This window comes from Caretta caretta, chromosome 14 (genome assembly GCF_965140235.1).
Source record: "Caretta caretta isolate rCarCar2 chromosome 14, rCarCar1.hap1, whole genome shotgun sequence".
In the NCBI taxonomy this organism is placed as follows: Eukaryota; Metazoa; Chordata; order Testudines; family Cheloniidae; genus Caretta; species Caretta caretta.
Window position 1 is genome coordinate 42,715,135 of NC_134219.1, and position 288,358 is coordinate 43,003,492.

The 288,358-nt window shown below is 47.6% G+C and overlaps 4 protein-coding genes and 3 long non-coding RNA genes across 8 annotated transcripts; all 7 read right to left on the minus strand.

Moving 5' to 3' along the window:
• Positions 1 to 13,236: 13,236 nt before the first annotated feature.
• On the minus strand, positions 13,237 to 42,256 carry LOC142069109 (butyrophilin subfamily 1 member A1-like). Its single transcript, XM_075119487.1, has 5 exons — positions 42,141 to 42,256; positions 36,101 to 36,448; positions 33,856 to 34,137; positions 32,353 to 32,559; positions 13,237 to 14,546 (listed from the first exon to the last, which is right to left on the minus strand). Exons 1-5 carry the CDS (start codon positions 42,238 to 42,240, stop codon positions 14,032 to 14,034), a joined length of 1,452 nt encoding a protein of 483 aa, XP_074975588.1. The 5' UTR covers positions 42,241 to 42,256; the 3' UTR covers positions 13,237 to 14,031.
• Positions 42,257 to 77,119: 34,863 nt separating this feature from the next.
• On the minus strand, positions 77,120 to 78,512 carry LOC142069114 (uncharacterized). The gene is made up of 3 exons (XR_012664961.1): positions 78,341 to 78,512; positions 77,916 to 77,936; positions 77,120 to 77,195 (listed from the first exon to the last, which is right to left on the minus strand). It is a non-coding gene; the product is annotated as an uncharacterized LOC142069114 (long non-coding RNA).
• Positions 78,513 to 83,702: 5,190 nt separating this feature from the next.
• On the minus strand, positions 83,703 to 91,569 carry LOC142069113 (uncharacterized). Its single transcript, XR_012664960.1, has 4 exons — positions 91,314 to 91,569; positions 90,239 to 90,358; positions 88,229 to 88,576; positions 83,703 to 85,317 (listed from the first exon to the last, which is right to left on the minus strand). It is a non-coding gene; the product is annotated as an uncharacterized LOC142069113 (long non-coding RNA).
• A 1,321-nt stretch (positions 91,570 to 92,890) lies between these two features.
• Positions 92,891 to 146,184, minus strand: LOC125621639 (butyrophilin-like protein 2). Its single transcript, XM_075119492.1, has 12 exons — positions 145,869 to 146,184; positions 139,215 to 139,330; positions 135,084 to 135,431; positions 131,919 to 132,203; positions 127,694 to 127,798; positions 125,638 to 125,658; positions 124,964 to 124,984; positions 124,821 to 124,847; positions 107,888 to 108,004; positions 105,946 to 106,293; positions 105,023 to 105,304; positions 92,891 to 94,733 (listed from the first exon to the last, which is right to left on the minus strand). Exons 2-12 carry the CDS (start codon positions 139,312 to 139,314, stop codon positions 94,216 to 94,218), a joined length of 2,172 nt encoding a protein of 723 aa, XP_074975593.1. The 5' UTR covers positions 139,315 to 139,330; positions 145,869 to 146,184; the 3' UTR covers positions 92,891 to 94,215.
• Positions 101,767 to 104,076, minus strand: LOC142068391 (uncharacterized). Its single transcript, XR_012664962.1, has 3 exons — positions 103,975 to 104,076; positions 103,232 to 103,252; positions 101,767 to 101,791 (listed from the first exon to the last, which is right to left on the minus strand). It is a non-coding gene; the product is annotated as an uncharacterized LOC142068391 (long non-coding RNA).
• Positions 146,185 to 165,900: 19,716 nt separating the features above from the next.
• On the minus strand, positions 165,901 to 225,458 carry LOC142069112 (butyrophilin subfamily 1 member A1-like). The gene is made up of 9 exons (XM_075119491.1): positions 225,399 to 225,458; positions 211,922 to 212,041; positions 205,901 to 206,248; positions 204,416 to 204,708; positions 202,402 to 202,507; positions 170,048 to 170,068; positions 169,595 to 169,615; positions 168,842 to 168,874; positions 165,901 to 167,175 (listed from the first exon to the last, which is right to left on the minus strand). Exons 2-9 carry the CDS (start codon positions 212,019 to 212,021, stop codon positions 166,661 to 166,663), a joined length of 1,437 nt encoding a protein of 478 aa, XP_074975592.1. The 5' UTR covers positions 212,022 to 212,041; positions 225,399 to 225,458; the 3' UTR covers positions 165,901 to 166,660.
• Positions 225,459 to 246,151: 20,693 nt separating this feature from the next.
• Positions 246,152 to 269,983, minus strand: LOC142069115 (butyrophilin subfamily 1 member A1-like). 2 transcript variants are annotated; one of them, XM_075119493.1, is made up of 9 exons: positions 269,682 to 269,983; positions 263,043 to 263,158; positions 258,906 to 259,253; positions 255,105 to 255,389; positions 250,814 to 250,918; positions 248,765 to 248,785; positions 248,091 to 248,111; positions 247,954 to 247,980; positions 246,152 to 246,920 (listed from the first exon to the last, which is right to left on the minus strand). In XM_075119493.1, exons 2-9 carry the CDS (start codon positions 263,140 to 263,142, stop codon positions 246,406 to 246,408), a joined length of 1,422 nt encoding a protein of 473 aa, XP_074975594.1. In that variant the 5' UTR covers positions 263,143 to 263,158; positions 269,682 to 269,983; the 3' UTR covers positions 246,152 to 246,405. The 2 variants fall into 2 exon arrangements, with proteins under 2 accessions (XP_074975594.1, XP_074975595.1); XM_075119494.1 differs by lacking the exon at positions 248,091 to 248,111.
• Positions 269,984 to 288,358: the final 18,375 nt, after the last annotated feature.

A 288,358-nucleotide genomic window follows, 5' to 3' on the forward strand; every position in this document is an offset into this window, starting at 1 on the left:
GTAAAACTAATCCGAAAAGTTTTCAAAATAAATCACTGTTTAAAAATGTATAGTGTGTACCTTCTAAAAATGAAACCTACATTGATCTCTGAGTTGTGAAGAATATGTATTAAGGTTGTAACAAAAATCAAGAATGCACATGTATATAGAAAACCCTGATTAAATCAAGACTTCCTGACTAGTGATTTAAATCATGATTTAAATCAAATGCACCCTGCCTGCTGTGCTCTTCCCCTGGCCCCTTCATTCCCCAGGGGGCCCCACAAATATGTTTGGCGCCGGGCCCACAAAAAGCTAATCCGGCCCTGTTTAATACAATCATAATAACCATTATATTTTTCATCTGCTGCGCCAAATGAAAACTCCCCTTTTAATTACTTCTGTAATAAACAGCCCTTGTACGCTACACTGGAGTTTATGGTGAAGGGAGTGTCTTTATTGCTGTAAGGTCGAAGGTTAAAGCCAAACCTCTCTCTGTTCTCAGCTACAAATCAAACAGGGACCAAACTGCGTAAGTTGTTAGTTCTAAGTTCTGACTGGTCAGCTGACATAGTGCTCCCCTTGTGACAGGATCCCCCGCGTGCAAACTGGATCCGGGGTACCACTGTGGCCCCTTACGTCTCCAGCCTGGGCTGTCTCTCACAATGCTTTGAAGCAGTAAACCCCATTGGGAGCTGTCATCACTCAGCACAACAGTAGGTGGAACCCCACACCCAGCTGGATTGCCTGAATGCTCCCAGAGCCACTCACACATCACACAGAGAAAGACACCAGCCAATATCCCCCAGCTCCCCAGCCTTGCACCCCAGTGTGAGTTTATTGCCCAGTGTGGAGAGGACATGCACCAGCCAGAAATGGAAATCCAGCTGAGGTGAGAAAGGAGAGCTTGCCAGAGATGTGGCTTGTTACCGGGGCTGCTGTAAAGTTGGATACAATGTTGCACTATTTAATGCACTACACTGTGGAATTTGTATGTTCTTGCAGCTGGATGGTGTGAGCTGAAATTATTTTCCTTAAGGGGAAGGCTGTCATTGCTCCTTGTTTTGCTGGGGAATGCATGGCTGGAGATCTGTAGCCATCAGTCACTCGCCTTCATACTGCTGCTGTTTCATGTGGCTGGGCCCTGCAGCCAGAACTCTTCTGTGGCAGAGTGGATCTGAGATCAGGATCAAGAGGGAATCTGGGGAGTGGCCTTCTGGAGCCAGAACAGGAGCTGCAGCTGCGATGGGAAAGGCGTGCTGGGCAGAGGCATCCTGGGGAAGCAGCTGGTTACTTCCTGAGCAACCAGATACAATGTTGTTACAGATCCTGACTCACATTGTGATGAGATACATTGTTACCCCTGTGTAAGGCAAACTGGTTACATGGTTGTAAACTTGCTTCTAACCAGCCTTGCTGCTTCATGGCATCCAGATGCTGTCAGCTCTGGTGCATGGGCTCAGGGGGAGGATCCCACTGCTGCTGGGTTTTTGTTGCTGGTGAACGTATTGCCTGAGAATTGCAGTCTTCAATCAGATACATGTGACATGCAGTTATTTTTGGCCAACAGAAGTGGCCTCCAGGGGCTGAGGTGGAAGTTGGAGAGATGAATCCCTCATCCCATGTCACTTGCAGCTGACTGTGCCAATGAGACAGTTCCCAGACTGTTTAGTGTAACAGCGGGATGGGAGAGTGGGAATACTCTCCAACAAGGACACACACACACAAAACAAGGGTTGGGGGAAAGTGAAACAAGCTAGAGGCCATGAGTACAAATCATCCCACTTCTACTGAGTGTGGTTTCAGAGGAACAGCCGTGTTAGTCTGTATTCGCAAAAAGAAAAGGAGTATTTGCGGCACCTTAGAGACTATTGGTTAAATAAATTGGTTAGTCTCTAAGGTGCCACAAGTCCTCCTTTTCTTTGAGTGTTGTTTGTGTTTGCAGGCACCTCCCAGCCCTTATACTGACCATGACCTCCTATTCACAGACCTAGAAGGCAACCTAGGATTGGACACCTTTGCAGCCCATTTTGCTAATAAGTGAACAGAAGTCGCACAAGGTCACTGAAGTCAAAATGGGGAACAGAATCAGGGTCTCCAAATGGAATCCCAGGTCTTAGCTCCTCAGCCCCACGGCCTTGGCTGAAAGTGTCATAGAATCATAGAATCATAGAATATAAGGGTTGGAAGGGACCCCAGAAGGTCATCTAGTCCAACCCCCTGCTCGAAGCAGGACCAATTCCCAGTTAAATCATCCCAGCCAGGGCTTTGTCAAGCCTGACCTTAAAAACCTCTAAGGAAGGAGATTCTACCACCTCCCTAAGTAACGCATTCCAGTGTTTCACCACCCTCTTAGTGAAAAAGTTTTTCCTAATATCCAATCTAAACCTCCCGCACTGCAGCTTGAGACCATTACTCCTCGTTCTGTCATCTGCTACCATTGAGAACAGTCTAGAGCCATCCTCTTTGGAACCCCCTTTCAGGTAGTTGAAAGCAGCTATCAAATCCCCCCTCATTCTTCTCTTCTGCAGGCTAAACAATCCCAGCTCCCTCAGCCTCTCCTCATAACTCATGTGTTCCAGACCCCTAATCATTTTTGTTGCCCTTCGCTGGACTCTCTCCAATTTATCCACATCCTTCTTGAAGTGTGGGGCCCAAAACTGGACACAGTACTCCAGACGAGGCCTCACCAATGTCGAATAGAGGGGAACGATCACGTCCCTCGATCTGCTCGCTATGCCCCTACTTATACATCCCAAAATGCCATTGGCCTTCTTGGCAACAAGGGCACACTGCTGACTCATATCCAGCTTCTCGTCCACTGTCACCCCTAGGTCCTTTTCCGCAGAACTGCTGCCTAGCCATTCGGTCCCTAGTCTGTAGCTGTGCATTGGGTGCTTCCGTCCTAAGTGCAGGACCCTGCACTTATCCTTATTGAACCTCATCAGATTTCTTTTGGCCCAATCCTCCAATTTGTCTAGGTCCTTCTGTATCCTATCCCTCCCCTCCAGCGTATCTACCACTCCTCCCAGTTTAGTATCATCCGCAAATTTGCTGAGAGTGCAATCCACACCATCCTCCAGATCATTTATGAAGATATTGAACAAAACCGGCCCCAGGACCGACCCTTGGGGCACTCCACTTGATACCGGCTGCCAACTAGACATGGAGCCATTGATAACTACCCGTTGAGCCCGACAATCTAGCCAGCTTTCTACCCACCTTGTAGTGCATTCATCCAGCCCATACTTCCTTAACTTGCTGACAAGAATACTGTGGGAGACCGTGTCAAAAGCTTTGCTAAAGTCAAGAAACAATACATCCACTGCTTTCCCTTCATCCACAGAACCAGTAATCTCATCATAGAAGGCGATTAGATTAGTCAGGCATGACCTTCCCTTGGTGAATCCATGCTGGCTGTTCCTGATCACTTTCCTCTCATGCAAGTGCTTCAGGATTGATTCTTTGAGGACCTGCTCCATGATTTTTCCAGGGACTGAAGTGAGGCTGACTGGCCTGTAGTTCCCAGGATCCTCCTTCTTCCCTTTTTTAAAGATTGGCACTACATTAGCCTTTTTCCAGTCATCCGGGACTTCACCGGTTCGCCACGAGTTTTCAAAGATAATGGCCAATGGCTCTGCAATCACAGCCGCCAGTTCCTTCAGCACTCTCGGATGCAACTCGTCCGGCCCCATGGACTTGTGCACGTCCAGCTTTTCTAAATAGTCCCTAACCACCTCTATCTCCACAGAGGGCTGGCCATCTCTTCCCCAGTTTGCGATGCCCAGCGCAGCAGTCTGGGAGCTGACCTTGTTAGTGAAAACAGAGGCAAAAAAAGCATTGAGTACATTAGCTTTTTCCACATCCTCTGTCACTAGTTTGCCTCCCTCATTCAGTAAGGGGCCCACACATTCCTTGGCTTTCTTCTTGTTGCCAACATACCTGAAGAAACCCTTCTTGTTACTCTTGACATCTCTGGCTAGCTGCAGCTCCAGGTGCGATTTGGCCCTCCTGATAACATTCCTACATGCCCGAGCAATATTTTTATACTCTTCCCTGGTCATATGTCCAACCTTCCACTTCTTGTGAGCTTCTTTTTTATGTTTAAGATCCGCTAAGATTTCACCATTAAGCCAAGCTGGTCGCCTGCCATATTTACTATTCTTTCGACTCATCGGGATGGTTTGTCCCTGTAACCTCAACAGGGATTCCTTGAAATACAGCCAGCTCTCCTGGACTCCTTTCCCCTTCAAGTTAGTCCCCCAGGGGATCCTGGCCATCCGTTCCCTGAGGGAGTCAAGTATCTGTTCATTGGTTCACCTGTTGCTAACGGTTACACCACACCAGAGCCAGCAACAGGAGACCAGAGCCCTGATCGCAAATGTTCTGCTGATGACTGGCAAATACTGGTGTAAGCCATTAGCACAGCCTGTGTCATGTTCCCTCCAGCAGCTGGCCCACACACAGCCCAACAATTATTCCCAGAGCTGAAGTGGTGTGGTGGGGATCTGAAGAGACATGATTTAAATCAGCGGTTTTCAAAGTCTAGGTCACAGCTCTGCAGGGTTCACCCCTGGCAGGGAAGGTGGCCGCTTCTTTATTTGTATCCCACAAGGTTTCATCTACATTTAATGGGTTATTTAGTTGCAAAGAAATATACAATGGAAATGTAATTACAGGGGTATATGCAATCTACATGTAAGATAACAAGAAACAGCCTTTATTAGTTTTCATGAAGTTTCCACATCAGACATCTTCTCATCTTAACACAACCCTAAATTGAAGTGTGTGTTAATCTAATTACCAAGGCCTACAGAATGGAAAGGTAATGTAATAATAAACAACAAGATTTAGACAAGTAAAAACAATACACTTAACATCTCTGGTTTGATCTCTGTCTGCACCAGTGAATTGGCCTGAATACACATCGATACACTTAACCCTTCTTTGATATTCGGACACAAGCGAACTATTGCTCTGCTCTGAGCTGGTCTGTCAGAGTCACATAGGCAATGTATTTTGCACACTGTAATTGCCTTTGAATTACAAGTTCCCAACTGGCAAGAAGGAAGATCAGCATCATGTGGCCAGCAGAGCTCCCAAATTACTGGATTAGTGGAAAATTCACTATTTTCCCTGATTTCCATTGCTTTTGCTGTCGTGCTTCAAAAGGAGACAGGTATTCACAGACACACGTGTGACTCTTCTGCCAGCAAACATGCAGCAAAGTCAGCATTAGAAGCCTTGACTTCAAATGTCACCTCTCTTTTTTGTTCTTTATATTTCCATGCACATCACAACTCGTGTCACAAATACAACACGAGATCCCCTGCCCGAGATAGCAGAGAAGTATCAGACACTTTCTCCCCCTGATTACAAAGTATTTGAGAGGCTGCACAAGGTCACTTCAGGTGGAACTGGGAAAAGAACCCAGCTCTCCAATATGGAAAACCCAGGTGCTAGCCACTCATTCCTACTGCCTTTGGGTTGAATGCATAAAATAGATATGATCTGGTTAGCACCACTGCACAACAGAGCCAGGCACAGAACCTTGGAGCTCTGACCTCTAATCTGGCTCGTAAGCATTTGTGTACCTGATGGAACAGTGTGTCAAGTCCCCCAACAGGGATTGGCCTCAGAAATAATGGTGGGGGACCGGGGAGGTCATGTTACAAATCCTGCTGCTGTGGGAGTGGGGACTGAGGGGTTCCATGGGGTATTAAAAAAAGAAAACTAAAATATATAATTTAATTCACCCGCTCGTTGAAAATGTTATAAGCAATTGATTGAGGGGCAATGTGCCCTGAAATCCTGGTATTCCAGATTGAAAACATCAGTCTCAAAATATGGGCTGGGATTTTCTCAGGAGCCAAGTCCCCATTGAATTCCTGCCCTGAAGCCCTGGGGATTGCACTGGTTGGACAGACGTGGTCTAAGAAGCATTAGGGCCAAGCCCCATTAGACAGGCTGATTTGTTGTTAGAATGGTTGGGCTTTGCCCTAGTGCTGTCCTGAACACTCTCAGCAGCAATGCCTTCCGGGTAGGTATCTACAGTCCCAGTCCCTAGAAAGATCACCGAAGCAGTGGATCCTGAGAGATTTGAAGATGCTGCACTGTGGGACTCATGGAACCGCTGTGGTTGGTCCTTGCCCATGTACACTGCAGAACAGGTCAGACTGACCCAGGTCAGCACAGCCCAGGAGTTAGTTTTGCTGCAATCCAGTGTAATCCCAGTGGTAAATGACATGGACCCCTGAGCTGTCTGGAGCCCTTTTGTGTGTGGATTCAAGGTGCTGGGGGGGTGGGGGGAAGGGGGGAGGTCCGTGCATTATTTAGCACAGTCACCTCCTGTGCCGGCATCTGAGTTTAACCCCTTCATCCCAATGAGAAACCTCATCTCCCTGCTGGGCCTGGGATGTTTGTCAAAGAGTCTTTCCTTCCTAATGGCCGCACTTCATCACTGCTCAGTGCTGTTGTGGGGTGGCAGGCTGGTCTAGCAGTTTGGGCACTGGACTGGACCTTCGGATATCTTGGTTGTATTCCCAATTCTGCCACTGACCTACTGCATGACCTTGGACAAGTCACTGCCCTCTCTGTGCCTCAGTTTCCCTTCCCCACCTCTTGTCTACTTCGTCTGCAAACTGTTCAAGGTGGGCATTGTCCCTCATTGTGTTTTATGCAGGGCCCAGATCTCATTTGGGGGCTGTGGGGACTGCTGTGATCCAAATAAAACTAATAATAAGTTCTATGATACAAATCAGTAACAAGATCAACAGCTTGTAACTTCCCCATCTCCAGCCTGAAGGCAGCATTCTCACATAGACCGGCCTGCAGCTCTTGTGATTCAAGCCTCACTGATCATTTAACCGCTTCTGTTCTGTAAAAAGCAATTTTCCAATGTGCTGGGGGGAGGGGACTTGACACCTGGCTCTGCCCAGGCCCCACCCCAACTCCACCCCTTTTCCCAAGGCCCCACCCCAATTCTACTCACCCCATTCTGCCCCATCCCCGGAGGGTGCCAATGCTTACTCCTCCTCCTCTCCCCTCAATAGCCCCCACAGCTGAGCTTGACAGGCGGGAGGCATGGAGAGGCACTGATCAGCAGGGCCTGACAGCAGGACCCACGCGGTTGGCACCTATGATAAAAAAGTTCCCTTATTTCACCAGGGGAAGCTGGTTTTAATAAGGATTCCACTTCTTAGATAAAAGTCTCCCATGTCACGTATCTTGAAAGACTATTTTTTGCCCTTCTTGCCACTCTCCCAGATCATCTATTTTTCAGTAGTATCTCCCATTCAATGAAGGCTTTGGAGAGCTGAATGATGCAGATACACTTGCAACAGGCAACTTCCGGTGAAATGAACCTTGTAACCAAAGTTATTACCATTAAATTTGACAGCAACTCCCTACCTTGTACTCCTGGGCAGCTTCCTCTGTAGGAACCACCATGTGAGCTCTGTGCACTTGGGATCTGTCGCACACCACACAGATGGGGGTTTGATCCTCTTCACAGAACAGTTTCAGAGCCTCCTGGTGTTCCCCACACACCCTGCCCCCTCCTGCTCCTTTTGCTGCCTGAAAAGTCAGCCCCTTTGGCTATTTCTACATTTGCCAGCTGCCTGTTGGGCCTGAGGTTTCTCTGTTGCAGTTTCTCTGCACTGAGGGCAGGAGGCGGCTGAGTCGGGTCCCTCCCAGCACTGGGCAATGCAGGCGCGGCAGAAATTGTGCCCACACTCCAGAGTGACAGGGTCTGTGAAATACTCCAGACAGACGGGACATGTCGCTTCCTCCTGGAGACTTTCCACGGGGCTCTCCGCAGCCATGGCTCCCTCTGGGCAGTGGGACAAGGTTACTTTCACTTTCCTGAGGTCAGGAAGGTAGGGGCAGGCTGGGGGTGGGGGTGCTGTACCAGCACTGATGGTGAAAAAAATCCAAATAAAAACAAAAAACAAAAGCCTGGCCCCCCAACTGCCCCAGCCAGGGCCCCCACAATGCCAGAGCCAGACCCCCACGCCTCCACCCCACTCTGGGCCCCATGCAACACCCCCCCACACACACACACACACTGTCCATGCTAAGGCCTCCACCATACACCCCCACACACTGTATATACCAGCACCCCCTACTCATTCTGCATTCAAATCCCTCCCCCCATACACTCTGGGGACCCCCTGAAGCAACACCTCTCTGTGCCCCGCCAGAAACCCACACAGCCAGTGTCCCCTTTGCCCCTCTTACCCCCTCCCCCCCCCACGATACCACCAGTCCAGTGTGCCCACCAGGACCCACCAACCAACACTAAGAGAAAGACAGGCCAACACACCGAGCAGAACTTTTAATATTTTTTTAAAAAAAGAAACAGAAAAAAAAAGCAGGGGAGCCGACCCGAGGTGCAGCCGGTACACACCCAGAGCAGATCCCCAGCAGACACCCCCTCCCAGGCTGGTGCACCCCAGATAACCAAAGACTGACCAATAATTAGCACAGGGCAGTGGGTGCCACTCCCCTCCCCCCACCAGCCCAGTCGAGCCACCCCCAGCCCAGCTGTGCCAACCCCCCCAACTCGCGCAAACCCTGCTGCAGCCTCCGCCTGCCCCTCCCCCACACAGCCTGTGTGTCCCCCCGACCCCAGCTGCCCCACAACAGCCCCCCCGCCCCGGTGCACTGCAACTGCCAGGCCAGCAGGGCAAGGGCAGGTTAAATCGATGCTGCTCTGCTGCAGGTACTGCTATCCCCCCCTCAAACCACAACGCCCCGCCCCCCCCAACCAACAACCTCCCTGCCATGAACCAGGCGCAGCAAAGCAAGCTGGTGGCTTGGGTGGCCCTGCTGAAGGGGCGGCACTCCGGCAGCAGCCCTGGCGGCAATTCGGCGGCAGCCCCTCTCCGTTGTTTCCCAAGGCTGCAATTCACTTCACCTCTGGGTGTCCTCGATCCCACCTGCCACATGGGGCTAATGCTGACCCTGCCTCCTAGGCTGAATCCATTCATGGCTGTGTGGTGATGGGGGAAATGGCGATACCAAGGTGAGTAGATTTGGGCTGAATTACTCCACAGTCTGAGAGTGAGAGCCAGCTCCCTGCAGGGGGCACGGGAGAGTGAGGGACTCAGGCCAGCTCCGCATAGAGGGGGGTCAGGGCTTTAGCCCTGCAGCTTCTGCCGCTAGGGCATCTGGGGGTCCTGAACTGGGGGCTTCAGCCCCACGTCTTCTCCCAGGGTCCAGGGCTTCTCCCACCCACCCTGCACGGCTTCTGCCGGGGTCCGTGGCAGTGTTCCCTGTAATTTTTTATGTCCATGTGCGGAATGACTTTTGTTATGTGCACCAATATGGAGGTGTGTGGTAGGGCTGGGGCCAAGCGGTCTCAGGGGGGCTCAGGGCTGTGCATAGGGTTCGAGTGCGGGGCAGGTGAGGGCTCTGGCTGTGCATGTGGGGTTAGGGGTCAGGCTGGTGATGAAGGGTTTGGGGTGCTGGCTGCCCCGGGTACTACCCTCAGCCCTCTCTCACCGAAGCAGCTTGGGGCCACTTGAGAGGTGCCTCTCCATGGTCACAGCATCTCCAGTGGCTCGGCCGGGGGCATCTGTCCCCCAGCCAGAGCAGGTCCGGGCTAGGCTTGGTGGGGGTCAGGGAAGGGGCGTAGCTGAGAGGGAATTTAGGTCCGGGGTTTCTCCTTTATCCCCACCCTGCCCAGCGCAGCTCCTGCTGGGGTCTGGAGCTTCTCCTCCCCCTAATCTGCCACTGCACCCATCCAGCCTGTGCGCGTAGGAGCCCTGCAGCACGCCTGGGTGATTTCAAACGGCCTGGGGCTCCCGGCCACCGCTACCAGGACCACCGCAGTGGTGGCAGCCAGGGTCCCCAGGCCCTTTGAAATCTCCTGGGCCCCTAGGCAATTGCCCCCTTGCCCCCCCCCGCCCCCAGTGGCCCCTGGTGGGTGAAAGGTGTAACTGCAGCACGTCTCTGGCGGAATGTATTTTCTGCAGAGAAAAAGAAAATTCTGGATGGCACATGAATTTAGGCCAGAAGGGACCATTATGATCATCTAGTCTGACGTCCTGCACAATGCAGGCCACAGAATTTCACCCACCACTCCTAAAAAAGACCTCACACCTATATCTGTGCTATTGAAGTCCTCAAATTGTAGTTTGAAGACCTCAAGGAGCAGAGAATCCTCCAGCAAGTGACCTGTGCCCCATGCTACAGAGGAAGGCGAAAAACCTCCAGGGCCTTCCAATCTGCCCTGGAGGAAAATTCCTTCCCGACCCCAAATATGGCGATCAGCTAAACCCTGAGCATATGGGCAAGATTCATCAGCCAGATATTACCCGGGAAAGAATTTTCTGTAGTATCTGGCTGATGAATCTTGCCCATATGCTCAGGGTTTAGCTGATCGCCATATTTGGGGTCGGGAAGGAATTTTCCTCCAGGGCAGATTGGAAGGCCCTGGAGGTTTTTCGCCTTCCTCTGTAGCATGGGGCACGGGTCACTTGCTGGAGGATTCTCTGCTCCTTGAGGTCTTCAAACTACAATTTGAGGACTTCAATAGCACAGATATAGGTGTGAGGTCTTTTTTAGGAGTGGTGGGTGAAATTCTGTGGCCTGCATTGTGCAGGAGGTCAGACTAGATGATCATAATGGTCCCTTCTGGCCTAAATATCTATGAATCTATGAATTCTGTGCCTACGCAGGGGCACAGAATCCCCTGAGCAGTGTTTGATGGCTTGTGTTGCTCTCCCTTTTATCTAATCCCCGGTAAATGCAGTTTCACCCCTTTTAATTATTTATTTTATTACTCTCATTGTTCTTAGTTCACCATCACTTTGGGTAAGACTGTGTAGAGGTATGTCCTTGTGCTACCTGGTTCACGATTGACTTACTTCGCCCATGTTCACTAAGGGCACTGGCCTATTGTTGGTTTAAAGCCCCTTAAACGGATGAATGTAGCAGCTTCCCTTTGTCCAGGTTAACGGTTACACATGAGAGCAAGACACAATAGCAAAGAGAAGACCCGAGGCCACTCTGGAATTTTTGTGTTGTGTGTGTGTGTGTGTGTGTGCGTCCACACGCGCACCCAGTCACAAGTTGACTGAGAGAGTTTGGAGCAGTGAGCAAAGGAAGATTTCTGAGGTTTTTTTGGATGGGTGGGATGGTTTGGTGCCTCCTTAGATAATGGAAACAGAACTTCCTACATACTTTGTAAATACACTAGATTGTATGAAAGATACCAGACTCATCATCAAATTCTGCTCTCAACTAGAACAGTGCGCAGGGCCTTCAACATCAGCCATCCACTCGGGTCAACCTAATAACACACTCTTGTATGAAATCTCTCTCAGAGGCAAATTTCTACTGTAATTTTAACTAAACATAGATATACAGTAGTGATAACCCCAAGAAATCATATGGTACATCATGCCTCAAAGAATTATGATTTAAAACCAAATATGTTTGGGGTTCTTTTCGTGTTTTGTTTCTGAGCCTTTAGGGGTGCATTAGATTCATATTTTCACTTTTTTTCCAAAACCGCAAGTTAAAATTTTTTTTATTGGTATACTTAGTGAAAACTGTGATTCTCAAGCAATCATTTGATTCCAGAAGCTTGTGCTTTCAGAATAAAAACACCAAATACTGCCACCCTCATGGTAAAATGGCAAGAGTCGGTAACACTGGTGATATGTATTTGGCTATCTAGACACACATGACACTGGTATCAATGACAATTGCACTGAATACAGCTAAGGACATGGTTACATTCTGTTTCTGGATACCAGGCCGTAGCTTGCAAGCTGAAATTGCAACCATTGATTGACTGTTACTGCTCTGAAAGGTTCCATATATCTGAAATGGCTTTATGTTCCTATGACAATTAATACCATTTTGGACTTCCAATATTATGAACTTTTTATACCTTTTAATTAAAAATAATAAACCTAATGTCTGTAACTAATCCTCCCATTCTGTGAACACTGAAGCATATGCTTTTTGGAGGTAGCTGCCCTGGGACATGTGTAAGGTGATCAGTAGATACTGCCAGGCTTATGGCCTGAGGACATCCTCATTTTTTGTACCTCAGTGGTGGCAACCCTATTTCAAAGCCTTCGCTGTCCTTCATTCTCACAAGTTTACTTTTTTTCCCCTTCCAAACAGGGGTATCGTTTGCTGGTGCCCCTCCAACCTTGGTTCCCCCGCCCGCAAAATTTTCATAGCTCTTTGCCAGGGGTTGTGTGAAAAACAGCCCCATCAAATTTAGCCATCGGGTTTAGCTACTAGTGGTGGTTTCTGATACTATCCATATCACGTCTTGCTTTCCTATCTGAATTAACTACCCCCAACTTTCCACATGGGTGTCTCATTCAGAGGGCCCTGCCTGCCACATCCCTCCTCACCCCCGCGAGACCGCCCCCCCCGCCTGCCACTCACCACATACTTCCTCACCCCCCCCCGTGAAACGCCTGCCCGCTGCTCACTGTGTGCCTCCTCACCTCCACCCCATCCCCTGTGAGATCCTTCCCCCACTGCTCTCCATGACCCTCCTTTCCTTCACCCCCCCAACAAAATCCCCCCCCAACTGCCACTTGCCCCATCCCTCCTCATCCCCCAGCCCCTGCAAGATCTCCCAGCCCACGGGTCACTGTGTCCCTCCTCTCCTCAACCCTCCCCGCAAGACTGCCCAGCGCACCCTGTCCCTCCTCTCATCCACCCCCCTACCCACAAGATGCCTCTACCCATCACTCACTGTGTCCCTCCTCTCCTCCATCTCCTTGCCCGTGAGACTCCCCATACCTCACTCATGTCCCTCCTCTACTCCATCGCCCCGTGAGATCCCCACGTTGCCATGTCCCTCCTCTCACCCATCCTCTGCCCGCAAGACCCCCAACCTGCTCCGCATCCTTCCTCACCCCTCCTCCCCGTCAAGAGCCCTCCCCCCTTGCTGCATCCCTTATCAACGCTGCCCTCACATGGGCAGGGCCTGCGGTGAAGTGGGGACAGGGCCTGGGGGGGGCACCGGGGTGGAATGGGGTTGCAAGAGGTGGGACAGGGAACTAGCCTCCCCCAGGGGAAGCTTCACCCGCCACCCGTGTTAAGGCTGTTTTAGTGCTTGAGGGGTTCACAGTTGATACCTGGTGAGTGAAATCTAAATACAGAACAGACAACCAGTGGGGGGTTTGTGCCCTGCTTTGTAACTGCCCTGAGGTTGGACCTCACGTTCTTGAGCTGCCCACAACAATTACGGCTGGGACATGAAGGTGAAGGAAACAAGAATTGTTTGTAGTGTTTTTATTTTACAATAAGTAGGTGGAAAGCAGGAAAGTAAAAGGAGCTAAGACAGAGTTTAATGACCACAGCATATTGTAAGAAGATCCACAGCTACTCAGAGCAGTTTGCTTAATGGCACTAAAATAGCACCAATGCCCAGGAATTAATATAGGGAATTAATGAGTTACAGTCTCACTTTCAGAAACACATCATAAATCCCTCTGTCCCTCTCAGGTTCCCTTTCCTTCTCCCTTTTCTTTCATACTCTCCTTTTCTACTCAGCATTTTTCTAGCCCTCACTTGTGATCCCTGTTTATTTTCCTGTGTCTTTCCCACTCTCCTCCCCTCCCTCCCACAGATCATCCTCCTTGGCTGCTCCCTTCTTTCCCCTGATTTTCTGCCTTCCCCTCTTGCTGCCCCACCGAGATCTAATCCCACAGATCTGCACAAAATGCGCCCAGCTGCTGCAGAGCTTCCAGCTTCTCCCAAAACCCTGATTGATTCATGCTGGGTCCCTGCCCAGCCCCCACCTCTGCCTGTCCCCAGCCCGGCTGTTAGTTCTGCCCCCTGCCCAGCGCCCGCCTCTGCCCCTCAGGGCCCCTCTGCCCCTCCTGCACCCCAGGGGTTCCTTCCCCTCCCCCTCTGTCTCCTGGAACTGCAGGGAGGGAGGGGGAGGAGCTTCCAGGGGCCATAGAGATGAGGGGCCAGGGGCTGGGTAGATGGGAGTCCTCCAAGGTCATAGAGACTAGGATCCACGAGGCTAGAGAGGCTGATTTCCGGTTTCCCCCTCTGCTGTGGGTCTCAGGGACGCAGTCGGAGCCGGGATCCCGGCCCCACCCAGAGCCAGGGGCGGATTCTCTCCCCAGGGACGGAGCCCGGCGGGAAAGTGAAGATCGGGGCCTCGGCACCAGCATCGATAAATGTCACCTGCCCCCGGTCACAGTCCAGACAAACCCAGATCCTGCTGGGGACCCGGCTCTGGGTCAGGGGGGTCACAGGGGAGGTGAGAGCCTGGAACTGACCCTCCCACCGCTCCACAGCCCAGATCCCCCCCTCAGGGCTACGGCTGATCCCTCCCTTCCTCCCCACAGACTCTCTGGCCACCCCCACAGCCCAGGATCCCCAACCCCCCACCTCCACCTCCCAGCAATGTCTCCCCGAGGTGAATCCCTCACAGCCCAGCACACATTCCCAATAGTCAAATCTCTCAGGGGTGTCGGGCAGCCGCTGCCGCGTGTCTCCCCATCTCACACTTTTCCCACCCTTAGACAGGACAAGGTCGGGATGAGCCGTGTCTGGATCCAGAGTCACATGCGCTGGGGAGAGAGAATCAGAGCGTGAGGGGCAGAGCTCGGCCCTGGGGGAGGGTTTGATGGCGTCAGTGACAGAATCTGCCCCAGCTGGGGAGTGACTCAGGGAATCTCCTTCCTCCAGGATTTACCCGTCAGCTCTGAATGGGGAGCAGCTCTGAGAGGTCAGCACAGTGCAGCGGAGAGTCACGCCCTGGGCAGAGATGGGCCAGCCATGCAGCCAAAGGGTCACTTGAGCCAGGTCTGGGACTCAGGCTCTTTCCTGTCCTGCTCCACATCTCTCCAGGGAGGGGACTAGAGACGCAGGTGTCATGGGGGCCCCACAGAGTGGTGAGAAACTGAGCTCCCTCTCCTGAGTGCTCACTGACACGCCTCACCTCTCCCTGCAGTTTCCCATCTTAAACCCCACGTTCCCAGATGAGAGAGAGCATTGCTATGGGGAGAGAATAGATGCCTCCCATCCCTGCACCCTCAGCCTACGTGAGAGCAAGGGGAATGCTGGGGGAGAAGGAGCACGAGGTTCATCTTCCCGTCTGACTCTGGCAAAGACCAGACTAACTCAGCAGACACATATTAACAGACACACACACCCCTCACTCACTCAGCCCTTGCCCAGCATGGGGCAGGAGCGGTGACTGCAGGCAGGGATGGCCTGTGCTGGTGGAGGGTCCAGCCGGGAAATGAAAGGGTCTGAGCGGGAAGGGCAGGGGAAGGGCAGCCTGCCCTGCCACTAGTGAAATGGGGGCACTAGGACCCTGCGGCAGCAGATGATGCAGGGAGGTAGCAAGGAGCTGCAGGGGAGAGACAGGGACACTCTGCTCTGGGGCCCAGGGAGGTGCAAGGGGGGCAACAAGGTGGGAACAGGGGACACTCGGAGGGGGCACGGGGGCGGGGTGGGAGCTGGGGCCAGGGGGAGACCTGGCCCCGAACATTGCTGGAGCCGGGCCCTCAATATTGCTGGAGCCACGAGCCCATATAACTCACCGCTGCGGCTTGCCAGTAGGGCCGTAGCAGGGCGTATCGGCTTCCTTTCACCTCTGCTGTTATTACCTGTAAAGCTGCTTTCTCCACTCCCGCTACCCTGCTGTTCTCTGGCAACATATTGTGTCCCTGGGGTTGGCCCATTAGCCGGTGTCCCGTGTGTGTGTTTTATGATACAATCTCCAATTACATGATCACACACTGTTTTTGCCACAGGACCCCTGCCTCATTCTTTCACTGCCCAGGATGGATGCACAAGGGGTGAGAATTAAGGGCGTACAGGGCAGCATAAAACTAGCATTTCCTAACTACCAAGTGTTTTACATTTCAACTTAAATCATCTTCTGTTCAGGGGGGTTGTGCAATATTCTGTACTTGTATCATGTCCCCTCTTGCGCCTCTCTTTTAAAGGTAAAAATCCCCTGTTTTCTCAATCTCTCCTCGTGCTGATTCTCATTGCCTTTCTCTGAGCCCCCTTTTCTTCTTCGATACCCTTTCTGAGGTGGGGTGAGAAGTACCCAACACAGTACTCCCGATGAGGGCAAAACACTGATTTCTATAACGGCTGTATAATATCTCCATGTTGTTCACCATCCCCCTTTTATGGATTCTCAGATTTTGTTTGACCTTTTCCCCAGAGCTGCGCAGTGAGCAGAGGGTTTTGTCAAGCTGGCCACAGTGATTTCCAGGTTGCATGACTGAGGCCTTGGCTACACCTGCACGTTATAGCGCAATGGAGCTGCCCAGAGCGCTCTCCCTCACTCCCCGTCCACACTGGCAAGCCACGAAGAGCGCTCCGACTCCCTGGCTAGAGCGCGGCTGGTCCTCCACCTCCCCGGCAGGGATAAAGTTTGCTGCGTATTGGGTGAGACTCTGCAGCGTCAGTGTGGACGAGGAGTAACGTTACAGCGCTCTGACTGCCCTCCGGAAACGTCCCATCATCCCATTAACTGAAGTGACCGCTCTTGTCTTTGTTGAGAACTCCGGCTGGAATGCGGAAGTGGCCCTTTCGAAGCTCCATTTTGGAGGCCCGGCTGCTTATCAGCTCGGAGAAACAGCTACTGTTTGCTTTGAGTAACTGGAGAGAGAGGCGGGGTCTGAACTTACAGACAGCGTGCTGACACACTCTCAGCACCCCAAAACCCACTCTCTCTCCCCCCACATACACACAACACACTCCACCCCACCCCACGCCCATTTGAAAAGCACGCTGCAGCCACTTGAATGCTGGGATAGCTGCCCATAATGCACGGCTCCCAATGCCGCCGCCAATGTGGCCACGCCCCTGCGCTGTCAGCTCTCAGTGTGGACAGACTGCGGCACTTTCCCTACTGCGCTCTCTGAAGGCGGGTTTAACCCAAAACGCTCTACAGCTGCCAGTGTGGCCAAGCCCTGAGCTGCTGATGCACTTATTTTCAAACCCTGTAATGTGAATGAGTCGCTCAATTTTTTCCCCTCCATGATATGTTCATTTATCACCAGTGCACTTCGTATCCCACCAGGTTTCCCTTTCACACAGCTCTGGGGGGGAGAGGTCCCTCTGAACCGCCTCACAGTCTTCACTGGACTTGACTAGCCAACCTCAGCTGTGGCCCCTGGAAGAAGAATCATTCCTCACAGGGACCACTCCCGAAATCCCCTGTGCATCCCTCTATTCCTCTCCCACTCCCTAACCTCACCCCTCCCCATACCACTCCTCTCCTGCCCCATCTTCCCCAAGGAATTCCAGAGCGCACACTGGCTCCCTCTGTGCCCTTACTGGCTTCTCATGCAGCTTGGATCCTGCCGTGTGTCTGGGGGGTTGCAGTCAGTGTGTGATGGGGTCTCGGTATCTCTGTGTGTGACCTATGGGGGTCTGTGTGCAGTGAATGTGCTAAGCCCTGCTGGCTGCCATGTACCTGTGCCACGGCTAGAGCAGCAGCAGCAGCTGTCTGGGCACATGCAACCCTGTTAGGGCTTCTGAAAATTGAAATGAGCAGCCTAGACATTAACCTGGCCCTGGCTAAGCCCTTTGTCTACCCCTCCCTCCCTGAGCCTCCAGCCCCATCAGGGACTCTAACAGCATCTCGCTGAGAATCCTCTGAGCTTCCAGTGGGCACAAAAGAGCTCCTTGGGCACCCAAAATCACAACGTTGGCCAGACAAACCTTTGAGTCTTTTCACCTTAGTACAGAGCCATCCCTGCCCCAAAGAGCTCGTGTAAAATATTAACTGTATGACAAAAGGGGACTGGAAGTCTCAGGGCAGGGAAGCTTTGGATATCGATGCAATAGGAGCTGTAGTTACCTGGGCAGACGATGTTTCTTCTCCAGTCTGAAACCAAACACAGAGAGAGGGATGAGAACTCAGCTGAGTGAATGCAGCAACACCAGGGCTCTGGGATGAAGAGCAGCTGGCTTAAGCTGAACCCGGGCAAGAGCAAAGTGATTGAGAAGCAGGGACACATTTTGAAGAACGAGATGAGACTCTGCCCTTCATTTCATTGAATCTGTACAGACCCCGTTCACCAAAGTTGAGGTGCAAAGACTAGGTGACCAGGTAGCATCAGTGTCTAAACATCCCAGCTCACTAGGCCCAGGGCTACCCTGAGGTGGGTGCGGGGAAGATCGACCTAAGATGCACAACTTCAGCTATGGGAATAGCGTAGCTGAAGTCGACGTATTCAGGTCGACTTACTTCGGTGTCCTCACGGTGGCGAGTCAATAGCTGCCGCTCCCCCGTCGACTCCGCTTGCGCCTCTCGCGGCGGTGGAGAACCGGAGTTGACGGGAGAGCGCTCGGGGACTGATTTATCGCGTCTACACTAGATGGGATAAATCAACCCCCGATAAATCGATTGCTACCCGCCAATCCGCCCTAGGAAACTCTGCCTCTTCCTGGGGGCAGGAATCTGGCCAGTGATCCCTGCCTCTGCCACCGCCAGGCCGGGTTACTGTCGCTCACTGAATCTACAGCTGAGTGTGAAGGCTCCAGCTGGTACCGAATGCAGCTGCCGGCCTTCTCCAGGGCTTAGGCCACAGTGAACCCATCAGGCCCATGTTCCAATCCCTTCACTGACTCCCAGTCCCCTTCTGATGCCAGTTTAAGGCCTTGGTTTTAATCTGCAAATCAATTAAAGAATCCAGCCCCAGCGGAGGCTGTTTGTGAGCCGTCCAGGTAGGAGGCTACAGAGGCCCCTGCTCCGCCCCCACCCCACCTCATTCCACCCCCTTCCCGAAGTCCCCGGCCCCACCCTGCCTCTTCCCCTCCTCCCCCAAGCGTGTCACATCCCCGCTCCTCCCCTTCTTTCCCAAAGCATCCTGAGTGCTGTGAAACAGCTGTTTTGCGGCAGGTGGGAGGCACTGGGAGGGAGGGGGAGGAGTTGGTCAGCGAGGCCGCCAGTGGGCACCTTGCCCTTGGCTGTGGGTGGGTGCAGAGCACCAGGTAATTTTTCCTTGTGGGTGCTCCAGGGCTGTCGGCACCTATGGCCAGTGGCAACAGCGAGAGCAGCAGCAGCAAGCCAGTTGCATAGGTGGACGGATCAGCGGACATGTTGCTCAATGTCCCTGCCCCCCCACCACAAACACACACACACACACACACCCACACCCACAGACGCCATTCAGGGGTGGGAGGTGAAGCCATGTGAGGTCACCTCTGAACTCTGGGTCTTGGCTGATTAAGAACAACCACCTGTGAGTGGGCTGCAGTGGCGGGAGAGGGGAGTGGTGTGTTACAGGTCACTCGCTCATCGGATTTTCACACGGCAAGGTGGGAAACTGAGGCAAAGGACACTGCCCAATGTACTGTGCCCACCGGTGTTTGCTTCGGGTAACATGCTTTTGAATCATGGCTGTGGTGTTTCCCCAAAACAATGCTGGGTTCCCTTTGCCTTGTAATAAAAGTTTCTTTTGTTATACTCAGGGCGGGTGAGTAGGAAGTTTTGTCTCTTACCCTGTATCTACACTAGCACGCCTGATTGACAAAAGTTTCACCGACAAAAGCACCGGTGTGGACAGTGCTATGTTGGCGGGAGACACTCTCCCACCGACATAGCTACTGCCGCTCGTTGGGGGGGGTTAAATTATGCTGGTGGGAGGTCGGCATAGAGCGGCTACACGGGAGAGCCCATTGTAGGGCAGCTGCAGGGGTACGGCTGTGCCGCTATAAGCCTTAAAGGGGCCATTGTAGAGCCTTAAAAAGGCTCAGGAGTGAAATGTGCCCAGATTATTGGGTGGGGTTTCAAGGTTTTTCTGTTTTGTATTGCTAAGAGGAACCCTTGACAGTGCACGCAGTCCTTGGTGCTGCCGACTCCACCTGGCAGAAGGGTGAGAGATCGAGAGATCCAGAGATAGTTTCAACACCACGGAAAAGGCTGCATTCGAGAAATAGAAACACTCACCAAGTTCACGTTGAAGATCATCTAGGTAACAAAGAATCAGAAACAAATACACACTAATTAAGTGCATCTCTTCCAGGATGGAATCAGCCCCAGCCTCCCATCATGCAGCCTGTCCCTCTCAAACCCATTCATCCAGGCAATGGGCAGGGAAACTACTGAGGTCTGGGGAGAAGAGTCCCTTTCCAACCCACAGGCAGGGAACAGAGCACCTGCAAAGTCCCATAGGGTGTGGCTACACAGCAACTGAATACCCCCAATTGACCCATGGCAGCTAACCAGGCTCACAAGACATGGGGTGGGGGCCTGTAAAATTGTGGTGTAGACACTTGGGCTCATTTTGTGTCTACGCTAGAGTAAAGTATCAAAAAATAACTGATTATCTGCATGGATTTACAGTATTGAAATTTCTGAATTCCCTAGAGAATTAGGGCCAGATTTTTAAAAGTATTTAGGTTCCTAACTCCCACTGATTTCAATTGGCATTAGGTGTCCAAATACCTTTAAAAAGCTACCCTTAGAGCCCAATGCCGATTCCTTGCATATTCCATGTTCCCATTCACTTTGCTGGGAGCTTTAGGAGTGCACGGAATGTAATATTGCACCCTAAAATTATCAACATTATTCTTTTAGTGATGTGACTTGTGCATTTAGCGTTGGATCCTACACTCGTTGAAATCAGAGGCACAGCTCTAACTGATATTCGTGGTGCAGCATCAGGGCTTTCATGTTTTTCTCATTTAAAAAATAAAACACGAGGAGACAAATTAGTACAAAGTTTTCCTTGTTGGAGAAAAGGGCACAACACTTACTGATTTGTGTATCACGGTTCCCTAAAAAACAGAAATAAATATAAATTATTATTAGGAGCATTTTTCTCATGGATATACGGTTGTCTGAGTTTTGTGAAAGTTGAACATCATGTCTCACTTTTCATAGAACCAGTTGGGGTGAAACTGATCAGGCTTAATCTCATCGCAGTTTCCTTTTAACATTCAATGAAAAAATGAACAACTCCTCCTCCAATATAATTACACACAAGATCCACATTGGACCAAATTATTTACTTGTCAGATGAGGCAAGAGGACATTTGAGGGCACAGAGTCCTCCTGGTCCCCCATGTCACGGTGCCTTCAGCACCATGTGGATTTCAGCCTCCGAGAAGATACATTTCAAAGAACGGTTTCAGAGTAACAGCCGTGTTAGTCTGTATTCGCAAAAAGAAAAGGAGTACTTGTGGCACCTTAAGAGACTAACCAATTTATTAGAGCATAAGCTTTCGTGAGCTACAGCTCACTTCCTCAGATGCATATCGTGGAAACTGGAGCAGGCTTTATATATACACAGAGAATATGAAACAATACCTCCTCCCACCCCACTGTCCTGCTGGTAATAGCTTATCTAAAGTGATCATCAGGTAGGCCATTTCCAGCACAAATCCAGGTTTTCTCACCCTCCACCCCCCCCCACAAATTCACTCTCCTGCTGGTGATAGCCCATCCAAAGTGACAACTCTTTACACAATGTGCATGACAATCAAGTTGGGCTATTTCCTGCACAAATCCAGGTTTTCTCACATCCCCCACCCCCATACACACACAAACTCACTCTCCTGCTGGTAATAGCTCATCCAAACTGACCACTCTTCAAGTTCTACAACCTATCCTAAAGGATGACCCAACACTCTCACAAATCTTGGGAGACAGGCCAGTCCTTGCCTACAGACAGCCCCGTAACCTGAAGCAAATACTCACCAACAACCACATACCACACAACAGAACCACTAACCCAGGAACTTATCCTTGCAACAAAGCCCGTTGCCAATTGTGCCCACATATCTATTCAGGGGACACCATCACAGGGCCTAATAACATCAGCCACACTATCAGAGGCTCGTTCACCTGCACATCCACCAGTGTGATATATGCCATCATGTGCCAGCAATGCCCCTCTGCCATATACATTGGTCAAACTGGACAGTCTCTACGTAAAAGAATAAATGGACACAAATCAGATGTCAAGAATTATAACATTCATAAACCAGTCGGAGAACACTTCAATCTCTCTGGTCACGCAATCACAGACATGAAGGTCGCTATCTTAAAACAAAAAAACTTCAAATCCAGACTCCAGCGAGAAACTGCTGAATTGGAATTCATTTGCAAATTGGATACTATTAATTTAGGCTTAAATAGAGACTGGGAGTGGCTAAGTCATTATGCAAGGTAGCCTGTTTCCTCTTGTTTTTTCCTACCCCCCCCCTCCCGCAGATGTTCTGGTTTAACTTGGATTTAAACTTGAAGAGTGGTCAGTTTGGATGAGCTATTACCAGCAGGAGAGTGAGTTTGTGTGTGTATGGGGGTGGGGGGGGATGTGAGAAAACCTGGATTTGTGCAGGAAATAGCCCAACTTGATTGTCATGCACATTGTGTAAAGAGTTGTCACTTTGGATGGGCTATCACCAGCAGGAGAGTGAATTTGTGGGGGGGGGGTGGAGGGTGAGAAAACCTGGATTTGTGCTGGAAATGGCCCACCTGATGATCACTTTAGATAAGCTATTACCAGCAGGACAGTGGGGTGGGAGTAGGTATTGTTTCATATTCTCTGTGTATATATAAAGCCTGCTGCAGTTTCCACGATATGCATCTGAGGAAGTGAGCTGTAGCTCACGAAAGCTTATGCTCTAATAAATTGGTTAGTCTCTAAGGTGCCACAAGTACTCCTTTTCTTATTTCAAAGAACATTTTCTTTCTGGTTTTCTCTTACCCACATACTGAATAATTATCAATACATTATCCCTGATATTTCATGTGATACTCAAATTGATCTCTCTTTAATAATGATCATCATAAATAATAAAACAGCAAACAACTTAATGGAAAAGGTTCTATGTGGAGAAAAATTGAATTTACTGATTTCTCCAAGATGTTTCCCTAAAGAAATGAAATAAAGCAAACAGATGGAAATACAAATTATTTAAGAAGATTTCTAGTTAATGGAGATTTAAAGGAGTGTTTTCATGATATGAACGCCTGGCCCCTAAACACCAAACATTTCATTCATGGTTTTACTAACCATGTGGCCACACTAGAGTTAAGTGTCCAACAGTAACTGACTATTTTCAAGGATTTACAAAAGCAGGAACACCAGGGCTCTGGGATGAAGAGCAGCTGGCTTAAGCTGAACCCAAGCAAGAGCAAAGTGATTCAGAAGCTGAGACACATTTTGTAGAACTAGATAAGACTCTCCCCTTCATTCCTGGGAATTTGTACAGCCCCCATTCACCAAAGTCGAGATGCAAAGACTCAGGTCCCATGTGACCCTTCCCTAGGCCTAGTTGACCAGGTAGCATCAGTGTCTAAACATCTCAGCTCACTGGGAAACTCTGCATCATCCTGTGGGCAAGAATCTGGCCACAGTGATCCCTGCCTCTGCCACCACCAGGCTGTAGATCACTGAATCTACAGCTGAGTGTGAAGGCTCCAGCTGGTACCGAATGCAGCTGCCGGCCTTCTCCAGGGCTTAGGCCACAGTGAACCCATCAGGCCCATGTTCCAGTCCCTTCACTGGCTCCCAGTCCCCTTCTGATGCCAGTCTAAGGCCTTGGTGTTAATCTGCAAGTCAATTAAAGAATCCAGCCCCACTGGAGGCTGTTTGTGAGTCGTCCAGGTAGGAGGCTACAGAGGCAGAGCGTTGTACAGGGCACCCAGGTTGCAGGGTGGGACTGACACAGCTACCCATTACTCTGGATTGTACCCTGGGTGTGTCACAGTCACACCCTGAATTAAAACTCACTGGCTAAACAGGGGGCAGAGATGCCAAAGCCCAGTGAAAATCAGAGGGGGTGGGGACAGGCGTTCCTGCCTGATGCTATGAATTCCCCTTCGAGAGGCCTAGGTACCATTTGACCCTCTCCTCCCCTCTCCCGTGTTGAAAGCCAGAGCTGATTAGACTCCATGGAGAGCCCTTGTTTCAGTTCAGTGGTTGCAAGAGCTGAAACCAGTGATGAGGAGGCCTGGGGCCAAGTCGCAGACCTGGTGTGGGGACAGGGCTGCAGGGAACAGCCTGGAGACGCAGCAGGAGACACGGCCTGCTGGAGCCCCTGGGCAGGTCGGGGAACCTCAGAAGGCGCCATTGCGGAAGTGGCAGTGGGTGGCCAGCAGCAGCCGTGATAACCCCAGTGGAGCTGAGCGGTGGCAGAGGGAACAGCAGCAGAGAAACCAGCAGAACCCGCGGCAGAGGCATCAGCCAGCGGGGCAGAGACAGCAGCCGCCGCGAGCCAGTTCCAGAGGCAGGAGTGGCAGCAGAGGCGTTGCTCGATGTCCCTCACCCTTTTTCAGGGATGGGAGGCAGTGAGCAGCCAGGGGCCTAGGTGCCGACTTCCCCTCTGGCCGGTGGGTGCTCGACCCCCTGCTCCACCCCAGGCCTCGCCCCCACTCCACCCCTTCCCCCAAACCCTTACCCCACCTCTTCCCACCCCTGCTCCACCCCCCCATTCCACCCCTGCCCCAGGTCCCCACCCCTGCTCCGCCCCCGCCCCACCTCATTCCACTCCCTTCCCGAAGACCCCGTCCCCACCTCGCCTTTTCCCCGCCTCCTCCCCCTTCTTCCCAGAGAATTCTGAGTGCCGTGAAACAGTTGTTTTGCGGCAGGCAGCAGGCACTGGGAGGGAGGGGGAAGAGTTGGTCAGCGAGGCCCTCAATGGGTGAGATGCGCTGGTGGGAGGGGGGAACTTGGCTGCGGGTGGGTGCAGAGCACCCACAAACTTTTCCCCCTGGGTGCTGCAGGACTGTCGGCACCGATGGCCAGTGGTGACAGCGACAGCAGCAGCAGCAAGCCAGTTGCAGAGGTGGAAGCAGCAGCGGACGTGTTGCTCAATGCCCCCCACCCCCCCACACACACAGACGCCTTTCAGGGGTGGGAGGTGAAGCCATGTGAGGTCACCTCTGAACTCTGGGTCTTGGCTGATTAAGAACAACCACCTGTGAGTGGGCTGCAGCGGCGGGAGAGGGGAGTGGTGTGTTACAGGTCATTCGCTCATTGGATTTTCAAACGGCAAGGTGGGAAACTGAGGCAAAGAACACTGCCCAATGTACTGTGGGGTGGGGGTTTGCTTAGGGTTACATGCTTTCGAATCATGGCTGTGGTGTTTTCCCAAAACAATGCTGGGTTCCCTTTGCCTTGTAATAAAAGTTTTCTTTTGTTGTACTCAGGGCGGGTGAGTGGGCAGTTTTGTCTCTTATCCTGTGCATAAACTAGCACTTTTGTCAGTAAAACTTTTGTCAGTCAGGGAAAGAAGAAAGCAGGCCCCCGACTGACAAAAGTTTCACCGACAAAAGCACCGGTGTGGACAGTGCTATGTTGGCGGGAGACACTCTCCCACCGACATAGCTACTGCCGCTCGTTGGGGGGGGTTAAATTATGCTGGTGGGAGGTCGGCATAGAGCGGCTACACGGGAGAGCCCATTGCAGGGCAGCTGCAGGGGTACGGCTGTGCCGCTATAAGCCTTAAAGGGGCCATTATAGAGCCTTAAAAAGGCTCTGGAGTTAAATTTGCCCAGATTATTGGGTGGGGTCTCAAGGTTTTTCTGTTTTGTATTGCTAAGAGGAACCCTTGACACTGCACCCAGTCCTTGGTGCTGCCGACTCCACCTGGCGGAAGGGTGAGAGATCGATAGATCCAGAGATAGTTTCAACACCACGGAAAAGGCTGCATTCGAGAAATAGAAACACTCACCAAGTTCACTTTGAAGATCATCTAGGTAACAAAGAATCAGAAACAAATACACACTAATTAAGTGCATCTCTTCCAGGATGGAATCAACCCCAGCCTCCCATCATGCAGCCTGTCCCTCTCAAACCCATTCATCCAGGCAATGGGCAGGGAAACTACTGAGGTCTGGAGAGAAGAGTCCCTTTCCAACCCACAGGCAGGGCACGGAGCACCTGCCAAGTCCCATAGGGTGCGGCTACACAGCAACTGAATACCCCCAATTGACCCATGGCAGCTAACTAGGTTCACAAGACATGGGCTGGGGGCCTGTAAAATTGTGGTGTAGACACTTGGGCTCATTTTGTGTCTACACTAGAGTAAAGTATCAAAAAATAACTGATTATCTGCATGGATTTACAGTTCTGAAAGTTTTGAATTCCCTAGGGAATTAGGGCCAGATTTTTAAAGGTATTTAGGTTCCTAACTCCCACTGATTTCAATTGGCATTAGGTGTCCAAATACCTTTAAAAAGCTACCCTTAGAGCCCAATGCCGATTCCTTGCATATTCCATGTTCCCATTCACTTTGCTGGGAGCTTTAGGAGTGCACGGAATGTAATATTGCACCCTAAAATTATCAACATTATTCTTTTAGTGATGTGACTTGTGCATTTAGCGTTGGATCCTACACTCGTTGAAATCAAAGGCACAGCTCTAACTGATGTTCGTGGTGCAGCATCAGGGCATTCATGTTTTTCTCATTTAAAAAATAAAATATGAGGAGACAAATTTGTACAAAGTTTTCCTTGTTGGAGAAAAGGGCACAACACTTACTGATTTGTGTATCACGGTTCCCTAAAAAAACAGAAATAAATATAAATTATTATTAGGAGCATTTTTCTCATGGATATACAGTTGTCTGAGTTTTGTGAAAGTTGAATATCGTGTCTCACTTTCCATATTACCAGTTGGGGTGAAACTGATCAGGCTTAATCTCATCCCAGTTTCCTTTTAACATTCAATGAAAAAATGAACAACTCCTCCTCCAATATAATTACACACAAGATCCACATTGGACCAAATTATTTACTTGTCAGATGAGGCAAGAGGACATTTGAGGGCACAGAGTCCTCCTGGTCCCCCATGTCATGGTGCCTTCAGCACCATGTGGATTTCAGCCTCCGAGAAGATACATTTCAAAGAACATTTTCTTTCTGGTTTTCTCTTACCCACATACTGAATAATTATCAATACATTATCCCTGATATTTCATGTGATACTCAAATTGATCTCTCTTTAATAATGATCATCATAAATAATAAAACTGCAAACAACTTAATGGAAAAGGTTCTATGTGGAGAAAAACTGAATTTACTGATTTCTCCAAGATGTTTCCCTAAAGAAATGAAATAAAGCAAACAGATGGAAATACAAATTATTTAAGAAGATTTCTAGTTAATGGAGATTTAAAGGAGTGTTTTCATGATATGAACGCCTGGCCCCTAAACACCAAACATTTCATTCATGGTTTTACTAACCATGTGGCCACACTAGAGTTAAGTGTCCAACAGTAACTGACTATTTTCAAGGATTTACAAATGCAGGAACACCAGGGCTCTGGGATGAAGAGCAGCTGGCTTAAGCTGAACCCAGGCAAGAGCAAAGTGATTCAGAAGCTGAGACACATTTTGTAGAACTAGATAAGACTCTCCCCTTCATTCCTGGGAATTTGTACAGCCCCGATTCACCAAAGTCGAGATGCAAAGACTCAGGTGCCATGTGACCCTTCCCTAGGCCTAGTTGACCAGGTAGCATCAGTGTCTAAACATCTCAGCTCACTGGGAAACTCTGCATCATCCTGTGGGCAAGAATCTGGCCACAGTGATCCCTGCCTCTGCCACCACCAGGCTGTAGATCACTGAATCTACAGCTGAGTGTGAAGGCTCCAGCTGGTACCGAATGCAGCTGCCGGCCTTCTCCAGGGCTTAGGCCACAGTGAACCCATCAGGCCCATGTTCCAGTCCCTTCACTGGCTCCCAGTCCCCTTCTGATGCCAGTCTAAGGCCTTGGTGTTAATCTGCAAGTCAATTAAAGAATCCAGCCCCACTGGAGGCTGTTTGTGAGTCGTCCAGGTAGGAGGCTACAGAGGCAGAGCGTTGTACAGGGCACCCAGGTTGCAGGGTGGGACTGACACAGCTACCCATTACTCTGGATTGTACCCTGGGTGTGTCACAGTCACACCCTGAATTAAAACTCACTGGCTAAACAGGGGGCAGAGATGCCAAAGCCCAGTGAAAATCAGAGGGGGTGGGGACAGGCGTTCCTGCCTGATGCTATGAATTCCCCTTCGAGAGGCCTAGGTACCATTTGACCCTCCCCTCCCCTCTCCCGTGTTGAAAGCCAGAGCTGATTAGACTCCATGGAGAGCCCTTGTTTCAGTTCAGTGGTTGCAAGAGCTGAAACCAGTGATGAGGAGGCCTGGGGCCAAGTCGCAGACCTGGTGTGGGGACAGGGCTGCAGGGAACAGCCTGGAGACGCAGCAGGAGACACGGCCTGCTGGAGCCCCTGGGCAGGTCGGGGAACCTCAGAAGGCGCCATTGCGGAAGTGGCAGTGGGTGGCCAGCAGCAGCCGTGGTAACCCCAGTGGAGCTGAGCGGTGGCAGAGGGAACAGCAGCAGAGAAACCAGCAGAACCCGCGGCAGAGGCATCAGCCAGCGGGGCAGAGACAGCAGCCGCCGCGAGCCAGTTCCAGAGGCAGGAGTGGCAGCAGAGGCGTTGCTCGATGTCCCTCACCCTTTTTCAGGGATGGGAGGCAGTGAGCAGCCAGGGGCCTAGGTGCCGACTTCCCCTCTGGCCGGTGGGTGCTCGACCCCCTGCTCCACCCCAGGCCTCGCCCCCACTCCACCCCTTCCCCCAAACCCTTACCCCACCTCTTCCCACCCCTGCTCCACCCCCCCATTCAACCCCTGCCCCAAGTCCCCACCCCTGCTCCGCCCCCGCCCCACCTCATTCCACTCCCTTCCCGAAGACCCCGTCCCCACCTCGCCTTTTCCCCGCCCCCTCCCCCTTCTTCCCAGAGAATTCTGAGTGCCGTGAAACAGCTGTTTTGCGGCAGGCAGCAGGCACTGGGAGGGAGGGGGAAGAGTTGGTCAGCGAGGCCCTCAATGGGTGAGATGCGCTGGTGGGAGGGGGGAACTTGCCTGCGGGTGGGTGCAGAGCACCCACAAACTTTTCCCCCTGGGTGCTGCAGGACTGTCGGCACCGATGGCCAGTGGTGACAGCGACAGCAGCAGCAGCAAGCCAGTTGCAGAGGTGGAAGCAGCAGCGGACGTGTTGCTCAATGCCCCCCACCCCCCCACACACACAGACGCCTTTCAGGGGTGGGAGGTGAAGCCATGTGAGGTCACCTCTGAACTCTGGGTCTTGGCTGATTAAGAACAACCACCTGTGAGTGGGCTGCAGCGGCGGGAGAGGGGAGTGGTGTGTTACAGGTCATTCGCTCATTGGATTTTCAAACGGCAAGGTGGGAAACTGAGGCAAAGAACACTGCCCAATGTACTGTGGGGTGGGGGTTTGCTTAGGGTTACATGCTTTCGAATCATGGCTGTGGTGTTTTCCCAAAACAATGCTGGGTTCCCTTTGCCTTGTAATAAAAGTTTTCTTTTGTTGTACTCAGGGCGGGTGAGTGGGCAGTTTTGTCTCTTATCCTGTGCATAAACTAGCACTTTTGTCAGTAAAACTTTTGTCAGTCAGGGAAAGAAGAAAGCAGGCCCCCGACTGACAAAAGTTTCACCGACAAAAGCACCGGTGTGGACAGTGTTATGTTGGCGGGAGACACTCTCCCACCGACATAGCTACTGCCGCTCGTTGGGGGGGGTTAAATTATGCTGGTGGGAGGTCGGCATAGAGCGGCTACACGGGAGAGCCCATTGCAGGGCAGCTGCAGGGGTACGGCTGTGCCGCTATAAGCCTTAAAGGGGCCATTATAGAGCCTTAAAAAGGTTCAGGAGTTAAATTTGCCCAGATTATTGGGTGGGGTCTCAAAGTTTTTCTGGTTTGTATTGCTAAGAGGAACCTTTGACACTGCACCCAGTCCTTGGTGCTGCCGACTCCACCTGGCAGAAGGGTGAGAGATCGAGAGATCCAGAGATAGTTTCAACACCATGGAAAAGGCTGCATTCGAGAAATAGAAACACTCACCAAGTTCACTTTGAAGATCATCTAGGTAACAAAGAATCAGAAACAAATACACACTAATTAAGTGCATCTCTTCCAGGATGGAATCAACCCCAGCCTCCCATCATGCAGCCTGTCCCTCTCAAACCCATTCATCCAGGCTATGGGCAGGGAAACTACCGAGGTCTGGGGAGAAGAGTCCCTTTCCAACCCACAGGCAGGGCACGGAGCACCTGCCAAGTCCCATAGGCTGTGGCTACACAGCAGCTGAATACCCCCAATTGACCCATGGCAGCTAACAAGGCTCACAAGACATGGGCTGGGGGCCTGTAAAACTGTGGTGTAGAACACTTGGGCTCATTTTGTGTCTACACTGGAGTAAAGTATCAAAAAATAACTGATTATCTGCATGGACTTACAGTTCTGAAAGTTTTGAATTCCCTAGGGAATTACGGCCAAATTTTTAAAGGTATTTAGGTTCCTAACTTCCACTGATTTCAATTGGCATTAGGTGTCCAAATACCTTTAAAAAGCTACCCTTAGAGCCCATTCCCGCTTCCGTGCATATTACATGTTCCCATTCACTTCGCTGGGAGCTTTAGGTGTGCACGGAATGTAATATTGGGCCCTAAAATTATCAACATTATTCTTTTAGTGGTGTGACTTGTGCATTTAGTGTTGGATCCTACACTCGTTGAAATCAAAGGCACAGCTCTAACTGATGTTTGTGGTGCAGCATCAGGGCATTCAAGTTTTTCTCATTTAAAAAATAAAACATGAGGAGACAAATTTGTTCAAAGTTTTCCTTGTTGGAGAAAAGGGCACAACACTTACTGATTTCTGTATCACGTTTCCCTAAAAAACAGAAATAAATATAAATTATTATAAGGAGCATTTTTCTCATGGATATAAGGTTGTCTGAGTTTTGTGAAAGTTGAACGTCGTGTCTCACTTTTCGTAGTACCAGTTGGGGTGAAATTGATCAGGGCTAATCTCATCCCAATTTCCTTTTAACATTAAATGAAAAAAATGAACATTTTCTTTCCGATTTCTTCTTACCCACACACTGAATAATTATCAAAACATTATCCCTGATATTTCATGTGATTTTCAAATTGATCTCTCTTTAATAATCATCATCATAAATAATAAAACAGCAAACAACTCAATGGAAAAGGATCTATGTGGAGAAAAATTGAATTTACTGATTTCTCCAACATGTTTCCCTAAAGAAATGAAATAAAGCAAACAGATGGAACCACAAGTTATTTAAGAAGATTTCCAGTGAATGGAGATTTAAAGGAGTGTTTTTGTGATATGAACGCCTGGCCCCTAAATACCAAACATTTCATTCATGTTTTACTAACCATGTGGCCACACTAGAGTTCAGTGTCCAACAGTAACTGACTATTTTCAAGGATTTACTTTTCTGAAAGTTTTGAATTCCTTATGGAATTAGGGTCTGATTTTTCACGGCATTGAGGAGCCTATCTCTCATTGATTTCAGTGAGAGTTAGCTCACCATGTACCTTAAAAAAATCTAGCCACTAGAGCCCAATCCTGCTTCCTTGTATTATCTCTCAGATTCCCATTGGCTTTGCTGGGAGCTCTGGGGGTGCAGACTGGAATTTCTGGCCCTCAAATTATCAGCATTATTTTTTAGTGCTATGACTTATGCATTCAGTGCTTAATCCTCCACTCATTGAAGTCAATGGCAAAGATCTAACTGATGTTAGTGATGCAGTATCTGGGCTTTCATCTTTTTCTGGTTAAAAAACTCCACCCCAAAAATTCGTAAATAAACAAAGAAATAGCCTTATGAAGAGACAAATTTGTACAAAAGTTTTACTTGTTGGAGGAAAGAGCACAACTCTTACAGATTTCTACACCCTGTTCCATTAAAAATAAACAGAAATAAATATAAATTCTTATTAGGAGCATTTTTCCCTTGTTTATACAGTTGTCTGCATTTCGTGAAAGTTGCACAGTGATTATACAATTCATGAGCCTTTGTTGGGTTTCATATTCTCAACACCAGGAGAAAAGGTTTTCCCTTCTCCATCTCTGACTTCTTGGTTGAGGCTCAGAGCTCATGTCTATTCAGACCCCTCTTTTCTACTGTGTATATTTTTTTAATTTTATCTATTGGGATGAAATTTTCCAGGCTTTGTCTCATTCCAATTTCTTTTCAACAGTAAATGAAATCACAGACAACTGCTCCCAAAATAAAACAAACACACAATCTTTATGGGGACCCAACTCTGTACAAAATATTTACTTATCAGAGGAGGGAAAAAGACATTAACTAATTCCCAAAGTCCATGGGGACTGAGGAGGAATAACTGCACATCTGGGTGGGAAGTGCGCAGAAAAGAGTGAGGAGTGGAGAAGGTTTTGGATCAATCTTCCCCATGTGCTCCATTCAGCTTAACTGAGGCAGTTCTGGGGGAGAAATATTCTGGTCCTGTAAAGGGCCGATGAAGATCACTGCCCCCTGGAGCAAATGGGAATCTTAGTAACGTTTTCTTCCCTGTGCTGCTGAGGGAAGCACAGGGCAGGTCCGTACTTCCCCTGCTTGGCCCAGTGTAAAATTTCATTCTTCCCTTTTTCCATTTATTAGAAGAAAATTTCTTGTTAATTTCACTAAATTTTCTCCTGTGACATTTACCTTTTATTTTAAATAGATAAACAGTGAGGCCAATGAAACCAAACAAAACCAGGAGAATCACACTCAGAGCCACCATCCATGGATTCACCCTCGGGAAAAAGGAATCTGAAAAATAAGTCCCCCCCAGGATTTGCATTAGTTTGGAAGCAGAGACAAACCTATTTTTTTTGCTATTGCACGTAAATACATAAATAGTCCCCAGCAGGACGTATGTGAGATAAGAGTGAAAACATGACCCCCCCATGCTACACAAAAGACCAAAACCTGATTTTAAAAATTACTCCAACCAACACAGCTTTAGTGAATGAACAGGCCTGGTTTGATTCATGCTATTCAGAGCTTTATTGAGTTCAGGAGCAAATTCTCTGCTCACAAAACCGCATTGACTTCAGTGGAGTTATGCCAGCAAACAATTTGGTCCTCACTGTTCAGCAACATTCAGAAATTGCAGAAGTCATTAGAATATTTTGGTGAGTCACTAATAATTTCCCCAATTATTTCGACGAATCATAATTGCAATTAATCCAAACATTAAGTGCTACAAATTGATTCATCTTCTTTTGCTGTTCTTGTGTTTACAGCATTTACATCATCTAGCCAGGGTGGGCATTTCAAACATGCCTAAGGCCTTCTCCACACAGGGTTTGTGCCCTGGTTTCGTGAAATTGGTATAACTCATTGAGTCATTCTTACATTGGTTCCACAGCTGACCGTGTAAGAGCATTGCCCCAATTTAACTAAATTGATTGATAATTTAAGGTTTTGTCAATCAGCTGAAGATTGTCCTTTATCCATTTAGTATAAATCAGTAAGGAACTGACTTACGCTAAATATATAGGACACTCAAACTGAAATAAGAGCATTCAAACAAGGGGTTTCATCAATAACTCAGGAGATAATCAGGGCAGCTTTTGTGTGTAGACAAAGGCAAAGTGAGTTATGAGCACAAGTCCCACTGAATGTCAACAGAAACAAGCCCACATCATTTGGTGACATTTCACTTATAGAAAAGGTAGCAAACAAACCATAGTATAAAAATTGCTACATTCAAAAAAATCACTGAGGTGAAGTTAAGGTTTTAGGAACAAACGTTTTCAAGGTTTGGTGAATATTTCTTCTAAAAAAAAAAAAGAGACTGATTTTGAAAGTAAGAGTTTCAGGAGTATCAGAGTTAAGATTAAATTTACATGAAACCCAAAACTCTGATAACTCTGAATGTGCAAAATTAAGGCAATCAGATTGCCCGAGTTGTGACCCTGTTAAGGTTTCAGTTTCTGAACTTCTTTGTTTTTAGGTAGGTTGTAAAATATGCACAACAGATGCTTCAGTTCTTTGTTTCCTATGTTTTGTTTTGTTTCTGATGGAGGTGATTTCAGTGTGTGGGTTTAGCTGGTAACTGACCTGCTATATAAACTGTTGATTCCTTTTCTTGGTTGAGAACAGTGTTCCTGATCCAACAGGACAGGTTCTGGTTTGAACGTTCTTTTATAATAATAGAATTTTCTGTTTCAAACAGGCCACTATCCCTGAGGGATTTTGCTTCAGAGAGTGATGGTAATTCTTTCCCACTGAGATCTCTCCAAAGAACCTTGGGCTCTGGATACCAACCAGCTGATTGACAAACCATCCGGATCCCTCCATCCTGGTGACTCTCCACAGAGATGAGAGGATTGGAGCCCAAACCTAGAGGAAAATTTATATAAATGTGTGATAAACCAATGGGGTAACTTAAAAGCTAAAAAGGATGAGTGATAGATTGTGGATCCATTACTCCCACTAGAGATCACTTGCTCATACAGAAGGGATAAATGAACACTGGAATTTCAGAATTCCCAATACACATGGACACAGGAAAACATGTGAACAAATATTTAAAATAATTTCACTGAATAAGTGAGAGATATTGTCCTCTCCACCCAAGAGCAAGGGAGCATTGAACACCTTTGGAAATCTGGCCACTTCATTTAAATACCTAATGGGATATGAATTTTTCAAAAAGCCATTTTTTAGTATATTGGACAAACATTTTGTTTGTTCTCTTTTAAAGTAAATAAATAAACCTAACTGGCTCCATGGTTCCTGTCTCAGAGCAGCAGGGGACAAACGCTCGGCCTCATCTGCTAGCGGTAAATACATAACTTCTTCCTCCTCCCCACCCCACCTTTATGAGGCCTCAGCCAATGAGAAAGCTGCAACTGATTTTGACTACACCCCTAAATAACCACCAGTAGTGACCACGTCAGAAGGCCTGTACACCTGGCAGTCCCACCTTAGCCAGGCCTCAGAATGACGGCAGAGGAATTGGAAGACAAGGGGCTGTCCACACTTGAAAGGCTACAGAAGCACAGCTTCACCGCTGTGGTGCTTCAGTGTAGAGCAGGGGTGGGCAAACTTTTTGGCCCGAGGGCCACATCAGGGTTGCAAAATTGTATGGAGGGCCGGGTAGGGAAGGCTGTGCCTCCCCAAGCAGCCTGGCCCTCGCCCCCTATCCACTCCCTCCCACTTCCCTCCCCGACTGTCCCCTCAGAATCTCCGACCCATCCAACCCCCCCGACTGCTCCTTGTCCCCGACCGCCCCCTCCCAAAACACCTCCCGACCCTAATCACCCCCTAGGACCCCACGCCCTATCCAACCCCTCTGCTCCCCATCCCCTGACTGCCCCGACCCGTATCCAGACCCCCCAGGACTCCCACACTTATCCCACTCCCGTTCCCTGTCCCCCGACTGCCCCCCAGGACCCTCTGCCCCTTATCCAACCCCCAGCCCCGGCCCCCTTACCAAGGGCTGGCTCTACAGTTTTTGCCGCCCCAAGCAGTGAAAAGAACAGAGAAGCTGCTGCCAAATTGCTGCCGCCAGGGGAACACCGCCGCCCCTTTCTAACGGCCGCCCCAGGCGCCTGCCTGGAACCCTGGTGCCTGGAGCCGGCCCTGCCCTTACCCCGCCGCTCAGAGCAGCGTGTCTGGCAGCCGCGCGGCCCGATTGGAACGCGCCCCCCCGCCCCCCAGAGCTGCTCGCATGACAACGTGGCTCCAGGGGAGGGGGGAGGACAGCAGGGGAGGGGGGAGAGGCTAGCCTCCCCAGCCAGGAGCTCAGGGGCCGGGCAGGACGGGCCTGCAGGCCGGATGTGGCCCATGGGCCATAGTTTGCCCACCCCTGGTATAGACACTACTTACACCAAGGGCAGGACTTCTCCTGGTGTCCCAGGTGACACCCCTCTCTGAGAGGCAGGAGCTAGGTTGACAGAAGAATTCTTCTGTTGACCCAGCCCTGCCTGCATGGGGACTTAGGTCAGCTTAGTTTTGTCGCTCATGGGGTGTGTATTTTTCAAATCCCTGAGCGACATAGTTAAGCTGACCTACTTTTCTAGTGTAAACCAGGCCTATATTTGCCTAGAATTCTTTTCCCTCCTTTCTCTCCCTCCTTTTGGAGTCAGTCAAGAACATCTTTTGGGCAAGGAAGTCTCTTGACCATTCTGAAAATGTCTTTAATAAAATGTTGGGAAAGTTTTCAGCATATTTTCCAAAGTGTCTGAATGTGGTCGTGTGCTGAAATCTAGTCACGCTGTGTTATTCTGAAATAATTCACAAGTTGCTAGTCACAGTTGTTGCAGCCCAGGCTGAGATAATACAGACAAGAACAGCTGACCTGCTACCTTCAGTTCCAATAGGGCTTCTTCATAAAAAGGACCATCTTCAACAAAACAGTTGTACTGTCCTTCATCTGAGCTTCTGATATTAACAATCTGCAAGGAAACATTCCCATCCGTGATGCCAGCTTTCAAAAGCTCCGTCCTTCCACGATATTCTGGCATCTGCTCTCCATTCTGATCCTTTCCTCCATGATACAGGTGCACAACTGAAGTGAACTCAGATCGGAACCATCTCACCTCCATGTTCACCGCGCTCATCCTGGGGGACAGGTGACAGGGTAACACAATGGCCTCACCCACAATGGCAGTGACAGGGTGACCAGGACCGGTCACGCTGAATTGGGCTGTGAAATACACCAAAGCAAAAAGAGAACAAGCTTAGACGGGGAAAAAATATATATTAATGACTGATTCAATAGGTTCAAACTTTCCAAAATTCAGCGTGAGGCAGACACCTGGCATGCAGATTTTCAACCTGAATATTTGAAATTTGACAAAGTTACAAGCAACTGAAAAAGGCATTTATAGTAGAAACTGACAGGCCAGCTCAGGTATGGGTGTCACTGATAACTCCCTTTATATTAATTTGATATGCCATAGAGCCATTTTAGTGCCCTATGAACAGGCAGGGTGACCAGAGTATATACACTGTGTACCTGAGCTCTGTGATCTCTTCCGGCTTTCACTTTATTTCTGATGTAATTCTCATTGTTGGTTTTAATATGAGAAGGATGAAAAGATGAAAACCTGACTCCACTGAAGTCAATAGAGATCTCTTAGGATTTCACCCTAGTGTTTTAGGATCCAGCCTCTTTGGACATCACCTCTCACCTTGTATGACACAATTTTCCTCCTCTGCTCCCCTCCTGCTGATTTTAGTGGGCCTGAGTCATGGCTGGGACATTTTCAGTAAAGAGTCTCCAACTCTGGGACTCGGTTTTTGCCTTGGCCTCACTGAGCCAAAATCTCTTCAGCTTCAGGCCAGGCTCCCTTGGTGTTTGAGAAAGGATTGGGTCACAGAGGATGCAAACATGTAAAGTAGGATGTTCAGTGTGACCCAAGGTGCCTAGGGCAGCCCACACTGGAAATGCCAAGGGCAGGGCAGGCTGCAAAAAGGAGAGCAGATTCTCCCCAAAAGCAGTGGGTTACATTATAATTAGATTCACCAACCAGTCACAAAACCCTGTTCCTGATCCCCCACACTGGTTATCAAGAAGCTAGAAAAAAAAATCACAGTCCCCTTTATTGCATTCCAGTCTCTGGCTCCCAATCAGTGAACAGGTTCAGTACAGTGAGAAGTTACCTAAAACTCTGTTCACTTTACAAAAAGGTTCTTCTGATTCCCGCAAAAGACCAGCCACGTTACCAGATCAATACTAGTTTGAATCTTACCCAAAATACCATGCTGCCAGCCAATCCTTTAGTATCTAAAACTAAAGGTTTTATTAGAAAAGAAAAGAAAAAAGTTGTTAAATGGTCAAAGCAATCAGATACATACATACATACTCCACATATAAGGTTTTTAGCAGCACCGGTGAGTTTGCTAGCTTGTAAAGTCCCTCTGGAACACATCCACACCTTGGTTGGGTCTATCAGTCCTTTGTTCAAAGCATCCGTTTGTAGAGCAAATAAATTGGTTAGTCTCTAAGGTGCCACAAGTACTCCTTTTCTTTTTGCGTTTGTAGAGAATTTACTCCAGAGGTGAGAAGCAGGATTGAAGACAAAATGGGGAAGATATAGCTGCCTTTTTATATCTTTTGCCATGTGACTTGTACATCCATTGTCCCAAACACAAGCTCCCAGCACATGGGCATGGAAAGGTATTTGGAGTCCCCTGTCCACAGGCATCTCCCTACATGTCCTGCTGACTCATAGGCAGAGCCCCTGGCTTCTCTCAGTGGTTCATTGTTCAGCTTATTGCCCTTGATGGGTCATCAAGCAGACTGGATAGTGCTGATGCTGGTCTGCCTGGGAGTGCCACCCAGATGCACAGCACAATTTTGAGACACAAATATACCACACATATCTATAGCTTATGATACAAAGATGATACACACCTGTAAACATGATGATCATATTTAGCAAATTATAACAGTGCTACTGATACCTTACATGGCATATCTTGTAGATGATTTGTTGTGATTTTTTAATATTGGTGTCAATGATATTTTAAATGGTCACCCATATTCCATACCCACATCTTTCTCAGATACTGTTGGAACCCGACTAAAGGAGTTCTTTGAGTGAAAGCAGGAGCCTGGTGAAACTGTCTGGGCATATGCATATGATCTCCAGGAGAGAATGAGCAAAGTGGAGTGGCAAGAACCTTGACGAGTTCCAGACCCAGATATGGTTCTGAAAGAGCAGTTGGTGCTGGGGCTCCGGGATGATTCCCTCCACCGTGAAATGAAAAGGAGGTTTAAGGAAGAGCCTGGTAAGAAGTTCCATGAACTCATGCCAAACCCCTGTACAAGAAGTGAATGCAACTAATGGGGAAAAGGTCCTGCCCCAAAACACAATTAACATTGGGAAATTTAAGTGAAGGTGTCCAAAAACTAGCCGTCCAACAGGAGGAGATGCTGCAAGAGATGACCGAGTTGATGAAAGAAAAAAATCCCATTAGTATGCCAAAATATCCAAGGACATCGGGATCCTGAAGATCCCCACTGAAGGACGAGCTGGGAAGGTACACCTGTTACATTTGTGAAAAGCCAGGGCATACTAGCCAAGAATGTCCACTGAGAAGGAGAGCAGAGTCCCAGGCACTCGAAACCAATGTGGCACCAGGAGCGAGTGGTCCATCTACAGTAGAAGGCCAAACAGTGGCAGAAGGATTCCTAGGCCTGTCCTTCATGGAAAATCACTCTGCATACAGTATTGAGGGGAATGTGGGCAGTGCCAGCATATCTAGTGACTTCTTTAAGTGAGTATTTGGAGACTGTCTAGCTGCTGAAGTATGTATAGGAGGAGTGAAGACCAGATGTTTGTTAGATGCTGGCTCAGAAGTCACCACCATTTCTGAGTCGCATTTTCAAAAATATTTGAAGGACAAAGAGCTGACTATGCACAGCACAAGGTTTGTACGTCTAACAGCAGTTAATGGACTGGCAATCCCAGTGGTGGGGTGCCTCGAAGCAGACATAGAGTACATGGGCCAGACACTGCCAGGGAAATGCATCTTCATCCTGAAAGACAAAGCCTCTGAAGAGAGCCATATGGAAGAAGGAGACCCAGGGATTCTAGGAATGAACATGAGTGAGCTGAAGGAGCTGCTCTTGCCAGGAGAAGGAACCAGGAGGATGAACCGTCATGAGCACTCTACGAAGAATGCTGTTCTGAGTAGACTACTGGCTCCAGTGGAGAGGCAGAATCATTCCCTGGTCCCCACAATGCAGATTGGAAATGTTAAAGTGGGCAGAAAAGGGAAGACCACTATTCCCTCCTTGGAGATGGAAGATCCTTGATGAATGCTGCTGGGTTCAACAAATATCGAGTGCTGGTAGAGCCTACATCTGGGTCATGCCTACCTCATGGAGTCCAGTCAGCTAATGTTCTGACTAGTGCCATCAAAGGAAGAGTACCCGTGAGTCTTCTAAACTCAAGCGTGAAGGCTCTGGAGTTGAATCCTCGGAACGGAACAGCAGAGGTACACCAGCCCGAGGAGGTGATCCCTCAGGTGAAGGCAAGATTTGAGGAGAATGGAAATGAGTTGCAGGTGACAAGGAGGGAGAAGGGAGAACACGTTACCCTTCGTCAAGAAAGATGTGGTGGGAGACTGCCAGTTCCAGTTCAAGCAGCGCTCAAGGGGCTGGTTCCTGCACAAGTGGCTAACTTAAGGGCGTTGCCAGAGAAGCATCAAGAACTCTTTTCTAAGGCTGAGGTGACCAATTTCCATGACTGGGTCAAAGGTGTCCATGACAGCCCAAAGACAGCTGGCGAAGCTGCTCTCAGCACAACTAAAGACACAGCCCAAAGTAGGAAAAGGACTTATGATCTCAAGTACAATGGAGCTCTCATCAGACCTGGTGACTGTGCACCAGTTCGTAACCATAGATACCGAGGGCTTAATAAAATACAGAAGTGGGAGTCGAATCCCCACATTGTAGTTGCTCAGAACAATCCTGAGCTGCCAATTTACGCCATCTGGCCTGAATGAGGAGGTCCTGAAAGAGTAGTGCATAGGGACCAGTTAGAACATCGCCTTCTTAGTCCAGTCGGGGAGCAAAGGAGGCATAGGTCAGTGTGTCCTGAGGAGACTGAAATCAGTTGGGGGACGGTTCTAGTCCCACAAACTGAATATTGAGGGGAACAGAGTGGGCAAACCCAAACCCTAACGAGAATGGCCAGATCCCTCAAATTGACCTGGTGTTACCAGGAGACAGAGAAATAGAAATTGTAGGTAATGAACCATCAGTCTGAAGAAGGTCCCAGAGAACTACTAAGGGTGTACTGCCTGTTAAATTTAGAGATAATTCTGTTATTGGTTCTATGTAGTGTTTTAATGAAAATTATCCTATATAGTAGGAAGAAGTAGACATCGAATGTTAAATATGTTGAATGTTCTTTTGTTAATTTTTATATGACATGATGCTGGTATACAGCACGTTGCAAACATGGGGCCTGGATGTACCGGTGTGAATATTGTGGTTGTAGTGGCAGAATTTTAGCAAGGGGGAATGTAAGAGGATTGTTGGCCCATTACTAAAACTCAGTGAGGGTTTTTGGTTGGCTAGCTCCCAGTATCAAAAGGAAGGGAAGGGTTGATGGGAAATCAGGACCCTGACACTGACAGTCCCCAGGAGCAATGGGGAAAGGCCAATGCTCCAGGTCAGCCTGACTGACAGGGCGGGCAGGCTAAGGAGCGAGTCAGGTGGCCAAGGGGGTCCCATCCTCCGTGTGAGCTGAAATCGCCTTGGACAGACAGAGTGGGGCTGACCTAAGGAGAGAGCAGGGGCCCAAGCTGACCTGGGGAGCCAGAGAACCAGCCCAGGGAGCAGGTCAGTGCTGGGGGCAGAGTCACAGAAGCAGCCCGCAGAGCAGACCTGTCCTGGGAGGAGAGCTTCAGCAACCAGAGCCAGAGAATCCAGAGAAGCAGCCCAGGGGGTTGGAGGCAGAGCAGCAACAGCACAGAGGAGAATGAAGCTGGGGGCTCGTGTAGTCTGGAGTCGGGTGCAGTGAGTAGCTAGTGCCAGCAGGGGAAGAGGGGACTCTGGGCAGAGGGCCCATGCAGGGAGACCCCATCAGTCAAGGGTCCCTGCAGGCCAGACTGGGAGAGGGGTCATAACCCCATTGGGGATGGCCAGATGCTGGGAAGAAGGGTCTTGCCACCTAGAGCCTGAAGGTGTGTGGCTGCCGCCAGAGCAAGTGTCCAACCCGCAGCATCCCTGCAGCACAGCCAGGGCCTGAGAAGGGGGTCTGGGACGTGTGAGGAACAGATTGTGAACGTCCCTTCCATTCCAGAGACGGCTGGTTGTGATGTTCCCTGCCACAGAGCAGGGTTATGTGCTTTCCTTTAACCTTTCCCATTTTTCCTTATGTTTTTTAAAATTGATTGCTGTCTAACAAATTGTATTTGCTTTAAACTGTATGTAATGATCAGTGGGTCAGGGAAGTGTCCAGTGCAGAGAGAGCCCCCCAGAGTAGGGACACCCTAGCCCCTGCCCTAAGTGACCACAACAAGGTTGGGGGTCAAGCCCCCCCCACCAGAATCCTGGGCTCAGCTTTGTTGGGGTTATGAGGACTCTGCCACACAGGAGAGTGGAAGTGGAGCCCTCGAGGTCAGGCAGGCCTGTGGGTGAAGGGAGTGGGAGCGAGGACTCGGATCCTTTCGCTAGCCCATTTCACCGGGGTCGTGTAGAAGCCAGGAAAGTTCCCCACAATAGCGGGACCATTTCCCCACTTACACTGATCTTGCTGTGTGTTTAAATTTACACATTGTGAGTAGTTCCACTGACTTTGAGTTAAGCATGTTGTTAAGACACTTCAGGGGCTTAAATAAATCCTCTAAGAAACAGCAGACACAGGGCGGATTCCTACCTGATTCCATCTTGTGAACATAACAAGTAAGGAAGAAAACAATAAAACCAGGGAGAGGGGAGCTGGCTCGGGAGCTGTGGCAGAATAAGAGAATCTTCATCTTCTTCACTGTCACTTGATCTAGACAATAGGAAGAAGGAGGAAAGAAAAGTATCATAGTGAGCATAACACCAATTAACATTAAATCATTAAAGTCAAGCATTAAAGAGGACACAGTAAATAAAAAAGGAATAAATACATTATTAAGTGACCTCTTTCATATTACGGAGTTAGAACAACCATTGCCTTAAAATTGAAAATGTGATTCCTTTAGAAGTCTGATTTTGTCCCATCCTTAGAGAGAGAGAGAGATTCCTGATCAGACTGGATGATCATGATGGTCACTTTTGGCCTTAAAGTCTTTGAGTAATTTCTAAGCATAAGCAAGAGTTCCCCAGGGCTTGGCCTGGGTTAGCCCTAAAGGATATATGGAGCTTGCATATTACAGCAGCTTCTGTTAGATGCATTTGTGCTCTCATGTTTACCTGCTTTAACCTTGTAAAAAATGCTCAAATTTCTTTTTTTAGTTCATAAATCCTCAGATCATTTACTATAGGATTGGCTACAAGTGTTGTCTTTGGTGCGAGATCTGAGGTACAACTTGTGACCTGGGATGCCTGGGGTAGCCCACACTGGAAATACCATGGTCAGAACAGGCTGCAAAAAGGAGAGCAAATACTCACAGGACTAGTGTGTAACACTGAAGTTCAACTCCCCAAGAGTCACAAACTATGCTTCTCATCCCCCACACTGATTATCACAAAGCAACAAAAAAGGAATCATACAGCCTCTTTACTGCATTCCAGTTCCCTGGTTCCCAATCAGCCGCAAGGTCTAGTACAGAGAGAACTTATTAATGTTCTTCTGACCCCAAAGAGCCAGCCACATTACCAGTTCAATATGAGTTTGGATCTCACCCATAATACCTCACTGCCAGCCAATCTTTTAGTGTCTAAAACTAAAAAGAAAAAGAAAAAAACAAGACGACACTTGTTAAGCACCCAAATACTTCAAAGTCCACTGGGGCAGGGTGCTGGTTGGGAACCCCTTCATCAGCTTCTGCCACTCCAGCCCCAGTCAAGGGGAATGGATTGGGGCTTGGTGATAGCCCTGTGCCTGCCTGGGTAACTGGCAACACATGCCCTCCTCATTAGCCTAGAGCTATAAAGGCTGGGAGGAAGCCAGAGAAGAGGGGCCAGGGCTGTGGCCGGCGCCGGCCAGGCCTGTAGGAAAAGTAGCTGTGAAGCCTGTGTATAGGTGGGAACTGGCAGTGGGAAACCTGTCAAGAATAAAGAGCATGGGTGTTGCATGGATTGAAGTGTCCCTGACTCAGTGAAGAAGGGGGCCAAGGGGCTGAATACCCAAGGCGGCAGCATGGACCCTGTTTACATCCATATATCACATTCTTAGCAATATTGGTGAGTTTTCTGGCTTGAAAGTCCCTCTGGACCACATGCACAGCTTAAATGGGTCGTTCAGTCCTTTGTTCAGAACTTGGTTTGTAGCAAAGTTGCTCCAGAGATAAGAAGCAGGAATGAAGACAAAATGGAGATGATGTCGGCATATTTTTAATATTTGTAATTCCCCTATTTGGAATAATTGTTATCATAATTGTAATTCTCCTATTTGAAATAATTGTAATTCTGCAATATTAATTTGCAGCTCTCCATAGCTGCCGATGGTGTCTGTGTTAAAGCTTGCAAACTGTCAAATGACTCTAAGTACCCTGTGAGCTGTTAATTAACTCTAAGCCATACTTTGTGATTAAGATTAGCGCTTGCAAACCTAAACCGCTCAATTGACTCTACTCTCTCTGAGTTGATACTTTCCCTTGCTTGTAACTGAGATGACGCTTATGAACGTAAACTACTTAATTGACTTTACTCTCTCAATTGCTTCTGCTCAATTGAGTCTTTGTAAACTGATACTTTATACTGGAGATTGACACATTTTGTAACAACAACCGCGGAAAGCCGTTAATTGGTGCGGCGCTCATAGAAATATCACATAGAGACTCCCACGCTCTATCGTTTGTATCAGGAATGTTAAAAGACAGGGAGTCTCAAATAAATAACAATACTCAGTGAAATGATCAATGTCTTTTAATTAAAAGTAAAGAATGTATGTGAATGAATGATTGGTTTTGAATAATCAGGGAAGTGCCAGCCTAGGAATTCGGTATCAATCAGCCAAAGAAAGCGCCAGGTGGAAACAACCAGAGAAACCCTGGAGGGCAAACTGGAATCTACCCGACCGATTCAATGGATGAAGAAGGCTGATGAGCACCTGACAGCCGTCCTGGAGCCGTCATGACTAACAATATGACAAAGCAATTTCCATGGACTGGCATAGGAATAAATTCCAATAAAAATGGACTCTAAGAACGGAGAACTTTGAGTCTCTGGTTCTGCCACCACCCTCCAGGAGCATCGGATGCGCATCTGACACGGACTCGGCTCCACTCTCGTGTACAGGCTACCTGGCAACTTCTAGGCTGGTAACTATAACCGCTATGCAGAACTTGTATGAATGTATATAGAGATAAGTAAGGAATAAGTAGTGACATAGCAGTGTGTGTTTATATTTTTTATTATATTTACAATAAATGTGGCATAACCGAACTTCGCACCCCTTGATAATCTGTACGTTATTCCCTGATAACCAGAAACATCGATGCTTAAACTCTGTACCGTTTTCTTTTTATTTTAACATCACCTTAATAAAGTTCTTTTGCCACGAGGCTTGTACTTCCTTTGTCCCAAATACAAGCTTCACAGTACATGACCCTACATGGCTCGCTGACTTATCAGGCGTAGTCCCTGGTCTTTCAATGGGTTTATTGTACAGCCAATGTCCCTTGATGGACCATCAACAGGCTAGGCAGTGCTGACGCCAATCTGTCCGAGGCTGTTACCCGGAAACACAGCACAAGTTGGGAAATACAGATATATCCTACATATCTATAACTCCCAATACAAAGCTGATGCAAACTTATAAACAAGATTATCCTACTTGGGAAATTATAACTTTTTCGCAGATACCTCACACAGCATAGCTGGTCAGATTCCTTGCAATTTTATACTGTTGGTGTTAAGAATACCATAAAGTGTCACCCCAGGTCAGTTGTGTGATGCTGTATGAAATATGGGAAAGTGACTAGTCCTTTGGGACTAGGCATAACCTGAATATTGGGGTGATTTTTGGTGTAAGGGACCATCTATCAAAAAGGTGGGCCTACCCAGGTGAAAGGATAGACCGGAGTACCCTATGCTAGGTTCCCATCTGGTCCCTGCCTATTGAGTTGGCTTTTGTGAATCGCACTTTAAGGTGCCTGTGATGCCCATGCATTGTACAGGGAGTTTAGGCCCCTAACTCAGCTTTGCGGGTCACAGGGCTGTTCCTGTGATTTTTTACCTGCCTAAAAACTAGGCCCTGTGATCTCAGCATTGTAACACCTGAGTCCCTTCACGGATTGTCCCCTGTGCAACCAGTCTTCTCTCCGCAGAGCACAGCTGAGCAATTCCTCATTGACATGGGGGTGTACAGGACAGAGACAGAGCACAGGCTGGAGAGTGACATCCCAGTAAAACCCAAACTCTCATCCTAGAGCCACGATATTCCAGGGGGAGGCTAGGGGGACAAAACTAAGTCAGGAAGCAAACCCCAGGACTTAGGGTGACCAGATGTCCCGATTTTATAGGGATAGTCCTGATTTTTGGGTCTTTTTCGTATATAGGCTCCTATTACCCCCATCCCCATTTTTCACACTTGCTGTCTGGTCACCCTACCAGGACTGCCCCCAAAAGCTGCAAAGTGGAACAAGACAAAACAAATTGTTTTTAATCTTTTATTTACAGGAAGTAACAGGGAAGTAAAAGGAGCAGAGAAGGAGCTTTAATAATGACAGCGTATGGCAAGGAGATCCCCAGCTCCTAGAACAGTTTCCTTAATGGCACAAAAATAGCACCAATGTCCAGGAATTAATACAGGGAATTAATGAGTTACAGTCTCATTTTCAGGTTTCAGAGTAGCAGCCGTGTTAGTCTGTATTCGCAAAAAGAAAAGGAGGACTTGTGGCACCTTGGAGACTAACCAATTTATTTCAGCATAAGCTTTTGTGAGCTACAGCTCACTTCATCGGATGCATACAGTAACAGGTCATAAATCTCTCTGTCCCACTCATGTTCCCTTTCCTTCTCCCTTTTCCTTCACACCACCCTTTTCTACTCAGCATTTTTCTAGCCTTCACTTACCACCCCTGTTTATTTTCCTGTGTCTCTCCCACTCTCCTCTCCTCCCTCCCACAGATCTTTCCTTTTGGCTTCTCCATTCCCCCCCCTTCCCGATTTTATCCCTTCCCCTCTTCTGAACCCCTGTCAGGGATATTTTCCCGTCACTCTTTTCATTTCTGTTTTCTAACATTTCTCCAGGACTCTCCTTTTATTCTTGTTTTATTTTCATTCACATTTTTCCTTCTTGCTTCTTCTAATTCCCTCTGGTTAAACCCACCCTATCTCCCTATCTCCCCCAGGGCTGCCAACCTCAGGAGTTTTAAAATATCATGAGACTGACCAAAAATGATTTAAAAAACCTGTTATATAATGGTTTTTGGTCTCTCTGCACCCCCGCCCATCCCATCTGTGTGACAATTACAAATTTGCCAGCTCTTCAGGACAGTGACTTGTGCCTCTTTGGCAGGAGCTCTGGCTGGGAGACCCCAATGAGAGATTTGTACAAAACGTTCCCTTCTGCTGCAGAGCTTCCAGCTTCTCCCCAACCCCCCAAACCCTGATTGATTCATGCAGTGTCCCTGCCACCCCGACATCTGCCTGTCCCCAGACCAGCTGTTAGTGTTACCCCCTGCCCAACCCCCACCTCTGCCCCTCAGGACCCCTCTGCCCCTCCTGCAGCTCCAGGGCTTCTTCCCCCCTCCCATCCCTGGGGCTGCAGGGAGGGAGGAGGTGGAGTACCCAGGGGCCATAGAGATGGGGACTGAGCAGATGGGAGTCCTGCAGGGTCACAGAGACTGGATGACTTACTAAAGAAGCCCATTTTTTCATTCCTTTCCCTCCAATCACTCTAACTTATTCAATGAAACTGTTTGAGCCTGGATGGTCAGAGTCCTATCGGACCATAGCGGAGAGAGACAAAAAGGCTACAAAATCCTTAAAGCAATGAGATTGGCTTCTCTACGCCCATCACTCCCTGCTCTATATGGTTTGATAGTCCAGAGACTCCACAGCCATAGATACCACAGGGTAGAAAGTCTGTAGGAAGACAGGAATCCTCCAGAGTCAGAGAGACTGGTGGGTGTCTGAGGCTAAAGAGTCTGATTTCAGGGTCCCTGATGGGATATCCCCCACTGGTGCCTCAGGGACACAGGCTGAGCCGAGATCCTGGCCCCACCCCAAGCCAGGGTCGGATTCTCTCCCCAGGGACGGAGCCTGGCAGGAAAGTGAAGATCGGGGCCTCGGCACCAGCATCGATAAATGTCACCTGCCCCCGGCCACAGTCCAGACAAACCCGGATCCTGCTGGGGGCCTGGCTCGGGGGCAGGGGGGGTCGCAGGCAAGGTGAGAGGGGATAAAATAACCAAAAAAATGGATTGAGTGTAAACACAGTCACAATGATTTAAGGCAACCTGGATACAGAGAAAATGGAAAACTATGAACAGGATACATTATTGGCAAAACAAAACAAAACCCTGCAGCACTCAACTTAATTGCATTTCTCTGTTTCTAGGTAACTTTCAATAACATTCTACATCCCACAATAGGCAAAGATTGTTAAAAGTGGACCTATTGAAGATACAATGGGTCTGGTCATGATGCACAACCAACCCAATCACAGTTTTCAATCCGTTGGCCAAGGCCTTTGAGAAAAGTTTATAGTTGGATCAACACAGGAACACAGATCTCCAATCCTTTCCCTCCCCAAGGTACCCCTTCTTAAGCAAAAGGGTGAGAATTGCTCGACAACAACTAAGTGGTAATATCGTCTCCCTGATGCTCTCCTGAAAAACCTGGAGCAAGTCAGTCCCAAAAAGGGTCCAAAAGGCCTTGCAAAACTCAACAGGCAAACCATCATTACCAGGTGTCTTCCCTGGATCATTTAGGGCATGTGACACTGTATGGATTCTGGGGGACATTTGAGCATATTATGAATAATTAAATGCTTGTCAGCTGGACCCCAAACAGATGGCTGCTTGTGCATTTGATGGAGCTGCAAACTTCTCTGGAAGACATGGTGGAGTACAAGCTTTGCTCAGAGAAAAGTTTAACACTAATCTCTCCTATACACACTGCAGAGGCCATCTACGCTACGAGCTGCAGACTCTTCAAAAGACATTTAAAAAGCTATAAATTTAATGTCTTCATTTTATTCTTTTTTCAGCAAGAGTCCAAAAAGACTGAATATCTTGGATATCCTTGGCTGTTGTCTTAAAATTACTCCAGCCATTATTACTGGCTTTGGAAAGTATCTACCAAGATGGGATGGATCTAAGTAGTGAGGCTGGTGGGTTACTTTTGCTACTACGTTCAGAGAAGACTATTGCCATTCTCTCTCTCGTAAGTCTACTGTTGAAACCACTTGGGTCATTAAACAAAGTCATCCAGGCATCTGCTACAACAGCAGTAGATCTTTGTCGAGCAACAGAAGCTACATTTGGATCAGAGAGCTATCCATTGAAAGAGCACTGGAAGAAGCAAAGACTTCAGTCCAGAAGTTGACTAATGAAAGCATTTATATTGAATCCTTAAGTGAAGAGGACAAGAAGCGTTAGTTAAGGCAACTGAAAAAGTACACAGACTTGATTCTTAAAAATCTACAACAGTGACTTCTAGATTCTACTCAATCACTGTGTAGCTTTTACAGATGCCTGTCCTATAAAACACTGGCAGCTGAGTGGAGTGAGACACTACCAGCAATGGGGCTGCCATGTGCTCAGGACAGAATAGAGAACTTGAACACAGAGTGGAATATCATACAACGAACTTCTTTTTTATCATCACTAGTGGCTCGACCTGATCTTTGTGCTGTGTTTCCTGGGCTGAAAGAAGTAGGAATTCATCTCTTGCTACTCCCAGTCACAACAGCTACAGTTGAGCGTTCTTTTTCATCACTGAATAGAATTGTGTGTTTTGAAAGAAGTCGCCTTCTGCCTGATCACGTGAATGAACTAATGAGCATCTCAATTGAAGGAATGGAAGTTCCGGACACAGGAGAAGCCACCGAAGATGAGCGCATTGCATTCAAGAAGTTCATTAACAGAGTTGTGTAAAATTATAACAAGAAACCAAGAAGGATGTAGATCAGAGGTGGGCAAACTATGGCCTGCGGGCCACATACAGCCTGCAGGACCGTCCTCCCGGCCCCTGAGCTCCCCTCCAGGGAGGCTAGCCCCCGGCCCCTCCCCCGCTCTTTCCGCTCCCCTGCGGGCACACCACCTCATGGGCAGCGCTCTGGGCGGCAGGGCTGCACGCTCCTGCAGGGCAGAGTGGCAGCGTGTTTAGCTCTGGCCAGATGGCACAGCTGCCAGACACGCTGCTCTGTGCAGCATGGTAAAGGGGCTGGGGGGTTGGATAAGGGACAGGAGGTCCCAGGGGGCAGTCAGAGGACAGGGGGTGGTTGGATGGGACGGAGGTTCGGGGGGGGGGGGGGGGGGAGTTCCGATGAAGTGAGCTGTAGCTTACAAAAGCTTATGCTCAAATAAATTGGTTAGTCTCTAACGTGCCACAAGTCCTCCTGTTCTTTTTGCGGATACAGACGAACATGGCTGCTACTCTGAAACCTGCATTGTTAGAAGTACCAGGGCTGGCCCCACATCAAATGACGCCTCAGGTAAGGAGCATCTTTGACACCCCCCCTCCATTTGTTAAACCTTTAAATACTTTATTTTTTAATCACATTTGTAGCTCATTTCATGACTTTGACGCACGATTTCTCTCTCTCACATAAGATGATGCATTTGCAGACTAGGATCTGTAAATCTTACAGAAACTTCTTAGTTTTAAGAATAACCGAAATGTACTAACATCAAGAAATTGAACTGCGCACCAACACTGGGTGGACAAGTATTGAACAGTGTGACAGCAGGTGACAGACTTAGAACGTTAACAGGGCCACAATTAGGGGCATTATACTTCAAAAATTCTATTTTCCCTTTTATCGCTACCAACAAAAACAGCACCCTGAGCCTGGCACCCCACAAGCCGGGCACCCCAGGCAGTCACCTGTCCCTAAATCCGGCCCTGACCAGGACACAAAAGAAAAGTCATTCAAAGAGAAAAAATATTTTACATCTGCCCCCTCAATTCTGCTGCCACTGGCAGTAGCGTGCTCTGCCTAGAGAGTAGGATTAGGCCTGGTAAACTAGGGAAAGTGGAGGATCTTTTAAGTGGCTGGGAACCTGATCCCAATCCTGCTGACGTCAATGGAAAGAATCCCAGTGATTTCAATGGATTTGGATCAGCACCTCAGGGCCTTGCCAGCTTTTGGTGCTCAGGTTTCCAGTGTGGGAATCCCGTTATCACCTGAGGACTAGTTGGCAGTTCCTGCAGACTGTCATCTCCTGTTTCCTTGTCTGTGCTCTTCAAACAGGATTCTGTGACCCTAGCGCTGGGATCTGCTCTGGCTCCCAGTATATATTTGGTGCAATTCAAGGTGTTTGGTTTTTGACACAAGAAGCACCGAATGGTTTAGGACCAGGCGACCACCTCTCTCCTGATGTGATACAAGGGTGGCGGAGAGCAGCTGGGATGCTCAGTCTTACACTCTCACTGGTTTTAGTGGGAGAAGAATGGTGGTGGGAAGCTTTCACTGAAGGATCTTCAGCACTGCAACACCCCATTGGTCTGGCACATCTAGAGTCCATTCTCTGTCGGGAAGGGAATGGATGGAAGAGGATGTAACTGAGATAAGGTGTGTTGGGGAGTTATTAGTCCTGAAGGCTTAGGGAGGCAGGAAGGTGTTTATAAAACAAACCAAACATAACCAACCAACCAACCAACCTGCTCCTGGTCCCTTCACCTTTGTATTTGCAACTAAAGAGAGAGTGATGGGCTCTTTTTATAAATATAAAACCTAATCATTTTAATGGTTTAGGTTTGTATTACCCGCAGTAAAAGAACATCCATCCAATGAGCTGGGCCCTCTTGGCAATTTTTACAAAAGACATGGATGAACAAGCAGACTGCAAATTACCCCAAGGTCAGATCAAGTAGTCCAGCAACAACAGAAACACAGCTAAAGAACAACAAGTAAGGGCCCGCTCCTGCTCTGTGCTTACATTTACACACTGGGATTACTTCCATTGACTTCAATGGGACTGCTCGCAGTGCATAAACTTCATTTGTAAGGCACTGCAGGCCTGGGGCCTAAACGAAAAACTATAGGAAGCAGCAGAGGCCTGGAGGATTCCTACCTGGTTCCAACTTGTGAACATCAAACAGTTATAAAATAAATAATAAAACCAGGCAGAGAGGAGATGAATCCGGAGCTGTGGCAGAACGAGAGAACCTTTATCTTCACTGAAATGTCATCCAGACAACAGGAAGAATAAAAAGAACACAACAACAGTATAACTTAATGAGTAGGCTTCAGTGATTAGGACAAGCTGGATATTAGAGTTTGAGGAACAGAAAATTGCAAAGGACACATGTAATAAAAATAGGGATAAATGCATTGTTATGTGAACTCGTTTGCATATTATGCAGTGACAGCAGTCGTCCCATAGTCTGCACAAAAAAGAGCAGATCAGTGTAAAATGATATTAATGTCCCATGACCCAGGGAAAAAAAAGAGAGAGAGAGAGAAGGAACTCCCCTGAATATGAATTAAGAGAATTAAGGGCAGGATTTTGAAAATCATTGAGTACTGGCCTAATTCTGCCCCACTGAAGTTAATGGGAAAACTTGAAATGACTAACAGGGGCAGCAAGGTTAGACCAATACTGAGAGGTTTAAATAATCTGACCCTAAAATAGTAGGTGTCAGCATATTTCCTTCTTGTGATTAGAATGACAGCTTTAGAATTTTTTCTTCACAACAATCCCATAACGCCCCCCCCCCCCCCCCCCCAGACACAGTTTTTTCTGTTCCCATCATGGGAAACAATTAGCGAATGTAATAGGTAAAGTTGAATACACTGAACATAAAAAACATAGCAGGTGGGAAATATATAGGAACAGAACACGTTATGATAGTTTGTTTTTATTGCCAAAGCATGTAGGCACCAGTCACTGATCAGGACCCCTTTGAGCGAGGCACTGTACAAAACATGTAACAAAATCCAGATCTCTGCTCATGGAGGAGATCCCCTCGCTCATGGATCTCTACTGTTCCACACACACAAAAAAATACATGTGGGTTTTTTTTTTTAAAAAAAGTTGCCTTTTGGTATCTGAGATTTTAGGTCACACTCAGGTCATATTCTCTAGCTTTTTTCTGCAATCACAAGGGCTAGAAACTTTCTTTAAACATTAAAACTGAAATTCTCTCATAATCACAGGACAAGAACAGCTGGGGTTTTAAGGAAAATATCAAATATTTCAAGACTCAAGACAAAATTATGAGAGAATTGACACCACTTGAATATATTTCAATATATTTCATTAAACAATAAATGAAAAAATGGCGTTCAGAACAATGCAGAAATAACCACAAAAGCTTTCTTGTGATTGATTTAAAAAAAAAATTTCAAAATGAATGTTATTTCGAGTAGATTTCAAACAAGTTCAGACTAAAAGGAATGAAAAGATTTTTTATTACTGTTATGTTTCTCATGCATCATTTCTTTTAAAAAATGAGAGTGAGGGCGAGAAAATGGGAAAGTCCCGAAACCCACTCCCCCAAAATCAAAGTGTTTGTGTCCATTCATTTTTTTTCCAAATTATTTCAAGCTGTTTTTTTTCAATGGAAAGTTCCATAAACATTTCAAATCAATCAAACAAAAATCATGCAATTTTTAGGGTGAAAAATAATTCCCCTTTTTTTAATCGGGCACAGAGATACCCTCATGAATTCTCCCCGCTGACGGCTTTTCGCACAGGGAATAACCTGTCTCACAGTAACATGGGCCTTTCTTGCCATCAAATCTTCCCTAAACCCAGGACCATAAAAATCACCCCTGCTAACCACCCTTTTACAGCTCTGTGGCCACAAAGACAGGAGGCAACATTAAGTTATCACAGGACAACAATGCAATGTGTACAAACTGATCACTCTGGTTGTTGTGGATCCCTTGACACGCATACAGAAGACCAGTACCAAGCTACAAGTGGTGACATCCCCTCATTGTCTAATTGCATTAAAGATTCTGGCCCAGATTCAGTCATTATGTCCATCCCTATTCAGCACATTTCAAAGGGTGCTTCACTTTAGGCACATGCTTAATTCCCACTGATCTCAAAATGAATAAAGTAATTTCTTTCCATTGATTCTGGACAAAACTGGACGTTTTTTCCCTTAAAACATCAGAAGCAAAAGGACTCAGCCCCACAGACAGCTCGAAAACTACCGACAACAAGCAGGCCAGGAAACTTTACTGATTGCTGCTGAGTTTGCAGCGCCACGTTTCTTCCTCTATTCTAAATACAGGAAGTTCCTTTGTTACAAATCTCCCCTTAACGACCCTAAAAACGGGATTGGGCCCAGGATCCTTGGTGAAACACAGGAACAGAGGAAAGGAATTACCTAGTGACTGTACTGTACAAACCCGGCAGGGCTAGGAAACCGACCTGAAATGGATTGGAGGGCATCTCATTCTCAACGTACACATGCGGAACCGTTCCCATAAAGAGCAAAACAAATTCTCAGGGGATTCTCAAGTCTTTGTGTTATTACCAATCTGTCCAAGACAGAGCCCTGACTGTTACCGAGTCAGGCAGCCACAGTTCACCTACCGGATTGATCCTCCGGAGACGGTTCATGGCGCGTAGGGGGCGGTCTGTCCTTCTGAAAGCCTCAGGCTTTGCCGAGATAGTCCTCAAACTATAAGTTATTTCATTTCATCAAGATGCCCAGCTACTTCTGGGTATCAAATAGCTGCCGTCTGATCACAGCCTTTTCTAGCAGGGTTGGGTTTTGATTTTATTGTGTTTAAAGAATCCTGTTCTTGTTCCACAGGGATAAACGTACTGTCCTCCGGCAGCATCTACTGAGTGTGAAAGCGAAAGTAACAGAGGGACTCGGAAATGGCAGCAACCCCGGGTGGGATCTGAGAATCTCCTCTTAAAGAAACAGCCACGTGGCTGCTGAGACAGAACTGGCCGGCCCGGAAGAGTCAAAGTTTCCGGGGCTCCAAATGACCTGAATACAGGAGTGATTGTGAAGAGACTGGCTCTTGCTTTTGGGGTGAACTGTAGTAAATGTCACAAATAATCATCACCTTTTACATTTGACAGGTTTCAGAGGAACAGCCGTGTTAGTCTGTATTCGCAAAAAGAAAAGGAGTACTTGTGGCACCTTAGAGACTAACCAATTTATTTGAGCATGAGCTTTCGTGAGCCACAGCTCACTTCATCAGATGAAGTGAGCTGTGGCTCACGAAAGCTCATGCTCAAATAAATTGGTTAGTCTCTAAGGTGCCACAAGTATTCCTTACCTTTTACATTATGTCACCAGAATAAATATTCCCCTGTGGACAGTTAGGAATAATATGAACAATACCTTTGCAGTGCGAAACTGGGGTAGAGGGTGAACCTCATTCTTCATGACTGTAACATCAGAAGATTGAAGCCCTGACTCTCCGTGTGGACAAGACTCAGTCTGAGGCCGAAAAGAGAAGTCAGAGAATAGAATAGCATTAAGGAATCCTGAGTTCTGACCGGACACCAAACAACGTTCTGTCCCGGAATAAGTGATCGGTTGGAAATACTAAACAGTGACACTGCACCCCGCATTCTTCATAGAAATGTTATTATTATATGATTATGGTGTAACTAAAATATGTTTTATGCAACATGGGTCATGTAAGATGTCCTTGGAAAGGTACTGAATACATCCAGTGCTGTGAGCTGTAGCTCACGAAAGCTTATGCTCAAATAAATTGGTTAGTCTCTAAGGTGCCACAAGTCCTCCTGGTCTTTTTGGGAATACAGACGAACACGGCTGCTACTCTGAAAACTATGGTTACTGAATATGATTATCCTGTTTGTATGCATGTATCAATTCTGTATCTAAAGTTAGAGATATTGACTCTGTAGCAATTACAACTGTGTTTTCACCTGGGGAACGCCCACTAGACAGTGAGCACTCAAGCTGGATGGGCCATTAGGAAGGAAAGTAGAACTGTGAAGATACTAATCTCCCTCCTTCCTGAGAAGTCTCCTAGGAGGCTCCTTAGACACTGCAAGGTCAGGTGATCCTGTTACCTGGCACTGGCCACCATCTTAACCTGGTACTTTCCCACTGGGATGGGTGTGGGTCAGACTAGGAGACAAAGGATTCCTGCCATATACTAAAGCTATATAGGGGAAGGAGTGACACCATCAATGATTCTTCTCGGTTTCTGTGCCCAAAGAAACACTTAGAAACACCTGAGAAACAAGGACTGAACTGGGGAGAAGGGCTGAATGCAGGTTAGAAGGATTTCTAGCCTGTGAATGAAACACCTGGGAAACCCAAGCTGTGAAGCTAATGCAGCTTGTGCCTTGTGAATCTGCCAACCTGTTTGCACCATCACTTAAGATGAGGATCTGCTCTTTTTCACCAACCTCTTTAGTATATTAAGCTTAGATTGTGGGAGTTGTTTGTTTGTTTGCTAAGTAATCAGCTTTGATCTAAACAACGAGGAGTCCTGTGGCATCTTAAAGACTAACACATGTATTTGGGCATAAGCTTTGGTGGACTGGAACCCACTTTATCAGATGCATGAAGTGGAAACTTTAGTTTGGCAATGTAATGATGCTAGTTCTGGCAGAACCCATCTGAGAGTGCCAATTCAGGACAAATTGCTTAAAGCAGGTCAGTTACAGCCCAAGGCTGGGGTTTCTGTGCACACCAAGACAAATCAAACCAGCCAAACAGAGAAGACTTTGGTTTTACCCCACTGGCTAACCACAAGTCACACAAGCAATTCCCTTAGACACTCCAGGTTCTCACTATCACCACCAGTGCCACTCCTTATGAGGACAAATGGTTATGAAAACCAATACCCCAGTAAAAGAAAAAAGCTTCTCTCGATCCCAAAGGACCAGACCCCAGTCAATATACAAATCAGTTCTTCCCCACAAATCACACTGTTGCCAATCCTTTAGAATCTAAAATCTAAAGGTTTATTCATAAAAGGAAAACAATATAGATGAGAGCTAGAATTGGTTAAATGGAGTCAATTACATACAGTAATGGCAAAGTTCTTGGTTCAGGCTTGCAGCAGTGATAGAATAAACTGCAGGTTCAAATCAAGTCTCTGGAGAACATCCACAGCTGGGATGGGTCTTTCAGTCCTTGGTTCAAAGCTTCAGTGTAGCAAAGTCCCTCCAGAGCTCAGAAGCAGGATTGAAGACAAGATGGAGGAGCTGCAGCAGCTTTTTATAGTCTCTTGCCATATGGTCTTTTTTTCTTTGTCCCAAAGACAAGCTGTCCATCACCTGGCCTGGAAAAACCTCAGAGTTCTGTCCATAGGCAGGTCCCTGCATACCTTGCTGAGTCACAAGGTGTGTCTGCCTTCTCTCAGTGGGTCAGTTGTATAGCTCATGGTCCTTAATGGGCCATCAAGCAGGCTAGGCAGAGCTGACACCAACTTGTCTGGGGTAGCACCCAAAAGCACAGCATAAGTTTGAAATACAGACAGTACAGAGCCAATACTTATATCTTTAAATACAAAAATGATACATGCAAACAGATAGCATAATCCTAACCAGTAAACCATAACCTCGTCTTAGACACCTTATATGACCCCCTTTATACAAGATTTGGTGCCACTACAGGACCTTGGTTGCAACAATGTTCTATATGGTCCCAGTTCAAGTCAATAACGTCACAGGCAGGTATATATACACATGCAAAGATGGGTGTGTTACATTACTATGCGGAGGACCAGTGTTAACAAGGTCAATTCAATCAGAGTGAATGTGGCCTACTCCTAATAGTTGATGAGAAGGTGTGAATATCAAAAGGGAAAATTACTTCTTGTAGTGAGCTAGCCACTCCCAGTCTCTATTCATACCCAGTCTGATAGTGTTACATTTGCATACGAATTCATAAGGGGGGGGAAAGGAGCTGTGCATCTCTCCCCACACATTAAGGGAGGGAGCAAATTTCATGAGCTTACGCTGTGTAGCTCCCTATACAGCGCAAGACAATATAACTTTGGGTTCATGCTCCAGAAGGGTTTTGTGCACTTGAGTGCTGGGCAATTCCCTGAGCAGAGGCTCCCCCCACAGCGCTGATGGCAGTCTCTGTGTGATTCTACAGCTGGGTGTGGCCCTGCCTGTGTGTGTGCTGGGGAAGGCTGGCGGGCCTGGCGCAGTACCTGAGGTGGCAGCCCAGAAGTGGGGTTCAACCCGTCACACTAATATTTACTAAACCACATCACAGACATAATACCTCTAAATAAAGAGTATTGACAGTTACACACAGGTAGGGTTGCCAACTCTCTCAGACTAGACTGACTGGATGCCGTTGATGCAAAATGGTGTCCGGTCCGGGAAAGTTGGCAACCCTACACATAGGGGGTGGCACATTAGTCACTGGACCAATGGGTCCTATGCCAGGGGCCACAGCCAATTAGGGGACCACTGGAAGCGCTCCCATGCCCTGACCAGCACATCTGCCCGGTGCTCCTGTGGGGGAGCATGGGGGAGAGGGGAGGGAGACTGCAGGAAAAAGGGGTGGGGAGAGGCCCCCACTTGCTCTGGCCCAGGATCCCACAAATGCCGAATGTGCCACTGCACACAGGGCTGTCTCTGACTCTGGACAAGTAAATATGATTATATTTTAGCTACACTGTCATAAATATAAAGGGAAGGGTCACCACCTTTCTGTGCACAGTGCTATAAAATCCCTCCTGGCCAGAGGCAACACCCTGTCACCTGTAAAGGGTTGAGAAGCTAAGATAACCTCGCTGGCACCTGACCAAAATGACCGATGAGGAGACAAGATACTTTCAAATATGGAGGGGAGGGGGGGAAACAAAGGGTTTGTCTGTCTGTGTGATGCTTTTGCTGGGAACAGTCAGGAATGCAGCCTTACAACTGTTAGTTAGTAAGTAATCTAGCTAGAAATGCGTTAGATTTCCTTTTGTTTAATGGCTGGTAAAATAAGCTGTGCTGGATAGAATGCATATTCCTGCTTTTTGTGTCTTTTTGTAACTTAAGGTTTTGCCTAGAGGGATTCTCTATGTTTTGAATCTGATTACCCTGTAAGGTATTTACCATCCTGATTTTACAGAGGTGATTCTTTTACCTTTTCTTTAATTAAAATTCTTCTTTTAAGAACCTGATTGCTTTTTCATTGTTCTTAAGATCCAAGGGTTTGGGTGTGTGTTCACCTGTACAAATTGGTGAGGATTCTTATCAAGCCTTCCCCAGGAAAGGCAGTGTAGGGCTTGTGGGGATATTTTGGGGGAAGACATCTCCAAGTGGACTCTTTCCCTGTTCTTTGATTAACATGCTTGGTGGTGGCAGCATAAGGTTCAAGGACAAGGCAAAGTTTGTACCTTGGGGAAGTTTTTAACCTAAGCTGGTAAGAATAAGCTTCGGGGGTCTTTCATGCAGGTCCCCACATCTGTACCCTAGAGTTCAGAGTGAGGAAGGAACCTTGACAAAAAAGAAAAAGAAATGGAGGCAAAGGGAAAAGAGAGGAAGCATGCACTGGAGATAGAGAAGGCAAAGGCTCAGCAGAATATACCGGATAACCCTAACAATCCTTCCCCAACAATCCACAAATGGGAACAACTATGTCCACAGTATGATGAATCCAGTGATATTGCTGAATATTTTCTCACCTTTCAGAGACTGTGCACACTCCATCAAATTCCTGAAGCTCACAAGATGACCACATTGGTCGCAAAATTGACTGGAAGAGCTCTGGACATAGTCAATAAGATGCCTATTGGTGAGGCTTCTGACTATAATAAATTCAAGGATTTGGTTTTAAAGCAATTTCAAGTTACACCTGAAACTTACAGAGTAAAATTTAGAGTCCTTAAGAGAGGACCTGGACTAAGTAATGTGGCTTATATAAACCAGATGAAGGATCTGTTAGATAAATGGGTCAAAGGAAGGGGTGTAATTAACTTTGAAGGAATGTGTGATTTGATGACTCAGGAGCAATTCCTGAATATATCCAAGGAGGATATAAAACAGTGTTTATGGGATAAGAAAATGGACTCAGCAGAAAGTCTTGCTTCTTATGCTGATCAATCCGAGCAGTCCCAGACTGCCAGAGAGGCGGGACAAACTGGAACAAAATGGGTGGAGGGAGGAGAGAGAAACGACCCTGGTCACAGTTGGAGCGGATACCAGAAGGGAACCCTCAGACCACACCCTACTACCGGGGGCAGCCCAAGACCCCAGCTACACACCAAGGAACACTCCAGACACCTTATCGTCCCACCACACCATTCTCCAGCAACGCAACCCACCTCGCCCCAGTGACTCATCAGCTGGACGATGTTTTAAATGTAATGAGCCTGGGCATGTAAAGGCCAACTGCCCCAAGATCCCCAACAGATTACAGTTCATTGCACTGGAATCACACCAGAGAGCTATGGAGGGAGCGGAGCGAAAGAGGCAGAAAAAATAAACAAATATAGAGAATCCCTCTAGGCAAAACCTTAAGTTTCAAAAAGACACAAAAAAACAGGAATATACATTCCATCCAGCACAGCTTATTTTACCAGCCATTAAACAAAAGGAAATCTAACACATTTCTAGCTAGATTACGTACTAACTAACAGTTGTAAGGCTGCATTCCTGATCCGTTCCCAGCAAAAGCATCACACAGACAGACAAACCCTTTGTTTCCCCGCCCCCCACCCCGTCCAGATTTGAAAGTATCTTGTCTCCTCACTGGTCATTTAGGTCAGATGCCAGCGAGGTTATCTTAGCTTCTTAACCTTTTACAGGTGAAAGGGTTTTGCCTCTGGCCAGGAGGGATTTTATAGCACAGTATACAGAAAGGTGATTACCCTTCCCTTTATATTTATGACATACGCTTTTATCATTAACATCTGAACCCATCATTAAAATATTATATCTCTCCAGCTAGTTTCTTCTAGCTCCTCCTTCATCCTTTCTCTTTTCAGTTTCTCTTGCCCAGCAGTGGCAGGAGGTGCTGAGGAGAGCTAGAAAACCCTGCCTGGAAGAGAAAAGCAAACAATGTCTGGTGAAGTTGCTGAGCTGGAAACTCCATCCGAGAAAAATAAGAAAGGTCAAAGCTTGAGGAGCCTGAGGAATTCAAGCTGCTGCCTCCTCCTCCTTCCCCATTTGGCACCAGCCTCCTGAAGACATTGGCTCTCCCTGGGGCTGCTCTGGGTTTAGTGACTAGCTCTGCTCTGACACAGTTCTCCAGCTCTGGCAGACGTCTGGCTCCTTGCAGACATTCTGGGCCAATGTTACTATTATTGAATCACGCTGTGATTGGACACATTGGTGCAGCTGGGAAGTGAGAACTGGCTCCATTGCTGCAAATATGTTTCTCTGAGCCCTGCTGCTCCTTGGCAGCCAGATGCCAGGCCCTAGTGATTTAAACCAGGAGCAGACAGATACAAATCACACCCCTTATACCACTGGGAGTGAAAGAGCTTCAACTTTGTCCCAGTTTGTCCCTTATCTGAGAGAGATGGTCTCCTGCAGCAGTTCCCCTGCCATTAACATGCCTGAGGCCACTGCTGGAATTGCTGCTGTGGGGAAGAAATCTATAGTTCATTCCATTCTAGCTGCCTTTGAACGTGATGTATCAGCCCGAAAAAAGATGGAAGCTCAGCGCCATGTGCCCTGCAGAGCTTCCAAATTCTTGGGGTTTGTGGAATGTTCCTCATTCAGGCGCCTTCTGTTGCATGTCAAAGGCAGATGCCATGACACAGACACCTGTGAAAGGAGACACCCCTATCAAGTGCCCTGCAGTCCACTGCACTAGAAGCCATGAGTGTGAGGGTTTGAATCTCATTTCTACAGGTTTGTGCTTGTATTGTCCTGAACATCCTAATCTTTGTTAGTGATAAAACCTCATATCCCCTCAAAAGCAGTTAAGCATTAGACATGTTCTCTCCGTGCTTCACCATTAAGGTAGCGGGGAAGTGTGATATTTTGGGAAATCTGCCTTTACACCTTATGAATGCTGGTTGCTGTTGTGAGTGGTTGTTAATGTATTTTTGAACGTGTCTGTGAATTCCACTGTTTCTGGCAGCACCTTCCTCTGATACACACCAGACAGAGGACAATAGGAAGCGCTTAACCTAAATGTCCGTGCTTTGACCACACAACTGTTATGCTACCTAGCAATTGTACCCTAAGGGAAACCTGTTTTCCACCTGTCCTCTACAGGCGGCTGGTGTCGGAGGAATGGAATGTTACGGAGCAGAAATCCAAGGTGTGATGCTAGCTTTTAAAAACCACAGAAGCAGGGTAGGTCAGGAGAATACTCCCAGAGAGCCACACAGAACAGGAAGCGTTGGGCAGGAGAGAAGAAGGGGTAAGGACTGGCCAAGGTCAGAGTAGAAGAGCTGGGGGAGAAGCCTCCAGGTTTCAGCACACAAGGGATGCATGGCAACAGAAGGATGCTGGGTGAACTCTGACCCCAGCCCAAAGAGTGCTCTGGAGTAGGGAGGAAACATGTGGGTAGGGTTTGGTTTTGTGTAGGTCTGTGTGATGCTTCTGCTGTGAAAAGGCAATGCTGTGTTTGAGTCCTGTGCAAAGTTAGTCTGTTATGTGCTACACTTATCACATGCCCCTAAAAGAGTTAGCCTGTAACCCAGCAGGCTCACCCCTCAGATGGGATGCTGGGAGAAGGTGTGTTTCAGCTACTGGGGTAGCCTGGGGGTCAGTGGTGGACGGTAGCCTAAGGCAGGTGGGCTGAGGAGCTTCATTTCCATGGGTAAGAGAGTGAGACATACTGCCCAGGAAACATACCAAGGAGGCCAAAATACTGCGTCCTGCTGAAACCCAGGGAAGCTTTAAAACACCCCATGATCCAGGGGCTGGATTCCCCTCCTAGCACTCTGGTCGGTGGGGACACTCAACCAGACCTGTGACAAGTGGCTGCACAAGGTCACTGCAGGAGGAAGAGAATACTGTTTTGAACACTGTTTGCCAGAAGCTGGGAATGGGCGACAGGGGATGGATCGCTTGATGATTGCCTGCTCTGTTCGTTCCCTCTGGGGCACCTGGCATTGGCCACTGTTGGAAGACAGGACACTGGGCTAGATGGACCTTTGGTCTGACCCAGTACGTCTGTTCTTATGTTCTAACCCATAGCAGCATAGCCACCCAACAGACCTGCCTATCAGGATTTCTGAATGGTCTATATGGTATTTGGTTACCTATCACTAACCACAGCACCACAACAGAGCCCAGGAGAGAACCCAGGAATCCTGATCTCCAGTCTGCTGTCTAGTAAACAGCTGTATATGCTGCAGAATGTGTGTCAAGCACCCCTCCCTCCCCGGGGTTGAGCCACAGAAACAATAGCAATTACTCCTGAAACTCAAGTAATAGATAGGGTGATTTTGTGGTTGCAAGTCATAATTTTCCCCCGAGATTTTTCAATGCTTTATTTCATTTAGACCATAGTTAAACTGTTATAATCTGTAGCCTCTCCGCCCCCCCCCCCCGCCCGTCACTGGCAAGCAGCCTGTGGGGGCCCGGAGAGGAGCGCTAGGACCAGGGAGAAAGTGGGCAGGGGGAGGGATCCTGTTTACCCCTCCCCAGCCCTGCTGCGCCTGCAGTTTACTCCTGGCACCTCCCTCGCTCCAGGGACCAACCCTAGCTCCCGCCCCGCTGTGCTTTTGCCCCCAGCCCCTGCCTTGCTCCAGTCAGCAGGGACTAATCCTCCCGCCGTGCCCCATTGTGCTCGTCTTGCCCCTGGCCCCTGCCTCGCTCCAGCTGGGGACCAATCCTCCCCCCCCCCCCCACCCGTCTCGCTGTCAGGGTGGATAACAATCAATGATTTAAAAAAAAATTAAAAAATTGGATTTTTTGGATAAAATGCTTTTTGAGAAAAAAACCTATCTAAAGATAGTTTTAATTAAGATAGGTTATAGCTCAAAGATCGCTCATCATGGAATAGGGATGATAAATTATATTTCTATCGTATGAGACAATATATTCATGTAATGTTTGAGAAAAGTTTTGTAAATGAGTTCTAATAGTTGATGGATTAGGGACCCAATCTTATGGGGTTCAACAGGCTTCTGTATAGATTATTTAGGTTAATCTTTCCATCTACCCAATGGGACTCAGTGCTCAGTCTAGAAGACACCATCAGAGATGCTTAATTTTTCAGTTCTCAAACTGTGGATTTGTGTCTCCAGAGGTAACATGCTTGTTAACAGCAAAAATGTTTTAAAATAAATAAATAATATGTAAAGGTGAGAAATAACTGACCTCACCTCTATTGTCCCTCTGCAAATTTGTGTACATGGAGTCAATCCCTTTGTACCTCTCTCTAAAAGTGCAAAGTTTCAAAAACTTCAATGACTAGAAGACTGTTGGGGGCAGAATAGATCTGGACAAGGAGAAGAAGTCTGGAGATAAATGTGAGAAGTGAGGGACATATGCTTTTTTGTTAAAATATTATATGTTTGCTGTTGAAGAAAAAATCCAGAATACTTAACGTTGTTTTCGTTAAATAAAACAATTGAAATGTCTGTCTGGTGATGTTCTCCTCCTAATACAGCCTGGCAAGAAAATCCTCCAATTATTAATGATTAACCTGTTGAATTGGAGATCATTCACCTCCCAATGACAATAAATATCTGCTTCAATTACCTTTGGTAAATGAAATAACCAATCATTCATTTTCTGCTATAGCTGTAAAACTAATCCGAAAAGTTTTCAAAATAAATCACTGTTTAAAAATGTATAGTGTGTACCTTCTAAAAATGAAACCTACATCAATCTCTGAGTTGTGAAGAATATGTATTAAGGTTGTAACAACAAACAAGAATGCACATGTATATAGAAAACCATGATTAAATCGAGACTTCCTGACTAGTGATTTAAATCATGATTTAAATCAAATGCACCCTGCCCACTGTGCTCTTACCCCTGGCCCCTTCATTCCCCAGGGGGCCCCACAAATATGTTTGGCGCCGGGCTCACAAAAAGCTAATCCGGCCCTGTTTAATACAGTCATAACAACCATTATATTTTTCATCTCCTGCGCCAAATGAAAACTCCCCTTTTAATTACTTCTGTAATAAACAGCCCTTGTACGCTACACTGGAGTTTATGGTGAAGGGAGTGTCTTTATTGCTGTAAGGTCGAAGGTTAAAGCCCAACCTCTCTCTGTTCTCAGGTACAAATCAAACAGGGACCAAACTGCATAAGTTGTTAGTTCTAAGTCCTGACTGGTCAGCTGACATAGTGCTCCCCTTGTGACAGGATCCCCCGCGTGCAAACTGGATCCGGGGTACCACTGTGGCCCCTTACGTCTCCAGCCTGGGCTGTCTCTCACAATGCTTTGAAGCAGTAAACCCCATTGGGAGCTGTCGTCACTCAGCACAAAAATAGGTGGAACCCCACACCCAGCTGGATTGCCTGAATGCTCCCAGAGCCACTCACACATCACACAGAGAAAGGCACCAGCCAATATCCCCCAGCTCCCCAGCCTTGCACCCCAGTGTGAGTTTATTGCCCAGTGTGGAGAGGACATGCACCAGCCAGAAATGGAAATCCAGCTGAGGTGAGAAAGGAGAGCTCGCCAGAGATGTGGCTTGTTACCGGGGCTGCTGTAAAGTTGGATACAATGTTGCACTATTTAATGCACTACACTGTGGAATTTGTATGTTCTTGCAGCTGGATGGTGTGAGCTGAAATTATTTTCCTTAAGGGGAAGGCTGTCATTGCTCCTTGTTTTGCTGGGGAATGCATGGCTGGAGATCTGTAGCCATCAGTCACTCGCCTTCATACTGCTGCTGTTTCATGTGGCTGGGCCCTGCAGCCAGAACTCTTTTATAGCAGAGTGGATCTGAGATCAGGATCAAGAGGGAATCTGGGGAGTGGCCTTCTGGAGCCAGAACAGGAGCTGCAGCTGCGATGGGAAAGGCTAGCTGGGCAGAGGCATCCTGGGGAAGCAGCTGGTTACTTCCTGAGCAACCAGATACAATGTTGTTACAGATCCTGACTCACATTGTGATGAGATACATTGTTACCCCTGTGTAAGGCAAACTGGTTACATGGTTGTAAACTTGCTTCTAACCAGCCTTGCTGCTTCATGGCATCCAGATGCTGTCAGCTCTGGTGCATGGGCTCAGGGGGAGGATCCCACTGCTGCTGGGTTTTTGTTGCTGGTGAACGTATTGCCTGAGAATTGCAGTCTTCAATCAGATACATGTGACATGCAGTTATTTTTGGCCAACAGAAGTGGCCTCCAGGGGCTGAGGTGGAAGTTGGAGAGATGAATCCCTCATCCCATGTCACTTGCAGCTGACTGTGCCAATGAGACAGTTCCCAGACTGTTTAGTGTAACAGCGGGATGGGAGAGTGGGAATACTCTCCAACAAGGACACACACACACAAAACAAGGGTTGGGGGAAAGTGAAACAAGCTAGAGGCCATGAGTACAAATCATCCCACTTCTACTGAGTGTGGTTTCAGAGGAACAGCCGTGTTAGTCTGTATTCGCAAAAAGAAAAGGAGTATTTGTGGCACCTTAGAGACTATTGGTGAAATAAATTGGTTAGTCTCTAAGGTGCCACAAGTCCTCCTTTTCTTGGAGTGTTGTTTGTGTTTGCAGGCACCTCCCAGCCCTTATGACTGACCATGACCTCCTATTCACAGACCTAGAAGGCAACCTAGGATTGGACACCTTTGCAGCCCATTTTCCTAATAAGTGAACAGAGGTCGCACAAGGTCACTGAAGTCAAAGCGGGGAACAGAATCAGGGTCTCCAAATGGAATCCCAGGTCTTAGCTCCTCAGCCCCACGGCCTTGGCTGAAAGTGTCAAGTATCTGTTCATTGGTTCACCTGTTGCTAACGGTTACACCACACCAGAGCCAGCAACAGGAGACCAGAGCCCTGATCGCAAATGTTCTGCTGATGACTGGCAAACACTGGTCTAAGCCATTAGCACAGCCTGTGTCATGTTCCCTCCAGCAGCTGGCCCACACACAGCCCAACAATTATTCCCAGAGCTGAAGTGGTGTGGTGGGGATCTGAAGAGACATGATTTAAATCAGCGGTTTTCAAAGTCTAGGTCACAGCTCTGCAGGGTTCACCCCTGGCAGGGAAGGTGGCCGCTTCTTTATTTGTATCCCACAAGGTTTCATCTACATTTAATGGGTTATTTAGTTGCAAAGAAATATACAATGGAAATGTAATTACAGGGGTATATGCAATCTACATGTAAGATAACAACAAACAGCCTTTATTAGTTTTCATGAAGTTTCCACATCAGACATCTTCTCATCTTAACACAACCCTAAACTGAAGTTTCAGAGGAACAGCCGTGTTAGTCTGTATTCGCAAAAAGAAAAGGAGTACTTGTGGCACCTTAGAGACTATTGGTTAGTCTCTAAGGTGCCACAAGTACTCCTTTTCTTTTTGCTAAACTGAAGTGTGTGTTAATCTAATTACCAAGGCCTACAGAATGGAAAGGTAATGTAATAATAAACAACAAGATTTAGACAAGTAAAAACAATACACTTAACATCTCTGGTTTGATCTCTGTCTGCACCAGTGAATTGGCCTGAATACACATTGATACACTTAACCCTTCTTTGATATTCGGACACAAGTGAACTAGTGCTCTGCTCTGAGCTGGTCTGTCAGAGTCACATAGGCAATGTATTTTGCACACTGTAATTGCCTTTGAATTACAAGTTCCCAACTGGCAAGAAGGAAGATCAGCATCATGTGGCCAGCAGAGCTCCCAAATTACTGGATTAGTGGAAAATTCACTATTTTCCCTGATTTCCATTGCTTTTGCTGTCGTGCTTCAAAAGGAGACAGCTATTCACAGACACACGTGTGACTCTTCTGCCAGCAAACATGCAGCAAAGTCAGCATTAGAAGCCTTGACTTCAAATGTCACCTCTCTTTTTTGTTCTTTATATTTCCATGCACATCACAACTCGTGTCACAAATACAACACGAGATCCCCTGCCTGAGATAGCAGAGAAGTATCAGACACTTTCTCCCCCTGATTACAAAGTATTTGAGAGGCTGCACAAGGTCACTTCAGGTGGAACTGGGAAAAGAACCCAGCTCTCCAATATGGAAAACCCAGGTGCTAGCCACTCATTCCTACTGCCTTTGGGTTGAATGCATAAAATAGATATGATCTGGTTAGCACCACTGCACAACAGAGCCAGGCACAGAACCTTGGAGCTCTGACCTCTAATCTGGCTCGTAAGCATTTGTGTACCTGATGGAACAGTGTGTCAAGTCCCCCAACAGGGATTGGCCTCAGAAATAATGGTGGGGGACCGGGGAGGTCATGTTACAAATCCTGCTGCTGTGGGAGTGGGGACTGAGGGGTTCCATGGGGTATTAAAAAAAGAAAACTAAAATATATAATTTAATTCACCCGCTCGTTGAAAATGTTATAAGCAATTGATTGAGGGGCAATGTGCCCTGAAATCCTGGTATTCCAGATTGAAAACATCAGTCTCAAAATATGGGCTGGGTTTTTCTCAGGAGCCAAGTCCCCATTGAATTCCTGCCCTGAAGCCCTGGGGATTGCACTGGTTGGACAGACGTGGTCTAAGAAGCATTAGGGCCAAGCCCCATTAGACAGGCTGATTTGTTGTTAGAATGGTTGGGCTTTGCCCTAGTGCTGTCCTGAACACTCTCAGCAGCAATGCCTTCCGGGTAGGTATCTACAGTCCTAGTCCCTAGAAAGATCACCGAAGCAGTGGATCCTGAGAGATTTGAAGATGCTGCACTGTGGGACTCATGAAACCGCTGTGGTTGGTCCTTGCCCATGTACACCGCAGAACAGGTCAGACTGACCCAGGTCAGCACAGCCCAGGAGTTAGTTTTGCTGCAATCCAGTGTAATCCCAGTGGTAAATGACATGGACCCCTGAGCTGTCTGGAGCCCTTTTGTGTGTGGATTCAAGGTGCTGGGGGAGGGGGGGCGGAGGAGGTTTGTGCATTATTTAGCACAGTCACCTCCTGTGCTGGCATCTGAGTTTAACCCCTTCATCCCAATGAGAAACCTCATCTCCCTGCTGGGCCTGGGATGTTTGTCAAAGAGTCTTTCCTTCCTAATGGCCGCACTTCATCACTGCTCAGTGCTGTTGTGGGGTGGCAGGTTGGTCTAGCAGTTTGGGCACTGGACTGGACCTTCGGATATCTTGGTTGTATTCCCAATTCTGCCACTGACCTACTGCATGACCTTGGACAAGTCACTGCCCTCTCTGTGCCTCAGTTTCCCTTCCCCACCTCTTGTCTACTTCGTCTGCAAACTGTTCAAGGTGGGCATTGTCCCTCATTGTGTTTTATGCAGGGCCCAGATCTCATTTGGGGGCTGTGGGGACTGCTGTGATCCAAATAAAACTAATAATAAGTTCTATGATACAAATCAGTAACAAGATCAACAGCTTGTAACTTCCCCATCTCCAGCCTGAAGGCAGCATTCTCACATAGACCGGCCTGCAGGTCTTGTGATTCAAGCCTCACTGATCATTTAACCGCTTCTGTTCTGTAAAAAGCAATTTTCCAATGTGCTGGGGGGAGGGGACTTGACACCTGGCTCTGCCCAGGCCCCACCCCGACTCCACCCCTTTTCCCAAGGCCCCACCCCAATTCTACTCACCCCATTCTGCCCCATCCCCGGAGGGTGCCAATGCTTACTCCTCCTCCTCTCCCCTCAATAGCCCCCACAGCTGAGCTTGACAGGCGGGAGGCATGGAGAGGCACTGATCAGCAGGGCCTGACAGCAGTACCCACACGGTCGGCACCTATGATAAAAAAGTTCCCTTATTTCACCAGGGGAAGCTGGTTTTAATAAGGATTCCGCTTCTTAGATAAAAGTCTCCCATGTCAGGTATCTTGAAAGACTATTTTTTGCCCTTCTTGCCACTCTCCCAGATCATCTATTTTTCAGTAGTATCTCCCATTCAATGAAGGCTTTGGAGAGCTGAATGATGCAGATACACTTGCAACAGGCAACTTCCGGTGAAATGAACCTTGTAACCAAAGTTATTACCATTAAATTTGACAGCAACTCCCTACCTTGTACTCCTGGGCAGCTTCCTCTGTAGGAACCACCATGTGAGCTCTGTGCACTTGGGATCTGTCGCACACCACACAGATGGGGGTTTGATCCTCTTCACAGAACAGTTTCAGAGCCTCCTGGTGTTCCCCACACACCCTGCCCCCTCCTGCTCCTTTCGCTGCCTGAAAAGTCAGCCCCTTTGGCTATTTCTACATTTGCCAGCTTCCTGTTGGGCCTGAGGTTTCTCTGTTGCAGTTTCTCTGCACTGAGGGCAGGAGGCGGCTGAGTCGGGTCCCTCCCAGCACTGGGCGATGCAGGCGCGGCAGAAATTGTGCCCACACTCCAGAGTGACAGGGTCTGTGAAATACTCCAGACAGACGGGACATGTCGCTTCCTCCTGGAGACTTTCCACGGGGCTCTCCGCAGCCATGGCTCCCTCTGGGCAGTGGGACAAGGTTACTTTCACTTTCCTGAGATCAGGAAGGTAGGGGCAGGCTGGGGGTGGGGGTGCTGTACCAGCACTGATGGTGAAAAAAATCCAAATAAAAACAAAAAACAAAAGCCTGGCCCCCCAACTGCCCCAGCCAGGGCCCCCACAATGCCAGAGCCAGACCCCCACGCCTCCACCCCACTCTGGGCCCCATGCAACACCCCACACACACACACACACTGTCCATGCTAAGGCCTCCACCATACACCCCCACACACTGTATATACCAGCACCCCCTACTCATTCTGCATTCAAATCCCTCCCCCCATACACTCTGGGGACCCCCTGAAGCAACACCTCTCTGTGCCCCGCCAGAAACCCACACAGCCAGTGTCCCCTTTGCCCCTCTTACCCCCTCCCCCCCCCCCCCCCCACGATACCACCAGTCCAGTGTGCTCACCAGGACCCACCAACCAACACTAAGAGAAAGACAGGCCAACACACCGAGCAGAACTTTTAATATTTTTTTAAAAAAAGAAACAGAAAAGAAAAGCAGGGGAGCCGACCCGAGGTGCAGCCAGTACACACCCAGAGCAGATCCCCAGCAGACACCCCCTCCCAGGCTGGTGCACCCCAGATAACCAAAGACTGACCAATAATTAGCACAGGGCAGTGGGTGCCACTCCCCTCCCCCCACCAGCCCAGTCGAGCCACCCCCAGCCCAGCTGTGCCAACCCCCCAACTCGCGCAAACCCTGCTGCAGCCTCCGCCTGCCCCTCCCCCACACAGCCTGTGTGTCCCCCCGACCCCAGCTGCCCCACAACAGCCCCCCCGCCCCGGTGCACTGCAACTGCCAGGCCAGCAGGGCAAGGGCAGGTTAAATCGATGCTGCTCTGCTGCAGGTACTGCTATCCCCCCCTCAAACCACAACGCCCCGCCCCCCCCAACCAACAACCTCCCTGCCATGAACCAGGCGCAGCAAAGCAAGCTGGTGGCTGGGGTGGCCCTGCTGAAGGGGCGGCACTCCGGCAGCAGCCCCGGCGGCAATTCGGCGGCAGCCCCTCTCCGTTGTTTCCCAAGGCTGCAATTCACTTCACCTCTGGGTGCCCTAGATCCCACCTGCCAATGCTGACCCTGCCTCCTAGGCTGAATCCATTCATGGCTGTGTGGTGATGGGGGAAATGGCGATACCAAGGTGAGTAGATTTGGGCTGAATTACTCCACAGTCTGAGAGTGAGAGCCAGCTCCCTGCAGGGGGCACGGGAGAGTGAGGGACTCAGGCCAGCTCCGCATAGAGGGGGGTCAGGGCTTTAGCCCTGCAGCTTCTGCCGCTAGGGCATCTGGGGGTCCTGAACTGGGGGCTTCAGCCCCACGTCTTCTCCCAGGGTCCAGGGCTTCTCCCACCCACCCTGCACGGCTTCTGCCGGGGTCCGTGGCAGTGTTCCCTGTAATTTTTTATGTCCATGTGCGGAATGACTTTTGTTATGTGCACCAATATGGAGGTGTGTGGTAGGGCTGGGGCCAAGCGGTCTCAGGGGGGCTCAGGGCTGGGGCATAGGGTTCGAGTGCGGGGCAGGTGAGGGCTCTGGCTGTGCATGTGGGGTTAGGGGTCAGGCTGGTGATGAAGGGTTTGGGGTGCTGGCTGCCCCGGGTACTACCCTCAGCCCTCTCTCACCGAAGCAGCTTGGGGCCACTTGAGAGGTGCCTCTCCATGGTCACAGCATCTCCAGTGGCTCAGCCGGGGGCATCTGTCCCCCAGCCAGAGCAGGTCCGGGCTAGGCTTGGTGGGGGTCAGGGAAGGGGCGTAGCTGAGAGGGAATTTAGGTCCGGGGTTTCTCCTTTATCCCCACCCTGCCCAGCGCAGCTCCTGCTGGGGTCTGGAGCTTCTCCTCCCCCTAATCTGCCACTGCACCCATCCAGCCTGTGCGCGTAGGAGCCCTGCAGCACACCTGGGTGATTTCAAACGGCCTGGGGCTCCCGGCCACCGCTACCAGGACCACCGCAGTGGTGGTAGCCAGGGTCCCCAGGCCCTTTGAAATCTCCTGGGCCCCTAGGCAATTGCCCCCTTGCCCCCCCCAGTGGCCCCTGGTGGGTGAAAGGTGTAACTGCAGCACGTCTCTGACAGAATGTATTTTCTGCAGAGAAAAAGAAAATTCTGGATGGCACATGAATTCTGTGCCTACGCAGGGGCACAGAATCCCCTGAGCAGTGTTTGATGGCTTGTGTTGCTCTCCCTTTTATCTAATCCCCGGTAAATGCAGTTTCACCCCTTTTAATTATTTATTTTATTACTCTCATTGTTCTTAGTTCACCATCACTTTGGGTAAGACTGTGTAGAGGTATGTCCTTGTGCTACCTGGTTCACGACTGACTTACTTCGCCCATGTTCACTAAGGGCACTGGCCTATTGTTGGTTTAAAGCCCCTTAAACGGATGAATGTAGCAGCTTCCCTTTGTCCAGGTTAACGGTTAGACATGAGAGCAAGTCACAATAGCAAAGAGAAGACCCGAGGCCACTCTGGAATTTTTGTGTTTTGTGTGTGTCCACACGCGCACCCAGTCACAAGTTGACTGAGAGAGTTTGGAGCAGTGAGCAAAGGAAGATTTCTGAGGTTTTTTTGGATGGGTGGGATGGTTTGGTGCCTCCTTAGATAATGGAAACAGAACTTCCTACATACTTTGTAAATACACTAGATTGTATGAAAGATACCAGACTCATCATCAAATTCTGCTCTCAACTAGAACAGTGCGCAGGGCCTTCAACATCAGCCATCCACTCGGGTCAACCTAATAACACACTCTTGTATGAAATCTCTCTCAGAGGCAAATTTCTACTGTAATTTTAACTAAACATAGATATACAGTAGTGATAACCCCAAGAAATCATATGGTACATCATGCCTCAAAGAATTATGATTTAAAACCAAATATGTTTGGGGTTCTTTTCGTTTTTTGTTCCTGAGCCTTTAGGGGTGCATTAGATTCATATTTTCACTTTTTTTCCAAAACCACAAGTTAAATTTTTTTTATTGGTATACTTAGTGAAAACTGTGATTCTCAAGCAACCATTTGATTCCAGAAGCTTGTGCTTTCAGAATAAAAACACCAAATACTGCCACCCTCATGGTAAAATGGCAAGAGTCGGTAACACTGGTGATATGTATTTGGCTATCTAGACACACATGACACTGGTATCAATGACAATTGCACTGAATACAGCTAAGGACATGGTTACATTATGTTTCTGGATACCAGGCTGTAGCTTGCAAGCTGAAATTGCAACCATTGATTGCCTGTTACTGCTCTGAAAGGTTCCATATATCTGGATGACCTTGTAAACTGGAGTAATAGGAATAGGATGAAATTTAATAGTGAGAAGTGTAAGGTCATGCATTTAGGGATTAATAACAAGAATTTTAGTTATAAGCTAGGGACGCATCAACTAGAAGTAACGGAGGAGGAAAAGGACCTTGGAGTATTGGTTGATCATAGGATGACTATGAGCTGCCAATGTGATATGGCTGTGAAAAAAGCTAATGTCATCTTGGGATGCATCAGGAGAGGTATTTCCAGTAGGGATAAGGAGGTTTTAGTACCATTATATAAGGCACTGGTGAGACCTCACCTGGAATATTGTGTGCAGTTCTGGTCTCCCATGTTTAAGAAGGATGAATTCAAACTGGAACAGGTACAGAGAAGGGCTACTGGGATGATCCGAGGAATGGAAAACTTGTCTTATGAAAGGAGACTCAGGGAGCTTGGCTTGTTTAGCCTAACTAAAAGAAGGTTGAGGGGAGATATGATTGCTCTCTATAAATATATCAGAGGGATAAATACCAGAGAGGGAGAGGAATTATTTAAACTCAGTACCAATGTGGACACAAGAACAAATGGATATAAACTGGCCACTAGGAAATTTAGATTAGAAATTAGACGAAGGTTTCTAACCATCAGAGGAGTGAAGTTTTGGAATAGCCTTCCGAGGGAAGTAGTGGGGGCAAAAGATCTATCTTGCTTTAAGATTAAACTCGATAAGTTTATGGAGGAGATGGTATGATGGGATAACATGGTTTTGGTAATTAAATATTCATGGTAAATAGGCCCAATGGCCTGTGATGGGTTTTTAGATGGGGTAAGATCCAAGTTACCCGGGAAAGAATTTTCTGTAGTATCTGGCTGATGAATCTTGCCCATATGCTCAGGGTTTAGCTGATCGCCATATTTGGGGTCGGGAAGGAATTTTCCTCCAGGGCAGATTGGAAGGCCCTGGAGGTTTTTCGCCTTCCTCTGTAGCATGGGGCACGGGTCACTTGCTGGAGGATTCTCTGCTCCTTGAGGTCTTCAAACTACAATTTGAGGACTTCAATAGCACAGATATAGATGTGAGGTCTTTTTTAGGAGTGGTGGGTGAAATTCTGTGGCCTGCATTGTGCAGGAGGTCAGACTAGATGATCATAATGGTCCCTTCTGGCCTAAATATCTATGAATCTATGAATCTATGAATCTGAAATGGCTTTATGTTCCTATGACAATTAATACCATTTTGGACTTCCAATATTATGAACTTTTTATACCTTTTAATTAAAAATAATAAACCTAATGTCTGTAACTAATCCTCCCATTCTGTGAACACTGAAGCATATGCTTTTTGGAGGTAGCTGCCCTGGGACATGTGTAAGGTGATCAGTAGATACTGCCAGGCTTATGGCCTGAGGACATCCTCATTTTTTGTACCTCAGTGGTGGCAACCCTATTTCAAAGCCTTCGCTGTCCTTCATTCTCACAAGTTTACTTTTTTTCCCTTCCAAACAGGGGCATCGTTTGCTGTGGGCAGGTGCCCCTCCAACCTTGGTTCCCCCGCCCGCAAAATTTTCATAGCTCTTTGCCAGGGGTTGTGTGAAAAACAGCCCCGTCAAATTTAGCCATCGGGTTTAGCTACCAGTGGTGGTTTCTGATACTATCCATATCACGTCTTGCTTTCCTATCTGAATTAACTACCCCCAACTTTCCACGTGGGTGTCTCATTCAGAGGGCCCTGCCTGCCACATCCCTCCTCACCCCCGCGAGACCGCCCCCCCCCGCCTGCCACTCACCACATTCTTCCTCACCCCCCCCGTGAAACGCCTGCCCGCTGCTCACTGTGTGCCTCCTCACCTCCACCCCATCCCCTGTGAGATCCTTCCCCCACTGCTCTCCATGACCCTCCTTTCCTTCACCCCCCCAACAAAATCCCCCCCCAACTGCCACTTGCCCCATCCCTCCTCATCCCCCAGCCCCTGCAAGATCTCCCAGCCCACGGGTCACTGTGTCCCTCCTCTCCTCAACCCTCCCCGCAAGACTGCCCAGCGCACCCTGTCCCTCCTCTCATCCACCCCCCTACCCACAAGATGCCTCTACCCATCACTCACTGTGTCCCTCCTCTCCTCCATCTCCTTGCCCGTGAGACTCCCCATACCTCACTCATGTCCCTCCTCTACTCCATCGCCCCGTGAGATCCCCACGTTGCTGTGTCCCTCCTCTCACCCATCCCCTGCCCGCAAGACCCCCAACCTGCTCCGCATCCTTCCTCACCCCTCCTCCCCGTCAAGAGCCCTCCCCCCTTGCTGCATCCCTTATCAACGCTGCCCTCACATGGGCAGGAGAGTGATGCAGTGCATGGTGGTGGCTGGGCAGGGCCTGCGGTGAAGTGGGGACAGGGCCTGGGGGGGCACCGGGGTGGAATGGGGTTGCAAGAGGTGGGACAGGGAACTAGCCTCCCCCAGGGGAAGCTTCACCTGCCACCCTGGGACTCAGAATCTTTCCCCTCCTGCCCCCACCTCTGCCCGGGGAGGGGACTAGAGACTCTGGCAGCCCCAGCAGATGGTACAACTCAGTGAATATTGACAGAGCCTCCCCCCATCCCACCTTCACTCTCACTGTGTCCCAGCTGCCCCTGTGCTGGACTTTGCTATGGGGCCTCCCCACTGCACCTGGACTGCTCTGAAATGTCACAGCTCGGACAGCAACAGGCCACACGGTACCAGGATTGAACCTGCCCAGAATGTCACTGCTCAGCAGCAGTCGCAGCACGCAAGTACATTAGCCTGGGGCAGGGAGTAAGGGGGCTAAACAAGGGAAGGGGGTTCATGGTGGAAGCTACAAGTGTCAGGGGGCCAGGACAGATTAAGGTTTTGTGAGGCCCTGGGCCGCAGCAAGTGAAGGCCCCTTCCTACCCCTTCTGCCTGCAGAACCCCCCCTCCCCACACTCCTGCTGGGGAAATGGGGCCGGAGTGCAGGGGCGTGCCCTGCTCTGCCCACCTGGTGCTCCAGCTGCAGAGCAGGGCAAGACCCCGCACCCCGACGCCATTCTCTGGCTGGAGTTCTGGGCGGATGGAGTGGGGCAAGCCCCCTGAGCCCTGACCCCACTCTCTGGCAGGAGCACTGGGCAGGCAGAGTGGGTTGGGGCACAGAGGCGCCCATTTTTCTGGGGCTCCTGGGCACAGGCCACATTGGCCCAGTGGCAAATCCGCCACTAGGGAGGAGGTACGGAATAGGTGGCTGGTGGAAAGAGGGGGCGGGTCATGCCAGTAATGGGGAGGCTGACTTGACGTCCTGTTTACCAGAGACGGGACCATGCTGGGGTCATGGTGGATGGAGAGAGGAGAAAAGACACAAGCTCCCAGCGGTGATCACAGGAGCTTCCCAGACCTGTATAATGGAGCCAGGGGAGCCCCTGTCTGTGATCAAGGCTCAGTTCCTCTGCTTGAGACAGGAGCAAGGGTCTCACACAGACACAGTCCCTGCTCACCCAGTCAGTGTGGGGTCACTGCAGAGCTCCTGGCTTTCTTCATGGGGGAAAAGATGAAGGAAGAAACAAAGGGACACTGGAGATCGGACATCAGCACGGGGAGACAGAACAAACTCCCCCTGGAGAAGTGGCTGTGGAGGTGCATGTCCCACTGGTTCCGTACAAGGGGTGGCAGCGGCTGTCACAGATCTCTGCAGGGTACAGTGCACATGCGAGCGGTGGAGGGGCAGGAAGCATAGATTCAATATGCTATGGATTCAGTATGGTGTGGTAGGACATAGGCACAAACCTCACCTCACCTTGTGATGCGCCGTGAAATGAAGGGTTCTGGGGAGATCTGCCCTGAACAATCACATCCACTCCCATATACAAAGAAAATGAGGCACATTGCCTCATGGGAACAGATATTTGGACATTGATAAAATATGATCTTTAATTACCTTCTTCTATAGGTGCCACGGATCTTCTCCACCCTAAAACCAGCAACATAATTAGAGAGGAGAGCAGATCTGAACACGTATTGCATGATTCAATATTGTACAAACTAATACACTGAGGGAAAAGGAAAGTTATTCGTTCATCAGAACCTCCACTGGACTGCATGAGTGTCTCTCTCCCAGGGTGGATCTTCACTGCAGGGTTAGTCCAGAATCTTACCTGGCCGTTGCCCCAACCTGTTTAATGCACAAGCACAAAAGCTCTGACTCAAGTTTGGTGGTGCTTTGCACCCAGGTTAGCTGGCAAGACTTTGGGTAGAAGCTAGAGCCCAGGTATCACTTTACTTCAGGTTGGTTACATGCCTACTCTGCAGTGTGGAGGGAAGATAATCATCTCAGGTGCTGATAGTCCACCAGGGCCTTCACACAATTCCTCCTGGGCCATAGTTTTTTGGCCAATACCTACTTTACTACTGTATTGCTTATCAATTTTTCAAATTAGCTTTTGGTGTGAAATTCATCCAGTTTAGTCTTTCCCCACGTTTTATAAAGTTACATGAACAAACAAACCTCAAAAGAATGATGAGGATGATGCTGATAAAAAAGCAAACAAATAACTAAAAAGGTTTCCTATTGCAACAATTTTAAAATTTAAATTTAAAAGCAAACAACCCCACCACAATTAAACAAACAGCCACATGAGTCTCCAAAATGGTACAAAAAGTTTCATTTTAGAGGAAAGATAATGATACTTACTTATCTCGTTATCTCGTTTCTCTGAAAAGGAAAGAGAAATAAATCGAATTTTTTTAGGCATTTCCCTTTTCTTACGTTTTATTTGTCTTTATCATCGATACGACAGTAAAAACTGAGAGAAATCAACATCTTCAGGACATCAGACAAGAGGATACAGTGGTCCCTTCTGGTCTCACACACATGTGACTCTATTACATCTCAGTTTTTCAAATTCGCTTTTGGTTCCCCACATTTTATACAATCACACTAACCCTTCCACAAAATAATAATAATAAAAAGCAAGTAAACAAAAAAAGGTTTCATATTACAACACAATTGTAGAAGTTAAATTTTACAGTGAACTCCACAACATTTTAACAAACTGCCCCATGAAGATCCAATTACAAAAAAAAAATCCTTTTCAGAGTGTGGATAATGACACTTACCAATTTCTCTATCTCGTTTGCCTAAAAATTAAACAGAGAGACACATAATGTTTGTTAGGTGTTTTCCTTTTTTTATGGTTTATTTCTCTTTATCATCACTGTGACAGGTAAGACGGATTATTTCTATTCAATCTCTTCTTCAGGAAATCAGACAAGACCAGTGGCGCCCAAACTTTTCCGATCACTCCCCCCTTGCAGTAATGGAAGCTGTCTGCGCCCCCCCTTCCGTTACTGCACAGTTGACTCAGCAGAGGTGCTTGGGCTGAAGGGGGAGCTGGGGGCAGAACTGGGGATAGGGGAGGAGAAGAGGTGGCCTGGGGGAGGGGAGGGAATTTGGTAGGAACTGACCTGGGGGCGGAGCAGGGGGAGGACTGGAACTGTGGCAGGAGCCGGAGCTTAGTGGGAGGCAGGGGGCGGAGCGCAGCTGCAGATGAGATAGGATCTGGGCTGGGGGCAGAGCGGGGCTGGGTGGGGCTCCCTCCCCTCTCCCCTTGGGGGCTGGCAGGGATCCTGCCTTGCACCTGTTCAGGGCCGGTTTAAGAGAGGGGATTTAGGGGCTGCAGGCAAAGGGGGGCTCCCGCGAAAAGATCTCCAGGCTGCCAAAAGTGCAGATCTTTTTTCAGGGCCGCTTTAGCCCAGGGCTGTGGGCTTCAGCCACTAAAGCCCCTGCATTCCAGCCCAGCCCGGCGCTGGCGAGGAGGCGGCTCTACACGCTGGCATGTCATTCTCCCCTCCGCTGGGCTGGAGCTGCGCGTGCCGGAAAGCTCAGTCCCACAGGCTTCCTTGACTTGCAGACACCGCCCCCGCAGCTCCCATTGGCCAGGAATCACAGCCAATGGGAGCTGTGTGGGGTGGTGCCTGCAGGCGAGCACAGGACAGAGCATGGAGCCACGTGCCCCCCCTCCCCAGGGCCTGCACCACCAAAGGGGAGCTGTCCCAGGTAAGGGACCTCCTGCCCCAGCCCTGAGCCCCCTCCTGCACCCTAACACCCTCCCAGACCCCACACTCCCAACCTCCTGCCCTGAGCCCCTTCCCACACTCCAGTCCCCTTGGTGCCAGCCTGGAGCCCGCTCCTGAATCTGAAAGCCCTCATCCCCAGCCACACCCTAGAGTCCACAACCCCAGTCAGAGCCCTCACCCTGCCCCAATCCACAGCCCCCTCCTGCACTCTGAATCCCTCATTTTTGGCCCTACCCCAGAGCCTAGGGGGCCCCACAAACTCTAATAGTCCCAGGCCCCCAGAAGAGTTAATTGTGGACCTGTGCCCACTTGAATTTCCTCCACGTGCCCCTAGGGGCCTGCCCCACAGTCTGAAGACCTCTGAACTAGAGGATCCAGTCATCCCTTCTGGTCTTAAACAGTAAGACTCTTTAACTGTATTGCTTATCAATTTTTCAAATTAACTTTTAGTGTGAAATTCATCCTCTCTAGTCTTTCCCCATGTTTTATAAAGATATATTAAAGTTGACCCCCCGCCCCCCACACACATCTTCCCAAAAGACTGATAATAATAACCAAGTAAGCAAACTAAAAGGCTTCGTACTGCAGCAATGTTAAGTTAAATTTAAAATCAAACACCTCCACCACTGCTACACAAATTCCCACATGAAGATCCAATTACAAAAAAAAAAATCCTTTTCAGAGTGTGGATAATGACACTTACCAATTTCTCTATCTCGTTTGCCTAAAAATTAAACAGAGAGACACATAATGTTTGTTAGGTGTTTTCCTTTTTTTATGGTTTATTTCTCTTTATCATCACTGTGACAGGTAAGACGGATTATTTCTATTCAATCTCTTCTTCAGGAAATCAGACAAGACCAGTGGCGCCCAAACTTTTCCGATCACTCCCCCCTTGCAGTAATGGAAGCTGTCTGCGCCCCCCCTTCCGTTACTGCACAGTTGACTCAGCAGAGGTGCTTGGGCTGAAGGGGGAGCTGGGGGCAGAACTGGGGATAGGGGAGGAGCTGGGGCTAGAGGCAGAGCTGGCCTGGGGGAGGGGAGGGAATTTGGTAGGAACTGACCTGGGGGTGGAGCAGGGGGAGGACTGGAACTGTGGCAGGAGCCGGAGCTTAGTGGGAGGCAGGGGGCGGAGCGCAGCTGCAGATGAGATAGGATCTGGGCTGGGGGCAGAGCGGGGCTGGGTGGGGCTCCCTCCCCTCTCCCCATGGGGGCTGGCAGGGACCCTGCCTTGTACCTGTTCAGGGCTGGTTTAAGAGAGGGGATTTAGGGGCTGCAGGCAAAGGGGGGTTCCCGCGAAAAGATCTCCAGACCGCCAAAAGTGTAGATCTTTTTGCAGGGCCGCCTTAGCCCAGGGCTGTGGGCTGCAGCCACTGAAGCCCCTGCATTCCAGCGCAGCCCGGCGTTGGCGGGGAGGCGGCTCTACACGCTGGCATGTCATTCCCCCCTCCCCTCGGCTGGAGCTGCGCGTGCCAGGAAGCTCAGTCCCACAGGCTTCCTTGACTTGCAGACACCGCCCCCGCAGCTCCCATTGGCCAGGAATCACAGCCAATGGGAGCTGTGTGGGTGGTGCCTGCAGGCGAGCACAGGACAGAGCATGGAGCCACGTGCCCCCCCTCCCCAGGGCCTGCACCACCAAAGGGGAGCTGTCCCAGGTAAGCGCCCCGCACCACAACCTCCTGCCCCAGCCCTGAGCCCTCTCCTGCACCCTAACTCCCTCCCAGACCCCACCCTCCCAACCTCCTGCACTGAGCCCCTTCCCACGCCTTAACTCCCTCCCAGACCCCAGCCCTGAGCCCCCTCCTGTACCCTAACACCCTCCCAGACCCCACACTCCCAACCTCCTGCCCTGAGCCCCTTCCCACACTCCAGTCCCCTTGGTGCCAGCCTGGAGCCCGCTCCTGAATCTGAAAGCCCTCATCCCCAGCCACACCCTAGAGTCCACAACCCCAGTCAGAGCCCTCACCCTGCCCCAATCCACAGCCCCCTCCTGCACTCTGAATCCCTCATTTTTGGCCCTACCCCAGAGCCTAGGGGGCCCCACAAACTCTAATAGTCCCAGGCCCCCAGAAGAGTTAATTGTGGACCTGTGCCCACTTGAATTTCCTCCACGTGCCCCTAGGGGCCTGCCCCACAGTCTGAAGACCTCTGAACTAGAGGATCCAGTCATCCCTTCTGGTCTTAAACAGTAAGACTCTTTAACTGTATTGCTTATCAATTTTTCAAATTAACTTTTAGTGTGAAATTCATCCTCTCTAGTCTTTCCCCATGTTTTATAAAGATATATTAAAGTTGACCCCCCGCCCCCCACACACATCTTCCCAAAAGACTGATAATAATAACCAAGTAAGCAAACTAAAAGGCTTCGTACTGCAGCAATGTTAAGTTAAATTTAAAATCAAACACCTCCACCACTGCTACACAAATTCCCACATTAGAATCCAAAGAGGTACAAGAAGTTTCTTGTCATAGGAAGGATAATGACACTTACTTATTTCTTTATCTCGTTTGTCTAAAAATGAGAGAGAAATAAATAGATATTTTTGTTAGGTGTTTCCCTTTCCTTATGTTTTATTTCTCTTTATCATCAATATGACAGTGAAGGCTGAGAGAAATCAACCTCCTTTTCAGGACATCAGAGAAGAGGATCCAGGGCTCTCTTCTGCTCTTAAACTCAGTGACTCTATTGCTTATCAGTTTTTCAAATTAGATTTTGGTGTGAAATCTACCCAATTTAGCACTTCCCCACATTATATACAATTACATTAAACCCCACAAGAAAGAATAATAATAAAAAGCAAGTAAGCAAACAAGGGCGTTTGTATTGCAACAAAATTGTAAAAGTTAAAGTTAATATCAAATAACTCCAAACCATTTAAACAAACTCCCACATGAAGATCCAATTCCCGGCCCCATCAAAAAATAATCCTTTTCAGAGTGTGGATAATGACACTTACCGATTTCTATATCTCGTTTGCCTAAAAATTAAACAGACAGACACATAATATTTGTCAGGTGTTTTCCTTTTTTTATGGTTTATTTCTCTTTATCATCACTGTGACAGGTAAGACGGATTATTTCTATTCAATCTCTTCTTCAGGAAATCAGACAAGACCAGTGGTGCCCAAACTTTTCCGATCACTCCCCCCTTGCAGTAATGAAATCTGTCGGCGCCCCCCCTTCCGTTACTGCACAGTTGACTCAGCAGAGGTGCTTGGGCTGAAGGGGGAGCTGGGGGCAGAACTGGGGATGGGGGAGGAGCTGGGGCTAGAGGCAGAGCTGGCCTGGGGGAGGGGAGGGAATTTGGTAGGAACTGACCTGGGGGCGGAGCAGGGGGAGGACTGGAACTGTGGCAGGAGCCGGAGCTTAGTGGGGGGCAGGGGGCGGAGCGCAGCTGCAGATGGGATTGGATCTGGGCTGGGGGCAGAGTGGGGCTGGGTGGGGCTCCCTCCCCTCTCCCCATGAGGGCTGGCAGGGACCCTGCCTTGCACCTGTTCAGGGCTGGTTTAAGAGAGGGGATTTAGGGGCTGGAGGCCAGGGCCCCAGGCAAAGGGGGGCCCCCGCAAAAAGATCTCCAGACCGCCAAAAGTGTAGATCTTTTTGCAGGGCCGCCTTAGCCCAGGGCTGTGGGCTGCAGCCACTGAAGCCCCTGCATTCCAGCGCAGCCCGGCGTTGGCGGGGAGGCGGCTCTACACGCTGGCATGTCATTCCCCCCTCCCCTCGGCTGGAGCTGCGCGTGCCAGGAAGCTCAGTCCCACAGGCTTCCTTGACTTGCAGACACCGCCCCCGCAGCTCCCATTGGCCAGGAATCACAGCCAATGGGAGCTGTGTGGGTGGTGCCTGCAGGCGAGCACAGGACAGAGCATGGAGCCACGTGCCCCCCCTCCCCAGGGCCTGCACCACCAAAGGGGAGCTGTCCCAGGTAAGCGCCCTGCACCACAACCTCCTGCCCCAGCCCTGAGCCCTCTCCTGCACCCTAACTCCCTCCCAGACCCCACCCTCCCAACCTCCTGCACTGAGCCCCTTCCCACGCCTTAACTCCCTCCCAGACCCCATCCCCACCCCAGCCCTGAGCCTCCTCCTGCACCCTAACTCCCTCCCAGACCCCACACTCCCAACCTCCTGCACTGAGCCCCTTCCCACGCCTTAACTCCCTCCCAGACCCCATCCCCACCCCAGCCCTGAGCCCCCTCCTGCACCCTAACTCCCTCCCAGACCCCACACTCCCAACCTCCTGCCCTGAGCCCTCTCCCACACTCCAATCTCCTTGGCGCCAGCCTGGAGCCCCCTCCTGCATCTGAAAGCCCTCATCCCCAGCCACACCCTAGAGTCCACAACCCTAGTCAGAGCCCTCACCCCCTTCCACACCCACACCCTGCCCCAATCCACAGCCCCCTCCTGCACTCTGAATCCCTCATTTTTAGCCGTACCCCAGAGCCTAGGGGGCCCCACAAACTCTAATAGTCCCCGGCCCCCAGAAGAGTTAATCCGGCCCTGCGCCCGCTTGAACATTCCTCCACGTGCCCCTAGGGGCCTGCCCCACAGTCTGCAGACCTCTGAACTAGAGGATCCAGTCATCCCTTCTGGTTTTAAACACTATGACTCTATAACTGTATTGCTTTTCAATTTTTCAAATTAGCTTTTGGTGTGAAATTCATCCTCTCTAGTCTTTCCCCATGTTTTATAAAGCTATATTGAAGTTGACGCCCCCACACACACACACCTTCCCAAAAGCCTGATAATAATAACCAAGTTAGCAAACTAAAAGGCTTCGTACTGCAGCAATGTTAAGTTAAATTTAAAATCAAACACCTCCACCACTGCTACACAAACTCCCACATTAGAATCCAAACTGGTACTAAAAGTTTCTTGTCATAGGAAGCATAATGATACTTACTTATTTCTTTATCTCGTTTGTCTAAAAATGAGAGCGAAATAAATAGATATTTTTGTTAGGTGTTTCCCTTTCCTTATATTTTATTTCTCTTTATCATCAGTATGACAATGAAGGCTGAGGGAAATCAACCTCCTTTTCAGGACATCAGAGAAGAGGATCCAGGGCTCTCTTCTGCTCTTAAACTCTGTGACTCCATTGCTTATCAGTTTTTCAAATTAGATTTTGGTGTGAAATCTACCCAAATTAGAGCTTCTCCACATTTTATACAATTACATTAAACCCCACAAGAAAGTATAATAATAAAAAGCAAGTAAACAAACAAGGGTTTCGTATTGTAACAAAATTGTAAAAGTTAAATTTAAGATCAAACAACTCCAAACCATTTAAACCAACTCCCACATGAAGATCCAATTACCAAAAAAAAAAAAAAAAAAAAATCCTTTTCAGAGGACGGATTATGACACTTACCAATTTCTATATCTCGTTTGCCCAAAAATTAAACAGAAATACCCATATTGTTGGTTAGGAGTTTCCCTTTTCTTATCTTTTATTTCTCATTATCATCAATATGACAGTTAAGACTGAGAGATTATTTCTCTTCAAATTCCTCTTACGGAGATCAGACTAGACCAGTGGTGCCCAAACTTTTCCTGTCACGAGTCCCACTTACCAGTAGTAGCGTCTCTCTCAGCCCCTCCTCCCCCCTCCATTACATCACAGTTGGCTGAATCCAGGAGCTTGGGCTGAAAGCAGAGCTGGGGATAAGGGAAGAGCTGGAAATAGAGGGCTGGGAGTGGCGAGGGATTGTGGGCAGAGTTGGGCTGGAGGCAGGGCAGGCGGGGAGTGGAGCTGCAATTGGGTGGGAGCTGGGCTGAGGGAAAAGTGGAGCATTCTTCTTCTTTTTTTAGGACCAGATCAGCAGATCACACGTTCTTTTTATGTTAAATTTCTAAATTGCCCTTATTTATTTATTAGAATAAAATCTTTACAGTATATCTCTCCCTCTGATATTTACCTTTCATTTTAAAGAGAGAAACAGTGAGGCCAATGAAAACAAACAAAACCACCAGGGTCACAATCAGCGCCACCATCCAGGGATTTACCCTCGGGAAAAAGGGATCTGAAAAAGAAAACACCCAAGGCTTGCCTTAGTTTGGAAGTGGTGACTAAAAGCAGATTTTTTTTTTCAAACAAATACATAAATAGTGCCCAGCAGGATTTGTGTGAGCTAAGAGTGAAAGAATGGCCATGCCCACATGACACAAAAGACCAGAAACTGATTTTAAATATGGCTCCAATCAACACAGCTTTACCACTCATTTATCCTTGAAAACACAGCCCTGATTTGATTCATTGCTACTCAGAGTGCCATAGAGATCAGGGGCAAATTCTCTGCTCATAAAACCCCATTGATTCCAATAGGCTTATACCAGAAAAGGATTTGGCCCTTAACAGTAAGCAATATTCAGAAACTGCCAGATTAATTAGCATATTTTTGAAAAATCCACTGTTACCTCCTAATATTGGGAAAAACCATAATCACAATTTGTCCAAGCACTTGTGCAGCAAATTAACTAATTTCCATTTGCTCTTCTTGTGTTCACAGTGATTCGGTCATCTAAACAGGATGGAATTTTCAAATGTGCCTGGTGTCTTTTCCACACATGGTTTGTGCTCTGATTTAGTGAACCTGGGCCAACCCTCTTATGGAGTCATTCTTAAATTGGTTCAAGAGTTGACGACATATCAGGGTTGCACCAATTTAAATAAATTGATGCACAAAACCTTAAATCATAAATCAGCTTCATAGCTCTCTATCTCCATTTAGTTAAAGTCGATAAAAAATTGACTGAAACTAAATCTATTAAGGGCACTCTGAAATTTATACAAGGTGTTTTCACACAAGCGGATAGCATTGCTTAACTAGTTAATCAGTGCATCTTTTGTGTGTAGACAAGGGGTAAAATGAGTCCTCTAGTGGATCCAGACCAAAGTAATTAAGGAGCACAAGTCCCACTGAAGATCAGAAAAACAATATCACATGACTTAGGTGACATTTCACACAAGTAATGAAGTTGGGAAGTGAACAGATCACTAGAGCCCTGCGTGGATACAAAATTGGTATCCGCATCCAATCTGCAAACCCCCCAAAATGATGAGGGTATCTGCGAATATATATCTGTGGGTTTACAGGGCTCTACAGATCACAATCAAGCCAGAGTACAAAATTTATCACATTCCAAAAAATTAAGGTGAATTTAAGGTTACAGGAACCTACTGAATCAGTGGATTGAGTGAAAATTTCCTCTAAAAATGTGTATAGTCTAAATACTCACAATTAAGGGGATCAAGTTCCCTAAACTGTGACCCTGTAAAGATACCAGCCTCCCATATTCTGTGTTTGTACGTGGATTATGAAATATCCACCACAGATATTTCCGTTCTTTTCTTCCTATATTTTGTTTGGTTTCTAGTGGTGGTGAGTTCAGTGTGGGATTTGGATGGTGACTGACCTGCTATATAAACTGCTGATTCCTTTTCTTGATTGAGAACGGTGTTCCTGATGCAACAGGACAAGTTTTGGTTTGAATGTTCTGTTACAATGAGAGCAGTTTCTGTTTCAAACAGAAACTGTTTGATCCGTTTGCTTTGATTTATAATCTATCTTTCTGTAGTTAATAAATCTCTTTTTTTTTTTTTTAAATTTAATGTAAAACAGTGTGGTTTGAGTGAAGTGTTCGGGCAAAATCTCAGCTCAGTTAACAAAGATTTTGTGCATATTCCTCTCCACACTGAGGGAGGGGAAAACTGGGTAATTGTAAAAAGAAAAGGAGTACTTGTGGCACCTTAGAGACTAACCAATTTATTTGAGCATGAGCTTTCGTGAGCTACAGCTCACTTCATCAGATGTTTTAAGGGGATCAAGTTCCCTAAACTGTGACCCTGTAAAGACACCAGCCTCCCATATTCTGTGTTTGTACGTGGATTATGAAATATCCACCACAGATATTTCCGTTCTTTTCTTCCTATATTTTGTTTGGTTTCTAGTGGTGGTGAGTTCAGTGTGGGATTTGGATGGTGACTGACCTGCTATATAAACTGCTGATTCCTTTTCTTGATTGAGAACGGTGTTCCTGATGCAACAGGACAAGTTTTGGTTTGAATGTTCTGTTACAATGAGAGCAGTTTCTGTTTCAAACAGAAACTGTTTGATCCGTTTGCTTTGATTTATAATCTATCTTTCTGTAGTTAATAAATCTCTTTTTTTTTTTTTAAATTTAATGTAAAACAGTGTGGTTTGAGTGAAGTATTCGGGCAAAATCTCTTTACTGGTCAGGCTTTTGACCAGGGTGGGTCCTAGGTTGGGGTGCTGGGGTGTGTTTTGGCTGAAGCCTCGCTATTGTTGGTCCATGAGTGCCTGGCCAGATGCATTCATGAACACAGCTGGGTGTGGTCCCGCCTCTGGATGTTGGTGTGAGTGCAAGTGTTGAGGGCTTTACAGCTTGCCATAATGTCACAGTGCAAGAGGGAACCCAGATTGGTGAGACAGAGGTCTCAGCTGTACCCCAGTTCCCGGTGGTACCTGGGGGGAACCCATCACCCCCACCCCCACCATCACCATTATACAGTGTCAGCAAATAAGAACACTGCATTTGATTTTAACTACACCCCGAAGCAACAACCAACCCATCAGAAGGCCACAAATGTCTGTCAGTCCTACCTTAGCCACACATCCTAGAAATGACTGCAGAGCAACTGGAAGGCCATAGTTGTCAAGAAGTCCTTTCCCTCTTAACTGAAGACTCCTTTTGGGAGTCAATCAAGATTGGGCAAGAAAGTGCCTTGGCCATCCTGAAAATGTGTTTAATAACATGTTGGGAAAGTTTTCAGCATATTTTCCCAAGTATGAAAGTGGCTGTTTGCTGAAATTTAGATATGCTGTGTTATTGTAAAATATTTCACAAGCAGGGAGTCACAGTTGTTGTAATAGGAAAGACCACACAAAGCTAAAACTGACACAAGGCACTGACCTGCTACCCGCAGTTCCAATACGGCTTCTTCATAAAAAGTACCATCTTGAACAAAGCAGTGGTATTGTCCTTCATCAGAGGGTCTGATATTGAGAATCCTCAAGGGAACATTTCCATCTGTGAGTCCGGCTTTCAAAAGCTCTGTCCTTCCCCGATACTCTGGCACCTGCCCTTCATACTGATCCTTCCCATCACGGTACAGGTGCACAATGGTTGAAACCGCAGAGCGGAACCATCTCACCTCCATGTTTGCAGCGCTCATCCGGGGGGACAGGTGACAGGGTAACACAGTTTCCTGACCCAGGATGGCAGTGACAGGGTCAGGAGGTCCAATCACTGTGAACTTTGCTGGAAATCCACCAGGACAACAAAAACAACAAAAAGCAGGTCAGAGGAAAATGTCAATTTGATATGAAGGACACAGTCAAGAGGTTCCATTTCAGATAAACTTTCCAAAAACTTCAGCCAGCGACAGACACCTGGCATGGAACATTTCAGCCTGAATGCCTAAGAGAAAGCAGCGCTCATGGGCAGTTGGACTGGGGCTCTGTTATAAGAATACTCAGCCTGTGTGTATGGCACAGCACACAGCACTGAGATGGGGCATGGAGCTGATAACAGGCAAGCTTGGTGCGTGACCCAGACACAGATCATGGGACGGAGAGTGGGGAGCTGAGAATTGGTAGGTTCAGTGCTTGACAGAGGCACACAGTGCTGACATGGGGTGAGAAGCTGAAGACAAGTGTATTCAGTCCATGTCACAGTCACACATCAGAGAAACTGAGGCAGAGAGCTGAGTATGGACATGCTCAGTGTATAGTTGAAATAAACTTACTATTCAACATCCCGTTTTTCTGAGTGCTCTCAAATTGACACGCTTACTGACATTGCCATGAAATTTGCTGGGCCTCAGCAGGAATAAGAGTAGGGTTGGTGAGCCATATTTGGTGTTCTTTCACCAAGGTGTTCCTGAGGCATGGCCCTATTGCTAGAGCCAATTTGGGGGCTATTATGGTTCAATACTTCACATGCTCAAGAGACCAAATAACCAGACTTTGTGAACATTATTGCCTAAAGACAAAACGGTGCACTTCGGAAACCAGACATCCATACCCTCCTCCTGGGAAGCAATTCTTATCTCACAGCATGTCCCCACAAACCCACTTATACCGTGGCTGTTTACAAGTGAAAAAGCACTTTATACGTCACCTGGGACCCAACCCATCAGTTCCTTAACTTGTTGTTCGGTACCTTCCTTAACCCCTTTTTTTTGGATACCACATTCCAAACCAGGTGGGTGTAGAGGTACATCCCAACCACTGCTAGGATACACCTTTCATGGCCTTGATAGGCTTCCTATTTTCTATTGTGAACACTAACTTCAGAATTGTAAAGTGGGATATTCAATATCAGTGAACAGAATTGTGGGGAGAACATAAAACATTCAAGTTAACTTCCCAACTCTCTCCCTCTCTCTCTCCCATATGTATATTATGGGACTACTGTGCATATAATGCCTAATAATACAGTGTGTACTACACCTAACATGTATGGATTAGCTAACAGGCCCAATTAAAAAAAAGTCACGCAACATCATTATATTCTGGTTTTTCTTTTGTTTTTGTGCACATTAGTCTCAAATTATGGCTCTGATCTTTTTGTTTTTTTTTTACATCTGAAACCCACTAAGTTATTTGATTTTCTTATTTCTTATTCTTATTATTAAACTCTTCAATAAGTGTCCTCCGAATTCCCTGGGCATCTTTGACAATCTTTTAAAAATACTTGTGTGAAGAAACAGACCTGTGCACTGTCCCAGGAGCAAATAAAATCACCCAGGAGCAACACAATCAGGGCAAAAATTGAATAATGAAGGTGCTGATCTTGCTGTGGGGTGAAGTTTATACACTGTGAGTTGTTACACTGACTTTGAGTGAAGCATGTTGTTAAGGCACTTCAGGGGCTTAAATTAATCCCCTAAGATTCAGCAGACACAGTGCGGATTCCTACCTGATTCCATCTTGTGAACATAAGAAGTAAGGAAGAAAACAATAAACCCAGGGAGAGGAGAGCTGGCTCTGGAGCTGTGGCAGAATGAGAGAACCTTCATCTTCTTCACTGTAACTTGACCTAGAAAACAGAAAGAAGGAGGAAAAAACTTTCCATAGTGAGCATAACACTGACTAACATTAAATTATTAAAAAGTCAAACATTAAAGAAGGCACAGTGAATAAAAAAGGGACAAATGCATTGTTAAGTGAACTCCCTCATATTTGGAGTGAGAACAGCCATTGCATTAAAATGGAAAGTGTGTTTCCTTTATGGGCCTGATTTTTTCCCATCTCTACAAAATCCACATTAAAAAAAGAAAGTCAGAACAGTGGAGAAGTTGGCAGTAATTCCATCAATGGAGAAAAAAGTTTTAAGGAATGAGAAAGTGTGTGTGTGAGAGAGAGAAAGATTCGTGTGTTGTCTTGTGTTGTCTGCAGTGGCACTTGAACAGTTTTTAAAGTGTGGGTGCTGAAAGCCAGTGAAACTCCCCCAAACTTTTCACCTCATGCCCCCCTTACCCCTCTCCATGGCCTCCGCCCCCTCCCCTCAGAGCTGGGGCTGGGACCAGGGCTGTGTCTCCAGGGGTGCAGGGACACAGACAGGGGCCAAGGGGCTGAGGCTGGTGGCGGACATGGGGCCAAGAGTGGGAAACTGCCACGTCAGCAGAGGCAGAAAACTAGACTGATGGCCGCTGGGTTTGGTGCAGGAAATTTTCTGTATTCAAAATAGAGGAAGTTACAGATCTCTCCCAAGAACAGTCTTGGACCCACTGCTCTTGAATAAAATTCAGCAAAACAAAGAAATGACGAATTCAACAAGCTGTAAAAGTCTCGTGTTACATTGCTGTGAAAACAATCCGCAATGTATGTGACAGTCCCTCACTTTGAACGTAGATGTACTGTCAAGTTCCCAGAAAGAGAGAAACAAATTCTCACAGGATTATTTACTCCTTGTGTTTTGAATAATCTGTCCCAGCAATAAGGCTGGTGCATTAGACGTTAGAAACAGTCCTTCTGGAGCAAAATTAACCCACCTGGTTGGGTCTTCTGAGAAGTTTAACATCTCCCGGGTGTGGCCAGACTTGGCTCCTCTGGCTGGGACAGTCCCATGCTCGGTGCCTGTTCCCGTCGGTCACGGAGGCGGCTCAGCTCATTCTGGCGATCGAGGAGCTGCAGTTTTGTCTCGGGGCTTCTCCGGGGAAGGTTGTGAACAGAAACGGGGTTTGTTCCGATCGATAAACGTGCGCTGGGCTCGCAGCCTTCGCCCGGGGACAGTGAAAGTAAAACTGGAAATTGCCTCAGTCCAACCCCTGTCCCGGGGTGGGGGTGGGGGGGGAGAGTCTCCTCTTAAAGACACAGCCCCAGTCCCACAGGGCCGCCAGTGGGGGGGGGACCGGAACTTTATATTAAAATTTAACATAAAGGGACTTTGTTGTTGCGGGGGGGATTGTTGTTTTTGGTCGTTTTTTTTTCTATTTAGTTTATTAGATTCAGCAAAAGCAGGAAGCAGATTCTCTCTGAAATCAGGCCTGGATTCAGGTAACTGGGTCACCTGAACAGCGGACTCTCAGCCCAGTCCGGATTTCAAAAAGAGAAAAGCTTTTGCTGAATAATATAAACTAAATGGCAACCCCCCCCCCCCCCCCAGCCAACAACAAAGCCCCTTTTGTTAACATAAAGTGACAGTTTCCCACTGAAGATCATGACCTTCCAAAACAGCAAGGTCATCAGAAGTGATTTGCTCTGTGCCGTGCTGGCCCCGGTCTATGAGAGAGACAAGGTGAAGGATGTTTGATCTTTTACTGGATCAACTTCTGTTGGGGAAAGAGACAAGCTTTCCAGCAACACAGACCTAAAGAAGAGCTCGGTGTAGCTCCAAAGCTCCTCTCTCTCAACAACAGGAGTTGGTCCCCTAAAAGATTTTATCTCCCCCACCTGGTCTGAGTTCAACAAAACTCAAACTTCTGAAAACCAAGAAATACAGAGTTAAGGTAAAAAGAAAAGGAGTATTTGTGGCACCTTAGAGAATAACCAATTTATTTGAGATGCACAAATCCAGGTTTTCTCACCCTCCGCCCCCCCCCCCCGCTGGTAATAGCCCATCCAAAGTGACCACTCTCTTCACAATGTGTATGATAATCAAGGTGGGCCATTTCCTGCACAAATCCAGGTTCTCTCACCCCCTCACCCCCCTCCAAAAACCACACACACAAACTCAATCTCCTGCTGGTAATCGCTTATCCAAAGTGACCACTCTCCTTACAATGTGCATGATAATCAAGGTGGGCCATTTCCAGCATAGATCCAGGTTTTCTCACCCCCCCACCCCCATACACACACAAACTCACTCTCCTGCTGGTAATAGCTCATCCAAAGTGACCACTCTCCCTACAATCTGCATGGTAATCAAGGTGGGTCATTTCCAGCACAGATCCAGGCTTTCTCAACACCCCCCCCCCCGGAACACACACACACACACACACACATAAACTCACTCTCCTGCTGGCAATAGCTCATCCAAACTGACCACTCTCCAAGTTTAAATCCAAGTTTAACCAGAACATCTGGGGGGGAGGGTAGGAAAAAACAAGGGGAAATAGGCTACCTTGCATAATGACTTAGCCACTCCCAGTCTTTATTTAAGCCTAAATTAATAGTATCCAATTTGCAAATGAATTCCAATTCAGCAGTTTCTCGCTGGAGTCTGGATTTTAAGTTTTTTTGTTGTAAGATAGTGACCTTCATGTCGATGATTGCGTAACCAGAGAGATTGAAGTGTTCTCCGACTGGTTTTTGAATGTTATAATTCTTGACATCTGATTTGTATCCATTTATTCTTTTACGTAGAGACTGTCCAGTTTGACCAATGTACATGGCAGAGGGGCATTGCTGGCACATGATGGCATATATCACATTGGTGGATGTGCAGGTGAACGAGCCTCTGATAGTGTGGCTGATGTTATTAGGCCCTGTGATGGTGTCCCCTGAATAGATATGTGGGCACAGTTGGCAACGGGCTTTGTTGCAAGGATAAGTTCCTGGGTTAGTGGTTCTGTTGTGTGGTATGTGGTTGTTGGTGAGTATTTGCTTCAGGTTGCGGGGCTGTCTGTAGGCAAGGACTGGCCTGTCTCCCAAGATTTGTGAGAGTGTTGGGTCGTCCTTCAGGATAGGTTGTAGATCCTTAATAATGCGTTGGAGGGGTTTTAGTTGGGGGCTGAAGGTGACGGCTAGTGGCGTTCTGTTATTTTCTTTGTTAGGCCTGTCCTGTTGTAGGTGACTTCTGGGAACTCTTCTGGCTCTATCAATCTGTTTCTTCACTTCCGCAGGTGGGTATTGTAGTTGTAAAAAAGCTTGATAGAGATCTTGTAGGTGTCCCTCTCACATTCCCTTTCCTTCTCCCTGTTCCTTCATTGTCTCTTTTTCTACTCAGCATTTTTCTAGCCCTCACTTGTGATACCTGTTTATTTTCCTCTCCCACTCTCCTCTCCTCCCTCCCACAGATCATCCCCCTTGGCTGCTCCATTCTTTCCCCTGATTTTATCCCTTCTCCTCCTGCTGCCCCAATGAGATCTAAGGACACAGATCTGTACAAAACGCTCCCTGCTGCTGCAGAGCTTCCAGCTTCTCCCAAAACCCTGATTGATTAATTCTGTACCACCCTCACCTCTGCCTGTCCCCAACCCGATTGTTCATTCTACCTCCTGCCCAGCCCCCACATCTGCCTCTCAGGACTCTCTGGCAGCTCCAAGGGGCTCTTCTTCCTCCCCCTCCCGTCCCTGAGGCTGCAGGGAGGGCAGGGAGGAGATTCTAGGGGTCATAGAGATGAGGAGCCAGAGGGTTGGGTAGCCAGAAGTCCTCTACGGTCATAAAGACTAGGGCATGCGAGGATAGAAAGGCTGATTTTGGGGCCCCCAGTGGGATATTCCACCCGCTGTCTCAGGGACATAAGCTGAGCCTTGATCCCCCCACCCCCAACCAGAACCAGGGTCGGATTCTCTCCCGAGGGATGGAGCCTGGTGGGAAAGTGAAGATCGGGGCCCCATCACCAGCATCACTAAATGTCACCTGCCACCGGTCACAGTCCAGACAAACCCGGATCCTGCTGGGGACCTGGCTCAGGGGCAGAGGGGCCTCAGGGGAGGTGAGAGCCCGGAACTGCCCCCCGCACTGCCCCACAGCCCAGATCCCCTGCTCAGGACTAAGGCTGATCCATCCCTTCCTCCTCACAGACTCTCTGGCCACCCCCACAGCCCAGAGTTCCCCATCCCCCACCTCCACCTCCCAGCAATGTGTCTCCGCGGTGAATCCCTCACAGCCCAGCACACAGGCCCGAGAATCAAATCTCTCAGGGTTGTCGGGCAGATTCTGCCATGTGTCTCCCCATCTCACACTTTTCCCATCCTCAGACAGGACGAGTTGGGACTGAGCCGTGTCTGGATCCAGCGTCACATTCACTAGGAAGAGAGAGAATCAGAGCGTGAGGGGCAGAGCTCAGCCCTGGGGGAGGCCGGGGCCATTTCTCACACTCCCCAGCAGCCCTATTCTGGCTGGGACAGGCCTGGATCCCAGGGAGCTGCCTCTGACCTGGGCTCCTAAGACTGAGCAGGGATGTCACTGCAGCTCCTCAGTCTTTTTCTCTTCAGCTGCCAGCTCCCTCTGCTGGGGCTGCTCCATTCCCAGCGGCAGAGACACAGCCAGGAAGGTGTCAGAAGTTTTTATTGAGGAGGGAACAGAGGAGGCAAGAACCAGCTTTAAACCCCAGACGGAAGCTCCCTCCCCAATGCAGAGACGGGTCCGTGATGGAGTGAAAGGATCTTTCCCCTCCTGCGCCCACCTCTCCCCAGGGAGGGGACAAGAGACTCTGGCAGCCCCAGCAGATGGTACAACTCAGTGAACATTGGCAGAGCCTCCCTGCACCCCACCTTCAATCTCACTGTGGCCCAGCTCCCCCTGTGCTGGACTTTGCTGTGGGGCCTCCCCACTGCACCCGGCCTGCTCTGAAATGTCACAGCTCGGACAGCAACAGGCCACACGGTACCAGGACTGAACCTGCCCAGAATGTCGCTGCTCAGCAGCAATCACAGCACAAAGGTCCAGTAGCCTGGGGGAGGGAGGGGTCAGCACCACTGAAGGGGGTTCATGGTGGAACGAGGCAGAAGCAATGCGTGTGGGGGGAGCAGGGGCAAACTAGGGTTTTGTGAGGCCCTGGGCCAGAGCAAGTGGGGGCTTCTCCCGACCTCTTCTCCCTGAAGTCCGCCATCCCCCCCTGCGCTTCTTCCAGGGAAATGGGGTCAGGGCACAGGGGCTTGCCACACTCCGCCCACCTGGCGCTCCAGCCGGATAGCAGGGCAAGCCCCTGCACCCCCAACTTCACTCCCCGGCTGAAGTGCCAGGTGGGTGGAGTGGGGCAAGCCCTTGAGCTCCGACCCTGCTCCTTGGCAGGACTGCTGGGCAGGCAGAACAGGTTGGGGCCCAGAGGCGTCCATTTTTCTGGGGCCGCCCAATTGGCTGGGGCCCCTGGGCACAGGCCCTGTTAGCCCAGTGGCTAATCCGCCACTAGGAGGATGTGTGGAACAGGTGGCAGGTGGAAATAAGGAGAGGGTCATGCCAGTGATGTGGAGACTGAAGTGACGTCCTGTTTACCAGAGACAGGAGCATACCTGGGTCACGATGGATGGAGAGAAGAGAAAAGAGACAAGCTCACAGTTCTGATCACAGGAGCTTCCTACATCTTTATAATGGATCCAAGGGAACCCTTCTCTGTGATCAAGGCTTGAGGCTGGAGCAAGGGTCTCACACAGACACAGTCCCTGCTCACCCCGTCAGTGTGGGGTCACTGCAGAGCTCCTGGCTTTCTTCAATGGGAAAAAGATGAAGGAAGAAACAGGGAGACACTGGAGATCAGCCATCAGCACAGGAAGATTAAACAAACTCCCCCTGGAGAAGTGGCTGTGGACTGGATCTGTACAATGAGTAGGAGCTGCGGTCACAGATCTCTGCAGGGTGCAGCGCACATGCTGGCAGTGGAGGGGAAGGAAGAGTAGATGCGATATGATGTCGATTCAGTATGGTGTGGTAGGACATAGGCACAAACCCTGCCTCATGATGTGCAGTGAAATGCAGGGTGCTGGGGAGGTCTGCCCTGAACGATCACATCAACCCCCACATTCAAGGAAAAAAGGGGCACATTGCCTCATGGGAACAGATATTTGGACATTGATAAAATATGATCTTAAATTACCTTCTTCTGTAGGTGCCACAGATCTTCTCCACCCTAAAACCAGCCACATAATTAGAGATGAGAGCGGATCTGAACACATATTGCATGATTCAATATTGTACAAACTAATGACTGATGGAAAAAGAAAGTTCTTCCAGACATATACTAAAATGTAAAGCATCAGAACCTCCATTGGGTCGCATGAGTGTCTCTCTCCCAGGGTGGATCTTCACTGCAGAGTTAGCCCAGGATCTTACTTGTCTGCTTCCCCAAACTGTTACTTGTGCAAGCCCAAAAACTCTGACTCAAGTTTGGTGGTGTTTTACACCCAGGCTAGCTGGCAAGACTTTGGGTACAGGCTATTGCCCAGGGTCCACTTTAATTCAGGTTGGTTACGTCCCACACTTTGCAGTGTGGAGGGAGGTTAATCATCTCAGGGGCTGATAGTTCACCAGAGCCTTCTGACAATTCCTCCCGGGCCATATTTTTTTGGCCACTACCCACTTTACTACTGTATTGCTTACCAATTTGTCAAATTAGCTTTTGGTGTGAAATTCATCCAGTTTAGTCTTTCCCCATATTTTATAAAGTTACATGAAAAAGCAACCACCCACATCCCCCAAAGGAATGACAGTAAAAAAGCAAACAAACAAAAAAGGGTTTCCAATGGCAACAACTTTAAAAATTAAATTTAAAAGCAAACATCTCGACCACAATTAAACAAACTGCCACACAAAGATCAAATTTTGTTACAAAAACTTTCTTGTCAGAGCAAGGACAAGGATACTTACTTATTTCTTTATCTCGTATGGCTAAAAATTAAACAGAAATAAATACATATTTTTGTTCGGCATTTCCCTTTTCTTATTTTTTAGCTTTCTTTATCACCAATATGACAGTGAAGGCTGAAAGACATCAAACTCATCCTCAAAATGTCAGACTAGAGGGCCCAGTGGTCCCTTCTGGTCTTAAACTCTGTGACTCTATGTGACTCTATTATCAGTTTTTCAAAATAGCTTTTGGTGTGAAATCTCTCCAATTTACCATTACCCCATATTTTACAGAATTACCGTAACCCTTCCCAGAATAATAATAAAAAGAAAGGAGAGAAACCAAAAGATGTCATATTGCAACAAAAGCGTAAACGTTAAATTTAAAATTGAACAACTCTACAACAATGAAACAAGCTCCCACATGAGGATCCAATTTGATACCAAAAATAAATAAATGCTTGTCTGAGGAAGGACAATGACACTTACCAATTTCTTTTTTCTCGTTTGTCTAAAAATTAAACAGAAATACACATATTGTTTGTTAGAAGTGTCCCTTTACTTATATTTTATTTCTCTTTATCATCAATAGTAATGTTAAGGCTGAGAGATTGTTTCTATTCAACCTCCTCTTCAGGACAGTAAGGTGAGAGGATCCAGTGGCCCTTTCTGGTTTTAAACTCTGTGACTCTATAATTAATTCCTCCTCAGTTTTTCATTGGTGTGAAATTTATCCACTTTAGTCTTTCCCCAGATAGTATAGAGTTACATTACAAAACAACCCACCATCCTCCCCCAAAAGAAGAAGAAGAAGAAGAAAATAATAATAATTAATAATAAATCATTCATAATAAAGCAACAAGCAAACAAACAAAAGGTTTCATATTGCAAGAACTTTAAAAGTTACATTTAAAAACGTTCTTGTCAGAGCAAGGACAATGATACTTACTTATTTCTTTATCTCGTAGGTCTAAAAATTAAACAGAAATAAATACATATTTTTGTTCAGCATTTCCCTTTTCTTATTTTTCAGTTTTCTTTATCACCAATATGACTGTGAAGGCTGAAAGACATCAAACTCATCCTCAAAATGTCAGACTAGAGGACCCAGTGGTCCCTTCTGGTCTTATACTCTGTTACTCTATGACTCTACTGATCATCAATTTCTCATATTATCTTTTTGCAAGAAATTTATCCAGGTTAGTCTTTCCCTACATTTTGTTAAGTTACAATACCCCCCACAAAAGAATAATAATAAAAAGCAAGTAAGCAAACAAAAAAAAGTTTAATATTGCAACAAAATTGTAAAAGTTAAATTTAAAAGCACACAACCCCACCACAATTAAACCAGCTCCCACATGAGGATCCAATTTGGTATGAAAATTTTCTTGTCAGAGAAAGGATAATGACACTTACCAATTTCTGTATCTCTTTTGCCTGAAAATCAAACCGACAGACACATATTGTTTGTTAGGACTTCCCCTTTTCTTATGTTTTATTTCGCTTTCTCATCAATATGAAAATTAAGGCTGAGAGATATTTTTTTCTATTCAACCTCCGCTGGAGGAGTTCAGATTAGAGGATCCAGTCATTTCGTCTGTTCTTAAACTGTGTGACTCTATGATTCTATGGCTTATCAATTTTTCATATTAGCTTTTGCTGTGAAATTCATTCAGTTTAGTCTTTCCCCACATTGATTAAAGTTACATTACAAAACAAACCCCTGTCTGCCCCCAAAATAATTCTAGTAATAATAAAAAGCAAGCAAACAAACATAAAAGATTTCATATTGCAACAATTTTGAAAGTTCCATTTGAAAACAAACTTCCACATGAGGATCCAAACTGGTACAAAAAGTTTCTTGTCAGAGGAAGGAGAATGACACTTACTTATTTCTTTATCTCGTAGGTCTAAAAATTAAAGAGAAATAATATATACATTTGTTAGGCGTTTCCCTTTTCTTAGGTTTTATTTCTCTTCTTCAGGACGTCAGACAAGAGAGGGACAAGTGGTTCCTTCTGGTCTTAAACTCTGTGACTCTATTGTTTATCAGTTTTTCAAATTAAATTTTGGTGTGAAATCTCTCCAATTTAGTGTCTCCTTCCCACATTTTATCACGTTACTGTAACCTCCCTCAACCAAAAGATAATAATAAATAAAAAAACAAACACGCAGACAAACAAAAACAGGTTAAATGTTGCAACTGAATTGTAAATGTTCAATTGAAAATCAAACAACTCCACAACAATTAAACAAACTCCCACATGAGGATCCAATTTCATACAAAAAATTTCTTGTCAGAGGAAGGATAATGACACTTACCAATTTCTATATTTCGTTTGCCTAAAAATGAAGCAGAAATACACAAATTGTTTGTTAGGTGTTTCCCTTTTCTTATGTTTTATTTCTCATTATCATCAATGTGATAAATAAGGCTTAGAAATTTTTTCTATTCCGCTGCCTCTTAAGGAGGTCAGACTAGATGATCTGGTCGTCCCTTCTGCTCATAAACTCTGTGATTCTGTTAGAATCATAGAATCCTAGGACTGGAAGTCTAATCCCCTGCACTCGTGGCAGGACTAAATATTATCTAGACCATCCCTGACAGGTGTTTGTCTAACCTGCTCTTAAAAGTCTCCAAACATGGAGATTCCACATCCTCCTTTATTCCATTTATTACTTACTCTGCCAGTTAGGAAGTTTTTCCTAATGTCTAACCCAAACCTTCCTCATGGCAATTTAAGCCCCTGCTTCTTGTCCTATCCTCAGAGGTTAATGACAACAATTTACTTCCCTCCTCCTTGTAACAACCTTTGATGTACTTGAAAACTGTTATCCCGTCCCCCCTCAGCCTTCTCTTCTCCAAACTAAACAAACCCAATTACTCTATTGCTTACCAGTTAATCAAATTAGCTTTTTGCGTGAAACTTATCCAGGTTAGTCATTTCCCCCATTTTATAAATTCATATTACCTCCCCCCATGAGAATAATCATAAAAAACAAGTAAGCAACCAAAAAAAACCCAGGTTTAATAATGCAAAAATAAATAAAAAGGGTAAATGTAAAAGCAAACAACTCCACAACAATTAAACAATCTGCCGACGATGGAGTACAGCAGTTTAGAACCATGCCCTTGGGACCACATGGGGCCCCTGCCACTTTCCAGCAGCCAATGGACAAAGTGCTGCGGCTGCAGGGATCCGACACGGCCACCTACACGGACGATATCATCATCTGCAGGGAGAGCTGGGCGGAGTGTATGGAGCATGTCCCTGAGGTATCTGGGGCTCTCAAAGAGGCGGGTTTGACGGCTAACCCAACCAAGTGTCAGCTGGCCACCCAAGAAGTCACTTACCTAGGGTAGGATGTCAGGGGAGTGGGGGGCGGGGTGGGGGAGGGGGAGATACGACCTTTGGTACAAAATTCTTAGTGGGCTGCCCCCTCCCTTTCACAAAGTAGCAAGTCCGGTGGTTTATGGGATTAGCAAGATACTATTGACGGTTCATCCCAAACTTTGCTACCATGGCTGCCCAGTTGACAGACCAGGTTAAGGACACTGCACCCATGTCAGGCATTGGGAGAAGAAGAACACCCTGTTCTCTATCCCAGCAGGAAGCTATTTCCACAGGAGGTAGCCTAATCAGTCATCAAGAAGGAGGCCCTGGAGGTGAAATGAGCCATTGATGCCCTTACTTGTAGGGTTAGCCCTTCCACCTAGTAACTGACTGTGCACCAATCCACTGGCTGCACTCAATGACAGGCCATAATCCAGGCATTATTCAGTGGCTTCACTCAATGCAGCCATACAGCTTTCGGGTGGTAAAAGCGTGGACTTCTTTTTCACAGGATGGTGGGGACATGAACTGGCCCCAGGACACCCCAGCCCAGGGTCTGAGAGGGAGGGTGGGCGAGGGAGTATACAAACCCCACATTGCGTCTCACGTGGTGAAAGGACAGTACTGGGCCCAGGTAGCCCCGCACATCCAGCCCTGCAGAGCATGCTTCAATTGGAGAGAGGGCTGGAAAGGGAGCAACCCAGCTCAGACGGGAGAGGCTGGGGAGGAGGACAGACCTGCCCTGAAGGCTCCTGACAAAGGACTGACCCTATACTTAGCCCCATCAGGGCTGATGGTTTCATTGCCTTTTCTTTTTCTTTTCACCTTATTTTGGATTGGAACCGGGGGAGACCAGCAGTTGGTTGGAAGTGACCCAGGGAGGGCAACTCGGAAGACAACTTTGGGGACCAGACATTGTTGACCCTCCTAAGGCCCTGGCTCAGAGCCCAGAAGAGTGGGTGGGCCCAGGCTCCCCTTCCACTGCCCACCTCCCTGCCCTCCTGATTCAAAGAGGGCCAGGACTGCAAGATCTGCCCACTGGGAGGGGGCACTAAGTGTGCTAACCACTAGGTCACATAACCCACCGATGACCCTATCACGCTCCTATAGGGGGATCCAATTGTGTACAAAAAATTTCTTCTCAGAAGGAAGAAAATGACACTTACCAATTTCTAGATCTCGTTTCACTAAAACATAAACAGAAATATGTATAAATTTTTTTATGAGCTTTTCTTGCCTTATGTGTTATTTCTCATTATCATCAATACAAAGTTAAGGCTGGGTGATTATTTTTACTCAACTTCCTTGTTTCTATTGCTTCCCCATCAAAAGGGAAAGTTTATCTAATTTAGACTTACCCCAAATTTTATTAAACTTGTTTAACACACCCTGTCCTGGGGCACAGCCCCATCCCAGTCAGGAAAAGACGAAAACTCCTCTGGGCTCAAGTGGCCTCATTCCTGCAGGGCCTGCTCCACTTGGAGGAAATGATCTCAAAAGAGAGAGGTTGTCACAGGAAGGGGTCCGCAACCAGCAAAAAGGCTGCTGGAACTCAGAGGAGCTGATTTCTGCAACAGAACCACTGTGAGGAAGAGAACGTGTGACCCTCTGCCACTCACAAGGGCCCGTCAGACCAGGTACAAGCAGGGATGTGTGCAGAAATTTAAATTTGACCCCTTTTGGAGGGGCACATTCTGTACCCATCCCTGGAGCTCGCTCCCCTCACTGTTCTGGCCAGGGAAGGACTTTGCTCTTTCCCCTATGCCCACCTTGGCAGAGCACTCTTCCCTCCCACACAGGAGCTTGCTCTTTCCCCCACACCAGCAGGAGTTCGCTTTACCTTGCCTCCGCCCTGGCCCTGGCAGCAGGTCACTCTTCCCTGCCTCTGCAGCCCTGGGGTTGTAGAAGCTCTGTGCCCTCAATGATTATTTGGGGCCCTGTGCCTCTGCTTGACCCCCCTCCCCCCCATGCATGACCCTGGGTACAAGCTGACTGCAGCAGGAGCGGTTGAAGATAAATACTGTCATGGGGTTCAGCTGTTCTTAAACTTCTGTCATGAATTTACTTGATGAATTCACTTGATCGATGCTACACTCCCTGGTGACTGGACTTGCCATTATTTTCTCAGATGCTCCATCGATATGTGGTCTAAGGCCCAGACAACTAAGCAGCACCCAGGCTTATGTCTTCTAGCCTGCCCTGAGAGCAAACAGTCCTTTTACCCCAATGGATAGCAATGTCACATTAGAGGAAACTGAGGCACAAAAAATTCATTAAAATAATGCAGAAAATTCCCATTTCAGCACACCTTCATTGACAAGCCAGATCTCTATAGATTCTTCTCAAAGACTCTGAGACTGAGGCTGGTTTGCATTGAAAACTTACACTCCTCGTACACGTAGCTATGCTGACCTAACCCCCTAATTCAAAGGACTTTTAAGGGGAAAGGGTCTTTGGAAACATCCAAACAGGCCCTGAAATGGTCCAACCTGTTACACATACTAACCCTCCCCCACCCAACAAACACACAGAAATAAAAATAAATCCGAGAAACCAACAAGCGTATATGCAATTGTGTAACTTGGTCAAAGTCTGTATTTGTGGAAAAAAGGGAAATTGAAACTTACCAACTTCTTCAGTAAGTTTCGCTGAAAAGTACAGAAATAAATGTAAATTAATATCATCTCCTTGCTTCATTAAAAGTGTTTGAAGACGACTTCCTATAGGTACACAATTCATTAGGAAGGAAGTCTGATTGATTTGGAAATCAGGCAGATATTCTTTATGGATGAAGTTCAGCAGGTTAAGGACAGCTGTGCCTGAGTTATGTGACAGTGGGTATGATTTTTTAATTTCCTCACTGAGGAAGAAATGTGTTTCTTTACTGATTTACCACAAGGGCATTTCTACAGGGCCTCTCACTGTAATGTCCGGGTGCACTACACTTTATTAGCAGAAAAGAGATTTGAAGGACAAATATGAGAGGCTAGGCTTTGCAGAACCTTCTCTCAAGTGGGACCAGAGACAGACAGTGGTAATCTCCTGAGAACTAGCAGCAGAGGGAGATGAAGGACCAAGCAGAACACAGATGTATCTGCTATGATCCGATTCTCTGACTCAGTTCTATTGCCCAAGACTCTCCTCTCTCCTATTCTACTCCCCACCCCCTACACACACAGTCCTCTTCCGCTCTCCCCCCCACAGCCCTCCCCACCACCCTCTATCAATAAATTCACATGCATTCTTCTCCTTTATACAGGACAAGGTCAGCAGATCACACCTTCTTTTAATATTAAATTCCTAAATTGCTCTAATTTATTTATTAGAACAAAATCTTTATTTACAGTATTTTTCTTCCTCTGATATTTACCTTTCATTTTAAAGAGATAAACAGTGAGGCCAATGAAAGCAAACAAAACCACCAGGATCACACTCAAAGTCGCCATCAAGGGATTCACCCTGGGGAAAAAGAGATCTGAAAAACAAAACACCAGAACTTGTCTTAATTTGGCTGATTACAGTCAGATGTTTTTATTTCATACAAATACATAAATGGTGCCCAGCAGGATTTGTGCAAGACAAGAGTGAAAGAATGGCCATGTGTACACTACACAAAAATGTGTAGACCGCTGGGTTTCCTCTGGCCCCTTCCTAAGGGCCAGAGCATACACACTCCAGGGAGGCCCTGTTCCTGCCTAAGGGCCGGAACCCCTGGACTATTTGGGGTTCAGCCCCATTACACCGGTTGGGATGCTAACATCAGTTTGCTAATTTCCCCTGAGACTAGGCAGCAATCCCAGTGGTATAGTGAGGCGGTGTGGCCTCCCTCCAATCCAGAGTGGGAGGGACGACCACCGCACCACTACACGAGGGTAAAATGAGTCCATTTGTGGATCTTGACCAAAGTGATGTAAGAAGCACAAGTCCAACTGAATGTCATTAGAAACAACATCACATGACGTAGGTGACGTTTCCCACAACAAGCAATGAACAATGAGTTGGTGCAGCAACAAGATCACAAAGAAGCCACATGACAAAACTTACCACATTCAAAAAAATCACTGAGGTGAAGTTAAGGTTGCAGGATCATATTGTGTCAGTGGATTGAGTAAAAATTTCTCCTAAAAAATGCTGGAAGATTTTTGTGTGTGTGCATACATGCGTGCAGGCTAGTATCAGGAAAGTCAGACTTCACCTTAAATTTACATGAAATCCCAAACTTTGATTTTCTGAATACTCACAACTAAGGGAATCAAATTACCTAAACTGTGATCCCGTAAATATACCAGTCTCCTATTTTCTGTGTTTGTACGTGGATTCTGAAATATCCACCACAGATGTTTCCGTTCTTTTCTTCCTATGTTTTGTTTGGTTTCTGGTGGTGGTGAGTTCAGTGTGGGGTTTGGATGGTGACTGACCTGCTATATAAACAGCTGATTCCTTGTCTTGATTGAGAACGGTGTTCCTGATGCAACAGGACAAGTTTTGGTTTGAATGTTCTGTTACAATGAGAACAGTTTCTGTTTCAAACAGGTTGTTATCGCCACGGGATTTTGTTTCAGAGAGTGATGGTAAACGCTGCCCATTGAAATCTTTCCACAGCACCTCAGGCTCTGGGTACCAGCCAGCTGATCGACAAACCACCCGGATCCCTCCATCCTGGTGACCCTCCACAGAGATGAGAGGAGCAGAGCCCAGACCTAAGGGGAAAACACATAAAGGTGTCAATTCCATGAATTAATTTATAAAGCAGAAGGGATGAGGGACAGTTTGTGGATCCCTTACTCACACTAGAAAGCACTTGTTCACGGGGGTAGTCAGGAGAAGGGATAAATGAATACTGGATAAATGAAGGGATAAATGAATACTCAGTCTTGTCTAAGAGTGGTTAATATGTAGCTCCCCATCGCCACCGTCACCACTATAGAGTCTCAGCAAATAAGGCTGCATTTGATTTTAACTACACCCCTACATAACAACCAACCCATAAGAAGGCCATAAAAGTCTGGCAGCCCCACCTTAGCCACACACCCTAGAAACGACTGCAGAGCAATTGGAAGGCTTTATGTGTCCAGAAGGCCTTTCCCTCTTAATTAAAGACCCCTTTGGGAGTCAATCAAGACTGGGCAAGAAAGTGCCTTGCCCATCCTGAAAATGTGTTTAATAACACGTTGGGAAAGTTTTCAGCATATTTTCCCAAGTATGAAAGTGGCTGTTTGCTGAAAGTTAGATACACTGTGTTATTGCAAAATATTTCACAAGCAAGGAGTCACAGCTGTTGTGATAGGAAAGAACAAAGCCTGCAGACCACACACAGTTAAAACTGACACAAGTTACTGACCTGCTACCCGCAGTTCCAATACAGTTTCTTCATAAAAAGTACCATCTTGAACAAAGCAGTGGTATTGTCCTTCATCAGAGGGTCTGATATTGAGAATCCTCAAGGGAACATTTCCATCTGTGAGTCCGGCTTTCAAAAGCTCTGTCCTTCCCTCATACTCTGGCATCTGCCCTTCATACTGATCCTTCCCATCACGATACAGGTGCACAAAGGATACAAATTCAGGTCGGAACCATCTCACCTCCATGTTTGCAGCGCTCATCCGGGGGGACAGGTGACAGGGTAACACAGCTTCCTGACCCAGGATGGCAGCGACAGGGTCAGGGGGTCCAATCACTGTGAATTTTGCTGGAAAATGCACCGGGACAGCAATAACAACAACAACCACCTTGGTGAGGCAGAGAACTGGGAATGGACGTGCTCGGCGTATAGTTGAGACAAGCTATTGAAGTAGCCCCTTTTTCTAAGTGCTCTCAAATTGACACGCTTACTGACATTGGCATGAGATTTGCTGGTCCTCACCAGGAACAAGGGGAGGGTTGGTGGGCCATATCTGGTGTTCTTCCACCAAGGTGCTCCTGAGATCTAGGCCTGTTGCTCTAGGCAATTGTTGTACTATTGTGGTTCAATACTTCATATGATCAAGAGACCAATTAACCAGACTTTGCCAAATGTATTGCCTAAGGACAAATCAGTACACTGTGAAAAGGAGACATACATATCCTCCTTCTGGAAAGCAATCCTTACCTTGCAGTGTGCTCACCTTACACAGAAAGTGTGCTTCAAAAATACACCACCAAAACCACTTATATTTATACCAGGGGTGTTAGCAAGTGAAAAAGCACTTTATCCATCACCCCATCCAACCCCCCACTTCTTAATTTTGTTCTGTACGTTCCTTCTTGCTGTTTGGGACAGAACATTCCAAACCAGGTGGGAGCAGACGTACATCCCAGCCACTGCTAGGACATGCCATTCATGTCTCTTGGCTTTGATAGGCTTCCAATGTTCTATTGTGAACACTAACTTAACTTTAGCAAAGTTTGGTGGGATATTTGATGTGGGTGAACAGAATTGTTAGAAGAGCATAATACATTCCGTTAATTTCCCAGCACCATATGTAAAGAGAGAATTACTGTGCATATAATACCTAATAATAAGGTGGTGTATACTACACCTAACATATATGTATTAGCTAACAGGCCCAATAAAAAAAGTCACATGACATAGAATATCAGGGTTGGAAGGGACCTCAGGAGGTCATCTAGTCCAACCCCCTGCTCAAAGGGGGACCAATCCCCACTTTTTGCCCCAGATCCCTAAATGGCCACCTCATGGATTAAACTCACAACCCTGGGTTTAGCAGCCCAATGCTCAAACCACTGAGCTCCCTCCCCCAAATAGACTCCTAGTGGAATCAAAACTAGCTCTGATATTCCACAGTGGAGAGAGGAGGCGGTGCAATTGTCATGTAGGGCCCTCACCAGGGGCCCCCACCACCAGGTATTAATACCTGTCCCCAGCCTCTCTCAAATATTCTAGTTCTTATTACATTTTTGTGCACATGTGGGCTCTAACTATGGCTCCGATCTCTGGATATCTCAGATCCTCTAAGATAATTTATGTACTTTATGAATTATTCTTGTTATTGTTAAACTCTTCAACAGGTGTCCAGTCAATGCTCTGGGCATCCTTGACAACCTTTTCAAGAGACTCGTGTGAAGAAACAGACCTGAGCCCTATCCCAGGAGCAAATAAAATAACCCCGCAGCAGCAACAGAATGAGAGCAAACAATGGATAATGAAGGTGCTGATCTTGCTGCGTGGTTACATTTACACACTGGGAGTAGTTACATTGACTTTGAGTGGAGCATGTTGTTCAGACACTTCAGGAGCCTAAATAAATTCTCTAAGAAACAGCAGCCACGGGGCGGATTCCTACCTGATCCCATCCTGTGAACAGAACAGGTAAGGAAGCAAATGATAAACCCAGGGAGAAGGGAGCTGGCTCGGGAGCTGTGGCAGGATGAGAGAACCTTCATCTGCACTGTAACTTGATCTAGACAACGGGAAGAAGGAGGAAAGAAAACTCATCTTAGTGAACATAACACTGAGACTAACAGGAAATCATTAAAGTCAAACATTAAAGAGGACACATGAAATAAGAAAGGAATAAATGCATTATTAAGTGAACTTTTTCATATTATGTAGTTAGAACAGCCATTTAAATAAATTGAATATGCGTTTCCTTTATGAGTCTGAATTTGTCCCATCCCTACAAAATCCACATTAAAAATTCAGATCGGTGTAGAAGTTGGTAGTAATTCCGTCAATGGAGAAAAAAGTTTTAAGGAATGAGAAACTGTGTGTTTGTCAGGTTTCAGAGAAGCAGCCGTGTTAGTCTGTATTCGCAAAAAGAAAAGGAGGACTTGTGGCACCTTAGAGACTAACAAATTTATTTGAGCATACGCTTTCATGGGCTACAGCTCACTTCATCGGATGCATGTGTGTTTGTGTGTGAGACAGAAAGATTCTTTGTTTTTGTTTGTTTTTTACCCATTTCTTTTCTTTCAACATAACAGAGGCAAAATGATTCAGTCCCATAAACAGAATTATCAAGTATCCAAGGTAACAGAGAAAGAGGCTGCCCATAAAGTTGGATTTGCAAGCGTTTGTAACTTACTTTTCAAAACAGAAATCTACAATAAGTTAATTCATAGCCAGACTCCCTTTGAATGCATTGAGAGCAGGATCAGGTCCAGTTTTCCTGAATAAAATATAAAGAGGAAAGACAAAAAATTCTTACATCGAATAGCCACAATAGTCTGGTGTTAAATTCCAATGAAAGGGGAGGAAACAAAATAGCTCAGATAAAATTTGGAATATATAGTTCAAAAGCAAAGTTTATATTCAGAGTCAGATACATTTATCTGGGATTACTGGATCATTTTGCAGCTATTTATTCACTCAAAGACTAAATGTCTCGTAGGAGATATCTAAGAGCAGTGGAGAGAGTATTCAAGTGACAGAAGCTCACGTACCTGATGACTCCTGGAAATCAGCTTTGGGACAGTTTTGAGCTCTCCCTGGCATCTCCGGGTTTTCTACAATCCTCATCCATTCTCCTCTGGGTGGTTTACATTTTCAGTGATGATTTCAAGTTTCAGAGTAACAGCCCTGTTAGTCTGTATTCGCAAAAAGAAAAGGAGGACTTGTGGCACCTTAGAGACTAACCAATTTATTTGAGCATGAGCTTTCCTGAGCTACAGCTCACTTCATCGGATGTATACCGTGGAAACTGCAGAAGACATTATATACACACAGAGACCATGAAACAATACCTCCTCCCACCCCACTCTCCTGCTGGTAATAGCTTATCTAAAGTGATCACTCTCCTTACAATGACAGGTTTCAGAGGAACAGCCGTGTTAGTCTGTATTCACAAAAAGAAAAGGAGTACTTGTGGCACCTTAGAGACTAACCAATTTATTTGAGCATGAGCTTTCGTGAGCTACAGCTCACTTCATCAGATCCTCTGACTCCTTTTCTCCTTACAATGTGTATGAGAAAACCTGGATTTGTGCTGGAAATGGCCCACCTTGATTATCATACACATTGTAAGGAGAGTGATCACTTTAGATAAGCTATTACCAGCAGGAGAGTGGGGTGGGAGGAGGTATTGTTTCATGGTCTCTGTGTATATAATGTCTTCTGCAGTTTCCACAGTATGCATCCGATGAAGTGAGCTGTATCTCAGGAAAGCTCATGCTCAAATAAATTGGTTAGTCTCTAAGGTGCCACAAGTCCTCCTTTTCTTTTTAGTGATGATTTCAGTGAGGCCAAATTAAGTGAGGAGAAATGACAGAGACAAGGAGCTGGATCCCAGGCTTTGCTTCCAAATGTCTGCCAAAACGGTGTCTCTTTTTTGTCAAGACACTGAAGCGAGATGTGTCTCTCTCGATGCCTCCACCGCGCTAGAAAGCGAAAGTAGGAAAGGGAGGGGCACGCGGGGGGGATTTCCGTCCCTTCACCCCCACATTGCCCTTTGGGGTGAAGGATCCTCTCCCGGAGAAGTCCACCCAGGGGTCCCGTCTTGACTCAGATCTACCCAAGGGCCCCAGTTTGGCGGAAGCCCCGTGAGAATTTCGCAGAGACTCGGCTCCCTGCTCCGCGAGACCCGCTACATGCGGGACCGGATTTCTGACGGCGCTGGGTTCACACGCATCAGGGGCCCCCCGGTCGCTCCACTTCTGCTGCAGCCCAGCGGCCGCGGCGCCGGCTCCGCTCTCCAGCCCCTTCCCTAGGACCGGCCCCGGGGCTTCTCCTCCGCCCCCCACCCCGCCCACTCGCTCCTGCTCTGCGCTGGCGGCTGAGGGCTCCTCTCACCCCCCGCCCCCCCCGCCCGTCACTGGCAAGCAGCCTGTGGGGGGCCGGAGAGGAGCGCTAGGACCAGGGAGAAAGTGGGCGGGGGGGGGGATCCTGTTTACCCCTCCCCAGCCCTGCTGCGCCTGCAGTTTACTCCTGGCACCTCCCTCGCTCCAGGGACCAACCCTAGCTCCCCCCCCCCCCGCTGTGCTTTTGCCCCAGGCCCTGCCCCGCTCCAGTCAGCAGGGACTAATCCTCCCCCCGTGCCCCACTGTGCTGGTCTTGCCCCTGGCCCCTGCCTCGCTCCAGCTGCGGACCAATCCTCCCCCCCCTTCCCCTCTGTGCTCTTGCCCCTGGCCACTGCCTCCCTCCAGCTGTGGACCAATTCTTCCACCCCCCACATGCCCCCCTGGGCTCTTGCCCCTGGCCCCTGCCTCCCTCCAGCTGGGGACCAATCCTTCCACCCCCCACATGCCCCCCTGTGCTCTTGCCCCTGCCCCCTGCCTCCCTCCAGCTGTGGACCAATCCTTCCACCCCCCACATGCCCCCCTGTGCTCTTGCCCCTGGTCCCTGCCTCGCTCCAGCTGGGGACCAATCCTTCCCCCCCCCACATGCCCCCCTGTGCTCTTGCCCCTGGTCCCTGCCTCCCTCCAGCTGGGGACCAATCCTTCCAACCCCACTGTGTCTCGCTGTCAGGGTAGATAACAATCAATGATTTTTTAAAAAAATTAAAAAATTGGATTTTTTCATTTAAATTGGACTTTTTTGAGAAAATGCTTTTTGAGAAAAAAACCTATCTAAAGATGAGATATCTTTGAGCTATAACCTATCATAGAATAGGGATGATACATTATATTTCTATAGTATGAGACAATATATTCATATAATGTTTGAGAAAAGTTTGTAAATGAGTTCTAATAGTTGATGGATTAGGGACCCAATCTTATGGGGTTCCACAGGCTTCTGTATAGATTATTTAGGTTAATCTTTCTATCTACCCAATGGGACTCAGTGCTCAGTCTAGAAGACACCATCAGAGATGCTTAATTTTTCAGTTCTCAAACTGCGGATTTGGGTCTCCAGAGGTAACATGCTTGTTAACAGCAAAAATGTTTTAAAATAAATAAATAATATGTAAAGGTGAGAAATAACACACCTCAACTCTATTGTCCCTCTGTAAATTTGTGTACATGGAGTCAATCCCTTTGTACCTCTCTCTAAAAGTGCAAAGTTTCAAAAACTTCAATGAATAGAAGACTGTTGGGGGCAGAATAGATCTGGACAAGGAGAAGAAGTCTGGACATAAATGTGAGAAGTGAGGGACATATGCTTTTTTGTTTAAATATTATATGTTTGCTGTTGAAGAAAAAAATCCAGAATACTTAACGTTGTTTTTGTTAAATAAAATAATTGAAATGTCTGTCTGGTGATGTTCTCCTCCTAATACAGCCAGGCAAGAAAATCCTCCAATTATTAATGATTAATCTGTTGAATTGGAGATGGTTCACCTCCCAATGACAATAAATATCTGCTTCAATTACCTTTGGTAAATGAAATAACCAATCATTCATTTTCTGATATAGCTGTAAAACTAATCTGAATATGTTTTCAAAATAAATCACTGTTTAAAAATGTATAGTGTGTACCTTCTAAAAATGAAACCTACATCAATCTCTGAGTTGTGAAGAATATGTATTAAGGTTGTAACAACAATCAAGAATGCACATGTATATAGAAAACCCTGATTAAATTGAGATTTCCTGACTAGTGATTTAAATCATGATTTAAATCAAATGCACCCTGCCCGCTGTGCTCTTGCCCGTTCCAGTCAGCAGGGACTAATCCTCCCCCCGTGCCCCACTGTGCTGGTCTTGCCCCTGGCCCCTGCCTCGCTCCAGCTGGGGACCAATCCTCCCCCCCCCTTCCCCTCTGTGCTCTTGCCCCTGGCCACTGCCACACTCCAGCTGGGGACCAATCTTTCCCCCCCCACATACCCCCCTGTGCTCTTCATTCCCCAGGGGGCCCCACAAATATGTTTGGCGCCAGGCTCACTAAAAGCTAATCCGGCCCTGTTTAATACAATCATAATAACCATTATATTTTTCATCTGCTGCGCCAAATGAAAACTCCCCTTTTAATTACTTCTGTAATAAACAGCCCTTGTACGCTACACTGGAGTTTATGGTGAAGGGAGTGTCTTTATTGCTGTAAGGTCGAAGGTTAAAGCCAAACCTCTCTCTGTTCTCAGCTACAAATCAAACAGGGACCAAACTGCGTAAGTTGTTAGTTCTAAGTCCTGACTGGTCAGCAGACATAGTGCTCCCCTTGTGACAGGATCCCCCGCGTGCAAACTGGATCCGGGGTACCACTGTGGCCCCTTACGTCTCAAGCCTGGGCTGTCTCTCACAATGCTTTGAAGCAGTAAACCCCATTGGGAGCTGTCGTCACTCAGCACAACAGTAGGTGGAACCCCACACCCAGCTGGATTGCCTGAATGCTCCCAGAGCCACTCACACATCACACAGAGAAAGGCACCAGCCAATATCCCCCAGCTCCCCAGCCTTGCACCCCAGTGTGAGTTTATTGCCCAGTGTGGAGAGGACATGCACCAGCCAGAAATGGAAATCCAGCTGAGGTGAGAAAGGAGAGCTTGCCAGAGATGTGGCTTGTTACCGGGGCTGCTGTAAAGTTGGATACAATGTTGCACTATTTAATGCACTACACTGTGGAATTTGTATGTTCTTGCAGCTGGATGGTGTGAGCTGAAATTATTTTCCTTAAGGGGAAGGCTGTCATTGCTCCTTGTTTTGCTGGGGAATGCATGGCTGGAGATCTGTAGCCATCAGTCACTCGCCTTCATACTGCTGCTGTTTCATGTGGCTGGGCCCTGCAGCCAGAACTCTTCTGTGGCAGAGTGGATCTGAGATCAGGATCAAGAGGGAATCTGGGGAGTGGCCTTCTGGAGCCAGAACAGGAGCTGCAGCTGCGATGGGAAAGGCGTGCTGGGCAGAGGCATCCTGGGGAAGCAGCTGGTTACTTCCTGAGCAACCAGATACAATGTTGTTACAGATCCTGACTCACATTGTGATGAGATACATTGTTACCCCTGTGTAAGGCAAACTGGTTACATGGTTGTAAACTTGCTTCTAACCAGCCTTGCTGCTTCATGGCATCCAGATGCTGTCAGCTCTGGTGCATGGGCTCAGGGGGAGGATCCCACTGCTGCTGGGTTTTTGTTGCTGGTGAACGTATTGCCTGAGAATTGCAGTCTTCAATCAGATACATGTGACATGCAGTTATTTTTGGCCAACAGAAGTGGCCTCCAGGGGCTGAGGTGGAAGTTGAAGAGATGAATCCCTCATCCCATGTCACTTGCAGCTGACTGTGCCAATGAGACAGTTCCCAGACTGTTTAGTGTAACAGCGGGATGGGAGAGTGGGAATACTCTCCAACAAGGACACCCACACACAAAACAAGGGTTGGGGGAAAGTGAAACAAGCTAGAGGCCATGAGTACAAATCATCCCACTTCTACTGAGTGTGGTTTCAGAGGAACAGCCGTGTTAGTCTGTATTCGCAAAAAGAAAAGGAGTATTTGTGGCACCTTAGAGACTATTGGTTAAATAAATTGGTTAGTCTCTAAGGTGCCACAAGTCCTCCTTTTCTTTGAGTGTTGTTTGTGTTTGCAGGCACCTCCCAGCCCTTATGACTGACCATGACCTCCTATTCACAGACCTAGAAGGCAACCTAGGATTGGACACCTTTGCAGCCCATTTTGCTAATAAGTGAACAGAAGTCGCACAAGGTCACTGAAGTCAAAATGGGGAACAGAATCAGGGTCTCCACATGGAATCCCAGGTCTTAGCTCCTCAGCCCCACGGCCTTGGCTGAAAGTGTCAAGTATCTGTTCATTGGTTCACCTGTGCTAACGGTTACACCACACCAGAGCCAGCAACAGGAGACCAGAGCCCTGATCGCAAATGTTCTGCTGATGACTGGCAAATACTGGTCTAAGCCATTAGCACAGCCTGTGTCATGTTCCCTCCAGCAGCTGGCCCACACACAGCCCAACAATTATTCCCAGAGCTGAAGTGGTGTGGTGGGGATCTGAAGAGACATGATTTAAATCAGCGGTTTTCAAAGTCTAGGTCACAGCTCTGCAGGGTTCACCCCTGGCAGGGAAGGTGGCCGCTTCTTTATTTGTATCCCACAAGGTTTCATCTACATTTAATGGGTTATTTAGTTGCAAAGAAATATACAATGGAAATGTAATTACAGGGGTATATGCAATCTACATGTAAGATAACAACAAACAGCCTTTATTAGTTTTCATGAAGTTTCCACATCAGACATCTTCTCATCTTAACACAACCCTAAACTGAAGTGTGTGTTAATCTAATTACCAAGGCCTACAGAATGGAAAGGTAATGTAATAATAAACAACAAGATTTAGACAAGTAAAAACAATACACTTAACATCTCTGGTTTGATCTCTGTCTGCACCAGTGAATTGGCCTGAATACACATTGATACATTTAACCCTTCTTTGATATTCGGACACAAGTGAACTATTGCTCTGCTCTGAGCTGGTCTGTCAGAGTCACATAGGCAATGTATTTTGCACACTGTAATTGCCTTTGAATTACAAGTTCCCAACTGGCAAGAAGGAAGATCAGCATCATGTGGCCAGCAGAGCTCCCAAATTACTGGATTAGTGGAAAATTCACTATTTTCCCTGATTTCCATTGCTTTTGCTGTCGTGCTTCAAAAGGAGACAGCTATTCACAGACACACGTGTGACTCTTCTGCCAGCAAACATGCAGCAAAGTCAGCATTAGAAGCCTTGACTTCAAATGTCACCTCTCTTTTTTGTTCTTTATATTTCCATGCACATCACAACTCGTGTCACAAATACAACACGAGATCCCCTACCCGAGATAGCAGAGAAGTATCAGACACTTTCTCCCCCTGATTACAAAGTATTTGAGAGGCTGCACAAGGTCACTTCAGGTGGAACTGGGAAAAGAACCCAGCTCTCCAATATGGAAAACCCAGGTGCTAGCCACTCATTCCTACTGCCTTTGGGTTGAATGCATAAAATAGATATGATCTGGTTAGCACCACTGCACAACAGAGCCAGGCACAGAACCTTGGAGCTCTGACCTCTAATCTGGCTCGTAAGCATTTGTGTACCTGATGGAACAGTGTGTCAAGTCCCCCAACAGGGATTGGCCTCAGAAATAATGGTGGGGGACCGGGGAGGTCATGTTACAAATCCTGCTGCTGTGGGAGTGGGGACTGAGGGGTTCCATGGGGTATTAAAAAAAGAAAACTAAAATATATAATTTAATTCACCCGCTCATTGAAAATGTTATAAGCAATTGATTGAGGGGCAATGTGCCCTGAAATCCTGGTATTCCAGATTGAAAACATCAGTCTCAAAATATGGGCTGGGATTTTCTCAGGAGCCAAGTCCCCATTGAATTCCTGCCCTGAAGCCCTGGGGATTGCACTGGTTGGACAGACGTGGTCTAAGAAGCATTAGGGCCAAGCCCCATTAGACAGGCTGATTTGTTGTTAGAATGGTTGGGCTTTGCCCTAGTGCTGTCCTGAACACTCTCAGCAGCAATGCCTTCCGGGTAGGTATCTACAGTCCCAGTCCCTAGAAAGATCACCCAAGCAGTGGATCCTGAGAGATTTGAAGATGCTGCACTGTGGGACTCATGGAACCGCTGTGGTTGGTCCTTGCCCATGTACACCGCAGAACAGGTCAGACTGACCCAGGTCAGCACAGCCCAGGAGTTAGTTTTGCTGCAATCCAGTGTAATCCCAGTGGTAAATGACATGGACCCCTGAGCTGTCTGGAGCCCTTTTGTGTGTGGATTCAAGGTGCTGGGGGAGGGGGGACGGAGGAGGTTTGTGCATTATTTAGCACAGTCACCTCCTGTGCCGGCATCTGAGTTTAACCCCTTCATCCCAATGAGAAACCTCATCTCCCTGCTGGGCCTGGGATGTTTGTCAAAGAGTCTAAGGTGCCACAAGTACTCCTTTTCTTTTTCCTTCCTAATGGCCGCACTTCATCACTGCTCAGTGCTGTTGTGGGGTGGCAGGCTGGTCTAGCAGTTTGGGCACTGGAGTGGACCTTCGGATATCTTGGTTGTATTCCCAATTCTGCCACTGACCTACTGCATGACCTTGGACAAGTCACTGCCCTCTCTGTGCCTCAGTTTCCCTTCCCCACCTCTTGTCTACTTCGTCTGCAAACTGTTCAAGGTGGGCATTGTCCCTCATTGTGTTTTATGCAGGGCCCAGATCTCATTTGGGGGCTGTGGGGACTGCTGTGATCCAAATAAAACTAATAATAAGTTCTATGATACAAATCAGTAAGATCAACAGCTTGTAACTTCCCCATCTCCAGCCTGAAGGCAGCATTCTCACATAGACCGGCCTGCAGGTCTTGTGATTCAAGCCTCACTGATCATTTAACCGCTTCTGTTCTGTAAAAAGCAATTTTCCAATGTGCTGGGGGGAGGGGACTTGACACCTGGCTCTGCCCAGGCCCCACCCCGACTCCACCCCTTTTCCCAAGGCCCCACCCCAAGTCTACTCACCCCATTCTGCCCCATCCCCGGAGGGTGCCAATGCTTACTCCTTCTCCTCTCCCCTCAATAGCCCCCACAGCTGAGCTTGACAGGCGGGAGGCATGGAGAGGCACTGATCAGCAGGGCCTGACAGCAGTACCCACGCGGTTGGCACCTATGATAAAAAAGTTCCCTTATTTCACCAGGGGAAGCTGGTTTTAATAAGGATTCCACTTCTTAGATAAAAGTCTCCCATGTCAGGTATCTTGAAAGACTATTTTTTGCCCTTCTTGCCACTCTCCCAGATCATCTATTTTTCAGTAGTATCTCCCATTCAATGAAGGCTTTGGAGAGCTGAATGATGCAGATACACTTGCAACAGGCAACTTCCGGTGAAATGAACCTTGTAACCAAAGTTATTACCATTAAATTTGACAGCAACTCCCTACCTTGTACTCCTGGGCAGCTTCCTCTGTAGGAACCACCATGTGAGCTCTGTGCACTTGGGATCTGTCGCACACCACACAGATGGGGGTTTGATCCTCTTCACAGAACAGTTTCAGAGCCTCCTGGTGTTCCCCACACACCCTGCCCCCTCCTGCTCCTTTCGCTGCCTGAAAAGTCAGCCCCTTTGGCTATTTCTACATTTGCCAGCTGCCTGTTGGGCCTGAGGTTTCTCTGTTGCACAGTTTCTCTGCACTGAGGGCAGGAGGCGGCTGTGTCAGGTCCCTCCCAGCACTGGGCGATGCAGGCGCGGCAGAAATTGTGCCCACACTCCAGAGTGACAGGGTCTGTGAAATACTCCAGACAGACGGGACATGTCGCTTCCTCCTGGAGACTTTCCACGGGGCTCTCTGCAGCCATGGCTCCCTCTGGGCAGTGGGACAAGGTTACTTTCACTTTCCTGAGGTCAGGAAGGTAGGGGCAGGCTGGGGGTGGGGGTGCTGTACCAGCACTGATGGTGAAAAAAATCCAAATAAAAACAAAAAACAAAAGCCTGGCCCCCCAACTGCCCCAGCCAGGGCCCCCACAATGGCAGAGCCAGACCCCCACGCCTCCACCCCACTCTGGGCCCCATGCGACACCCCCCCCACACACACACACACTGTCCATGCTAAGGCCTCCACCATACACCCCCACACACTGTATATACCAGCACCCCCTACTCATTCTGCATTCAAATCCCTCCCCCCATACACTCTGGGGACCCCCTGAAGCAACACCTCTCTGTGCCCCGCCAGAAACCCACACAGCCAGTGTCCCCTTTGCCCCTCTTACCCCCTCCCCCCCACACGATACCACCAGTCCAGTGTGCCCACCAGGACCCACCAACCAACACTAAGAGAAAGACAGGCCAACACACCGAGCAGAACTTTTAATATTTTTTTAAAAAAAGAAACAGAAAAGAAAAGCAGGGGAGCCAACCCGAGGTGCAGCCAGTACACACCCAGAGCAGATCCCCAGCAGACACCCCCTCCCAGGCTGGTGCACCCCAGATAACCAAAGACTGACCAATAATTAGCACAGGGCAGTGGGTGCCACTCCCCTCCCCCCACCAGCCCAGTCGAGCCACCCCCAGCCCAGCTGTGCCAACCCCCCAACTCGCGCAAACCCTGCTGCAGCCTCCGCCTGCCCCTCCCCCACACAGCCTGTGTGTCCCCCCGACCCCAGCTGCCCCACAACAGCCCCCCCGCCCCGGTGCACTGCAACTGCCAGGCCAGCAGGGCAAGGGCAGGTTAAATCAATGCTGCTCTGCTGCAGGTACTGCTATCCCCCCCTCAAACCACAACGCCCGCCCCCCCCCAACCAACAACCTCCCTGCCATGAACCAGGCGCAGCAAAGCAAGCTGGTGCCTGGGGTGGCCCTGCTGAAGGGCGGCACTCCGGCAGCAGCCCCGGCGGCAATTCGGCGGCAGCCCCTCTCCGTTGTTTCCCAAGGCTGCAATTCACTTCACCTCTGGGTGCCCTAGATCCCACCTGCCACATGGGGCTAATGCTGACCCTGCCTCCTAGGCTGAATCCATTCATGGCTGTGTGGTGATGGGGGAAATGGCGATACCAAGGTGAGTAGATTTGGGCTGAATTACTCCACAGTCTGAGAGTGAGAGCCAGCTCCCTGCAGGGGGCACGGGAGAGTGAGGGACTCAGGCCAGCTCCGCATAGAGGGGGGTCAGGGCTTTAGCCCTGCAGCTTCTGCCGCTAGGGCATCTGGGGGTCCTGAACTGGGGGCTTCAGCCCCACGTCTTCTCCCAGGGTCCAGGGCTTCTCCCACCCACCCTGCACGGCTTCTGCCGGGGTCCGTGGCAGTGTTCCCTGTAATTTTTTATGTCCATGTGCGGAATGACTTTTGTTATGTGCACCAATATGGAGGTGTGTGGTAGGGCTGGGGCCAAGCGGTCTCAGGGGGGCTCAGGGCTGGGGCATAGGGTTCGAGTGTGGGGCAGGTGAGGGCTCTGGCTGTGCATGTGGGGTTAGGGGTCAGGCTGGTGATGAAGGGTTTGGGGTGCTGGCTGCCCCGGGTACTACCCCCAGCCCTCTCTCACCGAAGCAGCTTGGGGCCACTTGAGAGGTGCCTCTCCATGGTCACAGCATCTCCAGTGGCTCAGCCGGGGGCATCTGTCCCCCAGCCAGAGCAGGTCTGGGCTAGGCTTGGTGGGGGTCAGGGAAGGGGCGTAGCTGAGAGGGAATTTAGGTCCGGGGTTTCTCCTTTATCCCCACCCTGCCCAGTGCATCTCCTGCTGGGGTCTGGAGCTTCTCCTCCCCCTAATCTGCCACTGCACCCATCCAGCCTGTGCGCGTAGGAGCCCTGCAGCACGCCTGGGTGATTTCAAATGGCCTGGGGCTCCCGGCCACCGCTACCAGGACCACCGCAGTGGTGGCAGCCAGGGTCCCCAGGCCCTTTGAAATCTCCTGGGCCCCTAGGCAATTGCCCACTTGCCCCCCCGCCCCCAGTGGCCCCTGGTGGGTGAAAGGTGTAACTGCAGCACGTCTCTGGCGGAATGTATTTTCTGCAGAGAAAAAGAAAATTCTGGATGGCACATGAATTCTGTGCCTACGCAGGGGCACAGAATCCCCTGAGCAGTGTTTGATGGCTTGTGTTGCTCTCCCTTTTATCTAATCCCCGGTAAATGCAGTTTCACCCCTTTTAATTATTTATTTTATTACTCTCATTGTTCTTAGTTCACCATCACTTTGGGTAAGACTGTGTAGAGGTATGTCATTGTGCTACCTGGTTCACGATTGACTTACTTCGCCCATGTTCACTAAGGGCACTGGCCTATTGTTGGTTTAAAGCCCCTTAAACGGATGAATGTAGCAGCTTCCCTTTGTCCAGGTTAACGGTTACACATGAGAGCAAGACACAATAGCAAAGAGAAGACCCGAGGCCACTCTGGAATTTTTGTGTTGTGTGTGTGTGTGTGTGTGTGTGCGTCCACACGCGCACCCAGTCACAAGTTGACTGAGAGAGTTTGGAGCAGTGAGCAAAGGAAGATTTCTGAGGTTTTTTTGGATGGGTGGGATGGTTTGGTGCCTCCTTAGATAATGGAAACAGAACTTCCTACATACTTTGTAAATACACTAGATTGTATGAAAGATACCAGACTCATCATCAAATTCTGCTCTCAACTAGAACAGTGCGCAGGGCCTTCAACATCAGCCATCCACTCGGGTCAACCTAATAACACACTCTTGAATGAAATCTCTCTCAGAGGCAAATTTCTACTGTAATTTTAACTAAACATAGATATACAGTAGTGATAACCCCAAGAAATCATATGGTACATCATGCCTCAAAGAATTATGATTTAAAACCAAATATGTTTGGGGTTCTTTTCGTGTTTTGTTTCTGAGCCTTTAGGAGTGCATTAGATTCACATTTTCACTTTTTTTCCAAAACCACAAGTTAAAATTTTTTTTATTGGTATACTTAGTGAAAACTGTGATTCTCAAGCAATCATTTGATTCCAGAAGCTTGTGCTTTCAGAATAAAAACACCAAATACTGCCACCCTCATGGTAAAATGGCAAGAGTCGGTAACACTGGTGATATGTATTTGGCTATCTAGACACACATGACACTGGTATCAATGACAATTGCACTGAATACAGCTAAGGACATGGTTACATTCTGTTTCTGGATACCAGGCCGTAGCTTGCAAGCTGAAATTGCAACCATTGATTGACTGTTACTGCTCCAAAAGGTTCCATATATCTGAAATGGTTTTATGTTCCTATGACAATTAATACCATTTTGGACTTCCAATATTATGAACTTTTTATACCTTTTAATTAAAAATAATAAACCTAATGTCTGTAACTAATCCTCCCATTCTGTGAACACTGAAGCATATGCTTTTTGGAGGTAGCTGCCCTGGGACATGTGTAAGGTGATCAGTAGATACTGCCAGGCTTATGGCCTGAGGACATCCTCATTTTTTGTACCTCAGTGGTGGCCACCCTATTTCAAAGCCTTCGCTGTCCTTCATTCTCACAAGTTTACTTTTTTTCCCCTTCCAAACAGGGGTATCGTTTGCTGGTGCCCCTCCAAACTTGGTTCCCCCGCCCGCAAAATTTTCATAGCTCTTTGCCAGGGGTTGTGTGAAAAACAGCCCCATCAAATTTAGCCATCGGGTTTAGCTACTAGTGGTGGTTTCTGATACTATCCATATCACGTCTTGCTTTCCTATCTGAATTAACTACCCCCAACTTTCCACATGGGTGTCTCATTCAGAGGGCCCTGCCTGCCACATCCCTCCTCACCCCCGCGAGACCCCCCCCCCGCCTGCCACTCACCACATACTTCCTCACCCCCCCCGTGAAACGCCTGCCCGCTGCTCACTGTGTGCCTCCTCACCTCCACCCTATCCCCTGTGAGATCCTTCCCCCACTGCTCTCCATGACCCTCCTTTCCTTCACCCCCCCAACAAAATCCCCCCCCAACTGCCACTTGCCCCATCCCTCCTCATCCCCCAGCCCCTGCAAGATCTCCCAGCCCACGGGTCACTGTGTCCCTCCTCTCCTCAACCCTCCCCGCAAGACTGCCCAGCGCACCCTGTCCCTCCTCTCATCCACCCCCCAACCCACAAGATGCCTCTACCCATCACTCACTGTGTCCCTCCTCTCCTCCATCTCCTTGCCCGTGAGACTCCCCATACCTCACTCATGTCCCTCCTCTACTCCATCGCCCCGTGAGATCCCCACGTTGCCATGTCCCTCCTCTCACCCATCCTCTGCCCGCAAGACCCCCAACCTGCTCCGCATCCTTCCTCACCCCTCCTCCCCATCAAGAGCCCTCCCCCCTTGCCGCATCCCTTATCAACGCTGCCCTCACATGGGCAGGAGAGTGATGCAGTGAATGGTGGTGGCTGGGCAGGGCCTGCGGTGAAGTGGGGACAGGGCCTGGGGGGGGCACCGGGGTGGAATGGGGTTGCAAGAGGTGGGACAGGGAACTAGCCTCCCCCAGGGGAAGCTTCACCCGCCACCCGTGTTAAGGCTGTTTTAGTGCTTGAGGGGTTCACGGTTGATACCTGGTGAGTGAAATCTAAATACAGAACAGACAACCAGTGGGGGGTTTGTGCCCTGCTTTGTAACTGCCCTGAGGTTGGACCTCATGTTCTTGAGCTGCCCACAACAATTACGGCTGGGACATGAAGATGAAGGAAACAAGAATGGTTTGTAGTGTTTTTATTTTACAATAAGTAGGTGGAAAGCAGGAAAGTAAAAGGAGCTAAGACAGAGTTTAATGACCACAGCATATTGTAAGAAGATCCACAGCTACTCAGAGCAGTTTGCTTAATGGCACTAAAATAGCACCAATGCCCAGGAATTAATATAGGAAATTAATGAGTTACAGTCTCACATCATAAATCCCTCTGTCCCTCTGATGTTCCCTTTCCTTCTCCCTTTTCTTTCATACTCTCCTTTTCTACTTAGCATTTTTCTAGCCCTCACTTGTGATCCCTGTTTATTTTCCTGTGTCTTTCCCACTCTCCTCCCCTCCCTCCCACAGATCATCCTCCTTGGCTGCTCCCTTCTTTCCCCTGATTTTCTGCCTTCCCCTCTTGCTGCCCCACCGAGATCTAATCCCACAGATCTGCACAAAATGCGCCCAGCTGCTGCAGAGCTTCCAGCTTCTCCCAAAACCCTGATTGATTCATGCTGGGTCCCTGCCCAGCCCCCGCCTCTGCCCCTCAGGGCCCCTCTGCCCGTCCTGCAGCCCCAGGGGTTCCTCCCCCTCCCCCTCTGCCTCCTGGATTTGCAGGGAGGGAGGGGGAGGAGCTTCCAGGGGCTGGGTAGATGGGAGTCCTCCAAGGTCATAGAGACTGGGGTCCGTGAGGCTAGAGAGGCTGATTTCCGGTTCCCCCCTCTGCTGTGGGTCTCAGGGACGCAGTCGGAGCCGGGATCCCCACCCCACCCCGAGCCAGGGGCGGATTCTCTCCCCAGGGACGGAGCCCGGCGGGAAAGTGAAGATCGGGGCCTCGGCACCAGTATCGATAAATGTCACCTGCTCCCGGCCACAGTCCAGACAAACCCGGATCCTGCTGGGGGCCCGGCTCAGGGGCAGGGGGGTCTCAGGGGAGGTGAGAGCCTGGAACTGATCCCCCCACCACTCCACTGCCCAGATCCCCCCCTCAGGGCTGAGGCTGATCCCTCCCTTCCTCCCCACAGACTCTCTGGCCACCCCCACAGCCCAGTATTGCCCATCCCCCACCTCCACCTCCCAGCAATGTCTCCCCGCGGTGAATCCCTCACAGCCCAGCACACAGGGCTCAGTGTCAAATCTCTCAGGGTTGTCGGGCAGATCCTGCCACCTGTCTCTCCATCTCACACTTTTCCCACCCTCAGACAGGACGAGGTCGGGATAAGCCGTGTCTGGATCCAGAGTCACATTCGCTGGGGAGAGAGAATCAGAGCGTGAGGGGCAGAGCTCGGCCCTGCGGGAGGATGTGATGGCGTCAGTGACAGAATCTGCCCTAGCTGGGGAGTGACTCAGGGAATCTCCTTCCTCCAGGATGTACCCGGCTCTGAATGGGGAGCAGCTCTGAGAGGTCAGCACAGTGCAGAGGAGAGTCACTCTTGAGGGAGGTGACAGAGCAAGAAGTTTTGCTGAGCTGAGACTGAGACTCTGAATGTTTCTCATCCTGCTCTTCCCCTGATGGGGACTAGAGACTCTGGAATCATAGGGAAGCCCCAGTAGATTTCCACTCATATCATTCACATGGTCACAATTAACTACTCCCTGATGAGCCCTCCCTCACTTCATTTTAAAACCTTGGCTCTCTCTTGTTGATGCCAGCATGATGCCTGCTCCATCCTGCCACATAGCCAGAGCTCTGTAGATAATGACAAGATTCAATAGATCCCTAACTAAAATTCTGTAGCTAGTCATCAGGGCCAGCCAAAGAGAATTATCAGTCCAGATTTCAGTTTTTAAAATTGGGATTTTGATTTAGAAGCAAGGAGCTTCTACAAGAGAAGGAAGTTAGGGGTGGGGAGAGGAGAAAGAGGGTTTGGACATTAATTTCATGAAGGAGAAGGTGGAAAGGATGGTTAAAAACAGCAGAAAGTTGGGATTTGGTGGAGAGAGGAAAGAGGCGAGAAGAGAAAAGATGCAGAATTTGAAGTCTGAGTAGAGTGACTCCTTGGTTTGAACTCTTGGAGCTGGTCACTCTTGTTCCTCTACCTGACACCAGGGCTGGGATCCTAATGGACAATAACTGCTCAGTCACTCGGAGCAGGGATCATTTCCAGAATCATGGGAGCAATGTGTAAGGAGGGCGGATTGTGGTAGTCCTTTCCTCTCCCTCCTTTGAGCCTCAGGACTCTGTCTTCTCTGAACAGGGACAATATTATATTACATTTTCCTTCTTGTTTTTTGTGCAGTGAAAGGGAGCAGGATCTGCCATTGATGCAGTATGAGTTGTAATTACCTACATCGCTTAGGGATCTCCTCCACTCTGAAAGCAAACACATAGATGGGGATGAGAATTAAGCCAGACAAATTGAGCATCAATAGGATTCATCAACACAAGAAAAGGCTGCACCAGAGAGAGAGAGAGAAAAATGCCCTTACCTAGGTCTACTTGAAGTTTACCTAAACAATAAACAGAAATAAAAGGACATCCTGTAAAAGCTTCTCCTGGGTGAAATTAACCCCTGCCTGCCCCCCAATCATTGATCAATTGGCCTCTCTACTGTGCATTGTTTTACATCAGTACAATCCTAGGGATTGGACACAGGATAAGCCACACCAGTGCAAGTCACTTTTCACACTTGTGTAGTTGCACTAGGGGTCTGATCAGGTGCAGCTCTATAAGGAAAGGCAGAAGGCAGCCCAAAATTCTCTCAGTGGCCTTTATGCTAGCCTTGAGCTGGGTGAAAGGTCACACTTATAACTCACATGCGTCACCTACATGCCAGGGCTGTCGGCACTCAGTGCACAGAATCCTGATCTGGGTGACCACATCCTCACTTCAATCCTGGGCTGCCACCAGCCCCTCTCAGAAGTTGTTTTATGGAGCTGGCATGGAGCCATTTCTGCCATGGGCATCAAGTGCCCAGTCCCCCCAGTCACCCACTCCATGGTGCCTCCTGAAGACACATGTCCAATACTGGCTTCCTACCCATTACCGATACAATAAGTTATGCAATTAGTATTACTTATGATTTTCAAGTTGATATTGTCACATTTATTCAAAAATCTTTCAGAGCATAACATTGGTTCTACCAGGAGAAAACGGAACTTACTGATAGTGTTGAGATGTTTCCCTAAAAAAGAAAATATAAATAAAATTATGTAGGGACTTTTTCAGTGACTCTAGATTTAAAAGGATCTTTTCATTATGAGTCCTTGTGTAATAATAATGATGCTGCTCTACCAAGCCATTGCAGCTCCCCACGGACTTGCAGGTTGGGTGCCCAGTGCAGGAGAAATCAGCGACACAGAGTGTAATTTGATTTATTTACACATAGACCTGGCCTAGAACAGAGATGGTCACAAACAGCACACAGGCAATTGTTTCTTCTAAGAACTTCACCTAGCACCAGGGCTTGGTTCCCAGGGAACGCCAAGAATTGATGCCAGATGACTAATAAATCCTACTCTGTTTTGAGAAGGCTGTTTCACGTCACTGCAAAAACTTGCTGTGGCACATAAGTCCCTGAAGAGCATACCAGCCTCTGTTCAGGAGTCTGTCTAAGTGTAAATTAGCTGGGGAAAGCTCTTGGTGTGAAAACCCGAGTGCAGGAGCCCAGAGGCTCAGTTAAGCAGGTGATGATGTACGGGGAGACTTTGGCAAACCAGTAAAGTGCCTAAAACCACTATGGCTTATTGCTAAAAGCAGCCAAGTCAGCAGGCTGTAAATTGGCCATTCAGCAGTCTCAGTTTAACCAGGCGGGGGGGGGGGGGGGTTTGGGTGCCACAGAGGGCAGCTTGACCCCGCGTCCTTCCTGATAAGAATTGTGTTGAAGTTGCTGATACATGCATCTTAGAAGATCAGGATGTGCCCCAGGAATGTCTATTGGGGCCTCAAGACTGCAAACTCTGGAAAAACCCACACCTGGTTAATTGATAATCAGAAGGAACCTCTCGCTTGACCATTGAAACTGCTTACTTAACAAGTTTGCTTTAAGGGACATGTCATTCTATTACTAATGTATAAATAAGGGGAAAAAGTTTGAGGTAGGGGGACTCTTCAGGACTGGACTCTCTCTCTGGATGCATCTTGTGTTTCCCACTGGTAGACGGGCTGTCGCTGTGCCACTCGAGAGCCACACTCAGCGTTGGTAATTATCAAGGGTTGGGGGTGTTTTACTAACCTGTTGCAGACGTGTATATAAGTGCTTGAGACTAAGTAAAGTTTAGCTTTAAATGAAAGCACTCTTGTGTTGTCCTGTTTGTGCCAGCCATCTATCGGTCAGACGGCCGTGTCTCCCCGATTTATTTCCTGACACCACCTCACACAGAGTAAAAGTTACCAAGAGCTTTGGGTTGAAAGAACCCCGGGTAACAATGAGGCTGTGAGGCCTACTCTGAAGGAAGAGTGAGATCCTTTGGATGCGAGGCAAACTGAAGGGATTCCTCCAATTGACTCTTTAAGAGCTGGAGTGTGGATCCATGACATTTGGTTCCTAGAGAATCTCAAGATTTGATACCTCAAGAATTGACTCTAACCTGAGATCAAGACAATGAGCAAACTCTCCTTGTTCCTTTCTTGTTCAATTCCCTCTTCCTGAAACTTTGCAGAACCCCAAACTAACAACAACACAGCCTGTCTTCCCCAAGACTGAACATTTGCTCACACACTAAAACAAAGTAAAAAAAAGAAAAATTTGGAAGACTCTGTGTACTGGCATTCCTGGATGGAGCCTTCCATAACAACAAAACAACAAGCCATTCCTTAATACTGTAATAATCTTTGGAACACACTAGAATTAAACAGCAGAAACTTCATAAGACAAGGATTTTCGTTCGAGCCAAGGGTACTTAAAACCCCCCAACTACATTGAATTACAGTGCGAGTTGGGAACCTAACTCCCTCAGACTCCATTGACAATCTAATTAAACTGGTGCAAACCAAGTGTAGGCTTATTTTAAGATGAATAGGAACAGGTTTAAGGTAACCTGAAATAAACTCCACTTAAATTGATGTGTCCACACAGAGGTTTGCATTGGTTTAACAAAATCCATTTAATTTCACACCTTAAGATGATGTAACTTTCTCATGTAGAAAAGTCTAAACTGTCTTTTCTATGGAGAAAATCTCATTCTGATTACACGGTATTTTCCCCATTCCAGCTTTACCTCTTAATTTGAGCAGAAAAAGAGTAAGGCCGACGAACACTAACGAAATCACCAGAGTCACACTCCACACCACCAGCCAAGGAGACATTCTTGGGAAAAAGAAATCTGAAACACAAAGCCCACATCAGTTTGGAAATAACAAACTATACTATAGTTTGGAATGACAAACAGTGTACACTTTTACTCTAGAAAAATGTATTACATCAGGGTTTGCTTGAAAAAAATGTGGGAAAAATTGCTCCCTGCAAGATAAAAATGGGCAGAAACCAATTTTAAGAGAGGTTCTGCTCACACACTTTTGATAGTATTTAACACACCATTCAATACTATGTGAAGTGCTACCAGCCTCTCCCTGTCTCCGTCTTCCCCTCTCCGGCATACAGAGGCACCAGTAGAAAAAGGGCCTGGGGGGCACCGCCAGAAAAGTGGGGGGGCCCGTATGGACCACGTTGCGCCGACGTGAGGCCTTCACGTGACCCATGTCGCCCCCTGCCTCTGCCAGCATAAATAAGTGGGCCTGGTCAAATCACCTGTTATCAAGGTGGCTCCACCCTTCTCATTATAGGGCCTTCTTTTTAGTTGCTCACTAACTTTGCCAAACTTTAGTCACCTAGGCAGAAAAGTTCCAGGCTGGGTTTCAGCCAAAATGGTTCCAATGTTTCTGGGAATGAGGTTAGAGAATTGTTTTGACATTTAAAAAAAAAAAATCTGATGACTTTTTCTAGGAGAAGCTTTAGTGCCCTGGGCTTTTGAGCAGAAACTTGATATTCAGCAGGGTGTGACCTTTGTGCCCTTTCCCTGTGAAAATCCATGCAATAATTGGCCAAGTGATAAGCCTCTGAAAAATTTTAGTTTTGTGCACACTCGGTAGAGTTCTTAGAGTTTAACAGTAAAATTCTCCGAAGGTTTTGTCCTCACAGAGCATGTTCCATCCCCTCACATCCCCTACTGCTGACCAGACTTCACATGTGACATCCCCATGCTCCAGGTCAAGGATAAAAAGGCAAAGCTGAGCTTTCCCAGCTCCAAGCTGGTGTGGGGTTGGGCACTAGAATGGACAGCAGGGGGCCTGTCTCCGCTGTGCTCTCAGTGCCCACTCTGCTGGTGTCTAGGCAGGGCGGAGGTAGAAGGGGACTGATTAGGATTTAAGAGGGGGAGGGAAGCTCGACCCGGAAGGAGGTAAAGGACTAGACTGGAACAAAGTGCTTGTTGAGACTGGTTCTGGAGTGAGAGAGAAACTGTGACTGGGAATGAGGTGGAGATGGAGACTGGGAACCAGTGAGGGAAATGGGAGTGGCAGGACTAAAAGTGAGAACTGAGACCAGATGAGGAAGAGGGAGCAGAGGGACAGACTAGAACAAGGCCTGTCAAGGAGACTGGGAACCAGTAGGGAGACAGGGAACAGGAAGGGGAGTCTCATCTGACAAGGAGCTGGAGTGTGGGGTTACAGCTGAGCTTGGCTGGGCAAAGAGACAGTGCAACCAGTTTTCGGAATGGAGAGAGGTAAATCGTGGTTTCCCCCAGGGGTCTGTTCTGGGACCATCCTATTCAACATATTCATAAATGATCTGGAAAAAGGGATAAAGAGTGAGGTGGCAAAATTTGCAGATGATACAAAATTACTAAAGATAGTTAAGACCCAGGCAGACTGCAAAGAGCTACAAAAGGATCTCTCAAAACTGGGTGACTGGGCAACAAAATGGCAGATGATATTTAATGTTGATAAATGCAAAGTAACGCACATTGGAAAGCGTAATCCTAACTATACATATGCAATGATGGTGTCTAAATTAACTGTTACCACTCAAGAAAGATCTCAGAGTCACTGTGGATAGTTCTCTGAAAACAGCCACTCAATAAGCTGCGGAAGTCAAAAAAGCGAACAGAATGTTGGGAATAATTAAGAAAGGGATAGATAATAGGACAGAAAATATCATATTGCCTCTATATACATCCATGGTACGCCCACATCTTGAACACAGTCTGCAGATGTGGTCGCCCCACCTCAAAAAATATATATTGGAATTGGAAAAGGTTCAGAAAAGGGCAACAAAGATGATTAGGGATATGGAACAGTTTCCACATGAGGAGAGATTAATAAGACTGGGACTTTTCAGCTTGGAAAAGAGAAGGCTAAGGTGAGATACGATTGAGGTCTATAAAATTATGACTGGTGTAGAGAAAGTAGATAAGGAAGTGTTGTTTACTATTTCTCATAACACAAGAACTAGGGGTCAACCAAATGAAATTAATAGGCAGCAGGTTTAAAACAAATAAAAGGGAGTATTTCTTCACACAACGCACAGTCAACCTGTGGAACTCCTTGCCAGAGGATGTTGTGAAGACCAAGACCATAAGAGGGTTCAAAAAAACTAGATAAATTCATGGAGGATAGGTCCATCAATGGCTATTAGCCAGGATAGGCAGGGATGCTGTCCTTAGCCTCTGTTTGCCAGAAGCTGAGAATGAGCAACAAGGGATCACTTGATGATTCCCTGTTCTGTTCATTCCCTCTGGGGCACCTGACATTGGCCACTGTCAGAAGCCAGGATACTGAGCTAGATGGACCTTTGGTCTGACCCCGTATGACTGCTCCTATGTTAATCTAAATTTGGTCCCTTTGTGTATATGCCTTATGACACAATCTTTAATTAAATGATCACATACTATTCCTCCCTCCCCCACAGAACTCTTGCCTCATTCAGTGCACTGGAGGCACCTGCTCTGGGGATGAATCTGGGCTGTGCAGTGAAGGAGGGTGTTGCCTGTAGGACCCTGGCCTCATTTCTTTCACAAGCTGGAAAGTGTGGAAAGAAAAAGGCAGGGAATTCCAGGAAGAGAAAGGATGGTCTCATGGGTACGGCAGTTCAGTGGCCCTTTTGGAGGAAAGGGGAAATAGTACGTAATCATGGTATTAGAAACTGTATCATAGTGCATAGAGACAAAGGGGCCAAATTTAGAAGGCACAGGGAACCTGAATTCTGGTATTTCCTAACTTTTGAATCCAATTTTCATTTAAGGTATTTTGTGTGTGTGCTATAAAATATATATATATATAAAATTAGTGGGTTTGTTTGATTATATTTTAATTCTGGTTGTCCTTATGCACAGTCTTCATGCTATTAAATAACCGGTGCTTCTGAACCCATCATCCAACCCAGGAGCCAACTCAGGGGAAAGTGCCTCCTCCTTTTCATGAAATTAATGCTACAGTTAAAACATGTAGGAAGAGAAATTATATGTAATCATTACGTTTCCCAACAGAAAACTTACATTTAAGTAAAATTAAAACTTTCATAACAGCAGGAAACTTCCATAGTAAAAGAAAATCTGACGATTTAAGAGTGGAAATAAATAATTATTGGGGGGGGGGGCAGATAAATATTAAAATATTCTTCACTTCAGCTGGCAAAAGAGCTGATCTGTTAAATGGGTACGAAGGAACTGATCCAAATCCTATTAACATCTTTAACGGGCTTTGGATCAGGCCCACAGCATTTTGTTATGGCAACCCCCTTCCCAGCGTGAAGTTTGCTAGAGGATGAGAAATCAAATTTCAAATTAAAACATGGACCTTTTGGTGAGTGACACACTCAAATGACTGTTCCCAGGGCTCCAGACTTTCTTGGACCTGCCTTGCTTCTGACCCTTCATGAGCCAGAGACTCAGTCACAAATTTCCTCTATGTTGAGGAGATCACAGCATATCACTTCTCCCACTCTATAGTCCCTGGGGCAAGAAGCCCAGTCCTTGATCCACCAGACCACCAGGAGGTGGAAAGTCCAACCAATCAGTAAGGGCCCCAATATACCTTAACACTGCCCTGTGGTGGCTGTATGAGAAAAAAAAATCAAATTTCAGCTTAAACATACATTAATAAAAAAAAGATATAAATAAAATACCAGTTTATTCTTATATGGGACCTCAAACACCAACCATCATGGTTTTATTATAATCGTATCTATAGGGCATTTCTCTGCAGAAATGCATTTGGATTTCTTTTAAATTTAACCTTAATTCTGAATTTCCTGTGTCAAAACTGCTTGTTTCTGGGATAATTACTATATCCCTGGAATGTGTTTTACCCTAAATTGTGTTCTGAACCTTAACTTAATGTAGTTTTTTCTGCGGAAATATTTTAACTTTTGTATTATTTAGCAACCTAGATTTTATTTCTTCTCCCCGCAGTTTGGGATATCAGTGTTTGGTTTTGGTGGTAACTCACCTGATATATAAAAAGTTGAGGGTTCCTTTTCTAGGCTGAAGTAAGCGTTCCTTACCGAACAGGATAAATTCTGGTTTGAATTTTCTGTTATAATGATAGAACTTTTTATTTCAAAGAGCCCTCGTCCATCTTGGGATTTTGTTTCAGTAGAGGGAGATAAAAGCTGCCCGTTGCGATCTCTCCACAGCACCTCGGGCTCTGGGTACCATCCAGCCAACTGACACACCATTCGGATCCCTCCATCCTGATATCCCTCAACAGAGATTTGAGGTGCAGAGCCTGAAGCTAGAGTAAAATGAGTCAGTGTTAAATGATATATATATGCAGCCGAGCATATAAAAGTTTACATTTTCAATAAAATGATTGAATTCACTTTATGACTGATATTTGTAGAAACAGGAAACTTGACTTTAATGAAACTTAAGTACTTGTTAAGCATTTTGCAGGCCTGCGGCCTTAGAGATGGAAGTGAAAGCCTTGCAGAGCGTGGGAGCGTGTAATCAGCAGCTTAGTAGGCGATGTGAAGTCGGCAAGGAATGCAAAAGAATTTCTCTTGGATTTCTGATTTCTAGGCTTTGAAGGTTTTTTGTTCACAGATCCAATAGATTTTTAAGGCCAGAAAGGACCACTGTGATCATCCCATCTGACCCCCTGGATCACACAGGCCATATGTCTTCCATGAACTAATTCAAGTCCAAAAGCTGTGGCTGACCGAGCACATTCCTCTTCACCAGCAGTGTTCGAGTTTGTGCAGTGGGTCCTGATATAATTGTAACTCTCGCTGAACAAAGTTTCTGTTTTGACTGTAACTGAGGTGAGGAAAATGTCCTTTTTTCATTACTGTCCCACCCGAGAACAATTTATACCTGCAGCTCACGAAAGCTTATGCTCAAATAAATTTGTTAGTCTCTAAGGTGCCACAAGTCCTCCTTCTCTTTTCGCGAATACAGACTAACACGGCTGCTACTCTGAAACCCGTAGAGACTGAGGGAGCCTCACATTAGGATTTCCCATAGCTCAGTGTTTAGAGCACTCTCCTTAGAGATGGATCCTGTTTGATTCCTTTCTCCACCCTGCAGAAAGAGAGGAATTGAAGCTGGATGTTCCACAACCCAGCTGAGTGCTCTAACCACTGGACTAAAAGTTATAAGGTGGGCACCTCTTCCTCTGCTTATTTTGTGTGGAATGGGGCAGGCACCTAATTAATTCCTGCAAGAAATGCAGGGCCGGATTAACTCTTCTGTGGGCCCAGGGCTATCAGATTTTGTGGGGTCCCTCCCTGTATAAAGTCTTTGTCCTAATTTAAAACAAAATGATCACATGGGGGGGCAGAGGCTCAGGGCTTCCCCTAGGCTCTGGGATGGGGCCAAAAATGAGGGGTTCAGAGTGCAGGAAGGGGCTCCAGGCTGGGGCCAAGGGGTTTGGAGTGCAAGAGGGGGTTCAGGGCAGGAGGTTGGGGTCTGAGCAGGAGTTAGGGTGCAGGAGGAGGCTCAGGGCTGGGGCAGCGGGTTGGTTCCCTGCCTACCCTGGCCCACGCTGCTCCCAGAAGCTGCCGGCATATCCCTGGCTGCAGCCCTGGAGGGTGGGACAGGTGGCTCTGCATGCTGCTCTCACCTGCAGACTCCGCCCCCGCAGCTCCCATTGGGTGTGGTTCCCGGCCAATGGGAGACGGGGGGGAGGGGGAAGCACCTGCAGGCGAGGACAGTGCATGGACGGAGCTTCCCTCCCTGATTTCTGTGAGCCAGTGCTCACAGCTCCAGCCCAGGGGAGGGTAGGGAATGGCAGCACATGGAGTTGCCTCCAAGTCCCCGCCAGGAAGGGCTGGATAACACAGGTGCTTTAGTGGCTGCAGCCCCGGGGCCCCTGCAAAATGATCTGGACTTTGGCAGCCCAGAGATCTTTTTTCAGGGCTCCCCCTTAGCCTGGGGCTGCAGCCCCTAAAGCCCCAGCTTTAATCCAGCCCTGAAGAAATGACTTAGGCGCCTGTGCTGTCTGGTTCCCATTCACGGATCACCAGCAGAGACAGGCACCTCCCTGCAGCCTGCACTTAGCTGTTTGTCTGTCAGTGCGGGGCCAGGGCTTAAGCCACACCTCTGGGGTTGACATTTCCCACTGGCTGGCTTAGGCACCATCCTCTCCTCCTCTGGCTGTTTTGTGCGAAGTGACTCAGAGACCTAACCCGTTGCCATAGGAAACACGTTAGGCATTTTCCATTTTCTTCCTGAATTCTAAAGGAGGGACAGAATTCGGCCTCTAAAAGAAACTGAGCTTGGACCAGGAACTAAGAACCAGCTGCTGCTATTGCTAAATATCCAGTGAGGCTCTCCCTCGCCACTGGGATAAAATGAAACCCACTATTTGTGGGTGTCTCTGTCTTCAGGGGATGAGCAACTCCCTAATGTCTAGTGATATTCTCCATTCCCTCATTTGGATTGAAAGCCCGTTGAGAGGCTGAAATGTTCCCAAGGCACAAACACCAGCACTGCTGATAGAGGAAACAGGGAAGTGAAAGGGGATTTAAGGGTAACAATTTGCAAAATGATAAACACGGAGGCCCAACTCCACAACGAGAACTGGTGTTGCAATGGTGGCCTAACTTTTAAGACGCTCTAGAAAACCACTGGAATCCACAAAACCTGAGTTAGGGGAGAGATCAGTGCCTGATAATGGGATCCACAAAATCCAGCATCTAGGGAGGAAGCTGGTACCTCCCATAGAATTTTCATCCCAGTTTTTACAGCACTTGCTGAAGATGTGGGAGACCCCTGGTTCAACTACCCCCTCTGCTTAATGGGGGGGAAAGGATGTGAACAGGGATCTTCTACTGCCCATGAGTGTGCTCTGACCACTGGGCTCTGGGATATTCTGATGTGGGGCTCTCTCATTCTCTCCTGCTGAAGCTGTTTCACTTAGGACAAATACTTATTTGCAGTCATTGGAGAAGGAGGATTAGACCTTCGGTCTCCTTCTAACATGTGAGAGCCCTGATCATTGGCCTCCAGATTATTCTCACTCTCTTTCTCTGGTCCAATGACTAATTTAGGATCTCATTTAATGACTAATTGGAGGATTTCAGGGGCACCTGAATTTTGGACTTCGGTGTCTGACATGGGGAGTTAGGTGCCTAAGTACTTTTGTGGACTTTTACAGACACCTTTTACTGACCTTCTACCTTCAGTTCCAATACAGCTTCTTCATTAAAGATACCATCTTGAACAAAACAGCAGTACTGTCCTTCATCAGAGGGTCTGACATTCACAATCCTCAAGGCAACATTCCCATCCATGATGCCGGCTTTCAAAAGCTCCGTCCTTTCATGATACTCTGGCATCTGCTGCCCATACTCATCCTTCCCATGCTGATACAGGTGCACAAATGAAGTGAACTCAGATCGGAACCATCTCACCTCCATGTTCTCAGCGCTCATCCTGGGGAACAGGTGACAGGGTAACACGATATCCTCACCCACAATGGCAGCGACAGGGTGATCAGGTCCAACCACAGTGAACCGAGCTGCCAAATGCACAAAGATAAAACAAATAAAGTAAATGTACATCATATTCCCTTTTAATCAAGGACACTCATAAATTGGAATCTCTTTGTGCGTATTTCCTATTCTGTGCCTCTATTGCAGTGCTCGGTCATTGACTAGGATGTGTCCTGAATTTATATATGAATTTTACAACAAACAATGCATTTGGATAACCATAATTTATATTCGTTTTAATGGAAGCTGAAATACTTTCTGCCATTATCCTTACAAGCAGCTCCAGACAGAATTAATTTGCATTTGCAAACATTTCAAATCATCGCCTTCTGTTTGAAACAGTTTTTAAGGTTTTTGAATGTTAGAAAACATATAAACTAAGTTAAAGAACATTATTAGGGTACCATTCAGGAAAGAATCTTTCTTTAGGAAGGAAACTTAAGCATGTGTTTAACTTGAAGCATAAGCTTAAATGCTTTACTCCAGCGGTTCTCACACTTTTGTACTGGTGACCCATTTCACACAGCAAGCCTGAGTGTGACCTCCCTTATAAATTAAAAACACAACTTTTAAACAAATATTATTATAAATGCTGGAGGCAAAGTAGGGCTTGGGGGTGGAGATTGACAGCACGTGACCCCCGTCTAATAACCTCACAACCCCCAAGGGGTCATGACCACTCGTTTGAGAATCCCTGCTTTACTCAATCAGGAGCTAAGGTTGCCAAACAAAGCACTTAAATATTAGGAGATGCCAGATTGTGCTACTTCATTTCTGCCTCCTTTTGTGTCCGATACAGTCTTCTGTTCTATGACCTCATTACTGGCCTTTCCACAGAGCCCCTGCTTCACTCTGAGACTGCTCGACTGGCAGAAAGAAGAGAAGGTTTCCTACAGTCAGCCATTTGCATGACTTGCTGCTCACAGGGAGTACTTTGCTCACGAGCTCTGTGAAGTCAGCTGGGATGTTTGAGCTAATACTCCCCCCCCCCCTCCTCTCCCCATAGTTTGAAAATGGGGTCAGACAGGTGGCCAGGAGACCTTCAATGAAGAGTCTTAAATATGAGAACTCCTTTGCTCTCTGGTTCCTATGGAATCTGCGCCTGCACAGTCCAAGCTGATGAGGGTTCTGAGAAGAAAAAGAGCATGTTGAGGAGGACACTCAAGGAGGGCCATATTAAGAAACTGGATGGATGAGGTGTAGTTATGAATCCTGAAGGCCCGGGGAGACATTTTACTGTATTGTTACCCCTTTTCAACCTCAGCAGCCAGTCCAGTTTTGGGGCCTGTTGGAAGTAGACACTGACAGAGCCTGGTATTCTCTTTGCTGCAATCTTTTTTATTTACAAGGAATGTACCAAGTCCTGCTTCTCCAAATGCAGGAGGAACCAAAAGCGAAAGGAGCAGTTTTGTAGCTTCCAGCCCCAAGCCTTCCTAGCCAACAGACTCAAAAGTTCTCTCTGTCGCTTTTCCCAGCATTGCACTGTGGTCACAGCTGCTGCTTGACTTCTTTGCTTTTTTTGTCTCCGCCTCTCTCTCTCTCTGTTCTTGTCTGCTGTCAGTTCTGTGTGTTCGCTCTCTCAAATCTCACACTCACCGGGTCACAATACCCAGTGGAAAACCTCCTCCCTGTCTTTGCCACCTCCTCCCCACACCCAACACAGCCACAGTGCTAGGTGTCGTCTACACTAGCACTTTTGTGGGGCAAACTTTTGTCAGGCAGGTCACCCCCCGTGACCGACATCAACTTCACCGATAAAAGCGCTGGTGTGGACAGCACTGTGTCAGCAAGAGAGTGTCTCCTCCGCTGCTCGTTAAGGGTGGTTTAATTATGCACAGAGCAGCTACACGAGACTTCACAGTGGCGCAGCTGCAGTGGCATAGCCGTGCCGCTCTAAGGCCTGTAGTGTGGACATAGCCCTAGCCTCTGCACAGACTCTGTTTAGCCTTGTTTTAGGTGTGGCCACTTTACTCTCTTTTACAGCTATGTTCAGTGAAAGGCTGCATTCACACACCAATTTGAAGAAGGTCAACTCAATCCAAAACAAGATTTCGCCCAGCTCACAAGAATTCATTTATTTTTTACTGATGTTGAGACGCTTGGGAATTTGTGCTGATTTTTGTTCAGTTTTGTATAATGTAGTTAAATCGGGTAATTGTTGTTACATTGCACTCCATATTCTTTATGGAAATATGCTTATGAATATGACATGACAAATTTTGAATAAAGCATTTCCAGTTATGTGACATACCCTTGGAAAGGATATAATGTGCTGAATGTGTTCATCCTATTTGTATGCATGTCTCATTTCTATGTCTGAAGTTAGAAATATGAAGTGTAAACTGATGTTACTGTTACTAATGTAGTTATACCAAGTGAGGGCCATTAAGGGTACTTCAGGAACCTGATGACTCTTAAGCAAGAAACAATGGGCTGTCGATGGATTTGTTTTCCCGTAAGTCTACGGGATGCCTGTGAGGAGGAGGGCCGATGGGGGTCCCTGCATAGGCGCCGACTTCTCCTCTGCCCTGTGGGTGCTCGATTCCCCCTCTCACGGCCCCACCCCTGCACCACCCTCGCCCCACCCCAATTCCACAGCCTTCTACAAAGTCCCCGCGCACCCCGCCTTTTCCCACCCTAGCCCCGCCCCCTCCCCACCCACATTCCACCCTTCCCCCAAGCCCCGCCTCTGCCCTGCCTCTTCTCCACCTCCTCCCCTGAGTGCGCTGCATCCCCGCTCCTCCCCCTCCCTCCTGGAAAGTCCTAAGTGCCACCAAACAGCTGTTAGGCAGTGGGAGAAGCGCTGGGAGGGAGGGGGAGGAGCGGGGACATGGTGCGCTCAGAATGGGAAGAGGGGAGGAGGCGAGGCGGGGGGAGCTTGGCTGCCAGTGGGTGTGGAGCATCTGCTAATTTTTCCCTAATGGGTGCTCCAGCCCCTCAGCACCCACGGAATTAGCGCCTATGGGTCCCTGCAAAGACACGTGTCTGTCACCTGATGCTGGAATCCATCTGGGATTTTATATTTTTCCACAAAGCGGGGGGAAAGTTTAAAGAAAGAGACAAAGGATTCCCGCCTTTTGCCAAATCTATAATAGGGTTTGAAGCCGGATAAAGAGGGAATTATGAGGACACCCCTGTTTACCACCCAAGATGCCTGCTGGAACTAACAGAGACTGAACAGATTGGGCCTCGAATAGAAACGAGTCTAGTCTGTGAAAAAAGCTTATTGGAACATCTTTGAGGGTGAGATATTACATGTAACCAGTTTCTTAGTGTATTAAGCTTAGCCTTGTGTGTTTGTTTTATTTTGCTTATTAAACTTACTTTGTTCTATCTGTTACCTCTCATGATCACTTAAATCCTACCGTTTGTACTTAATAAAATCCCTTTTGTTTATTAATAAACCCAGTGTAAGTCATCATTACCTGGGAGGCAAACAGTCTGCGCATATCTCTCTTCACTTTGAGAAAGAGGGTGAACAATATGAACGTGTACAGTATAAGACGAATTTATCTGGGGTTCAGGCCCCACTGGGGCTGTGCACTGGGGTGCTGAGGCAAGTCCCTTTTAACTGAACCTTCCCAGAGCTGAGCTGATCTCAGTGTCTGTATTCTGCAGAGGGGTGCGGCCCTAGCTCTGTGTTTGTGCTGGAGGAGGCCTGGAGGGTCTGGCTCGGCAAGATAGAGGCAAGGGGTGCCCAGGCTGGCAGAAGGGTCAGGTTCAGTGGTTCAGGGAACCCGTCACAATTGTAGAAATCATACAAATGAATAAATCCTGTAAGAAGCAGCAGAAGCCACGGACATTCCTACCTGATTCCAGCTTGTGAACATAAAATGTAATGAAGAAAATGATGAAACCAGGTAGGGAGGAGCTGGCTGTGGAGCTGTGGCAGATTGAAAGACCCTTCATCTCAGTGTAACTTGATCTAGATGACAGGAGGGGGGGATAAAATAACAAAAAAAAATGCATTGAGTGTAACACAGTCACAATGATTTAAGGCAACCTGGATACAGAGAAAATGGAAAATTATGAACAGGATACATAATTGGCAAAACAAAACAAGACCCTGCAGCACTCAACTTAATTGCATTTCTCTGTTTCTAGGTAACTTTCAATAACCTTCTGAATGCTGCATCTGATCAAGTCTGACGTTTCATGGAATACTCCCGGCATCGATCAAAAGCTGTCTCCTGATCAAGGGAAACCAACCAATGTGCAAATCCAATATTTTTTAGCCAAAACGACAACCCACAACCGGCAAAGGTTGTTAAAAGTGGACCTATGGGAAATACAATGGGTCTGGTCATGGCGCACAACCAACCCAATCACAGTTTTCAGTCCGTTGGCCAAGGCCTTTGAGAAAAGTTTATAGTTGGAGCACCGCAGGGACACAGATCTCCAATCCTTTCCCTCCCCAAGGTACCCCTTCTTAAGCAAAAGGGTGAGAATTGCTCAACAACTACTAAGTGGTGATATCGTCTCCCTGACGCTCTCCTGAAAAACCTGGAGCAAGTCAGTCCCAAAAAGGGTCCAAAAGGCCTTGCAAAACTCAACAGGCAAACCATCATTACCAGGTGTCTTCCCTGGAGCAATTTAGGGCATGTGACACTGTATGGATTCTGGGGGACATTTGAGCATATTATGAATAATTAAATGCTTGTCAGTTGGACCCCAAACAGATGGCTGCTTGTGCATTTGATGGAGCTGCAAACTTCTCTGGAAGACATGGTGGAGTACAAGCTTTGCTCAGAGAAAAGTTTAACCCTAATCTCTCCTATACACACTGCGACAAGCACTACTACGAGCTGCAGACTCCTCAAAAGACATTTAAAAAGCTATAAATTTAATGTCTTCATTTTATTCTTTTTTCAGCAAGAGTCCAAAAAGACTGAATATCTTGGAAAATATAGAAGATACACTGGGACTGAAGTTCAAATTAGTCCAACCTGGGGAAACCCGCTGGCTTTCTCATGAGCAATCCTTGGCTGTTGTCTTAAAATTACTCCAGCCATTATTACTGGCTTTGGAAAGTATCTGCCAAGATGGGATGGATCTAAGTAGTGAGGCTGGTGGGTTACTTTTGCTACTACGTTCAGAGAAGACTATTGCCATTCTCTCTCTCGTAAGTCTACTGTTGAAACCACTTGGGTCATTAAACAAAGTCATCCAGGCATCTGCTACAACAGCAGTAGATCTTTGTCGAGCAACAGAAGCTACATTTGGATCAGAGAGCTATTCATTGAAAGAGCACTGGAAGAAGCAAAGACTTCAGTCCAGAAGTTGACTAATGAAAGCATTTATATTGAATCCTTAAGTGAAGAGGACAAGAAGCGTTTGTTAAGGCAACTGAAAAAGTACACAGACTTGATTCTTAAAAATCTACAACAGTGACTTCTAGATTCTACTCAACCACAGTGTAGCTTTTACAGATGCCTGTCCTATAAAACACTGGCAGCTGAGTGGAGTGAGACACTACCAGCAATGGGGCTGCCATGTGCTCAGGACAGAATAGAGAACTTGAACACAGAGTGGAATATCATACAACGAATTAATGAAGATTTGACTTCAAACTTCTTTTTTATCATCACTAGTGGCTCGACCTGATCTTTGTGCTGTGTTTCCTGGGCTGAAAGAAGTAGGAATTCATCTCTTGCTACTCCCAGTCACAACAGCTACAGTTGAGCGTTCTTTTTCATCACTGAATAGAATTGTGTGTTTTGAAAGAAGTCGCCTTCTGCCTGATCACGTGAATGAACTAATGAGCATCTCAATTGAAGGAATGGAAGTTCCGGACACAGGAGAAGCCACCGAAGATGAGCGCATTGCATTCAAGAAGTTCATTAACAGAGTTGTGTAAAATTATAACAAGAAACCAAGAAGGATGTAGATCAGAGGTGGGCAAACTATGGCCTGCGGGCCACATACAGCCTGCAGGACCGTCCTCCCGGCCCCTGAGCTCCCCTCCAGGGAGGCTAGCCCCCGGCCCCTCCCCCGCTCTTTCCGCTCCCCTGCGGGCACACCACCTCATGGGCAGCGCTCTGGGCGGCAGGGCTGCACGCTCCTGCAGGGCAGAGTGGCAGCGTGTTTAGCTCTGGCCAGATGGCACAGCTGCCAGACACGCTGCTCTGTGCAGCATGGTAAAGGGGCTGGGGGGTTGGATAAGGGACAGGAGGTCCCAGGGGGCAGTCAGAGGACAGGGGGTGGTTGGATGGGACGGAGGTTCGGGTAGGGGGGGTGAGTTCCGATGAAGTGAGCTGTAGCTTACAAAAGCTTATGCTCAAATAAATTGGTCAGTCTCTAACGTGCCACAAGTCCTCCTGTTCTTTTTGCGGATACAGACGAACATGGCTGCTACTCTGAAACCTGCATTGTTAGAAGTACCAGGGCTGGCCCCACATCAAATGACGCCTCAGGTAAGGAGCATCTTTGACACCCCCCCTCCATTTGTTAAACCTTTAAATACTTTATTTTTTAATCACATTTGTAGCTCATTTCATGACTTTGACGCACGATTTCTCTCTCTCACATAAGATGATGCATTTGCAGACTAGGATCTGTAAATCTTACAGAAACTTCTTAGTTTTAAGAATAACCGAAATGTACTAACATCAAGAAATTGAACTGCGCACCAACACTGGGTGGACAAGTATTGAACAGTGTGACAGCAGGTGACAGACTTAGAACGTTAACAGGGCCACAATTAGGGGCATTATACTTCAAAAATTCTATTTTCCCTTTTATCGCTACCAACAAAAACAGCACCCTGAGCCTGGCACCCCACAAGCCGGGCACCCCAGGCAGTCACCTGTCCCTAAATCCGGCCCTGACCAGGACACAAAAGAAAAGTCATTCAAAGAGAAAAAATATTTTACATCTGCCCCCTCAATTCTGCTGCCACTGGCAGTAGCGTGCTCTGCCTAGAGAGTAGGATTAGGCCTGGTAAACTAGGGAAAGTGGAGGATCTTTTAAGTGGCTGGGAACCTGATCCCAATCCTGCTGACGTCAATGGAAAGAATCCCAGTGATTTCAATGGATTTGGATCAGCACCTCAGGGCCTTGCCAGCTTTTGGTGCTCAGGTTTCCAGTGTGGGAATCCCGTTATCACCTGAGGACTAGTTGGCAGTTCCTGCAGACTGTCATCTCCTGTTTCCTTGTCTGTGCTCTTCAAACAGGATTCTGTGACCCTAGCGCTGGGATCTGCTCTGGCTCCCAGTATATATTTGGTGCAATTCAAGGTGTTTGGTTTTTGACACAAGAAGCACCGAATGGTTTAGGACCAGGCGACCACCTCTCTCCTGATGTGATACAAGGGTGGCGGAGAGCAGCTGGGATGCTCAGTCTTACACTCTCACTGGTTTTAGTGGGAGAAGAATGGTGGTGGGAAGCTTTCAGTGAAGGATCTTCAGCACTGCAACACCCCATTGGTCTGGCACATCTAGAGTCCATTCTCTGTCGGGAAGGGAATGGATGGAAGAGGATGTAACTGAGATAAGGTGTGTTGGGGAGTTATTAGTCCTGAAGGCTTAGGGAGGCAGGAAGGTGTTTATAAAACAAACCAAACATAACCAACCAACCTGCTCCTGGTCCCTTCACCTTTGTATTTGCAACTAAAGAGAGAGTGATGGGCTCTTTTTATAAATATAAAACCTACTCATTTTAATGGTTTAGGTTTGTATTACCCGCAGTAAAAGAACATCCATCCAATGAGCTGGGCCCTCTTGGCAATTTTTACAAAAGACATGGATGAACAAGCAGACTGCAAATTACCCCAAGGTCAGATCAAGTAGTCCAGCAACAACAGAAACACAGCTAAAGAACAACAAGTAAGGGCCCGCTCCTGCTCTGTGCTTACATTTACACACTGGGATTACTTCCATTGACTTCAATGGGACTGCTCGCAGTGCATAAACTTCATTTGTAAGGCACTGCAGGCCTGGGGCCTAAACGAAAAACTATAGGAAGCAGCAGAGGCCTGGAGGATTCCTACCTGGTTCCAACTTGTGAACATCAAACAGTTATAAAATAAATAATAAAACCAGGCAGAGAGGAGATGAATCCGGAGCTGTGGCAGAACGAGAGAACCTTTATCTTCACTGAAATGTCATCCAGACAACAGGAAGAATAAAAAGAACACAACAACAGTATAACTTAATGAGTAGGCTTCAGTGATTAGGACAAGCTGGATATTAGAGTTTGAGGAACAGAAAATTGCAAAGGACACATGTAATAAAAATAGGGATAAATGCATTGTTATGTGAACTCGTTTGCATATTATGCAGTGACAGCAGTCGTCCCATAGTCTGCACAAAAAAGAGCAGATCAGTGTAAAATGATATTAATGTCCCATGACCCAGGGAAAAAAAAGAGAGAGAGAGAGAAGGAACTCCCCTGAATATGAATTAAGAGAATTAAGGGCAGGATTTTGAAAATCATTGAGTACTGGCCTAATTCTGCCCCACTGAAGTTAATGGGAAAACTTGAAATGACTAACAGGGGCAGCAAGGTTAGACCAATACTGAGAGGTTTAAATAATCTGACCCTAAAATAGTAGGTGTCAGCATATTTCCTTCTTGTGATTAGAATGACAGCTTTAGAATTTTTTCTTCACAACAATCCCATAACGCCCCCCCCCCCCCCCCCCAGACACAGATTTTTCTGTTCCCATCATGGGAAACAATTAGCGAATGTAATAGGTAAAGTTGAATACACTGAACATAAAAAACATAGCAGGTGGGAAATATATAGGAACAGAACACGTTATGATAGTTTGTTTTTATTGCCAAAGCATGTAGGCACCAGTCACTGATCAGGACCCCTTTGAGCGAGGCACTGTACAAAACATGTAACAAAATCCAGATCTCTGCTCATGGAGGAGATCCCCTCGCTCATGGATCTCTACTGTTCCACACACACAAAAAAATACATGTGGGTTTTTTTTTTAAAAAAAGTTGCCTTTTGGTATCTGAGATTTTAGGTCACACTCAGGTCATATTCTCTAGCTTTTTTCTGCAATCACAAGGGCTAGAAACTTTCTTTAAACATTAAAACTGAAATTCTCTCATAATCACAGGACAAGAACAGCTGGGGTTTTAAGGAAAATATCAAATATTTCAAGACTCAAGACAAAATTATGAGAGAATTGACACCACTTGAATATATTTCAATATATTTCATTAAACAATAAATGAAAAAATGGCGTTCAGAACAATGCAGAAATAACCACAAAAGCTTTCTTGTGATTGATTTAAAAAAAAAAATTCAAAATGAATGTTATTTCGAGTAGATTTCAAACAAGTTCAGACTAAAAGGAATGAAAAGATTTTTTATTACTGTTATGTTTCTCATGCATCATTTCTTTTAAAAAATGAGAGTGAGGGCGAGAAAATGGGAAAGTCCCGAAACCCACTCCCCCAAAATCAAAGTGTTTGTGTCCATTCATTTTTTTTCCAAATTATTTCAAGCTGTTTTTTTTCAATGGAAAGTTCCATAAACATTTCAAATCAATCAAACAAAAATCATGCAATTTTTAGGGTGAAAAATAATTCCCCTTTTTTTAATCGGGCACAGAGATACCCTCATGAATTCTCCCCGCTGACGGCTTTTCGCACAGGGAATAACCTGTCTCACAGTAACATGGGCCTTTCTTGCCATCAAATCTTCCCTAAACCCAGGACCATAAAAATCACCCCTGCTAACCACCCTTTTACAGCTCTGTGGCCACAAAGACAGGAGGCAACATTAAGTTATCACAGGACAACAATGCAATGTGTACAAACTGACCACTCTGGTTGTTGTGGATCCCTTGACACGCATACAGAAGACCAGTACCAAGCTACAAGTGGTGACATCCCCTCATTGTCTAATTGCATTAAAGATTCTGGCCCAGATTCAATCATTAAGTCCGTTCCTATTCAGCACATTTCAAAGGGTGCTTCACTTTCGGCACATGCTTAATTCCCACTGATCTCAAAATGAATAAAGTAATTTCTTTCCATTGATTCTGGACAAAACTGGACGTTTTTTCCCTTAAAACATCAGAAGCAAAAGGACTCAGCCCCACAGACAGCTCGAAAACTACCGACAACAAGCAGGCCAGGAAACTTTACTGATTGCTGCTGAGTTTGCAGCGCCACGTTTCTTCCTCTATTCTAAATACAGGAAGTTCCTTTGTTACAAATCTCCCCTTAACGACACTAAAAACGGGATTGGGCCCAGGATCCTTGGTGAAACACAGGAACAGAGGAAAGGAATTACCTAGTGACTGTACTGTACAAACCCGGCAGGGCTAGGAAACCGACCTGAAATGGATTGGAGGGCATCTCATTCTCAACGTACACATGCGGAACCGTTCCCATAAAGAGCAAAACAAATTCTCAGGGGATTCTCAAGTCTTTGTGTTATTACCAATCTGTCCAAGACAGAGCCCTGACTGTTACCGAGTCAGGCAGCCACAGTTCACCTACCGGATTGATCCTCCGGAGACGGTTCGTGGCGCGTAGGGGGCGGTCTGTCCTTCTGAAAGCGTCAGGCTTTGCCGAGATAGTCCTCAAACTATAAGTTATTTCATTTCATCAAGATGCCCAGCTACTTCCGGGTATCAAATAGCTGCCGTCTGATCACAGCCTTTTCTAGCAGGGTTGGGTTTTGATTTTATTGTGTTTAAAGAATCCTGTTCTTGTTCCACAGGGATAAACGCACTGTCCGCCGGCAGCATCTACTGAGTGTGAAAGCGAAAGTAACAGAGGGACTCGGAAATGGCAGCAACCCCGGGTGGGATCTGAGAATCTCCTCTTAAAGAAACAGCCACGTGGCTGCTGAGACAGAACTGGCCGGCCCGGAAGAGTCAAAGTTTCCGGGGCTCCAAATGACCTGAATACAGGAGTGATTGTGAAGAGACTGGCTCTTGCTTTTGGGGTGAACTGTAGTAAATGTCACAAATAATCGTCACCTTTTACATTATGTCACCAGAATAAACATTCCCCTGTGGACAGTTAGGAATAATATGAACAATACCTTTGCAGTGCGAAACTGGGGTAGAGGGTGAACCTCATTCTTCATGACTGTAACATCAGAAGATTGAAGCCCTGACTCTCCGTGCGGACAAGACTCAGTCTGAGGCCGAAAAGAGAAGTCAGAGAATAGAATAGCATTAAGGAATCCTGAGTTCTGACCGGACACCAAACAACGTTCTGTCCCGGAATAAGTGATCGGTTGGAAATACTAATAGTGACACTGCACCCCGCATTCTTCATAGAAATATTATTATATGATTATGGTGTAACTAAAATATGTTTTATGCAACATCGGTCATGTAAGATGTCCTTGGAAAGGTACTGAATACATCCAGTGTTGTGAGCTGTAGCTCACGAAAGCTCATGCTCAAATAAATTGGTTAGTCTCTAAGGTGCCACAAGTCCTCCTGGTCTTTTTGGGAATACAGACTAACACGGCTGCTACTCTGAAAACTATGGTTACTGAATATGATTATCCTGTTTGTATGCATGTATCAATTCTGTATCTAAAGTTAGAGATATTGACTCTGTAGCAATTACAACTGTGTTTGCACCTGGGGAACGCCCACTAGACAGTGAGCACTCAACCTGGATGGGCCATTAGGAAGGACAATAGAGCTGTGAAGATACTAATCTCCCTCCTTCCTGAGAAGTTTCCTAGGAGACTCCTTTGACACTGCAAGGTCAGGTGATCCTGTTACCTGGCACTGGCCACCATCTTAACCTGGTACTTTCCCACTGGGATGGGTGTGGGTCAGACTAGGAGACAAAGGATTCCTGCCATATACTAAAGCTATATAGGGGAAGGAGTGACACCATCAATGATTCTTCTCTGTCTCTGCGCCCAAAGAAACACTTAGAAACACCTGAGAAACAAGGACTGAACTGGGGAGAAGGGCTGAATGCAGGTTAGAAGGATTTCTAGCCTGTGAATGAAACACCTGGGAAACCCAAGCTGTGAAGCTAATGCAGCTTGTGCCTTGTGAATCTGCCAATCTGTATGCATCATCACTTAAGATGACAATCCACTGTTTTTAACCAACCTCTTTAGTATATTAAGCTTAGATTGTGGGAGTTGTTTGTTTGTTTGCTAAGTAATCAGCTTTGATCTAAACAACGAGGAGTCCTGTGGCACCTTAAAGACTAACACATGTATTTGGGCATAAGCTTTGGTAGGCTGGAACCCACTTTATCAGATGCATGAAGTGGAAACTTTAGTTTGGCAATGTAACGATGCTAGTTCTGGCAAGACCCAACTGAGAGTGCCAATTCAGGACAAATTGCTTAAAGCAGGTCAGTTACAGCCCAAGGCTGGGGTTTCTGTGCACACCGAGAAAAATCAAACCAGCCAAACAGAGAAGACTTTGGTTTTACCCCACTGGCTAACCACAAGTCACACAAGCAATTCCCTTAGACACTCCAGGTTCTCACTATCACCACCAGTGCCACTCCTTATGAGGACAAATGGTTATGAAAACCAATACCCCAGTAAAAGAAAAAAGCTTCTCTCGATCCCAAAGGACCAGACCCCAGTCAATATACAAATCAGTTCTTCCCCACAAATCACACTGTTGCCAATCCTTTAGAATCTAAAATCTAAAGGTTTATTCATAAAAGGAAAACGATATAGATGAGAGCTAGAATTGGTTAAATGGAGTCAATTACATACAGTAATGGCAAAGTTCTTGGTTCAGGCTTGCAGCAGTGATAGAATAAACTGCAGGTTCAAATCAAGTCTCTGGAGAACATCCACAGCTGGGATGGGTCTTTCAGTCCTTGGTTCAAAGCTTCAGTGTAGCAAAGTCCCTCCAGAGCTCAGAAGCAGGATTGAAGACAAGATGGAGGAGCTGCAGCAGCTTTTTATAGTCTCTTGCCATATGGTCTTTTTTTCTTTGTCCCAAAGACAAGCTGTCCATCACCTGGCCTGGAAAAACCTCAGAGTTCTGTCCATAGGCAGGTCCCTGCATACCTTGCTGAGTCACAAGGTGTGTCTGCCTTCTCTCTGTGGGTCAGTTGTATAGCTCATGGTCCTTAATGGGCCATCAAGCAGGCTAGGCAGAGCTGACACCAACTTGTCTGGGGTAGCACCCAAAAGCACAGCATAAGTTTGAAATACAGATAGTACAGAGCCAATACTTATATCTTTAAATACAAAAATGATACATGCAAACAGATAGCATAATCCTAACCAGTAAACCATAACCTCGTCTTAGACACCTTATATGACCCCCTTTATACAAGATTTGGTGCCACTACAGGACCTTGGTTGCAACAATGTTCTATATGGTCCCAGTTCAAGTCAATAACGTCATAGGCAGGTATATATACACATGCAAAGATGGGTGTGTTACATTACTATGCGGAGGACCAGTGTTAACAAGGTCAATTCAATCAGAGTGAATGTGGCCTACTCCTAATAGTTGATGAGAAGGTGTGAATATCAAAAGGGAAAATTACTTCTTGTAGTGAGCTAGCCACTCCCAGTCTCTATTCATACCCAGTCTGATAGTGTTACATTTGCATACGAATTCATAAGGGGGGGGGCAAGGAGCTGTGCATCTCTCCCCACACATTAAGGGAGGGAGCAAATTTCATGAGCTTACGCTGTGTAGCTCCCTATACAGCGCAAGACAATATAACTTTGGGTTCATGCTCCAGAAGGGTTTTGTGCACTTGAGTGCTGGGCAACTCCCTGAGCAGAGGCTCCCCCCACAGCGCTGATGGCAGTCTCTGTGTGATTCTACAGCTGGGTGTGGCCCTACCTGTGTGTGTGCTGGGGAAGGCTGGCGGGCCTGGCGCAGTGCCTGAGGTGGCAGCCCAGGAGTGGGGTTCAACCCGTCACACTAATATTTACTAAACCACATCACAGACATAATACCTCTCAATAAAGAGTATTGACAGTTACACACAGGTAGGGTTGCCAACTCTCTCAGACTAGACTGACTGGATGCCGTTGATGCAAAATGGTGTCCGGTCCGGGAAAGTTGGCAACCCTACACATAGGGGGTGGCACATTAGTCACTGGACCAATGGGTCCTATGCCAGGGGCCACAGCCAATTGGGGGACCACTGGAAGTGCTCCCATGCCCTGACCCGCTCATCTGCCCGGTGCTCCTGTGGGGGAGCATGGGGGAGAGGGGAGGGAGACTGCAGGCAAAAGGGGTGGGGAGAGGCCCCCACTTGCTCTGGCCCAGGACCCCACAAACCCCTAATGTGCCACTGCACACAGGGCTGTCTCTGACTCTGGACAAGTAAATATGAGTATATTTTAGCTACACTGTCATAAATATAAAGGGAAGGGTCACCACCTTTCTGTACACAGTGCTATAAAATCCCTCCTGGCCAGAGGCAAAACCCTGTCACCTGTAAAGGGTTGAGAAGCTAAGATAACCTCGCTGGCACCTGACCAAAATGACCAATGAGGAGACAAGATACTTTCAAATATGGAGGGGGGGAAACAAAGGGTTTGTCTGTCTGTGTGATGCTTTTGCTGGGAACAGTCAGGAATGCAGCCTTACAACTGTTAGTTAGTAAGTAATCTAGCTAGAAATGCGTTAGATTTCCTTTTGTTTAATGGCTGGTAAAATAAGCTGTGCTGGATAGAATGCATATTCCTGCTTTTTGTGTCTTTTTGTAACTTAAGGTTTTGCCTAGAGGGATTCTCTATGTTTTGAATCTGATTACCCTGTAAGGTATTTACCATCCTGATTTTACAGAGGTGATTCTTTTACCTTTTCTTTAATTAAAATTCTTCTTTTAAGAACCTGATTGCTTTTTCATTGTTCTTAAGATCCAAGGGTTTGGGTGTGTGTTCACCTGTACAAATTGGTGAGGATTCTTATCAAGCCTTCCCCAGGAAAGGCAGTGTAGGGCTTGTGGGGATATTTTGGGGGAAGACATCTCCAAGTGGACTCTTTCCCTGTTCTTTGTTTAACATGCTTGGTGGTGGCAGCATAAGGTTCAAGGACAAGGCAAAGTTTGTACCTTGGGGAAGTTTTTAACCTAAGCTGGTAAGAATAAGCTTCGGGGGTCTTTCATGCAGGTCCCCACATCTGTACCCTAGAGTTCAGAGTGAGGAAGGAACCTTGACAAAAAAGAAAAAGAAATGGAGGCAAAGGGAAAAGAGAGGAAGCATGCACTGGAGATAGAGAAGGCAAAGGCTCAGCAGAATATACCGGATAACCCTAACAATCCTTCCCCAACAATCCACAAATGGGAACAACTATGTCCACAGTATGATGAATCCAGTGATATTGCTGAATATTTTCTCACCTTTCAGAGACTGTGCACACTCCATCAAATTCCTGAAGCTCACAAGATGACCACATTGGTCGCAAAATTGACTGGAAGAGCTCTGGACATAGTCAATAAGATGCCTATTGGTGAGGCTTCTGACTATAATAAATTCAAGGATTTAGTTTTAAAGCAATTTCAAGTTACACCTGAAACTTACAGAGTAAAATTTAGAGTCCTTAAGAGAGGACCTGGACTAAGTAATGTGGCTTATATAAACCAGATGAAGGATCTGTTAGATAAATGGGTCAAAGGAAGGGGTGTAATTAGCTTTGAAGGAATGTGTGATTTGATGACTCAGGAGCAATTCCTGAATATATCCAAGGAGGATATAAAACAGTGTTTATGGGATAAGAAAATGGACTCAGCAGAAAGTCTTGCTTCTTATGCTGATCAATACGAGCAGTCCCAGACTGCCAGAGAGGCGGGACAAACTGGAACAAAATGGGTGGAGGGAGGAGAGAGAAACGACCCTGGTCACAGTTGGAGCGGATACCAGAAGGGAACCCTCAGACCACACCCTACTACCGGGGGCAGCCCAAGACCCCAGCTACACACCAAGGAACACTCCAGACACCTTATCGTCCCGCCACACCATTCTCCAGCAACCCACCTCGCCCCAGTGACTCATCAGCTGGACGATGTTTTAAATGTAATGAGCCTGGGCATGTAAAGGCCAACTGCCCCAAGATCCCCAACAGATTACAGTTCATTGCACTGGAATCACACCAGAGAGCTATGGAGGGAGCGAAAGAGGCAGAAAAAATAAACAAATATAGAGAATCCCTCTAGGCAAAACCTTAAGTTACAAAAATCACAAAAAAACAGGAATATACATTCCATCCAGCACAGCTTATTTTACCAGCCATTAAACAAAAGGAAATCTAACACATTTCTAGCTAGATTACGTACTAACTAACAGTTGTAAGGCTGCATTCCTGATCCGTTCCCAGCAAAAGCATCACACAGACAGACAAACCCTTTGTTCCCCCGCCCCCCACCCCATCCAGATTTGAAAGTATCTTGTCTCCTCACTGGTCATTTAGGTCAGATGCCAGCGAGGTTATCTTAGCTTCTTAACCTTTTACAGGTGAAAGGGTTTTGCCTCTGGCCAGGAGGGATTTTATAGCACAGTATACAGAAAGGTGGTTACCCTTCCCTTTATATTTATGACATACGCTTTTATCATTAACATCTGAACCCATCATTAAAATATTATATCTCTCCAGCTAGTTTCTTCTAGCTCCTCCTTCATCCTTTCTCTTTTCAGTTTCTCTTGCCCAGCAGTGGCAGGAGGTGCTGGGGAAAGCTAGAAAACCCTGCCTGGAAGAGAAAAGCAAACAATGTCTGGTGAAGTTGCTGAGCTGGAAACTCCATCCGAGAAAAATAAGAAAGGTCAAAGCTTGAGGAGCCTGAGGAATTCAAGCTGCTGCCTCCTCCTCCTTCCCCATTTGGCACCAGTCTCCTGAAGACATTGGCTCTCCCTGGGGCTGCTCTGGGTTTAGTGACTAGCTCTGCTCTGACACAGTTCTCCAGCTCTGGCAGACGTCTGGCTCCTTGCAGACATTCTCGGCCAATGTTACTGTTATTTAATCACGCTGTGATTGGACACATTGGTGCAGCTGGGAAGTGAGAACTGGCTCCATTGCTGCAAATATGTTTCTCTGAGCCCTGCTGCTCCTTGGCAGCCAGATGCCAGGCCCTAGTGATTTAAACCAGGAGCAGACAGATACAAATCACACCCCTTATACCACTGGGAGTGAAAGAGCTTCAACTTTGTCCCAGTTTGTCCCTTATCTGAGAGAGATGGTCTCCTGCAGCAGTTCCCCTGCCATTAACATGCCTGAGGCCACTGCTGGAATTGCTGCTGTGGGGAAGAAATCTATAGTTCATTCCATTCTAGCTGCCTTTGAACGTGATGTATCAGCCCGAAAGAAGATGGAAGCTCAGCGCCATGTGCCCTGCAGAGCTTCCAAATTCTTGGGGTTTGTGGAATGTTCCTCATTCAGGCGCCTTCTGTTGCATGTCAAAGGCAGATGCCATGACAAAGACACCTGTGAAAGGAGACACCCCTATCAAGTGCCCTGCAGTCCACTGCACTAGAAGCCACGAGTGTGAGGGTTTGAATCTCATTTCTACAGGTTTGTGCTTGTATTGTCCTGAACATCCTAATCTTTGTTAGTGATAAAACCTCATATCCCCTCAAAAGCAGTTAAGCATTAGACATGTTCTCTCCGTGCTTCACCATTAAGGTAGCGGGGAAGTGTGATATTTTGGGAAATCTGCCTTTACACCTTATGAATGCTGGTTGCTGTTGTGAGTGGTTGTTAATGTATTTTTGAACGTGTCTGTGAATTCCACTGTTTCTGGCAGCACCTTCATCTGATACACACCAGACAGAGGACAATAGGAAGCGCTTAACCTAAATGTCCGTGCTTTGACCACACAACTGTTATGCTACCTAGCAATTGTACCCTAAGGGAAACCTGTTTTCCACCTGTCCTCTACAGGCGGCTGGTGTCGGAGGAATGGAATGTTACGGAGCAGAAATCCAAGGTGTGATGCTAGCTTTTAAAAACCACAGAAGCAGGGTAGGTCAGGAGAATACTCCCAGAGAGCCACACAGAACAGGAAGCGTTGGGCAGGAGAGAAGAAGGGGTAAGGACTGGCCAAGGTCAGAGTAGAAGAGCTGGGGGAGAAGCCTCCAGGTTTCAGCACACAAGGGATGCATGGCAACAGAAGGATGCTGGGTGAACTCTGACCCCAGCCCAAAGAGTGCTCTGGAGTAGGGAGGAAACATGTGGGTAGGGTTTGGTTTTGTGTAGGTCTGTGTGATGCTTCTGCTGTGAAAAGGCAATGCTGTGTTTGAGTCCTGTGCAAAGTTAGTCTGTTATGTGCTACACTTATCACATGCCCCTAAAAGAGTTAGCCTGTAACCCAGCAGGCTCACCCCTCAGATGGGATGCTGGGAGAAGGTGTGTTTCAGCTACTGGGGTAGCCTGGGGGTCAGTGGTGGACGGTAGCCTAAGGCAGGTGGGCTGAGGAGCTTCATTTCCATGAATGGGTAAGAGAGTGAGACATACTGCCCAGGAAACATACCAAGGAGGCCAAAATACTGCGTCCTGCTGAAACCCAGGGAAGCTTTAAAACACCCCATGATCCAGGGGCTGGATTCCCCTCCTAGCACTCTGGTCGGTGGGGACACTCAACCAGACCTGTGACAAGTGGCTGCACAAGGTCACTGCAGGAGGAAGAGAATACTGTTTTGAACACTGTTTGCCAGAAGCTGGGAATGGGCGACAGGGGATGGATCGCTTGACGATTGCCTGCTCTGTTCGTTCCCTCTGGGGCACCTGGCATTGGCCACTGTTGGAAGACAGGACACTGGGCTAGATGGACCTTTGGTCTGACCCAGTACGTCTGTTCTTATGTTCTAACCCATAGCAGCATAGCCACCCAACAGACCTGCCTATCAGGATTTCTGAATGGTCTATATGGTATTTGGTTACCTATCACTAACCACAGCACCACAACAGAGCCCAGGAGAGAACCCAGGAATCCTGATCTCCAGTCTGCTGTCTAGTAAACAGCTGTATATGCTGCAGAATGTGTGTCAAGCACCCCTCCCTCCCCGGGGTTGAGCCACAGAAACAATAGCAATTACTCCTGAAACTCAAGTAATAGACAGGGTGATTTTGTGGTTGCAAGTCATAATTTTCCCCCGAGATTTTTCAGTGCTTTATTTCATTTAGACCATAGTTAAACTGTTATAATCTGTAGCCTCTCCGCCCCGCCCCCCCCCCCCCCCCCGCCCGTCACTGGCAAGCAGCCTGTGGGGGCCCGGAGAGGAGCGCTAGGACCAGGGAGAAAGTGGGCAGGGGGAGGGATCCTGTTTACCCCTCCCCAGCCCTGCTGCGCCTGCAGTTTACTCCTGGCACCTCCCTCGCTCCAGGGACCAACCCTAGCTCCCGCCCCGCTGTGCTTTTGCCCCCAGCCCCTGCCTTGCTCCAGTCATCAGGGACTAATCCTCCCCCCGTGCCCCATTGTGCTCGTCTTGCCCCTGGCCCCTGCCTCGCTCCAGCTGGGGACCAATCCTCCCCCCCCACCACCCGTCTCGCTGTCAGGGTGGATAACAATCAATGATTTAAAAAAAATTTAAAAATTGGATTTTTTTGATAAAATGCTTTTTGAGAAAAAAACCTATCTAAAGATAGTTTTAATTAAGATAGGTTATAGCTCAAAGATCGCTCATCATGGAATAGGGATGATAAATTATATTTCTATAGTATGAGACAATATATTCATGTAATGTTTGAGAAAAGTTTTGTAAATGAGTTCTAATAGTTGATGGATTAGGGACCCAATTTTATGGGGTTCAACAGGCTTCTCTACAGATTATTTAGGTTAATCTTTCTATCTACCCAATGGGACTCAGTGCTCAGTCTAGAAGACACCATCAGAGATGCTTAATTTTTCAGTTCTCAAACTGTGGATTTGTGTCTCCAGAGGTAACATGCTTGTTAACAGCAAAAATGTTTTAAAATAAATAAATAATATGTAAAGGTGAGAAATAACAGACCTCACCTCTATTGTCCCTCTGCAAATTTGTGTACATGGAGTCAATCCCTTTGTACCTCTCTCTAAAAGTGCAAAGTTTCAAAAAGTTCAATGAATAGAAGACTGTTGGGGGCAGAATAGATCTGGACAAGGAGAAGAAGTCTGGAGATAAATGTGAGAAGTGAGGGACATATGCTTTTTTGTTAAAATATTATATGTTTGCTGTTGAAGAAAAAAATCCAGAATACTTAACGTTGTTTTCGTTAAATAAAACAATTGAAATGTCTGTCTGGTGATGTTCTCCTCCTAATACAGCCTGGCAAGAAAATCCTCCAATTATTAATGATAAACCTGTTGAATTGGAGATCATTCACCTCCCAATGACAATAAATATCTGCTTCAATTACCTTTGGTAAATGAAATAACCAATCATTCATTTTCTAATATAGCTGTAAAACTAATCTGAAAAGTTTTCAAAATAAATCACTGTTTAAAAATGTATAGTGTGTACCTTCTAAAAATGAAACCTACATCGATCTCTGAGTTGTGAAGAATATGTATTAAGGTTGTAACAACAAACAAGAATGCACATTTATATAGAAAACCATGATTAAATCGAGACTTCCTGAGTAGTGATTTAAATCATGATTTAAATCAAATGCACCCTGCCCACTGTGCTCTTACCCCTGGCCCCTTCATTCCCCAGGGGGCCCCACAAATATGTTTGGCGCCGGGCTCACAAAAAGCTAATCCGGCCCTCTTTAATACAGTCCTAACAACCATTATATTTTTCATCTCCTGCGCCAAATGAAAACTCCCCTTTTAATTACTTCAGTAATAAACAGCCCTTGTACGCTACACTGGAGTTTATGGTGAAGGGAGTGTCTTTATAGCTGTAAGGTCGAAGGTTAAAGCCCAACCTCTCTCTGTTCTCAGGTACAAATCAAACAGGGACCAAACTGCGTAAGTTGTTAGTTCTAAGTCCTGACTGGTCAGCTGACATAGTGCTCCCCTTGTGACAGGATCCCCCGCGTGCAAACTGGATCCGGGGTACCACTGTGGCCCCTTACGTCTCCAGCCTGGGCTGTCTCTCACAATGCTTTGAAGCAGTAAACCCCATTGGGAGCTGTCATCACTCAGCACAAAAATAGGTGGAACCCCACACCCAGCTGGATTGCCTGAATGCTCCCAGAGCCACTCACACATCACACAGAGAAAGGCACCAGCCAATATCCCCCAGCTCTCCAGCCTTGCACCCCAGTGTAAGTTTATTGCCCAGTGTGGAGAGGACATGCACCAGCCAGAAATGGAAATCCAGCTGAGGTGAGAAAGGAGAGCTTGCCAGAGATGTGGCTTGTTACCGGGGCTGCTGTAAAGTTGGATACAATGTTGCACTATTTAATGCACTACACTGTGGAATTTGTATGTTCTTGCAGCTGGATGGTGTGAGCTGAAATTATTTTCCTTAAGGGGAAGGCTGTCATTGCTCCTTGTTTTGCTGGGGAATGCATGGCTGGAGATCTGTAGCCATCAGTCACTCGCCTTCATACTGCTGCTGTTTCATGTGGCTGGGCCCTGCAGCCAGAACTCGTCTGTGGCAGAGTGGATCTGAGATCAGGATCAAGAGGGAATCTGGGGAGTGGCCTTCTGGAGCCAGAACGGGAGCTGCAGCTGCGATGGGAAAGGCTAGCTGGGCAGAGGCATCCTGGGGAAGCAGCTGGTTACTTCCTGAGCAACCAGATACAATGTTGTTACAGATCCTGACTCACATTGTGATGAGATACATTGTTACCCCTGTGTAAGGCAAACTGGTTACATGGTTGTAAACTTGCTTCTAACCAGCCTTGCTGCTTCATGGCATCCAGATGCTGTCAGCTCTGGTGCATGGGCTCAGGGGGAGGATCCCACTGCTGCTGGGTTTTTGTTGCTGGTGAACGTATTGCCTGAGAATTGCAGTCTTCAATCAGACACATGCGACATGCAGTTATTTTTGGCCTCCAGGGGCTGAGGTGGAGGCTGGAAAGATGAATCCCTCCTCCCATGTCACTTGCAGCTGACTGTGCCAATGGGACAGTTCCCAGACTGTTTAGTGGAACAGCGGGATGGGAGAGCGGGGATGCTCTCCAACAACAAGGACACACACACACAAAACAAGGGCTGGGAAAAGTGAAACAAGCTAGAGGCCGTGAGTTCATTTTCCTAATAAGTGAACAGAAGTCGCACAAGGTCACTGAAGTCAAAGCGGGGAACAGAATCAGGGTCTCCAAATGGAATCCCAGGTCTTAGCTACTCAGCCCCACGGCCTTGGCTGAAAGTGTCAAGTATCTGTTCATTGGTTCACCTGTTGCTAACGGTTACACCACACCAGAGCCAGCAACAGGAGACCAGAGCCCTGATCGCAAATGTTCTGCTGATGACTGGCAAACACTGGTGTAAGCCATTAGCACAGCCTGTGTCATGTTCCCTCCAGCAGCTGGCCCACACACAGCCCAACAATTATTCCCAGAGCTGAAGTGGTGTGGTGGGGATCTGAAGAGACATGATTTAAATCAGCGGTTTTCAGGGGCTGCGGCTCCGCAGGGTTCACCCCTGGCAGGGAAGGTGGCTGCTTCTTTATCTGCATCCCGCAAGGTTTCATCTACATTTAATGGGTTATTTAGTTGCGAAGAAATATACAATGGAAATGTAATTACAGGGGTATATGCAATCTACATGTAAGATAACAAGAAACAGCCTTTATTAGTTTTCATGAAGTTTCCACATCAGACATCTTCTCATCTTAACACAACCCTAAATTGAAGTGTGTGTTAATCTAATTACCAAGGCCTACAGAATGGAAAGGTAATGTAATAATAAACAACAAGATTTAGATAAGTAAAAACAATACATTGAACATCTCTGGTTTGATCTCTATCTGTACCAGTGAATTGGCCAGAATACACATCGATACACTTAACCCTTCTTTGATATTCGGACACAAGGGAACTATTGCTCTGCTCTGAGCTGGTCTGTCAGAGTCACATGAGCAATGTATTTTGCACACTGTAATTGCCTTTGAATTACAAGTTCCCAACTGGCAAGAAGGAAGATCAGCATCATGCGGCCAGCAGAGCTCCCAAATTACTGGATTAGTGGAAAATTCACTATTTTCCCTGATTTCCATTGCTTTTTCTGTCTTGCTTCAAAAGGAGACAGCTATTCACAGACACACGTGTGACTCTTCTGCCAGCAAACATGCAGCAAAGTCAGCATTAGAAGCCTTGACTTCAAATGTCACCTCTCTTTTTTGTTCTTTATATTTCCATGCACATCACAACTCGTGTCACAAATACAACACGAGATCCCCTGCCCGAGATAGCAGAGAAGTATCAGACACTTTCTCCCCCTGATTACAAAGTATTTGATAGGCTGCACAAGGTCACTTCAGGTAGAACTGGGAAAAGAACCCAGCTCTCCAATATGGAAAACCCAGGTGCTAGCCACTCATTCCTACTGCCTTTGGGTTGAATGCATAAAATAGATATGATCTGGTTAGCACCACTGCACAACAGAGCCAGGCACAGAACCTTGGAGCTCTGACCTCTAATCTGGCTCGTAAGCATTTGTGTACCTGATGGAACAGTGTGTCAAGTCCCCCAACAGTGATTGGCCTCAGAAATAATGGTGGGGGACCGGGGAGGTCATGTTACAAATCCTGCTGCTGTGGGAGTGGGGACTGAGGGGTTCCATGGGGTATTAAAAAAGAAAACTAAAATATATAATTTAATTCACCCGCTCGTTGAAAATGTTATAAGCAATTGATTGAGGGGCAATGTGCCCTGAAATCCTGGTATTCCAGATTGAAAACATCAGTCTCAAAATATGGGCTGGGATTTTCTCAGGAGCCAAGTCCCCATTGAATTCCTGCCCTGAAGCCCTGGGGATTGCACTGGTTGGACAGACGTGGTCTAAGAAGCATTAGGGCCAAGCCCCATTAGACAGGCTGATTTGTTGTTAGAATGGTTGGGCTTTGCCCTAGTGCTGTCCTGAACACTCTCAGCAGCAATGCCTTCCGGGTAGGTATCTACAGTCCCAGTCCCTAGAAAGATCACCGAAGCAGTGGATCCTGAGAGATTTGAAGATGCTGCACTGTGGGACTCATGGAACCACTGTGGTTGGTCCTTGCCCATGTACACCGCAGAACAGGTCAGACTGACCCAGGTCAGCACAGCCCAGGAGTTAGTTTTGTTGCAATCCAGTGTAATCCCAGTGGTAAATGACATGGACCCCTGAGCTGTCTGGAGCCCTTTTGTGTGTGGATTCAAGGTGCTGGGGGGGGGAGGTCCGTGCATTATTTAGCACAGTCACCTCCTGTGCCTGCATCTGAGTTTAACCCCTTCATCCCAATGAGAAACCTCATCTCCCTGCTGGGCCTGGGATGTTTGTCAAAGAGTCTTTCCTTCCTAATGGCCGCACTTCATTACTGCTCAGTGCTGTTGTGGGGTGGCAGGCTGGTCTAGCAGTTTGGGCACTGGACTGGACCTTCGGATATCTTGCTTGTATTCCCAATTCTGCCACTGACCTACTGCATGACCTTGGACAAGTCACTGCCCTCTCTGTGCCTCAGTTTCCCTTCCCCACCTCTTGTCTACTTCGTCTGCAACCTGTTCAAGGTGGGCATTGTCCCTCATTGTGTTTTATGCAGGGCCCAGATCTCATTTGGGGGCTGTGGGGACTGCTGTGATCCAAATAAAACTAATAATAAGTTCTATGATACAAATCAGGAACAAGATCAACAGCTTGTAACTTCCCCATCTCCAGCCTGAAGGCAGCATTCTCACATAGACCGGCCTGCAGCTCTTGTGATTGAAGCCTCACTGATCATTTAACCACTTCTGTTCTGTAAAAAGCAATTTTCCAATGTGCTGGGGGGAGGGGACTTGACACTTGGCTCTGCCCAGGCCCCACCCCGACTCCACCCCTTTTCCCAAGGCCCCACCCCAATTCTACTCACCCCATTCTGCCCCATCCCCGGAGGGTGCCAATGCTTACTCCTCCTCCTCTCCCCTCAATAGTCCCCACAGCTGAGCTTGAGAGGCGGGAGGCACGGAGAGGCACTGATCAGCAGGGCCTGACAGCAGGACCCACGCGGTCGGCACCTATGATAAAAAAGTTCCCTTAGTTCACCAGGGGAAGCTGGTTTTAATAAGGATTCCACTTCTTAGATAAAAGTCTCCCATGTCAGGTATCTTGAAAGACTATTTTTTGCCCTTCTTGCCACTCTCCCAGATCATCTATTTTTCAGTAGTATCTCCCATTCAGTGAAGGCTTTGGAGAGCTGAATGATGCAGATACACTTGCAACAGGCAACTTCCGGTGAAATGAACCTTGTAACCAAAGTTATTACCATTACATTTGAGAGCAACTCCCTACCTTGTACTCCTGGGCAGCTTCCTCTGTAGGAACCACCATGTGAGCTCTGTGCACTTGGGATCTGTCGCACACCACACAGATGGGGGTTTGATCCTCTTCACAGAACAGTTTCAGAGCCTCCTGGTGTTCTCCACACACCCTACCCCCTTTCGCTGCCTGAAAAGTCAGCCCCTTTGGCTATTTCTACATTTGCCAGCTGCCTGTTGGGCCTGAGGTTTCTCTGTTGCACAGTTTCTCTGCACTGAGGGCAGGAGGCGGCTGTGTCGGGTCCCTCCCAGAACTGGGCGATGCAGGCTCGGCAGAGATTGTGCCCACACTCCAGAGTGACAGGGTCTGTGAAATACTCCAGACAGATGGGACATGTCGCTTCCTCCTGGAGACTTTCCATGGGGCTCTCTGCAGCCATGGCTCCCTCTCTCTGGGCAGTGGGACAAGGTTACTTTCATGAGATCAGGAAGGGAGGGGCAGGCTGGTGGTGGGGGTGCTGTACCAGCACTGATGGTGAAAAAAATCCAAATAAAAACAAAAAACAAAAGCCTGGCCCCCCAACTGCCCCAGCCAGGGCCCCCACAATGCCAGAGCCAGACCCCCACGCCTCCACCCCACTCTGGGCCCCATGCAACACCCCCCCCCACACACACACTGTCCATGCTAAGGCCTCCACCGTACACCCCCACACACTGTATATACCAGCACCCCCTACTCATTCTGCATTCAAATCCCTCCCCCCATACACTCTGGGGACCCCCTGAAGCAACACCTCTCTGTGCCCCGCCAGAAACCCACACAGCCAGTGTCCCCTTTGCCCCTCTTACCCCCTCCCCCCCACACGATACCACCAGTCCAGTGTGCCCACCAGGACCCACCAACCAACACTAAGAGAAAGACAGGCCAACACACCGAGCAGAACTTTTAATATTTTTTAAAAAAAAGAAACAGAAAAAAAAAGCAGGGGAGCCGACCCGAGGTGCAGCCAGTACACACCCAGAGCAGATCCCCAACAGACACCCCCTCCCAGGCTGGTGCACCCCAGATAACCAAAGACTGACCAATAATTAGCACAGGGCAGTGGGTGCCACTCCCCTCCCACCACCAGCCCAGTCGAGCCACCCCCAGCCCAGCTGTGCCAACCCCCCCAACTCACGCAAACCCTGCTGCAGCCTCCGCCTGCCCCTCCCCCACACAGCCTGTGTGTCCCCCCGACCCCAGCTGCCCCACAACAGCCCCCCCACCCCGGTGCACTGCAACTGCCAGGCCAGCAGGGCAAGGGCAGGTTAAATCGATGCTGTCCTGCTGCAGGTACTGCTATCCCCCCCTCAAACCACAACGCCCCCCCCCCCCAACCAACAACCTCCCTGCCGTGAACCAGGCACAGCAAAGCAAGCTGGTGGCTGGGGTGGCCCTGCTGAAGGGGTGGCAATTCGGCAGCAGCCCCGGTGGCAATTCGACGGCAGCCCCTCTCCGTTGTTTCCCAAGGCTGCAATTCACTTCACCTCTGGGTGTCCTCGATCCCACCTGCCACATGGGGCTAATGCTGACCCTGCCTCCTAGGCTGAATCCATTCATGGCTGTGTGGTGATGGGGGAAATGGCGATACCAAGGTGAGTAGATTTGGGCTGAATTACTCCACAGTCTGAGAGTGAGAGCCAGCTCCCTGCAGGGGGCACGGGAGAGTGAGGGACTCAGGCCAGCTCCGCATAGAGGGGGGTCAGGGCTTTAGCCCTGCAGCTTCTGCCGCTAGGGCATCTGGGGGTCCTGAACTGGGGGCTTCAGCCCCACGTCTTCTCCCAGGGTCCAGGGCTTCTCCCACCCACCCTGCGCGGCTTCTGCCGGGGTCCGTGGCAGTGTTCCCTGTAATTTTTTCTGTCCATGTGTGGAATGACTTTTGTTATGTGCACCAATATGGAGGTGTGTGGTGGGGCTGGGGCCAAGCGGTCTCAGGGGGGCTCAGGGCTGGGGCATAGGGTTCGAGTGCGGGGCAGGTGAGGGCTCTGTCTGTGCATGTGGGGTTAGGGGTCAGGCTGGTGATGAAGGGTTTGGGGTGCTGGCTGCCCCGGGTACTACCCTCAGCCCTCTCTCACCAGCTCCAGCTCGGGGCCACTTGAGAGGTGCCTCTCCACGGTCACAGCATCTCCAGTGGCTCGGCCGGGGGCATCTGTCCCCCAGCCAGAGCAGGTCCGGGCTAGGCTTGGTGGGGGTCAGGGAAGGGGCATAGCTGAGAGGGAATTTAGGTCCGGGGTTTCTCCTTTATCCCCACCCTGCCCAGCGCAGCTCCTGCTGGGGTCTGGAGCTTCTCCTCCCCCTAATCTGCCACTGCACCCATCCAGCCTGTGCGTGTAGGAGCCCTGCAGCACGCCTGGGTGATTTCAAACAGCCTGGAGCTCCCAGCCACCGCTACCAGGACCACCGCAGTGGTGGCAGCCAGGGTCCCCAGGCCCTTTGAAATCTCCTGGGCCCCTAGGCAATTGCCCCCTTGCCCCCCCCCCCCCCCCCGTGGCCCCTGGTGGGTGAAAGGTGTAACTGCAGCACGTCTCTGGCAGAATGTATTTTCTACAGAGAAAAAGAAAATTCTGGATGGCACATGAATTCTGTGCCTACGCAGGGGCACAGAATCCCCTGAGCAGTGTTTGATGGCTTGTGTTGCTCTCCCTTTTATCTAATCCCCGGTAAATGCAGTTTCACCCCTTTTAATTATTTATTTTATTACTCTCATTGTTCTTAGTTCACCATCACTTTGGGTAAGACTGTTTAGAGGTATGTCCTTGTGCTACCTGGTTCACGATTGACTTACTTCGCCCGTGTTCACTAAGGGCACTGGCCTATTGTTGGTTTAAAGCCCCTTAAACGGATGAATGTAGCAGCTTCCCTTTGTCCAGGTTAACAGTTACACATGAGAGCAAGACACAATAGCAAAGAGAAGACCCGAGGCCACTCTGGAATTTTTGTGTTGCGTGTGTGTGTGTGTGTGTGTGTGCGTCCACACGCGCACCCAGTCACAAGTTGACTGAGAGAGTTTGGAGCAGTGAGCAAAGGAAGATTTCTGAGGTTTTTTTGGATGGGTGGGATGGTTTGGTGCCTCCTTAGATAATGGAAACAGAACTTCCTGCATACTTTGTAAATACACTAGATTGTATGAAAGATACCAGACTCATCATCAAATTCTGCTCTCAACTAGAACAGTGCGCAGGGCCTTCAACATCAGCCATCCACTCGGGTCAACCTAATAACACACTCTGTATGAAATCTCTCTCAGAGGCAAATTTCTACTGTAATTTTAACTAAACATAGATATACAGTAGTGATAACCCCAAGAAATCATATGGTACATCATGCCTCAAAGAATTATGATTTAAAACCAAGTAAGTTTGGGGTTCTTTTCATTTTTTGTTTCTGAGCCTTTAGGGGTGCATTAGATTCACATTTTCACTTTTTTTCCAAAACCACAAGTTAAAATTTTTTTTATTGGTATACTTAGTGAAAACTGTGATTCTCAAGCAATCATTTGATTCCAGAAGCTTGTGCTTTCAGAATAAAAACACCAAATACTGACACCCTCATGGTAAACTGGCAAGAGTCGGTAACACTGGTGATATGTATTTGGCTATCTAGACACACATGACACTGGTATCAATGACAATTGCACTGAATACAGCTAAGGACATGGTTACATTCTGTTTCTGGATACAGGCTGTACCTTGCAAGCTGAAATTGCAACCATTGATTGACTGTTACTGCTCCAAAAGGTTCCATATATCTGAAATGGCTTTATGTTCCTATGACAATTAATACCATTTTGGACTTCCAATATTATGAACATTTTATACCTTTTAATTAAAAATAATAAACCTAATGTCTGTAACTAATCCTCCCATTCTGTGAACACTGAAGCATATGCTTTTTGGAGGTAGCTGCCCTGGGACATGTGTAAGGTGATCAGTAGATACTGCCAGGCTTATGGCCTGAGGACATCCTCATTTTTTGTACCTCAGTGGTGGCAACCCTATTTCAAAGCCTTCGCTGTCCTTCATTCTCACAAGTTTACTTTTTTTCCCTTCCAAACAGGGGCATCGTTTGCTGTGGGCAGGTGCCCCTCCAACCTTGGTTCCCCTGCCCGCAAAATTTTTATAGCTCTTTGCCAGGGGTTTTGTGAAAAACAGCCCCGTCAAATTTAGCCATCAGGTTTAGCTACCAGTGGTGGTTTCTGATACTATCCATATCACGTCTTGCTTTCCTATCTGAATTAACTACCCCCAACTTTCCACATGGGTGTCTCATTCAGAGGGCCCTGCCTGCCACATCCCTCCTCACCCCCGCGAGACCGCCCGCCCCCCGCCTGCCACTCACCACATACTTCCTCACCCCCCCCCGTGAAACGCCTGCCCGCTGCTCACTGTGTGCCTCCTCACCTCCACCCCATCCCCTGTGAGATCCTTCCCCCACTGCTCTCCATGACCCTCCTTTCCTTCACCCCCCCAACAAAATCCCCCCGCCAACTGCCACTTGCCCCATCCCTCCTCATCCCCCAGCCCCTGCAAGATCTCCCAGCCCACGGGTCACTGTGTCCCTCCTCTCCTCCACCCTCCCCGCAAGACTGCCCAGCGCACCCTGTCCCTCCTCTCATCCACCCCCCTACCCACAAGATGCCTCTACCCATCACTCACTGTGTCCCTCCTCTCCTCCATCTCCTTGCCCGTGAGACTCCCCATACCTCACTCATGTCCCTCCTCTACTCCATCGCCCCGTGAGATCCCCACGTTGCTGTGTCCCTTCTCTCACCCATCCCCTGCCCGCAAGACCCCCAACCTGCTCCGCATCCTTCCTCACCCCTCCTCCCCGTCAAGAGCCCTCCCCCCTTGCTGCATCCCTTATCAACGCTGCCCTCACATGGGCAGGAGAGTGATGCAGTGAATGGTGCTGGCTGGGCAGGGCCTGCGGTGAAGTGGGGACAGGGCCTGGGGGGGCACCGGGGTGGAATGGGGGTGCAAGAGGTGGGACAGGGAACTAGCCTCCCGCAGGGGAAGCTTCACCCGCCACCCGTGTTAAGGCTGTTTTAGTGCTTGAGGGGTTCACGGTTGATACCTGGTGAGTGAAATCTAAATACAGAACAGACAACCAGTCGGGGGTTTGTGCCCTGCTTTGTAACTGCCCTGAGGTTGGACCTCACGTTCTTGAGCTGCCCACAACAATTACGGCTGGGACATGAAGGTGAAGGAAACAAGAATTGTTTGTAGTGTTTTTATTTTACAATAAGTAGGTGGAAAGCAGGAAAGTAAAAGGAGCTAAGACAGAGTTTAATGACCACAGCATATTGTAAGAAGATCCACAGCTACTCAGAGCAGTTTGCCTAATAGCACTAAAATAGCACCAATGCCCAGGAATTAATATAGGAAATTAATGAGTTACAGTCTCACTTTCAGAAACACGTCATAAATCCCTCTGATGTTCCCTTTCCTTCTCCCTTTTCTTTCATACTCTCCTTCTCTACTCAGCATTTTTCTAGCCCTCACTTGTGATCCCTGTTTATTTTCCTGTGTCTTTCCCACTCTCCTCCCTCCCACAGATCAACCCCCTTGGCTGCTCCCTTCTTTCCCCTGATTTTATACATTCCCCTCTTGCTGCCCCAGCGCGATCTAATCCCACAGATCTGCACAAAATGCGCCCAGCTGCTGCAGAGCTTCCAGCTTCTCCCAAAACCCTGATTGATTCATGCTGGGTCCCTGCCCAGCCCCCACCTCTGCCTGTCCCCAGCCCGGCTGTTAGTTCTGCCCCCTGCCCAGCGCCCGCCTCTGCCCCTCAGGGCCCCTCTGCCCCTCCTGCAGCCCCAGGGGTTCCTCCCCCTCCCCCTCTGCCTCCTGGGGCTGCAGGGAGGGAGGGGGAGGAGCTTCCAGGGGCTGGGTAGATGGGAGTCCTCCAAGGTCATAGAGACTGGGGTCCGTGAGGCTAGAGAGGCTGATTTCCGGTTCCCCCCTCTGCTGTGGGTCTCAGGGACGCAGGCGGAGCTGGGATCCCGGCCCCACCCAGAGCCAGGGGCGGATTCTCTCCCCAGGGATGGAGCCCGGCGGGAAAGTGAAGATCGGGGCCTCGGCACCAGCATCGATAAATGTCACCTGCCCCCGGTCACAGTCCAGACAAACCCGGATCCTGCTGGGGGCCCGGCTCAGGGGCAGGGGGGTCTCAGGGGAGGTGAGAGCCCGGAACTGATCCCAGTCCCACTCCACTGCCCAGATCCCTCGCTCAGGGCTACAGCTGATCCCTCCCTTCCTCCCCACAGACTCTCTGGCCACCCCCACAGCCCAGTATCCCCCACCCCCCACCGCCACCTCCCAGCAATGTCTCCCCGCGGTGAATCCCCCACAGCCCAGCACACAGCGCACAGAGTCAAATCTCTCAGGCTTGTCGGGCAGTCGCTGCCGCGTGTTTCCCCATCTCACACTTTTCCCACCCTTAGACAGGACGAGTTGGGGATGAGCCGTGTCTGGATCCAGAGTCACATTCGCTGGGGAGAGAGAATCAGAGCGTGAGGGGCAGAGCTCGGCCCTGGGGGAGGGTTTGATGGCGTCAGTGACAGAATCTGCCCCAGCTGGGGAGTGACTCAGGGAATCTCCTTCCTCCAGGATTTACCCATCGTCACCTCAGAGATCTCAGCACCAGGCTGGGGAGAGTCACTCCCCTGACAGAGACGGGTCAGTGACGGTGAAAGGAGCAGATGGGCCAGGCCTGGGACTCAGAATCTTTCCCCTCCTGCCCCCACCTCTGCCCGGGGAGGGGACTAGAGACTCTGGCAGCCCCAGCAGATGGTACAACTCAGTGAATATTGACAGCGCTTCCCCCCACCCCACCTTCACTCTCACTGTGTCCCAGCTGCCCCTGTGCTGGACTTTGCTATGGGGCCTCCCCACTGCACCTGGACTGCTCTGAAATGTCACAGCTCGGACAGCAACAGGCCACACGGTACCAGGATTGAACCTGCCCAGAATGTCACTGCTCAGCAGCAGTCGCAGCACGCAAGTACATTAGCCTGGGGCAGGGAGTGAGGGGACTAAACAAGGGAAGGGGGTTCATGGTGGAAGCTACAAGTGTCAGGGGGCCAGGACAGATTAAGGTTTTGTGAGGCCCTGGGCCGCAGCAAGTGAAGGCCCCTTCCTACCCCTTCTGCCTGCAGAACCCCCCCTCCCCACACTCCTGCTGGGGAAATGGGGCCGGAGTGCAGGGGCGTGCCCTGCTCTGCCCACCTGGTGCTCCAGCTGCAGAGCAGGGCAAGACCCCGCACCCCGACGCCATTCTCTGGCTGGAGTTCTGGGCGGATGGAGTGGGGCAAGCCCCCCGAGCCCTGACCCCACTCTCTGGCAGGAGCACTGGGCAGGCAGAGCGGGTTGGGGCACAGAGGCGCCCATTTTTCTGGGGCTCCTGGGCACAGGCCACATTGGCCCAGTGGCAAATCCGCCACTAGGGAGGAGGTACGGAATAGGTGGCTGGTGGAAAGAGGGGGCGGGTCATGCCAGTAATGGGGAGGCTGACTTGACGTCCTGTTTACCAGAGACGGGACCATGCTGGGGTCATGGTGGATGGAGAGAGGAGAAAAGACACAAGCTCCCAGCGGTGATCACAGGAGCTTCCCAGACCTGTATAATGGAGCCAGGGGAGCCCCTGTCTGTGATCAAGGCTCAGTTCCTCTGCTTGAGACAGGAGCAAGGGTCTCACACAGACACAGTCCCTGCTCACCCAGTCAGTGTGGGGTCACTGCAGAGCTCCTGGCTTTCTTCATGGGGGAAAAGATGAAGGAAGAAACAAAGGGACACTGGAGATCGGACATCAGCACGGGGAGACAGAACAAACTCCCCCTGGAGAAGTGGCTGTGGAGGTGCATGTCCCACTGGTTCCGTACAAGGGGTGGCAGCGGCTGTCACAGATCTCTGCAGGGTACAGTGCACATGCGAGCGGTGGAGGGGCAGGAAGCATAGATTCAATATGCTATGGATTCAGTATGGTGTGGTAGGACATAGGCACAAACCTCACCTCACCTTGTGATGCGCCGTGAAATGAAGGGTTCTGGGGAGATCTGCCCTGAACAATCACATCCACTCCCATATACAAAGAAAATGAGGCACATTGCCTCATGGGAACAGATATTTGGACATTGATAAAATATGATCTTTAATTACCTTCTTCTATAGGTGCCACGGATCTTCTCCACCCTAAAACCAGCAACATAATTAGAGAGGAGAGCAGATCTGAACACGTATTGCATGATTCAATATTGTACAAACTAATACACTGAGGGAAAAGGAAAGTTATTCGTTCATCAGAACCTCCACTGGACTGCATGAGTGTCTCTCTCCCAGGGTGGATCTTCACTGCAGGGTTAGTCCAGAATCTTACCTGGCCGTTGCCCCAACCTGTTTAATGCACAAGCACAAAAGCTCTGACTCAAGTTTGGTGGTGCTTTGCACCCAGGTTAGCTGGCAAGACTTTGGGTAGAAGCTAGAGCCCAGGTATCACTTTACTTCAGGTTGGTTACATGCCTACTCTGCAGTGTGGAGGGAAGATAATCATCTCAGGTGCTGATAGTCCACCAGGGCCTTCACACAATTCCTCCTGGGCCATAGTTTTTTGGCCAATACCTACTTTACTACTGTATTGCTTATCAATTTTTCAAATTAGCTTTTGGTGTGAAATTCATCCAGTTTAGTCTTTCCCCACGTTTTATAAAGTTACATGAACAAACAAACCTCAAAAGAATGATGAGGATGATGCTGATAAAAAAGCAAACAAATAACTAAAAAGGTTTTCTATTGCAACAATTTTAAAATTTAAATTTAAAAGCAAACAACCCCACCACAATTAAACAAACAGCCACATGAGTCTCCAAAATGGTACAAAAAGTTTCATTTTAGAGGAAAGATAATGATACTTACTTATCTCGTTATCTCGTTTCTCTGAAAAGGAAAGAGAAATAAATCAAATTTTTTTAGGCATTTCCCTTTTCTTACGTTTTATTTGTCTTTATCATCGATACGACAGTAAAAACTGAGAGAAATCAACATCTTCTTCAGGACATCAGACAAGAGGATACAGTGGTCCCTTCTGGTCTCACACACATGTGACTCTATTACATCTCAGTTTTTCAAATTAGCTTTTGGTATGAAATCTCTCCACTTTAGTGGTTCCCCACATTTTATACAATCACACTAACCCTTCCACAAAATAATAATAATAAAAAGCAAGTAAACAAAAAAAGGTTTCATATTACAACACAATTGTAGAAGTTAAATTTTACAGTGAACTCCACAACATTTTAACAAACTGCCCCATGAAGATCCAATTACAAAAAAAAAAATCCTTTTCAGAGTGTGGATAATGACACTTACCAATTTCTCTATCTCGTTTGCCTAAAAATTAAACAGAGAGACACATAATGTTTGTTAGGTGTTTTCCTTTTTTTATGGTTTATTTCTCTTTATCATCACTGTGACAGGTAAGACGGATTATTTCTATTCAATCTCTTCTTCAGGAAATCAGACAAGACCAGTGGTGCCCAAACTTTTCCGATCACTCCCCCCTTGCAGTAATGGAAGCTGTCTGCGCCCCCCCTTCCGTTACTGCACAGTTGACTCAGCAGAGGTGCTTGGGCTGAAGGGGGAGCTGGGGGCAGAACTGGGGATAGGGGAGGAGCAGAGGTGGCCTGGGGGAGGGGAGGGAATTTGGTAGGAACTGACCTGGGGGCGGAGCAGGGGGAGGACTGGAACTGTGGCAGGAGCCGGAGCTTAGTGGGAGGCAGGGGGCGGAGCGCAGCTGCAGATGAGATAGGATCTGGGCTGGGGGCAGAGCGGGGCTGGGTGGGGCTCCCTCCCCTCTCCCCTTGGGGGCTGGCAGGGATCCTGCCTTGCACCTGTTCAGGGCCGGTTTAAGAGAGGGGATTTAGGGGCTGCAGGCAAAGGGGGGCTCCCGCGAAAAGATCTCCAGGCTGCCAAAAGTGCAGATCTTTTTTCAGGGCCGCTTTAGCCCAGGGCTGTGGGCTTCAGCCACTAAAGCCCCTGCATTCCAGCCCAGCCCGGCGCTGGCGAGGAGGCGGCTCTACACGCTGGCATGTCATTCTCCCCTCCGCTGGGCTGGAGCTGCACGTGCCGGAAAGCTCAGTCCCACAGGCTTCCTTGACTTGCAGACACCGCCCCCGCAGCTGTGATGCCCTGTGATGGTGTCCCCTGAATAGATATGTGGGCACAGTTGGCAACGGGCTTTGTTGCAAGGATAGGTTCCTGGGTTAGTGGTTCTGTTGTGTGGTATGTGGTTGTTGGTGAGTATTTGCTTCAGGTTGCGGGGCTGTCTGTAGGCAAGGACTGGCCTGTCTCCCAAGATTTGTGAGAGTGTTGGGTCATCCTTTAGGATAGGTTGTAGAACTTGAAGAGTGGTCAGTTTGGATGAGCTATTACCAGCAGGAGAGTGAGTTTGTGTGTGTATGGGGGTGGGGGGGGATGTGAGAAAACCTGGATTTGTGCAGGAAATAGCCCAACTTGATTGTTATGCACATTGTGTAAAGAGTTGTCACTTTGGATGGGCTATCACCAGCAGGAGAGTGAATTTGTGTGGGGGGGTGGAGGGTGAGAAAACCTGGATTTGTGCTGGAAATGGCCCACCTGATGATCACTTTAGATAAGCTATTACCAGCAGGACAGTGGGGTGGGAGGAGGTATTGTTTCATATTCTCTGTGTATATATAAAGCCTGCTGCAGTTTCCACGATATGCATCTGAGGAAGTGAGCTGTAGCTCACGAAAGCTTATGCTCTAATAAATTGGTTAGTCTCTAAGGTGCCACAAGTACTCCTTTTGTTATTTCAAAGAACATTTTCTTTCTGGTTTTCTCTTACCCACATACTGAATAATTATCAATACATTATCCCTGATATTTCATGTGATACTCAAATTGATCTCTCTTTAATAATGATCATCATAAATAATAAAACAGCAAACAACTTAATGGAAAAGGTTCTATGTGGAGAAAAATTGAATTTACTGATTTCTCCAAGATGTTTCCCTAAAGAAATGAAATAAAGCAAACAGATGGAAATACAAATTATTTAAGAAGATTTCTAGTTAATGGAGATTTAAAGGAGTGTTTTCATGATATGAACGCCTGGCCCCTAAACACCAAACATTTCATTCATGGTTTTACTAACCATGTGGCCACACTAGAGTTAAGTGTCCAACAGTAACTGACTATTTTCAAGGATTTACAAAAGCAGGAACACCAGGGCTCTGGGATGAAGAGCAGCTGGCTTAAGCTGAACCCAGGCAAGAGCAAAATGATTCAGAAGCTGAGACACATTTTGTAGAACTAGATAAGACTCTCCCCTTCATTCCTGGGAATTTGTACAGCCCCCATTCACCAAAGTCGAGATGCAAAGACTCAGGTCCCATGTGACCCTTCCCTAGGCCTAGTTGACCAGGTAGCATCAGTGTCTAAACATCTCAGCTCACTGGGAAACTCTGCATCATCCTGTGGGCAAGAATCTGGCCACAGTGATCCCTGCCTCTGCCACCACCAGGCTGTAGATCACTGAATCTACAGCTGAGTGTGAAGGCTCCAGCTGGTACCGAATGCAGCTGCCGGCCTTCTCCAGGGCTTAGGCCACAGTGAACCCATCAGACCCATGTTCCAGTCCCTTCACTGGCTCCCAGTCCCCTTCTGATGCCAGTCTAAGGCCTTGGTGTTAATCTGCAAGTCAATTAAAGAATCCAGCCCCACTGGAGGCTGTTTGTGAGTCGTCCAGGTAGGAGGCTACAGAGGCAGAGCGTTGTACAGGGCACCCAGGTTGCAGGGTGGGATTGACACAGCTACCCATTACTCTGGATTGTACCCTGGGTGTGTCACAGTCACACCCTGAATTAAAACTCACTGGCTAAACAGGGGGCAGAGATGCCAAAGCCCAGTGAAAATCAGAGGGGGTGGGGACAGGCATTCCTGCCTGATGCTATGAATTCCCCTTCGAGAGCCCTAGGTACCATTTGACCCTCCCCTCCCCTCTCCCGTGTTGAAAGCCAGAGCTGATTAGACTCCATGGAGAGCCCTTGTTTCAGTTCAGTGGTTGCAAGAGCTGAAACCATTGATGAGGAGGCCTGGGGCCAAGTCGCAGACCTGGTGTGGGGACAGGGCTGCAGGGAACAGCCTGGAGACGCAGCAGGAGACACGGCCTGCTGGAGCCCCTGGGCAGGTCGGGGAACCTCAGAAGGCGCCATTGCGGAAGTGGCAGTGGGTGGCCAGCAGCAGCCGTGATAACCCCAGTGGAGCTGAGCGGTGGCAGAGGGAACAGCAGCAGAGAAACCAGCAGAACCCGCGGCAGAGACATCAGCCAGCGGGGCAGAGACAGCAGCCGCCGCGAGCCAGTTCCAGAGGCAGGAGTGGCAGCAGAGGCGTTGCTCGATGTCCCTCACCCTTTTTCAGGGATGGGAGGCAGTGAGCAGCCAGGGGCCTAGGTGCCGACTTCCCCTCTGGCCAGTGGGTGCTCGACCCCCTGCTCCACCCCAGGCCTCGCCCCCACTCCACCCCTTCCCCCAAACCCCTACCCCACCTCTTCCCACCCCTGCTCCACCCCCCCATTCCACCCCTGCCCCAGGTCCCCACCCCTGCTCCGCCCCCGCCCCACCTCATTCCACTCCCTTCCCGAAGACCCCGTCCCCACCTCGCCTTTTCCCCGCCTCCTCCCCCTTCTTCCCAGAGAATTCTGAGTGCCGTGAAACAGCTGTTTTGCGGCAGGCAGCAGGCACTGGGAGGGAGGGGGAAGAGTTGGTCAGCGAGGCCCTCAATGGGTGAGATGCGCTGGTGGGAGGGGGGAACTTGGCTGCGGGTGGGTGCAGAGCACCCACAAACTTTTCCCCCTGGGTGCTGCAGGACTGTCGGCACCGATGGCCAGTGGTGACAGCGACAGCAGCAGCAGCAGCAAGCCAGTTGCAGAGGTGGAAGCGCAGCGGACGTGTTGCTCAATGCCCCCCACCCCCCCCACACACAGACGCCTTTCAGGGGTGGGAGGTGAAGCCATGTGAGGTCACCTCTGAACTCTGGGTCTTGGCTGATTAAGAACAACCACCTGTGAGTGGGCTGCAGTGGCGGGAGAGGGGAGTGGTGTGTTACAGGTCATTCGCTCATTGGATTTTCAAACGGCAAGGTGGGAAACTGAGGCAAAGAACACTGCCCAATGTACTGTGGGGTGGGGGTTTGCTTAGGGTTACATGCTTTCGAATCATGGCTGTGGTGTTTTCCCAAAATAATGCTGGGTTCCCTTTGCCTTGTAATAAAAGTTTTCTTTTGTTGTACTCAGGGCGGGTGAGTGGGCAGTTTTGTCTCTTATCCTGTGCATAAACTAGCACTTTTGTCAGTAAAACTTTTGTCAGTCAGGGAAAGAAGAAAGCAGGCCCCCGACTGACAAAAGTTTCACCGACAAAAGCACCGGTGTGGACAGTGCTATGTTGGCGGGAGACACTCTCCCACCGACATAGCTACTGCCGCTCGTTGGGGGGGGTTAAATTATGCTGGTGGGAGGTCGGCATAGAGCGGCTACACGGGAGAGCCCATTGCAGGGCAGCTGCAGGGGTACGGCTGTGCCGCTATAATCCTTAAAGGGGCCATTGTAGAGCCTTAAAAAGGCTCAGGAGTTAAATGTGCCCAGATTATTGGGTGGGGTCTTAAGGTTTTTCTGGTTTGTATGGCTAAGAGGAACCTTTGACACTGCACCCAGTCCTTGGTGCTGCCGACTCCACCTGGCGGAAGGGTGAGAGATTGATAGATCCAGAGATAGTTTCAACACCACGGAAAAGGCTGCATTCGAGAAATAGAAACACTCACCAAGTTCACTTTGAAGATCATCTAGGTAACAAAGAATCAGAAACAAATACACACTAATTAAGTGCATCTCTTCCAGGATGGAATCAACCCCAGCCTCCCATCATGCAGCCTGTCCCTCTCAAACCCATTCATCCAGGCAATGGGCAGGGAAACTACTGAGGTCTGGAGAGAAGAGTCCCTTTCCAACCCACAGGCAGGGCACGGAGCACCTGCCAAGTCCCATAGGGTGCGGCTACACAGCAACTGAATACCCCCAATTGACCCATGGCAGCTAACTAGGTTCACAAGACATGGGCTGGGGGCCTGTAAAATTGTGGTGTAGACACTTGGGCTCATTTTGTGTCTACACTAGAGTAAAGTATCAAAAAATAACTGATTATCTGCATGGATTTACAGTTCTGAAAGTTTTGAATTCCCTAGGGAATTAGGGCCAGATTTTTAAAGGTATTTAGGTTCCTAACTCCCACTGATTTCAATTGGCATTAGGTGTCCAAATACCTTTAAAAAGCTACCCTTAGAGCCCAATGCCGATTCCTTGCATATTCCATGTTCCCATTCACTTTGCTGGGAGCTTTAGGAGTGCACGGAATGTAATATTGCACCCTAAAATTATCAACATTATTCTTTTAGTGATGTGACCTGTGCATTTAGCGTTGGATCCTACACTCGTTGAAATCAAAGACACAGCTCTAACTGATGTTCGTGGTGCAGCATCAGGGCATTCATGTTTTTCTCATTTAAAAAATAAAATATGAGGAGACAAATTTGTACAAAGTTTTCCTTGTTGGAGAAAAGGGCACAACACTTACTGATTTGTGTATCACGGTTCCCTAAAAAAACAGAAATAAATATAAATTATTATTAGGAGCATTTTTCTCATGGATATACAGTTGTCTGAGTTTTGTGAAAGTTGAATATCCTGTCTCACTTTCCATATTACCAGTTGGGGTGAAACTGATCAGGCTTAATCTCATCCCAGTTTCCTTTTAACATTCAATGAAAAAATGAACAACTCCTCCTCCAATATAATTACACACAAGATCCACATTGGACCAAATTATTTACTTGTCAGATGAGGCAAGAGGACATTTGAGGGCACAGAGTCCTCCTGGTCCCCCATGTCATGGTGCCTTCAGCACCATGTGGATTTCAGCCTCCGAGAAGATACATTTCAAAGAACATTTTCTTTCTGGTTTTCTCTTACCCACATACTGAATAATTATCAATACATTATCCCTGATATTTCATGTGATACTCAAATTGATCTCTCTTTAATAATGATCATCATAAATAATAAAACAGCAAACAACTTAATGGAAAAGGTTCTATGTGGAGAAAAATTGAATTTACTGATTTCTCCAAGATGTTTCCCTAAAGAAATGAAATAAAGCAAACAGATGGAAATACAAATTATTTAAGAAGATTTCTAGTTAATGGAGATTTAAAGGAGTGTTTTCATGATATGAACGCCTGGCCCCTAAACACCAAACATTTCATTCATGGTTTTACTAACCATGTGGCCACACTAGAGTTAAGTGTCCAACAGTAACTGACTATTTTCAAGGATTTACAAATGCAGGAACACCAGGGCTCTGGGATGAAGAGCAGCTGGCTTAAGCTGAACCCAGGCAAGAGCAAAGTGATTCAGAAGCTGAGACACATTTTGTAGAACTAGATAAGACTCTCCCCTTCATTCCTGGGAATTTGTACAGCCCCCATTCACCAAAGTCGAGATGCAAAGACTCAGGTCCCATGTGACCCTTCCCTAGGCCTAGTTGACCAGGTAGCATCAGTGTCTAAACATCTCAGCTCACTGGGAAACTCTGCATCATCCTGTGGGCAAGAATCTGGCCACAGTGATCCCTGCCTCTGCCACCACCAGGCTGTAGATCACTGAATCTACAGCTGAGTGTGAAGGCTCCAGCTGGTACCGAATGCAGCTGCCGGCCTTCTCCAGGGCTTAGGCCACAGTGAACCCATCAGGCCCATGTTCCAGTCCCTTCACTGGCTCCCAGTCCCCTTCTGATGCCAGTCTAAGGCCTTGGTGTTAATCTGCAAGTCAGTTAAAGAATCCAGCCCCACTGGAGGCTGTTTGTGAGTCGTCCAGGTAGGAGGCTACAGAGGCAGAGCATTGTACAGGGCACCCAGGTTGCAGGGTGGGACTGACACAGCTACCCATTACTCTGGATTGTACCCTGGGTGTGTCACAGTCACACCCTGAATTAAAACTCACTGGCTAAACAGGGGGCAGAGATGCCAAAGCCCAGTGAAAATCAGAGGGGGTGGGGACAGGCATTCCTGCCTGATGCTATGAATTCCCCTTCGAGAGCCCTAGGTACCATTTGACCCTCCCCTCCCCTCTCCCGTGTTGAAAGCCAGAGCTGATTAGACTCCATGGAGAGCCCTTGTTTCAGTTCAGTGGTTGCAAGAGCTGAAACCATTGATGAGGAGGCCTGGGGCCAAGTCGCAGACCTGGTGTGGGGACAGGGCTGCAGGGAACAGCCTGGAGACGCAGCAGGAGACACGGCCTGCTGGAGCCCCTGGGCAGGTCGGGGAACCTCAGAAGGCGCCATTGCGGAAGTGGCAGTGGGTGGCCAGCAGCAGCCGTGGTAACCCCAGTGGAGCTGAGCGGTGGCAGAGGGAACAGCAGCAGAGAAACCAGCAGAACCCGCGGCAGAGACATCAGCCAGCGGGGCAGAGACAGCAGCCGCCGCGAGCCAGTTCCAGAGGCAGGAGTGGCAGCAGAGGCGTTGCTCGATGTCCCTCACCCTTTTTCAGGGATGGGAGGCAGTGAGCAGCCAGGGGCCTAGGTGCCGACTTCCCCTCTGGCCAGTGGGTGCTCGACCCCCTGCTCCACCCCAGGCCTCGCCCCCACTCCACCCCTTCCCCCAAACCCCTACCCCACCTCTTCCCACCCCTGCTCCACCCCCCCATTCCACCCCTGCCCCAAGTCCCCACCCCTGCTCCGCCCCCGCCCCACCTCATTCCACTCCCTTCCCGAAGACCCCGTCCCCACCTCGCCTTTTCCCCGCCTCCTCCCCCTTCTTCCCAGAGAATTCTGAGTGCCGTGAAACAGCTGTTTTGCGGCAGGCAGCAGGCACTGGGAGGGAGGGGGAAGAGTTGGTCAGCGAGGCCCTCAATGGGTGAGATGCGCTGGTGGGAGGGGGGAACTTGGCTGCGGGTGGGTGCAGAGCACCCACAAACTTTTCCCCCTGGGTGCTGCAGGACTGTCGGCACCGATGGCCAGTGGTGACAGCGACAGCAGCAGCAGCAAGCCAGTTGCAGAGGTGGAAGCAGCAGCGGACGTGTTGCTCAATGCCCCCCACCCCCCCCACACACAGACGCCTTTCAGGGGTGGGAGGTGAAGCCATGTGAGGTCACCTCTGAACTCTGGGTCTTGGCTGATTAAGAACAACCACCTGTGAGTGGGCTGCAGTGGCGGGAGAGGGGAGTGGTGTGTTACAGGTCATTCGCTCATTGGATTTTCAAACGGCAAGGTGGGAAACTGAGGCAAAGAACACTGCCCAATGTACTGTGGGGTGGGGGTTTGCTTAGGGTTACATGCTTTCGAATCATGGCTGTGGTGTTTTCCCAAAACAATGCTGGGTTCCCTTTACCTTGTAATAAAAGTTTTCTTTTGTTGTACTCAGGGCGGGTGAGTGGGCAGTTTTGTCTCTTATCCTGTGCATAAATTAGCACATTTGTCAGTAAAACTTTTGTCAGTCAGGGAAAGAAGAAAGCAGGCCCCCGACTGACAAAAGTTTCACCGACAAAAGCACCGGTGTGGACAGTGCTATGTTGGCGGGAGACACTCTCCCACCGACATAGCTACTGCCGCTCGTTGCGGGGGGTTAAATTATGCTGGTGGGAGGTCGGCATAGAGCGGCTACACGGGAGAGCCCATTGCAGGGCAGCTGCAGGGGTACGGCTGTGCCGCTATAATCCTTAAAGGGGCCATTGTAGAGCCTTAAAAAGGCTCAGGAGTTAAATGTGCCCAGATTATTGGGTGGGGTCTTAAGGTTTTTCTGGTTTGTATGGCTAAGAGGAACCTTTGACACTGCACCCAGTCCTTGGTGCTGCCGACTCCACCTGGCGGAAGGGTGAGAGATTGATAGATCCAGAGATAGTTTCAACACCACGGAAAAGGCTGCATTCGAGAAATAGAAACACTCACCAAGTTCACTTTGAAGATCATCTAGGTAACAAAGAATCAGAAACAAATACACACTAATTAAGTGCATCTCTTCCAGGATGGAATCAACCCCAGCCTCCCATCATGCAGCCTGTCCCTCTCAAACCCATTCATCCAGGCAATGGGCAGGGAAACTACTGAGGTCTGGAGAGAAGAGTCCCTTTCCAACCCACAGGCAGGGCACGGAGCACCTGCCAAGTCCCATAGGGTGCGGCTACACAGCAACTGAATACCCCCAATTGACCCATGGCAGCTAACTAGGTTCACAAGACATGGGCTGGGGGCCTGTAAAATTGTGGTGTAGACACTTGGGCTCATTTTGTGTCTACACTAGAGTAAAGTATCAAAAAATAACTGATTATCTGCATGGATTTACAGTTCTGAAAGTTTTGAATTCCCTAGGGAATTAGGGCCAGATTTTTAAAGGTATTTAGGTTCCTAACTCCCACTGATTTCAATTGGCATTAGGTGTCCAAATACCTTTAAAAAGCTACCCTTAGAGCCCAATGCCGATTCCTTGCATATTCCATGTTCCCATTCACTTTGCTGGGAGCTTTAGGAGTGCACGGAATGTAATATTGCACCCTAAAATTATCAACATTATTCTTTTAGTGATGTGACCTGTGCATTTAGCGTTGGATCCTACACTCGTTGAAATCAAAGACACAGCTCTAACTGATGTTCGTGGTGCAGCATCAGGGCATTCATGTTTTTCTCATTTAAAAAATAAAATATGAGGAGACAAATTTGTACAAAGTTTTCCTTGTTGGAGAAAAGGGCACAACACTTACTGATTTGTGTATCACGGTTCCCTAAAAAAACAGAAATAAATATAAATTATTATTAGGAGCATTTTTCTCATGGATATACAGTTGTCTGAGTTTTGTGAAAGTTGAATATCCTGTCTCACTTTCCATATTACCAGTTGGGGTGAAACTGATCAGGCTTAATCTCATCCCAGTTTCCTTTTAACATTCAATGAAAAAATGAACAACTCCTCCTCCAATATAATTACACACAAGATCCACATTGGACCAAATTATTTACTTGTCAGATGAGGCAAGAGGACATTTGAGGGCACAGAGTCCTCCTGGTCCCCCATGTCATGGTGCCTTCAGCACCATGTGGATTTCAGCCTCCGAGAAGATACATTTCAAAGAACATTTTCTTTCTGGTTTTCTCTTACCCACATACTGAATAATTATCAATACATTATCCCTGATATTTCATGTGATACTCAAATTGATCTCTCTTTAATAATGATCATCATAAATAATAAAACAGCAAACAACTTAATGGAAAAGGTTCTATGTGGAGAAAAATTGAATTTACTGATTTCTCCAAGATGTTTCCCTAAAGAAATGAAATAAAGCAAACAGATGGAAATACAAATTATTTAAGAAGATTTCTAGTTAATGGAGATTTAAAGGAGTGTTTTCATGATATGAACGCCTGGCCCCTAAACACCAAACATTTCATTCATGGTTTTACTAACCATGTGGCCACACTAGAGTTAAGTGTCCAACAGTAACTGACTATTTTCAAGGATTTACAAATGCAGGAACACCAGGGCTCTGGGATGAAGAGCAGCTGGCTTAAGCTGAACCCAGGCAAGAGCAAAGTGATTCAGAAGCTGAGACACATTTTGTAGAACTAGATAAGACTCTCCCCTTCATTCCTGGGAATTTGTACAGCCCCCATTCACCAAAGTCGAGATGCAAAGACTCAGGTCCCATGTGACCCTTCCCTAGGCCTAGTTGACCAGGTAGCATCAGTGTCTAAACATCTCAGCTCACTGGGAAACTCTGCATCATCCTGTGGGCAAGAATCTGGCCACAGTGATCCCTGCCTCTGCCACCACCAGGCTGTAGATCACTGAATCTACAGCTGAGTGTGAAGGCTCCAGCTGGTACCGAATGCAGCTGCCGGCCTTCTCCAGGGCTTAGGCCACAGTGAACCCATCAGGCCCATGTTCCAGTCCCTTCACTGGCTCCCAGTCCCCTTCTGATGCCAGTCTAAGGCCTTGGTGTTAATCTGCAAGTCAGTTAAAGAATCCAGCCCCACTGGAGGCTGTTTGTGAGTCGTCCAGGTAGGAGGCTACAGAGGCAGAGCATTGTACAGGGCACCCAGGTTGCAGGGTGGGACTGACACAGCTACCCATTACTCTGGATTGTACCCTGGGTGTGTCACAGTCACACCCTGAATTAAAACTCACTGGCTAAACAGGGGGCAGAGATGCCAAAGCCCAGTGAAAATCAGAGGGGGTGGGGACAGGCATTCCTGCCTGATGCTATGAATTCCCCTTCGAGAGCCCTAGGTACCATTTGACCCTCCCCTCCCCTCTCCCGTGTTGAAAGCCAGAGCTGATTAGACTCCATGGAGAGCCCTTGTTTCAGTTCAGTGGTTGCAAGAGCTGAAACCATTGATGAGGAGGCCTGGGGCCAAGTCGCAGACCTGGTGTGGGGACAGGGCTGCAGGGAACAGCCTGGAGACGCAGCAGGAGACACGGCCTGCTGGAGCCCCTGGGCAGGTCGGGGAACCTCAGAAGGCGCCATTGCGGAAGTGGCAGTGGGTGGCCAGCAGCAGCCGTGGTAACCCCAGTGGAGCTGAGCGGTGGCAGAGGGAACAGCAGCAGAGAAACCAGCAGAACCCGCAGCAGAGACATCAGCCAGCGGGGCAGAGACAGCAGCCGCCGCGAGCCAGTTCCAGAGGCAGGAGTGGCAGCAGAGGCGTTGCTCGATGTCCCTCACCCTTTTTCAGGGATGGGAGGCAGTGAGCAGCCAGGGGCCTAGGTGCCGACTTCCCCTCTGGCCAGTGGGTGCTCGACCCCCTGCTCCACCCCAGGCCTCGCCCCCACTCCACCCCTTCCCCCAAACCCCTACCCCACCTCTTCCCACCCCTGCTCCACCCCCCCATTCCACCCCTGCCCCAAGTCCCCACCCCTGCTCCGCCCCCGCCCCACCTCATTCCACTCCCTTCCCGAAGACCCCGTCCCCACCTCGCCTTTTCCCCGCCTCCTCCCCCTTCTTCCCAGAGAATTCTGAGTGCCGTGAAACAGCTGTTTTGCGGCAGGCAGCAGGCACTGGGAGGGAGGGGGAAGAGTTGGTCAGCGAGGCCCTCAATGGGTGAGATGCGCTGGTGGGAGGGGGGAACTTGGCTGCGGGTGGGTGCAGAGCACCCACAAACTTTTCCCCCTGGGTGCTGCAGGACTGTCGGCACCGATGGCCAGTGGTGACAGCGACAGCAGCAGCAGCAAGCCAGTTGCAGAGGTGGAAGCAGCAGCGGACGTGTTGCTCAATGCCCCCCACCCCCCCCACACACAGACGCCTTTCAGGGGTGGGAGGTGAAGCCATGTGAGGTCACCTCTGAACTCTGGGTCTTGGCTGATTAAGAACAACCACCTGTGAGTGGGCTGCAGTGGCGGGAGAGGGGAGTGGTGTGTTACAGGTCATTCGCTCATTGGATTTTCAAACGGCAAGGTGGGAAACTGAGGCAAAGAACACTGCCCAATGTACTGTGGGGTGGGGGTTTGCTTAGGGTTACATGCTTTCGAATCATGGCTGTGGTGTTTTCCCAAAACAATGCTGGGTTCCCTTTACCTTGTAATAAAAGTTTTCTTTTGTTGTACTCAGGGCGGGTGAGTGGGCAGTTTTGTCTCTTATCCTGTGCATAAATTAGCACATTTGTCAGTAAAACTTTTGTCAGTCAGGGAAAGAAGAAAGCAGGCCCCCGACTGACAAAAGTTTCACCGACAAAAGCACCGGTGTGGACAGTGCTATGTTGGCGGGAGACACTCTCCCACCGACATAGCTACTGCCGCTCGTTGCGGGGGGTTAAATTATGCTGGTGGGAGGTCGGCATAGAGCGGCTACACGGGAGAGCCCATTGCAGGGCAGCTGCAGGGGTACGGCTGTGCCGCTATAAGCCTTAAAGGGGCCATTATAGAGCCTTAAAAAGGCTCAGGAGTTAAATTTGCCCAGATTATTGGGTGGGGTCACAAGGTTTTTCTGTTTTGTATTGCTAAGAGGAACCCTTGACACTGCACCCAGTCCTTGGTGCTGCCGACTCCACCTGGCGGAAGGGTGAGAGATTGATAGATCCAGAGATAGTTTCAACACCATGGAAAAGGCTGCATTCGAGAAATAGAAACACTCACCAAGTTCACTTTGAAGATCATCTAGGTAACAAAGAATCAGAAACAAATACACACTAATTAAGTGCATCTCTTCCAGGATGGAATCAACCCCAGCCTCCCATCATGCAGCCTGTCCCTCTCAAACCCATTCATCCAGGCAATGGGCAGGGAAACTACTGAGGTCTGGAGAGAAGAGTCCCTTTCCAACCCACAGGCAGGGCACGGAGCACCTGCCAAGTCCCATAGGGTGCGGCTACACAGCAACTGAATACCCCCAATTGACCCATGGCAGCTAACTAGGTTCACAAGACATGGGCTGGGGGCCTGTAAAATTGTGGTGTAGACACTTGGGCTCATTTTGTGTCTACACTAGAGTAAAGTATCAAAAAATAACTGATTATCTGCATGGATTTACAGTTCTGAAAGTTTTGAATTCCCTAGGGAATTAGGGCCAGATTTTTAAAGGTATTTAGGTTCCTAACTCCCACTGATTTCAATTGGCATTAGGTGTCCAAATACCTTTAAAAAGCTACCCTTAGAGCCCAATGCCGATTCCTTGCATATTCCATGTTCCCATTCACTTTGCTGGGAGCTTTAGGAGTGCACGGAATGTAATATTGCACCCTAAAATTATCAACATTATTCTTTTAGTGATGTGACTTGTGCATTTAGCGTTGGATCCTACACTCGTTGAAATCAAAGGCACAGCTCTAACTGATGTTCGTGGTGCAGCATCAGGGCATTCATGTTTTTCTCATTTAAAAAATAAAATATGAGGAGACAAATTTGTACAAAGTTTTCCTTGTTGGAGAAAAGGGCACAACACTTACTGATTTGTGTATCACGGTTCCCTAAAAAAACAGAAATAAATATAAATTATTATTAGGAGCATTTTTCTCATGGATATACAGTTGTCTGAGTTTTGTGAAAGTTGAATATCGTGTCTCACTTTCCATATTACCAGTTGGGGTGAAACTGATCAGGCTTAATCTCATCCCAGTTTCCTTTTAACATTCAATGAAAAAATGAACAACTCCTCCTCCAATATAATTACACACAAGATCCACATTGGACCAAATTATTTACTTGTCAGATGAGGCAAGAGGACATTTGAGGGCACAGAGTCCTCCTGGTCCCCCATGTCATGGTGCCTTCAGCACCATGTGGATTTCAGCCTCCGAGAAGATACATTTCAAAGAACATTTTCTTTCTGGTTTTCTCTTACCCACATACTGAATAATTATCAATACATTATCCCTGATATTTCATGTGATACTCAAATTGATCTCTCTTTAATAATGATCATCATAAATAATAAAACAGCAAACAACTTAATGGAAAAGGTTCTATGTGGAGAAAAATTGAATTTACTGATTTCTCCAAGATGTTTCCCTAAAGAAATGAAATAAAGCAAACAGATGGAAATACAAATTATTTAAGAAGATTTCTAGTTAATGGAGATTTAAAGGAGTGTTTTCATGATATGAACGCCTGGCCCCTAAACACCAAACATTTCATTCATGGTTTTACTAACCATGTGGCCACACTAGAGTTAAGTGTCCAACAGTAACTGACTATTTTCAAGGATTTACAAATGCAGGAACACCAGGGCTCTGGGATGAAGAGCAGCTGGCTTAAGCTGAACCCAGGCAAGAGCAAAGTGATTCAGAAGCTGAGACACATTTTGTAGAACTAGATAAGACTCTCCCCTTCATTCCTGGGAATTTGTACAGCCCCCATTCACCAAAGTCAAGATGCAAAGACTCAGGTCCCATGTGACCCTTCCCTAGGCCTAGTTGACCAGGTAGCATCAGTGTCTAAACATCTCAGCTCACTGGGAAACTCTGCATCATCCTGTGGGCAAGAATCTGGCCACAGTGATCCCTGCCTCTGCCACCACCAGGCTGTAGATCACTGAATCTACAGCTGAGTGTGAAGGCTCCAGCTGGTACCGAATGCAGCTGCCGGCCTTCTCCAGGGCTTAGGCCACAGTGAACCCATCAGGCCCATGTTCCAGTCCCTTCACTGGCTCCCAGTCCCCTTCTGATGCCAGTCTAAGGCCTTGGTGTTAATCTGCAAGTCAATTAAAGAATCCAGCCCCACTGGAGGCTGTTTGTGAGTCGTCCAGGTAGGAGGCTACAGAGGCAGAGCGTTGTACAGGGCACCCAGGTTGCAGGGTGGGACTGACACAGCTACCCATTACTCTGGATTGTACCCTGGGTGTGTCACAGTCACACCCTGAATTAAAACTCACTGGCTAAACAGGGGGCAGAGATGCCAAAGCCCAGTGAAAATCAGAGGGGGTGGGGACAGGCGTTCCTGCCTGATGCTATGAATTCCCCTTCGAGAGACCTAGGTACCATTTGACCCTCCCCTCCCCTCTCCCGTGTTGAAAGCCAGAGCTGATTAGACTCCATGGAGAGCCCTTGTTTCAGTTCAGTGGTTGCAAGAGCTGAAACCATTGATGAGGAGGCCTGGGGCCAAGTCGCAGACCTGGTGTGGGGACAGGGCTGCAGGGAACAGCCTGGAGACGCAGCAGGAGACACGGCCTGCTGGAGCCCCTGGGCAGGTCGGGGAACCTCAGAAGGCGCCATTGCGGAAGTGGCAGTGGGTGGCCAGCAGCAGCCGTGGTAACCCCAGTGGAGCTGAGCGGTGGCAGAGGGAACAGCAGCAGAGAAACCAGCAGAACCCGCGGCAGAGGCATCAGCCAGCGGGGCAGAGACAGCAGCTGCCGCGAGCCAGTTCCAGAGGCAGGAGTGGCAGCAGAGGCGTTGCTCGATGTCCCTCACCCTTTTTCAGGGATGGGAGGCAGTGAGCAGCCAGGGGCCTAGGTGCCGACTTCCCCTCTGGCCGGTGGGTGCTCGACCCCCTGCTCCACCCCAGGCCTCGCCCCCACTCCACCCCTTCCCCCAAACCCCTACCCAACCTCTTCCCACCCCTGCTCCACCCCCCCATTCCACCCCTGCCCCAAGTCCCCACCCCTGCTCTGCCCCCGCCCCACCTCATTCCACTCCCTTCCCGAAGACCCCGTCCCCACCTCGCCTTTTCCCCGCCTCCTCCCCCTTCTTCCCAGAGAATTCTGAGTGCCGTGAAACAGCTGTTTTGCGGCAGGCAGCAGGCACTGGGAGGGAGGGGGAAGAGTTGGTCAGCGAGGCCCTCAATGGGTGAGATGCGCTGGTGGGAGGGGGGAACTTGGCTGCGGGTGGGTGCAGAGCACCCACAAACTTTTCCCCCTGGGTGCTGCAGGACTGTCGGCACCGATGGCCAGTGGTGACAGCGACAGCAGCAGCAGCAAGCCAGTTGCAGAGGTGGAAGCAGCAGCGGACGTGTTGCTCAATGCCCCCCAACCCCCCCACACACAGACGCCTTTCAGGGGTGGGAGGTGAAGCCATGTGAGGTCACCTCTGAACTCTGGGTCTTGGCTGATTAAGAATAACCACCTGTGAGTGGGCTGCAGCGGCGGGAGAGGGGAGTGGTGTGTTACAGGTCATTCGCTCATTGGATTTTCAAACGGCAAGGTGGGAAACTGAGGCAAAGAACACTGCCCAATGTACTGTGGGGTGGGGGTTTGCTTAGGGTTACATGCTTTCGAATCATGGCTGTGGTGTTTTCCCAAAACAATGCTGGGTTCCCTTTACCTTGTAATAAAAGTTTTCTTTTGTTGTACTCAGGGCGGGTGAGTGGGCAGTTTTGTCTCTTATCCTGTGCATAAACTAGCACTTTTGTCAGTAAAACTTTTGTCAGTCAGGGAAAGAAGAAAGCAGGCCCCCGACTGACAAAAGTTTCACCGACAAAAGCACCGGTGTGGACAGTGCTATGTTGGCGGGAGACACTCTCCCACCGACATAGCTACTGCCGCTCGTTGGGGGGGGTTAAATTATGCTGGTGGGAGGTCGGCATAGAGCGGCTACACGGGAGAGCCCATTGCAGGGCAGCTGCAGGGGTACGGCTGTGCCGCTATAAGCCTTAAAGGGGCCATTATAGAGCCTTAAAAAGGCTCAGGAGTTAAATTTGCCCAGATTATTGGGTGGGGTCTCAAGGTTTTTCTGTTTTGTATTGCTAAGAGGAACCCTTGACACTGCACCCAGACCTTGGTGCTGCCGACTCCACCTGGCGGAAGGGTGAGAGATTGATAGATCCAGAGATAGTTTCAACACCACGGAAAAGGCTGCATTCGAGAAATAGAAACACTCACCAAGTTCACTTTGAAGATCATCTAGGTAACAAAGAATCAGAAACAAATACACACTAATTAAGTGCATCTCTTCCAGGATGGAATCAACCCCAGCCTCCCATCATGCAGCCTGTCCCTCTCAAACCCATTCATCCAGGCAATGGGCAGGGAAACTACTGAGGTCTGGAGAGAAGAGTCCCTTTCCAACCCACAGGCAGGGCACGGAGCACCTGCCAAGTCCCATAGGGTGCGGCTACACAGCAACTGAATACCCCCAATTGACCCATGGCAGCTAACTAGCTTCACAAGACATGGGCTGGGGGCCTGTAAAATTGTGGTGTAGACACTTGGGCTCATTTTGTGTCTACACTGGAGTAAAGTATCAAAAAATAACTGATTATCTGCATGGATTTACAGTTCTGAAAGTTTTGAATTCCCTAGGGAATTAGGGCCAGATTTTTAAAGGTATTTAGGTTCCTAACTCCCACTGATTTCAATTGGCATTAGGTGTCCAAATACCTTTAAAAAGCTACCCTTAGAGCCCAATGCCGATTCCTTGCATATTCCATGTTCCCATTCACTTTGCTGGGAGCTTTAGGAGTGCACGGAATGTAATATTGCACCCTAAAATTATCAACATTATTCTTTTAGTGATGTGACTTGTGCATTTAGCGTTGGATCCTACACTCGTTGAAATCAAAGGCACAGCTCTAACTGATGTTCGTGGTGCAGCATCAGGGCATTCATGTTTTTCTCATTTAAAAAATAAAATATGAGGAGACAAATTTGTACAAAGTTTTCCTTGTTGGAGAAAAGGGCACAACACTTACTGATTTGTGTATCACGGTTCCCTAAAAAAACAGAAATAAATATAAATTATTATTAGGAGCATTTTTCTCATGGATATACAGTTGTCTGAGTTTTGTGAAAGTTGAATATCGTGTCTCACTTTCCATATTACCAGTTGGGGTGAAACTGATCAGGCTTAATCTCATCCCAGTTTCCTTTTAACATTCAATGAAAAAATGAACAACTCCTCCTCCAATATAATTACACACAAGATCCACATTGGACCAAATTATTTACTTGTCAGATGAGGCAAGAGGACATTTGAGGGCACAGAGTCCTCCTGGTCCCCCATGTCATGGTGCCTTCAGCACCATGTGGATTTCAGCCTCCGAGAAGATACATTTCAAAGAACATTTTCTTTCTGGTTTTCTCTTACCCACATACTGAATAATTATCAATACATTATCCCTGATATTTCATGTGATACTCAAATTGATCTCTCTTTAATAATGATCATCATAAATAATAAAACAGCAAACAACTTAATGGAAAAGGTTCTATGTGGAGAAAAATTGAATTTACTGATTTCTCCAAGATGTTTCCCTAAAGAAATGAAATAAAGCAAACAGATGGAAATACAAATTATTTAAGAAGATTTCTAGTTAATGGAGATTTAAAGGAGTGTTTTCATGATATGAACGCCTGGCCCCTAAACACCAAACATTTCATTCATGGTTTTACTAACCATGTGGCCACACTAGAGTTAAGTGTCCAACAGTAACTGACTATTTTCAAGGATTTACAAATGCAGGAACACCAGGGCTCTGGGATGAAGAGCAGCTGGCTTAAGCTGAACCCAGGCAAGAGCAAAGTGATTCAGAAGCTGAGACACATTTTGTAGAACTAGATAAGACTCTCCCCTTCATTCCTGGGAATTTGTACAGCCCCCATTCACCAAAGTCAAGATGCAAAGACTCAGGTCCCATGTGACCCTTCCCTAGGCCTAGTTGACCAGGTAGCATCAGTGTCTAAACATCTCAGCTCACTGGGAAACTCTGCATCATCCTGTGGGCAAGAATCTGGCCACAGTGATCCCTGCCTCTGCCACCACCAGGCTGTAGATCACTGAATCTACAGCTGAGTGTGAAGGCTCCAGCTGGTACCGAATGCAGCTGCCGGCCTTCTCCAGGGCTTAGGCCACAGTGAACCCATCAGGCCCATGTTCCAGTCCCTTCACTGGCTCCCAGTCCCCTTCTGATGCCAGTCTAAGGCCTTGGTGTTAATCTGCAAGTCAATTAAAGAATCCAGCCCCACTGGAGGCTGTTTGTGAGTCGTCCAGGTAGGAGGCTACAGAGGCAGAGCGTTGTACAGGGCACCCAGGTTGCAGGGTGGGACTGACACAGCTACCCATTACTCTGGATTGTACCCTGGGTGTGTCACAGTCACACCCTGAATTAAAACTCACTGGCTAAACAGGGGGCAGAGATGCCAAAGCCCAGTGAAAATCAGAGGGGGTGGGGACAGGCGTTCCTGCCTGATGCTATGAATTCCCCTTCGAGAGACCTAGGTACCATTTGACCCTCCCCTCCCCTCTCCCGTGTTGAAAGCCAGAGCTGATTAGACTCCATGGAGAGCCCTTGTTTCAGTTCAGTGGTTGCAAGAGCTGAAACCATTGATGAGGAGGCCTGGGGCCAAGTCGCAGACCTGGTGTGGGGACAGGGCTGCAGGGAACAGCCTGGAGACGCAGCAGGAGACACGGCCTGCTGGAGCCCCTGGGCAGGTCGGGGAACCTCAGAAGGCGCCATTGCGGAAGTGGCAGTGGGTGGCCAGCAGCAGCCGTGGTAACCCCAGTGGAGCTGAGCGGTGGCAGAGGGAACAGCAGCAGAGAAACCAGCAGAACCCGCGGCAGAGGCATCAGCCAGCGGGGCAGAGACAGCAGCTGCCGCGAGCCAGTTCCAGAGGCAGGAGTGGCAGCAGAGGCGTTGCTCGATGTCCCTCACCCTTTTTCAGGGATGGGAGGCAGTGAGCAGCCAGGGGCCTAGGTGCCGACTTCCCCTCTGGCCGGTGGGTGCTCGACCCCCTGCTCCACCACAGGCCTCGCCCCCACTCCACCCCTTCCCCCAAACCCCTACCCAACCTCTTCCCACCCCTGCTCCACCCCCCCATTCCACCCCTGCCCCAAGTCCCCACCCCTGCTCCGCCCCCGCCCCACCTCATTCCACTCCCTTCCCGAAGACCCCGTCCCCACCTCGCCTTTTCCCCGCCTCCTCCCCCTTCTTCCCAGAGAATTCTGAGTGCCGTGAAACAGCTGTTTTGCGGCAGGCAGCAGGCACTGGGAGGGAGGGGGAAGAGTTGGTCAGCGAGGCCCTCAATGGGTGAGATGCGCTGGTGGGAGGGGGGAACTTGGCTGCGGGTGGGTGCAGAGCACCCACAAACTTTTCCCCCTGGGTGCTGCAGGACTGTCGGCACCGATGGCCAGTGGTGACAGCGACAGCAGCAGCAGCAAGCCAGTTGCAGAGGTGGAAGCAGCAGCGGACGTGTTGCTCAATGCCCCCCAACCCCCCCACACACAGACGCCTTTCAGGGGTGGGAGGTGAAGCCATGTGAGGTCACCTCTGAACTCTGGGTCTTGGCTGATTAAGAATAACCACCTGTGAGTGGGCTGCAGCGGCGGGAGAGGGGAGTGGTGTGTTACAGGTCATTCGCTCATTGGATTTTCAAACGGCAAGGTGGGAAACTGAGGCAAAGAACACTGCCCAATGTACTGTGGGGTGGGGGTTTGCTTAGGGTTACATGCTTTCGAATCATGGCTGTGGTGTTTTCCCAAAACAATGCTGGGTTCCCTTTACCTTGTAATAAAAGTTTTCTTTTGTTGTACTCAGGGCGGGTGAGTGGGCAGTTTTGTCTCTTATCCTGTGCATAAACTAGCACTTTTGTCAGTAAAACTTTTGTCAGTCAGGGAAAGAAGAAAGCAGGCCCCCGACTGACAAAAGTTTCACCGACAAAAGCACCGGTGTGGACAGTGCTATGTTGGTGGGAGACACTCTCCCACCGACATAGCTACTGTCGCTCGTTGGGGGGGGGTTAAATTATGCTGGTGGGAGGTCGGCATAGAGCGGCTACACGGGAGAGCCCATTGCAGGGCAGCTGCAGGGGTACGGCTGTGCCGCTATAAGCCTTAAAGGGGCCATTATAGAGCCTTAAAAAGGCTCAGGAGTTAAATTTGCCCAGATTATTGGGTGGGGTCTCAAGGTTTTTCTGTTTTGTATTGCTAAGAGGAACCCTTGACACTGCACCCAGACCTTGGTGCTGCCGACTCCACCTGGCGGAAGGGTGAGAGATTGATAGATCCAGAGATAGTTTCAACACCACGGAAAAGGCTGCATTCGAGAAATAGAAACACTCACCAAGTTCACTTTGAAGATCATCTAGGTAACAAAGAATCAGAAACAAATACACACTAATTAAGTGCATCTCTTCCAGGATGGAATCAACCCCAGCCTCCCATCATGCAGCCTGTCCCTCTCAAACCCATTCATCCAGGCAATGGGCAGGGAAACTACTGAGGTCTGGAGAGAAGAGTCCCTTTCCAACCCACAGGCAGGGCACGGAGCACCTGCCAAGTCCCATAGGGTGCGGCTACACAGCAACTGAATACCCCCAATTGACCCATGGCAGCTAACTAGCTTCACAAGACATGGGCTGGGGGCCTGTAAAATTGTGGTGTAGACACTTGGGCTCATTTTGTGTCTACACTGGAGTAAAGTATCAAAAAATAACTGATTATCTGCATGGATTTACAGTTCTGAAAGTTTTGAATTCCCTAGGGAATTAGGGCCAGATTTTTAAAGGTATTTAGGTTCCTAACTCCCACTGATTTCAATTGGCATTAGGTGTCCAAATACCTTTAAAAAGCTACCCTTAGAGCCCAATGCCGATTCCTTGCATATTCCATGTTCCCATTCACTTTGCTGGGAGCTTTAGGAGTGCACGGAATGTAATATTGCACCCTAAAATTATCAACATTATTCTTTTAGTGATGTGACTTGTGCATTTAGCGTTGGATCCTACACTCGTTGAAATCAAAGGCACAGCTCTAACTGATGTTCGTGGTGCAGCATCAGGGCATTCATGTTTTTCTCATTTAAAAAATAAAATATGAGGAGACAAATTTGTACAAAGTTTTCCTTGTTGGAGAAAAGGGCACAACACTTACTGATTTGTGTATCACGGTTCCCTAAAAAAACAGAAATAAATATAAATTATTATTAGGAGCATTTTTCTCATGGATATACAGTTGTCTGAGTTTTGTGAAAGTTGAATATCGTGTCTCACTTTCCATATTACCAGTTGGGGTGAAACTGATCAGGCTTAATCTCATCCCAGTTTCCTTTTAACATTCAATGAAAAAATGAACAACTCCTCCTCCAATATAATTACACACAAGATCCACATTGGACCAAATTATTTACTTGTCAGATGAGGCAAGAGGACATTTGAGGGCACAGAGTCCTCCTGGTCCCCCATGTCATGGTGCCTTCAGCACCATGTGGATTTCAGCCTCCGAGAAGATACATTTCAAAGAACATTTTCTTTCTGGTTTTCTCTTACCCACATACTGAATAATTATCAATACATTATCCCTGATATTTCATGTGATACTCAAATTGATCTCTCTTTAATAATGATCATCATAAATAATAAAACAGCAAACAACTTAATGGAAAAGGTTCTATGTGGAGAAAAATTGAATTTACTGATTTCTCCAAGATGTTTCCCTAAAGAAATGAAATAAAGCAAACAGATGGAAATACAAATTATTTAAGAAGATTTCTAGTTAATGGAGATTTAAAGGAGTGTTTTCATGATATGAACGCCTGGCCCCTAAACACCAAACATTTCATTCATGGTTTTACTAACCATGTGGCCACACTAGAGTTAAGTGTCCAACAGTAACTGACTATTTTCAAGGATTTACAAATGCAGGAACACCAGGGCTCTGGGATGAAGAGCAGCTGGCTTAAGCTGAACCCAGGCAAGAGCAAAGTGATTCAGAAGCTGAGACACATTTTGTAGAACTAGATAAGACTCTCCCCTTCATTCCTGGGAATTTGTACAGCCCCCATTCACCAAAGTCAAGATGCAAAGACTCAGGTCCCATGTGACCCTTCCCTAGGCCTAGTTGACCAGGTAGCATCAGTGTCTAAACATCTCAGCTCACTGGGAAACTCTGCATCATCCTGTGGGCAAGAATCTGGCCACAGTGATCCCTGCCTCTGCCACCACCAGGCTGTAGATCACTGAATCTACAGCTGAGTGTGAAGGCTCCAGCTGGTACCGAATGCAGCTGCCGGCCTTCTCCAGGGCTTAGGCCACAGTGAACCCATCAGGCCCATGTTCCAGTCCCTTCACTGGCTCCCAGTCCCCTTCTGATGCCAGTCTAAGGCCTTGGTGTTAATCTGCAAGTCAATTAAAGAATCCAGCCCCACTGGAGGCTGTTTGTGAGTCGTCCAGGTAGGAGGCTACAGAGGCAGAGCGTTGTACAGGGCACCCAGGTTGCAGGGTGGGACTGACACAGCTACCCATTACTCTGGATTGTACCCTGGGTGTGTCACAGTCACACCCTGAATTAAAACTCACTGGCTAAACAGGGGGCAGAGATGCCAAAGCCCAGTGAAAATCAGAGGGGGTGGGGACAGGCGTTCCTGCCTGATGCTATGAATTCCCCTTCGAGAGACCTAGGTACCATTTGACCCTCCCCTCCCCTCTCCCGTGTTGAAAGCCAGAGCTGATTAGACTCCATGGAGAGCCCTTGTTTCAGTTCAGTGGTTGCAAGAGCTGAAACCATTGATGAGGAGGCCTGGGGCCAAGTCGCAGACCTGGTGTGGGGACAGGGCTGCAGGGAACAGCCTGGAGACGCAGCAGGAGACACGGCCTGCTGGAGCCCCTGGGCAGGTCGGGGAACCTCAGAAGGCGCCATTGCGGAAGTGGCAGTGGGTGGCCAGCAGCAGCCGTGGTAACCCCAGTGGAGCTGAGCGGTGGCAGAGGGAACAGCAGCAGAGAAACCAGCAGAACCCGCGGCAGAGGCATCAGCCAGCGGGGCAGAGACAGCAGCTGCCGCGAGCCAGTTCCAGAGGCAGGAGTGGCAGCAGAGGCGTTGCTCGATGTCCCTCACCCTTTTTCAGGGATGGGAGGCAGTGAGCAGCCAGGGGCCTAGGTGCCGACTTCCCCTCTGGCCGGTGGGTGCTCGACCCCCTGCTCCACCACAGGCCTCGCCCCCACTCCACCCCTTCCCCCAAACCCCTACCCAACCTCTTCCCACCCCTGCTCCACCCCCCCATTCCACCCCTGCCCCAAGTCCCCACCCCTGCTCCGCCCCCGCCCCACCTCATTCCACTCCCTTCCCGAAGACCCCGTCCCCACCTCGCCTTTTCCCCGCCTCCTCCCCCTTCTTCCCAGAGAATTCTGAGTGCCGTGAAACAGCTGTTTTGCGGCAGGCAGCAGGCACTGGGAGGGAGGGGGAAGAGTTGGTCAGCGAGGCCCTCAATGGGTGAGATGCGCTGGTGGGAGGGGGGAACTTGGCTGCGGGTGGGTGCAGAGCACCCACAAACTTTTCCCCCTGGGTGCTGCAGGACTGTCGGCACCGATGGCCAGTGGTGACAGCGACAGCAGCAGCAGCAAGCCAGTTGCAGAGGTGGAAGCAGCAGCGGACGTGTTGCTCAATGCCCCCCAACCCCCCCACACACAGACGCCTTTCAGGGGTGGGAGGTGAAGCCATGTGAGGTCACCTCTGAACTCTGGGTCTTGGCTGATTAAGAATAACCACCTGTGAGTGGGCTGCAGCGGCGGGAGAGGGGAGTGGTGTGTTACAGGTCATTCGCTCATTGGATTTTCAAACGGCAAGGTGGGAAACTGAGGCAAAGAACACTGCCCAATGTACTGTGGGGTGGGGGTTTGCTTAGGGTTACATGCTTTCGAATCATGGCTGTGGTGTTTTCCCAAAACAATGCTGGGTTCCCTTTACCTTGTAATAAAAGTTTTCTTTTGTTGTACTCAGGGCGGGTGAGTGGGCAGTTTTGTCTCTTATCCTGTGCATAAACTAGCACTTTTGTCAGTAAAACTTTTGTCAGTCAGGGAAAGAAGAAAGCAGGCCCCCGACTGACAAAAGTTTCACCGACAAAAGCACCGGTGTGGACAGTGCTATGTTGGTGGGAGACACTCTCCCACCGACATAGCTACTGTCGCTCGTTGGGGGGGGGTTAAATTATGCTGGTGGGAGGTCGGCATAGAGCGGCTACACGGGAGAGCCCATTGCAGGGCAGCTGCAGGGGTACGGCTGTGCCGCTATAAGCCTTAAAGGGGCCATTATAGAGCCTTAAAAAGGCTCAGGAGTTAAATTTGCCCAGATTATTGGGTGGGGTCTCAAGGTTTTTCTGTTTTGTATTGCTAAGAGGAACCCTTGACACTGCACCCAGACCTTGGTGCTGCCGACTCCACCTGGCGGAAGGGTGAGAGATTGATAGATCCAGAGATAGTTTCAACACCACGGAAAAGGCTGCATTCGAGAAATAGAAACACTCACCAAGTTCACTTTGAAGATCATCTAGGTAACAAAGAATCAGAAACAAATACACACTAATTAAGTGCATCTCTTCCAGGATGGAATCAACCCCAGCCTCCCATCATGCAGCCTGTCCCTCTCAAACCCATTCATCCAGGCAATGGGCAGGGAAACTACTGAGGTCTGGAGAGAAGAGTCCCTTTCCAACCCACAGGCAGGGCACGGAGCACCTGCCAAGTCCCATAGGGTGCGGCTACACAGCAACTGAATACCCCCAATTGACCCATGGCAGCTAACTAGCTTCACAAGACATGGGCTGGGGGCCTGTAAAATTGTGGTGTAGACACTTGGGCTCATTTTGTGTCTACACTGGAGTAAAGTATCAAAAAATAACTGATTATCTGCATGGATTTACAGTTCTGAAAGTTTTGAATTCCCTAGGGAATTAGGGCCAGATTTTTAAAGGTATTTAGGTTCCTAACTCCCACTGATTTCAATTGGCATTAGGTGTCCAAATACCTTTAAAAAGCTACCCTTAGAGCCCAATGCCGATTCCTTGCATATTCCATGTTCCCATTCACTTTGCTGGGAGCTTTAGGAGTGCACGGAATGTAATATTGCACCCTAAAATTATCAACATTATTCTTTTAGTGATGTGACTTGTGCATTTAGCGTTGGATCCTACACTCGTTGAAATCAAAGGCACAGCTCTAACTGATGTTCGTGGTGCAGCATCAGGGCATTCATGTTTTTCTCATTTAAAAAATAAAATATGAGGAGACAAATTTGTACAAAGTTTTCCTTGTTGGAGAAAAGGGCACAACACTTACTGATTTGTGTATCACGGTTCCCTAAAAAAACAGAAATAAATATAAATTATTATTAGGAGCATTTTTCTCATGGATATACAGTTGTCTGAGTTTTGTGAAAGTTGAATATCGTGTCTCACTTTCCATATTACCAGTTGGGGTGAAACTGATCAGGCTTAATCTCATCCCAGTTTCCTTTTAACATTCAATGAAAAAATGAACAACTCCTCCTCCAATATAATTACACACAAGATCCACATTGGACCAAATTATTTACTTGTCAGATGAGGCAAGAGGACATTTGAGGGCACAGAGTCCTCCTGGTCCCCCATGTCATGGTGCCTTCAGCACCATGTGGATTTCAGCCTCCGAGAAGATACATTTCAAAGAACATTTTCTTTCTGGTTTTCTCTTACCCACATACTGAATAATTATCAATACATTATCCCTGATATTTCATGTGATACTCAAATTGATCTCTCTTTAATAATGATCATCATAAATAATAAAACAGCAAACAACTTAATGGAAAAGGTTCTATGTGGAGAAAAATTGAATTTACTGATTTCTCCAAGATGTTTCCCTAAAGAAATGAAATAAAGCAAACAGATGGAAATACAAATTATTTAAGAAGATTTCTAGTTAATGGAGATTTAAAGGAGTGTTTTCATGATATGAACGCCTGGCCCCTAAACACCAAACATTTCATTCATGGTTTTACTAACCATGTGGCCACACTAGAGTTAAGTGTCCAACAGTAACTGACTATTTTCAAGGATTTACAAATGCAGGAACACCAGGGCTCTGGGATGAAGAGCAGCTGGCTTAAGCTGAACCCAGGCAAGAGCAAAGTGATTCAGAAGCTGAGACACATTTTGTAGAACTAGATAAGACTCTCCCCTTCATTCCTGGGAATTTGTACAGCCCCCATTCACCAAAGTCAAGATGCAAAGACTCAGGTCCCATGTGACCCTTCCCTAGGCCTAGTTGACCAGGTAGCATCAGTGTCTAAACATCTCAGCTCACTGGGAAACTCTGCATCATCCTGTGGGCAAGAATCTGGCCACAGTGATCCCTGCCTCTGCCACCACCAGGCTGTAGATCACTGAATCTACAGCTGAGTGTGAAGGCTCCAGCTGGTACCGAATGCAGCTGCCGGCCTTCTCCAGGGCTTAGGCCACAGTGAACCCATCAGGCCCATGTTCCAGTCCCTTCACTGGCTCCCAGTCCCCTTCTGATGCCAGTCTAAGGCCTTGGTGTTAATCTGCAAGTCAATTAAAGAATCCAGCCCCACTGGAGGCTGTTTGTGAGTCGTCCAGGTAGGAGGCTACAGAGGCAGAGCGTTGTACAGGGCACCCAGGTTGCAGGGTGGGACTGACACAGCTACCCATTACTCTGGATTGTACCCTGGGTGTGTCACAGTCACACCCTGAATTAAAACTCACTGGCTAAACAGGGGGCAGAGATGCCAAAGCCCAGTGAAAATCAGAGGGGGTGGGGACAGGCGTTCCTGCCTGATGCTATGAATTCCCCTTCGAGAGACCTAGGTACCATTTGACCCTCCCCTCCCCTCTCCCGTGTTGAAAGCCAGAGCTGATTAGACTCCATGGAGAGCCCTTGTTTCAGTTCAGTGGTTGCAAGAGCTGAAACCATTGATGAGGAGGCCTGGGGCCAAGTCGCAGACCTGGTGTGGGGACAGGGCTGCAGGGAACAGCCTGGAGACGCAGCAGGAGACACGGCCTGCTGGAGCCCCTGGGCAGGTCGGGGAACCTCAGAAGGCGCCATTGCGGAAGTGGCAGTGGGTGGCCAGCAGCAGCCGTGGTAACCCCAGTGGAGCTGAGCGGTGGCAGAGGGAACAGCAGCAGAGAAACCAGCAGAACCCGCGGCAGAGGCATCAGCCAGCGGGGCAGAGACAGCAGCTGCCGCGAGCCAGTTCCAGAGGCAGGAGTGGCAGCAGAGGCGTTGCTCGATGTCCCTCACCCTTTTTCAGGGATGGGAGGCAGTGAGCAGCCAGGGGCCTAGGTGCCGACTTCCCCTCTGGCCGGTGGGTGCTCGACCCCCTGCTCCACCCCAGGCCTCGCCCCCACTCCACCCCTTCCCCCAAACCCCTACCCAACCTCTTCCCACCCCTGCTCCACCCCCCCATTCCACCCCTGCCCCAAGTCCCCACCCCTGCTCCGCCCCCGCCCCACCTCATTCCACTCCCTTCCCGAAGACCCCGTCCCCACCTCGCCTTTTCCCCGCCTCCTCCCCCTTCTTCCCAGAGAATTCTGAGTGCCGTGAAACAGCTGTTTTGCGGCAGGCAGCAGGCACTGGGAGGGAGGGGGAAGAGTTGGTCAGCGAGGCCCTCAATGGGTGAGATGCGCTGGTGGGAGGGGGGAACTTGGCTGCGGGTGGGTGCAGAGCACCCACAAACTTTTCCCCCTGGGTGCTGCAGGACTGTCGGCACCGATGGCCAGTGGTGACAGCGACAGCAGCAGCAGCAAGCCAGTTGCAGAGGTGGAAGCAGCAGCGGACGTGTTGCTCAATGCCCCCCAACCCCCCCACACACAGACGCCTTTCAGGGGTGGGAGGTGAAGCCATGTGAGGTCACCTCTGAACTCTGGGTCTTGGCTGATTAAGAATAACCACCTGTGAGTGGGCTGCAGCGGCGGGAGAGGGGAGTGGTGTGTTACAGGTCATTCGCTCATTGGATTTTCAAACGGCAAGGTGGGAAACTGAGGCAAAGAACACTGCCCAATGTACTGTGGGGTGGGGGTTTGCTTAGGGTTACATGCTTTCGAATCATGGCTGTGGTGTTTTCCCAAAACAATGCTGGGTTCCCTTTGCCTTGTAATAAAAGTTTTCTTTTGTTGTACTCAGGGCGGGTGAGTGGGCAGTTTTGTCTCTTACCCTGTGCATAAACTAGCACTTTTGTCAGTAAAACTTTTGTCAGTCGGGGAATGAAAAAAGCAGGCTCCTGACTGACAAAAGTTTCACTGACAAAAGCACCGGTGTGGACAGTGCTATGTGGGCGGGAGACACTCTCCCACCGACATAGCTACAGCCGCTCATTGGGGGGGATTAAATTATGCTGGTGGGAGGTCAGCATAGAGCGGCTACACGGGAGAGCCCATTGCAGGGCAGCTGCAGTGGTATGGCTGTGCCGCTATAAGCCTTAAAGGGGCCACTATAGAGCCTTGAAAAGGCTCAGGAGTGAAATGTGGCCAGATTATTGGGTGGGGTCTCAAAGTTTTTCTCTTTTGTGTTGCTAAGAGGAACCTTTGACACTGCACCCAGTCCTTGGTGCTGCCGACTCCACCTGGCGGAAGGGTGAGAGATCGAGAGATCCAGAGATAGTTTCAACAGCACGGAAAAGGCTGCATTCGAGAAATAGAAACACTTACCAAGTTCACGTTGAAGATCATCTAGGTAACAAAGAATCAGAAACAAATACACACTAATTAAGTGCATCTCTTCCAGGATGGAATCAACCCCAGCCTCCCATCATGCAGCCTGTCCCTCTCAAACCCATTCATCCAGGCAATGGGCAGGGAAACTACTGAGGTCTGGAGAGAAGAGTCCCTTTCCAACCCACAGGCAGGGCACGGAGCACCTGCCAAGTCCCATAGGCTGTGGCTACACAGCAGCTGAATACCCCCAATTGACCCATGGCAGCTAACCAGGCTCACAAGACATGGGCTGGGGGCCTGTAAAATTGTGGTGTAGACATTTGGGCTCATTTTGTGTCTACACTAGAGTAAAGCACCAAAAAAGAACTGATTATCTGCATGGATTTACAGTTCTGAAAGTTTTGAATTCCCCAGGGAATTAGGGCCAGATTTTTAAAGGTATTTAGGTTCCTAACTCCCACTGATTTCAATTGGCATTAGGTGTCCAAATACCTTTAAAAAGCTACCCTTGGAGCCCAATGCCGATTCCTTGCATATTCCATGTTCCCATTCACTTTGCTGGGAGCTTTAGGAGTGCACGGAATGTAATATTGCACCCTAAAATTATCAACATTATTCTTTTAGTGATGTGACTTGTGCATTTAGCGTTGGATCCTACACTCGTTGAAATCAAAGGCACAGCTCTAACTGATGTTCGTGGTGCAGCATCAGGGCATTCAAGTTTTTCTCATTTAAAAAATAAAACACGAGGAGACAAATATGAACGAAGTTTTCTTGTTGGAGGAAAGGGCACAACACTTACCGATTTTGGTATCACGGTTCCCTAAAAAACAGAAATAAATATAAATTATTGTTAGGAGCATTTTTCTCATGGATATACCGTTGTCTGAGTTTTGTGAAAGTTGAATATCGTGTCTCACTTTCCATAAAACCAGTTGGGGTGAAACTGATCAGGCTTAATCTCATCCCAATTTCCTTTTAACATTAAACGAAAAAATGAACAACTCCTCCTCCAATGTAATTACAGACAAGATCCACATTGGACCAAATTATTTACTTGTCAGATGAGGCAAGAGGACATTTGAGGGCACAGAGTCCTCCTGGTCCCCCATGTCATGGTGCCTCCAGCACCATGTGGATTTCACCCTCAGAGAAGATACATTTCAAAGAACATTTTCTTTCTGATTTTCTCTTACCCACATACTGAATAATTATCAATACATTATCCCTGATATTTCATGTGATACTCAAATTGATCTCTCTTTAATAATGATCATCATAAATAATAAACAGCAAACAACTTAATGGAAAAGGTTCTATGTAGAGTAAAATTGAATTTACTGATTTCTCCAAGATGTTTCCCTAAAGAAATGAAATGAAGCAAACAGATGGAAATACAAGTTATTTAAGAAGATTTCCAGTTAATGGAGATTTCAAGGTGTGTTTTCATGATATGAACGCCTGGCCCCTAAATACCAAACATTTCATTCATGTTTTACTACCCATGTGGCCACACTAGAGTTAAGTGTCCAACAGTAACTGACTATTTTCAAGGATTTACAATTCTGAAAGGTTTGAATTCCTTATGCAATTAGGGTCTGATTTTTCAAGGCATTGAGGAGCCTAACTCCCACTGATTTCAGTGAGAGTTAGCTCACCATGTACCTTAAAAAAATCTAGTCATTAGAGCCCAATCCTGCTTTCTTGTATTATCTCTCACATTCCCATTGGCTGTGCTGGGACCTCTGCGGATGCAGACTGGAATTTCTGGCCCTCAAATTATCAGCATTATTTTTTTAACGATATGACTTGTGCATTCAGTGCTTAATCCTCCACTCGTTGAAGTCAATGGCAAAGATCTAACTGATGTTAGTGATGCAGTATCTGAACTTTCATTGTTTTTTGGTTTAAAAACTCCACCCCAAAAATTCACAGATAAAGAAATACCCTTATGACGAGTCAAATTTGTACAGAAATTTTACTTGTTGGAGGAAAGAGCACAACTCTTACAGATTTCTATGTCCTGTTCCATTAAAAATAAACAGAAATAAATATAAATTCTTATTAGGAGCATTCTTCCCTTGGTTATACAGTTCTCTGCATTTCATGAAAGTTGCACAGAGATTATACAATTCATGAGCCTTTGAGGGGTTTCATGTTCTCAACACCAGGAGAAAAAGGTTTCCCTTCTCCATCTCTGACTTCTTGTTTCTCACCATAGTCAGAACTCAGGTTAAGGCTCAGAGCTCATGTCTATTCAGACCCCTCTTTTCTACTGTGTATATTTTTTTAATATTATCTATTGGGATGAAATTTGCCAGGCTTTGTCTCATTCCAATTTCTTTTTAACAGTAAATGAAATCACAGACAACTGCTCCCAAAATAAAACAACACACAATCTTTATGGGGACCCAACTCTGTCCAAAATTTTTACTTATCAGAAGAGGGGAAAATACATTAACTAATTCCCAAAGTCCATGGGGACTGAAGAGGGAATAACTGCACAGCTGGGTGGGAAGTGAGCAGAAAAAAGTGAGGAGTGAAGAAGGTTTGGGATCAATCCCCCCCCTTCCCCAAGCACTCCATTCAGCTTAACTGAGGCAGTTCTGGGGGAGAAATATTCTGGGTCTGTAAAGGGCTGATGCAGATCACTGCCTCCAGGAGCAAATGGGAACCTTAGTAACATTTCCTTCTGTGTGCTGCTGCGGGGAGCACAGGGGAGGTCCGTGCTTCCCCTGCTTGGCCCAGTGTAAAATTTCATTCTTCCCTTTTTTCATTTATTAGAAGAAAATTTCTTGTTAATTTCACTAAATTTTCCCCTGTGACGTTTACCTTTTATTTTAAATAGATAAACAGTGATGCCAATGAAACCAAACAAAACCAGCAGGATCACACTCAGAGCCACCATCCATGGATTCACCCTTGGGAAAAAAGGAATCTGAAAAATAAACCCCCAGGATTTGCATTAGTTTGGAAGCAGGGACAAAACTAATTTTTTTTCTATTGCATGTAAATATATAAATAGTCCCCAGCAGGACGTATGTGAAGTAAGAGTGAAAACATGACTCCCCGGCCCCCATGCTGCACAAAAGACCAAAACCTGATTTTAAAAATTACTCCAACTAACACAGCTTTAGCACTGATTAAGCTGTGAATGAATAGGCCTGGTTTGATTCATGGTATTCAGAGCTGTATTGAGTTCAGGGGCAAATTCTCTGCTCACAAAACCGCATTGACTTCAGTGGAGTTATGCCAGCAAACAATTTGGTCCTCACTGTTCAGCAACATTCAGAAATTGCAAGAGTAATTAGAATGTTTTTCATAGATTCATAGATACTGAGGTCAGAAGGGACCATCATCTAGTCTGACCTCCTGCACAATGCAGGCCACAGAATCTCACCCACCCACTCCTGCGAAAAACCTCTCACCTATGTCTGAGCTATTGAAGTCCTCAAATCATGGTTTAAAGACTTCAAGGAGCAGAGAATCCTCCAGCAAGTGACCCCGTGCCCCATGCTACAGAGGAAGGCAAAAAACCTCCAGGACCTCTTCCAATCTGCCCTGGAGGTAACTTCCTTCCCAACCCCAAATATGGCAATCAGCTAAACCCTGAGCATATGGGCAAGATTCACCAGCCAGATACTACAGAAAATTCTTTCCTGGGTAACTCAGATCCCACCTCATCTAACATCCCAATACAGGCCATTAGGCTTATTTACCATGAATATTTAATTTCCAAAATCATGTTATCCCATCATACCATCTCCTCCATAAACTTATTGAGTTTAATCTTAAAGCCAGATAGATCTTTTGCCCCCGCTGCTTCCCTTGGAAGGCTATTCCAAAACTTCACTCCTCTGATGGTTAGAAACCTTCATCTAATTTCAAGTTTAAACTTCCTGGTGGCCATTTTGGTGAGTCACTAATAATTTCCCCAATTATTTTGATGTATCATAATTGCAATGAATCCAAACATTAAGTGCTAGAAATTGATTAATCTTCCTTTGCTGGTCTTGTGTTTACAGCATTTACATCATCTAGCCAGGGTGGGCATTTCAAACATGCCTAAGGCCTTCTCCACACAGGATTCGTGCACTGGTTTAGTGAAATTGGTGTAACACTCATGCAGTCATTGTTACATTGATTCCACAGCTGACCACGTCACAGGACTCCCCCAATTTAACTAAACTGATTGACAAAACCTTAAACTGTAAATCAGCTGAAGAGTGTCCTTTATCCATTTAGTATAAATCAGTAAGGAACTGACTTACACTAAATGCACAGGACACTCTGAAACTGACAGAAGAGCGTTTAGACAAAGGGTTTCATCAATAACTCAGGAGATAATCAGGGCGGCTTTTGTGTGTAGACAAAGGCAAAGTGAGTTATGAGCACAAGTCCTATTGAATGTCAACAGAAACAAGCCCACATCATTTGGTGACATTTCACTAACTGAAAAGGTAGCAAACAAACGATGGTGTAAAAATTGCTACATTCAAAAAAATCACTGAGGGGAAGTCAAGTTTTTAGGAATAAACTCTTTCAAAATCAGTCTCTCTCTCTTTTTTTTTTTTTTAGAAGAAATATTCACCAAACCTTGAAAGTAAGAGTTTCAGGAGTATCAGAGTTAAGATTAAATTTACATGAAACCCAAAACTCTGATAACTCCGAATATGCAAAATTAAGGCAATCAGATTGCCTGAGTTGTGACCCTGTTAAGGTTCCAGTATCTGAACTTCTTTGTTTTTATGTAGGTTGTAAAATATGCACAACTGATGCTTCAGTTCTTTGTTTCCTATGTTTTGCTTTGTTTCTGATGGAGGTAATTTCAGTGTGTGGGTTTAGCTGGTAACTGACCTGCTATATAAACCGTTGATTCCTTTTCTTGATTGAGAATGGTGTTCCTGATCAAACAGGACAGGTTCTGGTTTGAACGTTCTTTTATAATAATAGAATTTTCTGTTTCAAACAGGCCACTATCCCTGAGGGATTTTGCTTCAGAGAGTGATGGTAATTCTTTCCCACTGAGATCTCTCCAAAGAACCTTGGGCTCTGGATACCAACCAGCCGATTGACAAACCATCCGGATCCCTCCATCCTGGTGACTCTCCACAGAGATGAGAGGATTGGAGCCCAAACCTAGAGGAAAATTACATAAATGTGTGATACATCAATGGGGTAACTTAACAGCTAAAAAAGGATGAGTGATAGATTGTGGATCCATTACTCCCACTCGAGATCACTTGCTCATACAGAAGGGATAAATGAATACTGGAATTTCTGAATTCCCAATACACATGGACACAGGAAAACATGTGAACAAATATTTAAAATAATTTCACTGAATAAGGAGAGATATTGTCCTCTCCACCCAAGAGCAGTGGAACATTGAACACCTTTGGAAATCTGGCCACTTCGTTTAAATACCTAGTGGAATATGAATTTTTCAAAAAGCCAGATTTCAGTATATTGGATAAACATTTTGTTTGTTCTCTTTTTAAATCAATCAACCAATCTAACTGGCTCCATGGTTCCTGTGTCAGAGCAGCAGGGGACAAACGCTCGGCCTCATCTGCTAGCGGTAAATACATAACTTGTCGTCCCTCCCCCACCTTTATGTGGCCTCAGCCAATGAGAAAGCTGCCACTGATTTTGACTACACCCCTAAATAACCACTAGTAGTGACCACGTCAGAAGGCCTGTACACCTGGCAGTCCCACCTCAGCCAGGCCTCAGAACGACGGCAGAGGAATTGGAAGACCAGGGGCCGTCCACACGTGAGAGGCTCCAGCAGCGCAGCTTCACCGCTGTGGTGCTTCAGTGTAGACACTACTTACCCCAAGGGCAGGACTTCTTCTGGCGTCCCAGGTGATACCCCTCTCTGAGAGGCAGGAGCTAGGTTGACAGAAGAATTCTTCTGTTGACCCAGCCCTGCCTGCATGGGGACTTAGGTCAGCTTAGTTTTGTCGCTCATGGGGCATGTGTTTTTCACACCCCTGAGTGACCTAGTTCAGCTGACCTACTCTTCTCGTGTAAACCAAGCCCATATTTGTCCAGAAGTCTTTTCCCTCCTTTCTCTCCCTCCTTTTGGAGTTAGTCAAGAACATCTTTTGGGAAAGGAAATCTCTTGACCATTCTGAAAATGTCTTTAATAAAACGTTGGGAAAGTTTTCAGCATATTTTCCAAAGTGTCTGAATGTGGTCGTGTGCTGAAATCTAGTCACATTGTGTTACTCTAAAATAATTCACAAGTTGCTAGTCACAGTTGTTGCAGTAGAAAAGAACAAAAACTGCAGCCCAGGATGAGATAATACAGACAAGAGCTGCTGACCTGCTACCTTCAGTTCCAACAGGGCTTCTTCATAAAAAGAACCATCTTCCACAAAACAGCTGTATTGTCCTTCATCTGAGCGTCTGATATTAAGAATCTGCAAGGAAACATTCCCATCTAGGATGCCATCTTTCAAAAGCTCCGTCCTTCCATGATAGTCTGGCATCTGCTCTCCATTCTGATCCTTTCCTCCATGATACAGGTGCACAACTGAAAAGAACTCAGATCGGAACCATCTCACCTCCATGTTCTCAGCGCTCATCCTGGGGGTCAGGTGACAGGGTAATACAATGTTCTCACCCACAATGGCAGTGACAGGGTGACCAGGACCCATCACTCTGAATTCAGCTGTGAAATACACCAAAGCAAAAAGAGAACAACCTCAGAGAGAAAATAAAATATAATCATGACTCATTCAGTAGGTTCAAACTTTCCAAAAATTCAGCCTGGGACAGACACCTGGTATGCAAATTTCCAGCCTGAACATTGAAAATTTGGCACAATAAGAAACAACTGAAATAGGGGGTTAGGGGGGAAGAGTTACATTAATAAGTGACAGGCCAGATCACGTATAGGTGTCACTGGTTACTCCCCATATATTAATTTGACATGCCACAGAGCCATTTCAGTGCCCCGTGAACGGATAGGATGACCTGAGTATATACACTGTGTACCTGAGCTCTGTGATCTGTTCCGAACGTCACTATATTTCTGATATGATTTTTCAGCATTGGTTTGAATATGAGAAGGATGAAAAGATGAAATCCTGACTCCACTGAAGTCAACAGAGATCTCCCAGAATTTCACCCTAATGTTTTGGGACCCGGCTTCTTTGGAGACCACCACCTCTCACCTCGTATGAGGACACAATTTTCATTGAGATCAGCTGAGGTTCTTGAATTAACTTCCTTTGCCCCCCTCCACCTGTATTTAGTGAGACGGGGTCACTGCCAGGACATTTTCAGTCAAGGGTCTTCAACTCTGGGACCCACGTGTCTTGGCCTCACTGAGCCAAATCAATTCAGCTTTAGGCCAGTTGGCCTTGGTGTCTGAGAAAGGATTGGGTCACAGAGGATGCAAGCATGTGAACTAGGATGCTCAGCGTGACCCAAGGTGCGTAGGGCAGCCCACAGTGGAAATGCCAACGTCAGGGAAGGCTGCAAAAAGGAGAGCAGATTCTCCCACAACTGGTGGTTTACACTATAGTTAGATTCACCAACCAGTCACAAACTGTGCTCCTGATCCCCCACACTGGTTATCAAGAAAAGAAATCACACAACCCCCTTCACTGCATCTCAGTCTCTGGCTCCCAATCAGTGAATAGGTTCAGTACAGTGAGACATTACTGAAAACTCGATTCACTTTACAAAATGTTCTTTTAATTCCTTAGAGGACTAGACACATTATCAGATCAATACTAGTTTGAATCTTACCCAAAATACCATGCTGCCAGCCAATCCTTTAGTATCTAAAACTAAAGATTTTATTAGAAAAGAAAAGGAACGAAAGAGAAGAGAGTTGTTAAATGGTCAAAGCAATCAGATACATACATACATACTTCAGAGTCCACATATAAGGTTTTTAGCAGCACTGGTGAGTTCGCTAGCTTGTACAGTCCCTCTGGAACACATCCACACCTTGGATGGGTCTATCAGTCCTTTGTTCAAAGTACCAGTTTATAGAGAATTTACTCCAGAGGTGAGAATCAGGATTGAAGACAAAACGGAGAAGATATAGCTGCCTTTTTATATCCTTTGCCATGTGGCTTGTACATCCATTGTCCCAAACACAAGCTCCCAGCACATGGGCATGGAAAGGTATTTGGAGTCCCCTGTCCACAGGCATATCCCTACATGTCCTGCTGACTCATAGGCAGAGCCCCTGGCTTCTCTCAATGGTTCATTGTTCAGCTTATTGCCCTTGATGGGCCATCAAGCAGGCTGGATAGTGCTGATGCTGGTCTGCCTGGGAGTGTCACCCAGATGCACAGCACAATTTTGAGACACAAATATACCACACATATCTATAGCTTATGATACAAAGATGATACACACCTGTAAACATGATGATCATATTTAGCAAACCATAACATTGCTACTGATGCCTTACATGGCATATCTTGTATATGATTTATTGTGATTTTGTAATATTGGTGTCAATGATATTTTAAATGGTCACCCATATTCCATACCACATCACACTCAGATACGGTTGGAACCCGACTAAAGGAGTTCTTTGAGTGAAAGCAGGAGCCTGGTGAAACTGTCTGGGCATATGCATATGATCTCCAGGAGAGAATGAGCAAAGTGGAGCGGCAAGAACCTTGACAAGTTGGTCCTAAAGGAGCAATTGGTGCTGGGGCTCTGGGATGATTCCCTCCACTGTGAAATGAAAAGGAGGTTTAAGGAAGAGCCTGGTAAGAAGTTCCATGAACTCATGCCAAACCCCTGTACAAGAAGTGAATGCAACTAATGGGGAAAAGGTCCTGACCCAAAACACAATTAACATTGGGAAGTTTAAGTGAAGGTATCCAAAAACTAGGCGTCCAACAGGAGGAGATGCTGCAAGAGATGACCGAGTTGATGAAAGAAAAAAATCCCATTAGTATGCCAAAATATCCAAGGACATCGGGATCCCGAAGATCCCCACTGAAGGACGAGCTGGGAAGGTACACCTGTTACATTTGTGAAAAGCCAGGGCATACTAGCCAAGGATGTCCACTGAGAAGGAGAGCAGAGTCCCAGGCACTCGAAACCAATGGGGCACCAGGAGTGAGTGGTCCATCTACAGTAGAAGGCCAAACAGTGGCAGAAGGATTCCTAGGCCTGTCCTTCATGGAAAATCACTCTGCATACAGTATTGAGGGGAATGTGGGCAGTGCCAGCATATCTAGCGACTTCTTTAAGTGAGTATTTGGAGACTGTCTAGCTGCTGAAGTATGTATAGTAGGAGTGAAGACCAGATGTTTGTTAGATGCTGGCTCAGAAGTCACCACCATTTCTGAGTCGCATTTTCAAAAATATTTGAAGGACAAAGAGCTGACTATGCACAGCACAAGGTTTGTACGTCTAACAGCAGTTAATGGACTGGCAATCCCAGTTGTGGGGTGCCTTGAAGCAGACATAGAGTACATGGGCCAGACACTGCCAGGGAAATGCATCTTCATCCTGAAAGACAAAGCCTCTGAAGAGAGCCATATGGAAGAAGGAGACCCAGGGATTCTAGGAATGAACATGAGTGAGCTGAAGGAGCTGCTCTTGCCAGGAGAAGGAACCAGGAGGATGAACCGTCATGAGCACTCTACGAAGAATGCTGTTCTGAGTAGACTATTGGCTCCAGTGGAGAGGCAGAATCATTCCCTGGTCCCCACAATGCAGATTGGAAATGTTAAAGTGGGCAGAAAAGGGAAGACCACTATTCCCTCCTTGGAGATGGAAGATCCTTGATGAATGCTGCTGGGTTCAACAAATATCGAGTGCTGGTAGAGCCTACATCTGGGTCACGCCTACCTCATGGAGTCCAGTCAGCTAATGTTCTGACTAGTGCCATCAAAGGAAGAGTACCTGTGAGTCTTCTAAACTCAAGCGTGAAGGCTCTGGAGTTGAATCCTCAGAACGGAACAGCAGACGTACACCAGCCCGAGGAGGTGATCCCTCAGGTGAAGGCAAGATTTGAGGAGAATGGAAATGAGTTGCAGGTGACAAGGAGGGAGAAGGGAGAACAAGTTACCCTTACTCAGGAAAGATGTGGTGGGAGACTGCCAGTTCCAGTTCAAGCAGCGCTCAAGGGGCTGGTTCCTGCACAAGTGGCTAACTTAAGGGCGTTGCCAGAGAAGCATCAAGAACTCTTTTCTAAGGCTGAGGTGACCAGTTTCCATGACTGGGTCAAAGGTGTCCATGACAGCCCAAAGACAGCTGGCGAAGCTGCTCTCAGCACAACTAAAGACACAGCCCAAAGTAGGAAAAGGACTTTTGATCGCAAGTACAATGGAGCTCTCATCAGACCTGGTGACTGTGCACCAGTCCGTAACCATAGATACCGAAGGCTTAATAAAATACAGAAGTGGGAGTCGAATCCCCACATTGTAGTTGCTCAGAACAATCCTGAGCTGCCAGTTTACGCCATCCGGCCTGAATGAGGAGGTCCTGAAAGAGTAGTGCATAGGGACCAGTTAGAACATCGCCTTCTTAGTCCAGTCGGGGAGCAAAGGAGGCATAGGTCAGTGTGTCCTGAGGAGACTGAAATCAGTTGGGGGACGGTTCTAGTCCCACAAACTGAATATTGAGGGGAACAGAGTGGGCAAACCCAAACCCTAACGAGAATGGCCAGATCCCTCAAATTGACCTGGTGTTACCAGGAGACAGAGAAATAGAAATTGTTGGTAATGAATCATCAGTCTGAAGAAGGTCCCAGAGAACTACTAAGGGTGTACTGCCTGTTAAATTTAGAGATAATTCTGTTATTGGTTCTATGTAGTGTTTTAATGAAAATTATCCTATATAGTAGGAAGAAGTAGACATCGAATGTTAAATATGTTGAATGTTCTTTTGTTAATTTTTATATGACATGATGCTGGTATACAGCACGTTGCAAACATGGGGCCTGGATGTACCGGTGTGAATATTGTGGTTGTAGTGGCAGAATTTTAGCAAGGGGGAATGTAAGAGGATTGTTGGCCCATTACTAAAACTCAGTGAGGGTTTTTGGTTGGCTAGCTCCCAGGATCAAAAGGAAGGGAAGGGTCGATGGGAAATCAGGACCCTGACACTGACAGTCCCCAGGAGCAATGGGGAAAGGCCAATGCTCCAGGTCAGCCTGACTGACAGGGCGGGCAGGCTAAGGAGCGAGTCAGGTGGCCAAGGGGGTCCCATCCTCCGTGTGAGCTGAAATCGCCTTGGACAGACAGAGTGGGGCTGAGCTAAGGAGAGAGCAGGGGCCCAAGCTGACCTGGGGAGCCAGAGAACCAGCCCAGGGAGCAGGTCAGTGCTGGGGGCAGAGTCACAGAAGCAGCCCGCAGAGCAGACCTGTCCTGGGAGGAGAGCTTCAGCAACCAGAGCCAGAGAATCCAGAGAAGCAGCCCAGGGGGTTGGAGGCAGAGCAGCAACAGCACAGAGGAGAATGAAGCTGGGGGCTCGTGTAGTCTGGAGTCGGGTGCAGTGAGCAGCTAGTGCCAGCAGGGGAAGAGGGGACCCTGGGCAGAGGGCCCACGCAGGGAGACCCCATCAGTCAAGGGTCCCTGCAGGCCAGACTGGGAGAGGGGTCATAACCCCATTGGGGATGGCCAGATGCTGGGAAGAAGGGTCTTGCCACCTAGAGCCTGAAGGTGTGTGGCTGCCGCCAGAGCAAGTGTCCAACCTGCAGCATCCCTGCAGCACAGCCGGGCCTGAGAAGGGGGTCTGGGACGTGTGAGGAACAGATTGTGAACGTCCCTTCCATTCCAGAGACGGCTGGTTGTGATGTTCCCTGCCACAGAGCAGGGTTATGTGCTTTCCTTTAACCTTTCCCATTTTTCCTTATGTTTTTTAAAATTGATTGCTGTCTAACAAATTGTATTTGCTTTAAACTGTATGTAATGATCAGTGGGTCAGGGAAGTGTCCAGTGCAGAGAGAGCCCCCCAGAGTAGGGACACCCTAGCCCCTGCCCTAAGTGACCACAACAAGGTTGGGGGTCAAGCCCCCCCCCCCCACCAGAATCCTGGGCTCAGCTTTGTTGGGGTTATGAGGACTCTGCCACACAGGAGAGTGGAAGTGGAGCCCTCGAGGTCAGGCAGGCCTGTGGGTGAAGGGAGTGGGAGCGAGGACTCGGATCCTTTCGCTAGCCCATTTCACCGGGGTCATGTAGAAGCCAGGAAAGTTCCCCACAATAGCAGGACCATTTCCCCACTTACACTGATCTTGCTGTGTGTTTAAATTTACACATTGTGAGTAGTTCCACTGACTTTGAGTTAAGCATGTTGTTAAGACACTTCAGGGGCTTAAATAAATCCTCTAAGAAACAGCAGACACAGGGCGGATTCCTACCTGATTCCATCTTGTGAACATAACAAGTAAGGAAGAAAACAATAAAACCAGGGAGAGGGGAGCTGGCTCGGGAGCTGTGGCAGAATAAGAGAATCTTCATCTTCTTCACTGTCACTTGATCTAGACAATAGGAAGAAGGAGGAAAGAAAAGTATCATAGTGAGCATAACACCAATTAACATTAAATCATTAAAGTCAAGCATTAAAGAGGACACAGTAAATAAAAAAGGAATAAATACATTATTAAGTGACCTCTTTCATATTACGGAGTTAGAACAACCATTGCCTTAAAATTGAAAATGTGTTTCCTTTAGAAGTCTGATTTTGTCCCATCCTTAGAGAGAGAGAGAGATTCCTGATCAGACTGGATGATCATGATGGTCACTTTTGGCCTTAAAGTCTTTGAGTAATTTCTAAGCATAAGCAAGAGTTCCCCAGGGCTTGGCCTGGGTTAGCCCTAAAGGATATATGGAGCTTGCATATTACAGCAGCTTCTGTTAGATGCATTTGTGCTCTCATGTTTACCTGCTTTAACCTTGTAAAAAATGCTCAAATTTCTTTTCTTAGTTCATAAATCCTCAGATCATTTACTATAGGATTGGCTACAAGTGTTGTCTTTGGTGCGAGATCTGAGGTACAACTTGTGACCTGGGATGCCTGGGGTAGCCCACACTGGAAATACCATGGTCAGAACAGGCTGTGTCAAGGTTCCTCCCCCACTCTGAACTCTAGGGTACAGATGTGGGGACCTGCATGAAAAACCCCCCTAAGCTTATCTTTACCAGCTTAGGTCAAAACTTCCCCAAGGTACAAAATATTACACCCGTTATCCTTGGAATGGCCGCTACCACCACCAAACTAATACTGGTTACTGGGGAAGAGCTGTTTGGACGCGTCTTTCCCCCCAAAATACTTCCCAAAACCTTGCACCCCACTTCCTGGACAAGGTTTGGTAAAAAGCCTCACCAATTTGCCTAGGTGACTACAGACCCAGACCCTTGGATCTTAAGAACAATGAACAATCCTCCCAACACTTGCACCCCCCCTTTCCTGGGAAATGTTGGATAAAAAGCCTCACCAATTTGCATAGGTGACCACAGACCCAAACCCTTGGATCTGAGAACAATGAAAAAACATTCAGTTTTTACAAGAAGACTTTTAATAAAAAATAGAAGTAAATAGAAATAAAGAAATCCCCCCTGTAAAATCAGGATGGTAGATATCTTACAGGGTAATTAGATTCAAAAACATAGAGAACCCCTCTAGGCAAAACCTTAAGTTACAAAAAAAGTACACAGACAGAAATAGTTATTCTATTCAGCACAATGCTTTTCTCAGCCATTTAAAGAAATCATAATCTAACACATACCTAGCTAGATTACTTACTAAAAGTTCTAAGACTCCATTCCTGTTCTGTCTCTGGCAAGAGCACACACAGACAGACACAAATCCTACAGACAGCCCCGCAACCTGAAGCAAATACTCACCAACAACCACATACCACACAACAGAACCACTAACCCAGGAACTTATCCTTGCAACAAAGCCCGTTGCCAATTGTGCCCACATATCTATTCAGGGGACACCATCACAGGGCCTAATAACATCAGCCACGCTATCAGAGGCTCGTTCACCTGCACATCCACCAATGTGATATATGCCATCATGTGCCAGCAATGCCCCTCTGCCATGTACATTGGTCAAACTGGACAGTCTCTACGTAAAAGAATAAATGGACACAAATCAGATGTCAAGAATTATAACATTCATAAACCAGTCGGAGAACACTTCAATCTCTCTGGTCACGCAATCACAGACATGAAGGTCGCTATCTTAAAACAAAAAAACTTCAAATCCAGACTCCAGCGAGAAACTGCTGAATTGGAATTCATTTGCAAATTGGATACTATTAATTTAGGCTTAAATAGAGACTGGGAGTGGCTAAGTCATTATGCAAGGTAGCCTGTTTCTTCTTGTTTTTTCCTACCCCCCCCCCCCCCAGATGTTCTGGTTTAACTTGGATTTAAACTTGGAGAGTGCTCAGTTTAGATGAGCTATTACCAGCAGGAGAGTGAGTTTGTGTGTGTATGGGGGTGGGGGGGATGTGAGAAAACCTTGATCTATGCAGGAAATAGCCCTACTTGATTATGTAAAGAGTTGTCACTTTGGATGGGCTAGCACCAGCAGGAGAGTGAATTTGTGTGGGGGGTGGAGGGTGAGAAAACCTGGATTTGTGCTGGAAATGGCCCACCTGTTGATCACTTTAGATAAGCTATTACCAGCAGGACAGTGGGGTGGGAGGAGGTATTGTTTCATATTCTCTGTGTGTATATAAAGTCTGCTGCAGTTTCCACAGTAAACATCTGATGAAGTGAGCTGTAGCTCACGAAAGCTCATGCTCAAATAAATTGGTTAGTCTCTAAGGTGCCACAAGTACTCCTTTTCTTTTTGCAAACCCTTTGTTTGTCTCCCTCCTCCCAGCTTTTGAAAGTATCTTGTCTCCTCATTGGTCATTTTGGTCAGGTGCCAGCGAGGTTACCTTTAGCTTCTTAACCCTTTACAGGTGAGAGGAGCTTTCCCCTGGCCAGGAGGGATTTCAAAGGGGTTTACCCTTCCCTTTATATTTATGACAGGCTGCAAAAAGGAGAGCAAATACTCACAGGACTAGTGTGTAACACTGAAGTTCAACTCCCCAAGAGTCACAAACTATGCTTCTCATCCCCCACACTGATTATCACAAAGCAACAAAAAAGGAATCATACAGCCTCTTTATTGTATTCCAGTTCCCTGGTTCCCAATCAGCCACAAGGTCTAGTACAGAGAGAACTTATTAATGTTCTTCTGACCCCAAAGAGCCAGCCACATTACCAGTTCAATATGAGTTTGGATCTCACCCATAATACCTCACTGCCAGTCAATCTTTTAGTGTCTAAAACTAAAAAGAAAAAGAAAAAACAAGACGACACTTGTTAAGCACCCAAATACTTCAAAGTCCACTGGGGCAGGGTGCTGGTTGGGAACCCCTTCATCAGCTTCTGCCACTCCAGCCCCAGTCAAGGGGAATGGATTGGGGCTTGGTGATAGCCCTGTGCCTGCCTGGGTAACTGGCAACACATGCCCTCCTCATTAGCCTAGAGCTATAAAGGCTGGGAGGAAGCCAGAGAAGAGGGGCCAGGGCTGTGGCGGTGGCTGTGGCCGGCGCGGCCTGTAGGAAAAGTAGCTGTGAAGCCTGTGTATAGGTGGGAACTGGCAGTGGGAAACCTGTCAAGAATAAAGAGCATGGGTGTTGCATCGGATTGAAGTGTCCCTGACTCAGTGAAGAGGGGGGCCAAGGGGCTGAATACCCAGGGCGGCAGCATGGACCCTGTTTACATCCATATATCACATTCTTAGCAGTATTGGTGAGTTTTCTGGCTTGAAAGTCCCTCTGGACCACATGCACAGCTTAAATGGGTCGTTCGGTCATTCAGTCCTTTGTTCAGTACTTGGTTTGTAGCAAAGTTGCTCCAGAGATAAGAAAAAGGAATGAAGACAAAATGGAGATGATGTCAGCATATTTTTAATATTTGTAATTCCCCTATTTGGAATAATTGTTATCATAATTGTAATTCTCCTATTTGAAATAATTGTAATTCTGCAATATTAATTTGCAGCTCTCCATAGCTGCTGATGGTGTCTGTGTTAAAGCTTGCAAACTGTCAAATGACTCTAAGTACCCTGTGAGCTGTTAATTAAGTCTAAGCCATACTTTGTGATTAAGATTGGCGCTTGCAAACCTAAACCGCTCAATTGACTCTACTCTCTCTGAGTTGATACTTTCCCTTGCTTGTAACTGAGATGACGGTTATGAACGTAAACTACTTAATTGACTTTACTCTCTCAATTGCTTCTGCTCAATTGAGTCTTTGTAAACTGATACTTTATACTGGAGATTGACACATTTTGTAACAACAACCGCGGAAAGCCGTTAATTGGTGCGGCGCTCATAGAAATATCACATAGAGACTCCCACGCTCTATCGTTTGTATCAGGAATGTTAAAAGACAGGGAGTCTCAAATAAATAACAATACTCAGTGAAATGATCAATGTCTTTTTATTAAAAGTAAAGAATGTATGTGAATGAATGATTGGTTTTGAATAATCAGGGAAGTGCCAGCCTAGGAATTCGGTATCAATCGGCCAAAGAAAGCGCCAGGTGGAAACAACCAGAGAACCCCTGGAGGGCAAACTGGAATCTACCCGACCGATTCAATGGATGAAGAAGGCTGATGAGCACTTGACAGCCGTCCTGGAGCCGTCCTGACTAACAATATGACAAAGCAATTTCCATGGACTGGCATAGGAATAAATTCCAATCAAAATGGACTCTAAGAACGGAGAACTTTGAGTCTCTGGTTCTGCCACCACCCTCCAGGAGCATCGGATGCGCATCTGACACGGACTCGGCTCCACTCTCGTGTACAGGCTACCTGGCAACTTCTAGGCTGGTAACTATAACTGCTATGCAGAACTTGTATGAATGTATATAGAGATAAGTAAGGAATAAGTAGTGACATAGCAGTGTGTGTTTATATTTTTTATTATATTTACAATAAATGTGGCATAACCGAACTTCGCACCCCTTGATAATCTGTACGTTATTCCCTGATAACCAGAAACATCGATGCTTAAACTCTGTACCGTTTTCTTTTTATTTTAACATCACCTTAATAAAGTTCTTTTGCCACGAGGCTTGTACTTCCTTTGTCCCAAATACAAGCTTCACAGTACATGACCCTACATGGCTCGCTGACTTATCAGGCGTAGTCCCTGGTCTTTCAATGGGTTTATTGTACAGCCAATGTCCCTTGATGGACCATCAACAGGCTAGGCAGTGCTGACACCAATCTGTCCGAGGGTGTTACCCGGAAACACAGCACAAGTTGGGAAATACAGATATATCCTACATATCTATAACTCCCAATACAAAGCTGATGCAAACTTATAAACAAGATTATCCTACTTGGGAAATTATAACTTTTTCACAGATACCTCACACAGCATAGCTGGTCAGATTCCTTGCAATTTTATACTGTTGGTGTTAAGAATACCATAAAGTGTCACCCCAGGTCAGTTGTGTGATGCTGTATGAAATATGGGAAAGTGACTAGTCCTTTGGGACTAGGCATAACCTGAATATTGGGGTGATTTTTGGTGTAAGGGACCATCTATCAAAAAGGTGGGCCTATCCAGGTGAAAGGATAGACCGGAGTACCCTATGCTAGGTTCCCATCTGGTCCCTGCCTATTGAGTTGGCTTTTGTGAATCGCACTTTAAGGTGCCTGTGATGCCCATGCATTGTACAGGGAGTTTAGGCCCCTAACTCAGCTTTGCGGGTCACAGGGCTGTTCCTGTGATTTTTTACCTGCCTAAAAACTAGGCCCTGTGATCTCAGCATTGTAACACCTGAGTCCCTTCACGGATTGTCCCCTGTGCAACCAGTCTCCTCTCCGCAGAGCACAGCTGAGCAATTCCTCATTGACATGGGGGTATACAGGACAGAGACAGAGCACAGGCTGGAGAGTGACATCCCAGTAAAACCCAAACTCTCATCCTAGAGCCACGATATTCCAGGGGGAGGCTAGGGGGACAAAACTAAGTCAGGAAGCAAACCCCAGGACTTAGGGTGACCAGATGTCCCGATTTTATAGGGATAGTCCTGATTTTTGGGTCTTTCGTATATAGGCTCCTATTACCCCCATCCCCATTTTTCACACTTGCTGTCTGGTCACCCTACCAGGACTGCCCCCAAAAGCTGCAAAGTGGAACAAGACAAAACAAATTGTTTTTAATCTTTTATTTACAGGAAGTAACAGGGAAGTAAAAGGAGCAGAGAAGGAGCTTTAATAACGACAGCGTATGGCAAGGAGATCCCCAGCTCCTAGAACAGTTTCCTTAATGGCACAAAAATAGCACCAATGTCCAGGAATTAATACAGGGAATTAATGAGTTAGAGTCTCATTTTCAGGTTTCAGAGTAGCAGCCCTGTTAGTCTGTATTCGCAAAAAGAAAAAGAGGACTTGTGGCACCTTGGAGACTAACCAATTTATTTGAGCATAAGCTTTTGTGAGCTACAGCTCACTTCATCGGATGCATACAGTAACAGGTCATAAATCTCTCTGTCCCACTCTGCCACTCTTTGGCAGGAGCTCTGGCTGGGCGACCCCAATGACAGATTTGTACAAAACGTTCCCTTCTGCTGCAGAGCTTCCAGCTTCTCCCCAACCCCCCAAACCCTGATTGATTCATGCAGTGTCCCTGCCACCCCGACATCTGCCTGTCCCCAGACCGGCTGTTAGTGTTACCCCCTGCCCAACCCCCACCTCTGCCCCTCAGGACCCCTCTGCCCCTCCTGCAGCTCCAGGGCTTCTTCCCCCCTCCCATCCCTGGGGCTGCAGGGAGGGAGGGAGGAGGTGGAGTACCCAGGGGCCATAGAGATGGGGAGATGGGGAAAGAGCAGATGGGAGTCCTGCAGGGTCACAGAGACTGGATGACTTACTAAAGAAGCCCATTTTTTCATTCCTTTCCCTCCAATCACTCTAACTTATTCAATGAAACTGTTTGAGCCTGGATGGTCAGAGTCCTATCGGACCATAGCGGAGAGAGACAAAAAGGCTACAAAATCCTTAAAGCAATGAGATTGGCTTCTCTACGCCCATCACTCCCTGCTCTATATGGTTTGATAGTCCAGAGACTCCACAGAGCCTACACAGCCATAGATACCACAGGGTAGAAAGTCTGTAGGAAGATAGGAATCCTCCAGAGTCAGAGAGACTGGTGGGTGTCTGAGGCTAAAGAGTCTGATTTCAGGGTCCCTGGTGGGATATCCCCCACTGGTGCCTCAGGGACACAGGCTGAGCCGGGATCCTGGCCCCACCCCAAGCCAGGGGCGGATTCTCTCCCCAGGGACGGAGCCTGGCAGGAAAGTGAAGATCGGGGCCTCGGCACCAGCATCGATAAATGTCACCTGCCCCCGGCCACAGTCCAGACAAACCCGGATCCTGCTGGGGGCCTGGCTCGGGGGCAGGGGGGGTCGCAGGCAAGGTGAGGGGATAAAATAACCAAAAAAATGGATTGAGTGTAAACACAGTCACAATGATTTAAGGCAACCTGGATACAGAGAAAATGGAAAACTATGAACAGGATACATTATTGGCAAAACAAAACAAAACCCTGCAGCACTCAACTTAATTGCATTTCTCTGTTTCTAGGTAACTTTCAATAACATTCTACATCCCACAATAGGCAAAGATTGTTAAAAGTGGACCTATTGAAGATACAATGGGTCTGGTCATGATGCACAACCAACCCAATCACAGTTTTCAATCCGTTGGCCAAGGCCTTTGAGAAAAGTTTATAGTTGGATCAACACAGGAACACAGATCTCCAATCCTCTCCCTCCCCAAGGTACCCCTTCTTAAGCAAAAGGGTGAGAATTGCTCGACAACAACTAAGTGGTAATATCGTCTCCCTGATGCTCTCCTGAAAAACCTGGAGCAAGTCAGTCCCAAAAAGGGTCCAAAAGGCCTTGCAAAACTCAACAGGCAAACCATCATTACCAGGTGTCTTCCCTGGATCATTTAGGGCATGTGACACTGTATGGATTCTGGGGGACATTTGAGCATATTATAAATAATTAAATGCTTGTCAGCTGGACCCCAAACAGATGGCTGCTTGTGCATTTGATGGAGCTGCAAACTTCTCTGGAAGACATGGTGGAGTACAAGCTTTGCTCAGAGAAAAGTTTAACCCTAATCTCCCCTATGCACACTGCGACAAGCACTACTACGAGCTGCAGACTCCTCAAAATACATTTAAAAAGCTATACATTTAATGTCTTCATTACATTCTTTTTTCAGCAAGAGTCCAAAAAGACTGAATATCTTGGAAAATATAGAAGATACACTGGGACTGAAGTTCAAATTAGTCCAACCTGGGGAAACCCGCTGGCTTTCTCATGAGCAATCCTTGGCTGTTGTCTTAAAATTACTCCAGCCATTATTACTGGCTTTGGAAAGTATCTACCAAGATGGGATGGATCTAAGTAGTGAGGCTGGTGGGTTACTTTTGCTACTACGTTCAGAGAAGACTATCGCCATTCTCTCTCTCGTAAGTCTACTGTTGAAACCACTTGGGTCATTAAACAATGTCATCCAGGCATCTGCTACAACAGCAGTAGATCTTTGTCGAGCAACAGAAGCTACATTTGGATCAGAGAGCTATCCATTGAAAGAGCACTGGAAGAAGCAAAGACTTCAGTCCAGAAGTTGACTAATGAAAGCATTTATATTGAATCCTTAAGTGAAGAGGACAAGAAGCGTTTGTTAAGGCAACTGAAAAAGTACACAGACTTGATTCTTAAAAATCTACAACAGTGACTTCTAGATTCTACTCAACCACTGTGTAGCTTTTACAGATGCCTGTCCTATAAAACACTGGCAGCTGAGTGGAGTGAGACACTACCAGCAATGGGGCTGCCATGTGCTCAGGACAGAATAGAGAACTTGAACACAGAGTGGAATATCATACAACGAATTAATGAAGATTTGACTTCAAACTTCTTTTTTATCATCACTAGTGGCTCGACCTGATCTTTGTGCTGTGTTTCCTGGGCTGAAAGAAGTAGGAATTCATCTCTTGCTACTCCCAGTCACAACAGCTACAGTTGAGCGTTCTTTTTCATCACTGAATAGAATTGTGTGTTTTGAAAGAAAGTCGCCTTCTGCCTGATCACGTGAATGAACTAATGAGCATCTCAATTGAAGGAATGGAAGTTCCGGACACAGGAGAAGCCACCGAAGATGACGCATTGCATTCAAGAAGTTCATTAACAGAGTTGTGTAAAATTATAACAAGAAACCAAGAAGGATGTAGATCAGAGGTGGGCAAACTATGGCCTGCGGGCCACATACAGCCTGCAGGACCGTCCTCCCGGCCCCTGAGCTCCCCTCCAGGGAGGCTAGCCCCCAGCCCCTCCCCCGCTCTTTCTGCTCCCCTGCGGGCACACCACCTCATGGGCAGCGCTCTGGGTGGCGGGGCTGCACGCTCCTGCAGGGCAGAGCGGCAGCATGTCTAGCTCTGGCCGGATGGCACATCTGCCAGACACGCTGCTCTGAGCAGCATGGTAAGGGGGTTGGGGGGTTGGATAAGGGACAGGAGGTCCCAGGGGGCAGTTCCGATGAAGTGAGCTGTAGCTTACAAAAGCTTATGCTCAAATAAATTGGTTAGTCTCTAACGTGCCACAAGTACTCCTGTTCTTTTTGCGGATACAGACGAACACGGCTGCTACTCTGAAACCTGCATTGTTAGAAGTACCAGGGCTGGCCCCACATCAAATGACGCCTCAGGTAAGGAGCATCTTTGACACCCCCCCTCCATTTGTTAAACCTTTAAATACTTTATTTTTTAATCACATTTGTAGCTCATTTCATGACTTTGATGCACGATTTCTCTCTCTCACATAAGATGATGCATTTGCAGACTAGGATCTGTAAATCTTACAGAAACTTCTTAGTTTTAAGAATAACCGAAATGTACTAACATCAAGAAATTGAACTGCGCACCAACACTGGGTGGACAAGTATTGAACAGTGTGACAGCAGGTGACAGACTTAGAACGTTAACAGGGCCAGAATTAGGGGCATTATACTTCAAACATTCTATTTTCCCTTTTATCGCTACCAACAAAAACAGCACCCTGAGCCTGGCACCCCCCAAGCCGGGCACCCCAGGCAGTCACCTGTCCCTAAATCCGGCCCTGACCAGGACACAAAAGAAAAGTCATTCAAAGAGAAAAAATATTTTACATCTGCCCCCTCAATTCTGCTGCCACTGGCAGTAGCGTGCTCTGCCTAGAGAGTAGGATTAGGCCGGGTAAACTAGGGAAAGTGGAGGATCTTTTAAGTGGCTGGGAACCTGATCCCAATCCTGTTGACGTCAATGGAAAGAATCCCAGTGATTTCAATGGGATTTGGATCAGCACCTCAGGGCCTTGCCAGCTTTCGGTGCTCAGGTTTGCAGTGTGGGAATCCCGTTATCACCTGAGGACTAGTTGGCAGTTCCTGCAGACTGTCATCTCCTGTTTCCTTGTCTGTGCTCTTCAAACAGGATTCTGTGACCCTAGCGCTGGGATCTGCTCTGGCTCCCACTATATATCTGGTGCAGTTCAAGGTGTTTGGTTTTTGACACAAGAAGCACCGAATGGTTTAGGACCAGGTGACCACCTCTCTCCTGATGTGATACAAGGGTGGCAGAGAGCAGCTGGGATGCTCAGTCTTACACTCTCACTGGTTTTAGTGGGAGAAGAATGGTGGTGGGAAGCTTTCAGTGAAGGATCTTCAGCGCTGCAACACCCCATTGGTCTGGCACATCTAGAGTCCATTCTCTGTCGGGAAGGGAATGGATGGAAGAGGATGTAACTGAGATAAGGTGTGTTGGGGAGTTATTAGTCCTGAAGGCTTAGGGAGGCAGGAAGGTGTTTATAAAACAAACCAAACATAACCAACCAACCAACCAACCTGCTCCTGGTCCCTTCACCTTTGTATTTGCAACTAAAGAGAGAGTGATGGGCTCTTTTTATAAATATAAAACCTAATCATTTTAATGGTTTAGGTTTGTATTACCCGCAGTAAAAGAACATCCATCCAATGAGCTGGGCCCTCTTGGCAATTTTTACAAAAGACATGGATGAAGAAGCAGACTGCAAATTACCCCAAGGTCAGATCAAGTAGTCCAGCAACAACAGAAACACAGCTAAAGAACAACAAGTAAGGGCCCGCTCCTGCTCTGTGCTTACATTTACACACTGGGATTACTTCCATTGACTTCAATGGGACTGCTCGCAGTGCATAAAGCTCAGCCCATTTGTAAGGCACTGCAGGCCTGGGGCCTAAACAAAAACCTATAGGAAGCAGCAGAGGCCTTGAGGATTCCTACCTGGTTCCAACTTGTGAACATCAAACAGTTATAAAATAAATAATAAAACCAGGCAGAGAGGAGATGAATCCGGAGCTGTGGCAGAACGAGAGAACCTTTATCTTCATTGAAATGTCATCCAGACAACAGGAAGAATAAAAAGAACACAACAACAGTGTAACTTAATGAGTAGGCTGCAGTGATTAGGACAAGCTGGATATTAGAGTTTGAGGAACAGAAAATTGCAAAGGACACATTTAATAAAAATAGGGATAAATGCATTGTTATGTGAACTCGTTTGCATATTATGCAGTGACAGCAGTCGTCCCATAGTCTGCACAAAAAAGAGCAGATCAGTGTAAAATGATATTAATGTCCCATGACCCAGGGAAAAAAAAGAGAGAGAGAGAGAGAGAGAGAGAGAGAGAGAAGGAACTCCCCTGAATATGAATTAAGAGAATTAAGGGCAGGATTTTGAAAATCATTGAGTACTGGCCTAATTCTGCCCCACTGAAGTTAATGGGAAAACTTGAAATGACTAACAGGGGCAGCAAGGTTAGACCAATACTGAGAGGTTTAAATAATCTGACCCTAAAATAGTAGGTGTCAGCATATTTCCTTCTTGTGATTAGAATGACAGCTTTAGAATTTTTTCTTCACAACAATCCCATAACGCCCCCCCCCCCCCCCCCCAGACACAGATTTTTCTGTTCCCATCATGGGAAACAATTAGCGAATGTAATAGGTAAAGTTGAATACACTGAACATAAAAAACATAGCAGGTGGGAAATATATAGGAACAGAACACGTTATGATAGTTTGTTTTTATTGCCAAAGCATGTAGGCACCAGTCACTGATCAGGACCCCTTTGAGCGAGGCACTGTACAAAACATGTAACAAAATCCAGATCTCTGCTCATGGAGGAGATCCCCTCGCTCATGGATCTCTACTGTTCCACACACACAAAAAAATACATGTGGGTTTTTTTTAAAGTTGCCTTTTGGTATCTGAGATTTTAGGTCACACTCAGGTCATATTCTCTAGCTTTTTTCTGCAATCACAAGGGCTAGAAACTTTCTTTAAACATTAAAACTGAAATTCTCTCATAATCACAGGACAAGAACAGCTGGGGTTTTAAGGAAAATATCAAATATTTCAAGACTCAAGACAAAATTATGAGAGAATTGACACCACTTGAATATATTTCAATATATTTCATTAAACAATAAATGAAAAAATGGCATTCAGAACAATGCAGAAATAACCACAAAAGCTTTCTTGTGATTGATTTAAAAAAAAAAAAAATTCAAAATGAATGTTATTTCAAGTAGATTTCAAACAAGTTCAGACTAAAAGGAAAAAAGATTTTTTATTACTGTTATGTTTCTCATGCATCATTTCTTTTAAAAAATGAGAGTGAGGGCGAGAAAATGGGAAAGTCCCGAAACCCACTCCCCCAAAATCAAAGTGTTTGTGTCCATTCATTTTTTTTCCAAATTATTTCAAGCTGTTTTTTTTTCAATGGAAAGTTCCATAAACATTTCAAGTCAATCAAACAAAAATCACGCAATTTTTGGGGTGAAAAAAATAATCCCCCTTTTTATAATCGTGCACAGAGATACCCTCATGAATTCTCCCCGCTGACAGCTTTTCACACAGGGAATAACCTGTCTCACAGTTTGTAACGTGGGCCTTTCTTGCCATTATGCCATCAAGTCTTCCCTAAACCCAGGACCATAAAATCACCCCTGCTAGCCACCCTTCTACAGCTCTGTGGCCACAAAGACAGGAGGCAACATTAAGTTATCACAGGACAACAATGCAATGTGTACAAACTGATCACTCTGGTTGTTGTGGATCCCTTGACACGCATACAGAAGACCAGTACCAAGCTACAAGTGGTGACATCCCCTCATTGTCTAATTGCATTAAAGATTCTGGCCCAGATTCAGTCATTAAGTCCGTTCCTATTCAGCACATTTCAAAGGGTGCTTCACTTTAGGCACATGCTTAATTCCCACTGATCTCAAAATGAATAAAGTAATTTCTTTCCACTGATTCTGGGCAAAACTGGACGTTTTTTCCTTTAAAACATCAGAAGCAAAAGGACTCAGCCCCACAGACAGCTCGAAAACTACCGACAACAAGCAGGCCAGGAAACTTTACTGATTGCTGCTGAGTTTGCAGCGCCACGTTTCTTCCTCTATTCTAAATACAGGAAGTTCCTTTGTTACAAATCTCCCCTTAACGACCCTAAAAACGGGATTGGGCCCAGGATCCTTGGTGAAACACAGGAACAGAGGAAAGGAATTACCTAGTGACTGTACTGTACAAACCCGGCAGGGCTAGGAAACCGACCTGAAATGGATTGGAGGGCATCTCATTCTCAACGTACACATGCGGTACCGTTCCCATAAAGAGCAAAACAAATTCTCAGGGGATTCTCAAGTCTTTGTGTTATTACCAATCTGTCCAAGACAGAGCCCTGACTGTTCCCGAGTCAGGCAGCCACAGTTCACCTACCGGATTGATCCTCCGGAGACGGTTCATGGCGCGTAGGGGGCGGTCTGTCCTTCTGAAAGCCTCAGGCTTTGCCGAGATAGTCCTCAAACTATAAGTTATTTCATTTCATCAAGATGCCCAGCTACTTCCGGGTATCAAATAGCTGCCGTCTGATCACAGCCTTTTCTAGCAGGGTTGGGTTTTGATTTTATTGTGTTTAAAGAATCCTGTTCTTGTTCCACAGGGATAAACGCACTGTCCGCCGGCAGCATCTACTGAGTGTGAAAGCGAAAGTAACAGAGGGACTCGGAAATGGCAGCAACCCCGGGTGGGATCTGAGAATCTCCTCTTAAAGAAACAGCCACGTGGCTGCTGAGACAGAACTGGCCGGCCCGGAAGAGTCAAAGTTTCCGGGGCTCCGAATGACCTGAATACAGGAGTGATTGTGAAGAGACTGGCTCTTGCTTTTGGGTGAACTGTAAAATGTCACAAATAATCATCACCTTTTACATTATGTCACCAGAATAAACATTCCCCTGTGGACAGTTAGGAATAATATGAACAATACCTTTGCAGTGCGAAACTGGGGTAGAGGGTGAACCTCATTCTTCATGACTGTAACATCAGAAGATTGAAGCCCTGACTCTCCGTGTGGACAAGACTCAGTCTGAGGCCGAAAAGAGAAGTTAGAGAATAGAATAGCATTAAGGAATCCTGAGTTCTGACCGGACACCAAACAACGTTCTGTCCCGGAATAAGTGATCGGTTGGAAATACTAATAGTGACACTGCACCCCGCATTCTTCATAGAAATGTTATTATATGATTATGGTGTAACTAAAATATGTTTTATGCAACATGGGTCATGTAAGATGTCCTTGGAAAGGTACTGAATACATCCAGTGTTGTGAGCTGTAGCTCACGAAAGCTCATGCTCAAATAAATTGGTTAGTCTCTAAGGTGCCACAAGTCCTCCTGGTCTTTTTGCGAATACAGACTAACACGGCTGCTACTCTGAAAACTATGGTTACTGAATATGATTATCCTGTTTGTATGCATGTATCAATTCTGTATCTAAAGTTAGAGATATTGACTCTGTAGCAATTACAACTGTGTTTGCACCTGGGGAACGCCCACTAGACAGTGAGCACTCAACCTGGATGGGCCATTAGGAAGGACAATAGAGCTGTGAAGATACTAATCTCCCTCCTTCCTGAGAAGTTTCCTAGGAGACTCCTTTGACACTGCAAGATCAGGTGATCCTGTTACCTGGCACTGGCCACCATCTTAACCTGGTACTTTCCCACTGGGATGGGTGTGGGTCAGACTAGGAGACAAAGGATTCCTGCCATATACTAAAGCTATATAGGGGAAGGAGTGACCCCATCAATGATTCTTCTCGGTTTCTGTGCCCAAAGAAACACTTAGAAACACCTGAGAAACAAGGACTGAACTGGGGAGAAGGGCTGAATGCAGGTTAGAAGGATTTCTAGCCTGTGAATGAAACACCTGGGAAACCCAAGCTGTGAAGCTAATGCAGCTTGTGCCTTGTGAATCTGCCAACCTGTTTGCATTATCACTTAAGATGAGGATCTGCTCTTTTTCACCAACCTCTTTAGTATATTAAGCTTAGATTGTGGGAGTTGTTTGTTTGTTTGCTAAGTAATCAGCTTTGATCTAAACAACAAGGAGTCCTGTGGCATCTTAAAGACTAACACATGTATTTGGGCATAAGCTTTGGTGGGCTGGAACCCACTTTATCAGATGCATGAAGTGGAAACTTTAGTTTGGCAGTGTAATGATGCTAGTTCTGGCAGAACCCATCTGAGAGTGCCAATTCAGGACAAATTGCTTAAAGCAGGTCAGTTACAGCCCAAGGCTGGGGTTTCTGTGCACACCAAGACAAATCAAACCAGCCAAACAGAGAAGACTTTGGTTTTACCCCACTGGCTAACCACAAGTCACACAAGCAATTCCCTTAGACACTCCAGGTTCTCACTATCACCACCAGTGCCACTCCTTATGAGGACAAATGGTTATGAAAACCAATACCCCAGTAAAAGAAAAAAGCTTCTCTCGATCCCAAAGGACCAGACCCCAGTCAATATACAAATCAGTTCTTCCCCACAAATCACACTGTTGCCAATCCTTTAGAATCTAAAATCTAAAGGTTTATTCATAAAAGGAAAACGATATAGATGAGAGCTAGAATTGGTTAAATGGAGTCAATTACATACAGTAATGGCAAAGTTCTTGGTTCAGGCTTGCAGCAGTGATAGAATAAACTGCAGGTTCAAATCAAGTCTCTGGAGAACATCCACAGCTGGGATGGGTCTTTCAGTCCTTGGTTCAAAGCTTCAGTGTAGCAAAGTCCCTCCAGAGCTCAGAAGCAGGATTGAAGACAAGATGGAGGAGCTGCAGCAGCTTTTTATAGTCTCTTGCCATGTGGTCTTTTTTTCTTTGTCCCAAAGACAAGCTGTCCATCACCTGGCCTGGAAAAACCTCAGAGTTCTGTCCATAGGCAGGTCCCTGCATACCTTGCTGAGTCACAAGGTTTGTCTGCCTTCTCTCAGTGGGTCAGTTGTATAGCTCATGGTCCTTAATGGGCCATCAAGCAGGCTAGGCAGAGCTGACACCAACTTGTCTGGGGTAGCACCCAAAAGCACAGCATAAGTTTGAAATACAGACAGTACAGAGCCAATACTTATATCTTTAAATACAAAAATGATACATGCAAACAGATAGCATAATCCTAACCAGTAAACCATAACCTCATCTTAGACACCTTATATGACCCCCTTTATACAAGATTTCATGCCACTACAGGACCCTGGTTGCAACAATGTTCTATATGGTCCCAGTTCAAGTCAATAACGTCATAGGCAGGTATATATACACATGCAAAGATGGGTGTGTTACATTACTATGCGGAGGACCAGTGTTAACAAGGTCAATTCAATCAGAGTGAATGTGGCCTACTCCTAATAGTTGATGAGAAGGTGTGAATATCAAAAGGAAAAATTACTTCTTGTAGTGAGCTAGCCACTCCCAGTCTCTATTCATACCCAGTCTGATAGTGTTACATTTGCATACGAATTCATAAGGGGGGGCAAAGAGCTGTGCATCTCTCCCCACACATTAAGGGAGGGAGCAAATTTCATGAGCTTACGCTGTGTAGCTCCCTATACAGCGCAAGACAATATAACTGTGGGTTCATACTCCAGAAGGGTTTTGTGCACTTGAGTGCTGGGCAACTCCCTGAGCAGAGGCTCCCCCCACAGCGCTGATGGCAGTCTCTGTGTGATTCTACAGCTGGGGGTGGCCCTACCTGTGTGTGTGCTGGGGAAGGCTGGCGGGCCTGGCGCAGTGCCTGAGGTGGCAGCCCAGGAGTGGGGTTCAACCCGTCACACTAATATTTACTAAACCACATCACAGACATAATACCTCTAAATAAAGAGTATTGACAGTTACACACAGGTAGGGTTGCCAACTTTCTCAGACTAGACTGACTGGATGCCGTTGATGCAAAATGGTGTCCGGTCCGGGAAAGTTGGCAACCCTACACATAGGGGGTGGCACATTAGTCACTGGACCAATGGGTCCTATGCCAGGGGCCACAGCCAATTGGGGGACCACTGGAAGCGCTCCCATGCCCTGACCCGCTCATCTGCCCGGTGCTCCTGTGGGGGAGCATGGGGGAGAGGGGAGGGAGACTGCAGGCAAAAGGGGTGGGGAGAGGCCCCCACTTGCTCTGGCCCAGGACCCCACAAACCCCTAATGTGCCACTGCACACAGGGCTGTCTCTGACTCTGGACAAGTAAATATGATTATATTTTAGCTACACTGTCATAAATATAAAGGGAAGGGTCACCACCTTTCTGTACACAGTGCTATAAAATCCCTCCTGGCCAGAGGCAACACCCTGTCACCTGTAAAGGGTTGAGAAGCTAAGATAACCTCGCTGGCACCTGACCAAAATGACCGATGAGGAGACAAGATACTTTCAAATATGGAGGGGAGGGGGGGAAACAAAGGGTTTGTCTGTCTGTGTGATGCTTTTGCTGGGAACAGTCAGGAATGCAGCCTTACAACTGTTAGTTTGTAAGTAATCTAGCTAGAAATATGTTAGATTTCCTTTTGTTTAATGGCTGGTAAAATAAGCTGTGCTGGATAGAATGCATATTCCTGCTTTTTGTGTCTTTTTGTAACTTAAGGTTTTGCCTAGAGGGATTCTCTATGTTTTGAATCTGATTACCCTGTAAGGTATTTACCATTCTGATTTTACAGAGGTGATTCTTTTACCTTTTCTTTAATTAAAATTCTTCTTTTAAGAACCTGATTGCTTTTTCATTGTTCTTAAGATCCAAGGGTTTGGGTGTGTGTTCACCTGTACAAATTGGTGAGGATTCTTATCAAGCCTTCCCCAGGAAAGGCAGTGTAGGGCTTGTGGGGATATTTTGGGGGAAGACATCTCCAAGTGGACTCTTTCCCTGTTCTTTGTTTAACATGCTCGGTGGTGGCAGCATAAGGTTCAAGGACAAGGCAAAGTTTGTACCTTGGGGAAGTTTTTAACCTAAGCTGGTAAGAATAAGCTTCGGGGGTCTTTCATGCAGGTCCCCACATCTGTACCCTAGAGTTCAGAGTGAGGAAGGAACCTTGACAAAAAAGAAATGGAGGCAAAGGGAAAAGAGAGGAAGCATGCACTGGAGATAGAGAAGGCAAAGGCTCAGCAGAATATACCGGATAACCCTAACAATCCTTCCCCAACAATCCACAAATGGGAACAACTATGTCCACAGTATGATGAATCCAGTGATATTGCTGAATATTTTCTCACCTTTCAGAGACTGTGCACACTCCATCAAATTCCTGAAGCTCACAAGATGACCACATTGGTCGCAAAATTGACTGGAAGAGCTCTGGACATAGTCAATAAGATGCCTATTGGTGAGGCTTCTGACTATAATAAATTCAAGGATTTAGTTTTAAAGCAATTTCAAGTTACACCTGAAACTTACAGAGTAAAATTTAGAGTCCTTAAGAGAGGACCTGGACTAAGTAATGTGGCTTATATAAACCAGATGAAGGATCTGTTAGATAAATGGGTCAAAGGAAGGGGTGTAATTAGCTTTGAAGGAATGTGTGATTTGATGACTCAGGAGCAATTCCTGAATATATCCAAGGAGGATATAAAACAGTGTTTATGGGATAAGAAAATGGACTCAGCAGAAAGTCTTGCTTCTTATGCTGATCAATACGAGCAGTCCCAGACTGCCAGAGAGGCGGGACAAACTGGAACAAAATGGGTGGAGGGAGGAGAGAGAAACGACCCTGGTCACAGTTGGAGCGGATACCAGAAGGGAACCCTCAGACCACACCCTACTACCGGGGGCAGCCCAAGACCCCAGCTACACACCAAGGAACACTCCAGACACCTTATCGTCCCGCCACACCATTCTCCAGCAACCCATCTCGCCCCAGTGACTCATCAGCTGGATGATGTTTTAAATGTAATGAGCCTGGGCATGTAAAGGCCAACTGCCCCAAGATCCCCAACAGATTACAGTTCATTGCACTGGAATCACACCAGAGAGCTATGGAGGGAGCGAAAGAGGCAGAAAAAATAAACAAATATAGAGAATCCCTCTAGGCAAAACCTTAAGTTACAAAAAGACACAAAAAAACAGGAATATACATTCCATCCAGCACAGCTTATTTTACCAGCCATTAAACAAAAGGAAATCTAACACATTTCTAGCTAGATTACGTACTAACTAACAGTTGTAAGGCTGCATTCCTGATCCGTTCCCAGCAAAAGCATCACACAGACAGACAAACCCTTTGTTCCCCCGCCCCCCACCCCGTCCAGATTTGAAAGTATCTTGTCTCCTCACTGGTCATTTAGGTCAGATGCCAGCGAGGTTATCTTAGCTTCTTAACCTTTTACAGGTGAAAGGGTTTTGCCTCTGGCCAGGAGGGATTTTATAGCACAGTATACAGAAAGGTGATTACCCTTCCCTTTATATTTATGACATACGCTTTTATCATTAACATCTGAACCCATCATTAAAATATTATATCTCTCCAGCTAGTTTCTTCTAGCTCCTCCTTCATCCTTTCTCTTTTCAGTTTCTCTTGCCCAGCAGTGGCAGGAGGTGCTGGGGAGAGCTAGAAAACCCTGCCTGGAAGAGAAAAGCAAACAATATCTGGTGAAGTTGCTGAGCTGGAAACTCCATCCGAGAAAAATAAGAAAGGTCAAAGCTTGAGGAGCCTGAGGAATTCAAGCTGCTGCCTCCTCCTCCTTCCCCATTTGGCACCAGCCTCCTGAAGACATTGGCTCTCCCTGGGGCTGCTCTGGGTTTAGTGACTAGCTCTGCTCTGACACAGTTCTCCAGCTCTGGCAGACGTCTGGCTCCTTGCAGACATTCTGGGCCAATGTTACTGTTATTGAATCACGTTGTGATTGGACACATTGGTGCAGCTGGGAAGTGAGAACTGGCTCCATTGCTGCAAATATGTTTCTCTGAGCCCTGCTGCTCCTTGGCAGCCAGATGCCAGGCCCTAGTGATTTAAACCAGGAGCAGACAGATACAAATCACACCCCTTATACCACTGGGAGTGAAAGAGCTTCAACTTTGTCCCAGTTTGTCCCTTATCTGAGAGAGATGGTCTCCTGCAGCAGTTCCCCTGCCATTAACATGCCTGAGGCCACTGCTGGAATTGCTGCTGTGGGGAAGAAATCTATAGTTCATTCCATTCTAGCTGCCTTTGAACGTGATGTATCAGCCCGAAAAAAGATGGAAGCTCAGCGCCATGTGCCCTGCAGAGCTTCCAAATTCTTGGGGTTTGTGGAATGTTCCTCATTCAGGCGCCTTCTGTTGCATGTCAAAGGCAGATGCCATGACAAAGACACCTGTGAAAGGAGACACCCCTATCAAGTGCCCTGCAGTCCACTGCACTAGAAGCCACGAGTGTGAGGGTTTGAATCTCATTTCTACAGGTTTGTGCTTGTATTGTCCTGAACATCCTAATCTTTGTTAGTGATAAAACCTCATATCCCCTCAAAAGCAGTTAAGCATTAGACATGTTCTCTCCGTGCTTCACCATTAAGGTAGCGGGGAAGTGTGATATTTTGGGAAATCTGCCTTTACACCTTATGAATGCTGGTTGCTGTTGTGAGTGGTTGTTAATGTATTTTTGAACGTGTCTGTGAATTCCACTGTTTCTGGCAGCACCTTCATCTGATACACACCAGACAGAGGACAATAGGAAGCGCTTAACCTAAATGTCCGTGCTTTGACCACACAACTGTTATGCTACCTAGCAATTGTACCCTAAGGTAAACCTGTTTTCCACCTGTCCTCTACAGGCGGCTGGTGTCGGAGGAATGGAATGTTACGGAGCAGAAATCCAAGGTGTGATGCTAGCTTTTAAAAACCACAGAAGCAGGGTAGGTCAGGAGAATACTCCCAGAGAGCCACACAGAACAGGAAGCGTTGGGCAGGAGAGAAGAAGGGGTAAGGACTGGCCAAGGTCAGAGTAGAAGAGCTGGGGGAGAAGCCTCCAGGTTTCAGCACACAAGGGATGCATGGCAACAGAAGGATGCTGGGTGAACTCTGACCCCAGCCCAAAGAGTGCTCTGGAGTAGGGAGGAAACATGTGGGTAGGGTTTGGTTTTGTGTAGGTCTGTGTGATGCTTCTGCTGTGAAAAGGCAATGCTGTGTTTGAGTCCAGTGCAAAGTTAGTCTGTTATGTGCTACACTTATCACATGCCCCTAAAAGAGTTAGCCTGTAACCCAGCAGGCTCACCCCTCAGATGGGATGCTGGGAGAAGGTGTGTTTCAGCTACTGGGGTAGCCTGGGGGTCAGTGGTGGACGGTAGCCTAAGGCAGGTGGGCTGAGGAGCTTCATTTCCATGAATGGGTAAGAGAGTGAGACATACTGCCCAGGAAACATACCAAGGAGGCCAAAATACTGCATCCTGCTGAAACCCAGGGAAGCTTTAAAACACCCCATGATCCAGGGGCTGGATTCCCCTCCTAGCACTCTGGTCGGTGGGGACACTCAACCAGACCTGTGACAAGTGGCTGCACAAGGTCACTGCAGGAGGAAGAGAATACTGTTTTGAACACTGTTTGCCAGAAGCTGGGAATGGGCGACAGGGGATGGATCGCTTGATGATTGCCTGCTCTGTTCGTTCCCTCTGGGGCACCTGGCATTGGCCACTGTTGGAAGACAGGACACTGGGCTAGATGGACCTTTGGTCTGACCCAGTACGTCTGTTCTTATGTTCTAACTCATAGCAGCATAGCCACCCAACAGACCTGCCTATCAGGATTTCTGAATGGTCTATATGGTATTTGGTTACCTATCACTAACCACAGCACCACAACAGAGCCCAGGAGAGAACCCAGGAATCCTGATCTCCAGTCTGCTGTCTAGTAAACAGCTGTATATGCTGCAGAATGTGTGTCAAGCACCCCTCCCTCCCCGGGGTTGAGCCACAGAAACAATAGCAATTACTCCTGAAACTCAAGTAATAGATGGGGTGATTTTGTGGTTGCAAGTCATAATTTTCCCCCAAGATTTTTCAATGCTTTATTTCATTTAGACCATAGTTAAACTGTTATAATCTGTAGCCTCTCCGCCCCCCCGCCCCGCCCGTCACTGGCAAGCAGCCTGTGGGGGCCCGGAGAGGAGCGCTAGGACCAGGGAGAAAGTGGGCAGGGGGAGGGATCCTGTTTACCCCTCCCCAGCCCTGCTGCGCCTGCAGTTTACTCCTGGCACCTCCCTCGCTCCAGGGACCAACCCTAGCTCCCGCCCCGCTGTGCTTTTGCCCCCAGCCCCTGCCTTGCTCCAGTCAGCAGGGACTAATCCTCCACCCGTGCCCCATTGTGCTCGTCTTGCCCCTGGCCCCTGCCTCGCTCCAGCTGGGGACCAATCCTCCCCCCCCACCACCCGTCTCGCTGTCAGGGTGGATAACAATCAATGATTTAAAAAAAATTTAAAAAATGGATTTTTTTGATAAAATGCTTTTTGAGAAAAAAACCTGTCTAAAGATAGTTTTAATTAAGATAGGTTATAGCTCAAAGATCACTCATCATGGAATAGGGATGATAAATTATATTTCTATAGTATGAGACAATATATTCATGTAATGTTTGAGAAAAGTTTTGTAGATGAGTTCTAATAGTTGATGGATTAGGGACCCAATTTTATGGGGTTCAACAGGCTTCTCTATAGATTATTTAGGTTAATCTTTCTATCTACCCAATGGGACTCAGTGCTCAGTCTAGAAGACACCATCAGAGATGCTTAATTTTTCAGTTCTCAAACTGTGGATTTGTGTCTCCAGAGGTAACATGCTTGTTAACAGCAAAAATGTTTTAAAATAAATAAATAATATGTAAAGGTGAGAAATAACTGACCTCACCTCTATTGTCCCTCTGCAAATTTGTGTACATGGAGTCAATCCCTTTGTACCTCTCTCTAAAAGTGCAAAGTTTCAAAAAGTTCAATGAATAGAAGACTGTTGGGGGCAGAATAGATCTGGACAAGGAGAAGAAGTCTGGAGATAAATGTGAGAAGTGAGGGACATATGCTTTTTTGTTAAAATATTATATGTTTGCTGTTGAAGAAAAAATCCAGAATACTTAACGTTGTTTTCGTTAAATAAAACAATTTAAATGTCTGTCTGGTGATGTTCTCCTCCTAATACAGCCTGGCAAGAAAATCCTCCAATTATTAATGATTAACCTGTTGAATTGGAGATCATTCACCTCCCAATGACAATAAATATCTGCTTCAATTACCTTTGGTAAATGAAATAACCAATCATTCATTTTCTAATATAGCTGTAAAACTAATCCGAAAAGTTTTCAAAATAAATCACTGTTTAAAAATGTATAGTGTGTACCTTCTAAAAATGAAACCTACATCGATCTCTGAGTTGTGAAGAATATGTATTAAGGTTGTAACAACAAACAAGAATGCACATTTATATAGAAAACCATGATTAAATCGAGACTTCCTGACTAGTGATTTAAATCATGATTTAAATCAAATGCACCCTGCCCACTGTGCTCTTACCCCTGGCCCCTTCATTCCCCAGGGGGCCCCACAAATATGTTTGGTGCCGGGCCCACAAAAAGCTAATCCGGCCCTGTTTAATACAATCATAATAACCATTATATTTTTCATCTGCTGCGCCAAATGAAAACTCCCCTTTTAATTACTTCTGTAATAAACAGCCCTTGTACGCTACACTGGAGTTTATGGTGAAGGGAGTGTCTTTATTGCTGTAAGGTCGAAGGTTAAAGCCAAACCTCTCTCTGTTCTCAGGTACAAATCAAACAGGGACCAAACTGCGTAAGTTGTTAGTTCTAAGTCCTGACTGGTCAGCTGACATAGTGCTCCCCTTGTGACAGGATCCCCCGCGTGCAAACTGGATCCGGGGTACCACTGTGGCCCCTTACGTCTCCAGCCTGGGCTGTCTCTCACAATGCTTTGAAGCAGTAAACCCCATTGGGAGCTGTCATCACTCAGCACAAAAATAGGTGGAACCCCACACCCAGCTGGATTGCCTGAATGCTCCCAGAGCCACTCACACATCACACAGAGAAAGACACCAGCCAATATCCCCCAGCTCCCCGGCCTTGCTCCCCAGTGTAAGTTTATTGCCCAGTGTGGAGAGGACATGCACCAGCCAGAAATGGAAATCCAGCTGAGGTGAGAAAGGAGAGCTTGCCAGAGATGTGGCTTGTTACAGGGGCTGCTGTAAAGTTGGATACAGTGTTGCACTATTTAATGCACTACACTGTGGAATTTGTATGTTCTTGCAGCTGGATGGTGTGAGCTGAAATTATTTTCCTTAAGGGGAAGGCTGTCATTGCTCCTTGTTTTGCTGGGGAATGCATGGCTGGAGATCTGTAGCCATCAGTCACTCGCCTTCATACTGCTGCTGTTTCATGTGGCTGGGCCCTGCAGCCAGAACTCTTCTGTGGCAGAGTGGATCTGAGATCAGGATCAAGAGGGAATCTGGGGAGTGGCCTTCTGGAGCCAGAACGGGAGCTGCAGCTGCGATGGGAAAGGCTAGCTGGGCAGAGGCATCCTGGGGAAGCAGCTGGTTACTTCCTGAGCAACCAGATACAATGTTGTTACAGATCCTGACTCACATTGTGATGAGATACATTGTTACCCCTGTGTAAGGCAAACTGGTTACATGGTTGTAAACTTGCTTCTAACCAGCCTTGCTGCTTCATGGCATCCAGATGCTGTCAGCTCTGGTGCATGGGCTCAGGGGGAGGATCCCACTGCTGCTGGGTTTTTGTTGCTGGTGAACGTATTGCCTGAGAATTGCAGTCATCAGTCAGACACATGCGACATGCAGTTATTTTTGGCCTCCAGGGGCTGAGGTGGAGGCTGGAAAGATGAATCCCTCCTCCCATGTCACTTGCAGCTGACTGTGCCAATGGGACAGTTCCCAGACTGTTTAGTGGAACAGCGGGATGGGAGAGCGAGGATGCTCTCCAACAACAAGGACACACACACACAAAACAAGGGCTGGGGAAAGTGAAACAAGCTCGAGGCCATGAGTTCATTTTGCTAATAAGTGAACAGAAGTCGCACAAGGTCACTGAAGTCAAAGCGGGGAACAGAATCAGGGTCTCCAAATGGAATCCCAGGTCTTAGCTCCTCAGCCCCACGGCCTTGGCTGAAAGTGTCAAGTATCTGTTCATTGGTTCACCTGTTGCTAACGGTTACACCACACCAGAGCCAGCAACAGGAGACCAGAGCCCTGATCGCAAATGTTCTGCTGATGACTGGCAAACACTGGTCTAAGCCATTAGCACAGCCTGTGTCATGTTCCCTCCAGCAGCTGGCCCACACACAGCCCAACAATTATTCCCAGAGCTGAAGTGGTGTGGTGGGGATCTGAAGAGACATGATTTAAATCAGCGGTTTTCAGGGGTTGCGGCTCCGCAGGGTTCACCCCTGGCAGGGAAGGTGGCCGCTTCTTTATTTGTATCCCGCAAGGTTTCATCTACATTTAATGGGTTATTTAGTTGCGAAGAAATATACAATGGAAATGTAATTACAGGGGTATATGCAATCTACATGTAAGATAACAAGAAACAGCCTTTATTAGTTTTCATGAAGTTTCCACATCAGACATCTTCTCATCTTAACACAACCCTAAATTGAAGTGTGTGTTAATCTAATTACCAAGGCCTACAGAATGGAAAGGTAATGTAATAATAAACAACAAGATTTAGAAAAGTAAAAACAATACATTGAACATCTCTGGTTTGATCTCTATCTGCACCAGCCTGAATACACATCAATACACTTAACCCTTCTTTGATATTCGGACACAAGTGAACTAGTGCTCTGCTCTGAGCTGGTCTGTCAGAGTCACATGAGCAATGTATTTTGCACACTGTAATTGCCTTTGAATTACAAGTTCCCAACTGGCAAGAAGGAAGATCAGCATCATGTGGCCAGCAGAACTCCCAAATTACTGGATAAGTGGAAAATTCACTATTTTACCTGATTTCCATTGCTTTTGCTGTCGTGCTTCAAAAGGAGACAGCTATTCACAGACACACGTGTGACTCTTCTGCCAGCAAACATGCAGCAAAGTCAGCATTAGAAGCCTTGACTTCAAATGTCACCTCTCTTTTTTGTTCTTTATATTTCCATGCACATCACAACTCGTGTCACAAATACAACACGAGATCCCCTGCCCGAGATAGCAGAGAAGTATCAGGTTTCAGAGGAACAGCCGTGTTAGTCTGTATTCGCAAAAAGAAAAGGAGTACTTGTGGCACCTTAGAGACTAACCAATTTATTTGAGCATGAGCTTTCGTGAGCTACAGCTCACTTCATCAGATGAAGTGAGCTGTAGCTCACGAAAGCTCATGCTCAAATAAATTGGTTAGTCTCTAAGGTGCCACAAGTACTCCTTTTCTTTTTTAGAGAAGTATCAGACACTTTCTCCCCCTGATTACAAAGTATTTGAGAGGCTGCACAAGGTCACTTCAGGTGGCACTGGGAAAAGAACCCAGCTCTCCAATATGGAAAACCCAGGTGCTAGCCACTCATTCCTACTGCCTTTGGGTTGAATGCATAAAATAGATATGATCTGGTTAGCACCACTGCACAACAGAGCCAGGCACAGAACCTTGGAGCTCTGACCTCTAATCTGGCTCGTAAGCATTTGTGTACCTGATGGAACAGTGTGTCAAGTCCCCCAACAGGGATTGGCCTCAGAAATAATGGTGGGGGACCGGGGAGGTCATGTTACAAATCCTGCTGCTGTGGGAGTGGGGACTGAGGGGTTCCATGGGGTATTAAAAAAAGAAAACTAAAATATATAATTTAATTCACCCGCTCGTTGAAAATGTTATAAGCAATTGATTGAGGGGCAATGTGCCCTGAAATCCTGGTATTCCAGATTGAAAACATCAGTCTCAAAATATGGGCTGGGATTTTCTCAGGAGCCAAGTCCCCATTGAATTCCTGCCCTGAAGCCCTGGGGATTGCACTGGTTGGACAGACGTTGTCTAAGAAGCATTAGGGCCAAGCCCCATTAGACAGGCTGATTTGTTGTTAGAATGGTTGGGCTTTGCCCTAGTGCTGTCCTGAACACTCTCAGCAGCAATGCCTTCCGGGTAGGTATCTACAGTCCCAGTCCCTGGAAAGATCACCGAAGCAGTGGATCCTGAGAGATTTGAAGATGCTGCACTGTGGGACTCATGGAACCGCTGTGGTTGGTCCTTGCCCATGTACACCGCAGAACAGGTCAGACTGACCCAGGTCAGCACAGCTCAGGGGTTAGTTTTGTTGCAATCCAGTGTAATCCCAGTGGTAAATGACATGGACCCCTGAGCTGACTGGAGCCCTTTTGTGTGTGGATTCAAGGTGCTGGGGGGGTGGGGGGAAGGGGGGAGGTCCGTGCATTATTTAGCACAGTCACCTCCTGTGCCGGCATCTGAGTTTAACCCCTTCATCCCAATGAGAAACCTCATCTCCCTGCTGGGCCTGGGATGTTTGTCAGAGTCTTTCCTTCCTAATGGCCGCACTTCATCACTGCTCAGTGCTGTTGTGGGGTGGCAGGCTGGTCTAGCAGTTTGGGCACTGGACTGGACCTTCGGATATCTTGCTTGTATTCCCAATTCTGCCACTGACCTACTGCATGACCTTGGACAAGTCACTGCCCTCTCTGTGCCTCAGTTTCCCTTCCCCACCTCTTGTCTACTTCGTCTGCAAACTGTTCAAGGTGGGCATTGTCCCTCATTGTGTTTTATGCAGGGCCCAGATCTCATTTGGGGGCTGTGGGGACTGCTGTGATCCAAATAAAACTAATAATAAGTTCTATGATACAAATCAGGAACAAGATCAACAGCTTGTAACTTCCCCATCTCCAGCCTGAAGGCAGCATTCTCACATAGACCGGCCTGCAGCTCTTGTGAGTCAAGCCTCACTGATCATTTAACCGCTTCTGTTCTGTAAAAAGCAATTTTCCAATGTGCTGGGGGGAGGGGACTTGACACCTGGCTCTGCCCAGGCCCCACCCCGACTCCACCCCTTTTCCCAAGGCCCCACCCCAATTCTACTCACCCCATTCTGCCCCATCCCCGGAGGGTGCCAATGCTTACTCCTCCTCCTCTCCCCTCAATAGCCCCCACAGCTGAGCTTGACAGGCGGGAGGCACAGAGAGGCACTGATCAGCAGGGCCTGACAGCAGGACCCACGCGGTCAACACCTATGATAAAAAAGTTCCCTTATTTCACCAGGGGAAGCTGGTTTTAATAAGGATTCCACTTCTTAGATAAAAGTCTCCCATGTCAGGTATCTTGAAAGACTATTTTTTGCCCTTCTTGCCACTCTCCCAGATCATCTATTTTTCAGTAGTATCTCCCATTCAGTGAAGGCTTTGGAGAGCTGAATGATGCAGATACACTTGCAACAGGCAACTTCCGGTGAAATGAACCTTGTAACCAAAGTTATTACCATTAAATTTGACAGCAACTCCCTACCTTGTACTCCTGGGCAGCTTCCTCTATAGGAACCACCATGTGAGCTCTGTGCACTTGGGATCTGTCGCACACCACACAGATGGGGGTTTGATCCTCTTCACAGAACAGTTTCAGAGCCTCCTGGTGTTCCCCACACACCCTGCCCCCTCCTGCTCCTTTTGCTGCCTGAAAAGTCAGCCCCTTTGGCTATTTCTACATTTGCCAGCTGCCTGTTGGGCCTGAGGTTTCTCTGTTGCACAGTTTCTCTGCACTGAGGGCAGGAGGCAGCTGTGTCAGGTCCCTCCCAGCACTGGGCGATGCAGGCTCGGCAGAGATTGTGCCCACACTCCAGAGTGACAGGGTCTGTGAAATACTCCAGACAGATGGGACATGTCGCTTCCTCCTGGAGACTTTCCACGGGGCTCTCCGCAGCCATGGCTCCCTCTGGGCAGTGGGACAAGGTTACTTTCACTTTCCTGAGGTCAGGAAGGTAGGGGCAGGCTGGGGTGGGGGTGCTGTACCAGCACTGATGGTGAAAAATATCCAAATAAAAACAAAAAACAAAAGCCTTGCCAAAAGCCAACTGCCCCAGCCAGGGCCCCCACAATGCCAGAGCCAGACCCCCACGCCTCCACCCCACTCTGGGCCCCATGCGACACCCTCCCCACACACACACACTGTCCATGCTAAGGCCTCCACCATGCAGCCCCACACACTGTATATACCAGCACCCCCTACTCATTCTGCATTCAAATCCCTCCCCCCATACACTCTGGGGACCCCCTGAAGCAACACCTCTCTGTGCCCCACCAGAAACCCACACAGCCAGTGTCCCCTTTGCCCCTCTTACCCCCTCCCCCCCACACGATACCACCAGTCCAGTGTGCCCACCAGGACCCACCAACCAACACTAAGAGAAAGACAGGCCAACACACCGAGCAGAACTTTTAATATTTTTTTAAAAAAAGAAAAAGAAAAAAAAGCAGGGGAGCCGACCCGAGGTGCAGCCAGTACACACCCAGAGCAGATCCCCAGCAGACACCCCCTCCCAGGCTGGTGCACCCCAGATAACCAAAGACTGACCAATAATTAGCACAGGGCAGTGGGTGCCACTCCCCTCCCCCCACCAGCCCAGTCGAGCCACCCCCAGCCCAGCTGTGCCAACCCCCCCAACTCGCGCAAACCCTGCTGCAGCCTCCGCCTGCCCCTCCCCCACACAGCCTGTGTGTCCCCCCGACCCCAGCTGCCCCACAACAGCCCCCCCGCCCCGGTGCACTGCAACTGCCAGGCCAGCAGGGCAAGGGCAGGTTAAATCGATGCTGCCCTGCTGCAGGTACTGCTATCCCCCCCTCAAACCACAACGCCCCGCCCCCCCCAACCAACAACCTCCCTGCCATGAACCAGGCGCAGCAAAGCAAGCTGGTGGCTGGGGTGGCCCTGCTGAAGGGGCGGCAATCTGGCAGCAGCCCCGGCGGCAATTCGGAGGCAGCCCCTCTCCGTTTTTCCAAGGCTGCAATTCACTTCACTTCTGGGTACCCTAGATCCCACCTGCCACATGGGGCTAATGCTGACCCTGCCTCCTAGGCTGAATCCATTCATGGCTGTGTGGTGATGGGGGAAATGGCGATACCAAGGTGAGTAGATTTGGGCTGAATTACTCCACAGTCTGAGAGTGAGAGCCAGCTCCCTGCAGGGGGCACGGGAGAGAGAGAGACTCAGGCCACCTCCGCACAGAGGGGGGTCAGGGCTTTAGCCCTGCAGCTTCTGCCGCTAGGGCATCTGGGGGTCCTGAACTGGGGGCTTCAGCCCCACGTCTTCTCCCAGGGTCCAGGGCTTCTCCCACCCACCCTGCGCAGCTTCTACTGGGGTCCGTGGCAGTGTTCCCTGTAATTTTTTCTGTCCATGTGCGGAATGACTTTTGTTATGTGCACCAATATGGAGGTGTGTGGTAGGGCTGGGGCCAAGCGGTCTCAGGGGGGCTCAGGGCTGGGGCATAGGGTTCGAGTGCGGGGCAGGTGAGGGCTCTGGCTGTGCATGTGGGGTTAGGGGTCAGGCTGGTGATGAAGGGTTTGGGGTGCTGGCTGCCCCGGGTACTACCCCCAGCCCTCTCTCACCGAAGCAGCTTGGGGCCACTTGAGAGGTGCCTCTCCACGGTCGCAGCATCTCCAGTGGCTCGGCCGGGGGCATCTGTCCCCCAGCCAGAGCAGGTCCGGGCTAGGCTTGGTGGGGGTCAGGGAAGGGGCATAGCTGAGAGGGAATTTAGATCCGGGGCTTCTCCTTTATCCCCACCCTGCCCAGCGCATCTCCTGCCGGGGTCTGGAGCTTCTCCTCCCCCTAATCTGCCACTGCACCCATCCAGCCTGTGTGCGTAGGAGCCCTGCAGCACGCCTGGGTGATTTCAAATGGCCTGGAGCTCCCAGCCACCGCTACCAGGACCACCGCAGTGGTGGCAGCCAGGGTCCCCAGGCCCTTTGAAATCTCCTGGGCCCCTAGGCAATTGCCCCCTTGCCCCCCCCCCCAGTGGCCCCTGGTGGGTGAAAGGTGTAACTGCAGCACGTCTCTGACAATGTATTTTCTGCAGAGAAAAAGAAAATTCTGGATGGCACATGAATTCTGTGCCTACGCAGGGGCACAGAATCCGCTGAGCAGTGTTTGATGGCTTGTGTTGCTCTCCCTTTTATCTAATCCCCGGTAAATGCAGTTTCACCCCTTTTAATTATTTATTTTATTACTCTCATTGTTCTTAGTTCACCATCACTTTGGGTAAGACTGTGTAGAGGTATGTCCTTGTGCTACCTGGTTCACGATTGACTTACTTTGCCCGTGTTCACTAAGGGCACTGGCCTATTGTTGGTTTAAAGCCCCTTAAACGGATGAATGTAGCAACTTCCCTTTGTCCAGGTTAACGGTTACACATGAGAGCAAGACACAATAGCGAAGAGAAGACCCAAGGCCACTCTGGAATTTTTGTGTTGCGTGTGTGTGTGTGTGTGTGCGTCCACACGCGCACCCAGTCACAAGTTGACTGAGAGAGTTTGGAGCAGTGAGCAAAGTAAGATTTCTGAGGTTTTTTTTGGATGGGTGGGATGGTTTGGTGCCTCCTTAGATAATGGAAACAGAACTTCCTACATACTTTGTAAATACACTAGATTGTATGAAAGATACCAGACTCATCATCAAATTCTGCTCTCAACTAGAACAGTGCGCAGGGCCTTCAACATCAGCCATCCACTCGGGTCAACCTAATAACACACTCTTGTATGAAATCTCTCTCAGAGGCAAATTTCTACTGTAATTTTAACTAAACATAGATATACAGTAGTGATAACCCCAAGAAATCATATGGTACATCATGCCTCAAAGAATTATGATTTAAAACCAAGTTTGGGGTTCTTTTCATTTTTTGTTTCTGAGCCTTTTAGGGGTGCATTAGATTCACATTTTCACTTTTTTTCCAAAACCACAAGTTAAAATTTTTTTATTGGTATACTTAGTGAAAACTGTGATTCTCAAGCAATCATTTGATTCCAGAAGCTTGTGCTTTCAGAATAAAAACACCAAATGGTAATGCCACCCTCTTGGTAAAATGGCAAGAGTCGGTAACACTGGTGATATATATTTGGCTATTTAGACACACATGACACTGGTATCAATGACAATTGCACTGAATACAGCTAAGGACATGGTTACATTATGTTTCTGGATACAGGCTGTACCTTGCAAGCTGAAATTGCAACCATTGATTGACTTACTGCTCTGAAAGGTTCCATATATCTGAAATGGCTTTATGTTCCTATGACAATTAATACCATTTTGGACTTCCAATATTATGAACTTTTTATACCTTTTAATTAAAAATAATAAACCTAATGTCTGTAACTAATCCTCCCATTCTGTGAACACTGAAGCATATGCTTTTTGGAGGTAGCTGCCCTGGGACATGTGTAAGGTGATCAGTAGATACTGCCAGGCTTATGGCCTGAGGACATCCTCATTTTTTGTACCTCAGTGGTGGCCACCCTATTTCAAAGCCTTCGCTGTCCTTCATTCTCACAAGTTTACTTTTTTCCCCTTCCAAACAGGGGTATCATTTGCTGGTGCCCCTCCAACCTTGGTTCCCCCGCCCACAAAATTTTCATAGCTCTTTGCCAGGGGTTGTGTGAAAAACAGCCCCATCAAATTTAGCCATCAGGTTAAGCTACCAGTGGTGGTTTCTGATACTATCCATATCACGTCTTGCTTTCCGATCTGAATTAACTACCCCCAACTTTCCACATGGGTGTCTCATTCAGAGGGCCCTGCCTGCCACATCCCTCCTCACCCCCGCGAGACCACCCCCCGCCCCGCCTGCCACTCACCACATACTTCCTCACCCCCCCCATGAAACGCCTGCCCGCTGCTCACCGTGTGCCTCCTCACCTCCACCCCATCCCCTGTGAGATCCTTCCCCCACTGCTCTCCATGACCCTCCTTTCCTTCACCCCCCCAACAAAATCCCCCCCCCCAACTGCCACTTGCCCCATCCCTCCTCATCCCCCAGCCCCTGCAAGATCTCCCAGCCCACGGGTCACTGTGTCCCTCCTCTCCTCCACCCTCCCCGCAAGACTGCCCAGTGCACCCTGTCCCTCCTCTCATCCACCCCCCTACCCACAAGATGCCTCTACCCATCACTCACTGTGTCCCTCCTCTCCTCCATCTCCTTGCCCGTGAGACTCCCCATACCTCACTCATGTCCCTCCTCTACTCCATCGCCCCGTGAGATCCCCACGTAGCCATGTCCCTCCTCTTACCCATCCCCTGCCCACAAGACCCCCAACCTGCTCTGCATCCTTCCTCACCCCTCCTCCCCGTCAAGAGCCCTCCCCCCTTGCTGCATCCCTTATCAACGCTGCCCTCACATGGGCAGGAGAGTGATGCAGTGAATGGTGGTGGCTGGGCAGGGCCTGCGGTGAAGTGGGGACAGGGCCTGGGGGGGGCACCGGGGTGGAATGGGGTTGCAAGAGGTGGGACAGGGAACTAGCCTCCCCCAGGGGAAGCTTCACCCGCCACCCGTGTTAAGGCTGTTTTAGTGCTTGAGGGGTTCACGGTTGATACCTGGTGAGTGAAATCTAAATACAGAACAGACAACCAGTGGGGGGTTTGTGCCCTGCTTTGTAACTGCCCTGAGGTTGGACCTCACGTTCTTGAGCTGCCCACAACAATTACGGCTGGGACATGAAGGTGAAGGAAACAAGAATGGTTTGTAGTGTTTTTATTTTACAATAAGTAGGTGGAAAGCAGGAAAGTAAAAGGAGCTAAGACAGAGTTTATTGACCACAGCATATTGTAAGGAGATCCACAGCTACTCAGAGCAGTTTGCTTAATGGCACTAAAATAGCACCAATGCCCAGGAATTAATATAGGGAATTAATGAGTTACAGTCTCACTTTCAGTAACACGTCATAAATCCCTCTGTCCCTCTCAGGTTCCCTTTCCTTCTCCCTTTTCTTTCATACTCTCCTTTTCTACTCAGCATTTTTCTAGCCCTCACTTGTGATCCCTGTTTATTTTCCTGTGTCTTTCCCACTCTCCTCTCCTCCCTCCTACAGATCATCCCCCTTGGCTGCTCCCTTCTTTCCCCTGATTTTCTGCCTTCCCCTCTTGCTGCCCCAGCGAGATCTAATCCCACAGATCTGCACAAAATACTCCCAGCTGCTGCAGAGCTTCCAGCTTCTCCCAAAACCCTGATTGATTCATGCTGGGTCCCTGCCCAGCCCCCACCTCTGCCTGTCCCCAGCCCGGCTGTTAGTTCTGCCCCCTGCCCAGCCCCCGCCTCTGCCCCTCAGGGCCCCTCTGCCCCTCCTGCAGCCCCAGGGATTCCTCCCCCTCCCGCTCTGTCTCCTGGGGCTGCAGGGAGGGAGAGGGAGGAGCTTCCAGGGGCTGGGTAGATGGGAGTCCTCCAAGGTCATAGAGACTAGGAGCCGTGAGGCTAGAGAGGCTGATTTCCGGTTCCCCCCTCTGCTGTGGGTCTCAGGGACGCAGGCGGAGCTGGGATTTCCACCCCACCCAGAGCCAGGGGCGGATTCTCTCCCCAGGGACGGAGCCCGGCGGGAAAGTGAAGATCGGGGCCTCGGCACCAGCATCGATAAATGTCACCTGCCCCCGGCCACAGTCCAGACAAACCCGGATCCTGCTGGGGGCCCGGCTCAGGGGCAGGGGGGTCGCAGGGGAGGTGAGAGCCCGGAACTGATCCCCGCTCCGCTCCACTGCCCAGATCCCCCCCTCAGGGCTACGGCTGATCCCTCCCTTCCTCGCCACAGACTCTCTGGCCACCCCCACAGCCCAGGATCCCCAACCCCCCACCTCCGCCTCCCAGCAATGTCTCCCCGCGGTGAATCCCTCACAGCCCAGCACACAGGGCACAGTGTCAAATCTCTCTGGGTTGTCGGGCAGTTGCTGCCGCGTGTCTGCCCATCTCACACTTTTCCGATCCTCAGACAGGACGAGCCAGGGATGAGCCGTGTCTGGATCCAGACTCTCCATCACTGGGGAGAGAGAATCAGAGCGTGAGGGGCAGAGCTCGGCCCTGGGGGAGGGTTTGATGGCGTCAGTGACAGAATCTGCCCCAGCTGGGGAGTGACTCAGGGAATCTCCTGCCTCCAGGATGTACCCGGCTCTGAATGGGGAGCAGCTCTGAGAGGTCAGCACAGTGCAGAGGAGAGTCACTCTTGAGGGAGGTGACAGAGCAAGAAGTTTTGCTGAGCTGAGACTGAGACTCTGAATGTTTCTCATCCTGCTCTTCCCCTGATGGGGACTAGAGACTCTGGAATCATAGGGAAGCCCCAGCAGATTTCCACTCATATCATTCACATGGTCACAATTAACTACTCCCTGATGAGCCCTCCCTCACTTCATTTTAAAACCTTGGCTCTCGTTGATGCCAGCATGATGCCTGCTCCATCCTGCCACATAGCCAGAGCTCTGTAGATAATGACAAGATTCAATAGATCCCTAACTAAAATTCTGTAGCTAGTCATCAGGGCCAGCCAAAGAGAATTATCAGTCCAGATTTCAGTTTTTAAAATTGGGATTTTGATTTAGAAGCAAGGAGCTTCTACAAGAGAAGGAAGTTAGGGGTGGGGAGAGGAGAAAGAGGGTTTGGACATTAATTTCATGAAGGAGAAGGTGGAAAGGATGGTTAAAAACAGCAGAAAGTTGGGATTTGGTGGAGAGAGGAAAGAGGCGAGAAGAGAAAAGATGCAGAATTTGAAGTCTGAGTAGAGTGACTCCTTGGTTTGAACTCTTGGAGCTGGTCACTCTTGTTCCTCTATCTGACACCAGGGCTGGGATCCTAATGGACAATAACTGCTCAGTCACTCGGAGCAGGGATCATTTCCAGAATCATGGGAGCAATGTGTAAGGAGGGCGGATTGTGGTAGTCCTTTCCTCTCCCTCCTTTGAGCCTCAGGACTCTGTCTTCTCTGAACAGGGACAATATTATATTACATTTTCCTTCTTGTTTTTTGTGCAGTGAAAGGGAGCAGGATCTGCCATTGATGAAATATGAGTTGTAATTACCTACATCGCTTAGGGATCTCCTCCACTCTGAAAGCAAACACATAGATGGGGATGAGAATTAAGCCAGACAAATTGAGCATCAATAGGATTCATCAACACAAGAAAAGGCTGCACCAGAGAGAGAGAGATGCCCTTACCTAGGTCTACTTGAAGTTTACCTAAACAATAAACAGAAATAAAAGGACATCCTGTAAAAGCTTCTCCTGGGTTAAATTAACCCCTGCCTGCCCCCCAATCATTGATCAATTGGCCTCTCTACTGTGCATTGTTTTACATCAGTACAATCCTAGGGATTGGACACAGGATAAGCCACACCAGTGCAAGTCACTTTTCACACTTGTGTAGTTGCACTAGGGGTCTGATCAGGTGCAGCTCTATAAGGAAAGGCAGAAGGCAGCCCAAAATTCTCTCAGTGGCCTTTATGCTAGCCTTGAGCTGGGTGAAAGGTCACACTTATAACTCACATGCGTCACCTACATGCCAAGGCTGTCGGCACTCAGTGCACAGAATCCTGATCCGGGTGACCACATCCTCACTTCAATCCTGGGCTGCCACCAGCCCCTCTCAGAAGTTGTTTTATGGAGCTGGCATGGAGCCATTTCTGCCATGGGCATCAAGTGCACAGTCCCCCCAGTCACCCACTCCATGCTGCCTCCTGAAGACACATGTCCAATACTGGCTTCCTACCCATTACCGATACAATAAGTTATGCAATTAGTATTACTTATTATTTTCAAGTTGACATTTTTGAATAAATGTGACAATCTTTCAGAGCATAACATTGGTTCTACCAGGAGAAAACGGAACTTACTGATAGTGTTGAGATGTTTCCCTAAAAAAAGAAAATATAAATAAAATTATGTAGGACTTTTTCAGTGACTCTAGATTTAAAAGGATCTTTTCATTATGAGTCCTTGTGTAATAATAATGATGATGCTCTACCAAGCCATTGCAGCTCCCCAGAGACTTGCAGGTTGGGTGCCCAGTGCAGGAGAAATCAGCGACACAGAGTGTAATTTGATTTATTTACACATAGGCCTGGCCTAGAACAGAGTTGGTCACAAACAGCACACAGGCAATCGTTTCTTTTAAGAACTTCACCTAGCACCAGGGCTTGGTTCCCAGGGAACGCCAAGAATTGATGCCAGTTGACTAATAAATCCTACTCTGTTTTGAGAAGGCTGTTTCACGTCACTGCAAAAACTTGCTGTGGCACATAAGTCCCTGAAGAGCATACCAGCCTCTGTTCAGGAGTCTGTCTAAGTGTAGATTAGCTGGGGAAAGCTCTTGGGAAAACCTGAGTGCTGGAGCCCAAAGGCTCAATTAAGCAGGTGATGATGTACGGGGAGACTTTGGCAAACCAGTAAAGTGCCTAAAACCATTATGGCTTATTGCTAAAAGCAGCCAAGTCAGCAGGCTGTAAATTGGCCATTCAGGAGTCTCAGTTTAACCGCGGCGGGGGTGGGGGGGGAGTTGGGTGCCACAGAGAGGACAGCTTGACCCCGCGTCCTTCCTGATAAGAATTGTGTTGAAGTTGCTGATAGATACATCTTAGAAGAGCAGGATGTGCCCCAGGAATGTCTATTGGGGCCTCAAGACTACAAACTCTGGAAAAACCCACACCTGGTTAATCGATAATCAGAAGGAACCTTTCGTTTGACCATTGAAACTGCTTACTTAACAAGTTTGCTTTAAGGGACATGTCATTCTATTACTAATCTATAAATAAGGGGGAAAAGTTTGAGGTAGGGGGACTCTTCAGGACTAGACTCTCTCTGGATGCACCTTGTGTTTCCCACCGGCAGACGGGCTGCCGCTGTGCCACTCGAGAGCCACACTCAGCTTCGGTAAGTATCAAGGGTTCGGGGTGTTTTACTAACCTGTTGCGGACGTGTGTATAGATGCTTGAGACTAAGTAAAGTTTAGCTTTAAGTGAAAGCACTTGTGTTGTCCTGTTTGTGCCAGCCATCTATCGGTCAGACGGCTGTGTCTCGCCCGATTTATTTCCTGACACCACCTCGCACAGAGTAAAAGTTACCAAGAGCTTTGGGTTTAAAGAACCCCGGGTAACAATGAGGCTGTGAGGCCTACTCTGAAGGAAGAGTGAGATTCTTTGGATGTGTGGCAAACTGAAGGGATTCCTCCAATTGACTGTTTAAGAGCTGGAGTGTGGATCCAGGACATTTGGTTCCTAGAGAATCTCAAGATTTGATACCTCAAGAATTGACTCTAACCTGAGATCAAGACAATGAGCAAACTCTCCTTGTTCCTTTCTTGTTCAGTTCCCTCTTCCTGAAACTTTGCAGAATCCCAAACTAACAACAACACAGCCTGTCTTCCCCAAGACTGAACATTTGCTCACACACTAAAACAAAGTAAAAAAAAAAAAAAGAAAAACTTGGAAGACTGTGTACTGGCATTCCTGGATGGAGCCGTCCATAACAACAAACCATTCCTTAATACTGTAATAATCTTTTGAACACACTAGAATTAAACAGCAGAAACTTCATAAGACAAGGATTTTCGTTCGAGCCAAGGGTACTTAAAACCCCCCAACCACATTGAATTACAGTGCGAGTTGGGAACCTAACTCCCTCAGACTCCATTGACAATCTAATTAAACTGGTGCAAACCAAGTGGAGGCTTATTTTAAGATGAATAGGAACAGGTTTAAGTTAACCTGAAATAAACTCCACTTAAATTGATGTGTCCACACAGAGGTTTGCATTGGTTTAACAAAATCCATTTAATTTCCAACCTTAAGCTGATGTAACTTTCTCATGTAGAAAAGTCTAAACTGTCTTTTCTACAGAGAAAATCTCATTCTGATTACACGGTATTTTCCCCATTCCAGCTTTACCTCTTAATTTGAGAAGAAAAAGAGTAAGGCTGACGAACACCAACGAAATCACCAGAGTCACACTCCAAACCACCGGCCAAGGAGACATTCTTGGGAAAAAGAAATCTGAAACACAAAGCCCACATCAGTTTGGAAATAACAAACACTATGCTATAGATTGGAATGACAAACAGTGTACACTTTTATTCTAGAAAAATATATTACATCAGGATTTGTTCGAAAAAAGTGTGGGAAAAATTGCTCCCTGCAAGATAAAAATGGGCAGAAACCAATTTTAAAGAGAGGTTCTGCTCACACACTTTTGATAGTATTTAATACACCATTCAATACTATGTGAAGTGCTACCAGACTCTCCCTGTCTCCGTCTTCCCCTGTCCAGCATTCAGAGGCACCAGTAGAAAAAAGAGCCTGGGGGGCACCTCCAGAAAAGTGGAGGGGCCCATATGGGCCACGGGGAAAAAAGGGGAGGGGCCTGCATGGACCACATCACGCCGACGCGAGGCCTTCACGTGACCCACGTCGCCCCCCCGCCTCTGCCAGCATAAATAAGTGGGCCTGGTCACATCACCTGTTATCAAGGTGGCTCCACCCTTCCCATTATAGGGCCTTCTTTTCAGTTGCTCACTAACTTTGCCAAACTTTAGTCATCTGGGCAGAAAAGTTCCATGCTGGGTATCTGCTTCAGGCTGAAATTTTTTTTTTTTTTTTTTACAAGTTTCAGCTAAAATGGTTCCAATGTTTCTGAGAAGGAGGTTAGAGAATAACACATTGTTTTGACATTAAAAAAAAAAATCTGATGACTTTTTCTAGGAGAAGCTTTAGTGCCCTGCGCTTTTGAGCAGAAACTTGATATTCAGCAGGGTGTGACCTTTGTGCCCTTTCCCTGTGAAAATCCATGCAATAATTAGCCAAGTGATAAGCCTCTGAAAAATTTTGGTTTTGTGCACTCTCGGTAGAGTTCTTAGAGTTTAACAGTAAAATTCTCTGAAGGTTTTGTCCTCACAGAGCATGTTCCATCCCCTCACATCCCCTACTGCTGACCAGACTTCACATGTGACATCCCCACGCTCCAGGTCAAGGATAAAAGGGCAACAGCTCCAAGCTGGTGTGGGGTTGGGCACTAGAATGGACAGCAGGGGGCCTGTCTCTCCTGTGCTCCCAGTGCCCATGCTGCTGGTGTCTAGGCAGGGCGGAGGTAAAAGGGGACTGACCAGGATTCAAGAGGGGGAGGGAAGCTCGACCCAGATGGAGGTAAAAGACTAAACTGGAACAAAGTGCTTGTTGAGACCGGTTCTGGAGTGAGAGAGAAACTGTGATTGGGAATGAGGTGGAGATGGAGACTGGGAACCAGTGAGGGAAATGGGAGTGGCAGGACTGAAAGTGAGAACTGAGACCAGATGAGGAAGAGGGGGCAGAGGGACAGACTAGAACAAGGAGACTGGGAACCAGCCTGTCAAGGAGACTGGGAACCAGTAGGGAGACAGGGAACAGGGGAAGTGGGAGGGGAGTCTCATCTGACAAGGAGCTGGAGTGTGGGGTTACAGCTGAGCTTGGCTGGGCAAAGAGACAGTGCAACAAGTTTTTGGAATGGAGAGAGGTAAATCGTGGTTTCCCCCAGGGGTCTGTTCTGGGACCATCCTATTCAACATATTCATAAGTGATCTGGAAAAAGGGATAAAGAGTGAGGTGGCAAAATTTGCAGATGATACAAAATTACTAAAGATAGTTAAGACCCAGGCAGACTGCAAAGAGCTACAAAAGGATCTCTCAAAACTGGGTGACCGGGCAACAAAATGGCAGATGATATTTAATGTTGATAAATGCAAAGTAACGCACATTGGAAAGCATAATCCTAACTATACATATACAATGATGGGGTCTAAATTAGCTTTTACCACTCAAGAAAGAGATCTCGGAGTCACTGTGGATACATCCACTGAATAAGCAGCGGCAGTCAAAAAAGCTAACTGAATATTGGGAATAATTAAGAAAGGGATAGATAATAGGACAGAAAATATCATATTGCCTCTATATACATCCATGATACGCCCACATCTTGATTACTGCGTGCAGATGTGGTCATTCCAGCTCAAAAAATATATATTGGAATTGGAAAAGGTTCAGAAAAGGGCAATAAAAATGATTAGAGATATGGAACAGTTTCCGCATGAGGAGAGATTAATAAGACTGGGACTTTTCATCTTGGAAAAGAGAAGGTTAAGGGGAGATATGATTGAGGTCTATAAAATTATGACTGGGGTAGAGAAAGTAAAGTATTGTTTACTATTTCTTATAACAGAAGAACTACGGGTCACCAAATGAAATTAACAGGCAGCAGGTTTAAAAAAGATAAAAGGGAGTATTTCTTCACACAACGCACAGTCAACCTGTGGAACTCCTTGCCAGAGGATGTTGTGAAGGCCAAGACCATAACAGGGTTCAAAAAAGATCTAGATAAATTCATGGAGGATAGGTCCATCAATGGCTATTAGCCAGGATAGGCAGGGATGGTGTCCTTAGCCTCTGTTTGCTAGAAGCTAGGAAGGAGCAACAGGGAATCACTTGATGATTCCCTGTTCTGTTCATTCCCTCTGGGGCACCTGGCATTGCCACTGTCGGAAGACAGGATACCGAGCTAGACAGACCTTTGATCTGACCCAGTATGGTTGCTCTTATGCGAACCTTAATTTGGTCCCTTTGTGTATATGCCTTTTGACACAATCTTTAATTAAATGATCACATACTATTCCTCCCTCCCCCACAGAACTCTTGCCTCAATCAGTGCACTGGAGGCACCTGCTCTGGGGATGAATCTGGGCTGTGCAGTGAAGGAGGGTGTTGCCTGTAGGACCCTGGCCTCATTTCTTTCACAAGCTGGAAAGTGTGGAAAGAATGAGGCAGGGAATTCCAGGAAGAGAAAGGATGGTCTCATGGGTACGGCAGTTCAGTGGCCCTTTTGGAGGCAAAGGGAAATCGTATGTAATCATGGTATTAGAAACTGTATCATAGTGCATAGAGACAAAGGGGCCAAATTTAGAATGCACAGGGAACCAGAATTCTGGTATTTCCTAACTTTTGAATCCCATTTTCATTTAAGGTGTTTTGTGTGTGCACACATGGCTTAGCATGCGTATATATAAAATGATTAGTGGGTTTGTTTGTTTATATTTTAATTCTGGTTGTCCTTATGCACAGTCTTCATGCTGTTGGATAACCGGTGCTTCTGAACCCATCATCCAACTCAGGAGCCAACTCAGGGGAAAGTGCCTCCTTCTTTTCATGAAATTAATGCTACAGTTAAAACATTTAGGAAGAGAAATTATAGGTAATCATTACGTTTCCCAACAGAAAACGTACATATAAGTAAAATTAAAACTTTTGTAACAGCAAGAAATTTCCAGAGTAAAAGAAAATCTGATGATTTAAGAGTGGAAATAAATACTTATGGGGGTGGGGGGGCAGATAAATATTAAAATACTCTTCACGTCAGCTGGCATAGGAGCTGATCTGATAAATGGGTACGTAGGAACTGATCCAAATCCTATTAACAGCTTTAATGGACTTTGGATCAGGCCCACAGCATTTTGTTGTTATGGCCACCCCCTTCCCTGCGTGAAGTTTGCTAGAGGATGAGAAATCAAATTTCAAATTAAAACGTGGACCTTCTGGTGAGTGACACACTCAAATGACTGTTCCCAGGGCTCCAGACTTTCTTGGACCTGCCTTGCTTCTGACCCTTCATGAGCCAGAGACTCAGTCACAAATTTCCTCTATGTTGAAGAGATCACAGCATATCACAACTCCCACTCTATAGTCCCTGAGGCAAGAAGCCCAGTCCTTGATCCACCAGAAGGCGGAAAGTCCAACCAATCAGTAAGGGCCCCAATATACCTTAACACTGCCCTGTGGTGGCTGTATGAGAAAAAGTAATCTAATTTCAGCTTAAACATACATTAATAAAAAAAGATATAAATAAAATACCAGTTTATTCTTACATGGGACTTCAAACACCAACCATCTAGTTTTTATTATAATCATATCCATAGGGCATTTCTGTGCAGAAATACATTTGGATTTCTTTTAAATTTCACCTTAATTCTGAATTTCCTGTGTCAAAACTGCTTGTTTCTGGGATAATTACTATATCCCTGGAATGTGTTTTATCCTAAATTGTGTTCTAAACCTTAACTTAATGTAGTTTTTTGTGCGGAAATATTTTAACTTTTGTATTGTTTAGTAACCTAGATTTTATTTCTTCTCCCCGCAGTTTGGGATATCAGTGGTACCTCACCTGATATATAAAAAGTTGAGGGTTCCTCTTCTAGGCTGAAGTAAGCGTTCCTTATCGAACAGGATAAATTCTGGTTTGAATTTTCTGTTATAATGATAGAACTTCTTATTTCAAAGAGCCCATGTCCATCTTGGGATTTTGTTTCAGTTGAGGAAGATAAAAACTGCCCACTGCGATCTCTCCACAGCACCTCGGGCTCTGGGTACCATCCAGCCAACTGACACACCATTCGGATCCCTCCATCCTGATAACCCTCAACAGAGATTTGAGGTGCAGAGCCTGAAGCTAGTGTAAAATGAACCAGTGTTAAATGATATACATATACAGCCGAGCATATAAAAGTTTACATTTTCAATAAAATGACTGAATACACTTTCTTTATGACTGATATTTGTAGAAACAGGAAACTTGACTTTATGAAACTTAAGTACTTGTTAAGCATTTTGCAGGCTTGCGGCCTCAGAGATGGAAGTGAAAGCCTTACAGAGCATGGGAGTGTGTAACCAGCAGCTTAGTAGGTGATATGAAGTGAGCAAGGAATGCAAAAGGATTTCTCTTGGATTTCTGATTTCTAGGCTTTGAAGGTTTCATGTTCACAGAGCCAGTAGATTTTTAAGGCCAGAAAGGACCACTGTGATCACCCCATCTGACCTCCTGGATCACACAGGCCATATGTCTTCCATGAACTAATTCAAGTCCAAAAGCTGTGGGTGACCGAGCACATTCCTTTTCACCAGCGGTGTTCGAGTTGGTGCAGTGGGTCCTGATGCAACTGTAACTCTTGCTGAACAAAGTTTCTGTTTTTAATGTAATTGAGGTGAGGAAAATGGCCTTTTTTCACTACTGTCCCACCCGAGATCAACTTATACCTGCAGTGAAGAGTGGCATTGAATATTTAAACTGTAACTTCTTAGCATGAAGAGATAAAGTGAAGGATTATGACACAGAAAAATCTTGCCTCTCTCTCTCTGGCCCATTGACTGTTCTATTTTGTACAAATACTTAAATGGTTGCTAGGCCGGAGAGAGGCGCTCTGTTGGCCAGAGGTTAATGCACCCCCCTGGCAGGTGGAAAACCCTGGGTCCAGTCCCCCTGCTCGAATCACCCTTTCATTATTTATCCAACCTAGAACATCTTCAACAGTAGAGACTGAGGGAGCCTCACATTAGGATTTCCCACAGCTCAGTGTTTAGAGCACTCTCCTTAGAGATTATCATAGATTATCATAGAATATCAGAGTTGGAAGGGACCTCAAGGTCATCTAGTCCAACCCCCTGCTCAAAGCAAGACCAATCCCCAATTTTTGCCCCAGATCCCTAAATGGACCCCTGAAGGATTGAACTCACAACCCTGGGTTTAGCAGGCCAATGCTCAAACCACTGAGCTATCCCTGGATGATCCTGTTTGATTCCTTTCTCCACCCTGCAGAAAGAGAGGAATTGAAGCTGGGTGTTCCACAGCCCAGCTGAGTGCTCTAACCACTGGGCTAAAAGTTATAGGATGGGCACCTCCTCATCTGGTTATTTCGTGTGGAATGGGGCAGGCACCTAATTAATTCCTGCAAGAAATGCAGGACCGAATTAACTCTTCTGTGGGCCCAGGGCTATCAGATTTTGTGGGGTCCCTCCCTGTATAAAGTCTTCGTCCTAATTTAAAACAAAATGATCACATGGGGGAGAGGGGGGCTCAGGGCTTTCCCTAGGCTCTGGGGTGGGGCAGAAAATGCGGGGTTCAGAGTTCAGGAAGGGGCTCCAGGCTGGGGCAGAGGGTTGGGGGTGTGGGAAGGGGTGCGGGCTCTGACTGGGGGTGCGGGTTCTGGGGTGGGACTGTGGATGATGGCTTTGGGGTGCAGAAGGGGGCTCCAGGCTGGGGCCAAGGGGTTTGGAGTGCAAGAGGGGGTTCAGGGCAGGAGGTTGGGGTCTGAGCGGGAGTTAGGGTGCAGGAGGAGGCTCAGGGCTGGGGCAGCGGGTTGGTTCCCTGCCTACCCTGGCCCACGCTGCTCCCAGAAGCTGCCGGCATATCCCTGGCTGCAGCCCTGGAGGGTGGGACAGGTGGCTCCGCATGCTGCTCTCACCTGCAGACTCCGCCCCCGCAGCTCCCATTGGGTGTGGTTCCCGGCCAATGGGAGACGGGGGGGAGGGGGAAGCACCTGCAGGTGAGGACAGTGCATGGACGGAGCTTCCCTCCCTGATTTCTGTGAGCCAGTGCTCACAGCTCCAGCCCAGGGGAGGGTGGGGAATGGCAGCACGTGGAGTTGCCTCCACGCCCCCGCCAGGAAGGGCTGGATAACACAGGTGCTTTAGTGGCTGCAGCCCCGGGGCCCCTGCAGCCACTTTGGCAGCCCAGAGATCTTTTTTCAGGGCTCCCCCTTAGCCTGGGGCTGCAGCCCCTAAAGCCTCAGCATTAATCCAGCCCTGAAGAAATGACTTAGGCGCCTGTGCTGTCTGGCTTCAGGTATCTGGTTCCCATTCACGGATCACCTGCAGAGACAGGCACCTCCCTGCAGCCTGCACTTAGCTGTTTGTCTGTCAGTGCGGGGCCAGGCCTTAAGCCACACCTCTGGGGTTGACATTTCCCATTGGCTGGCTTAGGCACCATCCTCTCCTCCTCTGGCTGTTTTGTGCGAAGCGAGTCAGAGACCTAACCCGTTGCCATAGGAAACACATTAGGCATTTTCTTCCTGAATTTTAAAGGAGGGACAGAATTCGGCCTCTAAAAGAAACTGAGCTTGGACCAGGAACTAAGAACCAGCTGCTGCTATTGCTAAATATCCAGTGAGGCTCTCCCTCGCCCCTGGGATAAAATGAAACCCACTGTTTGTGGGTGTCTCTGTCTTCTGGGGATGAGCAACTCCCTAATGTCTAGGGATATTCTCCATTCCCTCATTTGGATGGAAAGCCTGTACAGAGGCTGAAATGTTCCCAAGGCACAAACACCAGCACTGCTGATAGGGGAAACAGGGAAGTGAAAGGGGATTTAAGGGTAACAATTTGCAAAATGATAAACACTCAGGCCCAACTCCACAAAGAGAACTGGTGTTGCAATGGTGGCCTAACTTCTAAGAGGCTTAGAAAACCACTGGAATCCACAAAACCTGAGTTAGGGGAGAGATCAGTGCCTGAGAATGGGATCCACAAAATCCAGCATCTAGGGAGGAAGCTGCCTAAAACTGCCCAGAACAGATGTTAAGAAAGGTGTATCCTAGCGGTCTGCTGTGCCAGATTTCAGAGCCTGAACCCAGGCTGGATTGAGGCCCCTATCTGTGCTTGTGACCCACAGCCTGGCACACTCTCCTGGAGTCAGTCACCTAAGCCACTTTTTACAATCCACACTGGTGCTGGTATCTCCCAAAGAATTTTTGTCCCAGTTTTTACAGCACTTGCTGACGATGTGGGAGACCCTTGGTTCAACTACCCCCTCTGCTTAATGGGGGGGAAAGGATGTGAACAGGGATCTCCTACTGTCCATGAGTGTGCTCTGACCACTGGGCTCTGGGATATTCTGATGTGGGGCTCTTTCATTCTCTCCTGCTGAAGCTGTTTCACTTAGGACAAATACTTATTTGCAGTCATTGGAGAAGGAGGATTAGATCTTCGGTCTCCTTCTAACATGTGAGAGCCCTGATCATTGGCCTCCAGATTATTCTCACCCTTTTTCTCTGGTCCAATGACTAATTTAGGGTCTCATTTAATGACTAATTGGAGGATTTCAGGGGCACCTGAATTTTGGACTTCGGTGTCCGACATGGGGAGTTAGGTGCCTAAGTACTTTTGTGAACTTTTACAGACACATTTTACTGACCTTCTACCTTCAGTTCCAATACAGCTTCTTCATTAAAGATACCATCTTGAACAAAACAGCGGTACTCTCCTTCATCAGAGGGTCTGACATTCACAATCCTCAAGGCAACATTCCCATCCATGATGCCGGCTTTCAAAAGCTCTGTCCTTTCATGATATTCTGGCATCTGCTGCCCATACTCATCCTTCCCATGCTGATACAGGTGCACAAATGAAAGGAACTCAGATCGGAACCATCTCACTTCCATGTTCTCAGCGCTCATCCTGGGGAACAGGTGACAGGGTAACACGATATCCTCACCCACAATGGCAGCGACAGGGTGATCAGGTCCAATCACAGTGAACCGAGCTGCCAAATGCACAAAGAAGATAAAACAAATAAAGTAAATGTACATCATATTCCCTTTTAATTAATGACACTCATAAATTGGAATCTCTTTGTGCGTATTTCCTATTCTGTGCCTCTATTGCAGTGCTCGGTCATTGACTAGGATGTGTCCTGAATTTATATATGAATTTTACAACAAACAATGCCTTTGGATAACCATAATTTATATTCGTTTTAATGGAAGCTGAAATACTTTCTGCCATTATCCTTACAAGCAGCTCCAGACAGAATTAATTTGCATTTGCAAACATTTCAAATCATTGCTTTCTGTTTGAAACAGTTTTTAAGTTTTTTGAATGTTAGAAAACAGATAAACTAAGTTAAAGAACATTATTAGGGTACCATTCAGGAAAGAATCTTTCTTTAGGAAGGAAACTTAAGCATGTGTTTAACTTTCAGCATAAGCTAAAATGCTTTACTCCAGCGGTTCTCACACTTTTGTACTGGTGACCCATTTCACACAGCAAGCCTGAGTGTGACCTCCCTTATAAATGAAAAACACAACTTTTAAACAAATACTATTATAAATGCTGGAGGCAAAGTAGGGCTTGGGGGTGGAGATTGACAGCATGTGACCCCCGTCTAATAACCTCACAACCCCCAAGGGGTCATGACCACTCGTTTGAGAATCCCTGCTTTACTCAATCAGGAGCTAAGGTTGCCAAACAAAGCACTTAAATATTAGGAGACGCCAGATTGTGCTACTTCATTTCTGCCTCCTTTTGTGTCCGATACAGTCTTCTGTTATGTGACCTCATTACTGGCCTTTCCACAGAGCCCCTGCTTCACTCCGAGACTGCTCGACTGGCATCAATAGAGAGAAAGACGAGAAGGTTTCCTACAGTCAGCCATTTGCACGACTTGCTGCTCACAGGGAGTACTTTGCTCATGAGCTCTGTGAAGTCATCTGGGATGTTTGAGCTAATACTTCCCCACCTGCCTCTCCCCTCAGTTTTAAAATGGGAGACAGACAGGTGGCCAGGAGACCTTCAATGAAGAGTCTTAAATACGAGAACTCCTTTGCTCTCTGGTTCCTATGGAATCTGCGCCTGCACAGTCCAAGCTGACGACGGTTTTGAGAAGAAAACGAGCATGTTGAGGAGGACACTCAAGGAGGGCCATATTAAGAAACTGGATGGATGAGGTGTAGTTATGAATCCTGAAGGCCCGGGGAGACATTTTACTGTATTGTTACCCCTTTTCAACCTCAGCAGCCAGTCCAGTTTTGGGGCCTGTTGGAAGTAGACACTGACAGAGCCTGGTATTCTCTTTGCTGCAATCTTTTTTATTTACAAGGAATGTACCAAGTCCTGCTTCTCCAAATGCAGGAGGAACCAAAAGCGAAAGGAGCAGTTTTGTAGCTTCCAGCCCCAAGCCTTCCTAGCCAACAGACTCAAAAGTTCTCTGTCGCTTTTCCCAGCATTGCACTGTGGTCACAGCTGCTGCTTGACTTCTTTGCTTTTTTTGTCTCCGCCTCTCTCTCTCTCTGTTCTTGTCTGCTGTCAGTTGTGTGTTCGCTCTCTCAAATTTCACACTCACCGGGTCACAATACCCAGTGGAAAACCTCCCCCCTGTCTTTGCCACCTCCTCCCCACACCCAACACAGCCACAGTGCTAGGTGTCGTCTACACTAGCACTTTTGTGGGGCAAACTTTTGTCAGGCAGGTCACCCCCGTGACTGACATCAATTTCACCGATAAAAGCGCTGGTGTGGACAGCACTGTGTCAGCAAGAGAGTGTTTCCTCCGCTGCTCGTTAAAGGTGGTTTAATTAGGCACAGAGCAGCTACACGAGACTGCACAGTGGCGCAGCTGCAGTGGCATAGCCGTGCCGCTCTAAGGCCTGTAGTGTGGACATAGCCCTAGCCTCTGCACAGACTCTGTTTAGCCTTGTTTTAGGTGTGGCCACTTTACTCTCTTTTACAGCTATGTCCAGTGAAAGGCTGCATTCACACACCAATTTGAAGAAGGTCAACTCAATCCAAAACAAGATTTCGCCCAGCTCACAATTATTCATTTATTTTTTACTGATGTTGAGATGCTTGGGAATTTGTGCTGATTTTTGTTCAGTTTTGTATAATGTAGTTAAATCGGGTAATTGTTGTTACGTTGCACTCCATATTCTTTATGGAAATATGCTTATGAATATGACATGACAAATTTTGAATAAAGCATTTCCAGTTATGTGACATACCCTTGGAAAGGATATAATGTGCTGAATGTGTTCATCCTATTTGTATGCATGTCTCATTTCTATGTCTGAAGTTAGAAATATGAAGTGTAAACTGATGTTACGGTTACTAATGTAGTTATGCCAAGTGAGGGCCATTAAGGGTACTTCAGGAGCCTGATGACTCTTAAGCAAGAAACAATGGGCTGTGGATGGATTTGTTTTCCCGTAAGTCTACGGGATGCCTGTGAGGAGGGCGGCCGATGGGGGTCCCTGCATAGGTGCCGACTTCTCCTCTGCCCTGTGGGTGCTCGATTCCCCCTCTCACGGCCCCACCCCTGCACCACCCTCGCCCCACCCCAATTCCACAGCCTTCTACAAAGTCCCCGCGCACCCCGCCTTTTCCCACCCTAGCCCCGCCCCCTCCCCACCCACATTCCACCCTTCCCCCAAGCCCCGCCTCTGCCCTGCCTCTTCTCCACCTCCTCCCCCGAGTGCGCTGCATCCCCGCTCCTCCCTCTCCCTCCTGGAAAGTCCTAAGTGCCACCAAACAGCTGTTAGGCAGTGGGAGAAGCGCTGGGAGGGAGGGGGAGGAGCGGGGACATGGCGCGCTCAGAATGGGAAGAGGGGAGGAGGCGAGGCGGGGGGAGCTTGGCTGCCAGTGGGTGTGGAGCATCTGCTAATTTTTCCCTAATGGGTGCTCCAGCCCCTCAGCACCCACGGAGTTAGCGCCTATGGGTCCCTGCAAAGACACGTGTCTGTCACCTGATGCTGGAATCCATCTGGGATTTTATATTTTTCCACAAAGCGGGGGGAAAGTTTAAAGAAAGAGACAAAGGATTCCCGCCTTTTGCCAAATCTATAATAGGGTTTGAAGCCGGATAAAGAGGGAATTATGAGGACACCCCTGTTTACCACCCAAGATGCCTGCTGGAACTAACAGAGACTGAACAGATTGGGCCTCGAATAGAAATGAGTCTAGTCTGTGAAAAAAGCTTATTGGAACATCTTTGAGGGCGAGATATTACATGTAACCAGTTTCTTAGTGTATTAAGCTTAGCCTTGTGTGTTTGTTTTATTTTGCTTATTAACTTACTTTGTTCTATCTGTTACCTCTCACGATCACTTAAATCCTACCGTTTGTACTTAATAAAATCCCTTTTGTTTATTAATAAACCCAGTGTAAGTCATCATTACCTGGGAGGCAAACAGTCTGCGCATATCTCTCTTCACTTTGAGAAAGAGGGTGAACAATATGAACGTGTACAGTATAAGACGAATTTATCTGGGGTTCAGGCCCCACTGGGGCTGTGCACTGGGGTGCTGAGGCAAGTCCCTTTTAACTGAACCTTCCCAGAGCTGAGCTGATCTCAGTGTCTGTATTCTGCAGAGGGGTGCGGCCCTAGCTCTGTGTTTGTGCTGGAGGAGGCCTGGAGGGTCTGGCTCGGCAAGATAGAGGCAAGGGGTGCCCAGGCTGGCAGAAGGGTCAGGTTCAGTGGTTCAGGGAACCCGTCACAATTGTAGAAATCATACAAATGAATCAATCCTGTAAGAAGCAGCAGAAGCCACGGACATTCCTACCTGATTCCAGCTTGTGAACATAAAATGTAATGAAGAAAATGATGAAACCAGGTAGGGAGGAGCTGGCTGTGGAGCTGTGGCAGATTGAAAGACCCTTCATCTCAGTGTAACTTGATCTAGATGACAGGAGGGGGGGATAAAACAACAACAAAAAAATGCATTGAGTGTAACACAGTCACAATGATTTAAGGCAACCTGGATACAGAGAAAATGGAAAATTATGAACAGGATACATAATTGGCAAAACAAAACAAGACCCTGCAGCACTCAACTTAATTGCATTTCTCTGTTTCTAGGTAACTTTCAATAACCTTCTGAATGCTGCATCTGATCAAGTCTGACGTTTCATGGAATACTCCCGGCATTGATCAAAAGCTGTCTCCTGATCAAGGGAAACCAACCAATGTGCAAATCCAATATTTTTTAGCCAAAATGACAACCCACAACCGGCAAAGGTTGTTAAAAGTGGACCTATGGGAGATACAATGGGTCTGGTCATGGCGCACAACCAACCCAATCACAGTTTTCAGTCCGTTTGCCAAGGCCTTTGAGAAAAGTTTATACTTGGAGCACCGCAGGGACACAGATCTCCAATCCTTTCCCTCCCCTTCAAGGTACCCCTTCTTAAGCAAAAGGGTGAGAATTGCTCAACAACAACTAAGTGGTGATACCGTCTCCCTGACGCTCTCCTGAAAAACCTGGAGCAAGTCAGTCCCAAAAAGGGTCCAAAAGGCCTTGCAAAACTCAACAGGCAAACCATCATTACCAGGTGTCTTCCCTGGAGCAATTTAGGGCATGTGACACTGTATGGATTCTGGGGGACATTTGAGCATATTATGAATAATTAAATGCTTGTCAGTTGGACCCCAAACAGATGGCTGCTTGTGCATTTGATGGAGCTGCAAAATTCTCTGGAAGACATGGTGGAGTACAAGCTTTGCTCAGAGAAAAGTTTAACCCTAATCTCTCCTATACACACTGCAGAGGCCATCTACGCTACGAGCTGCAGACTCTTCAAAAGACATTTTAAAAGCTATACATTTAATGTCTTCATTACATTCTTTTTTCAGCAAGAGTCCAAAAAGACTGAATATCTTGGAAAATATAGAAGATACACTGGGACTGAAGTTCAAATTAGTCCAACCTGGGAAAACCTGATGGCTTTCTCATGAGCAATCCTTGGCTGTTGTCTTAAAATTACTCCAGCCATTATTACTGGCTTTGGAAAGTATCTACCAAGATGGGATGGATCTAAGTAGTGAGGCTGGTGGGTTACTTTTGCTACTACGTTCAGAGAAGACTATTGCCATTCTCTCTCTCGTAAGTCTACTGTTGAAACCACTTGGGTCATTAAACAATGTCATCCAGGCATCTGCTACAACAGCAGTAGATTTTTGTCGAGCAACAGAAGCTACATTTGGATCAGAGAGCTATCCATTGAAAGAGCACTGGAAGAAGCAAAGACTTCAGTCCAGAAGTTGACCAATGAAAGCATTTATATTGAATCCTTAAGTGAAGAGGACAAGAAGCGTTTGTTAAGGCAACTGAAAAAGTACACAGACTTGATTCTTAAAAATCTACAACAGTGACTTCTAGATTCTACTCAACCACTGTGTAGCTTTTACAGATGCCTGTCCTATAAAACACTGGCAGCTGAGTGGAGTGAGACACTACCAGCAATGGGGCTGCCATGTGCTCAGGACAGAATAGAGAACTTGAACACAGAGTGGAATATCATACAACGAACTTCTTTTTTATCATCACTAGTGGCTCGACCTGATCTTTGTGCTGTGTTTCCTGGGCTGAAAGAAGTAGGAATTCATCTCTTGCTACTCCCAGTCACAACAGCTACAGTTGAGCGTTCTTTTTCATCACTGAATAGAATTGTGTGTTTTGAAAGAAGTCGCCTTCTGCCTGATCACGTGAATGAACTAATGAGCATCTCAATTGAAGGAATGGAAGTTCCGGACACAGGAGAAGCCACCGAAGATGAACGCATTGCATTCAAGAAGTTCATTAACAGAGTTGTGTAAAATTATAACAAGAAACCAAGAAGGATGTAGATCAGAGGTGGGCAAACTACGGCCTGCGGGCCACATACAGCCTGCAGGACCGTCCTCCCGGCCCCCGGCCCCTCCCCCGCTCTTTCCGCTCCCCTGCGGGCACACCGCCTCATGGGCAGCGCTCTGGGAGGCGGGGCTGCACGCTCCTGCAGGGCAGAGCGGCAGCGTGTCTAGCTCTGGCCGGATGGCACAGTTGCCAGACACGCTGCTCTGAGCGGCATGGTAAAGGGGCTGGGGGGTTGGATAAGGGACAGGAGGTCCCAGGGGGCAGTCAGGGGACAGGGGGTGGTTGGATGGGACGGAGGTTCAGGGGGGGCAGTTCCGATGAAGTGAGCTGTAGCTTACAAAAGCTTATGCTCAAATAAATTGGTTAGTCTCTAACGTGCCACAAGTCCTCCTGTTCTTTTTGCGGATACAGACGAACATGGCTGCTACTCTGAAACCTGCATTGTTAGAAGTACCAGGACCAGGGCTGGCCCCACATCAAATGACGCCTCAGGTAAGGAGCATCTTTGACACCCCCCCTCCATTTGTTAAACCTTTAAATACTTTATTTTTTAATCACATTTGTAGCTCATTTCATGACTTTGATGCACGATTTCTCTCTCTCACATAAGATGATGCAAATTTGCAGACTAGGATCTGTAAATATTCTTAAAACTAAGAAGTTTCTATAAGAACAGAAATGTACTAACATCAAGAAATTGAACTGCACACCAACACTGGGTGGACAAGTATTAAACAGCGTGACAGCAGGTTACAGACTTAGAACGTTAACAGGGCCACAATTAGGGGTATTTTACTTCAAACATTCTATTTTCCCTTTTATCGCTACCAACAAAAACAGCACCCTGAGCCTGGCACCCCCCCCCCAAGCCCGGCACCCCAGGCAGTCCCCTGTCCCTGAATCCGGCCCTGACCAGGACACAAAAGAAAAGTCAAAGAGAAAAAATATTTTACATCTGCCCCCTCAATTCTGCTGCCACTGGCAGTAGCGTGCTCTGCCTAGAGAGTAGGATTAGGCCTGGTAAACTAGAGAAAGTGGAGGATCTTTTAAGTGGCTGGGAACCTGATCCCAATCCTGCTGACGTCAATGGAAAGAATCCCAGTGATTTCAATGGGATTTGAATCAGCACCTCAGGGCCTTGCCAGCTTTCGGTGCTCAGGTTTGCAGTGTGGGAATCCCGTTATCACCTGAGGACTAGTTGGCAGTTCCTGCAGACTGTCATCTCCTGTTTCCTTGTCTATGCTCTTCAAACAGGATTCTGTGACCCTAGCGCTGGGATCTGCTCTGGCTCCCAGTATATATCTGGTGCAATTCAAGGTGTTTGGTTTTTGACACAAGAAGCACTGAATGGTTTAGGACCAGGCGACCACCTCTCTCCTGATGTGATACAAGGGTGGCGGAGAGCAGCTGGGATGCTCAGTCTTACACTCTCACTGGTTTTAGTGGGAGAAGAATGGTGGTGGGAAGCTTTCAGTGAAGGATCTTCAGCGCTGCAACACCCCATTGGTCTGGCACATCTAGAGTCCATTCTCTGTCGGGAAGGGAATGGATGGAAGAGGATGTAACTGAGATAAGGTGTGTTGGGGAGTTATTAGTCCTGAAGGCTTAGGGAGGCAGGAACGTGTTTTTAAAACAAATCAAACAAAACCAACCAACCGACCAAACTGCTATTATTTCCTTCACCTTTGTATTTGCAACTAAAGAGAGAGAGAGTGATGGGCTCTTTTTATAAATATAAAACCTAATCATTTTAATGGTTTAGGTTTGTATTACCCGCAGTAAAAGAACATCCATCCAATGAGCTGGGCCCTCTTGGCAATTTTTACAAAAGACATGGATGAACAAGCAGACTGCAAATTACCCCAAGGTCAGATCAAGTAGTCCAGCAACAACAGAAACACAGCTAAAGAACAACAAGTAAGGGCCCGCTCCTGCTCTGTGCTTACATTTACACACTGGGATTACTTCCATTGACTTCAATGGGACTGCTCGCAGTGCATAAAGCTCAGCCCATTTGTAAGGCACTGCAGGCCTGGGGCCTAAACAAAAACCTATAGGAAGCAGCAGAGGCCTTGAGGATTCCTACCTGGTTCCAACTTGTGAACATCAAACAGTTATAAAATAAATAATAAAACCAGGCAGAGAGGAGATGAATCCGGAGCTGTGGCAGAACGAGAGAACCTTTATCTTCATTGAAATGTCATCCAGACAACAGGAAGAATAAAAAGAACACAACAACAGTATAACTTAATGAGTAGGCTGCAGTGATTAGGACAAGCTGGATATTAGAGTTTGAGGAACAGAAAATTGCAAAGGACACATTTAATAAAAATAGGGATAAATGCATTGTTATGTGAACTTGTTTGCATATTATGCAGTGACAGCAGTCGTCCCATAGTCTGCACAAAAAAGAGCAGATCAGTGTAAAATGATATTAATGTCCCATGACCCAGGGAAAAAAAAGAGAGAGAGAGAGAAGGAACTCCCCTGAATATGAATTAAGAGAATTAAGGGCAGGATTTTGAAAATCATTGAGTACTGGCCTAATTCTGCCCCACTGAAGTTAATGGGAAAACTTGAAATGACTAACAGGGGCAGCAAGGTTAGACCAATACTGAGAGGTTTAAATAATCTGACCCTAAAATAGTAGGTGTCAGCATATTTCCTTCTTGTGATTAGAATGACAGCTTTAGAATTTTTTCTTCACAACAATCCCATAACGCCCCCCCCCCCCCCACCCCAGACACAGATTTTTCTGTTCCCATCATGGGAAACAATTAGCGAATGTAATAGGTAAAGTTGAATACACTGAACATAAAAAACATAGCAGGTGGGAAATATATAGGAACAGAACACATTATGATAGTTTGTTTTTATTGCCAAAGCATGTAGGTACCAGTCACTGATCAGGACCCCTTTGAGCGAGGCACTGTACAAAACATGTAACAAAATCCAGATCTCTGCTCATGGAGGAGATCCCCTCGCTCATGGATCTCTACTGTTCCACACGCACAAAAAAATACATGTGGGTTTTTTTTAAAGTTGCCTTTTGGTATCTGAGATTTTAGGTCACACTCAGGTCATATTCTCTAGCTTTTTTCTGCAATCACAAGGGCTAGAAACTTTCTTTAAACATTAAAACTGAAATTCTCTCATAATCACAGGACAAGAACAGCTGCGGTTTTAAGGAAAATATCAAATATTTCAAGACTCGACAAAATTATGAGAGAATTGACACCACTTGAATATATTTCAATATATTTCATTAAACAATAAATGAAAAAATGGCATTCAGAACAATGCAGAAATAACCACAAAAGCTTTCTTGTGATTGATTTAAAAAAAAAAAAATTCAAAATGAATGTTATTTCAAGTAGATTTCAAACAAGTTCAGACTAAAAGGAATGAAAAGATTTTTTATTACTGTTATGTTTCTCATGCATCATTTCTTTTAAAAAATGAGAGTGAGGGCGAGAAAATGGGAAAGTCCCGAAACCCACTCCCCCAAAATCAAAGTGTTTGTGTCCATTCATTTTTTTTCCCAAATTATTTCAAGCTGTTTTTTTTTCAATGGAAAGTTCCATAAACATTTCAAGTCAAACAAACAAAAATCATGCAATTTTTTGGGTGAAAAATAATTCCCCTTTTTTAATTGTGCCCAGAGATACCCTCATGAATTCTCCCCGCTGACGCCTTTTCACACAGGGAATAACCTGTCTCACAGTTTGTAACATGGGCCTTTCTTGCCATTATGCCATCAAGTCTTCCGTAAACCCAGGACCATAAAATCACCCCTGCTAGCCACCCTTCTACAGCTCTGTGGCCACAAAGACAGGAGGCAACATTAAGTTATCACAGGACAACAATGCAATGTGTACAAACTGATCACTCTGGTTGTTGTGGATCCCTTGACACGCATACAGAAGACCAGTACCAAGCTACAAGTGGTGACATCCCCTCATTGTCTAATTGCATTAAAGATTCTGGCCCAGATTCAGTCATTAAGTCCGTTCCTATTCAGCACATTTCAAAGGGTGCTTCACTTTAGGCACATGCTTAATTCCCACTGATCTCAAAATGAATAAAGTAATTTCTTTCCATTGATTCTGGACAAAACTGGACGTTTTTTCCCTTAAAACATCAGAAGCAAAAGGACTCAGCCCCACAGACAGCTCGAAAACTACCGACAACAAGCAGGCCAGGAAACTTTACTGATTGCTGCTGAGTTTGCAGCGCCACGTTTCTTCCTCTATTCTAAATACAGGAAGTTCCTTTGTTACAAATCTCCCCTTAACGACACTAAAAACGGGATTGGGCCCAGGATCCTTGGTGAAACACAGGAACAGAGGAAAGGAATTACCTAGTGACTGTACTGTACAAACCCGGCAGGGCTAGGAAACCGACCTGAAATGGATTGGAGGGCATCTCATTCTCAACGTACACATGCGGAACCGTTCCCATAAAGAGCAAAACAAATTCTCAGGGGATTCTCAAGTCTTTGTGTTATTACCAATCTGTCCAAGACAGAGCCCTGACTGTTACCGAGTCAGGCAGCCACAGTTCACCTACCGGATTGATCCTCCGGAGACGGTTCATGGCGCGTAGGGGGCGGTCTGTCCTTCTGAAAGCCTCAGGCTTTGCCGAGATAGTCCTCAAACTATAAGTTATTTCATTTCATCAAGATGCCCAGCTACTTCCGGGTATCAAATAGCTGCCGTCTGATCACAGCCTTTTCTAGCAGGGTTGGGTTTTGATTTTATTGTGTTTAAAGAATCCTGTTCTTGTTCCACAGGGATAAACGTACTGTCCGCCGGCAGCATCTACTGAGTGTGAAAGCGAAAGTAACAGAGGGACTCGGAAATGGCAGCAACCCCGGGTGGGATCTGAGAATCTCCTCTTAAAGAAACAGCCACGTGGCTGCTGAGACAGAACTGGCCGGCCCGGAAGAGTCAAAGTTTCCGGGGCTCCAAATGACCTGAATACAGGAGTGACTGTGAAGAGACTGGCTCTTGCTTTTGGGGTGAACTGTAGTAAATGTCACAAATAATCATCACCTTTTACATTTGACAGGTTTCAGAGGAACAGCCGTGTTAGTCTGTATTCGCAAAAAGAAAAGGAGTACTTGTGGCACCTTAGAGACTAACCAATTTATTTGAGCATGAGCTTTCGTGAGCCACAGCTCACTTCATCAGATGAAGTGAGCTGTGGCTCACGAAAGCTCATGCTCAAATAAATTGGTTAGTCTCTAAGGTGCCACAAGTATTCCTTACCTTTTACATTATGTCACCAGAATAAATATTCCCCTGTGGACAGTTAGGAATAATATGAACAATACCTTTGCAGTGCGAAACTGGGGTAGAGGGTGAACCTCATTCTTCATGACTGTAACATCAGAAGATTGAAGCCCTGACTCTCCGTGTGGACAAGACTCAGTCTGAGGCCGAAAAGAGAAGTCAGAGAATAGAATAGCATTAAGGAATCCTGAGTTCTGACCGGACACCAAACAACGTTCTGTCCCGGAATAAGTGATCGGTTGGAAATACTAAACAGTGACACTGCACCCCGCATTCTTCATAGAAATGTTATTATTATATGATTATGGTGTAACTAAAATATGTTTTATGCAACATGGGTCATGTAAGATGTCCTTGGAAAGGTACTGAATACATCCAGTGCTGTGAGCTGTAGCTCACGAAAGCTTATGCTCAAATAAATTGGTTAGTCTCTAAGGTGCCACAAGTCCTCCTGGTCTTTTTGGGAATACAGACGAACACGGCTGCTACTCTGAAAACTATGGTTACTGAATATGATTATCCTGTTTGTATGCATGTATCAATTCTGTATCTAAAGTTAGAGATATTGACTCTGTAGCAATTACAACTGTGTTTTCACCTGGGGAACGCCCACTAGACAGTGAGCACTCAAGCTGGATGGGCCATTAGGAAGGAAAGTAGAACTGTGAAGATACTAATCTCCCTCCTTCCTGAGAAGTCTCCTAGGAGGCTCCTTAGACACTGCAAGGTCAGGTGATCCTGTTACCTGGCACTGGCCACCATCTTAACCTGGTACTTTCCCACTGGGATGGGTGTGGGTCAGACTAGGAGACAAAGGATTCCTGCCATATACTAAAGCTATATAGGGGAAGGAGTGACACCATCAATGATTCTTCTCGGTTTCTGTGCCCAAAGAAACACTTAGAAACACCTGAGAAACAAGGACTGAACTGGGGAGAAGGGCTGAATGCAGGTTAGAAGGATTTCTAGCCTGTGAATGAAACACCTGGGAAACCCAAGCTGTGAAGCTAATGCAGCTTGTGCCTTGTGAATCTGCCAACCTGTTTGCACCATCACTTAAGATGAGGATCTGCTCTTTTTCACCAACCTCTTTAGTATATTAAGCTTAGATTGTGGGAGTTGTTTGTTTGTTTGCTAAGTAATCAGCTTTGATCTAAACAACGAGGAGTCCTGTGGCATCTTAAAGACTAACACATGTATTTGGGCATAAGCTTTGGTGGACTGGAACCCACTTTATCAGATGCATGAAGTGGAAACTTTAGTTTGGCAATGTAATGATGCTAGTTCTGGCAGAACCCATCTGAGAGTGCCAATTCAGGACAAATTGCTTAAAGCAGGTCAGTTACAGCCCAAGGCTGGGGTTTCTGTGCACACCAAGACAAATCAAACCAGCCAAACAGAGAAGACTTTGGTTTTACCCCACTGGCTAACCACAAGTCACACAAGCAATTCCCTTAGACACTCCAGGTTCTCACTATCACCACCAGTGCCACTCCTTATGAGGACAAATGGTTATGAAAACCAATACCCCAGTAAAAGAAAAAAGCTTCTCTCGATCCCAAAGGACCAGACCCCAGTCAATATACAAATCAGTTCTTCCCCACAAATCACACTGTTGCCAATCCTTTCGAATCTAAAATCTAAAGGTTTATTCATAAAAGGAAAACAATATAGATGAGAGCTAGAATTGGTTAAATGGAGTCAATTACATACAGTAATGGCAAAGTTCTTGGTTCAGGCTTGCAGCAGTGATAGAATAAACTGCAGGTTCAAATCAAGTCTCTGGAGAACATCCACAGCTGGGATGGGTCTTTCAGTCCTTGGTTCAAAGCTTCAGTGTAGCAAAGTCCCTCCAGAGCTCAGAAGCAGGATTGAAGACAAGATGGAGGAGCTGCAGCAGCTTTTTATAGTCTCTTGCCATATGGTCTTTTTTTCTTTGTCCCAAAGACAAGCTGTCCATCACCTGGCCTGGAAAAACCTCAGAGTTCTGTCCATAGGCAGGTCCCTGCATACCTTGCTGAGTCACAAGGTGTGTCTGCCTTCTCTCAGTGGGTCAGTTGTATAGCTCATGGTCCTTAATGGGCCATCAAGCAGGCTAGGCAGAGCTGACACCAACTTGTCTGGGGTAGCACCCAAAAGCACAGCATAAGTTTGAAATACAGACAGTACAGAGCCAATACTTATATCTTTAAATACAAAAATGATACATGCAAACAGATAGCATAATCCTAACCAGTAAACCATAACCTCGTCTTAGACACCTTATATGACCCCCTTTATACAAGATTTGGTGCCACTACAGGACCTTGGTTGCAACAATGTTCTATATGGTCCCAGTTCAAGTCAATAACGTCACAGGCAGGTATATATACACATGCAAAGATGGGTGTGTTACATTACTATGCGGAGGACCAGTGTTAACAAGGTCAATTCAATCAGAGTGAATGTGGCCTACTCCTAATAGTTGATGAGAAGGTGTGAATATCAAAAGGGAAAATTACTTCTTGTAGTGAGCTAGCCACTCCCAGTCTCTATTCATACCCAGTCTGATAGTGTTACATTTGCATACGAATTCATAAGGGGGGGGAAAGGAGCTGTGCATCTCTCCCCACACATTAAGGGAGGGAGCAAATTTCATGAGCTTACGCTGTGTAGCTCCCTATACAGCGCAAGACAATATAACTTTGGGTTCATGCTCCAGAAGGGTTTTGTGCACTTGAGTGCTGGGCAATTCCCTGAGCAGAGGCTCCCCCCACAGCGCTGATGGCAGTCTCTGTGTGATTCTACAGCTGGGTGTGGCCCTGCCTGTGTGTGTGCTGGGGAAGGCTGGCGGGCCTGGCGCAGTACCTGAGGTGGCAGCCCAGAAGTGGGGTTCAACCCGTCACACTAATATTTACTAAACCACATCACAGACATAATACCTCTAAATAAAGAGTATTGACAGTTACACACAGGTAGGGTTGCCAACTCTCTCAGACTAGACTGACTGGATGCCGTTGATGCAAAATGGTGTCCGGTCCGGGAAAGTTGGCAACCCTACACATAGGGGGTGGCACATTAGTCACTGGACCAATGGGTCCTATGCCAGGGGCCACAGCCAATTAGGGGACCACTGGAAGCGCTCCCATGCCCTGACCAGCACATCTGCCCGGTGCTCCTGTGGGGGAGCATGGGGGAGAGGGGAGGGAGACTGCAGGAAAAAGGGGTGGGGAGAGGCCCCCACTTGCTCTGGCCCAGGATCCCACAAATGCCGAATGTGCCACTGCACACAGGGCTGTCTCTGACTCTGGACAAGTAAATATGATTATATTTTAGCTACACTGTCATAAATATAAAGGGAAGGGTCACCACCTTTCTGTGCACAGTGCTATAAAATCCCTCCTGGCCAGAGGCAACACCCTGTCACCTGTAAAGGGTTGAGAAGCTAAGATAACCTCGCTGGCACCTGACCAAAATGACCGATGAGGAGACAAGATACTTTCAAATATGGAGGGGAGGGGGGGAAACAAAGGGTTTGTCTGTCTGTGTGATGCTTTTGCTGGGAACAGTCAGGAATGCAGCCTTACAACTGTTAGTTAGTAAGTAATCTAGCTAGAAATGCGTTAGATTTCCTTTTGTTTAATGGCTGGTAAAATAAGCTGTGCTGGATAGAATGCATATTCCTGCTTTTTGTGTCTTTTTGTAACTTAAGGTTTTGCCTAGAGGGATTCTCTATGTTTTGAATCTGATTACCCTGTAAGGTATTTACCATCCTGATTTTACAGAGGTGATTCTTTTACCTTTTCTTTAATTAAAATTCTTCTTTTAAGAACCTGATTGCTTTTTCATTGTTCTTAAGATCCAAGGGTTTGGGTGTGTGTTCACCTGTACAAATTGGTGAGGATTCTTATCAAGCCTTCCCCAGGAAAGGCAGTGTAGGGCTTGTGGGGATATTTTGGGGGAAGACATCTCCAAGTGGACTCTTTCCCTGTTCTTTGATTAACATGCTTGGTGGTGGCAGCATAAGGTTCAAGGACAAGGCAAAGTTTGTACCTTGGGGAAGTTTTTAACCTAAGCTGGTAAGAATAAGCTTCGGGGGTCTTTCATGCAGGTCCCCACATCTGTACCCTAGAGTTCAGAGTGAGGAAGGAACCTTGACAAAAAAGAAAAAGAAATGGAGGCAAAGGGAAAAGAGAGGAAGCATGCACTGGAGATAGAGAAGGCAAAGGCTCAGCAGAATATACCGGATAACCCTAACAATCCTTCCCCAACAATCCACAAATGGGAACAACTATGTCCACAGTATGATGAATCCAGTGATATTGCTGAATATTTTCTCACCTTTCAGAGACTGTGCACACTCCATCAAATTCCTGAAGCTCACAAGATGACCACATTGGTCGCAAAATTGACTGGAAGAGCTCTGGACATAGTCAATAAGATGCCTATTGGTGAGGCTTCTGACTATAATAAATTCAAGGATTTGGTTTTAAAGCAATTTCAAGTTACACCTGAAACTTACAGAGTAAAATTTAGAGTCCTTAAGAGAGGACCTGGACTAAGTAATGTGGCTTATATAAACCAGATGAAGGATCTGTTAGATAAATGGGTCAAAGGAAGGGGTGTAATTAACTTTGAAGGAATGTGTGATTTGATGACTCAGGAGCAATTCCTGAATATATCCAAGGAGGATATAAAACAGTGTTTATGGGATAAGAAAATGGACTCAGCAGAAAGTCTTGCTTCTTATGCTGATCAATCCGAGCAGTCCCAGACTGCCAGAGAGGCGGGACAAACTGGAACAAAATGGGTGGAGGGAGGAGAGAGAAACGACCCTGGTCACAGTTGGAGCGGATACCAGAAGGGAACCCTCAGACCACACCCTACTACCGGGGGCAGCCCAAGACCCCAGCTACACACCAAGGAACACTCCAGACACCTTATCGTCCCACCACACCATTCTCCAGCAACGCAACCCACCTCGCCCCAGTGACTCATCAGCTGGACGATGTTTTAAATGTAATGAGCCTGGGCATGTAAAGGCCAACTGCCCCAAGATCCCCAACAGATTACAGTTCATTGCACTGGAATCACACCAGAGAGCTATGGAGGGAGCGGAGCGAAAGAGGCAGAAAAAATAAACAAATATAGAGAATCCCTCTAGGCAAAACCTTAAGTTTCAAAAAGACACAAAAAAACAGGAATATACATTCCATCCAGCACAGCTTATTTTACCAGCCATTAAACAAAAGGAAATCTAACACATTTCTAGCTAGATTACGTACTAACTAACAGTTGTAAGGCTGCATTCCTGATCCGTTCCCAGCAAAAGCATCACACAGACAGACAAACCCTTTGTTTCCCCGCCCCCCACCCCGTCCAGATTTGAAAGTATCTTGTCTCCTCACTGGTCATTTAGGTCAGATGCCAGCGAGGTTATCTTAGCTTCTTAACCTTTTACAGGTGAAAGGGTTTTGCCTCTGGCCAGGAGGGATTTTATAGCACAGTATACAGAAAGGTGATTACCCTTCCCTTTATATTTATGACATACGCTTTTATCATTAACATCTGAACCCATCATTAAAATATTATATCTCTCCAGCTAGTTTCTTCTAGCTCCTCCTTCATCCTTTCTCTTTTCAGTTTCTCTTGCCCAGCAGTGGCAGGAGGTGCTGAGGAGAGCTAGAAAACCCTGCCTGGAAGAGAAAAGCAAACAATGTCTGGTGAAGTTGCTGAGCTGGAAACTCCATCCGAGAAAAATAAGAAAGGTCAAAGCTTGAGGAGCCTGAGGAATTCAAGCTGCTGCCTCCTCCTCCTTCCCCATTTGGCACCAGCCTCCTGAAGACATTGGCTCTCCCTGGGGCTGCTCTGGGTTTAGTGACTAGCTCTGCTCTGACACAGTTCTCCAGCTCTGGCAGACGTCTGGCTCCTTGCAGACATTCTGGGCCAATGTTACTATTATTGAATCACGCTGTGATTGGACACATTGGTGCAGCTGGGAAGTGAGAACTGGCTCCATTGCTGCAAATATGTTTCTCTGAGCCCTGCTGCTCCTTGGCAGCCAGATGCCAGGCCCTAGTGATTTAAACCAGGAGCAGACAGATACAAATCACACCCCTTATACCACTGGGAGTGAAAGAGCTTCAACTTTGTCCCAGTTTGTCCCTTATCTGAGAGAGATGGTCTCCTGCAGCAGTTCCCCTGCCATTAACATGCCTGAGGCCACTGCTGGAATTGCTGCTGTGGGGAAGAAATCTATAGTTCATTCCATTCTAGCTGCCTTTGAACGTGATGTATCAGCCCGAAAGAAGATGGAAGCTCAGCGCCATGTGCCCTGCAGAGCTTCCAAATTCTTGGGGTTTGTGGAATGTTCCTCATTCAGGCGCCTTCTGTTGCATGTCAAAGGCAGATGCCATGACAAAGACACCTGTGAAAGGAGACACCCCTATCAAGTGCCCTGCAGTCCACTGCACTAGAAGCCACGAGTGTGAGGGTTTGAATCTCATTTCTACAGGTTTGTGCTTGTATTGTCCTGAACATCCTAATCTTTGTTAGTGATAAAACCTCATATCCCCTCAAAAGCAGTTAAGCATTAGACATGTTCTCTCCGTGCTTCACCATTAAGGTAGCGGGGAAGTGTGATATTTTGGGAAATCTGCCTTTACACCTTATGAATGCTGGTTGCTGTTGTGAGTGGTTGTTAATGTATTTTTGAACGTGTCTGTGAATTCCACTGTTTCTGGCAGCACCTTCATCTGATACACACCAGACAGAGGACAATAGGAAGCGCTTAACCTAAATGTCCGTGCTTTGACCACACAACTGTTATGCTACCTAGCAATTGTACCCTAAGGGAAACCTGTTTTCCACCTGTCCTCTACAGGCGGCTGGTGTCGGAGGAATGGAATGTTACGGAGCAGAAATCCAAGGTGTGATGCTAGCTTTTAAAAACCACAGAAGCAGGGTAGGTCAGGAGAATACTCCCAGAGAGCCACACAGAACAGGAAGCGTTGGGCAGGAGAGAAGAAGGGGTAAGGACTGGCCAAGGTCAGAGTAGAAGAGCTGGGGGAGAAGCCTCCAGGTTTCAGCACACAAGGGATGCATGGCAACAGAAGGATGCTGGGTGAACTCTGACCCCAGCCCAAAGAGTGCTCTGGAGTAGGGAGGAAACATGTGGGTAGGGTTTGGTTTTGTGTAGGTCTGTGTGATGCTTCTGCTGTGAAAAGGCAATGCTGTGTTTGAGTCCTGTGCAAAGTTAGTCTGTTATGTGCTACACTTATCACATGCCCCTAAAAGAGTTAGCCTGTAACCCAGCAGGCTCACCCCTCAGATGGGATGCTGGGAGAAGGTGTGTTTCAGCTACTGGGGTAGCCTGGGGGTCAGTGGTGGACGGTAGCCTAAGGCAGGTGGGCTGAGGAGCTTCATTTCCATGGGTAAGAGAGTGAGACATACTGCCCAGGAAACATACCAAGGAGGCCAAAATACTGCGTCCTGCTGAAACCCAGGGAAGCTTTAAAACACCCCATGATCCAGGGGCTGGATTCCCCTCCTAGCACTCTGGTCGGTGGGGACACTCAACCAGACCTGTGACAAGTGGCTGCACAAGGTCACTGCAGGAGGAAGAGAATACTGTTTTGAACACTGTTTGCCAGAAGCTGGGAATGGGCGACAGGGGATGGATCGCTTGATGATTGCCTGCTCTGTTCGTTCCCTCTGGGGCACCTGGCATTGGCCACTGTTGGAAGACAGGACACTGGGCTAGATGGACCTTTGGTCTGACCCAGTACGTCTGTTCTTATGTTCTAACCCATAGCAGCATAGCCACCCAACAGACCTGCCTATCAGGATTTCTGAATGGTCTATATGGTATTTGGTTACCTATCACTAACCACAGCACCACAACAGAGCCCAGGAGAGAACCCAGGAATCCTGATCTCCAGTCTGCTGTCTAGTAAACAGCTGTATATGCTGCAGAATGTGTGTCAAGCACCCCTCCCTCCCCGGGGTTGAGCCACAGAAACAATAGCAATTACTCCTGAAACTCAAGTAATAGATAGGGTGATTTTGTGGTTGCAAGTCATAATTTTCCCCCGAGATTTTTCAATGCTTTATTTCATTTAGACCATAGTTAAACTGTTATAATCTGTAGCCTCTCCGCCCCCCCCCCCCCCGCCCGTCACTGGCAAGCAGCCTGTGGGGGCCCGGAGAGGAGCGCTAGGACCAGGGAGAAAGTGGGCAGGGGGAGGGATCCTGTTTACCCCTCCCCAGCCCTGCTGCGCCTGCAGTTTACTCCTGGCACCTCCCTCGCTCCAGGGACCAACCCTAGCTCCCGCCCCGCTGTGCTTTTGCCCCCAGCCCCTGCCTTGCTCCAGTCAGCAGGGACTAATCCTCCCGCCGTGCCCCATTGTGCTCGTCTTGCCCCTGGCCCCTGCCTCGCTCCAGCTGGGGACCAATCCTCCCCCCCCCCACCCGTCTCGCTGTCAGGGTGGATAACAATCAATGATTTAAAAAAAAATTAAAAAATTGGATTTTTTGGATAAAATGCTTTTTGAGAAAAAAACCTATCTAAAGATAGTTTTAATTAAGATAGGTTATAGCTCAAAGATCGCTCATCATGGAATAGGGATGATAAATTATATTTCTATCGTATGAGACAATATATTCATGTAATGTCTGAGAAAAGTTTTGTAAATGAGTTCTAATAGTTGATGGATTAGGGACCCAATCTTATGGGGTTCAACAGGCTTCTGTATAGATTATTTAGGTTAATCTTTCCATCTACCCAATGGGACTCAGTGCTCAGTCTAGAAGACACCATCAGAGATGCTTAATTTTTCAGTTCTCAAACTGTGGATTTGTGTCTCCAGAGGTAACATGCTTGTTAACAGCAAAAATGTTTTAAAATAAATAAATAATATGTAAAGGTGAGAAATAACTGACCTCACCTCTATTGTCCCTCTGCAAATTTGTGTACATGGAGTCAATCCCTTTGTACCTCTCTCTAAAAGTGCAAAGTTTCAAAAAGTTCAATGAATAGAAGACTGTTGGGGGCAGAATAGATCTGGACAAGGAGAAGAAGTCTGGAGATAAATGTGAGAAGTGAGGGACATATGCTTTTTTGTTAAAATATTATATGTTTGCTGTTGAAGAAAAAATCCAGAATACTTAACGTTGTTTTCGTTAAATAAAACAATTGAAATGTCTGTCTGGTGATGTTCTCCTCCTAATACAGCCTGGCAAGAAAATCCTCCAATTATTAATGATTAACCTGTTGAATTGGAGATCATTCACCTCCCAATGACAATAAATATCTGCTTCAATTACCTTTGGTAAATGAAATAACCAATCATTCATTTTCTGCTATAGCTGTAAAACTAATCCGAAAAGTTTTCAAAATAAATCACTGTTTAAAAATGTATAGTGTGTACCTTCTAAAAATGAAACCTACATCGATCTCTGAGTTGTGAAGAATATGTATTAAGGTTGTAACAACAAACAAGAATGCACATTTATATAGAAAACCCTGATTAAATCGAGACTTCCTGACTAGTGATTTAAATCATGATTTAAATCAAATGCGCCCTGCCTGCTGTGCTCTTGCCCCTGGCCCCTTCATTCCCCAGGGGGCCCCACAAATATGTTTGGCGCCGGGCCCACAAAAAGCTAATCCGGCCCTGTTTAATACAGTCCTAATAACCATTATATTTTTCATCTCCTGCGCCAAATGAAAACTCCCCTTTTAATTACTTCAGTAATAAACAGCCCTTGTACGCTACACTGGAGTTTATGGTGAAGGGAGTGTCTTTATTGCTGTAAGGTCGAAGGTTAAAGCCCAACCTCTCTCTGTTCTCAGGTACAAATCAAACAGGGACCAAACTGCGTAAGTTGTTAGTTCTAAGTCCTGACTGGTCAGCTGACATAGTGCTCCCCTTGTGACAGGATCCCCCGCGTGCAAACTGGATCTGGGGTACCACTGTGGCCCCTTACGTCTCCAGCCTGGGCTGTCTCTCACAATGCTTTGAAGCAGTAAACCCCATTGGGAGCTGTCATCACTCAGCACAAAAATAGGTGGAACCCCACACCCAGCTGGATTGCCTGAATGCTCCCAGAGCCACTCACACATCACACAGAGAAAGACACCAGCCAATATCCCCCAGCTCCCCAGCCTTGCACCCCAGTGTAAGTTTATTGCCCAGTGTGGAGAGGACATGCACCAGCCAGAAATGGAAATCCAGCTGAGGTGAGAAAGGAGAGCTTGCCAGAGATGTGGCTTGTTACAGGGGCTGCTGTAAAGTTGGATACAGTGTTGCACTATTTAATGCACTACACTGTGGAATTTGTATGTTCTTGCAGCTGGATGGTGTGAGCTGAAATTATTTTCCTTAAGGGGAAGGCTGTCATTGCTCCTTGTTTTGCTGGGGAATGCATGGCTGGAGATCTGTAGCCATCAGTCACTCGCCTTCATACTGCTGCTGTTTCATGTGGCTGGGCCCTGCAGCCAGAACTCTTTTATGGCAGAGTGGATCTGAGATCAGGATCAAGAGGGAATCTGGGGAGTGGCCTTCTGGAGCCAGAACAGGAGCTGCAGCTGCGATGGGAAAGGCTAGCTGGGCAGAGGCATCCTGGGGAAGCAGCTGGTTACTTCCTGAGCAACCAGATACAATGTTGTTACAGATCCTGACTCACATTGTGATGAGATACATTGTTACCCCTGTGTAAGGCAAACTGGTTACATGGTTGTAAACTTGCTTCTAACCAGCCTTGCTGCTTCATGGCATCCAGATGCTGTCAGCTCTGGTGCATGGGCTCAGGGTGAGGATCCCACTGCTGCTGGGTTTTTGTTGCTGGTGAACGTATTGCCTGAGAATTGCAGTCTTCAATCAGATACATGTGACATGCAGTTATTTTTGGCCAACAGAAGTGGCCTCCAGGGGCTGAGGTGGAAGTTGGAGAGATGAATCCCTCATCCCATGTCACTTGCAGCTGACTGTGCCAATGGGACAGTTCCCAGACTGTTTAGTGTAACAGCGGGCTGGGAGAGTGGGAATACTCTCCAACAAGGACACACACACACAAAACAAGGGTTGGGGGAAAGTGAAACAAGCGAGAGGCCATGAGTACAAATCATCCCACTTCTACTGAGTGTGGTTTCAGAGTAACAGCCGTGTTAGTCTGTATTCGCAGAAAGAAAAGGAGTATTTGTGGCACCTTAGAGACTATTGGTTAAATAAATTGGTTAGTCTCTAAGGTGCCACAAGTCCTCCTTTTCTTGGAGTGTTGTTTGTGTTTGCAGGCACCTCCCAGCCCTTATGACTGACCATGACCTCCTATTCACAGACCTAGAAGGCAACCTAGGATTGGACACCTTTGCAGCCCATTTTGCTAATAAGTGAACAGAAGTCGCACAAGGTCACTGAAGTCAAAATGGGGAACAGAATCAGGGTCTCCACATGGAATCCCAGGTCTTAGCTCCTCAGCCCCACGGCCTTGGCTGAAAGTGTCAAGTATCTGTTCATTGGTTCACCTGTTGCTAACGGTTACACCACACCAGAGCCAGCAACAGGAGACCAGAGCCCTGATCGCAAATGTTCTGCTGATGACTGGCAAACACTGGTCTAAGCCATTAGCACAGCCTGTGTCATGTTCCCTCCAGCAGCTGGCCCACACACAGCCCAACAATTATTCCCAGAGCTGAAGTGGTGTGGTGGGGATCTGAAGAGACATGATTTAAATCAGCGGTTTTCAAAGTCTAGGTCACAGCTCTGCAGGGTTCACCCCTGGCAGGGAAGGTGGCCGCTTCTTTATTTGTATCCCACAAGGTTTCATCTACATTTAATGGGTTATTTAGTTGCAAAGAAATATACAATGGAAATGTAATTACAGGGGTATATGCAATCTACATGTAAGATAACAACAAACAGCCTTTATTAGTTTTCATGAAGTTTCCACATCAGACATCTTCTCATCTTAACACAACCCTAAACTGAAGTGTGTGTTAATCTAATTACCAAGGCCTACAGAATGGAAAGGTAATGTAATAATAAACAACAAGATTTAGACAAGTAAAAACAATACACTTAACATCTCTGGTTTGATCTCTGTCTGCACCAGTGAATTGGCCTGAATACACATTGATACACTTAACCCTTCTTTGATATTCGGACACAAGTGAACTAGTGCTCTGCTCTGAGCTGGTCTGTCAGAGTCACATAGGCAATGTATTTTGCACACTGTAATTGCCTTTGAATTACAAGTTCCCAACTGGCAAGAAGGAAGATCAGCATCATGTGGCCAGCAGAGCTCCCAAATTACTGGATTAGTGGAAAATTCACTATTTTCCCTGATTTCCATTGCTTTTGCTGTCGTGCTTCAAAAGGAGACAGCTATTCACAGACACACGTGTGACTCTTCTGCCAGCAAACATGCAGCAAAGTCAGCATTAGAAGCCTTGACTTCAAATGTCACCTCTCTTTTTTGTTCTTTATATTTCCATGCACATCACAACTCGTGTCACAAATACAACACGAGATCCCCTGCCTGAGATAGCAGAGAAGTATCAGACACTTTCTCCCCCTGATTACAAAGTATTTGAGAGGCTGCACAAGGTCACTTCAGGTGGAACTGGGAAAAGAACCCAGCTCTCCAATATGGAAAACCCAGGTGCTAGCCACTCATTCCTACTGCCTTTGGGTTGAATGCATAAAATAGATATGATCTGGTTAGCACCACTGCACAACAGAGCCAGGCACAGAACCTTGGAGCTCTGACCTCTAATCTGGCTCGTAAGCATTTGTGTACCTGATGGAACAGTGTGTCAAGTCCCCCAACAGGGATTGGCCTCAGAAATAATGGTGGGGGACCGGGGAGGCCATGTTACAAATCCTGCTGCTGTGGGAGTGGGGACTGAGGGGTTCCATGGGGTATTAAAAAAAGAAAACTAAAATATATAATTTAATTCACCCGCTCGTTGAAAATGTTATAAGCAATTGATTGAGGGGCAATGTGCCCTGAAATCCTGGTATTCCAGATTGAAAACATCAGTCTCAAAATATGGGCTGGGTTTTTCTCAGGAGCCAAGTCCCCATTGAATTCCTGCCCTGAAGCCCTGGGGATTGCACTGGTTGGACAGACGTGGTCTAAGAAGCATTAGGGCCAAGCCCCATTAGACAGGCTGATTTGTTGTTAGAATGGTTGGGCTTTGCCCTAGTGCTGTCCTGAACACTCTCAGCAGCAATGCCTTCCGGGTAGGTATCTACAGTCCCAGTCCCTAGAAAGATCACCGAAGCAGTGGATCCTGAGAGATTTGAAGATGCTGCACTGTGGGACTCATGAAACCGCTGTGGTTGGTCCTTGCCCATGTACACCGCAGAACAGGTCAGACTGACCCAGGTCAGCACAGCCCAGGAGTTAGTTTTGCTGCAATCCAGTGTAATCCCAGTGGTAAATGACATGGACCCCTGAGCTGTCTGGAGCCCTTTTGTGTGTGGATTCAAGGTGCTGGGGGAGGGGGGGCGGAGGAGGTTTGTGCATTATTTAGCACAGTCACCTCCTGTGCTGGCATCTGAGTTTAACCCCTTCATCCCAATGAGAAACCTCATCTCCCTGCTGGGCCTGGGATGTTTGTCAAAGAGTCTTTCCTTCCTAATGGCCGCACTTCATCACTGCTCAGTGCTGTTGTGGGGTGGCAGGCTGGTCTAGCAGTTTGGGCACTGGACTGGACCTTCGGATATCTTGGTTGTATTCCCAATTCTGCCACTGACCTACTGCATGACCTTGGACAAGTCACTGCCCTCTCTGTGCCTCAGTTTCCCTTCCCCACCTCTTGTCTACTTCGTCTGCAAACTGTTCAAGGTGGGCATTGTCCCTCATTGTGTTTTATGCAGGGCCCAGATCTCATTTGGGGGCTGTGGGGACTGCTGTGATCCAAATAAAACTAATAATAAGTTCTATGATACAAATCAGTAACAAGATCAACAGCTTGTAACTTCCCCATCTCCAGCCTGAAGGCAGCATTCTCACATAGACCGGCCTGCAGGTCTTGTGATTCAAGCCTCACTGATCATTTAACCGCTTCTGTTCTGTAAAAAGCAATTTTCCAATGTGCTGGGGGGAGGGGACTTGACACCTGGCTCTGCCCAGGCCCCACCCCGACTCCACCCCTTTTCCCAAGGCCCCACCCCAATTCTACTCACCCCATTCTGCCCCATCCCCGGAGGGTGCCAATGCTTACTCCTCCTCCTCTCCCCTCAATAGCCCCCACAGCTGAGCTTGACAGGCGGGAGGCATGGAGAGGCACTGATCAGCAGGGCCTGACAGCAGTACCCACGCGGTCGGCACCTATGATAAAAAAGTTCCCTTATTTCACCAGGGGAAGCTGGTTTTAATAAGGATTCCGCTTCTTAGATAAAAGTCTCCCATGTCAGGTATCTTGAAAGACTATTTTTTGCCCTTCTTGCCACTCTCCCAGATCATCTATTTTTCAGTAGTATCTCCCATTCAATGAAGGCTTTGGAGAGCTGAATGATGCAGATACACTTGCAACAGGCAACTTCCGGTGAAATGAACCTTGTAACCAAAGTTATTACCATTAAATTTGACAGCAACTCCCTACCTTGTACTCCTGGGCAGCTTCCTCTGTAGGAACCACCATGTGAGCTCTGTGCACTTGGGATCTGTCGCACACCACACAGATGGGGGTTTGATCCTCTTCACAGAACAGTTTCAGAGCCTCCTGGTGTTCCCCACACACCCTGCCCCCTCCTGCTCCTTTCGCTGCCTGAAAAGTCAGCCCCTTTGGCTATTTCTACATTTGCCAGCTGCCTGTTGGGCCTGAGGTTTCTCTGTTGCAGTTTCTCTGCACTGAGGGCAGGAGGCGGCTGAGTCGGGTCCCTCCCAGCACTGGGCGATGCAGGCGCGGCAGAAATTGTGCCCACACTCCAGAGTGACAGGGTCTGTGAAATACTCCAGACAGACGGGACATGTCGCTTCCTCCTGGAGACTTTCCACGGGGCTCTCCGCAGCCATGGCTCCCTCTGGGCAGTGGGACAAGGTTACTTTCACTTTCCTGAGGTCAGGAAGGTAGGGGCAGGCTGGGGGTGGGGGTGCTGTACCAGCACTGATGGTGAAAAAAATCCAAATAAAAACAAAAAACAAAAGCCTGGCCCCCCAACTGCCCCAGCCAGGGCCCCCACAATGCCAGAGCCAGACCCCCACGCCTCCACCCCACTCTGGGCCCCATGCAACACCCCACACACACACACACACTGTCCATGCTAAGGCCTCCACCATACACCCCCACACACTGTATATACCAGCACCCCCTACTCATTCTGCATTCAAATCCCTCCCCCCATACACTCTGGGGACCCCCTGAAGCAACACCTCTCTGTGCCCCGCCAGAAACCCACACAGCCAGTGTCCCCTTTGCCCCTCTTACCCCCTCCCCCCCCCCCCCCCCCCACGATACCACCAGTCCAGTGTGCTCACCAGGACCCACCAACCAACACTAAGAGAAAGACAGGCCAACACACCGAGCAGAACTTTTAATATTTTTTTAAAAAAAGAAACAGAAAAGAAAAGCAGGGGAGCCGACCCGAGGTGCAGCCAGTACACACCCAGAGCAGATCCCCAGCAGACACCCCCTCCCAGGCTGGTGCACCCCAGATAACCAAAGACTGACCAATAATTAGCACAGGGCAGTGGGTGCCACTCCCCTCCCCCCACCAGCCCAGTCGAGCCACCCCCAGCCCAGCTGTGCCAACCCCCCAACTCGCGCAAACCCTGCTGCAGCCTCCGCCTGCCCCTCCCCCACACAGCCTGTGTGTCCCCCCGACCCCAGCTGCCCCACAACAGCCCCCCCGCCCCGGTGCACTGCAACTGCCAGGCCAGCAGGGCAAGGGCAGGTTAAATCGATGCTGCTCTGCTGCAGGTACTGCTATCCCCCCCTCAAACCACAACGCCCCGCCCCCCCCAACCAACAACCTCCCTGCCATGAACCAGGCGCAGCAAAGCAAGCTGGTGGCTGGGGTGGCCCTGCTGAAGGGGCGGCACTCCGGCAGCAGCCCCGGCGGCAATTCGGCGGCAGCCCCTCTCCGTTGTTTCCCAAGGCTGCAATTCACTTCACCTCTGGGTGCCCTAGATCCCACCTGCCAATGCTGACCCTGCCTCCTAGGCTGAATCCATTCATGGCTGTGTGGTGATGGGGGAAATGGCGATACCAAGGTGAGTAGATTTGGGCTGAATTACTCCACAGTCTGAGAGTGAGAGCCAGCTCCCTGCAGGGGGCACGGGAGAGTGAGGGACTCAGGCCAGCTCCGCATAGAGGGCGGTCAGGGCTTTAGCCCTGCAGCTTCTGCCGCTAGGGCATCTGGGGGTCCTGAACTGGGGGCTTCAGCCCCACGTCTTCTCCCAGGGTCCAGGGCTTCTCCCACCCACCCTGCACGGCTTCTGCCGGGGTCCGTGGCAGTGTTCCCTGTAATTTTTTATGTCCATGTGCGGAATGACTTTTGTTATGTGCACCAATATGGAGGTGTGTGGTAGGGCTGGGGCCAAGCGGTCTCAGGGGGGCTCAGGGCTGGGGCATAGGGTTCGAGTGCGGGGCAGGTGAGGGCTCTGGCTGTGCATGTGGGGTTAGGGGTCAGGCTGGTGATGAAGGGTTTGGGGTGCTGGCTGCCCCGGGTACTACCCTCAGCCCTCTCTCACCGAAGCAGCTTGGGGCCACTTGAGAGGTGCCTCTCCATGGTCACAGCATCTCCAGTGGCTCAGCCGGGGGCATCTGTCCCCCAGCCAGAGCAGGTCCGGGCTAGGCTTGGTGGGGGTCAGGGAAGGGGCGTAGCTGAGAGGGAATTTAGGTCCGGGGTTTCTCCTTTATCCCCACCCTGCCCAGCGCAGCTCCTGCTGGGGTCTGGAGCTTCTCCTCCCCCTAATCTGCCACTGCACCCATCCAGCCTGTGCGCGTAGGAGCCCTGCAGCACACCTGGGTGATTTCAAACGGCCTGGGGCTCCCGGCCACCGCTACCAGGACCACCGCAGTGGTGGTAGCCAGGGTCCCCAGGCCCTTTGAAATCTCCTGGGCCCCTAGGCAATTGCCCCCTTGCCCCCCCCAGTGGCCCCTGGTGGGTGAAAGGTGTAACTGCAGCACGTCTCTGACAGAATGTATTTTCTGCAGAGAAAAAGAAAATTCTGGATGGCACATGAATTCTGTGCCTACGCAGGGGCACAGAATCCCCTGAGCAGTGTTTGATGGCTTGTGTTGCTCTCCCTTTTATCTAATCCCCGGTAAATGCAGTTTCACCCCTTTTAATTATTTATTTTATTACTCTCATTGTTCTTAGTTCACCATCACTTTGGGTAAGACTGTGTAGAGGTATGTCCTTGTGCTACCTGGTTCACGACTGACTTACTTCGCCCATGTTCACTAAGGGCACTGGCCTATTGTTGGTTTAAAGCCCCTTAAACGGATGAATGTAGCAGCTTCCCTTTGTCCAGGTTAACGGTTAGACATGAGAGCAAGTCACAATAGCAAAGAGAAGACCCGAGGCCACTCTGGAATTTTTGTGTTTTGTGTGTGTCCACACGCGCACCCAGTCACAAGTTGACTGATAGAGTTTGGAGCAGTGAGCAAAGGAAGATTTCTGAGGTTTTTTTGGATGGGTGGGATGGTTTGGTGCCTCCTTAGATAATGGAAACAGAACTTCCTACATACTTTGTAAATACACTAGATTGTATGAAAGATACCAGACTCATCATCAAATTCTGCTCTCAACTAGAACAGTGCGCAGGGCCTTCAACATCAGCCATCCACTCGGGTCAACCTAATAACACACTCTTGTATGAAATCTCTCTCAGAGGCAAATTTCTACTGTAATTTTAACTAAACATAGATATACAGTAGTGATAACCCCAAGAAATCATATGGTACATCATGCCTCAAAGAATTATGATTTAAAACCAAATATGTTTGGGGTTCTTTTC

Excerpts from the sequence above, each read along its gene's own strand:
- LOC142069112 (XM_075119491.1), bottom strand. The coding sequence starts at position 212,021 with ATGAAGATTCTCTTATTCTGCCACAGCTCCCGAGCCAGCTCCCCTCTC. Across the intron at positions 206,249-211,921 it reads TGTTCACAAGATGGAATCAG|CTGAATTCAGAGTGATGGGT; the intron begins GTAGGAATCCGC and ends TGTATTTCACAG. Across the intron at positions 169,616-170,047 it reads CAAACGAGATAGAGAAATTG|AGAAACGAGATAACGAGATA; the intron begins GTAAGTGTCATT and ends TTTCCTTTTCAG.
- LOC142069109 (XM_075119487.1), bottom strand. The coding sequence starts at position 42,240 with ATGAAGATTCTCTTATTCTGCCACAGCTCCCGAGCCAGCTCCCCTCTC. Across the intron at positions 36,449-42,140 it reads TGTTCACAAGATGGAATCAG|CCCAATTCAGCGTGACCGGT; the intron begins GTAGGAATCCGC and ends TGTATTTCACAG. Across the intron at positions 34,138-36,100 it reads ATTGGAACTGAAGGTAGCAG|GTTTGGGCTCCAATCCTCTC; the intron begins GTCAGCTGTTCT and ends ATTTTCCTCTAG.
- LOC142069115 (XM_075119493.1), bottom strand. The coding sequence starts at position 263,142 with ATGAAGGGTCTTTCAATCTGCCACAGCTCCACAGCCAGCTCCTCCCTA. Across the intron at positions 259,254-263,042 it reads TGTTCACAAGCTGGAATCAG|CTCGGTTCACTGTGATTGGA; the intron begins GTAGGAATGTCC and ends TGCATTTGGCAG. Across the intron at positions 250,919-255,104 it reads CTCAACTTTTTATATATCAG|ATTTCTTTTTCCCAAGAATG; the intron begins GTGAGGTACCAC and ends TTTGTGTTTCAG.
- LOC125621639 (XM_075119492.1), bottom strand. The coding sequence starts at position 139,314 with ATGAAGGGTCTTTCAATCTGCCACAGCTCCACAGCCAGCTCCTCCCTA. Across the intron at positions 125,659-127,693 it reads TTTTCTGCTCAAATTAAGAG|GGAAACATCTCAACACTATC; the intron begins GTAAAGCTGGAA and ends TTTCTTTTTTAG. Across the intron at positions 108,005-124,820 it reads GAGATCCCTAAGCGATGTAG|ATCAAGTTACAGTGCAGATG; the intron begins GTAATTACAACT and ends CCCGTTGTCTAG.